General features: G+C 41.0%; 4 protein-coding genes across 9 annotated transcripts; 1 reads left to right on the top strand and 3 right to left on the bottom strand.

Moving 5' to 3' along the window:
* Nucleotides 1-70,443: 70,443 nt before the first annotated feature.
* bbs4 (Bardet-Biedl syndrome 4) lies at nt 70,444-81,563 on the bottom strand. The gene is made up of 14 exons (XM_083919699.1): nt 81,552-81,563; nt 79,796-79,859; nt 79,454-79,565; nt 79,117-79,189; nt 78,917-78,970; nt 78,700-78,827; nt 77,784-77,838; nt 77,570-77,638; nt 77,206-77,358; nt 75,256-75,427; nt 74,485-74,554; nt 74,227-74,374; nt 73,054-73,258; nt 70,444-70,909 (listed from the first exon to the last, which is right to left on the bottom strand). The coding sequence occupies exons 2-14, from the start codon at nt 79,821-79,823 to the stop codon at nt 70,755-70,757; spliced, it is 1,422 nt and encodes a 473-aa protein (XP_083775825.1). The 5' UTR covers nt 79,824-79,859; nt 81,552-81,563; the 3' UTR covers nt 70,444-70,754.
* A 6,609-nt stretch (nt 81,564-88,172) lies between these two features.
* On the bottom strand, nt 88,173-97,964 carry scamp2l (secretory carrier membrane protein 2, like). The gene is made up of 9 exons (XM_083916266.1): nt 97,815-97,964; nt 95,952-96,029; nt 95,759-95,845; nt 94,050-94,179; nt 93,821-93,949; nt 91,724-91,883; nt 90,930-91,031; nt 90,276-90,393; nt 88,173-90,022 (listed from the first exon to the last, which is right to left on the bottom strand). Exons 1-9 carry the CDS (start codon nt 97,869-97,871, stop codon nt 89,867-89,869), a joined length of 1,017 nt encoding a protein of 338 aa, XP_083772392.1. The 5' UTR covers nt 97,872-97,964; the 3' UTR covers nt 88,173-89,866.
* A 5,038-nt stretch (nt 97,965-103,002) lies between these two features.
* Nucleotides 103,003-236,340, bottom strand: myo9aa (myosin IXAa). Of its 6 annotated transcripts, none has more exons than XM_083913644.1 (43): nt 236,113-236,340; nt 206,089-207,048; nt 166,613-166,707; nt 166,458-166,520; nt 163,672-163,771; nt 161,497-161,550; nt 158,148-158,245; nt 157,348-157,474; nt 156,146-156,235; nt 151,522-151,638; nt 151,261-151,395; nt 144,214-144,335; nt 142,300-142,441; nt 141,664-141,859; nt 139,110-139,232; nt 137,049-137,124; nt 131,926-132,066; nt 129,875-129,914; nt 129,659-129,781; nt 127,008-127,088; nt 126,693-126,803; nt 122,816-122,938; nt 121,721-121,870; nt 120,631-120,941; nt 118,444-120,189; nt 116,805-116,922; nt 116,377-116,583; nt 115,148-115,245; nt 114,916-115,043; nt 114,524-114,747; nt 114,186-114,302; nt 113,860-114,048; nt 113,125-113,175; nt 112,515-112,626; nt 109,675-109,736; nt 108,516-108,708; nt 108,289-108,417; nt 108,026-108,131; nt 107,792-107,923; nt 106,565-106,688; nt 104,630-104,838; nt 104,304-104,446; nt 103,003-104,199 (listed from the first exon to the last, which is right to left on the bottom strand). In XM_083913644.1, the coding sequence occupies exons 2-43, from the start codon at nt 206,962-206,964 to the stop codon at nt 103,700-103,702; spliced, it is 8,082 nt and encodes a 2,693-aa protein (XP_083769770.1). In that variant the 5' UTR covers nt 206,965-207,048; nt 236,113-236,340; the 3' UTR covers nt 103,003-103,699. The 6 variants fall into 6 exon arrangements, with proteins under 6 accessions (XP_083769770.1, XP_083769773.1, XP_083769771.1 ...); XM_083913647.1 differs by having other exon boundaries at nt 112,527-112,626; XM_083913645.1 differs by having other exon boundaries at nt 114,524-114,744.
* A 2,568-nt stretch (nt 236,341-238,908) lies between these two features.
* On the top strand, nt 238,909-241,676 carry senp8 (SUMO peptidase family member, NEDD8 specific). The gene is made up of 2 exons (XM_083917263.1): nt 238,909-239,010; nt 240,449-241,676. The coding sequence occupies exon 2, from the start codon at nt 240,472-240,474 to the stop codon at nt 241,135-241,137; it is 666 nt and encodes a 221-aa protein (XP_083773389.1). The 5' UTR covers nt 238,909-239,010; nt 240,449-240,471; the 3' UTR covers nt 241,138-241,676.
* The last annotated feature ends 15,340 nt before the right edge of the window (nt 241,677-257,016 follow it).

The raw sequence follows: 257,016 nt of genomic DNA, 5'->3' as shown, positions 1-257,016 counted from the left end.
TGGAATAGTAACTAAGGATTAAAGATGTCAAGATATAGACATTTGATTTTGCTCCTTCCTAGTCTCTTTCGGACAACATTATTTATTTAGAGTATTTATTTATTTAGCTTATTGTTGCTTTTTCCTTTTTCATAGCGAATTACTTTGATGTGTTGTATTTTAAGTTGTTTGTTTATTCTTTTGTATGTTGTTTTGAAATAAAAATTAAATGAAAAACACACCTACTGCATTAAGCAAAAGCTAAATTAAAGATATATTTGATGTAAAGGTGGAGTTAACAACAATACAAACACCTGGACTCTGGACTCTTTCCAGCTTTTGTTAGATTACTTACTGTTTTGTTTTTTGACGCATCAGTTAAATGTGTGGCCCCTACACGTAAATAAAGATGTTTTATTTTTCTGAATCTGAAAGATAAATACGTTACTAAATGAAAAACCTCAAATGTGCTTTGGGAACACTTACCCCTCTTTTAAAACATATTCAGACTTTGAAAAGATGTTTCCACCCATTTGGAATATCAAATACTCTGACTTTTACAACTCAAACCCAACAAAGACACTTATTCTACCTGTACTAACACACTATCATCCTGACACTTATTCTTCTTCTACAAAATGTTTTTGTATAGTTGCACTGTCGTTATTTGCTGCTCTGTGTGCCCTGAATTGCCCCCCGGGGACAAATAAACTTTTTTGAATTGAATTGAAAGATGGCGGCCGGAAGATTCATATGGATGAGTGATGCAATAAAATATTAACAGCCTGAAACATAAGACAGCACCAATCTAAATAGCCTAAACTCACACTATAACAAAACTTTACATTGTAAGTAGTATTAGACAAGCAAGTAGATGGTAATTTGTTTGATTGATCTAAAACAGGGGTGTCAAACTCCGGCCCGTGGGCCAAATCTGGCCTGCAGTGAAATTATATTTGGCCCGCAAGATCATATCAAGGTTCTATGAGAGCTGAGTATAAAGCACATACACGTCTACTTTTCTGTTAACACACATGAGCATCCATGCTACCAGTCTCTTTGGACAAACTTAATCCACCCCTCCCCAAAAACGACCAAAAGAAAGATGGAAAACAGAAGTTTTCAGCAGCGGTGGGAGGCAGATTATCTGTTTATGAAGGTAAAGAGCTGTTTGTCTCATCTGCAGGGCCACCGTGGCTGTAACCAAACAGTATAAAATAAGAAACACCACGACGAGAACAAGGAGCTGCACTGAAAAGGTTCAACATTACATATCTGAAGAGAAGGAAAACATGCATATTTGCAATCTTATTTATTTATTTTTTGGTAGACATTGAGTTTGGCCCGCACTTTGTCCCAGTTTTTATATTTGGCCCTCTGTGAATTTGAGTTTGACACCGCTGATCTAAAAGGTCCCAAACTCAACAAACTAACTAATTTAAAGCTATCCAGCAAATTGGCTTAGGGATAGTTCGCCTCTTTATCTTTGAGGACAAAAGGATGCTTAGGAAAATATGCAGCCGGTGACTTAAATGTTGTTAATCTTCAAAGCAAACTTCAAAAACAATCCTGAAATGTAAAAGTTAAGATTAAGGGACTATATGCTCCAAGTAGAAGCTAAGTACAAGAAACAAGAAAGTTGAACTGTGAAGATTTTTATTGTCAAGATTCAAGATGTTTATTGTCATACGTTCAGTTAAGACAGACGTCACACTGCACAATGAAATTCTTACTTTGCACATCTGCCTGGTCACAAAGTATACAATGAAATAAATATATATATATATATATATATATATATATATATATATATATATATATATATATATATATTTAACTTAACAGTGTCAGAAATAGGATTTTTAAAAAGGCTACAATAAAATTTAAGTTAAAAAAATGTACAGACTAAAAATAAAACAAAATTAGAATTAAAATGAAAAGATGGAATCTTATAATAGATCCAAGGACAAAATACAATCAAAATAAATCAAAATATAATCAAAATAAAATTAAAATGAGTGCTGCGGTGTGAGTTTGCCAATGTTACTAGGTCTATTAGATCTGAAAGAGGACAGGTGTCGCTGTATTTTCACAGAGACGAACAGAGACAGAGACAACCATTCACACCCACGGGCAATTCAGAGTCATCAATGAACCTAAGTGCATGTTGTAAATCTGAGCCACATAGGTCCACTCCATTACAAACTACAGCAAATAAAAATGTGTATAAACTGAATTTAGATGGGTTAACCCTCCACTGCAGTTGAGTCATGTCCCTCAAGGGAGCATGAGATTCAGCTGAAAAGTGGTAAAACATCATCTTAACTCAAGCCACAAGAGTCCTCCATATCTCGCCTTGAGTTCAATAGCAGTGAATCTAGTGAAGCACATCTCTTGTAGCCTAATCCTGTGATTAAACAACTCTCCTGGCCAACGCACAGACCTAGAGCGAGTGATGCAGTGACACTTTCGTTCCCATTGCAGCTGCTCTCGTAAGTAGTTTAAACATAGCCCAAATAACGGGGGAAATTTGTTCCTGTTTAGAATAATGTTCCACAGAAATCCAAACAGACGCGCGGGTCAACATCTGTAACTTGACTCCAAAAGATGATGTCACATGGTGGCTGGAAATCATGAAGATAGGATTAAGTCCCTTGAGTTTGAGATCAAGTTGCTTAAAATAATCCTGCAGGGTGGTGTGTATTGTTACAGGTCATGTGGATGAAGGAGCGGATGAAGTTAATAACCTTGTTGGGTGTTGAAAAAGTATTCAACCAGAGTGAAACACCACACGTTTGAAACTCCCCTTTTCGAAGGAGGCTCTGAATTTGTTGGTATAAAAAAAGTGACAGTTTGTTTGTAATTAAATGAAGCTGAGTTATGAAAGCAAAGGAAACATCAGCTGTATCCTCCTTCAGCGTGTGACTAGGCTTGAGGGTGAAGGGGAAAGGGAAGGGTAGCCTTTTTATCCCAACACTTCTGTATCACTCAATACAACAAATTCTTACACTCAGACACAAGGAACAGCGCCCCCCACTGGTTTGAGTAATCCATGACATATTAATCATAACTATTTCCCCCCATGGGCATGACTGAGCCTCTTTTTGTTTGGTATTACTGTGGCTGCCCCGGACCTGTTCTCATTTGAACTGTCAAACATAACGTTTTCACTCTCAGTTAATGATACTTTCTTTCTGCTGCACTCATTGCATGGTGTGCCTCAAGGCTCACCTCCTGGGCCAACCATTTCTTATTCTTTTTACCTTTGTCATATTATTTCTCAGATCTTTTCATTCTGTTAGAAATAAAGTCGTATCCATGGGTAAACTAAATTCCTCCGGTGAATTGTGACTATCATAACACTTTAGCTGTTGTCCTGGACTATGATTGTGTGATTGTTATTGGCCCTGAACGCATCTCGAGGAAACTAGGACACACACCATACAGTCAGCAGGACTGCAGGTTTTAAAAAGGCTTTATTGAAGTTTTACAGTTTTACAAATTTTATACACTCAAAGACAGAATAGTACAAATTATAGGAGAAGATAAAGTGACATGTGCAAAGTAGTGCAAGGCTAGCTAAAGTGCGTATCGAGTCTATGGGGTTTTAAAAAGTGCTGTTTTTACAAGTTCAGAGAGCTCCATGGAATAAGCTGTGTTTTGTCCATGGTTCGCCTCCTTCGGAGCTCAATAAGCACCTGTCTGCAGACGGTGTCGCTGCCAATGACTGTCTGGTGGATGCTCATTATGCATCGTGTCTTCCATAGTCTCATGCACACGATGCATATGATCAGCCGAGTCAGTCCTTTGTGTTTCGCTGTGGGGCAGTTTTCCAGAATGCAGTACATTACAGATCTATAGTTCAAAGTTTACCCCATATACTTTCATTTTGTCCCACACCTCCTTCGCTCTGTAACAGACTGCAGAGGAGAAGCCATGAAGGATTCAATGTGTCTTCTGTAAGTACAGCAGTGCTTCCTTGTGGGCAGTAGGGGGCAGATAGGCTAATTATTAATGAGTGAATGAAGAGAATCAACAATAAATCACAACAAATCTGTATATACTCCATTGCAAGTAAGTACTATTTTGGATCCACAGGACAAATACTGAACTTCCTGGATCAGACAGGGGTTTAACATGGGTTCATTTACCCATGATGATGTACTACTGTACCTTTAAATAATCCTGCTTTAAACCTCAGAACTGAAAGGGAATTTTGAGGATCTGGTCCGAATATGGCAAATGTTTTATTACTGACAGAGTCATATTTCATGTATATCATCATACCATTTCTGTTTTAGTTTTTCCACACTGGTTTCCAATGATTTAAGACCCTAAAATAAGATATGTTTTTACACGAGTGCTTCAGATTTACATATCAAGGATTTATACCCTCTCAGAAATGTCTCGCTTCCTGAAACTCATCATGAAAAATCTTTTAGCCTGGTTGACAGAAAAAAACATCTGTATGTGACGTACCAAGCTTTCAACTGAGTCCAATGTTAAACCATCAACATTAATATTACACTGTCAGAGAGAGAGTGCTCCAGAAGTCAGATGACGTAGTATAACAAGAAAGGCTGGATAAGCACCCCCCAGGGGCCCTGAGCACTGAACCTCAAAGAGACAACCCCCCTCCAACCCCTGTCCTCCCACAAGCAATAAAACAACCAATTATGAGACTAAATATTCTTGGAAATAACTTGTATTTCATTCTGATCAAGAGGATCATATCAAGATCAAGAGAATAGGTCAATGTTTGTGTCACATTTCTGTGGAAGGCCCTTTTGCGCTCAGGGGGCCCCTGGGCAGATGTCCAGATTGCCCATATGGTAGATCCAAGCCGGATAACAAGCCTCAAATTGCATTTCATGTCCCGTTCGTGTCCCGTCCTGTGAAAGTGTAACTTCATGACATAACAGACATACTTACAGTATCTTTTCCTGATCCTCACCATGCAGTTTTGATGCCTAGCTCTATATGTTGCTTAAATGTAAGATATTCAAATATTGGTACATTTATACACGCAGTAAGAACAGCATTCAGCACAGTCTGCCATAAATCATGGTTTTAGCTTTTAGTTAGGTTAACATGACCGTCCATTATAATGGGCAACATTTGTTACTCTACAAGACACATCCCCAGTCCACCGATACGAAACCATAACATATATTCAAACACTGGATGAAACCCCACCACAGCTTCTGCAATATGCTCCGTTCTTCATAATGAAGCAATATATTCCACAGCAGACCTGCCTGTTAAAGTCAGTTCACATCCACAGGCCAATTATATTATGTACATGCACACAGCTGGGCTCAAACTCACTTAACAGTGTGTGTGTGTGTGTGTGTGTTTCTTCTATTGCTCTGCGTTGTGGGAACATATTTCTTCCAGATTAAAGAACAAGGTCAGACCCGATCTCAAATCTCCAACATTAAAGAGATATTCACATCATGAATCAAGTAATGGCAACCATGCAGTCGAGGAAATGGCCATTAGATTATTGCACGGAAAGGTCGGTGGATTAACTTGCACTTGAAGCAGCTGTTGAGCGTACTATTTCAAACATTTCTAAATATTTTTCAACTCTTTTGAAAAGCAGCGACCATATGCACAGGATAATGCATTCAGGCATCATTAAGTTGCATGGATGTGAGTGGGGTTTCAAAGGACTGCAAGGATGACTGCTGTTGCCATTAGTTTAGTGTGTGGAGGGGGAAAGTGCAGCTAGTACAGATAAAAGGGAAATGGACACGAAGAAAAACATACACACGCACATATGTTTAGCATTATATCTAATTACTAATTAGATTACATACCACTTAATAATCAACACGCCGCTCTTTATTAATACTACTATAACAATATCCGATATCACCAATCAGGTTCAATTGATTGGTGTGGATTACCAATACTGGCCCTGAGTTGAATGTGATCGCAGCATGATCCTGATCTTATTTAGATCCAGATTAAGAGGCACGAGGCCCGGCTCAGAGGAGAGCCGGATGAACATTCGGTCTTTAGCGTGGCATTTGGTGCTTTCTGAGGATTATTTACACTCTGAATTAAAAAATCTCCTCATCCACTGGACGCAAAAAGTGCAGCTCTAATGCTAAATTACAAGGAAAGTTCAGTTGGCTGACCATTTGTTGCATAGATAGGATAGCTAAGGTCAATGGTGGCTGTAGTGACTTAATGTGTGTCTCTACATGTGTGGTTCATTGTCTGTGGCTCTTTTTAAATTTCAAACGTTATTTAAAATCATAGTGGTCCAGAGAAAAAGGACATTTCAATCCTGAGCCAGTTTGGATATTTCCACTAATCTGGCACATTTGACCGATGTGCATGGGTGTGCATGGGTGTGTATTTGTGCGATGGTTATTTGCCCACGGAGACAAACAGCTGCTGTGTACCTGGCCCAAACTCCGGGCTAAAGATGGCAGCAGCACATGGCCTCATGGTGCATTCTCACCTGCCACTGCACAGCACATAACTTGCTTCAGCAGGAAGCAGCCTGTGTGAACTCAGACACCCCCGTCATACATGTGCTTGCCTGGGCACATTTTCAGAGCCTGGCACAGCTCCCCTCACACATGTCAGCACTTTCTTTCCCTGTCTTCACTCTTTTCCTGGATGCTGGTAATCATTGTTCTAATTACCTCTCAGTGTGCTGCTGAAATATCGCAGTGCACAGCCCGCCGAAAACCAGTGGCTTGATTGATGTCAGAAGTCACAGAGAGGACAAGGATGGAGAGGGCAGAGAAGAGGATTTGTGAACACATAGACCGGGATCTATGAGTGTCTGAGATCAAATTAGTTCAGATAAGGATTTTGGTTAGATCACATACAAATCCACATTACTGAGCAAAGTCTGGAGGTTTGCTCTAAACGGAGCCGAATCTAAAAAATGTTTTTAAGGTTATTGGACCCTAATTTTAAATAATTTAATTAAGTGAAGCCTGGAGACGGAGCGAGTGTTACATTCAGGCTTTCTAGTTAAACCTCTTCTCTTGACGTAAAACCAGATTTTTTTTTAAAGATTAAAAGATTTACTCATCACATACACAATGTGTGCCGTGCTTCTGGTTCCCATAGACTGTGTATATTGGAAATCTAAAAATAAAAAAGGAATACAAAACACAAACAAAGCGACAAAGGAAATAATAAAAGATGAACTGAGATAAAAATAAAACAAAGAGCAAAAAAACGTGCACAATAGGCTAAAGTAACAGAATCTAAGTAAGTAATAAAAAAGAGAAAAATGGAACAGGGGATATGAAATATTGATCAAAATGGGACATGGAAATGTGGGTCAGAATGTGAATATATTGTAAATGACAAAAATATGAGAAACAGAGCTTAAATCACTACTCATATAGTTGTATGATTCTAACCAGAGATGTCTTCATACACCCACAAATATTCTGCAGGTGGTAGCCGGCAAGTGTGCAAACACAGAAAATGACATTAGTGTATGTAAAATAAAATAATGGGAAAGTGTGTGGGTGTGGGTGTATTTCCTTCCTCTGCTTAACTGAAACTTAACCTTAATGATGAATGATAGGGTGCATACCTTTTTATCAGATGTCATTTTTTTAATGCTCTCCATATGGGGGAGAGACATACTGTATAAGGGACAAGTATATAAACACTTAAGTAATTCAATCACATGTGCAGCAAATGTGGATCACATATTAAGTGCAGCTATGTTAGAGGTCTGGCTGTCATCACTTTGACATAAAGCAACATGAGCCCCAAAGAGGCCGAATTCTCTGGGACCAAACTACAGGTGCATCTCCGTAAAACGGCAAAATGATTTTGTATGTTAAGTGGAACAGTCAGCTGTGATGAGGATATATTTTACCCATAAAACCTAGACTTTAAAGTATACTATAGGGATAAGGGGAACAGTAAGGAAAATATTAACTAAGCAGACAGGGAAGTGAAACACTAGTACACTGCTAAACAGCATAAAACCAAATACGGGCCCTGTGTTGATTCAGTTGCATCAAAGTTAAAATTGAGGAGCGTACATTTGTATCACCTGACGGTCCTGTGGGACCATAAGAGCTACATTTATTATGCAGTATGTATAAAACTCTCATGTTGTGTGTACGGTTGATGGAATGATGCTGCTTTGAAACATTCAGCATACCTGGCACATGAAACCCTTGAATAAACCCTTGGTGTGATTTTTTTTTCTGCTTTCTTGTGTGATGTTTTTTTTTCCTCATTAGTTGGTTTAGTCTGTTTTAAAGCCGAGTGAATGGTGAGTAAGACTAAAGAGAAAGAGGGTGTCAAACGTGACAGCATTTGTTTCCCGGGCTTTTGTCTCTGCACGAAAGACACATCATTCTTCTTTCTTAAAGGTTAGTCAGTGACAATAGCGCACAGGTGTGCTTGAAATGTCAATGGTTTCTAATGAAAGGAATAGAAATTAAAATCAAAGCCACTACACCCGACAGCTCTTGGTTGGCTAAATCTGTTCACCCTGCTGCAGTTCACAGACACAATTCTGTCTTTCACAGGCAGGCGTGAGGGATTTTATCTCTGGTTGATTTGCTGAAAATGGACAGTGCCTGCACTCCAGAGCCGCACATACATTCAAGCACAAGACTTGAAAGAGAAAAGGCATTTACAGGGAGATATTAAGTTGAAGGACGGTGTAATTTGTCAAAACTGGCATTTCAAACGAATTTGACAGCGGAGGATAATGCAGTCTTAAGAGTTCTCTGTCCATCCTCCCTTCCTCTCTGCGAGACTCCATCTTGTGAAGGCAGAGCTTTCCTTAACATCCCAGCAGGAGGCTGCTGCTTGGAGACGCTAGGCTACCGAACCGAGCAGCGTAAACATGGGCTTCAAAACGAATACTCGATGCTGTGTGGATTTTGCCATGGTGCCCCGCTTTGAGTTATAGCCATTGAAATATGTTTAAAAAGAGGGCAACTATGGAGGCACTTGAATTTTTTTGGGAGTTTTATGAGTAAATATTTAGAGAGTTTGTGGGAACCCTGTTGATACATTCAAATTCTGAATATGCGGCAGTAATTGTGACAGCACGGAGTGAAGTGTATAAAAATGACGAGAAGTACAACCATCGACATTCGCAGTATTGTATGGAACCCAATCAATTTTGCGAGTCCATGTTGACAACCTCTTGTCCTCTCTTCAGATGGAGTTGGTTTGTTTTATACTGCTGCCCTGAATGGATGGCTTTCTATCGCTCGTAATGAGCACCATTGAGATGAGGTGAAGTCACTTAAGGGGCTGTCTGGGCAACACATGCAGCCTTCCCAAGATGTACGACCGCAAGCTGCCTTCCCTCCTGGCTCACCTCCCACCTCCCCCCTCCAGACCCAGCGCTCTTGTGGTTAAGGGCCTGCTTCCTGCCAGAGGAGGTCGACTGTTGTTGTTGGAATTGCCATGGCCACTTAAAGGGGCTCTCTCAATCAACAGGGACTGCAACTCCTTAAATGGGGCTCGGGCATCACCGGAAAATACAAAACAAGAAGCAGCACCTAATCTTGCATGCTCCACGCTCTCTCAGTCCAGAAAAATGCATTCAATTTGACCTGACAAATAGGGTAGAGGTTTTCTTAAGTGTTTCATTTTGATAGTAGGTGGCCAATTTTGCAAGCATATTTTCTGTGCTTATCCCCCATTTCCAGCCTTAGCAGGAACTGGTTGCCACATAGGTGTAGTGTAATGTTTTGTCCATGATGGATTATCATACGCTGTCACATGGGAGGTGGTCAGTGGGCTTTAGGCACAATGTAACGAGTCATATGCTACAGCAGCACTGCCCAGACTGACAATGAAATGGAGAGTGCCATATTGCAATAATGGGAAAAGGGGAGAGGGAGAGGGAAAATAAGAGAGCGAGGGAGGAGATATATACAGCACTCCAACAGGGAAGCAAAATACCGCAATCTGTTCTGGCAGAACAGATTGAAACGATTACTGTGGGGGGAATATTCAGTTTTGGGATTTTTTTCCCCCCTCCATTCCACCTCATCTGTCATGAAGTGCATGAATGCTCTGACCAGAGTGTGAAGGAGTCACTGCCAAATCATGCCTTGATGTTTAGAGCATCCCGGATCATCCTCGGTTTTATGAATCGCATGTGTGAAGAAGAGCGATGATAAGATAAGCACTAGACAGAGCACAGCTATTAGAAGATTACGTCTAAAATCAGTCTTCTGATGTTCTTCGTTAAGGAGTTTCTCTGCTGTCAGTTGAAAACAGATTAAACAAGGATAAGTTGTAATCACCTGTTGTCACAGTGTATCACTATAAACAGATTGTGCATAGGAATGTAGAATCTATAGAAAGCTGGTTGTGTTGTGTGAGTAGTATTTATCAATCACGTTTGAGCAGGTTTTGGTTGCATGCAAGTAAAGCGTGGTTGAAAGTTTGTTAGCAAAATTCTATTAAATGCTGTTTATGAGGTTAAGGATGAGCCTTCAAGCTCAAGGTGTGACGGCACTGTGAACCACAATAGGATTACTCAGAGGAACATTATTATGTATCGGCTGTTTTTGTTATCTGCTAAGAATTAAAGAGCCATCAACAAACATGAAGGTAATTTTAGGGGAATACCTCAAAACCGTTACTAACAACTTTAAAAGAAATAGCTATAAGGGCAGCTGACAAGTGTATTGCACATTGTTGGAAAGCCATTGTAGTTTAATGTTAATGTTAATTAACTTTTTGTTTAATTTAAGAGAATCCCTGAATACATTTTATAAGGTGTGGGTTTAACCTTATAAAGGAAAATGGAATTAAATTACTATTTTTTTTGATTTTTTATTTTAGAATTTTTGTGCTACTGATACTTTTTCTTGTGTCCTTGTTATTGTGGCTCAGATACCATGTGAAATATGCTTTTTTTGAATTACTGTGACAGGAAGGGATGCTCAGCTTGTTTTCTAGTGTCTTTGGGCTGTAAAAAAGAAAAAAGATTAAAACTAGAATTACCGCCTCACACCTGTATGTCTCTCTCTTCTTATGTAACATCGCCTGATTTCCTTCCTGCAGGGCATTACTTTTCAAAGATATATGTACAAACAGTGAATGAGAACAGCCTATATTGTGATGTCACTTTGTCCTTATGAAGTTTACCTTTGTTCTTTTTGATGTAAAATACCATCACTTCATCATTTTTTCCTGTTAGACACTTGTGTGAGCTGTTATCAAAATTAGCGCAGGAATTCTAGAGTTGTGGCCAAAAACGGGATCTATGAGGTCACTGGGATCTTGATCAGTTCATTTTTGAGTCCAAGTGGACATTTATGCCAAAGTTGATGGACTTCCCTCACAGCGTTCCTGAGATATCGCCTTCACGAGAATGGGACAGAAGGCCAACCCGGAAACATAATCCCTCCGGTCATGGCTATCACCAGCGCAGAGACTTAAAAACAAACATGAAAACTGTCATTAAACCATAATGTACAGTAACTGTGTTCCTACATTCAGTCAGCTCTCTCTTAAGATGTCTGATCTTAGATTGCATAAAGGTCCATCCATCCATCTTCAACTGCTTGTCCCTATCGGGGTCGTGGGGGGGTTGGAGCTGATCCAAGCTGACATCGGGCGGGAGGCAGGGTACACCCTGGACAGGACGCCAGTCTATCGCAGGGCACATAGAGAAAAACAGAGACAGACAACCATTCACACTCACGGGCAATTTCATCAATCAACCTAACACCGGCATGTCTTTGGACTGTGGGAGGAAGCCGGAGAACCCGGAGAAAACCCACGCAGACACGGGGAGAACATGCAAACTTCACACAGAAGGGCCCTGGTCTTGCTGTGAGGCAACAATGCTAACCACCCCACACCACCGTGCCCCCTGATTGCATAAAGGTTTAAAATGTAAAAGAAAATGACACACGTTTTGAGTAATGAATGTGGCTGTAATAATATGTGTTCACATGTTGACCTTTGAGCGAAGGCAACAAGAGTGGGCTCCCGCACTGGATGTTGAAAGGCACTCTGGGAAACATAGTTAAAGCAGAAGTAGAAGAGGTGGTTTGAGGTTAGGTGGGTAAAACTAAAAAAGGAAGCTCCCAAAATACACTGGACCTGAAAAACCAATGATGATACCATGCGCCTGGGATGCACCCATTTCTTATGTCATGTTTTCCTGGATTCTTTTCCTCAGAAATGGATAAAAGTGAAAATATTTTCAACGGTTCCAGTGCTTATCAATGGGACACTTGGGCCACAGAGCCCCGGGCGCTCCCGGCCATATTGCTCTGCCGTGGTATTTTTTGAAGCAGATCCATCTGTGTCGAGGCATCTCTGTGTGATCCCCACCTAAGGGTGTATAAAGGCCATATATTCTTAAAGTTAAGATAATCCTGCCTATCAGTGAGTCATATATTCCATTTAAACACCAAAACTAATGTTAAACCTGATTACCCTCTCTTGAACCTCAAAACTTCTATCTGTCTTCATAGTTGAAGCTTAAATACATATTTCAATAGGATACATGTGACTAAAACGACCCTGGCAGTCGTAGTAAAAATAAAAAGTCATTATTGCAAAAGTGGCTGCAAAGCAATCTGCCCATGTCTCAGCAGTCTACACGGACAAATAAGCATCTTTGTGATCAGAGAACCTCACTGTGAACTGAACATGCCACAGCAACATGTCAGGCAGAGAAATGATGCGTTAACTCTCCATGGCCTATTACAATGCATTACACTAGCGTGCCTGTCTCCTCTCCAATAGTTATTTATTCCTGCCCTGTAATTAGGCCAGCCTGCAAAAAAAGAAAAGTCGATTTGTTTACCCCGATGTTTCTTTCTCATTATGGCTGGAATACATTCCCTCGAGAATTACTCTGCATGTAGCCTACGGAGCACAGGGGAAGCCAGGCTTGTTTCCAGCAATGATGGATAGTTCTTTCTTTGTTCTCGTAAGGAAACAATCTTCACTTTTTTTTTCCATTTAGGTATCAGTCATGGAACTAAGGCATGTGCATTTGCATGTACTGAACAGTGGACAATGGTTAGGTTTACATGGCGGATGTAATTTACTTTTGGACTTTGCAAATTACAGTCAAATTTCCCACAAAATGATACACTGTTGCCACTTGGCTTGACTTGGTCTGTGTACTGCTCTATTGTTGTTGAGACCTACGTGACTCTCCGCATGTCATGTCATATAAAAAGTGATGATGTGTTTGTGCAGCATTGCCCTCCATATTTGCATGTGGCAGCTTAATGGAAATGCATATGGCATGCACTGTTGTTTTAGAGAGCGCCTCTATAGCAGTTAGAACTTTTTACCATTGTCATCATTTTGATTTGGCAGGCTAGGATGCTAACGTTAGCTAATGAGCACTAAACACAAGGCTGAGGCTGATGGAAAGGACGTTAGTTTCAATTCAATTCAATTCAATTTTATTTATAGTGTCAAATCATAACCAAAGTTATCTCAGGACACTTTACAGAGAAGGTAAAGACCCAACAATTCCCCCATAGAGTACGGTGGCAACGAAAACCTTCCCTATAACAGGCAGGAACGTCGGACAGACCCAGCTCTGTGGAGGACGGCCATCTGTCTTGACCGGTTGGGGAGGAAGAAAAGGAGAGAGAAAGAGAGAAACACAAAGATAGACAAAAGACAGAGAGACTGACACACTTCCAGAGATGCAAGCAGCCAGCGAGTAACAGTAACTATAACAATATCTATAGTAAAGTGAACATGACCCACATGTTATGGCAGTCTGCATAGCAGAACAGCAGGAACACGCACATCCAAGGTGACAGAACATGAAAATGAAAATAATTATGACAAAATGATGAGTAGGGGCAGTAGCAGCTACGATACAGCAAGACATACCACTGATGGTGTTTTTATGGCTACAGATTTTATAATTTATAAAAGTAGTGACAGAATAAATGACTAATAGTTATTGAAGTAGCAGGAAGCGTCAGCAGGCACCACCACGATCAGCAGAGACCTGCACACAGGACCAGGGCAGCAGGCATCACCACCATCAGCAGGGACGAGCACACAGGACCACGGCAGCAAGCACCACCACGATCAGCAGAGACCAACAATCAGGTCCACAGCAGCAGGCACTAACACCATCAGCAGAGACCTTCATACAGGACCACAGGACCACAGCAACAGGCATCACCACCATCAGCCGAGATATGCGCGCAGGAACAGGGCAGCAGGCAGCACCCCCATCAGCAGGAACCTGATACACAGGACCAAGGCAGCAGGCACTACCACTGTCAGCAGAGACCTACACACAGGACCAGGGCAGCAGGCACCACCAGCACCAGCAGAGACTAGCACACAGGTCCACGGCAGCAGGCACCACCCCCATCAGCAGGGACCTGATATACAGGACCAAGGCGGCAGGCACTACCAAAATCAGCAGTGACCCACAGGACTACGGCAGTAGGCACCTCCACGATCAGCAGAGACCTCGGAGATGACAAAGCACAAACAACTCCGGGGAAGAAGTTGAATTAATAACATGCATTGATGAGACATGAATGACAGAGTATCTCAGAGTATTAGGAAAGGTAATATTTCCCCTTGCAGACTAGGCTTATAGCAGCATCATTAAACTGAATGGACGCAGCTTTAAGAATAACAACAGCAACACAGCTGAGAGCTCGTAAGCCCTAGCTGTAAGCTTTATCAAAAAGGAAAGTTTTAAGTTTACTCTTAAATATGGGGACAGTGTCTGCCTCCCGAATAACACTTGGGAGTTGGTTCCACAAGAGAGGAGCTTGGTAGCTGAAGGCTCTGCCTCCCCTTCTACTTTTGGAGACTCTAGGAACGACAAGTAGCCCTGCATTCTCAGAGCGCAGAGATCTAGTTGGGTGATACGGTACTATGAGCTCTTTAAGATACGACGGGGCCAGACCAATAAGAGCTTTATAGGTAAGGAGAAGGATTTTAAAGTCTATTCTAGAATTTACAGGTAGCCAGTGCAGAGAAGCTAATACAGGAGAAATATGTTCTCTTTGATTTGTTTTAGTTAGTACACGAGCTGCAGCATTTTGTACCAACTGGAGACTCTTAACGGACTTATTGGAGCAGCCTGATAATAAGGAGTTGCAGTAGTCCAGCCTAGAAGTAACAAATGCATGGACTAGTTTTTCTGCATCTTTCTGAGACACAATGTTCCTAATTTTTGCAATATTACGCAGGTGAAAATATGCAGTCCTTGTTGTTAGTTTTATGTGAGAATCGAAGGACATATCCTGATCAAAAATAACACCCAGATTCCTTACTGTGGTGCTGGAGGACAACACAACATCATCCAGAGTAACAATGTCTTTAGCTATTGAGTTTCGGAGGCCTTTGGGGCCAAGTACAATAACTTCAGTTTTATCTGAGTTTAACATCAGAAAATTGCAGGTCATCCAGCTTTTTATTTCCTTAATGCACATTTGAAGTTTATCTACCTGATGGGTTTCATCTGGTTTGATCGATAAATATAATTGTGTATCATCAGCATAACAATGAAAATGTATGGAGTGCTTCCTTATAATATTTCCTAAGGGAAGCATATATAAGGAGAATAGAATCGGTCCAAGGACAGAGCCCTGTGGGACTCCGTGATTAACTTTAGTGTGCATGGAGGATTTGTCGTTAACATGTACAAACTGAGATCTATCTGATAAATATGACTTAAACCAGCTCAGTGCGGTTCCTTTAATGCCGATCAGATGCTCTAGTCTGTGTAGCAGGATGTGATGGTCAATAGTGTCGAAGGCAGCACTAAGATCTAGTAAGACAAGCACAGAGACAAGTCCTTTGTCTGAAGCTATTAGAAGGTCGTTGGTAATTTTTATCAGTGCTGTCTCAGTGCTATGATTCGCTCTAAATCCTGACTGGAAATCCTCAAGTAACTCATTATTATGTAGAAAGTCGCACAACTGATTGGCAACTAATTTCTCGAGGATCTTAGAGAGAAAAGGAAGGTTAGATATAGGTCTATAGTTGGCTAGAACCTCAGGATCAAGACTGGGCTTTTTAAGAAGAGGTTTAATTACAGCTACTTTAAAAGACTGTGGTACATAACCTGCTGATAAAGACATGTTAATCATATCTAATACAGGAGTGTCAACTAAAGGTAACACTTCTTTGAGTAACCTAGTTGGAATAGAGTCTAGGAGACAAGTAGAAGGCTTTGATGCTGAAATAGTAGAGTTTAATTTGTTAAGGTCGACCGGAGAAAAGCAGTCCAAGAATATATCAGGTCGTACAGTTGTTTCTAAGGTTCCTGGGTTCGATGAAAGATTGGTGCCAAGCGAGTTGATTTTGTCTCTAATAGTTATAATTTTTATAATTTTGTCATTAAAGAAGGTCATGAAGTCGTTACTACTGAGGGTTATAGGAATACATGGCTCAATAGAGCTCTGTTTCGCAGGCATTTAGTCTTAAACCCAAGTATTGGATAATTTTGATGACTGTGCTCTATGAAAAGTTAAGATATCATCAAAGTTACTGCAAATCACCTCTCGAGGGGGGACATACCTGCGTCCAGACATTTTATAAGAAAACAAAAAGGTCTCATGCACAAAAGGGAAAAGTCTGGAAGTCTCTAAAGTCAGTAGGATTCACCTCTGGAGGATCATCCATGTCTGTACGAAGATTCAGGCCAATCCATCATATAGTTGGTGAGATATTTCCGTCTGGAAAAAATGGTGGACTGACAAGCCAACCAATTTTTCAATCTGTTGAGCTGTGACATAAAACTCAAGTCAGCGTCTTACATCTGAACTCTGACTCGGTCCCTTTAACTACTAGACAGCTTCTGAACTTACTCCACAACCTTGTAGCCTTTGAACACTGGAACAGTTATTGGAATTTGGGGATTATTGTCAGTCATTCATGGATTCAGGATTACGTCTTCAAACACAGAGAATGACTGTTATCATGGAGTCTGTAAACAAAATTCAGGGGCCTAAATAGGGCTAAGTAGCACCACTGTTATTCTAATTTTACTTCTGTAGATTATGATCAGAGATGAGGATAAAAGGGTCAAATCATATGCAGACAGAGGAATGAATAAGGATGATGGATGAGTCAGTCTGTGCTAAACTCCTTCCTTCTATTACAACAGTAAAATAGAGAAAAAAAAGCACATAAAACTAAATATACTGTCTGTCTTAAAAGCTAACAAATCACTCTTATTTTCACACTTTGACAGTTTTGTCTAATGTCTGACATTCAAAAAGAAAAATATCTGCCCTCATCTCTCTACAGAGTCAACCCACAGACAACTAAAAACACATTCTTTCCTGTGTGTCCTTTCAGCTAAAGCACTCTAGTTTTCCTTCACTGCCATATTCAATAACAATAAAAAAAGAAAAAAAGAAAGAAAGTGATATACAGATCACCAACTGTCTGGCACGGGCAGGCCTTGCTTGAAATCACACATCTCCGAGCAGTGTTGCTTGCAGCTTGTCTCAGCAGGCTCCTTGTTAACAGGATAGCGCCTCCAAATCTGCTCCTGTAACACCTCCCAGCACGGGTCATTACAGCGGAGATCTCTGCTGATGCCCAATCAGATCATAACACAAAAGCAGTTCCTCCAATCAACAAGTACCGCACCAACGGGACAGATGCTTATATGCAGGCATAATAACAATACCCTTAAATAACATGCAGATTTGGAGGTGATGGTGTGGCGCTAAAGCGAGCCTCATTATCACATGGACTGCAGATGAATAGATTTGGTGTGATGCTACGAACACACCCGTATCCATGTGTGACTGTGCAATTACAGCACGTTTACTGCACCAGCTGCTCTATAAATCGAGGAGTTTGTCCAGTGTGCTGTGACAAACACTCCCAGGAGATTGAACAGTCGCTGGCTTTGAAGGTGAAATATAGCAGAAAAATATATATTCACACTTGAAGCTGTGTTAAGGGAATATTAAGTCACTGGTACAATTGGACGGTACATGAATACTAAATGGAATCACATCAGCCTTCTGTAGGGTAACATGAATCCCCCAAACAAGGTCAGTAAATGTGTACAGGTGCAATGTGGGCTTAGGAACTTTCTTTGAGCATTTTCTACAAATACTGTAGAGGTGCTTGAGAACGCCTGAGAGGGGATGCTACAAGCCTCAGCAGCGGGCAGCTCCTGGGTATGAATGAGCGGAGGAGTACAGGATCAGACAGCAAAATGAGATCAGTGGCTTTACCTGGATAAATGAAGATTAAATGAGGAAAAACACGTCTGAGTTGGTTGTCTGTCACGTTTTAAGGAACAGAATCAGGTGGGGCGATTTTTCTGGTGTGATTCCGTCTCATCTACTGCAAATGTGCACTCATTCAATGACAATAACATCTCAAAATCAGCAAGACTGCAACAGTAAAAAGCCGACGCAGTGGTGTAAAGAAACAAATGAAGGTACACGCGCTCGAGCACAGTTTGGAGATAACAGTACTTTACACAAGTATTTCTATTTTATACTTCTACAACACTACATTTTCTTAATTTTTTTGAGAGCTGTGAAAACATATCATCCTATGAAATATAATAAATCTTTAAAAATTTAACTACCCAACAGCAGGGTGTGAACTACAAGGGGAGCCAGAGGGGGTTTGGCTCCGTTTAATAAGACATGAGCTCTCCAGAAAACATGATTTGTGATTTTTTTTCCCCCTAAAATACTGATACTATGATTTTTTTTGCCATGCATTTCTATTTCTCTGTATCTTCATTATCATGGGTAATACATAAAATCATACTATTAATGATGTATGATTCATGCATGAGGGTGATTAATCACTAATTCATGCATGTTCTTTTTGCCATCGTTATCAAAAACTCCCCTCGCTCTGCAGAGTATTGTGCCATGCTTCAGGTGGACGTATTGTGTCATACTGTGATGTTTGGTTTTGATAACCATGTTTTCTCTCTTTCTCTCTCCTTTTCTTCCTCCCCAACCGGTGCAGACAGATGTCCGTCCTCCACAGAGCTGGGTCTGTCTGACGATCCTGTCTGTTATAGTGAAGGTTTTCGTTGCCACCGTACTCTACGGGGGAATTCTTGGGTCTATGTAAATCATCAATAAGTCATAGAGTGTGGTCTATACCTACTCTGTATAGTGTCCTGAGATAACTTGTGTTATGATTTGGCACTATAAATAAAATTGAATTGAATTGAATTGAATTGAATTGAATTGAATTTGCGGTCTGATGTCGTCATCAGCTGATTATTGTGTATTAGACGTGTTGACATAAAGCAGGTAGCAGGTCAACATTCTTGCAGTTATGAATATTTACCATATTTTCTTGCAACAAGAGTCACAGTTAGTGTTCTCTTTAACGCACATGCATAAAAATTTGCTCCACCCATGGCCAATTACATTAAATGTTGATATTAAGAAGTCTGTGGGGGTCTTCTCAAAGTGCTCCATGTTCATTCAGGTCCAAAGACAGGGAGATAAGGGTAACTGGAGACTAATGAGGATAATATTCGAAATACAGCGTACACTTACAACAATATACAACAACAATATATTTTTTTGGAGACTAAAATACGTTAAAGTTGTGCTGACCCCGTCCACAGCAGTGCATTGCTTAATTCTGTGTCTGGACTGGAAAAAATAAGAACAATCCCTCAATACTTCTTTTACCATCGAGCTACTCTTTGTTCTTATCCCACAATGACATGAGTTGAAAGTAATTATGTGGCCGTGATGACAGGAACTCAACCCGGACCGTTCTCTGAACTCACAGAGCGCCTTACAGAAACTCTCTTGACACTTTTGACTACACTGGAGACTTTGTTCCGGTAGCCTCCCTCTACTGCTGACATTTTGTTTGACACTTGCGGCACAACTTTAATGCATTCATAACCCCGAGACAGTATACTTGGATAATGAAGCTGGATGCTATAGTCACTTGTTGACTCCCCCCTCCCAAAACCGCATTTCTCTGATGCATTGAGGTCTTTTAGGAACATTACTATTCCTTCTGTTCTGTATAATTGCGATAAGAACTGAATATCCTTCTTTTTCCACTGCAGAAATCACTCACTTAAGGGGAGCTGTTATCAAAAGCATATGTATTTTTAAGATCAGTTTTGCTAATTCATGCTTTGGAAATGTTCAATTATTGAAGTGGATTTCAGGGAGAGCCATAAACACCATGAGAGAAGATAGCAGTTCAGTTCAGGCACAAGCAAGCGAAGCACAAAGAGAATATTTCAGCGTGCCAGTCTGATCTTTTAAAATGTCGGGGACGACTGATCCAAAATGTATGATGGTGTTGAATCTGTCAATGGCGTCAAAGTGCTGACAACCACTAACATACGGTATCATTAAAGCCGCGATGGATGGAGGGAAAGTGAAATCGTTCTTGCATCTTAAGTTTGCCGTTCATATTTAATATACAGTATATAAGATCATATTACTTTCAATATACAGCATGTGGCCGAGACTTCAAAATCACCCGAATGGCATATCATATTCCATAAATTTAATTATGCAGTCAAAGCATGAGCATGAATTCAACGGATGTCATATCATTCCAGCGATAATCGTATGCTTTCTGCATTTGTCAGCCGTAAAGGGGGTCTGCAGATCACCATTTGGCTATTTAAGCTCTCAAAGCAACATGAGAGCGCTAACAGAGCTCTAAAGAGTCTCAGTCGTCTGAGCCAAAATTGCTGGTGCACCGCTTGAAAGCTGCAAATTATTTAAAATGTCAAGGGGAAAACTGGAAAATCATCACCGTTGGTGCCAAGTACAAACTGAATTGACATAAAAGGAACAGTCAAACAAAAGTGAGAGAGTGGCTTCAAAGTTCAATTACCTCCACGTGAAGAATTTCTGTTTGGTGTCAAATTAAAACTGTAGGTTTTGCAGCATTTTAACTTGTTTATTAATGACAGAGGTTGTACGTAAATATTTGCCACTTTCTAACTTTAAGTATAACTGAATAAATACAATAAAATCCCATTAAATAATGTGCAATGCAAATTTGCGGGAGCTAATCCAAAAAGGCAAATCTTCACCAACATTTGTTCATGTGAACAGAATTCTTAGGTGAATCTTTTAAACATGTAACTTTAATATATAATTACGATCTCTATCTGTTTGGCATGATGTGGAGTAAACACAGTTGGAGACACTCTCAGCTGCTATAACTATAAGGATTTAAAAACGTACTATGCAGGTATTGTCACTTATTGTTGATCATTGAAGCCCAGATTCACTCTCATTTTGGGACGAGCTTTGTGCTTTTGGCCTGGATCTTGCTTAAGAGCTGGCACCTGGCTTCTGACACCACCGCACACTTTCAGTGGGTCATAAGTGATGATTAAGAGGTATTACTTTTGTGTATGTCTACATATTTTCTTTCCTGCTTTTAACTAACTTAATTTCAGTAAAATAAGTATTCATGCTATATTATCAGTTGAATACATTTTACTGCACACAGGCAACAGCTATTTTAAACTACTGTATTTACTTAATACACATGTTTTGTGTCTATTTTCAGTCATTAAGCATGTCTGTGAGGTGGTTTTTTGTGTTTTTTTGCATCCCTATAGTCATTTTTTGTCTGTTTGTGGTCTTTTCTGGTCATTTTGTGTATACCTGTGGGCATATAGCATATCTTTGTGATCATTTAATGTTTTTTTTTCAGCAATATTTTGAGTCAGGGCCCCTGACCTTATGGGCCCCTGGGTCTGTTCCTGGTATGCCCGTTCAGTAATCCATCCATGTTCATAACCTTGTCCTAGATTGAATGTATGAGAGTTTTTTTTAGATTGCAGCTTTAAAAAGCTCAATAGATTTTTTTCACTGAAGACATTTTGACACGTCCCATTAGAAAAGCTCAGGTGTTTCAGAGTCCTGGCACTGTGCATGTATCATAGTTTACTGGGACAATTATATTATTTATCTCATTTTATTTGTGATAGTATTTCCTACTATGAAAATTCAAAATGTCTCCCCTGGTATCCCTTTATTGTTTATGTATAAAAATGTTTAAACTCGTTTGGTGGACAAAACAGCTCAATGAACATGATATTTACTTGTTTTCTTTTTTTATTGCCGTGATTTTAGTATGACTTTGTCGTAGAGGCTGCTAATAAAGACTCACCTGTCACAGTGCAGTGGGAGGATGGTCTGAATCTGGGTGACATATGGAGGTGCACTTCAGGTTCCCATTGAACAGGTGGAAAAGCCCCCCTCTGGGCATCCAAAGAGTGGACAACCACAATGATCGGAGTAGCCTCAGTTGGCACGGTCCCATCCCTCAGGGTTGCAACCAGACGATGTGCCAGGGAGATGGCATGTTGCATGCCCAGGCACAGAGCCATGCCTCTGACAGCGATGCCAGGTGGGATGGGGAGAGGGAAGGGGGCGGGGGAGAGCCACTGGGCTCTCAGAGAGGCGGCGGTGTGTGTCTGTCCTTTTACAGGACACAATTGTCCAAGAGACAATCACACAACAGACACACAGGCAACTCAAACACAAACCAGCAGTGCTCACTGGAATGAAGCCCTCTGTGTAAATGGTGCTAACAGTTCAGACAGCTGGTTCCCATGAAACACACACACACACACACACACACACACACACACACACACACACACACACACACACACACACACACACACACACACACACACACACACACACACACACACACACACACACACACACACACACACACACACACACACACACACACACACACACACACACGCACACACACCTCTATGTGAAACAGGCACCCAGAGATTTTATTCAAGGGGGTAGAGATGATATATTCTGCACGCATCATGAAGAATATGAAACTCTTTTGTCCTCTGGTCAATTTCGTGTTTAGAAAATGCTCAGTCATCATAATTAATCGTCTCCAGACTGAAAGACGCAGCATCGTCAACCGCTTTGCAGCTCAAACTTTCTTATGACACAGACAACCATCCCGTCAAGACTCATTCATCAATCAGTCAGCGTTAGTGTCGGCTCAGCACTCATCAGCATGCTCCGGGACGATGAATCATTACGAGTATCGGAGGAAAAAAGAAAGGTCACGCTCAGAGCAAAAGGAACTTGCAGGAGCCTCGCCCTCTTCTGACATCTTCAGCAGCCATCAATCAATAGCCCGAGCCATTTAGTGATCACAAATCTGTCGCCTTTGTCCACCTCAATCATTTTTTAACTACGACTGCGAGTTGGATCAGTGGGTATGAATCCCTCTTAAACAAACCAATCATATGTTAATTAAGGCTACTGTCCAGTACATGACAGTGGTATGGAGCCCCCTGTTGACACATCATCTCTGCACCAATGGCTTTGTTGCCATAGTGATTTATTTAATTAGAAAGTATTTGACCCTGTCCGACTTTGCTTCGGTAGTAAATGCGTGAGCATAGCAATCAAACTACATTCATAGTCTATTTTATTTGGTATATAATTTGAACAAATAGATTTTCTTAAACCTACACACTGCTCCTTTAAGTTGTAAGTGACAAGGTGAGGTTTTGGAACAACTAGTGGATCCCTGCCAGATGATTTCGAGCAGTAATCAGGCTCACAGGGAGTAAGTAAAGTCTGGTATGGTCAAACAATCTGTAAAATCTTTTTAAACCAAGAAATGATGTGATGAGGCTGCTTCTCATAGAACATGTTAAAAGCCCGGCAGCAGCGTCTAATTTAGTCCTTGGCCCTTTCACCTCCTGTGACCAGAATAAAGTGCATTATAATAATCAAGTCTGGAAGTGATAAAAAGCCCTGATCTCTGGAATGAAATAAAAATGAGCCTCGATTATGAGCTTCTTATTGGACATTATGAGAAAACACACCCAGACATGATGAACTACTGCGAGTACTGACACCAGCAGGGGTAACCGCAATCTCAGAACCCATAGTTTCTGGGGGCAACAGCTAATATTTCAGGCTTTCCAGATATCCGGGCCACGACTTCCTCTTCCATGTGGCAGTCGTCGTTTACGGTCCGATAAGAAACCTGAGATGCTAGAATGGAGTTGCAGCTGAGATATGACGTCTCTGTAAACAGATATCTGCACATGAATGCAATTAAATTGACTTTAGTCTTTATTGGCCCCCATATAGAGTCTTTTGAGTTTGCGTATGGCTGATGCCATCTGTGTGCTGGCTATCCCTATTGCCTCAAACACCTTTTTGTTCCTATACATCTCATTTCTATACACTTCTCAACTTAAATCTGATTGTATATGTTTTCAGTCACTCATCTTACCATGTCACTTTCTATATCTATGTTTATTCTTATAAGTAGGTCCACATTTTACTCATTGATCCCTTTTTATTTTATTATTTTTTGTTAGTCATTCTTATGTTTGTGTAATGTTCTTTGTCTGTCTGTATTATTGTGCTGCTTTTTAGTTGCTTTTGTCTGTTCTATCATCGTTGTATCTTTACTGGTGTGTCTCTATTGTGTTTTGTTTGCTCGATAAAGAGTTGGTACAACTCAAGGGGTTCCTCCCATCAAATGAATCAATTTCAATATACTGTATATATAAAGCTGAGTTTGTTGTCCAGTGTTACTCCAAGATATTTGAAACTGTCAACTGTTTCAACTGATTGATTATTGATAGTAATTGGATGCTGAGGTGAGCGGCTGCTAATGAAAAGCGAAATTGTCATCAGACAATAGCTGATGGGTTCTTAGAAACTTAGATTGCATTTTGGCTGATGCATTACGCCTTGTTTGCTCTCGTCTGTTCACCTGCATTCAGTCGGACTCTGCTCAAACGTGATTGGTAATTATCACTTGGACAACAAATCAGACCGCTTCACAAATCTTGTCGTGTTGCCTGCAGATTAAACAATCCTATACAGAATCTGTTTAAAAGAGATTGGAGTTAGAGCAGCAGGAAATGATGACTTGTACATGAAATTGATGACACGTACGGTATGATAAAAACATATATTATGGGACTAAAAACTGCTAAACATTTTTTCTATACAAAGTGTATCGAAGGGTACGACCGGAGGATTCAAATAGAGTTTCTTTTCATACTTTTTCTTTTTACGCAGGGCGCATTTTAACCTTGAACACTATTATCCTGATTCAGCCACAACAACGGAAGCGATAGTAAACAACAACACTGGCTTATCTGTATTTACTCTGCTTAGCACTGTTCTCTTCCACTGTGGCCAGATTACATTGTCGAGAAGCAATTAACACATGGATTAAAAAAGCGTTTGAGATGCACACTCTTCAGGAACAAACAGAGAACATTGAACATTTGTGTGCCGTCCTCCTAAGCATGGAATATGTGGTGTGATGAACAAATGGGTGGAGGGAAATTGACGTGATTTACATTTGCAAGAATGTTGCTTACTTTGGTGGATTAAAATGGGTCATACTTTTAAAAATAGAAGCGTGGTGATGCTTTCTTTAATCTGCCTATAAACGTTGTACTGGCCATCAGCATTAATCCCATTGCAACAATACATGTGCATCAAGCTAAAACCCAACAGCTTGAAGTTGTAGAGCCATCAGCGGTGTCTTCCAACAGCACAAAGACGCCGGGGCTACAGAGGGAGATAAAACGAGTGAGAGCCGGAGCTGAGCCAGTGGAGCTGTTCATCTTACAGACAGAAGTGGAAGGGGGAAATGTTCTCCTCTCCACTAAAGGCAGCCCTGATGATGAATGGGACTCTGTGAGACCAGTTAAATATCTTGTCACAGTGTGAATGGAGGGTGTGCAGCTCGTGTGCTATTCTCCTATGATAGGACTCTTCAGATGAGTTAATGATTATGGGCCAGGGTTAGTGAATGATATGGGATTACAGTATTACAGTTTGGTTTGTGAAGTTGTTCACTCAGTGTCTGAACAAATCGGCCTCATTCTTGGTTTCAGCTGTTAAAGAAAAAAAGGTCCTTGTATTCACTTGTTTTTAGGCGCACACATTAGCCCGCTGTGTCCCAATTTCATACACATACTAAATTAACTAATGCTAATTGTCATAAGAGGTATTTTTTTAGAGGTAATTAGAGAAGAAAATACTCTGCTTTAATGTTTTGTACTAACAGGAAATGGTGCAATATGTGCCCTATTATAAACAGGTACCTCAAATTAAGCAATCTGATAAAATAACCACACACAACGGTTGTGACGTCTAATTCCTTTGCACAATTCAGCATCACTTAAACTGGGATACCTTAATGATAACAAAACCCTGCTTAGAATTACTATGCACTATGGCATTACAGTAAAAGCTCCAGTATACAATACTACTACTTTAATACATAGTTTATTAGCTAGAGGTCCGGAAAAGGTCTCCCTGTACGGTCATGTCGTTTCATGTATACCACACTTATGTCCCGTGATGGGAAGTAGTGATGGCAAAGATTCCCACTTTTGTGACTTGCAGGTTCGCACAACATCTGACCAATTAGTTGAGAGGGTTCAAAGTACTGTGCATTGTCCAAATAGTACTGCATTCATTAAATTTGTGGTAATTATCCAAACAGTAGTCAGGAAAGGCATTATTGCTCATTTGCTTTTTCAGGCCCCTCCAAGTCATTTTTGCACCAAGACATATGAATTCATATCCAAGCTTTCATAATAAATAATTTACTTGTATGTTGATGGGAATGGACTTTTAAGTTGGACGTAAGACCCTTTCAAAATACAATTTCCGGATCCAAAAAAACAGACAACAGGGGCAGAACATGTGAACAATTACGATCACCTTTTTCGTCAGTTAGACACCTTTTTCGAAAGAGCGTTACGTCACGTCTTGACAGCCGGAAACACAGCCTGCTCCTTACAAGGCTGTTGCGCCTTTATTACGTCCCGCAGTCTGTGTGAAAGGTACGGAGAAGGAATGGAGGGACAGATGTGTGGTGCCTCTGAGGTAGTCACAGACGCAACAGCCCAGAGCCGATGTCTGTCTGAATGGTAAAGCCGGTAGTGCAAACAACACAAAGCAGTAATGCAAGAGTCAACCAAGGCGTTTAGAGTAGTGTTATATAGAAACATTGCGTCAGTTTGTGCTATATTATAATGGATAAAGCTTGCTATTTGTGGGCTCAGACGCGTATATGGCGGGGCATAATAAAAGCGCAACAGCCCTGCAACATACAGACAGTGTGAACGGGACTTTACGGCGCCTTGAGTGATTTTGTGTTGTGGCATTCCTTCATTGTGGCGCTGTCACAGAATCTCTGTGAAAAGGGCTAATATTAGAATTACAGCAACACCACATGGCACAAACATAATATCTCATGTCGTATCAGAGGATGTGAGCACAGTCGTCTCTGTGTGTTACACTTCTCTCCTCGACTCCTTCTCCTCAGCCTTCATCTGTTTCAGTCCGTCTCTCGCTTCACCATCGTCTGTTTTCTCTTATCTGAAGACTGACGCTCTCAGGGGGGTTTCTTCTCTTTACTCTGAGGTCTGCTGTCCCCTGGTCCCTGTTGTTCTACAAGCTCTTTGAACGCTCTCTCTCCTCTCTCTGTCTGACTCCGTCTCTCTCTCCCGCCTCCTTGTCCGGGCCACACTCCTACCGGTCATCATCATCTGCACCATTATCAAGATCATCATCATCATTGTAATCCGCTTCCCCAGACTCCCTTCCCACCTGCTGCATCCAGGAAGCTCCTTGACCTCATATCTCTGTGCACAGCTCTCCTGTGTCAGATGGGCTGACAGCTTAGTCTGTCCCTCTGCGTGCACGTACAGCAGGTAATGACCACTCACTGCCAGGGGAGAGAGAGTCCTTCTCCTTAAGCACAGATGCAGGTAATCTGCTCTCTCGAGCTCATTAATTCGACAAAGAGAGCAGAGAAAACACCTTCAATAACTACACCAAAAATAAAGAGTCAGACTCACAGCCAACCATAAAAAAATAAACTGTTTTTAATATCCTTGGTCACCTCATCACAGCAAAGTCATCTCAGTGATCTGTCTGGCAAATCATAATGTACTGTAAATGCAACAGCGCACAGACCCTGAACACACACATTCTACACATTAGCGCCTCATTAAGTTATTCAACAGGTCGCCCCTGGCATTAGGGGTTAAGATGCTGGTCATGAACCACTATGACCTTGATTTGAATCAGGTTGGGGACCTTTGTTGCATTTTCTCTCTCTCTTGCTTCTTGCAAACATGTTGGCAAATAAATGCCTCTTGACACTACAAGTGTAAGTGTAAGCCTGTACGTGCAATAGTAACTCTCCTATTAATCCAGTGTTGATCACCTCAAACAACTGGAAAAAGATCTGATATTTAACTGATGAACATTCATCAAATATATCCAGGATAAGACACATGCTCAATTTTACACACAACACCCGAAAAATAAAAAATCATACATGTTTTTATGTCCTCACATGTGGTCTACTGTAAGTCTCTTTTTACCTGTTTAAACTCCCACTCAGTCGCACAACTACAACTCATCCAGAACTCAGCAGCTAGATACTTGATCAAATCAGGAGGTTATATCACATCACTCCACATTTAACATCACTGCAGTGGTTGCCTGTTTAGTTTGAAATACACTTAAATTGTTTATTAATTACTTATAAGTCCATTATTAATCCAGCTCCAAATTATATCAAATAACTATTTATGCTTCACAGCCCAGGCAGGGGGTAAACAGACCAGCACACAGCAGCATCTGAGCTGAACAGACCAGGGGTCCCAAAAAGACCACTCTTCTTCTATTTTAATTCAAATTAATTCACATATCATAGCATTTTTATGCATTTTACCCTTCTGCTTGTTAACCCCAACATCAAAAGACTATACTATACTGTAGGTCTTACACTATGAGCGACAACTTTGACATTTCAGGTACTAACCTCCCTGCTGACACACCGTGTGACTTTGACGCTTTTAAATGCAAACTTAAACCCAACCTTTCACCTTAACTTTCAGTTAGTTGCTTATTCTTTAATTCTTTAGGCCTTGTACCGTTACCATCATCCTTCTGACGGTTGGTCTCAGCCTAGCACGTACTGTATAATCAATGATTGTCCCGCAGACAATAACACTTTTCTCAAAACCACTGCATCTCTCTAACCCTCCAAAGCTGTGTGCCTCTCTCTTTGTCTCTCTCCATACTTTCTCCTCTACTCTTCTCTTCACTTAGTCTTCAACATCCTGGGACCTATTTCTTTCTCTCCCCTAATTGTTGGTGCCTCATTCCAGATGTTTGGATCAAGAGATTCAGGCTCTCCATTTGTCTCTCTCCCTCCCTTATGTCCATGCTGTCCTCATCTCTCTCTCCCTCTGTGTGTTTCATTCTCCTATCTGTCTGAATGATGTGCTTCAGGTTTGCCTCTTATGTGTTTGTGTAGTCTGTCCTCTTTCCAGGTCTCCATGATGGAGAAGAGGTTGTGTGGCTCAGGTCTTATCTGTGTGACATTTGGGTTGCTTGATGTCCTGCATCATGTTACAGTATATCTGTAATTTTGTCATCCTGATTGTCCATATTTTATTTTTACTATGTTGATCTAGTACATGTCTGTCTCCCCTGGAGCGGGATCCCGCCTCTGTTACTCACCTGAATTGAGGGTCTAGGGACAGAGTGTGATGTATACTATAAAGAGTCCCTTTAGTCAAGCTAAGCGGTGTTTTTTCCATAAATGTGCGTAAACTCAACTGATGAGCACATCAATCGAGAGCACCAAATAGAAAAAACGGTGAAACTCCAAACAAAGAGCATACTGGAACATTCAGCAGATGTTTAGTGATATAACACATGACCATCAACATGTCAGATTGTTTTCAACGACTACCTATGGAGCCAATGTCTGATTACATGGCAGGTGAAACCATTTCCCATGTGGTGCAGAAGGCCATCTGGAGCAAGACACAACACAGTTCTGATTAAATAAGCCAGCGCACATTTTTGTAACCTTGTGCTGTGAACCTTGAGTATCCGCAGCCGTGTTTTTTTCTGTTCTTTTCTCTTAAGGACAAGCTTATTGGAGGTCACATGAAATGACTAGCCATGTCAAAACTAAAGCCATGACTAGCCGAACGCTCGACCAAACAAGAGCCGTCTCTCAACTTCTCATCGACCATCTGGACGTAACTCAAGATGGGGCAAAGAGCCAAATTTAAACAATCCCTCCTCTGGGCTGTTGGGCTGACTGATGAGGTGCTACGCAGCAGCCATGACCCCGCTCAGCTCTCTGCTTTTTCCAATAACAACATTACATATACACTCATAGTGGCATGTCAGTGCTGCCAAAGAGCATTTGCCCCTGATATAACTGTCTCCGTTACACCACGCGTCACCATGCTGTATGTGAGTGCACGCATACATGTGCGTGGTGCATTCCACAGTGAGGCCCTTTGTATAGAAGCCACAGGGCCCATAAAAAAACCCAGTGGCTGTAAAACATGACATTTGACAGTAGAAGAGTAACCTGAGAGATTTGACTCCGGATCTCATGAATGACATAGCTGGAAGTAATGGCTGTGCACTAATGAATGCTGCTGTTTATTCTTGCCTTTCAAAGTAGTAAAACACTTAAACAGTGTCCCTCATGGTTACTTCATATCTTGAACTAATCATAGCGGTGTGCAGTTTTCATTATACTGCTCAAATGGTAAAAGCAACATATTGAGGGGCTGGGAAAAATGTTATATTTTAAAAAGTAACCACCGCGTCTATGGTGAATTTCGCAGGCCTACCTTACTGACCTGTACTTGTCCCTGCACCTCTATTTGCCATGACCTTGACGACTGCGCACCTAAATCTGGCATAAATTACCCCATATGACTGACTGAAAGCCACACAGCCCCCTTCTTCCTCTGCTTCCAAACTCCCATACCAAAAAAAAAAAACAGCACATAAAAAACCACACCAATATGAGTGAAAAGGAAGCAGCTCCAGTTCAGACAGCCTCTCAATATCTCAGACAGCCTTTCTCCTGGCTGCAATGCTCCCTGTCCTTGCTTCAGCCTGAAGGACTGCCTCCACCTATGCGGATTAACACATCCATTTTATATGTGAGCATCAGCCCGGAGCAGGTGCTGCACTGATCCAATAATCTCCACGTCAGATGGATTACCTGGCTTTTAATCAATGATACGATTGACACATCCACATCAGAAATGCAGTTTCTATAAGCAGCGCCGGGCGTCTGCTTTAAGCTGATAAAAGAGTTTCACAGTCAAGCACATTTAAGTGGGCCACTCTTTTGCTTTCTCATGTGAAAGAGCCAACGATAAAAGTGAGGATCCGCTCCGTTCTGAAAGGCGCTTTGCTGATTTTGTTCATCCAATTCAAGCCATTTGAGTTTGAGAGAACGAAACATCAACTGGCTCATAAAAGCTCACCGTTAGAAGCACATAACTCCATCCATCATTCCTCTGAACAGCTTCACATCACCTAATTTCTGGCAGCTTATTTTGGATCCCCTTCCCCCTATATCTTCTGCTTTTTTCCCCCCTGCACTTACGCCTCCCTGCTGCCACAATGACAGCAACCTGTGGAGCTGTGAAAGCTTCGGATACGTCTCCGTCGACTTGCTTGCTGGCACTGGCGGAGGCTTCTGTGTGATAGGCGGAAAATGATTAATGAGCAGTCTAAGTGCAGCACAGGAAAGGCTCCAAGAAATGTCCAGTTTTTCAGCCTACAACATTTCAAGATGCTGACGGAAATGAAGAGGTCCAGAGACAGAGCCCTGAGGGACTCCCCACTGCAACGGCAATGCCTCTCTCCTTGAGTTTGACGGTAAACAGGTGGCTGGTTCTAATAGATGGATGTCTTCCTACACTACTAAACAGTAATATAAGATATCAGGCATTTGGCCCTCCAGTGTTAACAGCAGTGAGCACAATACTGTATCAACACCCCTCTGTGAATCTATTAGCTCTGTCATCGCTCATCAGCTAATTACTACAACTACTTCTTCACTGGTTTTAATCATGCTGCTACCCCTGGCAACTGTTTATTAAGAGATGGCCTCCTGATGATTCTGTAGGATCGGAAATTAATTTTGTTTCGTCTTCGTGTCTGTATGGTCACTCAGGGTGGGCAATAACAACCATATTCTATATATAAGTGTCATAACATTTTCCATTATGCTGCATTATGGCATCATTATATTTGCATGCATTACATAAACTTGTTTGTCACATATAAATACATGTTTTATTTAATATATTTTAATATCATTCTGTATCACAGTATGCTTAATTTACTTATCACACATACATGCTACATATAAAATATATAAACTACATGGTTTATCAGAGAATATTGAAACTGTATTATGCACTTTTATTCAACAATATTTTTCATAATATATATGTATATCTTCTTTCTACCTACCTGCACACCTTTATCTGAAACTCTGGATTTTAACCCCAAAATTTAGCATTAATAAGCAAAATTCAATATATAATAAATAAACTCATGATTAAAACACACTTTCACACATTTTTGTCAGCAACTACTGTAGAATTTAACACAGTTGTAATAATATATGTCCACATATTTCATATAGATCTGAAATACCCAGAGACCCTACTCACTGATGAAAGCTCAGGATAAAATGAAGTGAGTGGACCTTGAGTTGGAAAGTATCAAACTATTTTCTAAGGTCCAGAAATAACCTTAAAGGTAAGGTTTATAAAAGTGTTACCACGATTGTATCTTTGTTATACATAATTAAGAGTCACGGCTGCCTCACAGAAGAAGCTACTGTTGAAACATTATAATGTAAAAGTGTTCTTGTATCTGCCAATAAACTTCATTAAAGTGTATTGAATGCTGCTTACAAATTAGTCTCCAAGGTGAGAACTGTGTTTTAAGATTTTTCACGCTCCAGATGTTGCTCAACAGCTCAACCTGTCAGCGTCATAAAAATCTTATACGGACTACATGCATTAATGCATGCACTAGCACTCATAAAAATAAAGAATAAAAAAATCCAGGTATGCTTCAAGCTCTGTTCTCCCTCTCTATGTTTTGACCTCCCATTCCTCTTCTCCAGTGTTGCTATGCAGCACACAAGCGTGCACGTACACACACACACGTACACAAGGGCACACACACACACACACACACACACACACACACACACACACACACACACACACACACACACACACACACACACACACACACACACACACACACACACACACACACACACACACACACACACACACACACACACACACACACACACACACACACGCACACGCACACACACACACACACACACTCCATCAACGTACCTGCTGAGCTCAGATTACAAAGCCTTTGCCTTGGTAAGGGAAATGCCCCAGGAAAGCTGCATGGAGGTAGTGTTGCTGGCTGCCTCTCCAAACCTTTTCACTCCACTATATGGGCTGTAATGAGCTGCAGTGAGGGCAGCAACAGTAAATACAAATGTGAAGCGCTTGGGAATCATCTTTGTGAGGTATTGTGTGCTCAAACGTGGGAATAGTCGTGTTTGTAGAGATTTCTGGGCTTTTAAATAAAACAAAGCTGGCTTCTAGCAGCTTTCTCTGACAGCAACTGAACACACAATGTTCCCAAAATGTTTGATCTTTTTCTTTCTTTCATCCTTTAAGTCGTCATCTAAAAGTCATGCATCTCCTGTCTAATCTAGAAACTGTATCTGCGTCATTTTTGGGGTTCTGTTTCACCGTCTACAAAGTGTATTTACTATGGATGACTTCACTGAAACAGACTCGATTGCCACTTCTTGCCTCGTTGATGCCGTCAAGGCCATAAGAGTAACAAGTAAAGAAATAAATGTTTGTGTGTGGGAGGAGAGGTGATCAGAGATAAAGAGCCGCAGACAAAAGGAGAAGAATGTGACCCTTGGGGTTTTGACCTCCTTTCATCGTGACCAAAACACATCATCAATCACTAACTACTAACCAGCGTCATCAACACCGTTTCATCTTCACTGATGAAAGGTGCACAGCAAAAAACAGCAGTAATGAAAGAATATAGAGAAGAGAAAGGAACAATCTTGTGCTAAGATATACAAACTTAAAGGTCCCATATTGTAAAGTACCAAAACAGTCGATCCACTCACACACGCACACTCACGCACACACGCACGCACGCACGCACACAGTCACACAGGCACACAGGCACACACACACACACACACACACACACACACACACGCACACGCACATGCGCACACGCACACGCACACGCGCACGCACACGCATACACACACACACACACACAGCATTAAAGTCAATACCTGGCTAGCAATGTCAGGGCAGAGCGCAGATGTAAGATCTGGAAATACTAACCAATCAGAGCAGACTGGGGTTTTTCAGGAGGTGGGCTTTAAGAGATACGTGCCAACGCGAAATATTCAGACGGACAGTCAATAACGTTTTTTAGACTTCAAACCTAGGGAAAGGCAGTTTATTCGTGGCGATGTTGGGCAAAATATCCATAATGATCTTTCATTATATAGTATTCCAAGTGTTCTGAGAGAAAACTTCTGCACATCCTCTTGGCTCTGTTTTCAGACTTTAGAAAATCTACTTGTGACTTTGGCCAATCAGAGGTCATTTCAAAGAGAGAGAGAGAGTATGAGAATGAGAGAGAGAGAGAGAGAGAGAGAGAGAGAGAGAGAGAGAGAGAGAGAGAGAGAGAGGGAGAGAGAGAGAGAGAGAGAGAGAGAGAGAGAGAGAGAGAGCGCCTTCCTATAGGCTCAGGACAGAGAGGGGAGATGGAGAGCAGCAGGATGAAGTCTCACTCTACTTCAAATTCTTGTTTCTTTTCTGTGCTTTTTACCTACTGCAGCTTTAAAGCATGTACACATGTTGTAGTAGAAACCCAAAATGCAAGTATGGATCTCAAAATGAGCATAATATGGGACCTTTAAAAGGTTTCCAATATAGACATAAGATAAAAGTAGTTGACTGCACTGCGGCACAATATGCCACGTTCCTAAAACTGCCTTTGGGACAAAACGCTTAACAAAATAATCAATCACAGCTTGTGGGTGTAAACATATGTGCCTATAATTTAGGCACCAGAGTAAATCAGAGATACATTTCCAGATAAACAGGATGAAAGAGCGATTTGGACATCTGTGACCGGCCATGCAGATTCAGAGGGTTGTTTGATATATGGCAGGATGTTTGCAGGGTTTTGCCATGAACCATGCGATGTGAGTAACAGATTGTTTCATAATGAAAACCATTCAGTGTGCAGGGTATACATTATTCTCTGGTGGACAGATTTAGCTCAGCCATCTACAATCATGCCATGCCTGGTTCCCCCAAATATGTATGCTCTGTTCATACAAACTAAGTAATGTTTACAAGTGAGGAGGAGGGAGGAGATCTAAAAACATGTCCAGATGATTTATGCTGAAGAAACTGAGATGTTAGGAAAAGTGCAGCGTTGACAGCTCGTTACCTCAACACTGCTACAGACTGCCCTGAAAATAATTTGCAGGCTGACTGGCTGTGCCACCGGTTTTCTTTACCTCGACTAACTGACAACACTGGCAGAAAGAAAAGGGAAGCAAAGGCTCATCAGTAAGGAGGAGGAGATGTTTGGAGCCCCCTGTGAGGCGCTTCGCTGCTTGGGGTTTAATACCTGTTGAGTGGACAGAGATTTAGTGAGCTTGAGCGCCGCGATCCCAGCTTAATGTTGTACAGGTGCATCTCTCCTCAGGTTTAACTCGCCTCGGGGCAGCTGGCAACAGTAATTGGAGGAGCTTCAGACCGCTGGAGTTTGCTGGGGAATGAGTCACCGTGGCAAAGGAAGACGTATGAAAGACACAAAGAAACAGTCCTATATAGAGACATATTTGACAGTTATCCATGATTTTCTACATCTATAATGCATTAACAGAGCAGCTCGTTTCTCATCTTTGCAGTGAAGTGTTCAGCATAATAAAATATATCTTAATTTCTGTATATTTTAACATATTTTTATACTCCCAGAGAGGCCAATGCTAGAGAAGTCATTGGTGTGATTATTTTTATCCTTCGTTTTCTCAAGAAAATAGAAAGACTATTTCATATTCTTGACATAGCAATTTTGTATTTGTGTGATCCCAACGTGTCGCAGGAGCTCAACACAACCCGAAACACTGCTTTGATATTGAGGGGATGATCTTATATCTATGGGAGTCAACAGCTTGTTCACACTGGGTAACATCAGATAATATAAAATGTTTTGTTTGTGTTCACTCGGTGAACAGCATAAAAAAAGGGTGAAAATGTGCATCGAAGTAGATTTTGGTGTCAAGTAGCAAGAGGGAAGACAGCACAGGAAAAGGTGACATTTTATATTTTCACAGATTTGGCCTTTTAAGCTGCGTCCAAGTAGTACAGGTCATAAAGAAACAGCAGACATTTTGAATTGTCAACGCTTAATTGTCACTAATAACATTAACAATGGGTTTGTTCCATTCAAGTGCCGCAGTGAGTCAGCATGCACAATAATCAGCCATCATTCATTCTACTATTTTCACATTTTCCTACTGTGGCAGTCAAAATGTCTTCTTTATCTGTGTGAATTCTGTATGCGCTCCTTATATTTTCACATTCTGCACATAACGTCTCTTCTTTTAAGTATAAACACAGAAACTCTTCTCAGTAAAGAAGATCCACCTCTGTTCACAAAGGTTGTAAATATTTTAAGCGCCCAGGAACAATCACCAAATGAGTTGCCGCTGGCGTTATGTTTTATGAAAATAACTTCTTGAATGTGTAATTTACAACTCTCTAAAGACTCCTTTTGGACTTACCTGTGCTCCGGCTTTTCCCTGGACGGCAGAGGAAAAATCGGACTTCCTCTGCAGCGGTATGTAAGGTAACGGAACGACTGAGATCATTAAAGCAAACAAGACCCGCGCGGTCATCTGTTTGGGCCTGGAGCTCCGAGTCCACGAGACTGTGGAAGAGAAAGCCTTTGTTGGTGACTACAGCTGTTAAAGTGAAACAAAAGCAAAGAGATGTGAGCTTTACAAAGTCAGGCAGGTTATTGATTTTGTTCTTTGTGTCATCGTTTTTTTCTGTTTTATTCTTTTGAATGATACACTGATCTTCTTTAATCTTTCTAAGCTTTTAAACCTCAAATGAAGGCGAATGCTTGTATAGTGTGCACTATATCTACGATAGAGCAAAAGACTTTAGAGGAAGCCATGACTCCTTCTCTCACTTGACCTCTCCCTTCTCTCTGACCCGACCTCGTGTTGCCCTTCCTGACTGATGTTTACATTCTGTCTCCTGTAGACTCTGATGAAAGGCAGCATTTCAAGGGCAAACTGCTTCTCCTCCATCAATACAAAACAAACTGATCGCAGATCTGCTCTGAGAACATTTGAAATGACCCCCCTGACAGTATGTCCTTCTGAGAAATGTCTCCATTTTTTAAAATGTGTCATGTCAATTAGTTGCCTTGAGAAACAGGATGTTGAGGCGGGGGGGAGAAATGATTTGCTCTTTTGCCAAGCGATAGATGAGAAGGACGATACCACTCTCAAATCTGTGCCGTAACTATGTTGCTGGAGCCAGCAGCCTTAGCTTAGATTAGCATTAAGACGATAGACTGTAAGGGGTCATCCTTATGTTCCCCATTTAGGGTCGGGGTTAGGGGGGTAGTGTTAGGGTCTACATAGGCCTATTTACCATGGAATTCAGCACTGTTTGTGGAAAAACTAACCCTTAAAAGGGTCCAAGGTCACATGCAAAGTGAGGAACATAGGTCCTGGAGAACATAGGTACGCTCCTGACTGTAAAAGTGGACGTAGCAACCGTGACAGTCATCCATTGGTTTGTATTAAAGCCTTGAGTTTTGCTATTTGGCCCTCGTCATCTTGGTTTTTTTTTGCGGAGCCACAAGTGACCATATTTGGACGAGCAGGGGAAGCTGAGCAAGGAGGCAAAATCAGAGAAGTCACAACACCATAATGCTTTACATCATCGGGGCCAAACACGTGCAGTGAAATCTGGTCCGCACTGTAGAAAAGCTCAATGGATGTGCGCTATTATCTAGGGGTGATTGATTTGTTTCACCGAAGCATCCACAGTTAACCTTGAGTCGGAATATATTTTATACAAAGAATAAAGATCATCTATTCACGCGTACCAAACGAGTTCTTTCAGGTCCCAGCGCGCACAAAGAGCACCTGAGCAGACACTTTCCATTTATTTAGCCCCGTCTGCTGTAACCCTCCGGCATAGCAGTTCCAGTTACATTATGCATGTGTCATACCCCATAGCTCCCATGGGGTCAGAGACCATGTCCCAGCCTTCATTTAATAGCCATGGAGCTACAATAACAAGGAGTGAATCTGACGGAGAACCCAAGAAAAGCATCCCCTGCTTTATCATCTATTCTAAATAGGACCATAATTTACAAAATCATGGTGTATTGAAGAAGACTTGAAACTAGAGATTGAGACCATAAACTCATTAGGAAAATGTTTACCGAGGTAACAAATCACGTGAGAAATAGGTTCATTTTCCCATTGACTTCTATACAATCAGACTTCATTTTGGAGCCAGTGGAGTCGCCATCTGTTGGATATTAGAAAAAGTGCAGGCTTAAGGCACTTCAGCTTGCACGAAGAGTGGAAACTGGAGGAAACAGCTGACCTAGCTTACTGTGTTTATTGCTATGCACCAGAACACCAAGGCAAATTCCTTGTATGTGAACACAATAGACAATTAAGACATCGGGGAGACCATAAACCTGATTCTATGTAGAGGAAGAAATGGTGATATTCCAACAAATTCATGCAAAGATACGGGGCTCTATCATGAAACCAAAATGCAATTTATGTAAATATGAAATATACATTTCTTCCATTTGGTTTCCATTTTGTTTTTATGAAAGGAGAACACGGCGCATGTGATTTACAGATCTTTATTTAACTTCAGTTGGACTTTCAAGAGAATAATCCACTGAGACTTCCTTTGACACGACACCAATAACAATGTGATAGATCTGTAACCAGACCAAACATGACTGACATTTCCATTTCCATTTCATGAATTAATTTGAAGACACAAGGAGATAAAGAATATTGGACAGAGCTTGAATAAAAAATAGATTAAGTCAGTGGTGAGTTCACACAGAGATAAAAGCTTTCTGGATGTAGCACAGGCAGTGAGCTGAATTCCTCAATTCAGGGTATTTGTAATAATTCTGTGCTTTTAATTAAGGTCCTGATAACGCTCCAGTAATCATTTTGCACACACTCAGTGCCAAGAAATGTATTTACAGCTGCAACAATGCATTTTTATCTTAGGGTAACAAATGAGAATAATAAAGAATTATGGGCTTCTCCTCCATTTATGAATATTTATTCTATCTGTATACATATGTGTGTATGTGTATGTGTGTGTGTGTGTGTGTGTGTGTGTGTGTGTGTTAGGTTGTCTTTTGTTGATTCTCAGAGCGTGTGGCAGCGTGCTGGGGTTCACCCAGGATGCTGTGTGTGTTGTAGCGGACATGATGTGTAACAGGTGTGAAGCGGTGAGGAGGGGAGACGTCAGCAGCTGTCCCTGTAGACACCGGTCATGTCCTCCCCCCATCTGCCTTCCCCCTGCACGTCCCACCAAGCCCCTAAAAGCCTGGCTCGAGTGTGTGTGTGTGTGCATATGTATATTTATGTATATGTGTGAACAGCAGCCGTTGAATCCCTGCTTACGCCAAGTGTCATCACCTTTCTATCCAGCATCCTGCAGCCCCCCCCCAGTCCAGCACTAATACCCCGCAGGTACTCGAGGATCCTGGACACATGTGGTTTTAGCCATGTGTCCATTTAGCAATGAATTATCATGCTTCGTGGTCTCGCTTCGACCGGCAGCCATCTAACCTTCATGCTGCTGATCATTATGTCTGGGTGAAATTTAAATTATAGTTCTCAAATCAAACGCTGGCTTCAGAGTGTAAATTAAAACCACTCGGAGGGAGAAATGATGAAATTAAAGGAACGCCGTTACAGTTCACTTCTCTTTATACTTCTGATGTGCTTGACTTTCATGAAGGCTTATTCATTTTCTTTGCCTGTCACAGATTTGTGGGATTAAGTTCATTTTCGAAATTTCTGTCAGATTTACATGTACTTGGAACATAATTCGACTGGCAGGTTTGGCAGTTATATTTTTTAGGCAAAGGCCATTTACACCCTGGTACAAATATCAGTGTATGCTATTTGTACCCTGGTGTCGGTAGCTAACAATGCCATTTTCACCCATTTTTTTGTTTTTTGCCTAAACCTAAACCTTACCAAATCTAACCAAACTGTGAAAATAATGAGTCAACAAAATTTTAAACAACATCCCAGACTGGATTTGAACCATGGTCTCCTGAGTGATTGTCTGATGCTTAACCCAATCAGTTAAACACTAAAATATCACAATAACACACTTTGTCAGTCTTTGAGGCGGTAGATGAGGGGTCGGGTATAAATAGCCAGATCACGCGGCAAAGACTATTTTCAGCCAGGTGCAAATAGACACTTTGTATACTTTATATATATTTACAGTATTGGTCGGTCGATCTGTGCCTCAAAACTGAAATATCTCAACTGCTATTGAATTATTGCCGTGGAATTTAGTTCAGACGTTCATGGTCCCCAGTGGATTAATCACATGGATTTTGGTGATTCCCTGACTTTACTTCTAAAACCAACATCAGGTCAACATTTTCATTCGTCCAATACTGTAGGAACCATATTTAAATTGCGTTTAAATATTATTTTGTTAATTTTATTCATTTGTTTCTGCAAGAAATGACACGTCTGGGTCTTGAACAAGTAGTGGGTTTTACCTATGATAGGCGTCTGTGTCTGTTGTATGAAACAAGTGTTATCTTAAGGTTTACATTCTACAAATACTTTTGTGTTTATGACCAAATATCTGTTAAAATGGGATGACTTTTCACCTTCAGCTACACTTTGTGTATTGTGCCTAATCAAATGTTAGCATGCTGACACACTAAGGGTGTTTGTGTCCCGTCCTACGTAAAAGTGTAACTCAATTACATAATAGACGTACTTATTTAAACCCACAACACAATATTTTCTTATGCTTAAATCCAGTAACGTTTATAGTTTCTGTTTGAATTCCCAACATTAACCACGTGTTTAAAACTGCGACTACGGAGCTCCTCAAGTGTCGGCAAGTGAGGAGAAGGGGATGACAACGTGTTGCAGCAGTAACATCGAAAAACTGAGATTCAACGTATGAAACACTGAGATTCAACATATTTGTGGTTAATAGAAACATTCAATATTAACATTTTTTTCTGGCGACTGGGGCGGCCACTTAGATACTTCCTCACTCACTTAGGAACGTTCTCAAAACCAAAAAAAGACTATCGACTGCACCGCAAGGCTTGTTAAGTAAATGAATGGATTTTTCCTTCTCTAACACATAATTAGAGAGCATCATCCTCAAATACATGTCACAGCAAAATAACAAGCTATAAACAAGGGGATTGTCTTTACCTCAGGTGCCTGCGAGAGGCAGTAACACTGCTCTAAAATCTAACAGAAGAAAATTCTTGATGCTAATAAGGCAAATATACTTTTAGCACCTACCCAACCTCTGTCAGCATGTGCCCAGAAGATGCCAATTAGGCCAATCTGTGACAAAGAGAGCAAAGAGGTGGTGAAGAGCCACTCTTTTGTGATGCAGTCCATGTGTCTGTGTGGTTAATTATTACAGCAGAGGTTTGCATCAAAAATGCTGCTCCCCCTCTGAATCATAACTCAGTCAAATCTACACGATACTAATTATTATTTGAATCGAGCCTATTTCCGACGCTCCTTAAATCCACATTTTTAAGTTTTCTTCAGTATGAAAATAATCCAATGAGAGTTCTATACATCCATGTGTACATTACAAACAGGAAGTCAGACTTTTGACTTCTGAAGATCCTCTGTTAGAGGATGTATTTATTCCTGTTTAATCTGTGGCGCATGTTTACCCATATTAAATATGGGTAATATAAATGATAAAAGAATCTATATCAAACAATACAATATACAAAACAGACATTCCAATGTTTTAAGGATCCTGGGTCATTAAAAAAACATTTAAGTGTGAAGTGTGAAGATGGAGCTTTATTAATGTTTTAATAGCTTCTGTGTCATTTGGCGAGAGTCAGGTTAGAGTAGGGGCATACCACCTCAGATTTATGGTAATATCAACTGATAATGTCCATTCAATCAGCTGATAATGTTCAAATCAGGTGCTTTCAAATACACCACAAACACAAAAAGGATTTTTTTTTGCATATGCAGTGTTAACTTCTGGCCCCAATTACAAGAAACGTGAGAAAATGTATAGGAATGTTAATTTCTCTTTCAGCTGATATCCCACCAGCGAGCTTCAAACAAGCTCCATGTTGTTTGTGATTCTTCACTGTTCTGCTAAGAGAAAATGTGTTTTCTTACCTTAAGGGCATCCCAGTGTCTGACTGACAGCTTGAACAGATAATTATATCCAAATACAAATCCATTAAAGCCTGGTGACAGATTAGTAAGGAGGTTACTTGTCCATGGCAACACAATACCCCCCCCCACACACACACACACACACAGACACACACACACACACACACACACACCCCTCCAGGTAATCCTAAAATGGGATGTCATGAAGAGAAAATGAATCCATAAAATGTCTTGCTGAACCAATACTGTCTGTCAAAAAGGTGACCGTGGTTTAGAGGTCGCCTGCGACACAATGGACAATGCGTTCACACAGGAACAAACACGAGTGTGAGGTTTCACATGTAGCTGGAGCTCATTCGTATTCAAATCACGTTGATTTCTTCTCTTGCAGTTTAACGTGCAAAAATTAAAACCAACAATCAAATAAACGATAAAAAATAAACGATAAAAAAAGATAAATGGATGAATTAAGCAGTACTACAAAGTTAAATACCAGGAGTGAATTAAACTTTAAGCATTCTTATCCAATAATCCATTTTTTAAATAGAAATAACTGAGTATAAAATCAGCTTTTACATGAAAGACTCCCATATTAAAAAAAAGTGTAGGTCATTAATAGCCATGCCGTTGGAAAATAGTATACTTGCCTTCTTTACACTGACTGCAAGTTCGCTGCACATGTTGAAACATTTTTACCAATTCTGTTTGAACAAAAACCTTCATTAAAGAGATCATTAGAAAACAATAGGTGGTACGGTAACACTCAATAATAACGTTTAGTCATAAGTAATTTATAAGTCTTTAGTTATTAGTGAATGAACCAACTAATCAACAACACATTCATTAATGTTTGTAAATGATTGATAAGTGCTATGTTCATATTTCAGAAATGTGTTACACAAACATGTGCAAAGGTTAACGTTATTCCCCAGTTCATCAATAATCAATCAACTTCTATTAATGATTAGTGTATGATTTATTAAAGGCTTATAGGTGACTTGCAACACATTTGTGATATGTTAACACGGCACTTTCATTTACTAACATTTGTATATTTTGTTGATTAGTTCTACTGTTTATGTCTGTAGCTGTAAAATGAGAAAGTTTTTCTGGGGGACAGTTAGTGGGCAGGGTTTTTCTTTAGTTTGAACTTGGTCACAAACTCTCATTTGACAGCTAAATCGTATATTAAAATATGTTTCTGAAAATAATGCAATACATATACATAACAGAATATTGATTCACATTTGGTCAGCGCTGCATAGTTTCACAGTTTGATTTGAGTTCATGAGCAGTTATTGACGCTGCGTCAGAGACTCCTCGGCTCTGATTGACTGTTGAAGGTCGGGCGTGGTGGCAACTAGCAGATGACATTAGGAGCCAACAGAGCAGAAGATGGAGGAAGAGATACATGACTTTTTACAGATCCCCTGTTTCATTGTGCTGTCTCGATATAGTAATAGTTTGAGCAAATATGCATATTTTTACAGAAAGTTACCGACTTCAGCTTAAATGAATATTCAAAGAAGAAATCGTCCAAGACTAAATTAAGTGTAAAAAGAGAAACCTCCTTAACCTCCTGAATGCATTATCTATAATATAATAATATACACACAATCCTGGCTTTGGCCTTCATTTGTCCTGACTGATTCACAGTTCAGACACTGGTGTGATGTGCATCGCAGGAGCTGAGAGAGCACTAGTTCATTACAGGCCCACTGGGTTTACTGCATTTTGATGGATTTCCCCAGGACTCTCCACATGGTCTCCACTGCACATCAGGTAATTGCTGTTAGTCTAAGTGCACCACCACCAGTCCCCAGACTAAAACCCTCATGGCACATTGTTCTTCCTCCACTCCGTGTGTGTGTGTGTGTGTGTGTGTGTGTGTGTGTGTGTGTGTGTGTGTGTGTGTGTGTGTGTGTGTGTGTGTGTGTGTGTGTGTGTGTGTGTGAAAGATGAGGGGGGAAAGAGGAATGAAGATTGAGATAAAGTGTGTCTGCATGTGTGCGTGTAGCCCCGTGCATTTTTAAAAGGCAGAGTGAGATTGGCTTTGTGATAATGATGTATGAAACATAAACTCGAGGTCATCTGTTCCAATGAAGCCTCCAGTCTCTCGGCCCCCCTCTTGCATGCAGATGAACCAATACAAAAGGGTGCGCTTGGTTTCACAGGTTATGCTCTCATTTCTCTGCTACACAGACCACTGAGGGGTTAGTGTACTGTCTCTCATATTGGGATGATAGAAGAAAAAAGGAGATGACAGACACTGAAGGGGGGAGAGTAAGAAGAAAGGAAATGTATCAAAAAAAAAAAGAAATCATGAAAAATAGAAACGAGACCCCAGGTTTCCAATTAGTTGCAGGTGAAATGGGATGTGAAATATATTGGAAGGACTGTCCAGTGCTAAGTGTCACTGAGCAGGGTGTGGATGTGGATGTGGTGGTGGTGGTGGTGGTGGTGGTGGAGGGCGGGTGGGGTGAAAGGGGGTTGCCGGATTAGAAGGAGATGAGACGAGAAGCGCTGCATTGGCCTCTCTTCCCAGACAGCTCATCTCTGCTAGCTGCTGGAGGCTGGCAGAGAGAAAATGCACACCGGGGGGTCTGGCTTTAGAAAGTTGCCGCAGCACTGCCAGTGAAATATCTGACCTCAGTACTGAGTACATTTTTGGCTGCTCTCACTTGCTTGCAAAGAACATGCACTATGTGACAGTTTCACCATTAATTACTAACCTCTGATGATGATTTAGATTTCCATTGTGAAGCGCTATGAAGAAAAGTGACATTTTAAACCTGCATTAGTTATTACAGTATTTGGCCACTTCGTTGTGAATGTAACAATGACATATTATTTCTTTTTGAGCAGCCTGGTGTTCTATAAATTATGTTTGTTGGAGATGATGAAGATGGAGTACAACTAATTTAATCATGCTTTAGTTGCAGCAAGCGGATGTTTTATTGTGAAAGCAAATGTAAATGAATCACGCCGTCAGTAGTGGGTTTGTCACAAGTGACAACTTTCACACAGTTATTTTAAGTAAAAAATGATCTTGTTAAAATCTAAATGTTATTTTCCTGTGTAAGGAGCCGAGATGGAAATAAGTAAAATATAATAACGGTCCTGCTTAATTTCGGTGATGTATGTTTAGAGAATTAGCTGGACGTGTGTGAGCCAATATTTACTGAGGTCTAATAAGGAGTAAATGAGGTGTGGGGATGAAATAATAGCTTAAAAGATTATTTGATTTCTTTGAATTTGCTTGACTAGAGACGCAAATTGAGAAAATTAAGAGTATTCTTTCAAATGGACCCGTTCTCTTCCATCCATTGATTCGGATCCCCCAGATAAACAGCCCAGACCGATGAATAAACATTAGAGGATTTTAATGCTCAGAGACGGTCTCAGAGCAAGAGGCCTCATCCTGGTTACATCCTTTTGGTGGGATCGATTCCGTGAAGGAGCATAATGCTATGCTTGGTTGTTCTGCTTGTCTCAAGAAAGCAATTCAAGCACCACCGGTGGCATTTGTTACCCGGTTGCCTTACAAAAAAAAAAACTCACAGCAAGAAGTTATTGTGCTGCCATGCCATGAAAGGCATTTAAAACAATGAAACGACTGCTCAGGGGGCAATTAAACCCAGGTCCGGGCTGATTTATGACCCATTTCAATGACATGACAAACGCAGTTGTTGGGGCATATTTGTTATATGTTCGCAAGCACACGAACGCACCAATGCAGAGAGAAAGTCACTGACATTTGCACACTTCCATTGTGTTTACCAAGGCCATTCACTCCTAAAGGAGAGCCGCTCATAAACACTGGCTGCTGGGGGCATTTATTGTTAAAGAATAGGTTCATGTTTCTCAATGCAACACTCATGACTATACAACCATTGAAAGAGTTTATGGTTATATAATAATGTATGTATCTAGCAGCTAGGATTTTTTTAATCCGCTGGAACCAGATTTTTTAAAAAGGGCAGCCCCCAAAACTACACTGTACAACGGATCTTCTCTGTTTGATTGTTGATGAACGGATCCAGGGAGTGTCACATTAGAGATGATGTCACGGCAGTTTCGCTTTGGTGATCAACTGAGAACCCTGACTACACTGAGGAGCGTCTACGCTTGGTTTTTGTGTTTATTTTTTAGTATATTTCTGTATGCGTATAAATTAGCTTAGTGGCTAGCTTAACCCTGACAGAACACCACCCACGGTGATTTCTTAGCCTGCATACACGTTTCCTCCGCCTAAAGCAGAGCCGTTTGGCAGGGAGAGCACCAAGTTAGGGTGCACTCACACTGTCCATCCGTACCATGCCCTATCCGTACCATGCCCCCTTCCTCTCCTCCCAGGACCCAGTCCCGTTTGTGCGCCTGGGCGCGGTACAGTTGCACTCACACTGGTCAAACGAACTAGACTTTAGCCGTGAAACGTGCTTGGGCACGGTACGGATGGACAATGTGAGTGCGCCCTAAGTGGACTGCCACTAACCGGGTGTGGGGGTGATCAGACATCAAAAAATTGAAATGTGACAGTTAACAACAGCAAAACTGGGCGGTCAGGAGCTGAGTAGTTAGAGCGTTTGCCCCATGTGGGGAGGCTGGGGGTCCTCGGGGCAGTGGCCGCGGGTTCGACTTCGAAAAAAACAACAGCAAAACTCAATGAAGACCCTCACTGAGGTGAAATCGAGTCAAATATGTGTGTCCAGTCCTAATAATGTTTATTTATTGATTCACTCATGAACCAAAAACCATTGTAACATTTTTAAATCTCACAGCAAATATTGATACATGCAAATATTAAGATTAATTAATCAATCGCAAAGCGTGTCATTAATTAGATTTTCTAATCATTTGACAGCACTAATTTCAATCAAAATGCAGAACAATTATTAACACTAACAGGCACGAAACTACAAAACTTCAGCAGTGAGTCTCAACAAACTCTGGCAGAGAGGAACAGTATCCACAGGTTTAGCTAACAAGCACAGAGTCTACTGTCTGGTACATACAAATCTGGTGAGTCAGCGATGCCAGGAATTGTCAGAGATATGCGAGTGTGTATGAGAGCTGGTATCAGCAGTCAATTCAAGTATACAGGTTTGCACTAAACACTCTCAGCACTGAACGCCTACAGCTACGGTAAGCCCCGAGGTGGAAACATCTGTCAGTCACCACCTGGACTTCTATTAAGCAAACAGAACTTTGTCACACAGAGCTCAAGTGAGCTTTTATTAAAGTATAGTAACAATAAGGAGGGATATATTAAAAAGCATTGATTGTAGTGACTAGATCATCAAAAAGCCAACATGTTTTTCCACTGAAGCTCATCAGGGCTTTTCATTATTTCCTTCCTCACTATTATCTTCTATATTTTGGAGTGCCTGATTGCTTTCCTGCTTATCCAACTTATTTTCCAGAAGCGCCGGACACATTTTTGATCTACGACTGCAATCACAGAGCAGCCAGCTATCTCCTTTTAGTTTTAAGGTTGTAATGATTACGTTTTGATAGCTAGCCTTGTCAGACCCAGAGAGTATGATGAATTATTACAGCGAACGAAAACTGTTTTGAATGCACCAGCACGAATGTGAATATGGTTTTAAGATGGACTTGAGGGAAGTGTGAACCTTTCTTTAACCTATGTAACCATCACACAGGAGTTAACACACCTGTCATATCTGCATCCGAACATGACGTCAGCCAGCAATTGATCACAGCAGAAGAAACAGCCTGCCCTGACTTTTTCAATTATTCACTGGCCCTCGCCTTTGGCCCGAGGCTGTTCAACTCTTTTACTGTTGCTCTCTAAATACCTCCTCACTCCCTGAGTTCATGAGTAAATTGAGAATATCAGAATTCATTTCACGAAGCGTGAAACCCTCTTAGCACCTCTCACACACACACACACACACACACACACACACACACACACACACACACACACACACACACACACACACACACACACACACACACACACACACACACACACACACACACACACACACACACACACACACACACACACACACACACACACACACACACACACACACACACACACACACACACACACACACAAATAAAAAGTATTCTCACTTTGTCTTTGTTGTTTCTCTTTTTCTTTGAGATAAAATGTATCAACTGTTTCATCATCTGAAAGCTACAGCATACAGTCATGTTTTCGACAAAAGTGTGCTTCCAAGAGTTGGAGAAGGTCCTTTCCTCCCGTTCCAATGTGACAAAGTCAGGCCCATAAAGTTTAATAATGATTTTCAGAGTTTGGTACTGTGGCCCTGAAGTGCAAAATCAAAACAGGAAATAGAAAAACACAACAGCAAATCATAAAACACAACAACAAATCACAAAGACATTACATTCTACCAGAAAAGGTAGGGCCCATCTATCAGAGGATGCTCCTGATTTAACAGGAGATGAGTGCTCACTCACTAGCTTGCCGGACCACATCCCTTCATTCGGCGCCAGACAAAATTGGTAAAAGATGGTTTACACTCATTGTGTGAAAAAAAATTGTTGGATAACCGACCATGTCCGTATGTATGCCCTGCATCAAAATAATTCATTATAGAGAATCTGTCTTCGGAAGAACTCTTGTCTTCAAAACAGATGCTTTTCCAAGTGTTTGTTGTTGTGTTTTATGATTTGTTTTTGTTTTTTTCTATTTGCTGTTTTGAGTTGCACTTCAGGGCCACCGTAGTTGGTGTAGAATAACTTTACTGGCCTGCATAGAGCTCTGACCTAAACCCCATCCAACACCTTCAGGATGACCTGGATCGCCGACAGCGAGCCAGGTATATAGCCCAACATCAATACTAGACCCCACTAATGCTCTCATAACTGAATGAGAGCAAATACCTGCAGCCAGGTTCCAAAATTCTGCAGAAAGCCTGAAACCAGAAGAGTGGAGGCAGTTGAATTAGCAGATTAAAAACCATGGTTTTGTAATAAGATGCTTCAAAATCCCCACAAAACTCCCCTTCATGCTTTGAGCCATGTAGTGAATTTCAAGTGGCATACTGCATGCATGACTTATGAAAAAAAGTCCCAGATGATGTCAAATGCATCCCAGCACCTGTTTAAGTGCTGAAATAAAGAGTCTGACGCTGCAGCAGTTTGTTCATCATGATCCAGTTGTTTAATTGCTTTTTCAAACTGTATAATCATTTGACTGTGCACACATCGCTCCGCTGCACCCGTGATATCACCAAGGAAAACACGTTTCCCCCCCCGATGCTTCATATCTGGCTGTTTCAAAGGTTCCTGTCTATATGACTCAATGTCCTCTTTTCCTGTAGTTACCCTCTTGACTGAACCGAGGCTGTGGAGCGGGGAACACATCCAACTCCTGATTACAAGCTCTATTTATCAGCTTTCCCAAGACCGATGGATGCCTTCCCCTTGTGTTCAACATTTCCAAATGTAATCCTGCTGCTGTAAGTGAATTTTTCTAACTTTGATATGGTCAGGTTGAAAATAATCTATGCAATCTATAAGTCACAGAAGGCTGTTTTGATGCTGCCGCTCTCCAAACCAAAATGCTGCTTTACTCTGATGAGATGTTATCTCATGTTGTGTTGAGCTGCAACACGGCGGTTATTGCAGGTTATTTTAACGTAACTCCTTTTTTGTGTGTCTCCATCATGATTCGGAAATCTCAGCTGACTCCACTTCAGCCTTTGATTTTACATTCACTCTATGTTCAGGTCTCGTTGGTCTTGCCTTCGAGGACATTTAGTGTCTGATCACAGATTTACATTTCTGAGTTTTCTAAGATGACAAGTGCTCAACCTTTGAAGCGTCGCTACTTTGATCCATATGGTACTTTAAGCCATCGCTCCAACTTCAGTTAACTAACTTTACTCTGTATAAGTTACTGTATTTGCAGCATTGTAAGATTCTGTAATCATCATATGTACTGTAATGTATGTATTGACTTGTTTTATTTTTGAAAAACAGTCAATGTTTCAAACAATTCCTGACATTTATTGTATCAAATGTTAACATACCAACATAATAAACTAAGATAGTGAACTACCTGAAAAACATTAACATGTTAGCATTTAGCTTTAAGCCCCGCTGGGCCTTGAGACCACCTTCAGACAGATTTGACTCTCATTCATTTGAATGAACAAACTCAGGAGGCTCTAGCTAAAAGCCAGCCAGCAAAAAATTTGAACCACTTTCAACTTTTACTTCAACGCAACATAACATCATCTGGCAAAACGCTGTGTTGGCCAGTCATCACATACCCGCTCGTTGGCATTCCCAAGGCATCAAATACGGCCATTTTGTCACGGCTGATTCATCATTTGGCAGAGAAGCACAAGGCGCACCGTGCTTTCAAGCTTAAATCAGTCCGCAGTGATATTAGACACTTAGAACAAGTGCTCCAGGATTAAGACTAACTCCAAGTAAGGAGGCAGGTTAAGTTGGGGGATGAGTCAAACAATTACTGGACTTTAACCCTGGAGGCTGCAGTTCGTGTCATGATCATGTCCTGTGTGCCACTTTACGTTACAAACGCACCTATTTTAACCCCATCCATAAGCTTTTCTGTTATAAACCAAACCACATAGTCTAGTCATAGTCTGAATTCAAAACATTAACCACGTTTTCCAGTGTTTAAAACAGCGACTGCAGTGGAGCGTCATGTGTTTTATGTGCAGGGCTACCCAGTGCATTGACAGGTGATGCCAAAGGCTCCTGACAAGATGGCAATATGTGACGAGTTGGGATGAGAACGATTTCCTGGAGGAATCTTCGTAACGTGTTTCATATTGCTACTTATTTACCTTTCGATTGTCGCACAGACAAAATAGCTACTCTCCAGAACTGTAAAAAATCTCAGTCTAAATGTCTAAATATTACAAACTGTTTTTGCTGTGTTTTGCTCTGATATGTCTGAAAAGGCATTCATCTGTTAATCCAACTCAGGGTTTTAAAATACATTATAAGTTAAGAGTGCTCGGCTCCCGTGAAAGAGACATCCTCTAAATCAGGGGTGTCAAACTGATCCTGTAAAGGGCCGTGTGGCTGCAGGTTTTCATTCCAACCAATCAAAAACACACTTGGTCCAACAAATCAACTGTGTGAGGACAGTTCAGGTGATTGAGTCAGTCGAGTCAGGTGTGTTCTTGCTTGGTTGGAATGAAAACCTGCAGCCACACGGCCCTTTACTGGATCAGTTTGACACCCGTGCTCTAAATTATCATAATTCTTTTGTAAAACCCGTTTTTCCTGTATAGCTATGCTTTCCTGTATATTTAGGTTTCGTAGTATTTATTCATGCATAACAATTTATGATGATTTGTCTCAAGACACAATGCAGTCTATTGCTAAAGTGGCTATCCATGCTGGAGAGGGCACTCAATGTACGTTACTCACCATGCGTTTTCCTTCCCAAGCTTTATATTCTATGTATGAATTGAAATGTATTGAGAATATATTTTTGAAGTATGTGGGCAGATTCAAGTGCGTACATGCGTTTAATACCTTCCCGCCCCTCAAAAATAGGGCTCCCCCAACAGCCAGGGTGTAATTCAACCTGCTCAAACTGGACTTCCTGGATCAAATTTCATTGTCTCACTGTTAACTTAAACAACATGCCACCACTGACGCAGACCCCTGCACTATTAACACAGAGCTGTTTATAGCCAATAGAAACCCTCCATGTCCTTTTGAACACACTGTAACATGAATTAACAATCTATCATGGTGAGAAAAAGATACTTTTCTTTCACCCAGTTATCAAAAACAGCAGTGAAACCTCCCTGACAGGTAGTATTGTGTTGAAGTGCATTCTGAATGCGCTCACAGTGGAGGAGTGGGGTTTCGTGGATGACAGGATGGCTGACATGTTGGTTTACGCTGCAGTTGTCCTGCCTACCTGCCTGCGTGGACTCTGGGTGGGAATACAACCTCACCACACAGCTAAGATAGCTCCACAGATCAATGCTGCCAGAGAGGAATGAAATAAAGTCTTTCCTACAGTATAACTGCAGTGAAAGTATTTTGCTTACACGAGTGAAATGAATCCTTCCAGGCTGCTGGTCAGAGAGATGTGGAAACAATAAAGTGGGAGAGTGTGGAAGGGGAAAATCTCATAAAAATCTGGGGGAAATACACCGACGGAAATGGGAATGAGGAAGGAAGAGGTGAGCTGGTGATATATGTTCAACTACTTTTACATAAGTCAGCAGCCCGGTTCATTCAGTAAAAGGACAGTATTTCATTCTGCAACCAGCTCATGAGAGGGAGCCGGTTCTTTCTCCGGTAGTAAAACACGACTCAGAAGGTTGAGTTCATCCAGTGCGCTCATAATTTAACACAAAGCTTAAATGTCTACTTTTGTAAAGGGAGTCTGGTTCTGCTTGTTTCAGTGGAAAATCCCATTAGACTATTATAACGCGGAAAAACTGACCAGGGACTTTGCTCACATTTCACATATTTCTAATGAGACATACACCATAAAAACTTTTTTTTTTTTTTTTTTTAAACGGCGCCCCAGTAAATAAATGAAATATGATAAATCCCCCACGATTCATTTCCCCATTTAAAAAATGCCTCCTCACTTGTTTTTATAATAGTCATGTTGGTTTGTTTTGGCTGAGCGCTTCAGCAAAAATAAAATTGACTGTTAAAGCAAAACTCCCAAAGTATCAGCATTAATGTGAAATCCACACTGAGTCAGTGCCGTGGCAGTTTATTTTAAGACTAGTAGATATCTCAATATGCAACATTTTTGGAGTTCACAGCACAAGGTATATTTCAAATTGCAGCTTGTGGTTGCTAATCAGAACGGAGGCTTGTGTTTAAATATTGCATTGGCACGAAATGCAATATTTAGGCCAGCCTTCATGCATTTGTAATTCCTGTGTAAAACCCTTGAAGAAGTTGTTGTGGGTTTTTCCAGGGGATTGATTGGATTAGTTGGTGCAAACACCTTCTCTTTTTAGCACTTATTTTATTTATTGACTTTGAAACCAGCAAAGTGAAGCCTAAAGCCTAATTAATAGTTAACGAGGGTTCAAATTTAGTTCACTTTTCATTTGGATACCCTCAGTTTTGCTTATGATCGGGTTCCCTGGACTCAGGAGCTTTTGTTATAGCACTGTAATCTTAGTCATCCTACACTTGCATCAGAAACAAACATGCTCTCTCTAAAATAACCAAAAGCTTCCCAGAAACAAAGATCTAAACAGACATTCATCTGAAAAATTAAAGCTAAGGTGACACTGAAAACATAGCATAATTCACTGGCTTCGTGCATTTCTTACTGTTAGTGTACATCCCGTGCATATTGTACACAGCCATGGGGAAAATGTTACTCTCAACTGGGCTTGCACACAACATTTTTCAAAGTATCCCTTTGAAGAGATAACTTTGAAAATTACCTCGGTTGCTCTGCACATAAATTCCCTTAACCGCTGTCAACAGATCCTCCACTTTCCTGCTTCTTTATTCGTATTCATTTACATGCATATGGAGTGATGGGAAATGAAACAGTGAACCTTTGTTGAGGACTGGTGCTGATGCTCTAATGAATGGCTCTCTCATCCCTGAGATGCAGTTTGTGACTTGCAGCCTGTGGTTGACACATTGGGGTGACACAATGAGACAAGGCTTGTGTAAAGACGGGAGAGCGGAGAACCCAGATAAAGCTGCTCCGCTGAGCTTCCAGCAGGGGGTCTTTGAGTTGTCTCCAGAAGAGAAGAGGGGGTTGGGCGGAGGAGGGAAATTTTGGGAGGCAGAGCTCAGAGTAAACAGTATCTGCTGAAAAACAACAACAACAACCATACTCCCTAATCAAGTGGCTTTATTGAAATGCAAAGCCTCGCTCCTTCAGCTCCTCACAAAAAACCCAGTGATTAAAAGTAAAACACATTATATGCACCATTACTCTACCTAAATTACATGTTTAAACACCGACTAAGATTTTACAACATCATATAATTAGGCATTATTAGTGTCACCGTGAAATATGGCACAAGTGTAGTGGAGCTAGGCAGATTAATTACATGAAACAGCACCTCACACTGACACACTGGATTTGAGGCGTCTCTCTCCCTCCGTGTTCTAATCCATGTATTGCCGCTCCAAATCCCAAACACTGGTTCGTGTCAAAGCAAGTAGATATATAAAAACGGCAACCACTGGAGGGAAAATAGTGTGACAATGTCAAGTCAAATGATTTGAAGAGTCCTTTTCAAAGCTTAAGGGATAAATAGGGTGTAAAGTGTGGATGCTTTGCCTTGAATCAAGCACAACACTTACTGTCCACTTCACTACACTTTGATTTATCAAAAGGAGCTTTTTGGGAGATACACTTATTCTATATTACACACTTTCTTGCCACGAAATAGATGGGAAGATGACACCACTTTCATATCTGTACTGTAAAGAAACACACTCACACGCGCACACGCACACACACGCACATGCGCACACGCACACACGCACACACGCACACACACACACACACCATAGGTACAACTAATTACAATCCATATTTGCCTTTGTTGTGGCATCAACCTCTAGTTGTGTAGCTGTTGTAATTATGTTGGGAGCAAAGGAGGAAGTCAGATGAGGTAGCATAAAAAGCAACAAAGTATGCATAAGAAGGAAGTCAAAGTGGACGCATCAAAGAAACACAGTGAAACCAAAAGTCATCATTGATTCATTTTAAGATTTTAAGTGTCGTATGCAAGTTTACACTTATTTCAAAAGACTCTCATCAACAGGTTTCCTATAATTTTCCATTTAACGCTGTGAAACTGCGACTGAAACATTTACGTTTAGGTCACAAAAGAACTCGGTAAAGATTAGAAAAAAAGGTTGTGGTAAGTACTTCAGGGACACTATCCTGAGTTTTGGAAGCTATCCAACACTCTGACCTTCATCACTATGTGGATTTTAATGCTCTAATACTCTCTCACCTGACTTGATTCTTTGCTCCAGATGTCATTTCTACAGTAATAAAAACGTGGATTACACACAAATTACAGTGCGTTTTCTTGTATAAACAGTGAATTCAATTTAATTCAATTCAAAAAACATTATTTGTCCCCGGGGGGTAATTCAGGGAAACTAAAAAGTAACAAATATATACATAAAACAAGTAGAGAAACGTAATAAATGCTAGATAACGCTAAAAGTTGCTCTGTGCTCCGACCGGTCGACCACACGAGCAGCGACTCGTAACCGGAAGCTCGGAATGACGACAGCCTGCATATTTTCATAACAAACATAGGTATTTTAACCCAAACCACCATCTTTTTCCTCTACCTAAACAAGTACTTTTGTGTTAACCACGTGTTTAAAACTGTGACCATTACATCTACGCTCCTGTGGGTCGGAACAAATGAACTACTGTATGTGGGTTGGGCTGGAGCCAGTGGCCTGTTAGCATAGCTTAGCGTAAAGACTGGTAATAAGGGGGAAATAGCTAGCCTAGTTCTATTCAAAAGGTAAGAAAAACTAACAACAAGTACCTCCAGAAGCTTAAAAAAAAAAAAATTGTGCATGACCCCTTCATTGTCATGTATGTGGTGTTGAGTCCACGCTGGCTGCCTGGCAACCACACACTGACAACAAGACTCCAGTGCACTAATAAGAGTGGTATGATCCTATTCATCGTCTCTAACTGAATAGCAGTACATGCAGTATCAGACCTCTTTGTTATTTGGGCTGATCTTTTCCTTTGAAGCTGTTAGAACAGTGAAATCAGGTCAGATCTCCAGGCTCCGCTCACACAAGTTGAAGTACAACGCCAACGCAGTATTTCACCGAGATAGAAATATTCCGCCACATCTGCTCTACAGCATGACTGTAAACACTATATTGTTTCTAAAGTCTCGGTACTGAGGTCTCATTTCACTTGTTGGCCCAGCTTCTTTACAGCCTGGCTCATCTCCACCACCCAGCATCGCTGAGAGAAGGAGAAGCACTCCACTGGGAAATTTTTTCTCTTACTGCAACTGCTTGTTGTCCCTGATAGCAGACGTGATGCATGCATCCCGAGGAAGCAAAAGCAATTCAGCCTGCGCCATAAACATGTCTTATTGGAAGGAATAACCACTTAAATGTGGATACCGGTCAGGAAATGCTTTTCATGAAGTCCACACACCCAAACATGCTTGATTCTGCAGGTTTAATCATCTATTGATCAGGAATTTGCAGAGCTGAAGTGTAGTGTAACAAATAAAGTCTTGATTTGCTGTGCCATGCTAATGGGTTTTGACTACAGCCCTTTATATGTCTTCTTGATAAACAGATTTATGTTCGCTTCTGCTCCACCCACAAACCCTCGTTGCTGTGAAACAGAACTTAAGCGAGCGGACAGTAGGCAGGGAAACAGAAAGAGCGAATACACTTTCTTCAGTCAAGGTCGTGTGTACTGTGGTCCTCTATTGTTACACATGTGAAGACGTATAAGAATATAAAGCTGCACTATGTCTTTTGGTTACAGAAAAAAATAGTTTTATAATCCCAGAGAATATTCAAGTTATTTTCTTGGAAATTTACCTCATTCATCTCAAAGAATATCTAATTTCTACTCATTTGTTTTGTAAATATACGACTTTATAATTATTAAGTCATAATAATTTACACTATCAACTCCTGAAGGGTGAGAAGTTCAGCCATCCGTGAGGAACTCGGAGTAGAGCCGCTGCTCCTTTGCGTCGAAAGGAGCCAGCTGAGGTGGTTCGGGCATCTAGTAAGGATGCCCCCTGGGCGCCTCCCTAGGGAGGTGTTCCAGGCACGTCCAGCTGGGAGGAGGCCTCGGGGAAGACCCAGGACTAGGTGGATAGATTATATCTCCACGCTGGCCTGGGAACGCCTCGGGAGCTGGTTAATGTGGCCCGGGAAAGGGAAGTTTGGGGTCCCCTACTAGAGCAGCTGGCCCCGCGACCCGACCCCGGATAAGCGGATGAAGATGAGATGAGATGAGATCAACTCCTGTCATTTAGCTGCTTAATGCTCCACTATGTTCACCACTTAGTAGCTATATTTGTTCTTTGTTTGATGTAGGTGCAAGTATAATTGTGTGTGGGTGGATCAGATCTTTTAGCATCATACAAAGGGGGGCGATAAATTCAAAACATTAAGCTGAAAGATGCTAAGAGACTCCTGATTGTTGAGTCTAGCTGCGCTGGGTGAAATATCTCTGTAGGTTCATCACTACAAACAACTGCTCTCACATTACACATCGTAATTTGACCCAGTGTTAAATGTAGAAATATTGACATTGCTGCCCTAAAAAGCCAAGAGACGTTGTTACAGTTCTTTCGTCCCCAGTCGAGGTAAGATTCACTTACAAACACATTCAATCGTAAATAAATACAGAAATGAAGCTGTCCTTCATACTTTAGTACCATTTTATCCATCTCAGTAATACAAACACCGGGGATGCCTTGATTTATTTATCTCCAATAAGCACTTTTATTTTCAGCCTCTGGTCAGGGCGCTGTGGCGATTGAAGGTTAAATTCATGCTCAAGGACACCTCCAGAGGTTTGGAGAATATCTACAGACGATAACAAGATACATCTCATCTCTGGTTACTGCCCGCACTCTCTGCAGAATGTTTCTCTTCTCCATCTGATCGCTAGCTTTCCACCAGCCAGGCCAAATCATTTTGATGGGTGGTAATGTCAAATATAGAAATACCAAACAAACTGCTGAGGTAGCCAACAGCACAAACAGCAAACATAGGATTTGCTGTGGACTAAATGTCCCCTTTTCAATCACCACTAATGTTGATGTTTCTTATTTGATTCTCTTTCATCCTAGGAAGCATTGCTCATGGTAGCTAACAGGAGAGGGCTGGTTTTATTTTGTTGTCAGTAAATCCCACAAATAGACCAAAACCAACAATGTGTCAGTCTCAATATTATTCTTATATTACTTTCCAGCTTAATGCAGACGCTTACCCGTCTGCATTACTGTGTCAAAGCAATATCTCACAAAGCTAAACCAGCTTATTTCACAAACTGTATTGTTAGGAACTACTTTCAGTGAATTGATACACACATGAACGTGTCATTAAAGGGGACCTTGATACGGTTTTTCCATAACACAACACAGCCAGACATGTTGCCACAGGAGTGCGATACTAAATAAGGGGAAAATAACAACACAAGCAGCAAAATATTACAGCTTTGTCTGCCGTTAGCATGTAACTACATGTAGTAAACAACAGCACGCTCTACCGTACCGTAAGAACTGCTGAACTCACACAAATCACAGTGAATAAGACTCAAAACACGAAATGTCGTATAGAGTACAGACTCAGATGCAAAAGTAGGTTTTACGTTATGGGTTTCATTTTGTTTTTGGGTAGACACCGGTACATAAATTATTCATGAATAGTCAAAAGTTTCCTTAGCATTCAATTAACTCTCTTAACTTCGTCTGGGTGATTTTGTAGTTGGCATTTGGGTTATAGATCTGAAAGTCCTGTATGGACCTGATTTGAAAAGTTGGATATGCAGGCCTCCAAAGATTTTAAGTTTCTGTGTTGGCACTGACGCCAAACATCTGTGACAGTAACGGGTGGAAAGCTGTCAAAGTCGTTAAGGATCGATATCATTAACCACTTTTGTAATGTGTCACTCCTTTTCCTGTCGAGAGCTTCTCTTTATATGGTCATTCACACTTACTTTGGCATTTCTCACCATTGATGGATAATCACAACTAACGTGACGCCCCAGAATGCTCCAATTTGACTCAAGATCAACATGTTAAGGGTGATAAGAGATTACGTCTCCCAATTCAACAGTGAGGCTCACTGAGGTGTTTTTAATAGTGACACTGTCAGACAACGCACGTACAAACTACACTTATTTTTTAATATAATAAGAGCTTAAATGTTTCAATGGATGGTCTTCATTCACAGAAAAGCTTCAGTATTATAAAAAGAAAACTCTGTACAAGATCAACTTGACATGCATCCATCTTAACCAGGTTTATATCTGACAGCACATTACTCTCTCGCTGCGGTTTCTTCAGGCTTGAAAACCGCATGTGAACCCCCCTTTGGGACCTGAATGCAGGCTGCATTAATGTTTTGATACAAAGTGCCCTAAAACTTTAATGGCGCGAGTATTACTCTCAAAAACAAGTTAAAGCTTAAAATAGAATTAATGGGCTTATGACTGAACCTTCAGTTTCTACAACATTACATTAAGATGCCAATGGTGCCACATAGAAATGTATAAATGAATCAATGAGGAATGCTTGATTTATCACAATCCCCAAGGAGTTTCATATTAGACAGGTGCACAACATTTTCTAAAGGGGCAGATTCAGCTTCATTCAGATAATTTCATAAATCAAACAAATTTAAAAAGTGAGAAATACGCTTAAGATAGCATTAAAAATCCATTGTCTCATTTTTATAAATGCAGGCCCAGGTAATTTATGCACATCATATTAACTGAAAGAACATGAATTCAGTTTATAAATTCAATGGTCAAATACTCCTGTAAAGACAATCATTCAGTCTAACAGGGGGATAGAAAGACTCAAAGACTGACCTCAAACATATCGGAGAGGCTTAATGGAGGAGCAGGACCTGCAGTCACCTTCCTCACCTGGCACTGCGACCTTCTCTTATTCCTCCCGGTGTCGTCCAACCTCCAACCTCCTGGTTCATCATCTGGCTCTGATGATCTGTGGATGGATCAACATTAGTTTAGTGAAAAGCCTGCTGTACCTTACCTGATACAGGCAGCGCCAACTCTTCTCAGAAATTGGAATCTGCTTAATTTAGATGCTATCTGATCTGAGAAATACCCTCTAGCACTATGGTTATGATCAGACAAAATATGTTAGGGAAAATATGCAAATGCAGTCAGTATTGGCAGACAGGAAGAGTTCAGTGATTTAATGAAGAAGTAGATATACTGTATATCAGCTTACAGACAGGCAAGGTAGAGGTTCCAGTTTTCAGGGTAAAAGGTTCAGATTGCTGGAAAGGAAGGCATGAAGCTGCACTGACAATCCGCCAGGGAATAAGTTGAAATGGGCCGGTAATATTCTGCAGGGCTGATGAGGGGAAGTGGAAACGTGACATGACGTGACATGATGTGACATGGCTCTTCCTGCTACTATTATAATCTATAACCTTAGCTGTGCTTGTTTCTACTATTCTGCTGTATTAACTGCCATAACATATAAGTCATATTCACATTACTATAGATATTATTATAGTTACTGGAAGTGTGTCTGTCTCTGTCTTTGTGTCTGTCTTTGTCTCTCTCTGTCCATCTGTCCGTCTCTTCTCTCTTTCTCTCTCCTTTTCTTCCTCCCCAACCGGTGCAGACAGATGTCCGTCCTCCACAGAGCTGGGTCTGTCTGACGTTCCTGTCTGTTATAGGGAAGGTTTTCGTTGCCACCGTACCCTACGGGGGAATTGTTGGGTCTATGTAAATCATAAATAAGTCATAGAGTGTGGTCTATACCTAGTTTGTAAAGTGTCCTGAGATGACTTTTGTTAGGATTTGGCACTATAAATTGAATTGAATTGAAACAGGTGAGCAGGTGAGAGAGGGCCAGGTGACTGGAACAAGTGGGGAGTCTGAGGGCATCTGGTGGATGGATGGAGAATGGGAAGTGAGAAAGTGGTTGAAAGGTAGGAGAGGTATGACGGGGGCAAAACAGTAGAAGTACAAGAGGAACCGCAGCAGGAAATAAAAGGAACTGGTCAGAAAATATGCATGAAAAAGAAAGGGAGATTGCAGATAATACATACCAGAGGAAGATGGTACAGTGATGTAATAGTTCCAGAAGGTGGCAGCAATGCAACGTTTCGGATACCAGCTACCGTAAAACTCTAAAGAAGAAGAATGGGAAAAGCAGGACTGAGGCAGACTTTAAGGCAATAATCACTGTCCACGCACTGTGATTTGCTTTTAAAGAGCTGCATACAAAGATTTGCACGTCTTTAGCTGTATCATCCTACATACACATTCTAAGCAGGTGCTGTGGTGTGTTCACACTATAGACTGTATAAAAAAATGGACGTAGCATACCCGTCGGGGTCCGTTCTCTCAACTTGATCCAATCGTACTCACCTATGGTCGCCATCTTGTCAGACTTTGACTCCGCCTCATTTTCTTTTACCAAAAAAGGGCTTTTATGTGACGTTGGGGGTACAGAGATATGTCCATCTGGCTGATGTATACCTCCGAGGAGAAGCGAGGGCAGTGGCTAGCTGTAACTCAAGAGGCCGCAACCCTAATTATTCATAAACTTTAAACTTTAAAAAACTAGCCTGTTACAAGGAATTCACCGCCCTCAGTGTTGTCATGGAGATATGACCTAAACATACAGACTAAAATGTATTTTTGTACCAGGCCTTAAATAGGTTTAACTGTGCTGTGAATACGGCCTATTAAACATGGGGGTCAATGAAAAATTGCTCTATTGTGCAAACAGTTTTTGGCACTTCTGTATTGGATCAACGAGATCCAACGTGTCGCTGTGGTGGGGGCTTGGTTCACACTGGATTAATGACAAGAAAGTTTACTCAAACAAGAGGTTCCACATAATAATGTCTCTGTGAGGCTGTACTTTGGCACAGTGCTGCTTTGAAACACAATGAGAATGCTAACTTGGTGAGCACATATAATGTTTACTATGTTCACCATCTTAGTTGAGCACATTAGCATGCTAACAATTGCTAGTAAGCACTTTCACTACCTGAATTGTACATGCTTTTAGTTTTATGGCGGCTTGCAACCATATCTTATAGTAGTGCATACCGCCAACAACTGTCTGTAATAAAAAGCCTTTGAAATTACATTACATTAAAAACAAACAAACAAACAATAATTTTATTTAAAGGGAACTGTACTGGAAGCAAGACCCTCCCTACTTTGTTGGTTAGATTTGTTCAGTTTAGACATGAGGAGTGGGATTGGTGAGGGTTTATAAGCCATCTGAGACAGAGAAGGGGAAAAAATAGAGTTAGAGTAGGGCGGGTCATGCCTACGCCATCCTAGGAAAATATTATGTACTGGAAACCCAATTTGTTCAGGTCCTATCCCCTGACCATTTGAGATCAATGCCTAACCTCAACCATCTACACATGTGTACAAATCAAGTTTCCAGTACAGATCAGGCAAACACAAGCACTATACACAAAGTAGAGCTGAGGCTGATGGGAATGTTATGGGGTTTTAGTTTTACAGGAATCTGGTCATAAACAAAAGTTGGACAAATTAAAATATTGACCTCATCGTCCTGAGAGTGGCAAATTTCTAATAACTGCTGAGACTTTTCACTAAAAAAGAACAACAAGTGGACCTCATGGTGATGTTTGAGGAAATGTCGGAGAATCACCACAGTCTGTAGATGTCTTTACAAAGAGTGTACTGTTGAAAGACACTATTCTCAAACAAAACAACACACAAAGGAAATGAAAAAGCTCCTCACAGCTGGAAAAATCTAACTGTGGGTGTGGGTGAAACATCTCCAACAGCACCAATACATTTTGGAAAAACATTTAATTGTCTCAATGTTAACTCTAATTGAGTGTGGCATTCTAAAGTTTGATTGTTTTTGCACGTTGTATGGTAGTATAAACTAGTAAAGTATGCCTATTTCTTGTCTTATAAATGAAGAAAAAACAGTTTACTATAAAGATGAGTACACACTGTAAATCGTTTTTAGGGCAGTATGGACTGGGACACAACTCTCAGACGGGAGAGACTCTCTCCAGAAACTGGACACAAATGATGTGTAACTGAGGTAACGGAAAAGAAAAAGGTAAGATGCGATGATTAGAAGTGTGTGGAGAAATACTGTCAGTCCTGAGCTTGATACTTGAGACCATGTGAGTATCTGGGGAACTATTTAAAAGAGCCAGACAACAGGGCAGACACCGCATGAAGAGGTGCGGACAGAATTACAGCATGTGTGTAATATGATGTACAAGTTAAAAGCTATAAGGTGAGGTTATGTAGGAAAATTGGACGAAGGTTAACAGCACAGCTAATCTGAGATCCAGACGGACTCATTCCTCAAATATCCTTCTTAAAAGAAAAACTACTGTGCAGTCGGTAGATACAGGGAATAAAATGTCTTCTTCTTTGTCCAAGTAGGGCCTCCGTCAGCTCTGTGCTGCAAAAAATATATAATATATAATATAATCAATGGGAATTTACCAATAGCAAATAGTGTCTTTATTTAGGTCTATTAATACAAGTTACAACTGAATTAAAAAAACAAAACCTAAATAAGAAATAGCACTACTTACCGTTCCCTGGAGCCAGAGAACTTTAAATGAAACTTCCACGTTTGAATTGTAGAAAGACGAAAAAAATGGAAAACCAATCTTTCACAGCTGCACTGAAAAACAACTGCAGCAGGAGCGGAGAATTATAGGCCATCAGCTGCCCTGTAAAAGTTACGACCACAGGCAGTTCAGGCATGCACAGTTTAACAAGGACCTAATGAAAAAAAAAACTGCGCTGGCAACATGCTATTCCCCATCATGAGAGAGGGAAAAGATAAGAGAGGTGGGTCAGGGATCACTGCTGTGTGAATCTTCAGGGTCAATTGATGGTTTGATTCAATCTTCAATGATAATATGTGAAGAAGATTGCAAGAGGATACTTGCTTTGGAGAAGAAATGTATGTCAAAAGAGAAGAATTGCAGTGTTATCTCCATCAAGATTAGAAAAAAGGACAATATTTTTAGTATACGTTTCTGTATATATTAAATAGATGTGTGTAGGGCTGGGCATTAAATCAATATTTAATTGAAATCGGAAGTGTCGTCTTTTCCTGGTTTTAAATTCTGCACAATCACTTGACTGTTGTAGCTGTTCTGTTATTTGCCTTTCATTACACCCACATTGCTGATGATACTATTTATCAAAAATCATTGTGTAAATATTTTGCAAAAACACCAAAAGTCAACCCTACAATATCGATATCGAGGTATTTGGTGGGGCTGCACAATATACACATTTTTGTATCGTTATGGCGATATCAACTTGTGAGATAAACACATTGCAAGAGACACTCTGGGCTAGTTTGAGTTAGTCGAAAGAGACTAAAATATAAAATGTGTTGGGTTCATTTCAATAAAAACAACGCTGGAAATCATTTTCCTTTCAGTTTCTTTAATTGAACGAGTGATTTGTGGTTTTTCAGCAGTATACTGAAATCACCACAAAGGCAGAACTGGGTACACTTTAATATCTGTTTATCGCAAGTTATTTCATTATCTAGATCAGCGGTATCAAACTCCAATTCACAGTGGGCCACATTTAAAAACTGGGACAAAGTTGCGGGCCAAACTCAATTTATACAAAAAAAAAAGAAAAAGACGGCAAATATGCATGTTTTCCTCCTCTCCAGATGTGTAATGTTGAACCTTTTCAGTGCAGGTCCTTGTTCTTGTCGTGGTGTTTCTTATGTTTTATTCTTTAGTTACAGCCATGGAGGCTCTGCAGACAAGACAACAGTTTTTGGGGAGGGGTGGATTAAGTTTGTCCGAAGAGACTGGAAGCATTGATGCTCATGTTTGTCAACAGGAAAGTAGACGTGTATGTGCTTTATACTCGTGGGCCAGCTCTCATAGAACCTTGATATGATCTTGGGGGCCAAATATAATTACACCGCGGGCCAGATTTGGCCCACTGGCCTGAGTTTCACATCCCTGATCTAGATATTTAACAACATTATCACATATTTTCCTCACATCGTACATCCAGCCAAGTGTTTGGAATCAAATAACAGTACAAAAACGTCACTAAATTCTGTTAATGTGAAGTCTGAACCATGAATCCAGTAAGACAAATAGATATCAGATGTACTGTTTATTTTTTAATTTTTTTATTTGTGATGTGATTTTTTACGTTTATATTCCACTGAGTTTAATTTGACTCCATGAATGACTCCTTGGCAGAAGGGAATTATTAAAGTCTGAAATAGTTGGGATCAGGTTGAGGAGTTAAATGGTGCCAGTAAAGTATTTTTTTTCCATCATGGCAAAAACAGACACATCCCCCAGACTCATATATGCAACACTAGATCAAATATACCGTATATATCTATAATGCATGCTTGTATAGCAGGAGGGAAGGCTGTTCCCAGTTCCTGTTAACAATTTGGCAAAGTTCCCAGGAAAGTGTGTAATATTGTGGTATTTTGAAGACACATCATTTGAAATGTAGTGCATGGTACTAATCAGCAGGTGAGATCTGAGTCGAGTCAGAGCAGGAAAAAGATTCGGTGCATGCATCAGCAGGAGACACAGAACTTGAGAGGCAAAACCAAGTTCAATCAAATAAATCAAATTGTTCATATATTAATACTAAACTGGGCCATATACGTGTAAATCGGCCCAACCAAGGCTCTTACTGCAGCATTTTTTAAGGAAAGCTTTAGTTAATACACGCTGACCAATTATTAACACTCATCTCATCTCATCTTGAACCGCTTATCCGGGGTCGGGTCGCCGGGGCAGCAGCTTCAACATTATTATTAACACAAAACGCAATATTTGTGTAGGATGGACTCTTGAGGGAAAACATGTCATTTGCAAAAATAAATGCATGATTACTTTTTTGAAGGTTAAACAGTGGTTCTTATGCTGTGGAAGTAACTCCTAATGATGTGAATTACTGAGGCAGAGAAGTCTGTGGAGGCAGTACATGCTCCTGGCCCAGAGTCTCATGTCTACTGTGCACATCTGAACATACATGACGTCACATCAGACTCAAAGGCTTGAAATCGAATAACAATAACCAGGCCTTTTGTAGGTCCCATATTGTGAGAAATTAGATTTCCATGTCTTTTTTCATTATAAAGCACGTTGAGGTAATAAAATTGCTCAATCCACATAGAAATGCACACAGCCCGTATTCAGAAACTGCCAAGAAAACTGTTGGTAGCCTTCTATGAAAAATACATTATAGTTTTTTTTTTTTTCATATTGTCTGAAACGGTCACTACAGCCTGTCAGCACAACGACAAAGATGGAAAAAAGGTGTTGAGTTTGTGACCTAGTCAAGCCAAACCACCACCGCGCCCACCAGCCGGACAAACTTTCTTATTTTAATGTGAGAAATATTAAATATAGTAGCAGAATCTAGATTCATATTTGATCAGCATTGCCTAGTTTCACAGCTTGATTAGAGTTCATTCGAAATCATTGACACTGAGCCAGAGAGTCCTCTGCTCTGATTGGTTGACGGTCAGGTGCAGTGGAATCTAGCAGACTCCATTAGAAGTACACAGGGAGCCGATCCCAGCTGACACAGGCGTGAGGCGGGGGTACACCCTGGACAGGACGGCAGTCTATCGCAGGGCACATAGAGACAAACAGAGACAGACAACCATCCACACTCACATTCACACCTACGGGCAATTTTAGAGTCATCAATTAACCTAACACCTGCACGTCTTTGGACTGTGGGAAGAAGCCGGAGAACCCGATGACAACCCACGCAGACACGGGGAGAACATGCAAACTCCACACAGAAGGGCCCCAGCCGGGATTCGAACCAGGAACCCTCTTGTTCTGAGGCAGCATTCACCACACCACAGTGCTGCCCCACTAAAACAGACAGAGGGTGAATAATATTCAGACAGACAGCATGAGAAAAATAATGTGCTGAACATCAAAGCATGTAAACATGTTCTCGTAGAAACCCAAAATAGAAGCATGGAGCTGAAAATTAGCAGAATGTGGGACCTTTAAAACCGGAGCGCGAGCTTTCCACTCACTCCAGCCATGGCTGCTTTAGACAAACAACCACAACATGTGCTACAAGGGAGAGAGAGTGACAAGCAGTACCCTTGTTCACCTGACACTTGGTCCACAGCAGCAGTCACTCTGTCCCTGAGCCACATAACAAATACATATTTACACTCACCACTGGGAAGGGGAGATACTGTCACAACAACTCAGCATTTCCTCCTTCTGATAATCCAACATGAAAATGCTCTCAGTCCTGCAGCTGCAAATCTCAGTGAAGCCACAACTCCTTCTGTTTCAACAAATACATCACATCCAATCGCTGGAGGCATCTGTGAGGGCTAAATGGGTGAACAGGGTGACTACATTTGATTCCAGTCAAATTCTTGATTTAGTGGTCTTTAAAAGCAACCCTCATAAAAAGCCCCTTAAATGGAAGGCAAAGTCCGGAGAAGAGCGCGTTCTTCTTCATCAACATCTCAAGTCTTTCAACACCATCTCTTCCATCATATTACAGGACGTGGATAGTTTTTACAATCATCTTTAATATTTAATGAGTCAAGTATCTATCATTTATATAATTTCAAGGTTAAAAAAACAAACACTGCAAGTTTCTGTACTGAAACTGACCAATTTGTATGACTTTTATTCAGTGGAATGATACCTGAAATCTCTGAAACCAACCTGAGTTGGATCTATTATAACCAGCTGCAACAGTGACACTGGAATTGGGTTTACCTTGTAATTGTGTGTGTGTCATCATGATGAAATGTGGTCCTGGAGGCACCTATAGCCGAAACTATCACAGAGGAGATGACTTATCTGTCTGTCTGTCTGTCTGTTAATGTGGTTAAGATCAAAATGAAGGCTCAGCTCAAATATGGGTGTGGTCCGAGACCGGGTGCCCAAAGTAAGGGGGTAGGAAGTAGGGAAGGGGCCATTGCCCCACCACTTTACGCCCCTGACCCAATTTGGCATCGCGGCTGATGTGATCTACCTCCCTACTTCCGGCCCCCTTACTCGGACCACATGGATCTTTAAACTCAACAACACACTAATAAAGTTTCTGACTGCTTCTTGTATGGTTGTGATGCTATCGTGGTGACACAAGCTGAGACAGACGTATAAAGAGCAGGCAAAATTCTCAAAACTGCCTGGTGGGGTCTCCAGGACCACAATTTGCAATGATGACACACACACACACACACACACACACACACACACACACACACACACACACACACACACACACACACACACACACACACACACACACACACACACACACACACACACACACACACACACACACACACACACACACACACACACACACACACACACACACACACACACACACACAGAAAACAACATCAAAATATATTAAAAATACTGCCAACATATGGTTAATCAGAGTTTTTTCACAGTGAGCTTTGTCATAAATCTTGACTTTTTTAAAGAACACAAGCACAGTTTCTTTTGTCTCTTTTAAGTAGTCCATAAGTCACTACTACTACTAAACCATACCACCGATGGTTTACTATTTAAATGCCCCCAAATGTTAAATACACAGAAAGAAACATATTCCTGTGCATCTAGACTTTGTCAGGGGACATATTTCATAGGTGTGTGTACAAATGACCCCATCCATATTGTAATTCATACGCATAAATAATTTCAGTTTGGATGTGACCTTCAGTACAGATTATTTATGCGTTTCTATTATTAACTATGGCAGTTTATTCTTGTTCAGTTTTTTCCCCATGCATCCATTAGAGGATGTTCATCATGACTGAAAAAAGCTTGATGAGGAGCTCATTTTTATAGTCCACATAAATATTTATCCTGTCAAAACACAAACAATATTAATACATAATTGTATTACAGAAACAAATGGAGCATCTTGTGTAAAAAGCTGCCCCTGCGTATTAAACAAAGCCAAACAAAAGGACATCATGGTTCACTTTTAAGGGAGAGAGTTTGAACCATGGACGTGGAGTTTCAAGTGGGACTAGTGTGTTTATGCTATACCTTGTTTGTTTCCATGGTATTGTATGTTTACATGTGTTGTGTTTGTTGTATCCATTGAGGATCACTTTGGAAATAAGTGTTTTTTAGTCGTACATTTAGGGGCTATCCTCTGGATTTATTGTCATAATACTCATTCGAGTTGTGATTGAAATTCCTAATAAAAGTCGAGTCACACAGATATTTCACCGTATTCCTTCACCTAAGATGTTGACAGCTTAAACTTCACTATGGAGGACTGATTATTGTATCTTTGTGTAAGTTATTCTTCTTGTTCAGAACAGGGATTGTGTGTCTGATAATGGATTGACTTTAAAAGCTCTTAAACAATACCGGCCCCTGTTGGTGGTGTCTGCTGAAGTGAATGACCTGAACATAAGAAAACAAAGTGTAAAACAACATACAAACAGGACTTCATAAACAAAAGCGAGGCGGCCATTTTCTTTAAAGTGTCTTTTTTTAATATTAAATACATTACTCTCTATAAACATAACATTTATCCACATATAAAAGCATGTGTCACTATTTACACTTAACCCTCAAAAAGAGCCCTATCGTACAAACGAGCAATATCCTGTAACTATTCATAAACACCCTTTCTATCCGTAGAGTTCAGCAGTGATTGTCACAGCATTTCCTTTTACATTTGTATTTTAGGACCGACATCTTCCATGGAAATGTCAATACAATACAAAAATTCATTATTTAACCTTATTGCTACGCTCATCCAAATATTAAAGCAATTCTTACCTTTCTTGCATGTCTCACAGCGCCACCCTCCAAAGTACCACCCTCTAACCCCTGTCTCACCTCTGACGCTCCCTCCTCCCCCGACACGTGCGGTGAGAGAAAAATGCTGCGTTCCAGTGCCATGGGAAGTCCAAAGTTTCGGATCTTCAGCTAGCTGAGTGCACTGGAATGGCTGTCAAAGTGGAACCTCCTGCTATCGAATTCGAGGGAGATCGATCTACCCAAATTCGCTAGTAGGAGGTTCCACTTTGACAGGCATTCCAGTGCACTTTGCCTAAATGGAGGTCCGAAACTTTGGACTTCACATGGCACTGGAACGCAGCATGAGCAGCGCAAGTGAAACAGAGCGACGGATGACAGGCAGGAAGCTCTGCAGATCATTTTACACGGGCCGAATAAAATGATTGGTCGGACTGAATATTTAGTTAGTTTCAACAACTGGTGGATTTCTTTTACATTTTAGTGTGCCACCCGCTTATTAGGAGCATTTTAAGATTACAAAAGAAAAGTGTAAAAATGCCAGAAAGGTAAGAATTGCTTTAACATATAACCATTTTGAGATTTTCTTAAACTGTATCTTCCACTTGAATAGGTATCTATATCTGACTTTTGGTTTAAATGTGATAAGTGTTGCACTGACATTCAATGTTCTTGAAATAAATGGTATGACAAAAGTGCACATTGCCGTCGCCCTTTTCACTGAAACGTAAAGGTAACGTATCATCATGTACCTAAACCAGGAGCCTGTAACTGAAGGCTTCGTGTCTAAATATGATGGGCTAGGGAACCACAAATAGCCTGGCTGCTTGATTTACCTCCATAACATGAGAGTGACCTCATGACAAAAGATGTCACGTATCAAGTTGCAGCTATTCCTCCACTTTAGATTTCCTCTTGGAGGTTTTGGGTTTGGGGTTTTCTGACTCTGCAGGTTCTGGGGAACCTGGAGGATCAGTGGGCGGGCTGGGGGCTTTGTCCACATCAGGTTCTGGCTCAAGAGGCATGGAGGGGCCTTTGGAAACTCCTGAAAAGAACAAAAGCACAAGAATTGATGCCAAGATTGCTCAGAAAAGGTCTTAATACTGTAGTTTGCTATAATCTACACAGATGAAACAGTTTGTGTGGGGTTCCTTAACATAAATACCTGCAGCATTATTCAGGAACTTTACATCTGAGTAGCTTGTCGTCTACATGCCTTCCATTGACATTTTTGATACAGTACCTTTCAAAAGTATTGATATTAAATACCATACTCGTAGCAACAGGGATAATATAGCTATAGTGTGTATGTCCTTTGCCTTTCCATGTTCATTTGCCTCAAATGTGAAGTATTTCCAAACAGAACTTCTGCTGTTTTCTTTTCTTCCAAAACCAGCTGCGGAAGCTCAGCACCAGCCATTTTTACTGAGCTAACACCAAAACAAAACCCATAAATTATTATATTAAGCCGGAGTGAGTGAGACGAGTGATGAGAGGAGAGCTCTGTGGGCACTGCAGTGTTGTGTGCACTAAAAAATAGATATTTTTGACAGCAGTAGTCGATGTCCTATCCAGCAGTATAGAACATGATTGACTGAATTAAGATGTGGTCCCACTGCACTTATATTTGCCCCAGCTCCCATTCACTCCAACTGAAGCCCACACAACGGACAAATTCAAGCACGCGTTAGCTGTTTTAATGTGATCTCAAACTGGCTATGGAGAACTCGCAGGTCCAGAGTTCATTTTTGTTCAAATTGAATCGAGTGGATGAACACTCACAGATCTCAATAGAGGACAACAGAAACACTAAAGCATTTATCTTGCATGGTTGTGTGTTGCTTCGTACAACACCAGACTACAAAGTGTAGCATCACGTTGTAAAATATTCATTTATTTCCCACATCGAAACCATGACCTCACATCATGTTTTGAGCTTAAGTGCGGGGTAATTTTGTCTTACGGACACCTAATGAGACTGTACTCTACGAAAATTTAGATACTGCATATTAAGATTTCCCAGTTGTGATATCCCAGACGGGCAATTTAGGTTGGCTTCTTTAACTGGTGCAATTTCCTCACATTTAAATGGTGGTGAGTCATTTAGGAGCACCAGTTTGATGCTTAAACAGCACATTTATAACTTTAACAACAAAATTCGCCTCTAACTAGTTACATAAGACCCCCCGCTGAAACACACAGCAAGAGACACAGGGGATTTAATATAGAAACATTTAACTCTTGAAAGATTTACATTATTTTCATTTGTATAAATAACTCAGACGGAGTTCTTTACAAACTCCAGGTTCAGTGATACGTTGTTAATCTTCATAACCACCATGATACCGTAGGCCCATGAATCCTGACCTCCAGAAAACTTGATTTACAGACTAACTGTTACAGAACAGCAATGAAGTTACTGAAAAACGGTCTACTGACGAATATCCAGTTCCACTAGCAGTGACTTGATGGTTCACCGCTTCACATTTACTACTTTTATAGTATATTTACAGGCTATATTTGTATATTTGCGATAAATTGTGTTAGAAAGCAGATTGTCAGAGCTGTGTAAAATCGTTTGTCACTGAACATGGGTGTATTGTTCGGGTGTTATTCAATAAAAGCTGAACAAAAGTGGTTGAAAACAGCTCACGGGCTCTCGTGAAGAAAAACACTCCAGTCCACTTACATTTGAAAGCTGCAACAATCATTTCAGAGTAGCCTTGAATTTATTATCTTGAATGTGTCATTTTTCCAGACTGCTGATTTTCTGTTGTTGCCAAGAACATATACTGGCGGGAGGTTGGCTTCTTTTTTAAAAAAAAAAATCCATTTCGCCTTAGCCCCAAGAGGCTGTGAATACACAGGGAAGATATATTTTCAAGTTTCCATTTAAAATGAAAAATTGGGCTTCGGTTTAATGGAGAGAGGTAGAGGCTGTAAAATTTGTCATCACCTGTGCTGTGGTGTAACACTGGACTTTTCTTGATGAGAAATATTTTATGTGCTCACCTCATTTCAAGTTTGTGCTCAAAACTAACTTAAAAGAGACATTCAGCCTTGCACGGTCTCATCAGCTCCTGACTCAGAGCTGGACCTCATTTCAAGCTTCACCTCGACTCTGACACTTAACGGAGGGTGACAGAATGTTAACTGACACTTTGGACAACCCATACCGGCCATTTGTACCTGTTGGTAACTGGATGTTCTTGTTGTAGCTCGCAGCAGAAGACATGGCTTGGCCCAGAGCTTGGTTAGTACCTAGGGGAGCACCAGGGGTTTTGGTGGTTGCTGCAGAGTTTGGTTTGGATTTGGAGTCCTTGCCTGGTTTAGTCCACACCAGCCCCTCCGTCACCTGCAGGGCAGCTCCCATCTTCTGAGCCATGTCTATTAGCTGTTAGTGACAAGTAGGGCTGTCAACAAATATTCCAAATTTGATTATATATTTCAAATAGTATATAAAAAAACAACAACAGATATTTGATGCTGACACTGCATGACAGGAGTCACACAATGTCACGTTCGTTGATTGAAAATTAATAATTCAACAAGAACAGTAACAGTAACAAGAACTTGGACACAGAGAGACTGATTTGTACTACGAGGAAACAAAAACGCATTTGAGAGACTACAGACTTTAGATTAAGTTTCACGGTGTTGGAATAAATGTGCATAAAGTAATCTCATATTTACTCAAATTGCCTTTACATTTTAACTAACATTACTTGGGGTGTGTGTATAGCCAAGTTGTGCAGAGGTGCTTTGCAGGTCAAGGAAATCAGATAAGCCTGACTGTTAATGTGTCACCAAAAGGGGGGTCTGTGGAAACACAGACCCTGCTCAACTGATCAAGGACAGGATATGTCTTGAGTTGCAGCTATGTGACCCTCACCTTAAGAATGGTTATTCATTGTATACATTGTAACCACCAAAAGCCAATAAAATGAAGGGGTCCGGCAGAGATTACCTCAGATCGGTAGGAGATTTGTAACTGAGCAGATCTCTGTCCGTTCTCCTTGCAAGTAAAATAACTCTTGTCTTTCTCTCTTTTGTTAAGTTTTGGGTGTTTTAGGTTGCTTAAACCTGACACACGGTATGAGACATTATTTTATTTGTTTATTTTGTAGTGTGTAGGTCCCGAGATCACTGTTATAGAAGTAGTATACGTATGAAATGTCTCCCGTACTGGTTTGCCCTCTTATGGCCATAATGGACAAAAAAAAGATATTAGAATAGTTTGAAACTATGTGTTTTTTAGAAGGAATATTCAAATGTCATTTTTGTCTTAAGACTTAAAAATACTGTAAGAAACGGCTTCAACAACTGACTTTGAGACGTCAACATCCACAGGACCTGAAGTACCTCTGGATCAAATTCAAAGTTGCTGCTGCTGCTGTCTCGAAGTAGGTTGACTTTCCTCTCCATCTCCTGATACTGATCCAGAGTTGCCTTCTTATCACCATGATTATAGAGGAAGATGGCAAAGTTCAGGTTGACCAGAGGGTTGGAGCTGTAGATAATTCATCACCAAGGAGGAAAAGAAAACATTAAATGATTAAACTACAGACTCAGCTTCAGACACACAGTTCATTAAAGGAAGAAGGCCAAAGACAGACTCACTCGTCGATTGTCACAGCTTGTTCGTACGCTCTGGTGGCGTTTTCAACATCCTCCAAGTTTGTCAGAGCCACTGTTGAGAATAAGTATGAGACAGGTTTAAACAAACTGAAATACTGTCGGATGTACATTACAAAAGCCATAGTATGTACCTTTTGTGAATTAGGGCGCACTCACACTGTCCTTCCGCATCGCGCCCCGGGCTTTAGGGTACTTGTCCCCCCTCCCTCTCCCCCCGCACCCCAGGCCCTTTTGTACTCACACTGCCTGGGCCTCGCGCAAATGCTTCTCGCTGTCCATACGTCATCACGCCGTCACATGTCACAAGCATTGATCGACGTCATCGGCATGCGTCTTTTTGTTTACAAATCTTTCCATAGACCTCTGATTTGTGCGTCTTGTCGACTGTTTTTGAATATTTTCATCCAACCAAATCTACAGAAAACACTCCAACTCCGCATCACACCAACGTGAACCTTTCACCGCCATTGTTGTTCTTGTTAAATGTCCGCGCATGGTCCGTCCTTCTTATTTCTATGTCCGAACAGGCGCACATAAACGAAGTCTGAACCGCCGTAGGCATCTTGTTTCCGTACACATGCGCGCGCTCGTGCAAACACGCTCTACAAAAGCCCACCTCTCTAAGTGCGCCCTTAGTGAATTAATACACAACATACAAAGTAATTGTTTCCACAAATCAATATTTTACTCTTTATAGACACAACACAATCATGAACTAGGGTATTTCTCCTTCTTTCTGACTCAGCACAGTACCTGCCAGCAACATGTAGATTTCCCCCATCCGTGGGTTCAGGTTGATGGCTGCGCTGAGGAAGTGGAAGGCGGAGGCATACTGCTGCATGGTCAGGTGGACCAGACCCAGGTTGTACAACACTTTCCAGTCAAAAGGAGACATGTAATGGGCCCGCTTCAGGCAGCTGATGGCCTGAGGTAGAAATGAATTTGGGAGAGAGAAGACATCTGACAAGAGTATCTAAATAATATATGGTCCCAAGAAGAACCTAAGAAACAATACATACTGTACAATGCTGGATTAATAATACTTCAGGAATATTATAGGAACAATAATCCCATTATTCCTCCAAGCTCTCAGCGACCCAACTGATGATTAGTTGCTCATGTACATACTGGGGTCTGACTATAGGCGACCTGTCGAGAGTGATGTATTTATTTTTGGGCTGTTTTTTTTGTACCTGAGTCTGTGTGCTTACATTTCTGTGTTCTATGTTTCACCTGGCTGGGAGACAATGTTATTACATTAGGCATACAGAGCTAACTCAGTCATTGTATGTTGGCTTTGTATACTTAATGTAATATGCTAAAATCTGTGTCTGCTATGCTGGAAACTTTGCCTGGCATCAATTCTATTGCTCACATGAACTTACAGACCCTTAAATTACTGTTTTTGTATACTTGATGTACAAAACATAAGCTGTGTGCTATGTTACGTTCACAAAAAAGATTAAAGGCCCAGTCTGTGGTCTGTGCACAAATTATATTGATATATTGATGTGGGCAGGGTTTTTTTTGGCAGAGTGAAGAGAGATTTTCTCCTGGTTGTTTTATGGACTTTGTAGTGGAAGAAGTGTTCAGATCCTTGTGGAGGATTTTTTTCTATTAATGATATGGAGCAATGCTTTAGTATTTTTGTTTGGGCTTGCACAATGATGCACATGCACGAGGGTGATGTGATACACATTCCATACAACTGTTTCACACTATTTCAGTGATCAACAGATGGAGTGTGAAGATACACACTAATTCGGCAACGAAGGCTGTGAAGAAGGAGGATGCAGTAAAAGACAGTAAACATGGATGACCTAAATGCAGGTTTGACACTTTTAAGAATTAGATTTTACGGGGGAAAAAATGCATTCAATACATTAACGTCAAGGAGTAACACTGAATATAAATAGAAACATTGTCTGTTTATGAGAAAAGTCCACAGGGAGTAAAGCACCAAAATGTACTTAAAGTATCATAAGTACTTGTTCTGCTGTGACTAATAATATGAGACATAATCAGTTTGTAAATACTGATGCATCAGTCTGTAAGCAGCATTTTGTTGGCTTATTGGCTTTTAACTACTTTATCTACAGTTACGTCGGTCAGTTCAGTGGTTCTCAATCTACAGATCAAGCCCCCTTTAAAGGGTTTGAAGATAAACTCAAGGGGTATCTCGATAATAATGGTGAAAAAGAAAACTTATCTTTTTCCGCCCCAAAAAATCTCTATTTTTATTTGGACTTTTCTGTAATCCTTGCTTTTTTTTTTAAATATTAGAAAATAAGACGTCTTCACTGGTATTTAAATAAAACCGGTTTACATTGGAAATGTCTATTAGTTGGTACTAATACTGCAATAAATCATAGACATCTGAAATATGACAAGGAGCCCAAACTAGAGTAGTCACAAGCCAAAAAAGGCTGACTACCGCTGGTTTAATATGTAAGAATTCATTGTATTTTATAAGCTTATCATGTGTTATGTTTCATATGTTTCACAACAGTAAACTTTTATTGTTACCGTCACCCTCTGCTGGTATTACCTTCAAAATATGAAACTAATGTTGAATGTCCTATATAATAAATAATAATCACTGAAAATCAAATATTTAACTTTTTTGTGCTACTTTCAAGTGGATTTCCTCTATCGCGTCCTAAACTGACAAAGACAAATGAAGCAATAAACAGGATTACTCACCGCTACGTATTTCTTTTTTCCAAAGAAGCACATGCCGATGTTGTTCCAGAGTGGGGGGCTCTCGGGCACAGCACACGCTGCCACTCTGTACTTGTTCATGGCCACATCAAAGTCACCGTGGGTCTGCATCATACTGCCTGCAGCCAGGATGGCCTGGAAATAAAAACAATGATTAGAGCGATATTAGAGGAAGAGGTGCCCTTTGAAAGTGCAAATGATGAAAGACGGAGGGTACCAGCTGACAGAGAATGACCTTTAATTTAAAGTGAACTGCTTAAAAGAGGTCTGATGCATTATCCTCAGATGGAGTAGCAGCAAACTCCGTTTATACTAAAGCACGACGTGTGTTCAAATACCCACATACCTTATAATTGTTGGGGTCAAAAGTGAGGGCATTTCCAAGGTGCTCAAATGCTTTTTGGTATTTTCCAAGCTGGCAGAAACATAAACAAAAGAAATGATACATATAGTCCTTTTTAGATGTTTGACACCTTCAGTAAATGTCACTCTTATCTTGTACTGTTCTTCGCTTGTGTACACATAATTTCACTGAAAAGGTTATTTAAAAACCTTCCTACCTGTAAAAAAAGCAGACCAAGAGTAGTCAGGAGTTCAGTATTCTCTGAACAGTATCTGGATTGAGAAGGAGACAAGTTGAATGCACAGTGTCACTTTAACTTTACCAGTAATAACATGTAATGCCTGCACTTATTCTTAAGCAAACATAGTTGATATTCATGGATTCTGCTGATTCTATCAGGGTTTGATTCAGCATATCTGTGAAGTATTAATTATGACCCGTGGGGAGATGATGTGGGTCTAAGAAAAAAAAAATGGTACAGATGAGGCAGATCGGCATTCAAATAAGATTCACAGTGGTATGTCTCATTAAAAGCAACAGCAGTATTGGGGCACTTGATTAATTAATTTAACCCCAACAGGAGGTAGCCATAATGAGCTCTATTATAGACACTGATGTCATTTCTTTATTTACGCCTGGGCCTAATGTTTAAATATTCAACATGTGAATAGAAGTGGAAATGAAGAGAATTTATACTGAACTGAAAAAGAGCCCCGGGTTGAAATATGGCAGAACTGGAGCTTTGTGTGAGATTGAAGGAAGACCACTTATTGAAATGAGCTCCAAAGATCTTCAGCTAAATCTAGAGGGAAGTAACAAACCTCCTGTGAAACAGCATGCTTCATGGCTCTCATCTCTTTTCGTGTCTTGAGACAATGTTAACTTGGAGAAAACTGTCATGCTGCAGCTGTGTTAGTATTAACAGTTATTAATAAAGGTTGCTTCCCTCATTTGGGTTGGATAAAACACTTTGTCTTGGTAAACAATCCCTCCACTTGAAATGGCTAAAATACATTATGGCAGTTCATAATACCATATACCTAGAATGACAGATTGGTTATTTTCAATGTTAATATCATTAAATGTCTTCTCTGGGCTTTTTTTAACAATGTCCACATTTGAACGTTACTTACTCCACTGCCCTCTTATACACTTCGATAGCCTTGTCAGTTTCTCCAGCCAACAGATGAACCTTCCCAAGCATCATGAAAGTCTTGTCGTGTTTATTTATCTGGAGAGCGCTGTTCAGATGCTCTTCAGCCTGACAGAGACGGAAGATCAAAATGATCAAATCGTCTGGGAGTGGGTAGAATTTGTCCCGCATAGTGTCGGTAACATCAGCATACTTACATTTTTGAAGTCTTTGATGAAGAAATAGCACAATCCCAGATTATGACTGATCTCCTGGGGTGAGAAAATGTCATGCTTAATTGAACAAGGCTGGATAAACGCGGAGCTAAATTCAATATCCAAATGTAAAAGTTACTTAAAACAACAGCTCTGTTGGACACAAGTGCTACTGTGTAAGGTTATACATTCTGTTCTTTTACCCAGTCTTTCTCGTTGAGTCTTGCAGCTTCATGGTAGAATTCAATAGCTGCTTTGTGCTTTCCCAGGAGAAATCTATGGGAAAATAAATAACAATAATCCATATGAGAAATTAATCTTAATCACCGAATGCGAGCTGGGAGAGCTATTCTTACAATCCTACAACAGTGGGGAAAAAGTCTCTGGGGGTGAATTAGTTTTCCCTTCAGTATTAAGAAAAAGTTCCAGCCACAACTGGCCTGCAGTTGGGCTGTTATCACTGGCTATTTCTCTCCTATCTCTCTTGTGAGCTAATGGAGAAGTGTTGATGCATCCCAGGCTTGAGGGCAATAGACTCACAGTGATCTGGCCACTTGCTTGAGATTGTCAGCACTGCTGGGATTAAGGATGGCACAGCTCTGAAACAGCTCCAGGGACTGTTGGATCTTGCCCTCCAGACGCATGATAAGTGCTGTGGTAAGACATTAAAACACAGAAAGAAAGGATATTCATCTACATGAGAAGGTAAAAACACATTAAAAATCAAAGGCACAGCATGGAGTCCAAAGACAAGATTTTGGGGAACTAAATGATGAATTGGGCGTTTGCAACCACAGAGCCCTCATTTGATCTAGCTCTTAATTAACATCAAACACTTTAAATGTGTGAGAGGGAAGAGTTCCTACAAAAACTGCGGCTCACCTTGAACATAGATGGCATATTCACACATTCCATTCGTCTCCTGTAGTTGTTCTTTGATGATCACCTGCATGGACAAAGAACGGGAGACAATAAATACAATAAAGATGAATGTGAATAGAGGGACTGCTTAAATAATGGCTGGCATGTTTGCACAAACAAACATGTTCAGACCCTGCTGAATACCAACCACAATGAGTTTCTAAAGTTGTAGTCGCAAACGAGACATAACAGATAAAGAAAAGTCTTATACCCTGTTCTGTACATCTGTAACATAACAGACTGAGGGCCCTATTTTTGCTGAGACAGTTGTGACAGCTGTGTGGTATTTTGGTACTCAGCACAGAGTGCACGGCGCACAGGTGGGAGGAGAGGTGTAAACACGTGGGATTCAAATAAGGCAGCACACACCGAGTTGTTGGTATTTTGGTCAATGTGCACTGAGAATAGACATCTCAGAACCACGTTCTGGTCAGTCTGTTGCCAATCTGATCATTTTGGCAACAAAAACAAACTGAATACTTGGAGCATAATAGAATAATGCCTAAAATGTAAATAATGTATTTTATTTAAACATTCTCCAGCCAGTAGATATTTTTAAATCAGCATCAGTGTGTAGAAAGTAGGAACGCTGGTAAATCAGTTTGCATTTATAAATGAATAGTGAGTCTTTATCTGTTGTCTACGCAGTGGCTTTATATGGTATGTAAACCTTCCTATTGAGTTCATTTAATCTCTGCAGCCATCTGCAAGCAGAAGGACAGGTGCTGTACGTTGATAAATCAGCAGCTTCTGAACAGAGAAGTGCCTAGCCAGAGTGCAGTGCGATTACACACAGCCTTCCACCATGTTGAACTTCATTAAATCACCTGAAAATGACACCAGGCTGCTACAAAGTCACCCCATACTCCTCAGCACACATCAGACAGGTCCATTATAGGTCAATATTCTGCCATTGGATCACAGAGGCTCATTAATCTTATATGTCACAGCCTCCTTTCCAACCTTGAATTCTTTTTGCGGCACGAAGGAAAGGCTATTCTGTCACATTTTAAGAAGTAATGCAACCGTGCGCAACTTGAAATACAGTGGAATTAAATCTGGAATAGGGTTGAATGGATGCGATCCTATACGTAAACTACATTGTACTGATCATCTTCTTGGAGAACAGACCCACACACACCTCTGCACCATCCAGACAACAACATGATTTCCTGAAGAAGCCGATTCTTCAGCTACTGCGCACAACGGCACACTGTGATTGGCTCAGCTGTATCAGAACAATGAGACCAGTGATGTGACTGGCTGGGAGCACATTTAGTAATCGCCACACCATCTGATCTTTTTACCACCTCACCCAGCACTTTTGCCTTTTGCGCTGCTGGGCATACATGACCCAAAATAACAGGTGCACTTAGGGACCCCAAACTTTGTTCTTGTCGCTGCGCTGGTGCCATTAAAACAGGGTCCTGAGAGCGAGTGTATATTTTACTAAAAGAAAGTGAGAAGGTGATTCCAGTAATATACTTTACAAGTACAGCCATATATTCAGAGACTTTAAGTACCTCCCTTCCATGTGGGAATGCACAGGTCAATGCAGTGATTAGCCCATAATAAAGTACAGTGTTAGACTGAACCCTGTACATGACAGTCATTATCTTCATTATTATGTACGTGGTCAATCAGACCAACACTGAACACAGACATGGGTCAATAACAGAATAAACCACAGGGAGAATGGAGGAATGAGGTACTTTACCTTACAGGTTTCATAGTCTTTACGGATATAGTGCTGGTGTATTAGCCAGTTTCTCCTCTCCACAATAGGAAGCTCTGGAGCTGAAAGGAAGAATATAATACGATTAGAAGAAAATTTTAAGCTCATTACCCCTTACTATTCAGATAATGTCTTATTTAGTTGATAGCTGAATGATTAATCCTGAAAGCTACCTCCTCTTGCAGTCATTACTAAGTCTGTGATCTGACACTTTACACAGATGTAACACTTCAACCTAAATCCACAGGCTAAATTTAAGTCAATTCAACAAGCACACTGTACATCCTAGCTTGTTAGCAAGTTTTTATTCTCAAACAGACAGCTCAGACAATCAAGACGTATGTATATTTCGACTATTTTAAACTGCCAAATTAAAAAAAAAGACAGCATAAATTAAACAAATAGCCATGGAAGCACCCACCCTCTGTCTGCAGTCACTAGTAAGTCTTTGATCTGACAGTAACATAGATGTTAACACTTCAACACCAAAACCCCGGGCTAAGCTATAATCAATTCACCAGCCGCGCTGTAAATGTCACCTTGTAAGCAAGTTTTCCGTTACAAACACTGCTTTTTCTCCCTTTTTAAGTGTCTCGGTAGGTTGAGATATTCTCCTTGTTGCCAGGGCAACAATGTATCTCATGAGCCAGGTGCTTGTGACAGAACAGAGAGGGTATAGAGACACAGTGAAAGGGGGAGGCTGGAGGAATGAGCAGCACAATACAAAGCCAGCTTTAGAAAGGGTTAGGTAACCTCAAGAACCCAACCACAATGCGCCAAGTCTTCTTCCCAGTAGAGTACATTTCATTTCACAAGCAAGAAAACATAATTCCAATTTGAGCAAGTTTTGATTCTGGTAATCCTGTTATCTTACACCTGCCTTCCTCTGAGGCTAAAAATAAGGATTCAAGGCGATGTGAAATGAAGTGCTAGGCTTTGAGTCTGTCACCGACATCGGGGGATATAATTATTAATGAACTGCCCGTGCAAAAATACAATGTGAATTACACTAAAGCTCCCTTCTGTTTTTTTTTACTGTCAGCACTTCAAGCAGTGCAGTGTTGATTTGCCACCAGAACTGGAGCATCTTCCAACAACTTCAGAGAAATCCTCTTCATCGCCGAGTGTGAAACTGCATGGGTTTCACACGTTTGCCCCGTCAAGATTCGGAATAGCCCTATTTGTAGCACCCTAATCCGCTTTCTTCCCGCTGAGACGGCAATAATATTCTTGTCTCTGGGTTTCAGATGGGGCCCTGTGGCGCTCAAATGTCCACAAACACAAAGCAGGGCGAATTTGGTGGAGGGGAGATGGGATACATGTGTGATCTGTATTCCTGAAACTACTGTATGAAAGAGGGGTTGAAAGGAGCTCAGAAGAAGAGCGCAGCATGAGGTCTCCTAAATATAGTCCTGCGAAAAACTTCAACCCAAAACTGGAGGAATTTTCTCATTGTTATATTTGATCTGGCTAACGCTAAGACAGATTTGGCTTCCGTGTGATTCAACCATCTGTTAAAAGGGGATAAGAGCAGAGGAGAAGCATGCTGAGATCAAAAGACACATGGGGAGAGTGTAATGAAAAATATGACGATTTTTTTTTGTGTGTGGAAGTTTCACCACAAAAACTTCAAAACCCCCCCTTGGTCTTGTCAAGTAATTTAGTCTCATATTCAGCTGCAGGCACTTGTGCTGAATCCAAATGTCTGGACTGCCCCGTACTTGCAGACTCGTGGAATTGGCGGGCGCATTCCCAGGAAGTCTGTGAGTGCTGAGGGCTGTCCAAATCCACAACTCATCCAGTCCACAAGGGGCCTTATCGAACTTTCTGCATACCTCCACAGAGTCCGTTCAGGGTGCAGACTTCCAACACCAAACCCCACCGATTAAATTACCCACAATTCATCGCAATACGGGCGTGACGTTGTAGATTTTTCAATTGCTGACTAAAAATATGTAAAGAAAATAGCAGCATATAGGCCATAGAAGACATCAAAATGCATTGCATCTTATCACTGCAGCATAAAAGCTGTGCAGTGTAACGACAAAGGCTTAGAAAAATGGCCGTAAAATAGGAAAGTTCTGCAGCGATCACAGTCTACATGATTGAAGTTGGCGCTTGCACTTTCTACAGCAACGAGTGAAACAGACTCGATGTGCTGTTCAGTCCCTAATTGCATTTCATGATTGGAATTACAGGAGTAGGAAACAGCCAGCTTACGGAGACGAGCTAAGACTTAATGCTTTGTATTTGATTATTTTCAAATTTCTAGACTTTTAGGTCACAAGATGATTCAATTCTTGTTCATATTCAGGTGATTTTTGGACCAATTTCATCACCCGATTATAGGTTGAATGCTAAACTTTATACAGGGGATCCCTTGAGAAAACTCAATTATTCCTTTATAATTAAAGGTGCTTAGTATGTCAGAATCAGAATCAGCTTTAATGAGCAGTTAAGTGTACAAGGAATTTGACTCCAGCTTTCTGTTGCTCTCACTAATTATATTAATATATACCGGTTGGCACTTTATTTGTCACTCACTCGCACTCATCACTCACTTTATTAGTGACTCAACAGGTACTTTGAAATATTGTGTTAATACATTTCATGTTTTTTAAAGGGTCATCCCAACTATTGTTCTCTACGGGTTGTTTTCTTTTCTACAAATTACAGTCCCAAGCAGAATTCAAAATGTTACTGCTTTAGTAAGTTATGGAGCTTGTACAGTAGTACTTCACTTATACATTACTGCACAATTTCATTACATTAACGAATTAAAATCCAATCGACTACTTTCTGTTTGTATTATGTAATTACTCAGTCATCTTACCTTACAATAATGTGCTGCGGATTTAGATTTGATTTCACTCCAAACTATACGAAGCACACAACAGTACTGCGTGCATGCCCCATGAAATACAATACCATAGCATGTACTTAATTGCTCTCAGAGGATTTGCCTTCCCAGTAGTGCTGATGATAATTACAAAACATTGTAAAACAAACCAAAAAAGCTTAATCATAAGCAACAGCTTAACTGGTTGATGGTGCATTAAGCCATAATTATGATGATGACAAAATAGCCTGATATAATATACGGTCAACAAACATTTTCCACACAGAGAAAGAGTGTATATGGAAAAAGGTTCAGCAGCATACTGTATAAACAGCTTCTTCCTTTGAGGGACGTAAAGAGAAGGGTGAGGGTGACCTCTGCTGGACGGTTATCTCCAAACTCACTCTGTTACTATTCTCTACCAGTTACAATGTCAGAAATCAAAATAATATCAAATACTGGGTGAAATAGAAGCAATTAAGTTGTTTGAAAATAATTTTGTAAGATGACTTGCAAGTGTCTCGCTGTACCTTTAGGTGCCCGACGTTTCTTGGCTTCAGTAGCAACTGGGAGCTGAAATATATGAAATACAACACAAACAAACTCATAAATAAGTAACATAATACAATCCATACAAAACATAGCAACATACAGTGGACACCATCTATCAGTGTTTTCCATGAGCAGCACGTACAGTGCCCTCAACCCAAAACAAATTCCCCCATCCCAAAAAAAGATTTTAGTGTGTGTTGTTTCTACCTGTTAAAAGGCTGTGTGGAAATACTGGTCAAAGTTCAGTGTGTTCATATGTTAATGCACTACCTGTTGTATGTTGTTCGGTATGTTCTGCTCAGAGACGGCAAATGCTAAAGAGTTTAGCACTAACTGTTAAACTACACTGACATGTTTGAGCCTCCAACTGGCACAAGAGCCACCCCCACCCCACTACCTTTTGTGGGAACCAACAGTTAATGTATATTACAGTTTTTAAGGATTTCCCCCCCAAAAAATTAAAGCTTATTCTTTTGGTCTTTCATGTCTTTATTTAGATACGACAGCTGAAGTTTTGACAGGAAATGGGAGGGGGGGGGGGGGGGTGACATGCAGCAAAGGGCTGCAGGTCAGACTCGAACCCAAGGTGCTGCAGCGAGAACTTTTAGCCTCTATATCCCCGATAAAGGCTTCTTGGGGGTGTTGGAGCTGATGCTGAATGTATTATGGGGGGAAACTTATCCGCACTCATAATACTATAAGCCTTTGGTCAGGGACTCATCATCTGTATTGCCTAGAAGTATGATTGTCCTTTTTTAAAATCATTATAGATTTAAATTTCATTTGAAAAGTCAAATTTATGGGCGGTGCCCTTTTGTTCACCTTCACTATCAAATGTACTGCAAAACAACCCTGCAAGAACTCTTGAAGTTTAAAGTTTTCAACAACAAGATGCTGACTTTTTACTGAGGTGTGTCAAAGACATGGTGATTCATCTCTATGGATATTTTGATCGGTATATGTGTGTATAGTGGTGGGAAGTACCTAAGTATTGAGGTACTTGTACTTTACCTGAGTAATTCCACTTTATGCTACTTTATACATTTCAGAGGGAATGTTGTTCATTTCACACCACTACATTTATTTGGCAACTTTAACGTAGCAAATGAAATAACATGTATTGTTTTAGATGAAGCTACACAGCAGTAAATAAAGTACCTTAAAATGAGCCTGCATTTATCAGCTGCAATATTAAAGTGATATTTACATTGATAGATCCTCATAAATATAGTTTAATCATAATTAGAAATACTTTAATAATCCCAGGGGGAAACAGTTTAAAAAAATAAAATAATAATAATATAATATTCTGAAATGGACCATTCTGCATAATGAGTACTTCTAAGTATTATTGCCACTTTAAGTGCAGAAGAAGAAGAAGATGAAGAAGAATTACTTTATTTATCCCGCAACGGGAAATTTGATTTTTTTCACTCCATTATTATTCATGTTACACACACAGGCCTGAAATACACACACATGCACAAACAGGACCTATATGCATGCAATTAATGGAGAGATGTTAGAGCGAGGGGGCTGCCTGTGGACCGGCGCCCCGAGCAGAAGGGTTTAGTGCCTTGCTCAACAGCACCTCGGCAGTACCCAGGAGATGAGCTGGCACCTCTCCAGAAAGGGCATGACTAAATGTAGCCTAGTTATATTCCACCACCGGTAATGATTACCTATATGTTTGAGTAATTACATTAACAGAAACATTATCCAGTTCAGATTGCACTAACAGGCTGTGATACAGCTTCACTGCGTGCTGGGAGATGCATTTAAGTTGTATTGAATATTGTGGGACAATGATATGGACATTATGAGTTAGTGTTTGCAGAATGATGTCATATGTAGACACTAAGTGAAACAGACTGTGTACATACAGTTGTTCTTTGTCCTGTCTATGTGTCATTATGAAATGCTAAGTAATGTGTTTAGGTTGTCTTATGATGTCCTATATTGTATTGGTTAGGGTGTATTGTAATGTGTAAGGACCTCAGGAAGACTAGCTGCTGCAGTGCAGGAGCTAATGAGGATCCTAAATAAACAAACACAAAAGCATGCTCAATCCCAGTGTTTTTGCTTCACATCATTTCCCCCCTATATTTGAATCACTTGTGGTTTGCTGACATTTCTGTGTATTAATATTCTCAATATGAACTCCCGTACTAACGCTGGACGTCCTAGCCATAATAACACAACGAGTGTTTGTGGTAAAGCCAGCCTCTGTTACTGCAAAGCTGGACAGTCAATAACGTTATCTAACCCGAGTTAAAGCATGGGCTAACAACGCATATTTCCCACTTCGAATGACCTAGGCGTTTCTGTTGTTGTCACCTTGCTGCGGCCAACAGTTGTTAGCTCTTTTAGCTTGCCCTTGGATGACAGAGATTAAAGAGGGAATAGCTGCAGGTTAATCAACTTAGCTCAGACTTAGCCAGAAAGCTAACATTCAACTAACGAGACGCGATATATCGAAGGACATGCTCAAAAAACACAACGTTGCGTTTACTCAAGGAGTGTCCCATTATGTCATTTCACCCGGCGGCATGTTCGTGTTTACCCAAGAAAAATGTAAATAACTAGCTTTGGTAAATTGCACTCACCGCCGTGGCTTGCTCCTCGTCCGCCATCTTGGGATGATCAACAGTAGAAGCTGCTGTTGCTATGGATACCTCAGCGGAACGCGGGGGAGGAGTAGCTGGTTGGATTTATGAATGTCTCACGGACTGAACTAACTCTCCAGCAATAACATCAAGGCCATAGTTTGGTTTTAGTTATGAAATAGTTAAATCATCTGTGTTGAAATTGGGTCTACCCATGGATGCACCCTTCAAGGGCACAACTACACAATCTAATGGGCAGAGGCGATTCTAGAGTATGTTGGGGCCCTGGGCAAAATTCACAGGGGGCCCCTTGAAATAGCAGTCCTTACCATTATGTTATAAATAATCTGACACCAACAAAAAGTGCACATTTTAGTTGTCATTAGGTTTGTTTAAACTGAATCATACATGTCACTTGCAACAGGAGTAAAACAATAAATCCAAAAAAATTGCAATAGATGAGTAACGCATGAGGCCATGCCCTCATTCTGGTGAAAACAAACTGCTGGCTTTGACAATCTAACAATATGGAAAAACTGCATAACTGACTCACAGGGAACCTACTCTGAATATAATAAGCCATCTTAAACATGGTCCACATTTTTAAGAAGAGAGAAAAACAAACGTTTATTGAATGAGCAGCAAATACCCCCCCAGTAAATGTTTTAAATAAGTCCCAAATATGTACAACACACCTTAATACACATTCTGATCATCAAAGGGAAACTTCAGCATAAAACAAATATTCCCATTAGGTTAAAAACCAGACAAAACACTAATAAACAGCCTTGTGCTTAAATCCCCACACAAACATCGGTGGGTGACATCTGCTGAAAGGCACTGAGGTTACACCTAAGAGTTAGTCAGTTTTACAGTAACAAGAGACCAGAAGCGGACATATATATATATAAATATTCACAAGTAAAATTGGTAAAACGCTAACAGCAAGTAGGTAGGAAGCTGCTAGAAAATACAAACTATCGGAGACTATTCTGTAACATGTGACTTTTGTCTGCAGGGTAGTTACTATGGATACAAAGTCAGAAAAATGGATAATCACAGATAATTATTATGTTCTTTCTGCTCATTAATACACGTCTCCAATGAGATACGTCTAAATTCTATCCTACATCAGTAACTTTACATTAATAAACCTGCTCCCCGTCTTTCGTTTTACGCAGAGCAAGGCTCCGTACTATGACAGGAAATATATTCTTAACGACTCAGCATGAATTAAAAAGTGCCATCCCAGTAAAAACCACATCTTCATTTGACCGAAGAAGAACTTTTTGTCTCACTTCATCTAAATTAGTAAACTGATTAAAACAGTAGAAAACAGTAGAAAGAAATCCCTTCATCCCATCACCTTCATTAATTATCATCCTATACAGTCTTATACACATTAAAACATCAAATTTAGAGCAAAATTCAAACAGCAACTGTGTTTATCTCTACTTTAAGATTGAAAAGGATGCATCTCATTTAACAGGGCGTCCAGCAGTTAAAAGTACTGTATGTGTAAAAGTTGTTTACAAGGCAGAATGATAGATTGGTTATCCTGCAACGCTCTACATGCTGCTGTAATGACAAAAATATGTATACATACATTATGTGGCTCCATCATTCAATGATGGTACATTCTCGTGTCAAGTATGCTTTTCATATAATCCCAACTCTTCGCAGTGTTTATTTTTGAGGCCAGTTTGTTATTTTATACATGAACTATGAGATAGAAAAATTCTAATACTATCTTTCAGCTGATTTAACAGTGACAGGATTTAAATAATGTATCACTAAACCCCAGCCCTGTTGAGTGGTGCACTGCAGAAACTGTCACGTCTACATCTTTAGTCGACTATTTTAAATGTATTCCAGTTAGTTGCCAATTCATTTTTGTCACTCTCACTACTTTTTTTTGCCTTGCTTTATTCAGATTAAGCTTTATTACTTCTTCGGACGTCTTCCAGAACAACTTCTGATAGCATGGATTTTTCTGTATACTGATGAGGGTGGTTAAGAAATCAAAAACAACCGAAAGTCATTACATGTTTGTGTAAGAGCTCTAGCTTTTCTTCTCTATTACAACAGTCTCCTTAACAGTTTAGAAGGGGAAAATAATGATACCTCACTTGGCTGATCTTGTAGCAAGAAGAATTTCCCTCAACGCAAGTTCCTTTTTTTTTCTCTTTTTCATTAAATAATCAACCCCCCCTCTCCTAAACCCATTGAAGTATGTCGGGACATGGCTAAGTTGGTCAGAGAAGAGACTAGCCTGAGGCACGAAGTCTGTGGGAAACAGTCTAATTCCCCTGGTTCCTGCCAAAGACTCCCTGTGCAGCGGAGGAGGCAGCACTGGTTGCAGCAGTCTGGACACCTCGGTTGGTCAGGACTCCATGGGAGAACTCCTCCTGGGCCTTGGTGAAGCTGGCACCTGTCCTTCTGTACTTAGAGTGGACCTGGGGATATAAGTAAAAGGGCACAGATTAGGGCAGAGACGGGTTTGTAAATCAGTTTAAAAGGACGAATCACAAGCAGCTCATCTTTTCAGTCCCATTTATATACACACACTAGTATAGTTAGGAGGATATCTCAAAACGAAATAAATGTCAATGAAATCTGGTGGAAAGTTTAGGATTTGTGTATATTTTGTAACACTGAAACATGCCTCAATATTCCATTTTTGCGAAGAGAAGTTTTACATTAGCGTACCATTTTCAGGAGGATGACTGCTAGGACAGCGTTTACGGTGAAAAAGCCGGCCACCACCATCATAACGACAGCCACAGCCAAGTTTCTGTTGATCATGCTGATGGATGAGATCCATCCACTGTCAACAACAGAAAGAACAATGTGTCACTTTTGTGTGTCACATTATTTTCTACAATGAGCGAGTGCTGTACAGATTACATACTTTTCTTATGTTGAAAAATTGTATGGAAATGAGCCAACATCTTGACGTGCATCAATGACCAATGGAAAAGTTTGAAAAATTGAAAATATTACATGATATAGAAAAGAAATCCAAAGAGAAAAGTTCCAGACACTTACAATACAGCCACCAAGACAAGTTAGGGCAGGAGGAATCTGTGAGAGATGCAAGAGAAGAGATACAGGGCAAGAGAGAACACACACACGCACACACACAGGCACACATGCACAAACACGCACACACACACACACACATGAATGAAGAAGACAGAAGACCCACATTTACTACTAATCTACCCAAAGCACAGACTCACTCTTACCAATGAAAATAGAAACCTGGTGTTAGCGATGAACAACTGTCGTTTACACCACACGTTCACTTTCACCCAACATGCAGACGACTATTCAGTTAAAAATAAAAAGGTTTCCACTGACCTGTTTCCCCACTTGGGGATCCCAACCGTCTGGATGATGTACACTGCCACTTGGAAGAAAAAGACAAAAAAGAAGAAAAAGAAGCTGAAGGAGCTGTCAGACCTAGAGATGAGAAAAAGACAAGACAAGGGACAGGTTATTAGTGATGTTTAATATTCAAGAGGTTTGTTCGCCATGACAGTTCCCCATAAGTGAATGCCAAACATCTTGATTGCCCCCTGGTGGCTTCCTAGTTTAGGAAGCGCATGATTTGATATGCAGTGCTTTTTTTTTTTTTTCCTTCAATGGACGGAGCACGCATTTTCAAAATCAATACAGCAGTTATTCATGTTAAATGTGGGAAGCCAAAATTGTGATCACGGTTAATATTTAGAGAGAAACCACAATTTGTAGCTTTAAAATAAAGGCCTGTGCTTCAGTACATATATAACTAAATATAACAATAATAATAATAATACCATTTACTTTGTAGATATTACTACAATAGTTTAATGTATTTTGGAGTCCAAAGCTGTTTCAAAGGCTTCTCCTCTGCCAAAGTTAAGTTAAATCTAATTAAAGCACCAAGCTGTAAGCAAGAAAATATTCTAATTCTAATATTTTTAATTGAGTACAGAGTGGTTCACATGTGCTTCCTCTGCACCTCTGGCTGAATTGGAGGGTTTTACCCTTTGTTAAAGTAAAAAAAAAAAAGAAAGAAAACACCAAAAATTACATACAGTTCATCTAGTCCTGCAATTCATGCAACTCAAAGAATACTTCATCGTCAGCACAAGGTGAGTAAAACAGTGTACCTGAAGGCCTTGTAGACGGGCCTGTACCAGCAGATGAAGGACACAGGGGTGAAGAGGATGAACCAGAGGATGGACAGACCGAAGTCGACGCCATACTGAGAGTCTGTAGTGAAGTAAGCCAGGCAGGCCAGCACGTTGAGGAAGAGAGTGGCACTGTGGACTGGGGAGACACACAAGAAACCAGTGAGCTGGACTGGTAACTCATAACTCGTAACTCTGCTTTTGAATAGCTTAAAAGTAGAGAGGTGTGTATTTTTCTGGTGAACCGTCGTCTTTGGTGCCCTTTTAGAGGACGGTCTGGGTGAGTGATGTTTTCCGTATTCCTCAATCAATAATGTGTGAACAACATGAATGATGTGAAGGATGCGTGACGGGTGACAGTGTTTGGCTCTGGTGTTCCAGTTGTGAGTGACGCAGGTTATGAAATGTAAGTTCCACGGCATATTCTGAGGAACCCCAATCCTAAAATGTTAAAATATATTCCCACATAGTAAAAAAATTGAGATTTCCACATGTTTATTTTTTAAATTACTATAAAGCAGGTCAATATGCGATATACATACTGTGAAAGTATCAATACGCTCAATCCACAGAGAAATACACACAGCCTGTTTTCAGAAACTGTGTCTTTAAAAAAAATAATTAATTAAAGCAGTCCTGCTGGAGGGAGCTGAGGTGGAGGCTGTGGGTTGTGGCTGGACAATAAACTGGACTGGACAACACACACCATCTGTACAGGAAGACACAAAGCAGGTTGTACTTCCTGAGGAGCCTGCGGTCCAACATCTGCAGCAAACTGCTGTGGATGTTTTACCAGTCTGTGGTCACCAGTGTCCTCTTCTACACTGTGGTGTGCTGGGGGGGCAGCATATCCAAGAAGGACACCTCCAGATTGGATAAACTGATCAGGCGGGCCGGCTCTGTAGTCGGCATGAAACTGGACTGGCTGGTGACGGTGGCAGAGAGGAGGACACTGGACAACCTGCTGGCCTTAATGGAAAATTAAGTCACCCCCTGCACACCGCCATCAGCACCCAGAGAAGCCAGTTCAGTGGAAGGCTGCTCCTACCCAAGGGTAGGACCAACAGGCTCAAGAACGCCTTTGTCCATCAGGCCGTCACACTCTACAACTCCTCACTCGGGGGGAGGAGGAAATAAGAGGACAGAAGGGAAAGAGAGGGAGCCACTCACTGTGACATTAATAAATCTACTCTAACATACCTGGACACTTATCTTGTTCTTTTTCTTTTTTGTGCAATAATTTCATCTTGCTGCTCATTTCTTTCATATACAGTCAGACATATTTTATCTTATACATTTCCTCTACATTTAACTTATCTGATTTTATATTCTGTGAATTTTATTTGACCTGTATTCTTAGAGAGTTTATTGTTTACTGTTTATTGTCTTTTTTATACTTTCTGTATTTATTTAGCTAAGAGTTTATTAGTTATCCTATACTGTATTTTTTTTTATACCTCCCTTGTGTTTTTGTAAGCTGCCGGAAACTCGATTTCCTTGCGGGACTCATCCCAAAGGATCAATAAAGAGAAGTCAAAGTCTAGGTCTAAAGGAGCTGTCAGGACTTCTGTAGGGTTGTGTACAGGGAGCATCGGTTAGAATGCACTCCAGACAAGATGATCGTTTTGATTATTTATTGAATTTAACTGAGAGTGCGTGGTTCTGGAACAGAGATAAGAGGTTAAGAGGTTAGGTCACATTTCTATGAGACTGAAACAGTCTGATAATGCCGAACACATCAAATACAAAACCAGGAATAAGATAATAACTTAAGGACATATATCTGATATCTCTGTCCAAACATTGATCTGCAAATAAATGAAATACAATAAAAGCATCAAGCTAAGTGCTGTTACAGTCATTCCCCGGCTGCAATGACGCTGCACAAACGCTGCAGAGACGCTTATGGCACAGATGCAGAAAATCTGGAAAGGCTGACCATAACTGGTCTTTTTCAAGAGGGGGCTTAAAGAGACTGGTGCCAAGATGGAGCGCTTCAGTCAGAGGGTAAATACAGGTATATTCAGAAGGACAGTAGGACAGTAAAAAGCTAATTCTGCATGCGGGGATACGTACACATCCAGAGGTAGTACATTCTCTTGCAGACCCTGCGGTACTCTTCAGGGATTTCATCTTCAAAGTCCTGATAGAAGCAGGGCTTCACAGGGGAGAACTTGGGAAAAGGTGGCCAGTTGTTTGCTTTAACTGACAAAAAAGAAAAGGAAAAATCACAGATGGTTTAACATTGTGAGGGGTGCTGATTCTCAACACAGGTTCACACGCAAGTACTAAAACAACTACTTACCACCCGTGTTGAGCGCTGAGTCTCCGGCCCGGTTCTGTATCTCCTGCTCCTTCCGCTCCAGCTCAGCCGCTTTCCTCTCCAGCTCCTCCTGCTGTTTGATCAAGTTAGCCTGGCCAGAAGCTGCATTTGCCTGGTGGGTGATGGAAGAGCTGCCCTCTTAAAAATAGTCTCTGCATCACTACAACTCCCTGCTGCATTTCTCCACCTAGTGATGCAAAATGCATGAGCTACGCTACAGGCAACAGTACACCCGGTCCATATCTAATTCAGAGAACAAAGTTTATCCAGATTTTCTGATATAGACACAAAAACATGTGAAACTATCACCAAATGTTTATTATAGATATACTGGTATTGGCAAATGTAGTGGCAGGTAAGTGACAAGATATTGCACCAAAGAGAACTGGCAAGTTGTTTTTTTAAAATTGTGAAACATGTAAAATATACATTCTTGTGTCACAATGACCCTCACAAAATACCATTTATACGGTGATGGGGGGAGGGTGTGTGTGGGGAGAGAGAGAGAGAGAGAGAGAGAGAGAGAGAGAGAGATGCAGCAAAGGGCCAAAGGTCGGAGTCAAACCGTGGCTGCTGCAGCGAGCACTTCCAGCCTCTGCATATGAGGTGCCTGCTCTAACAACTGAGTCACTAGTCCAGCCATTTTATTAAAAACAAAGGTTGAACAAACTGCAACAGAAGCAAACTCAACAGATTTCATATCCTCAATATGTCCTGAGTAAGGAGAAAAGGTCCAGAAGAATCCCAATAGGGGAAAGTTCTGAAAAAGACCCAAATATACCCTATGTATTGGTTTATTCATTATGTTTCTTACATGTATGGGGGGGATATCCTACAGATATCACCATGAAAAGTTGATTATTTACATCAAGACAAACAAAAAATGTATTACAAGTTTTTTGAAATTGTTTGTTAACATGGGAAAATGGGACATTATCTAATTACGTATGTGTTAATTTTCATAAATACCACAACGGATGTAAACATTGGGTATAGCCAGATGAAAATGTCTTGTTAAATCTTGTTCACATAAAACAGTAAAAGTCTTTATGTTAACGTTGGAATGGGACCCATTTAGGCCACCCAGGAGCATTAATAAATGAGATATAAGGAGAAAAAGAATTATCCTATTAATCCCGCAACGGGAAATTCGATTTTTTCACTCTATTATTATTATTTTTCATGTTACACACACACGCACACACGCACACGCACACGCACACACACACACACACAGGACCTATATACATGCAATTAATGGAGAGATGTCAGAGCGAGGGGGCTGCCAGTGGACCGGCGCCTTGCTCAACAGCACCTCGGAAGTGCCCAGGAGATGAACTGGCACCTCTCCAGCCACCAGTCCATGCTCCATTCATAGTCCACACAGGGACTTGAGCCGGCGACCCTCCAGTTCCCAACCGAGTCACCTATGGACTGAGCTTACCCTTACAACAGATTCCTGTCATTATTATCTAATTCTTTAAACCCTCTAATAGCAATATTAGCCTCTAATGACAATTCACTTAAAACATGGATTATTATTGTCCTCATTTACTGTTTAAGACATCCAAAGCCCCAAGACACATGCGCTCTGCTTAGTTCTTCTCAGCTGATTTATAAAAAGGCTGAAATGTGATTTCACACCAGCTTATTTAATTTCCTTTATTTGTAAATGTGTGCGTCTGACTCACTTGTGCGCTCTGCTCCACAGAGGTCTGCAGGACGGCGGGTTGAGAGGAGGCAGCAGAGATGGGGATGGTCGTGCCAGTGTGGGATCCCTGTGAAGCAACACTGCTGTTTAGATAACAACGTTCCCCCTCAGTGATGAAACAACTGTACATCACATCAGTAGTTACAGTATATTAAAAGGACAGAGGAGCGAACCATTTCACTTGCGGAGAATGGGTTGTACTCGTCAACGTTGTTAGAGGTTCCACCGGTGGCTTGTGTGATTGAGGCATCCTGAAAAAGAGAATAATGTTTATAGATGTATTTTCTGAGCCACGACACTGCGGTTTTTATTTGGTGCTCTGTGTGGAGTGAGCGGCAGCAGTGAAGAGAGCTAAGTGCAATCTAAGTAAGTACTATTCATTTAAGGTTCCTGTATCATCACATTTTATTCATTATTTCCTAGTGTGTAAGGTTTTCCTCCATAGCTTTAATAACTTCACAGATTACAGTCTTTCCATCCCCTTCCTGTCCAATAAAAACCATGCGTCTGCAGATGTGTCGATGCTGAATGTTTGTGATGAACTGAAGGGTGTTACTTTGTGTGTTTACAAAATTACCCTACTTCTTAAGCTAAATAAACTCTTTAAAAAGCCTCTCGGATCACCTGGATTATGCATCATTGCAAAGTTGAAAACAACGCAGTTTTTCCAACCATGAAAAGTTGACATCTTGGAGATATGTGGTTTATCACTGGACAGCAATGTAACAAGCACATGATTATAGAATACGATGCATTGTTGTAGATTAAAGTACCCAACAATATATAAGGGATTTAAAATAAGCTCAACCTAAACATCTCATCTCATCTTCAACCCCTTATCCGGGGTCGGGTCGCGGGGGCAGCAGCTCTAGCAGGGGACCCCAAACTTCCCTTTCCTGGTCCACATTAACCAGCTCTAACTGGGTGATCCCGAGGCGTCCCCAGGCCCGTGTGGAGATATAATCTCTCCACCTGGTCCTGGGTCTTCCCCGAGGCCTCCTCCTAGCTGGACGTGCCTGGAACACCTCCCTAGGGAGGCGCCCAGGGTTCATCCTTACTAGATGATCCTGAACCACCTCAACTGGCTCCTTTCAACGCAAAGGAGCAGCGGCTCTACTCCGAGTTCCTCACGGATGGCTGAACTTCTCACCCTCTCTCTGAGGGAGACTCCAGCCACCCTCCTGAGAAAACCCATCTAAAGTAGTAAAATGCAACATATTCATTGAGAAAAAACAGATATAATATAAAACCCTGACTGGGGATATTGCATAATGACTGCTTTTACTTTAAGCACATTTGCTCATAACACTTACATACTTTTACTTAAGTAAAGTTTTTAACCTGGCACTTTAACTTCTAGTGTGGTATAAGTACTTACCTTAGGACCTTAATGCTTGTTCCACCACTGGTCCCAACCAGTCCAGGGAGACTACTTCACGGCCTCAACCACATTAACTATTATTAGACTCCTGGCCTCAGTTAAAACACCATTTCTTAGGTTTGTTTGAACAAGCGAAAACGTGCTTTTTCTTTGAGTAAATACGTCCCAAAAACATATGTTCACCTGAAACCAACTCTTCCTGGAGCTATTTCCAAACACAGAGATAATTAGACTTAAAAAACAAGCAATTAAAAATAATAAAGATGCTATAAAACTACAACGTGTTCAGTTAATCCCCACATTTCCCTTTGAGGATGTGGTTTACCAAATCGACCATCAATGGCGTGTTGAAGAGGAGTCACAGGACATGACACCTGTTCGCGGGTCTGCTTACCTGCGCAGGTGAGTTAACAGCCCGCGTACGGCGTAAACGGTGTTTTACAGATTCTCCTGATACTAGGAAAGGCTGTAATAAACTCCACCGTGTCCCACTTTATCTTAGTGACGATTCTTAAGTCAGGAAACGCTCAGGCCAAACCCAGCAACCAACCAAACAGGTTTGGCGTCGCTGCATAGCTCTTCCACTCTTCACTTGACACGATATTCAGCTTCTTAGAGGAAACTTCCCACACGGAAAACAGAGCCACGGTCTCACCTGGAAAGGGTTTATGTCCACCGGGTCCGCGAAGGGGTTGCTGTCAAAGCCCGACATTGTGGAGAAAAGTTTATCTTGTGTGTGAAATAAATAACACGACAGCTCCCGTCTCTCTCTCGCTCTCTCCCCGGCGGCTGCTCCTGCTCCTGCTGATGGTGCTGCCTGTGACGCTGCGCCTCTGCGCATGCGTCGCTCGATAAGTGTCACGCGTCACCAGGAAGATGTCCAATAATATTTATTTTTTGTTAAATAACAAAAAAAGGAATACCTTACTGAGTTATGATTAAAAAAAATCCCTGAAGCCCCTTTTTGAACTATCTATTATTTATTTATTTTAATTTGCATTATTTTTGTTTGATTTGTACTGTATCTTTAATTTATTTATTATATCACCAATGTGCGGTTTGTTATTGTATACCTTGTAGTTTTGTACATTTAAATTGATCAAAAAATATATATATTAGTAATATTAATCCATACAACCAGCTGCCAAGAAAGAGATTCGGCATTGACCACAATAATTGCAACTTTTGTGTCCGTAGATGACTTGGCTGGGAACCGGGGGGTTGCCGGTTCGAGTCCCTGTGTGGACCATGAATGGAGCGTGGACTGGTGGCTGGAGAGGTGCCAGTTCATCACCTGGGCACTGCCGAGGTGCTGTTGAGCAAGGCACCGAACTCCCAACTGCTCGGGGCGCTGGTCACTGGCAGCCCCCTCGCACTGACATCTCTACGTTAATTGCATGTGTATAGGTCCTGTCTGTGCATGTGTGTGTATTTCGTGCCTGTGTGTGTAACATGATTAAAACTAATAGAGTGAAATAATCGAATATCCCCGTTGCGGGATTAATAAAGTCATTTTTCTTAAAACAACTGATCACCACCTTTGGGAGGATTTACAGAACTGTCTCTCAACCAAGAGCCAGCTACTTCCTCGCCTCACAAGAGAAAATATTGTGTTTGGTGTTATTATGAAGGACGTTAAGAGTGACTTGATTTTGAACAATATTATACTGGTGTAAGTTTTTCATCCATGCCTCAAAACGGAGGAAAACCAAACCTCTTTTTTCAGTTTTTAAGCGGGACTTTGTGGCCAATCATCTTGAAACTAATGAAAGGGAAACATGCAAGATCTCTCCTCTGTGCTCATAAGGAGATGAAGGTGTTTGAGGACCCCTAGAAACTACAAAATGATTTATATTCACTATTATTATGAGTCTAATGGTATTATAATGCCTATTATAAGGAGATGAAGGTGTTTGAGGACCCCTAGCAACTACAAAATGACTTATATTCACTATTATTATGAGTCTAATGGTATTATAATGTCTATTATAAGGAGATGAAGGTGTTTCAGGACCCCTAGCAACTACAAAATGACTTATATTCACTATTATTATTATTATTTATTTTTTTAACTTATTTTTATCTATCTGAATTCAGTCCACCTGGGTCTATCTCAAAATGTATCTATGTACAAAAAGAGCTCTTTCTTGAAAACTTCATTCTGGTTTTTAAGGCTGCCTTCAGGTGCTGTGGTAATTATGGGTTATGCAAACGAATAAACAAACCTGGTAAAGAGCACAGACTGTAAATATTATTACACAGTCTATGGATATAAGGTACCTAAGATGTGAAGTCCATATGATAGGCATTCCCTGTGATAGGTTGTTCTATTTATGTTGATGCTAATTTAGTTTCATGTGATATTACTTGTCACTTGCCGTCCTTGCAGCTGCTTATGTGGTTTACATTTAGCCAGTGGTGTGAACGTACTCAGAACAGAAGTCCTGCATATACACGTACGTAAGGTCTCAGAATATACTGGATTATAATGGTTAATGCATTAATGTGTTCATCACTTTAATGTTGGTAGTAAAGGTTGTATACTGCTGGTTTAACCCATCATAATATATCATTATGTATTAGTTGATTTGACATTTTCTATTAATGCTCTAAATTTTCAAAGTAACCAAAAACTAAAGCTTTTAAATCAACGTAGTAAAAAGCACATTATTTGTCTCCATGATGTGGCAGAGTAGAAGTATAAAGAACCACACAATGGAAAAGTAACTTAAGTACAGTACTTGAGTAAATAAACTTTTACAGTCCACCATTGCTTTAAGCTTTGCATCTCCGTAAACTATTTTGTACTAGAAAAGTGCTCTAAAATAAATTAATATTTTTACTAACCAACCTGCCTGCTCATACATGTCAAGAGAGCAAACATCACAGAAAATATGATACATAAGGCTGCATTTAAAACATATTTTGACGTAAGCCCATGCTCACAGATCCCCTCCGGCAAAGTTATTGCATTGTATTTCATGACTGCACCCCTTTAGCTGCTGCACACGCCTCCTACTGTACGGCCAGACACTTTGACTCTGTAATAGCCAAAGGTTACGTAACAAATTGGCTTTGCAAAATGTGGATAAAAACAAAATTCAGACTTTTCTGCTCTCTTTAGGCTACACGCGAGGTAAGGTAAGTTCCAACAGCTTTACCTCAGGAACAGTTCAAAAGGTTTATAAATGCAAAACCAATTTTTGTTTATACCAGAGGGGGGAAATGGGCCCAAAACTTCAGAAGGTGGATGGATTTCTCTGACGGTAAAGATGCACAAGACATGACCCCTGGGTTGAGTAACAGCCAATTGATGCTGAGTGGTCTTCTGCATATTCCAACATTCCCTTTTCTCTGTCCACCTGCTCAGCGCGTCTCCTCTTGGTGCCGAGGAAAGAGCTGGCCAGCAGCACCCAGGGATGAATAAGATGTAGAAAGGCATACTCTACAGTAACCTATATTATATATTCTCCCAAGAGGATGAAGCCTGAACTTCTTTAATTTCCTTAAAATGAGACGACAGGTCCCTAAAGCGATGACATGGCAGTAACAATAACATGCAGCCTATCGATATCAAAGATTATGAAATGCAGTAGGACACTTTAAAACATGGCCACTGACTGGGTAAATATTTGCTTCATTATACGCAAATTGTAATCTCAGTGCAAATGTTCTTAGGAAGCAGGAGCTCCTTTTCTTTTAAAGGAAGGGTGGAAGCACTTACAATTATAAAGCACCTTGAGAACTGCGCTGCTAGAAGTAAATGGGACTGGAAATTACAGCAAATGAATATAAATATGAATCTCTGAGGCAGATAAGATTCAGAAGACACTTCAGCCTCTTCCTTTAAGTCAGCGTATATAACTTTTGCTGAACATTGGCCTGGTGGTACAAGTAGAGAAGAGTCATAAGTCAGACAAGTACACAATAATATGTAGTTTCTAAGCTACTGATCTGACCAAACTAAGTGGAAACCCCTGTGTGTAGCGTGTGTATACAATCAAACATGGTTTTATATTGATTATGAACTCAACCTTTCGTCTATCAGAGAAATAATGTGTTCAATAGTCTTACTTAAGTATTGAAGGTGGGCAGATTTCTCTTCCCACACCATGGATCATTGTAACTAATCAATTTTAAATGCTTCGCTCGGATCAGGAACTATTTTGATTAGTTAAGTGTTTTTGTTTGTCTTTTTCACAGAAGGAGACGCACAGCTGTAAATCTCATCTCATCTTCATCCGCTTATCCGGGGTCGGGTCGCGGGGGACAGCAGCTTTAGCAGGGGACCCCAAACTTTCCTTTCCCGGGCCACATTAACCAGCTCTAACTGGGGGATCCCGAGGCGTTCCCAGGCCAGTGTGGAAATATAATCTCTCCACCTGGTCCTGGGTCTTCCCTGAGGCCTCCTCCCAGCTCGACGTGCCTGGAACACCTCCCTAGGGAGGCGCCCAGGGGGCATCCTTACTAGGTGTAAATAATAAAGTTAATTATAGCTGAATTCCTCTTAGCTGCTTCAGTTTCAGGTAGAGTCAGAGCGATATATCGTTTGGCTGATATTATTGACCGATATTGCCATCCATCAGGATCAGTGTATTTGTTTTCTGATATGAAAACTTTTTATACAGAACATATATTGCAGAAAATTATGCTTAGGGTGATTTAGAAATTGTATCAAGTGGCTATTTATTTTCTTTTTATGTTTTCTTTATTTAAATTGTCAGCAACTGACTGATACTGAATGTGATGTTTATTTAGCGATTTTTTTAAATTCTTATTTTTATCTTCATTGTACATTTCTAGAATTGGTTGTCAATGTAATACATTGTATGTTTAAACTGTTAAATATTATCTCTTTAAGTTATTTGTTTAGGATAGCAGCCTTCTGAGTTGGCTGCCGTATCAGTAATCAGGGAGAGTTTTTCCAATCTAAAATCGGTTCTACCTCGAAAATCAGTCGGTTCTTAGTATCAGGGTCCTGGTATTGTGCGTGCTGGCTCACTGTCACACTGTCATTGTGTACTTGGAATAAAACAGAGCTGCTGTCAATGTGATTAGTAACACCTCTGCTTTTCCTACTATGATGAGGCAAAATGGTTTTCTGTGGGAAAAAAAAGCCCATTTTCAAATATGCCATCTACTTTGACACTGTTGCAAAATGTCAACAGACAATGGGGAAAAATACACTTACACTAAACATTCTCAATAACAAAAGACAAAAGACGTGCTGATTTTATGTTCTTTCTTGGTTGCTATTGAGCAAACACTTTAGAGACAGGTGGTGGGGATGGTTTTGGGGGGGGGGGGGGTAACAATAGGGTTCAAGAATAGAATGGCATTTGTCCACTATACTGTACATATGAACTGTACTGTACAATTACAATTGTTGTATGGCTGTTAAGCAGTGAATGCAGGGATTTTATACACATCCGACATTCCTTAAAGAGCTGGGATCCCCTTTGGCTGGAACAAACACCAGCTGACTTGGTCCCTTTGATGGCGGTATTTCCCTTGTGAGGGAAAAAAAGCAGCACAAACTAAAAACACATGAAGTGGTTTTTCTTTCTTACACATACGTCACACACACACACACACACACACACACACACACACACACACACACACACACACACACACACACACACACACACACACACACACACACACACACACACACACACACACACACACACACACACACACACACACACACACACACACACACACACACACACACACACACACACACACACACACACACACACACACACACACACACACACACACACACACACACACACACACACACACACACACACACACACACACACACACACACACCATCGACTGCCCAAATCCGTACATCTCTGTCCAAGATACTAAAAAAAAAAAAAAAAGATAAATATTTGACTTCAACTACCCAGCAGTGGCTGGTGTTCCGGCTTTGTACAGTATTTATACCTGTATATTATATGCTATAAAGAATTTCTGTGACATTAAAATTTATTAAATAAGGGAAAAATAAAGTTGTAGTAGCAGAGCAACCACTGCTTACACTGATTGTTATGAACTGTAAACTCAAAGCAGCTAATATTTGTGAGCTTGAAGTTCACTGTAACATCTGTGACGCCTGGTGTTGCCTGATTTCTTCTCATTTACTTTTCCGCTCTGTAACATTCCCTGATGCTGAGTGGTCTTCTGCATATTCCAACATTCCCTTTTCTCTGTCCACCTGCTCAGCGCGTCTCCTCTTGGTGCCGAGGAAAGAGCTGGCGAGGCACTGTGAGAGCACGGGTGGCAGTTAAGTCCACAGAAGACAAGCCTTTACACTGATTTCTGTCCCTCTGCCAAACATCTCCCAACTCTGGAGGTGGAAACACTGTACACGGCACTTGGGGACACTTCTTTGTAGACTTCAAGAAAGGCTAAGCAGGAGTGCTTTGAGGAGTGGAGATCAGTCGACATTGCGTTACCTCCTATTGAGAATGTACACGCCTGCCAGGGAGTTGGATAAGGAGTGCTTTGGCGTCCCAGTGTCCTTCATACCATGAATTCATTACTTCCATACAATACCAGCTGCTGTGGTATGTCTGGAGGGTCCCTGCCGTGGCCGCTGCCTTCTCTGGAGTGCCTTAGGGTTGAATGCTTGGCCCCTTTGAGTCTCTGTTTGCCCTTCTCTGCATTGAAGGTGCCTCGGCTGGAAAACTGGGGTCTTTCGTCATACGCGCCTTCCAGGTCTCCTGTAGGGCTGCTGTCTATGCTTTCTGATCGGGAGCCTTGTGATGCATTAGAAGCCTGGGCCCCAGCCGGAGTCGGACCAGAGCCAATGGGGGGAGACTTGGAGTGGAAACGAAAGCGTCGGGTGTTGGCAGAGGAGGAAGAGGACGATGGGTGGAAGTGTGATGAGGATGAGTAGGAGGAAACACTGGAGGAAGAGTCCACTGAATCCACAGAGTCAGGCTGCCGCCTGAGAGCGTGACGTCGAGGGCTTGTCATGTCAGATCTTCGAGGCCAGGGGGAAGTCAAGACTGGACCTCTCTCTGCAATGAAAGGTATTATTCTCTTTTTAATTATTTTCTCCCAGATTATTCATGAAAAATAGTAAACTGAAAGGTGAGTGAGAATGTCCTGCAAAGTGACATACCAGAGAAGTCAGAAATGGTTCCCTCAGAGTCCACATTGAGGTTTTCAGAGCTGTCGGCGGTACCGATAGAAGCCTCCGACTCCAGGGTCTCATCATCTGATGCTCGTGGCTCCAGAGTCAGTATCTCAACAGTCAACTCCTCTCTGCAGAAGCAAACATTATGTAGCTTAACAAACTAGCTGAACACACGGTGAGACTTAGCGAACAGTAACACATGCAAAATAGGTAATGTTATTTCTATACATTTCTCTGATACACTGTTGCATGAGTTATTTGCAGATCATGTTATAGTTTTAGAACATTTTAAGTGCCGTGACGGTGTTTACTTCTCTTTCTGCAGGTTTTCAATTTGCTCCGTCAGCACTCTCTCTTCATGCTGCATGGCTGCCTGCTGATGCTCTGAGATTTCGGTAAACGAGTCCTGTCCCTCTTCACCACCACTTTCTTCTATCACGAGAGCAGCCACAGATGGAAGCCGGGGACTAACCGGAGGCGAGGGCGTGTGGTAGGTTAGTCGCTGTACATGGCCTTTTCCCTGAGAAACAAATCAAAGGCAGACGTGAATATCACATTTGTGCTCCATAAAAAAGCAGCTGACCAGCACTAAATTAAAATGGTTATGCTGTCGTACACAGTACATTTCACCACTTTTCACAAGCTGCCACTCACTTGTACATTCAGTGACTGAACAAATGAAATGGACAGCCAAGTTTAACAACAGCACAACAGCACGAGGACACTGATGAAACAAAAAAGTAGATACAGCACAACAATACTTTACCTTTCTAGCTGCATGTGTCTGCTTAAAGCAAAAGTGAGAAGCAAAAAGAAGAGGAATCAGTAAGGCGAGGTTCATAAAGGTTAGTTTTAACGTGCAGTAGCATGGCCTGTCCATTCTAGCAATGGATCTGCTGTTCACCTAGCTGAGTGGCAGATGATGCATCTCTTAAGTGAAGATAATAGTAACAAAATCATTGTTTTGTGATAGATGTGATATATTTTCTCATGTATTTGTTTCTAAGTGACAAATGGGAACCACATTGAAAGTGGTCCAGAATTGAGCGACAGCACAATGGGGCAAAGTGCTCGTTTTTGCCAATAACAGGCTCAGTTTGATATTTTTATAATAATAATAATAATAATTATTATTATTATTATTATTAAGTTTCTCACTACATTATGGAAAGAAAGTAAAATCTTGTGGTGACGTGTTGCTGGAAGACAGCGAAATGAGAGAGAGAGAGGAGCGCTGTTTGTTGTAACAATGGTTCATGTTTGCCATGCCAACAAACTGTTCATAGACAAACGTTACCTCCGGATTTGGACAGGCTGAAGGTGTGGCTAGTTGTGCTACAAATGGATCCTAACACTCCGGACGCACTGCACCTAGTTTGACTAGGATGACTACTGCCAGTCAGAGAGCATATTTTCCTGAAGAAAAATGCTGTTCCAAGAGCGGAGAGCTGCAGACAGAGCGGGGGTAGGCTAATGCTTGTAACTAAAGTTACTGTGTTTACCTGCATCAGTAGCTACACATGAGAGCAGGGCAGGTGGACTCACATTGACGGTCGCAATTGCCCTGTGCCATTACATTGCAGCCTGGTTCACGACTGCCAGGCTGCAGCGCTCTCTCAATACTGGACCAAAAATGATTGTTCCCATCAGCCATTTACACAGGAATACATAGTGAGATAGGTTGAAAAATACTAAATTTCCCTTTATGTCATGAAATATGTTGACAAATGTGCACTCGTATGTTCAATACTTCGCATAGCATAATGTAAATCTAATTAGAAGCGACTGCATGCGGCATCATCTCCTGACTTTTATCCACAAGAGCCAGTTACAGAATACAGAAGCAGAGACAAAGTGAAGGGATGAGGCATGCTTTAGGGATACAGAAGACAGATGTTAATAATTGAGATGAGACTATGCAGTGATTGGTACCACAACAACATCACCACTGGATGATAATTTGAGGATGTAATCATCCATGGTGTGTGGATACATACCATAGTGCGCGCTATGCTCATAAATCTAACAGCTATTAGTACGGGTTTCTGGGGTAAAGGAAAGGACAGGTTAGGGAGGAGTATCTGCAGAGGAGAAAAACAGCCTACAGAGGAGGAAATCAGGGAAGGTACAGCACTGAAGGAGTTTTTAGGACGGCTCAGTCAGGTAGACTGAGCAATGAGTCACAGCAAACAAGTGATTCATCTGATAACAGCGGAGTTAGTTATATTCAACATATCTGCTCTTACCATCGACCGTCGAATGAGGGTGAGTCTGCACTTGGCCTTATTTTCTGCAAACTCCAGGCTACTGATGTCCTTTAGTCGAACTTTGTACTTATTCATCTGTTCACAAATGATAAGTTCTACACACCTATGGAGGCAAACAAAACCACTTCAGAAGGACTGGAAATACTTAATGTCACAGCATAATGACAAGTTCACATCAATTTAATCAAAAATCAAACCATTTTCTTATTTATAGTGCAGTAAGATCCTCGTATTTCCCCGTATTAGGCCAGTGGCTCACGTTTTCGGAAACAGTGTTACAGTTATTACAATTATACAACACAAAGCTGTTCCTCAGCAACAGTGAACCTGACAAAAACTCCAGCTGATGTGTTTGCTTTATCTCATAATTGTACTTTTGCTGTTTGAACAAATATTGTTACACTGGATCTTGATAGGCTGCCAGAGGCCAATAGACAGGTGGGGTTTGTTGATGCTTTCAACAGTTCGATGGCTCTGGTCCAAATCAGTTGATGAGTTTGTAAACTTGGAGCGTTTTTCCAACTACTCTATTCACACCTGCTCAAATAAATCACACCAAGAAGGAACAAGTCTCTAAAATAAAAATGGGTGTTTTTTCACACCTGCGCTTTGAGTCCAGTTAAGTCACTTGACAACACACATTCGGACAAGACGCACAAAAACTCTGAGGTCTATGGAAAGATTTGTAAACAAAGCGACGCATCGCGATGACGTCAATCAATGCGTGTGACGTGTTACGCCGTGATGACGTATTTGCGCAAGGCCCAGGCAGTGTGAGTACAAACGGGCTGGCCAGCCAGAGAGGGGGGGACAAGTACCCTAAAGCCCGGGGCAGTGTACGGGCGGACAGTGTGAGTGCGCCCTCTGACTCAACTGGACTCAAAGCGCAGGTGTGAAAAAACACCCACTTTTATTTTCTAGCTTTTAATTGTGTTTAAACTTGTTTCTTTTACATAACATCTATGCACATATGTGCCTGTGCGTTAAGACAAACATGCCTGCCTCTGTGAAGCCCTTTGGTTTGCCTGTTTGATTTTCAAAGTGCCCTATAAATTAAATACATAACAGATACAAACTTGAAGAATTTCTTATTGTTCCCACAAGAAACTGATTCATTTAAGATCCACTCCCGTCTCAACCTTTGTGAACCACTACCTTTGGCGAAAGGCAGAGGATTTAATTGGAAGACATGAAGTATATTCTTACGCTGTCGTCTTGCCGATGTCCTGCACACTCTGCAGTGGATCAATGGTGTCAGGACAGCGCAGGATACAGGGGGCAAAAACTATAGCCAAGGCGTTCGCCGACATACGATTTGTGTCCTCTTGCAAGGAGACCCTGGAAGCAGGAAGTGAGCATTAGGTCGGTCTATCAGTGAGGATATAAAGCGGCTTCATTAATCCTACTCTAGCGTTACCATAACAACAGATTTTCTTTTACCTGACAAGATGAAATATGAGGCGCTCCAGAGTGTTTAGGTGAGTTCTGCTTAGCTGGTCGATAACTGAATACACCCCTCTGATCGCTTCTTTTTTATCCTGCAAAGCTGGGGAGACATTTACGCAAGACAAATCACTACACGGTTACAGCAAACAGATGTATTTGCTCTTGTTCACAATAATACATTCTTATTGGGGACAGAATCTTCAGTGTGGTGTGTTTGAAAGCACAACGGAGCTGGATACCTCGTGTTGATCACTTACCCATGGCACGTATAAACTCCTCATACAGCTCAAATGTCATCAGAGGATTCGGCAGGTCTCTCAGCCACTGCTTGAAAACACTAGCGATAACGTGGATGTTGTAGTCGTCAAGATTCATGCTGTCAACATCTGAGTGGGAGAATGCACACAAAAAAACACTTAGTAATCACATTTCCGCCTACGCAACCCATGTTTCTAAGCTTTAAAAGACAGCCAGCATCATTCACCTGTGTCCAGTCCCTGCTTGAGTTCCTTGATTTTGTTGGTGGAGCCAGATTTTCGGTATATTCCTTCAGTGTAGAGGCCGTGCATCTCAATGTAGTTGATGAGCTTCTCCACTACCAGGGGCACCGTCCTCTCGTCGTTCGTCAGACGGGAAACCTCTACTCCGAACTGTCTGGAGGAAAGCTCCGGATCAAACTGTTCACAGACACAAACACGTATACTTTGTTAAACACATAGACATGGTGTGTATATACGTATACCACCAAAGACTGCTATTTTTAAATGGTTATAGAAATTGGTAATATTGAAAAAAAAAAACATTGTTTTTAAAAGGGTGCCTATTGTACTGATTTTTATGTTCATACTTGTATTTTGTGTTTCTATTAGAAGATGTTTACAGGCTATAACATTAAAAAAAAACACTTTATTTTACTCAAAGTGCTTAGGACTGCTGCACTTGAATTCACTCTCTATCTGAAACGCTTCGTCGTAGCGCCTGTCTCTTTAAGCCCCCCCTTCCAAAAAAGCCCAGTCTGCTCTGATTAGTCAGCATTTCCTGGTCTCGGCACCCTCTGTCCTTGAAGACGGGGAATTACTGTAAAGTCGCACTTTCTACTATGAAAAATCACCAATAGAAGCTACTAAACCAGAACATGTTACAGCAGGAATGTGATCCGAAATTAGGGAGAAATTAGCCAAAATTAGAGGTTTCCCAGGACGTTAGCATGTAGCCACATGTAGATAGAAGAAGAATGAATAGAATTATTACTTTATTAATCCTGCATGGGGAAATTCAATTTTTTCCCTCTGTTATATTATTCAGGTTACACACACACAGGCCCAAAATACACAGACATGAACAAACAGGTCCTATGGTATGAAAAATGTAAACCCTTCACTAATTTGCCTGGAGCAGATGACCTGGCACGGATTGAGGTAAGCATGAGCTGAGAATACTTCTATCTCATTATTTGAAGCTTTGGCCACGTTTGATACGAACATGCAACATTATATATATGACAAATAAGAAGCAGAATAGTTCCCCTGTAAGAACTACCACTGACAGTGCAATGTACTGCCGAACTAACACTAGCTACTGTACATTAACTGAATCAGTGTCACGGGAGGTTGTTGTGCGAGTGCACAATATGGCCGACTCACCTTCTTGCTGCATTTCGTGGTACTCTTCTGGCAGCACTTTCTGTGGCAGGCGTACCGGCACACTGGGTAAACACAACCAGAGAAATCAAACGGGTCATTTCCATTATCCACAGAAAGGCAGTGCCTCCTCATTATTCAGCAAAAGTTGGAGACAAAAAAACAACAAAAAAAAAAACTGTTATTGCTTGAGAGACCATAGCAGCATTGGCTGGTGTGAGGAAAACATCCTGAGGGAATAAAGGACAAACTGTGTCGGGAAGTCTGTGGAGAGACGGAGCCGCAGACCCCATGAGTCCAGTTGAAGACAATCTGATTATGGCTGAGGACGGCGGGAGGGTGGGCCTCGCTCTCTGAGGCCACAGACATGGTGTGTGTGTGTGTGTGTGTGTGTGTGTGTGTGTGTAAAGTTGGTATTAAAAGTTATTTCCTTTAAAAGACTGTTATTGTCTGACAGTAAACTAAGTTATTAACTATTACTACTAAGTATTCTGGTGTTGGTTACATCAGAGTGAGTGAGTTAGTGGGTGCATGCGTGCGTGTGTCTGCGTGCGTGTGTTTGTGTTCGTGTGGAAGGGTTCCAGCACTCATTGAAATCAATTTTAAGGACATTCCCATTATTTGGATTCTCTACACACAAGATCTTGGCTGGGTTGCATAATCTTTTTTTCTCACAAAGGCTCCTATCTGAAGTGACCCAGAAGTATCTAACTGTCGGCCATGATATGAGCTGCTCGAATTCTCTAAATGCTAAAGAAATGTGCTTCAATGCTTCCTTTTCTATCTCCTTTAGCACAGGATACACTGGACCATGCAACATCATCAGCTCTGAGATTCTGAACTGGTTGCAAACCCCTCACACACCATTCCACTCTATTCTCTCATCTCATCTCATCATCTCATCTTCAACCGCTTATCCGGGGTCGGGTTGCGGGGGCAGCAGCTTTAGCAGGGGACCCCAAACTTCCCTTTCCCGGGCCACATTAACCAGCTCCAACTAGGGGATCCCGAGGCGTTCCCAGGCCAGTGTGGAGATATAATCTCTCCACCTAGTCCTGGGTCTTCCCCGAGGCCTCCTCCCAGCTGGACGTGCCCAGGGGGCATCCTTACTAGATGCCTGAACCACCTCAACTCGCTCCTTTTAATGCAAAGGAGCAGCGGCTCTACTCCGAGTTCCTCATGGATGGCTGAACTTCTCACCCTATCTCTAAGGGAGACTCCAGCCACCCTCCTGAGAAAACCCATTTCGGCCGCTTGTACCTGCGACCTCGTTCTTTCGGTCATGACCCAGCTCTCATGATCATAGGTGAGGGTAGGAACCAAGATTGACCGGTAGATCGAGAGCTTTGCCTTCCGGCTCAGCTCTCTTTTCGTCACAACAGTGCGGTAGAGCGACTGCAACACCGCCCCCGCTGCTCCGATTCTCCGGTCAAACTTGGCCCTTTTTATCCATGTGCAGAGTTTTGCACTGGTCCAACTTCATTTACAAACCCATCCTTGGTCTGTTGCCCTCTTATTTATCCACGTTCATGTCACATAAACTGTATTTCTGTAGCCTGTGCTCCCAGGACGTCTTGACTCTCTCTGTCCCCCTGGTTCGGACAGAGGACTGCAGCAGGAACTGAGGCTTTCAAGCGTGGTTCCTCTGGAGGATTTTAAACTCATTGTACGAAATCTGGAGAGCTCGTCTGTGGGGGTCTGCTCTTGTTTTTCTAGATAGTTTTAAACTACTGACATGACACTTTGCACTCGTCATTTTTATGGACTGTGTTCTGTTTACTCTTCGTGTGAATGTCCTGTTCTCTGTAACTGCGTGTTGTTTTGCTGTTGTATGTTAATCAGGTTTCCTTTGAGAATGAGACCACATGTCTCAATGAGATGACCTGTCTGAATACAGGTTAAATAAAAAAAATAAAATTACGCCTTTATCTATAAGGCAATTCATGGTCTGCTGCCTCATTACCAATATGACTCTTTGCATCCTCAGAACTTGTGTTATGCTTTCTTTCCCAAATGCCCATAAAGAAACTGGAATTAGGGCATTTGTGTACTCTACACTCTCTGCATGGAATATGTTGAGAAGGAATTAAGATTGAATCTCCCTAAATGCTTTTAAACCCAAAATGAAAGATGTAAAGACAGTCTCACTGATACGAGGGTGTTTTAAAATGACCTGGTATTCCAAATTGCTTTTTTTCCTTTTTTGTGAGTCGCCTTTTCTTGATTTTTGCTTCCTACGGATTGTGTCTCCTGTTGTGTTTTCTGTTTGTAATTGTGTGTTCTGCTGCTATCAGTTTTGGCCAGGACAATTTACAAATGATATGCATAATAATTACAATTATTAGCAATTCTAAATCCATGTGGATGGATATACTTTTTGATTGTGACCACTTTTGTGACTGTCTGTATTCCTTGTTTAATTTTAAATTCCCACCATGGTGATGAAGTCATATTTTCATCAGGTTGTCCATCTTTATATATATTCTGGAAGAAGTATCTAAGATGCTTTTAGTAGTCCGTCTTCAGAACACCGTAGTTTCACTGCAATAGACCCATGTCAATAACATCCACCGGGGGGAAGCTCAGTAGGATTTTCTGAGCACAGCAGTTGTCTTTTCCTTGACCTCATGACATTTTCCCTCAAGGTCAAGGAAAAGTTTTGAGGAAAACACACAAGAGGTAACATTTTAGACTGTTAGACTGCAGCCCCCTTTTGGTCAAATCCAAAGACTAAAACTTGTTTCCACTCAAAAGGTGGAAACTGATCTTAGACAAATCTATCAGATCTACTGTATGAAACTTCAGGGATTCTGAAGGTGTCGATATTTTGCATGCACACTCACATTTGCACACACAGGCACGGTCCATCATCCAGATGAGTGAAGAGCAGTATTCACAGTATGTGGGGATGCTGTACTGTGTGGACTTGAAGATGTGGCCGTTATACTCCTCCACCTGCAGAGAGCAGCAGAGCACAGGTTCATCTGGAGTTCACTCACATATTTATGTGTGCATTTCTTCTTCATATTCATAGCCTTTTCTATTCTGGTCAATGGAGTATTTATATATTATTATTCCAAAGAGAAAATGTGGATGTAAAGGACTGGCTGTTCAGAACAAGCCCACACCGACTCAAAAACTCAAAGACTCAAAGAACACTTTATTTTTTCCCCTGTATTTTTTCCTGCCTGTGAACGTACTGTCAACTTCTGTTTCTGTGCCTCATGTGTCTCTCTCTTTGTTTGGTTTTTGTTGCATTGAGACAATATTTTTTCTCTTTTGGTCAAAAAAGACAAAATACTGCAAACTTCTACTACTTAAAACTGTTGTTTTAATTCTGTACATATTCCACAAAGTCTGAAGATTACTAATTCCAAAAACAACCGTTAGGAAAGGAGCAAAGTGTTGTCTCTTTTATGACGAACGTGTACTTAGTAATGAAGAGAGACTTACAATGTCTGCGTCCTTTTTCCTGCGTTTTTTGCGTTCAGGTTTGGGCACCTGCTGTACATAAAGAAAAAAAATAGAACAACAGGTTTGTTTTAGTATTCTTTTAAATGGTAAAGCGCATTTATCCAAGGTGCTTTACAAGTTTAGCCTATGACACACACACACACACACACACACACACACACACACACACACACACACACACACACACACACACACACACACACACACACACACACACACACACACACACACACACACACACACACACACACACACACACACACACACACACACACACACACACACACACACACACACACACACACACACACACACGACAGAAGTTGCTGGAAGAGCACTTAGAGCATTTTGGGGTTCAGTGTCCAAGGACACTTTGATTGAACCGCCGGCCCTGCATCAGTGGACTATCCGGTTTATCTCCTGAGCCACAGTCGCCCCACGTTATGTCACTTTACATATAAGTGTTAAGAAATATTAATATGATGTATACCATAGATTAAATCTCTACAAACTAACATCCCAGAAGGATTTTATACACAATTTAATACACATGCAACATTTAAAGTTTTTAAAAATACTTTCCTTACACATACAAAAAGTTACACATCTACCAATTGACACACATGCATTTATTTAACGTAACCCCAAAAGAGAAACAAATGTCTTTAAACAGTATGGAAATCCTTGTCTATTGTCCAGGAGGCGTGTCTTTACCTTGCTGAGCGTGCTGTCCAGAGGTTTGTACTCCGTCATGAACTCATCCAGGAAAACCTTAAAGGTGTTAACCCACACCGTGACGGGAGACTCTCTCCAGTCCCTCTGCTCCTGGCGCATGGTCTTCTCCAAGATGTGCTCAAACAGAGCGTAGAGGTCTTTGTAGCGGATGCTCTTACCATCATCCATCTGGGGAGAGAGACAACCGGCTCAGAAAGAATCTACTTTGAAAAATAATGGTCCAGTTTAAAAGTTCTAGTCCTACAATTTGATTGTAATATTTTTCAATTCTAAACGATCATGTAAACAGTGTTGACAGCACTTACTGCAAGTGCTGTGGAGTAAGAGTTGAAGATGTTCAGACGGAACTCCTTCAAAGCCTTTTTAAACACGACGTCGACCATGGTGTCCTTCTTACTGTCCTCCGTGTCCAAGTCGTTGATCTGAAATATGACACCGCGATCATCTTAGCATGAATATGGACTTCCTGTTGCTCTAAAGATACTAGTAAGAGTGTTAAGACATGAATAAATAAAACTCAACACTAAGTTAACACCCTGGAGCGACTCTCTTTGTGCGTTGATGTCCAAGTACACCTGCAGGCCGTAAACTCACCTGTACCCATATGTATGAAGAGAATAAGAGAGAGCGTGTTAGTCTGTACCTTCTTCATGAGGAAGTCGTTCATGCTCCTGTAGTCGTTGGTGCAGGTGAGGATCTGAAGCGCGTCGTTCTGCCACTGAGCAGGTTCCAGAGCCACGTTGCTGATCTTAACACTGCGCCGCCGCTTCACCTTGGGAGACGGTTCCTTGTTCTCCTTCAAGTCTCTGAACCCTCGATCCAACGTCAGGTCGGGACTGCAGGGGGGCGACAAGTTCTCCTGACCTGCTGTGTCGAAGAGGAATTCAGTCAGTGGCACTTCAGTGAGATTGATTCAAACAACAGTTTCAAACAAAGGATGTGGGCAAGTGAGTCAAATGAACTCCAGGTGCATTTAAATATTTTCCAAAGGACAGTATTTTAGCACTCAATGTGAAAGTCTGATGGACAACGCACCATCTCCCAGCAATGGCCCCGTGTCTCCATAGTCTCCATCCAGGGAATCACCCCCACAGATCAGCTTTTCTCTGGACGTCTTCTTATCCCCATACTTTGCCTTGCCCCAGAAACGCATCTTACGAACCCTGTTCATTGATATCATATAAGTGACAAATCCATCCATAACAATTTCTATTCAGGCTAAGACATAAAGAGAAAACTCTGGATGCTAGCAAGTTGAGGAACAAACCTTCCGTCTTGCGAGTTCTTGCGCATGGAGTCCGATTTGACCAAATCTCCTGACGACATGGCTTTTTGAATCTTCTTCTGCTCCTCAGAGCTCGCAGGCTGGAACAACAGCAAGGTGGATAATGAATTAAAGACATGCAAAACCCCCAAAAAAGCCTCTCTATTATAAATGTACATGTAATCCATTAGTATACAGTATAATAATAATAATAATAATCTGAAGACAAGTTCAAGCCAGTAGATGGCAGCATCACATCACTGGAGCCGCACCAGTTACATTTACCAGGTATCAGAAAAAATGTCAGTGCTGTTTATACTATTCATGAAACTTAAAAAGCAATAACAGAACGATAAATACTTATTACTTGTAGTAATACTTTTGAAATATATGACACAACAAAATATGACACAAGGAAAAAATCAGTTTTCTCAGCAAAAGAGCCGTTTATAGACAGTAGAAGTTTGTTAAAGGAAAACATCACCCCTTGAAATCAGAAATGAGTGTTGCCTTGAATTCATAAGGGACTAAGAACTTAGATTCTCTCGCATGCCTCCTCCACGGTGAACGGAAAATCCAAAAACACAGGAAAGTCTTGATGCATTGAGGAGACTGGTTCATGTTTAACATCAGCATCCTTTTACAAACTTCTCACAACTGTTGGAGCGTCATCTATCCAGTCGTATGCTCAGTATTTCCCAAACAAATGTACTTTTAATTAAACTTTATTATTAGTCACCCCCCCCTCTCTCCCACCCGGACCCCTTTTTTCTTCAATGCATCGAGACTTTTCTCCATCCAAACTTTCTTCATGAATTCAAGGGAACAATCGTTGCCATTTTAAGGGTGACGTATTCCTTTGAAGAAGAGAGAATGATGATCTTTTCCATGGATTTCAAAGCTTCGACTCGCAACTAGTGCAACTCGCTAAAAGAGGAAAAACAACCAGGTGACATGCAAATATTGATAATTAACCAGGAAGAATAGATCAAAGTAGAGCTGTGAGAGAAAGAGAAGCCAAATCATGTTAGAAGGATTAGTGTTTAAAGAGATAACATTTGAAATGCCCTCTACTCTTGCGGAAAGTTAGTTACAGTTACAGAAAGTTTGTCGAGGCTCAGTTTGAGGCAGTGATCTGTGCTCTCTTTGGTGAGGGGGTTAGAAGTGTCAAAGAGAAGCCACGCTTTAAGAACGCGTAGAGGGCCACTGTTGGCTTGAATGGCGCCTGTTACCATGTCTGAGTCACTGAAACAGGACTCTCTTAAGCCTGCCTCCGCGGAGCTCTGTTTGGAGAGGGGTAGAGTGTAATGACGGGGGCTGTCGCCATCATAGTCATCCTCGTCTGAATCGCCCCCAACTGAGAGGATGGGGGCGCGGGTGAGGAAGTCGGAGCGGGTCCGTGCCATTCTGGCTTTCTTTTTTTGGCCCGCTCTGCCAACCTGGAGTTTTATCAGAAGTGATAACAGCATGTTTAAATAGAGAGGCTTTAATAACCTGCAGAGGAGCCTCAGTGCATTTTGTTCTTCATGTACGTCAGCTGTGTCGTTTTTTTTAGTGTCAGATTGGGAGCTGCCAAGATTCATTCATTTACAACACAAAAAGGCACTCCTGCAAACTTGCAAACACATGCTTTATGCGTGAAAAAGGTGCGATTGCTTACATCCCGCACCTTTGCTCCTTTAGAGGACTTGGAGACTGGCGACGGTGAAGGTGACGGTGACGGTGCTTCTCTGGGGATGACTGCAGGTGTTTCTTTAGGGACAGCATCACTGTCAAATCTGGTGGACAAAAGGAGGAAAGCATAAACACAAAATTGTTATTAATGGTGAGTTATGAATTCAAATAAAGGATAAATTAAGTGACCAAGAATTAATCAATGATTGAACACTAAAAGCCACTATTTGACAGTGTATTGTGGGGCAGCGTCTGCAGCAGTGCGTTTGTGATACTGCCACTGAGGGACACCAAAGTCAGAAATGTACAAACTCATCACTTAGGTCTCGTCCACATAACCAGGTTTTTATTTATTTATTTATTAAACATAGCTTTTTCTGTGGCCTTTCATCCACACACAAACGGCATCTCCGGTCTCTGAAGATAGATCCCTGGAAAGATAGATGGATAGATAGAAAATAGGAAAACTCCAGCCAGGGTTTTTCATTTTTTATTATTACGTAGGACATTACTGCTGGAAACCTTGTTATTTGAGGCCATATATATTAGGCTAGTATATTTTGTTTATATTACGTACTATCGTATCTTTTACTTGTTATTTATTGTGTTTTTGTCCCCTGTATTGGGACCTGAGATCTGAATTTGGTTTCCTTTCATGAATACATGCTCTGGACTGACAGTAAAAATATCCTTATTCATATGCAGTATTATGTAGATGGGAAATTTTTGGCTTGTCTAAGTGTGTGCCGTTCTCCATCTCCTTTGGGAGGCGTCACAAATGAATTGACACTTGCACAACGGCAGACGTGGCTTGCTGGTTCTAACTGGTAACAGGACTTTTTACATGTTTACACCAAGTCCCAACCACAGCAAATTCCTGGTTGATCCAATACGGAAGTGCCAAAAACTGCAGTTCTCCAAGTGACCACCAGGCAGGTTTAATAACAGAGCAGAGGGAGATGAATTTTTTTGTACCAGGCTAGTTTTTAGTTTATTGGAGGTTAAAGTATTATTAGTATAATAATTAGGGGCACGGCCTCTTGAGTGACAGCTAGCTGCTAGGTATACGTCAGTCAGATGGATCTATCTCCCTCCGACGTCACATCAATGCCTGTTTTTGGTAAGAGGAAATAATGCGGAGTCAAAATCTGAGAAGATGTATTAGAATAGAATAGAAATGCTTTATTGATCCCAAGCTGGGAAATTGCAGATGGTGACTCCCGTAAAGGAGTACGATTGGATCAAGTTGAGAGAATGGACGTCGACGGAGATGCTACTTCCATGTTTTATACAGTCTGTGGTTTACACAAACATACAGTTCTTCCTCCATTATACTGAGGAACAGATTGCACTATTAAGCGATCAATGCACCCGGTAGCTTTCTGGTAGCTGGTAACTTTTTTTCAGGCCTCTGATTCGCCGGATTGGGCAAAGACTATCCTTTTGCATTTGTTTTTCATACATCCTGCTATTCTTCTACTCCTCTTAGATATATGCTCTCATGTTATATTTCTATTATATTTGTTTCTTAGTATTTTTATTCACAGTAATGCACCGTTTGCGTTCCTAGAAGGATATATATCATATATTTAAAAAACCTTTTGAAAAACTACTTCATCACTCACTTTGTAAATGTGACTTTGTCCTTTGGAGAGAAGAAGATGTTTGGCTTGTCCGTCATGCTAACTGTGTTGCCTTGATTACTTGGTGGCTTCTTGGTAGCTGTTCTCGCTCTTGTTCCTCCTCCATCTTTGGACTCCAGCGTGAGTTTGGGTGCCCAGCCCTCAGCAACAGGCCTGATCTCCTTGCGTCTTTCTCTGGGAACAGAAGCAGGTGGCGGAGGCAGCTGGGGGTGAGGGGCCTTGTTCTGGACGTCTACACCTGGGGGAGAGGTCGTCGATGGGGCAGTGGAGTCTGACTGTGTTCTGGCATGAGGAACTAGCCCTGCCCTTCTCTCAATCAGCAGGGAACTGGGTCTAAGGGGCTTGCTGGAGGTTGCGGCTCCACCAGCATCTTGTCCACCCTGTCGACTCTGCTGTATCCTGTGCAGAGCTTCCCCTCTTTGTTTCTCAAACATGTCCCTCTCGTACTGGGCGAAGAAATGGCGCTGCCGCTCCAGCACTTCTTTCTGTTGTCTGATCTGCTCCATCATCTCCTTCTCGTTCTGCTGCTGCTGATTACGCTGCCTCACCTCTTTCTCCTCGTTCAGTCGCACCAGCTTCTCTATGATGGCCTGGTCAGCGTGAGGGACAGAGCTAGAAACAGGGACGGGAGCTGGCTCTGCTTTCTCCCTTGTCTGGGCTGCAGAATCTCGAACCTCTACAGGGGGACGGACAATATCGCTCAGCTCTTGGCTTAGTGGCATTTCTTTCTGCATACTGATGACCACCACCACAGGTCGGCGCGATGACTCCCGCCTTTCTTTAAGCGGCTTGGTAACAGTGGTGGTGATTGTAGAGACGTCTGCCTCTTTGTTTTGATTGGGCTCTTCAGAAGGACGACGGGAGACGACTGTGCTACCCTCACTAGCAGGGACGTAAAAAGTAGGGAGGTAGTTCTCGATTTTGGGCGGATGTGTGGGGGCGGAGGGGGCTTCCAGTTCCATTTTGGTCGAGCCCTGGCTGCCTGTGTGGGCAACAGCATCAAAAACCCCTGTCCTATGTGGTTCAACTGGCTTTGGGCTTGTTGAAACAACTTCCACGTCAGGCTCAGGTTCTGGAGCTACTGAAGGAACAGGAGAGCAGAGGTCCTCACTGTCCGTCACCTCTTCTGTAGCCTTGGGTGGCTCATCATCCATACTGAGAAGCTCAAAGCTGCCTTTGGAGCTCTGGCTGTCGGGCGTGCCCTGCGGTGAAGGGAGAGGTGAGGTTGCAAGGGGCACCATCTCGACAGACCAGCGGCGTTCTTCAGACGGGGACGAGGCTCCACTGGTTGCCCGGACCTTGAGGAGCTCCAGGCTGAACTTGGCCTGCTCCAACTCTCTCATCCTCCGGCTTTCTCTCTTCGCCCGAGTGGTTTTCTGGCAGGGCTCATCTACAGTTCTGGACCTCTCGCGCACCACCACAGGGGAGGTCTGGATCGAATCTGGTGCTTCGGTTTGCACTCTAGAGGGACTCTCTCTTGTCCTTCCATCTTCTCTTCCTTCTCCTTCCTCCTTAGCTGCGCCCTCGTGGCTACTGAGGATTTGGAGGCTCCTTTCTCGCTGCTCGTATGAACGATCCTCCCACCTGCTGAGGTCCAATCCCATGATTCTCTCAGGCGGCTCCTCCTCTTCCTCTGGCGAGAGACTCACCTGGCCATTCTGTAGTTGAAGCAGCTTCTCCTGCTGCTCCTTCTTCTCCCGCAGACTCTGCTCTCTCAGTTTTTTGAAGCTGTCAATCAAAAAGGCATGGTTACAAATTCAGCTGATGTCAAACTACTTCCTACTCCTTTTATCAATGTACATTTAAAGCAGTTATTGAGAACAAAACTCCCTTCACCAAAGTTAAATGTCTAAAGCAGCTCAGCTGATTATAGAGCTCCTTTGGGTTGGATTGCTTGCGTAATGGCATGCTCTCACCAAGCCCAGTCTATAAGCACACTGAACAAAGACCAAATACACTGCAGGAGCTGTGTGCAAAGATTAATCTGGCTTTTCATCAGGTTGAGCAAAAATCAGTCACTTACCCTTACAAGCTATTTTCAGAGTATTGAGCCTTTGTAAAAAACGTTTCCTTTTGTTAAACAAAACTCATCTGTACCTCAATTTTCTAGAAAAAGAAAAAGAAAACAGAGGTGGTGCTCAGAATAAGGTGTTTTACAGTGTGGCTCACCTCTGCCTGGCGAGGAAGCCTCTGCTAATTGCCTGAAGTTGTAATACAGCATCATACAGATGCAAGTAGGCTTCTCTGGCTTGATGACAACGCCAGGCTGTCTGAATAACCAAAGCTGCGGTGCAGCGTCGGTAGAGCCATAACCTCCATGCTCTCTGCAGCACCAAAGCAGCCTTCTTCCACAGCCTGAACCTCTGACGCTCCCTGTAACCTCGCCAGTGTGTCTGCAGACACAAGGCTGCCCCCTCCTGGATGTGAGGGTCATGATCCTCCTCCTCTTCTTCTAAGGACCGGTACAAACGCCACCATTTCTGTGAAGAGATGATGATAATGTATGTTTTTCCTGATACTGTGATGTTTTTTTTCTCCTTTTAGTCACAGCCTATTTTCATGTTCACGGAGTTCAGCAACTCCCCCAGAAGTATCTTTAATCGGATAGGATGAGATAAAACTACATATCTATCCAGAGGGAAATCCAAAATGTACACAATATACTGAATACAAATCTAAAAATCCGATTTACAGTATGGATCATAAACGTAAATAAGAATAATTAACCAAAGAGCAGGAAAAGACAGAGAGACAACTGCTGCTGGCTGCCGCTCATGCACCTCTGTTCCTCAGTTTTCATTTTTGGGATTTAAAAAACGAATGAAATTACAACTAGACTGGACATTAGGACCTGTTGGTGCTTTCATTGCAAATTTAGCACTGCACCGAGCAAGAACTGGGAGGTCAATACGACAATATTATTACTAATATCTTTGTGATAGTATCACAATATTGCAACTTCTTTCACCTTGGTAAAACAAAAACTATTTTATTTGTTAATCCTTAATCAAAATTTACTTAATTTATTCAATTGTACAACAGAACTGTGTAAAACCCTATTCTGATATGATCATATTATTATAATTTTAATTCCTCTGAAAGTCAAAAATAGAAAATTGACACTTGACAGCTGTAAAAACAAACTCTCAGGTGCTTATTTCAAAACATGAAAAAACAATAAAAACGTATTTAAATCACACAGAAGTAAAAGATAGAAAGGAAGATAAGAGCGGTGCTGATGAAAAGCGCTGTACTCTACCTGGATGCAGATCGCCGCTTCTCTCATTCTGACAAACTGCTTCCTCTCCAAGCGCGCTCTGAATCGCCGCTGCAGCGTGACGATGCGTCTGAGAACTTCGGCGTGGAGAACGGCCTGCAGCCTCTGGCGCTCAGCCTCCCGCAGAAACACCTGAGGGGAGGGATCACGGTGGAGTCAGCACAGGGTGACACAACCACACTTAATGAAAAACGGGCTCTCTTTTCAAATAGCTCCGCTCACACAAAAAAAACCCGCAGAGGTCCCTGGCCGAATGGTCACAAGTATGTCAGGTATGATCCTCTAATTATATAGACAGCATCCCTAAGGCATGGACCCCTCCATCATGAATCATTCGGACCAACTCCAAATATGGGGCACTGTCTTCATTACATCCTTTTTCCAGAGGGAGGATGCTTTCAGGTAATATGAGGTTACCCCCAACACTATCCTTTCCCTTTGTCCATGACTTTATTTATAGTTTGTGTAATTCGACGGTTTAATAAACCGACCGTGAGTCATTTTAAACCCCCACATTATTTCGAGTTAATCAGTTTTGGTTCTTGGACTGGCATTTTCCAGATTCCTAAAAGCCTCAACATACAGATAATAACGTATAATAAGCTACAGTAGCCGAAACGTTTTCTCTTCGCCAATGTCCCCAAAATGAAACATACCAGAAGAAAACCACTGTTTTGCTTTGACTTCCCCTTTTTACATCTGGATTATAAATTATGACTTAATCCATTTTATTGAACTCTGATATTCCACTTTTCTATACTATATGTCTGTGTGGAATATTCAAAACCAGACACCTGTTTTTATTATATGTCTGCTCAACTAAATCACAATAAATATGATATCAGTTTATAAAGAATAAGCTGTCATTGCATGGTAGTATTTGTATTGATGGAACATGTTGGACCACCAATGAGATCCAAACATAACTTCTGTAATGTCCCATTTCTATTTACATGCTCTTTAAAGTAGAGGATGCTTCTTCAGAAAGGGATAATATACCATATCAAAACCAGATGTATTGGTTTATCTGTTGATTTAAATAACTGCGAAGATGAACGGAGAAGGTAGAGTAAATACCATTGTCTTTCCCACTTGGTACCCATCTGGTTCCAGGTCCAGCTGGTCCAGGCTCTGCTGGATGCCCTCTCTGGTGGCACTGGTTCCCTCTGGGAGCAACACACTGAAGTGATGCACAAAATCCTATCGAGAAGACATGGGGAGGTGTTAATGAGAAATAGGTAGGTTTCTACAATCTGTTTATTTTCTTATTCATTATTTCCGGTGAGATTCAATAAGGTTGAAAAAAATGAATGTTTATTACCGTACACTATATGTTCTGGGTTTTATGTTTATGTTATTTGCACACATTGTCTGTCCAATGTCTCAAAAAGAGGATTTATTTGTGCTAAAGCCATCACTGGACTGAAAGCAGGATGAGATGAGTTGGGGTGTGAACACTGGGGCCCTGGATTTTAACTTTGTGACTTATGCTCTTGTCGTGTTTTGTGATGTTGGTTTGTTTTGACTTATGCTGTCCGTATCGCTGTGATTATTGTGTCCTTTCAGTGCCTTTATTTGTCGTTGTAGTGTATGTTGGGCTTCAGTATCCACTGCCCTGTGGATGTATGTTGTTCTGTGTGGAGGTGACAACTGAATCGCCCCCTGGGGATTATTAAAGTGAAATCAAATCAAAACAAACTATATCTCTGGTCCAGCAGCAGAAACTGAAGCAGCCTCCTGCAGCATCTCTTGAGCAGAATAAAAGCTGTCAAGGCACATGTGGTTTCAGGTAAAAGCCCGTGCTGTCCATATTTGCAGGGGCTCAAACATCATGGCATAAGTATGCTGAACTCCCACTCTTCAAACTGAGGCTCATTGTCTGAATTCAATACACTCGGGGCTGCAGGGGGTGGATGGGGAAACAGATGCTGTGTTTATACAATTACAAGCACGGGGAGTGTTGCAGAGACCCGAGGACAATGGAGAGGCTCTGTTCTGAAGATTCGGGAAACAGCAGAGTCCTCCGAAGTGATACCATGCCCAAGATATTTCTCATTAGTGCTGACCGCAGCACTAAATGTGTTTAGGAAGGAATTTCTGAAAATGAAGATGTCTGATGCTAAAATCATTCGAGTGAGCTCATAAAATAGCTGCAGTTTTATCACTTTTGCACTCAGTTATGTTGATTTTAAGGTTAGGCCACACAAATAACATATAGTCATTTTTATATCATTTTTGTGTCATGGCAACTATTTTCCAGTTGTGGTAGAAAAACCATTACAACAATGTAAAAATACAAATCCTGAATTCAAAGTAAAACCACTTTATGCTTTTATTTATTATGTTATTATATGTCTAATGCTACTGATGCATCAATGTGTGAGTGGTGTTTTACTGCTGCTCGAGGGGGGCGCTACTTTCAACTAGTCCGTAAGATTTTCATCTAGTTTATTGTCTGTTAAGTTAATATCTATCAAAGAGTGAGTTAAAACAATTGTGGTTGATCACATGAGCCACTAATGAAAGCGTTTATATTTGCTGTTTGTCGAGAAATGCGATCTGAGCGTCTGCGGCGACTTTCTTGCACTAAAATCAAATGCGCTGCACAGTTAGTGAGGCTTTTTATGTCATTTCCCTTCTCTCTTCGAATCTCCTTTTTTTGTGGAGCCTGTGAAGGCATCACGCCGCATCGCGCAGGTTAAGGCTGCAAATCTACTGAAGTCATGGCGTTGATACTTTTCGGTTTCCTAAGGAACTCTGGGAGATGAGGTCCCAGAGGCTCCTCCTGCAGCTACATCTTACCGCCAAAGTGACCACTAGAGACAACGTATCTCAATTCTTACAGATTACAACTGTAAGCCTTAATATGATTCAAACAGGTTAGTTTTATAAAGATTCACCCCTTATACAGTTGTCATGAAAGGGGAAATTAGCTACGGAGACCAAATCCGTTTTTGTTACCAGGCTGTAAGCATGTTTATTTATGCTGTAATGTTGACCATTTTAATACGGGGGTCACAAGTCCTTCACGTAAAGTACAAGTATCTCAAAATTGTAAGTGCAATACTTGAGTAAATGTACTTTATTAGTTTCCACCACTTCCATGTTTCTAGTCAAGTTGAAAAATAGTAAAACAGCAAGGTCTGTGGATTACGTAACTGGAAAAGTTAAAGTCAAAGTGACTACAATTCTATTACTTTGTATTGTATTTGGGAGGCAGCAGGAGTCTCATGGCTGCAGCAAATAAAACCTAAGCTATCTGCAGGACTACAGTTGGTACCACTACGGTTACATGGGGCAATAAGCTGTGACTAATTAAACTAGCAGAGTGATTTAATCTTTGCCTAAGACCTTGACGTGACATGACTGGCACCAGTGAACGCTCAAAACCAGAAAATGGAAACTAATGTTAGAGAAAGCTGGAGTGGGAGTGAGCCACTCCCAAAGCTTTTCAGTCCAAAGACTCACTTCCAATCAGCTTTAAAAACACAATCTGCTTTATTAGTCACACAGTATTTCTCACAGCGTTGACATCATTCTCACGAGAGCCAGCGTGGTTAAGAAGGCGGCCACTGCACGTCCCCCGTAATCCCCCTCTTAATACAACATGATTCCTGGAGATGAATTCATCGCTGGCACCTAAACTCGTGGAAACCTGAGTTTCGTTTAAGTTGTGGGACGTGAGCAGTGAGATTGATAGTGCATCAGTGTTTTGGCCTGCACACAGGGAGCGCGTTAATGCGATCTGCTGCTGCCGCTGAACTCTTTTTACCATTTGGCTTATCGAGTGTTTGCTTCCTGGATAACATGATACTTTTGAATTTCTAGACAAAGAACAGAGGATGAAGTGGGTCTGTTATAACCCTCAGGAAAATAACTGAACTGAATCAATTTCACACATAAATGTCAGTTCACTTGTGACGTTTAGTACTTTTCAAAATGTCAAAGATGTCTTCTGTGGCTCTGCAGGAGCTCTGTCATGTTGGGTAAATTTACTCTTTGGTTGGGCTCGGAGGCAAGTATTTTTGAGCAAAAATCTGCACTGCAAACTGAGGTTGTGGTATGTTAAATGTAGGAATTAACCAGGGGGGAGGGTTGAAAGAAAATATGCTTTAAGTTTAATTATGGCAAGTGGAAAATCCAGTATTTTGGGAGGGCTTGACCCAGATGAAAGAAAGAAAGTATCTTTTCATCTGCTGTGATTTTACACATTTCTTTCTTCTCATCATTTCAAAAATATGTATATATGTATATGTATCATTGTGTCATTACGGATGGATAAGCAATAAAAGTATCAACACCGCAGTTTGAAAATAAAATACTCCACTATAACTGTAAGTCCTGCATTCAAAGTCTAACTTAAGTATAGATATGAAGTATTATCAGCAAAATGTACTTATAGTATCCAAAGTAAGTAGTATTGTAATGCTGTAGCTGGTCAAGTTGAAGAGCTCATTTTAACTACTTAAAAGACTGTTGGGTGGTTTATCTTTAACAATGCATCATCTTTAGAAACAGATCTCATGTTTTCAGAGCAATATCTTAACCTGCAAATGTATCAAGTGACTGTAGCTTTCAAATAAATGTAATGGAGTAAAAAGTGCAATATTTCCTTTTTATATCTAGTAAAATAAAAGTATTCCGTACCATAATATGGAAGTACTCAAGTTAAGTAGAAATAATGCATCTCAAAATACTCTGACAAAAGTGCTTAAGATAAGTTACTTTCACAGCCCATCTCCATCTCCAGTTGCATGTTTTATTCTTTCTAATTTAATGTCTTATCTAGAAAGTGACGTAAGGGACATTTCAGAAAATGTAGACTATGGTGTGTGTGTGTGTGTGATGTATGTGCGTGTGTATGTGTATGTGTATGTGTATGTGTGTGTGTGTGCGTGCGTGCGTGCGTGCGTGCGTGCGTGCGTGCGTGCGTGCGTGCGTGCATGCGTGCTACCTTAAAGCTGAACTTGATGTTGTAGCCCGACTGCCGGATGCGCACAGTCTCCAGCATACCTGTGTAACGCAGCTGCCTCAGCACCAGGTTATCATTAAACCTCAAGGGCAGCTGAGAAACAGGAAAACAGATCACAGAGGAGAGGAGAGGAGAACATGGCAGAGAAAGGAGAAGCGACAGGAGACAGAAGTTTCAGAGGGGATGAAGTGGGGGGGATGATAAACAGTTTTAGAAAAGTTCAAACTTTAAAAGGAAATGAAAAATGCTTTGAAAACCAAACCAAAACAGTCAAAGTGGCAGCAGTGCACACTGTACCTTCTCAGCATTGGAACGGATGCACTTGACAAAATAAGGCTCAGACTGACCCAGGGTCTCCATTAGCTTATTGAGGGAGGCCTGCAGAGAGAGACAAAAACAACAAGTCATATTTAAGGCACAGGACCTAAGGCACATACAGAGGCAAGCTGCTCGTTGCCCCACGGCTGTCTGACCGGCAGAAGTCAGAGTCAGGTGGCTCTGTCAGTCGTGAATCGTTTTTTGTGAGTAAAATTCTTTGCTTCAAGATCAGAAGTCACTGTCAAGCAACATGACCACGTAAGCACACGGTTCTGTAGGAAACAGAGAAGAAAACAGGTGTGTGTTCACTCCGTATGCAATTATAGTGTGTAAACAAAAGCACACGTGTGTCAGCATATGTGTGTGATAATTCAGTGGCAGGAGGAATCCAGTCTCCTCCTCCTCCTCCTCCATGGGAGATTAAAGCAATCAGCACTGCACAGGATGTGGGAAGTGAAGTCATCCCCTGCACTGAGGCCAGGGCTGACTGCCAGCGGGGCCTCGACACTCATCTCTGCCTCCACATCTCTGCTACAGCCGGAGCACAGAGTTCACGTTCAAAGAGGTTGTTTTTTTTTAAACTGTTGACAGTTTTTCTGAGCTGCTTTGTGTTAGCGGCTGTGTTTGAGAGACATTTTTGACCGAAAGATAACCAAATTATTCTGAATGTTCACGGCAGTTGTCAGTCACATTTATCTGGAGTTTGGAAAAGTCTTTATTAAGGGGATATATGCTCATTTTCAGGTTCATACTTGTTTTTCAGGTTTCTACTGGAACATGTTTAGATGCTTTTATGTTAAAAAAAAAACTTTATTTTTCTCATCCTGCCCATGGCTGCTGCACCTGTATTCACCCCCTGCCCCCCCTCCTTCTTTTGACATCTCTGCACCGTCATTGCAGAAGGGGGCTGATTGTTACTGACTGCAGCTGCGCTTTCTACCAGGCTTGTAAACCAGAAACTACACAATCGAACATGTTGCAGCAGCAATGTAATCAGAAATTGAGGAGAACTTAACATCTGCAACCAAGAGCGCAGGTTTCCCTGACGTTAGCACGTAGGTAAATGTAGCAGTGTATGTAATGTAAACTCTTTGCTTGTCATGATACCCAAACTTTAACCTTTGACACGATACTACGATACTAGTATACTCAATACCTCGACACAGTTCTCCAAAGTCCTGAGCACACTTAACTGTTCGTTGTTTGTTTACAGAATCAGAATCAGCTTTAATGGCCAAGTGTGACACATGCATGGAATTGGACCTGGTAGGTGTTCACTCTCTCAGACAGGTAGACATAAACAGTATAGACACTAAGTACGCATAAGTAGATAAATATACAAATATAGAGACAGAAGGCTGCGTACCATAAATAAATTGGGATCAATATACAATAAACAATCCTGGTGCAAAAATAGACAGGCAGTTATGGTCATATATACACAATATACATATGTTATACATATATACTTAAACTCACATATATACAGTACTTATAAACTCACAGGGAAGGCAAAATATTGCAACACCGGTGACTTCAGGGAGGCAGGAGGGTTTACAGTTCTGTTGTTTCTCCAACTCTAGCAGCTGCATGCTTCTGCCGCTTAACTACGCTGTGTCGTCTTTGTTTATAGCTTTGTTACTTTTGCTACTATAGAATAAATAATAATTGAGATTTTATTATTTTTAATGTGTTAGTGAAAAAGTATTGAAGTATTGATACTTTTGACAACCTTAGTAAACACGGCAGTAATGTTCCTGGAGCAGATGACCATATAAAGAAATCCAGAACAGGTTGGTGTAAGCTTGAGCTCAGAGCAGAAAAAAACTGTTTTCAGAGTGGTCTAAAATCTGAGGTTGTTGCTCACAGGGATTACTTTTACAAGTGTTCACTGCATCATTTGAAACTTTGGCCACACTATATGTACAACAGAAAACAGGGTAAGCATCATAGGTTTCCTTTAAAAGAAAAAAACGCTGCTAAAACTAAAGACAGAGCACCTGCATTTAACAGGTTTCCTGTTGTTTTCAGCAGCTTAAATGGTAGAAATGAGCTCATCCTTGAGGTTCATGTCCGACTAAGTGAACATTAGTGAGGAATCCCAAAAGAGAGGCAAACTTTCTCACCAAACCAAATATTTTTTATGAGACATTTATTCAGGGATTTGTTGGTCTTCAATTCCCAGACATGAAGTCATACATTTAAGACTTTTGGGTGGGAGTGTGAACTACGTAATGGACTTCACACACATTATGGACAAATACAAGGAAGAGACGGTGGACAGTGAAGGCCGCTGGCATGCAGAGAAATGCTGGGATGTTTCCACACATAAGCCAGTTGTAAAAAGGACACACCTTTTTTTATCATATTCACAGCTGGAGGGAGATTCCTCGGTGCAGCTCAGACTAATCGTGTTATTTTTACGGTGAGAGCAGTGAATGGCAAATCATTGAGGTCTGCAGTATGCTTCTGGCTCTGTGTGTGTTTGTGCCTGTATGTGTGTGTGTGTGTGTGTGTGTGTGTGTGTGTGTGTGTGTGTGTGTGTGTGTGTGTGTGTGTGTGTGTGTGTTTGTGCGTGCGTGCGTGCGTGCGTGCGTGCGTGCGTGCGTGCGTGTGTGTGTGTGGCTGACCTGGAACTGTGCACTGATACTGGGTGGTTTCTTCTTCTTGTGGAGGTGAAGCAGCGACTTGGTAATGCGGTCGTGAAGCGTCAGGTTGCTGAGGTACTTCAGGGACTTGACGTTCAGTAAATGCTGAAGGTGTGAAGTGAGAGTCAGTGATAACGTGACATTAAAATTTGGATTACGTCTTCTATTAAGATGAATTAAAGATATCCCGGACTGTACCTTTGGAAGAACTGGCTTCGATTTGTAGTTTTTGTTTCTCCTGTTTATAAAAAAACAAAAACATCACATTTAGTCCAGCAGTCAAATCTTTTTTGAGCAGCGGAGCAACAAAATCCCTCTTTTTGCTCTTTAACTTAACAGGCGAGTAAAAGGTTGCTTTTTTTCAAGTAAAAAGGTCAACACAGCATTGAACTCATTCCAAGAATTCTTCTCAAGTGGGTCATATTCCTGTCAATAAAGTTGAACTTTATTCATGCCTGTGGGGAAACTCTCTGCTGACTTGCTGACACTGAGTTTGAACTCAGTTTTAAAGATGCCTCTAGGCCACCATGCTGACCGACACTACAAATAAAAGCAGTATAAAATGAGTACCGTATTTACCGCACTATAAGGCGCACCTAAAAACCTTCAAATTTCTCAAAAGCCGACAGTGCGTCTTATAATCCGGTGCGCCTTATATATGGACCAATATTGAGCCACAACAAGTGTTGCAACATCGTTAAGCAGCCGCCAACTCTATTTTCCCCCGTAGAAGAAGTAACGCACGCTGCATGTTGAGATATATGACTGCGCGAAGCGTGCAGTTTCATTTCCATGTGTGTGTTTGTGTAAAGAGCCCAAAATGGCTCCTGTTAAGAGACACGCTTACGACGCAGAGTTTAAACTCAAGGCCATTAGTCACGCAGTAGAACACGGGAATAGAGCAGCAGCGAGAGAGTTTAACATGAACGAGTCAATGGTGCGGAAGAGGAGATGCAACAAGACGACCTGCTCCAAGTAAAGAAGACTAAACAGAGTTTCCGAGGGAACAGAGCGAGACGGCTGCAGTTGGAGGACAAACTCCCACAGTGGGTTATTGAACAGAGAGCAGCAAGTAGAAGTGTCCGTGCAATCACTATTCCACTGAAGGCAACAGCGCTAGCACGCAAACTTAACATCAATGAATTTAGAGGTGGTCCTTAACGTAACCCCAGCCTCCACTGTAGCATCTATTCTATGCGCCTTATATATGAAAAAAGTTTCAAATGAGCCATTCATTGAAGGTGCCCCTTATAATGTGGTGCGCCTTATAGTGCGGAAAATACGGTAGTTATGTGCGAGAAAAACAATAAATAGTGTCTTATTAAGATGGGGGATTTGATGTTTTTGATAATGGGACCATAACGTTGTTTGAAGAGTTGCCTTGTATGATATCCCACTTCCCATGAATTTCTTCAAATTTGTATTGTATTAGATCACCTCAAAATCAGTCTTTGTCTATTCCCTCATTGTCTACTTTGGAAACAGAAGTGCAGAGGGACTTCTATGGAAAGGGCATCATCTCAAAATCATTTAATCTTTTAGTTGAGGGAGTCGTTTCTACTAAAACTGAACTCCTGGAGAGATAATACAAGAGATACCAGAGAATTTTCCTTTCAGAGGAGTGAGAAGCAGCTCAGATTGCTGCAATATAATAGGCTGATAAGAACATTTGTGACACCAGAAAAACTAAACTAGGTATAATCGTGCAATCCCAGACCTGTGTATTAGGCGTGGACACTAGAAAAGGCGTTTGAGAATGTGATAAAATTAAGTTTGAGTACTTGAGGAAAATTAATTAAACTTTAAATTTAACTCTTGATCCAAAGCTTTTCATCCTCACCCTGATAAACATCATACACCTAAGACAACGTTGCATTAAATCTTTCTTTAGTGATTAAAATCAAGTTATCTTTTACTCTATCTCTGGTAAAAAACAAAAAAACAAAAATCTTAACATTATTAAAGGTAAAGGTCACTCTTTGAAAACATTTGGGGTCCTTTTATACAAAGTTTGGAGAATTTCAATTCATCTAACCGTGTTCTTTTTTTCTACTTATGGATTTAAAATCTATTAATGACGATTTATTGTTCACATCAAAAGATCACCAAAAGATAATGACGTTAAGAATAAAAAGTGTCTTATTTAGAAAGAAACACACTACACTGAGGGGGTCGTTGCATTATCTCTACATCAGTGGTAAAGGTAGTTCAGAGTGTTACGGGGACAGCGCATGCGTCTCGTTACTGACATGAGGATGTCGTGGGCTCTCTCCAGGAGTTTGCTGCTGGCAGAGTTGACAAAGATGCCGTCTTCTTCTGTGGTGGAGCTGCTGGACGACAAGCGGCTCAGTCGACCCACGCGCCCGTTCCAGCCGAGGCCCGGAGAACTCCTTTGAACAAAGAGCGCACACAGAGAAGAGGTTCATCTATGAAAATCTTCACTTGACACATCATGTTTAACTCAGTATAGGAACTTTTACGTTTAAGATACCTTTAAAGAAAACGGCACATCCCATCTCTTTTGATGAAGATAAAAACTGATCTGTAAACTATAATTTCTGAATAGCACCGTTGCTATGGACACAGTTATGATCATAGATGCTGTTAATAAAAATCAATAAAATAATTTATTTTGTATTCAATTATGGCTTTCTTTGCTAAGTAGTAGCTGTGTGATTAGCAGGATAGTCGCTCTAGAGTACTCCTTTCATAGTTTGGAATATATTTACAAGTGGAAAGCGATTAAAAAAAACCAATTTAAATAAAATGAATTTCAACACTTAATGTATCATCCCTTCAGCTTAGAATTAATTATCACTAAGGGAGGAATGTATTAACTTCAAGGAATGTCATTTCTATCTTCAATCTTTTTATTAAACGGCTCAGGACGACACTTTGTGGCGTTTACACACACTCCGCCATCCGAGCGTGATTATAGAGAAAGAGAAACAAAAAGGAGGAAACAAACAAAAAAATAAAATAAAAAGCAGCCACACAACCAGAGATATGAGGTCTTAATGATGTCTGAGAGCCACATCTTAACACACGGGTTGTTTGTGGAATTCCTCAGATGCATTACAAATAACTGTGAGTCTGGTTTTATCCACGTGTCATTGTAAGCACATACAGTGAAAATAAAACATCGAGCAGAGAATGTGAAGATATTAAAAACTAGAATAAATAGAGGCATTTATCTATATTGTGCCTTGTATGGGTACAGTGTTGGTGGATTTCTTATTTAATGAGCAAATTTCTTGTGAAAAAAAGGCTGTGAAGTATATTTTTTGCCTTGTATTTTGTATCAATAAAGGGGATATTCTTCCCCTGAAGGAATGTCACCAGCGGGGGCAGTAAGTTTCCATGTTTCCTCCCCTTGAGAGAAGGAGAGGAATTCTTCTCACACATGATTCAACGCAGTTTATTGAAGCCTCGAAGGGTACAAACCTCAGGCCGCAAGGTAAAACCTAACCACCTGCCCAGAAGACAAACAAAAACATGAGCGGTCAGGTCATGGTTGCAGCCATTAACCAGCCTGAACTATTTTAGCCCAGAGGAGGAAGAGGAGAGAGAACCAACAATCTCCAACATCATCACTCAGTGTTTCAGTGTTTCTTTGGCAATGTATAATAAATGTATGATAAGTCCTGCTCTTCAGAGCCACTGGAGAGATTTGTTTTCAGTAATAAAACTTACAAGAATCTCTCGCAGTGAGATACGCACGCTGTGTATTGTTGTATATTGTATAAACCTACGCTCAACCATATTGTCTTTTGCACTCTGTCACGCTTAGTTAATTGTTTGATTTATTTTATGTTAGCTTATTTTGATTTGATTTATGTTTTTATGCTTATTGTCACTCTGATCCTTTCTCACCTTTGTATTGAAACTGTTGCACAATAATTTCCCTCGGGATAAATAAAACTTCTTGAATCTTGAATCTTGAAGATGGGACATGAGCACGCAGAGGTTTTTAATGGCCATTGAAAATAAAACTAAATTCAAATACAGAACAGCGGATGAGAAGGTTGCTGTTTGGGTTGAGAGCGATTTGCCACTGCTGGAATGCATAACATTCGGTGTTTGCCTTACAAATTAACCAGGGTCGCTCTCTGTATTCAGCTTCTTTTGTGTCTCACAAGCACCAATTTTTATTTATATTTTTCCAATTTAAAAGCCCTCAAGAGTTCATTTACTCTTGGAACGGTTTTTAGCTTCTAGAGATGTCTGTCGCTCAAAATCTGGATGGATTGATGGATTAAAGTTAATTTGGGTAGAGACATTCACAGAGGATGAATCCTACTAACTTAGGTGATTCCTCTGAGTTTCTATGCAGCGCCATCATCAGGTCAGAAGTGTAACTGGTCAAATGATCCGTGGTTCATGACCAACTCTACACAAAATTACTGATTCTCATCAGTGTCACTTGTATTTTGTGTTTTAGTGCTATTAGCAAATATTAGCATGCTAAAACATTCTAGTGTCATTGGGTTTAATCCCTGCATTATACATAATTAACAGTACAACAGGAAAAAATACTTGTGTATTTCTGTAGTGACACAGATTTTTTTGCACACATCAGCCTGTTTGGTTTACACCTAAACCATAACTTTTTTTCCTGTTTTCTTCACGCAAGAGTAGAGCAGCTGCGTCAGCTCCAGTTAAGTCCAGGTTGGCACGGACCAACAGGCTCTGAACGCTAAATGAAGATGGCGTCTGTCTCTGAAAACACCACATTACTTGCTATAACAAATTTCACTTGTTCATACGATTAAACAATGTAAATATGCCACTTTCAGCAGTCTGTTCTCAGCAGACAGATCACAGGAAATTACATTGGCATTTCATTTTCCTCACAGCTAAAGCAAAGCTTGTAAAGTCATTCATTCTGATGTTTAATAATAAATGGGTTCATCTACCTTAATAACTATTAATACCAACAAATAAACACTAAAGCGCTCAGGTAGGGATCCCATGGGTTTATGCATACTTCTTTTGAAATATGACCAATGTGTTTTGACTGCAGCTGAAGTTAAACTAGTCAATTTCCTGTGATTCCCGGGTTAGTGTGCTTCTGCAACTTCTCAGGAAAAATATTAATCCCTAATGCTGACGTTAGCATGTAGCTCAAAGAACAGACTCTCATTGTAGTCTTGTGAAGTACAATGAAAGCCACTGGAAACCTCAGCTTAATATTGCCATCATTGCAACTTCATCAAACCTCAATAATACTGTGTTGAATTTGAAAGACACAACTGAGGTGTGTTTCTATATTTTGTTTTCCCTGGTGGAAACGCAGGAGACCACTGCTGCACCATCCTATCACAGTCTGGGTCACATTTCTTCAGTCCCAGAGGAGTCTTGGGATATCATAGAATTTGTACAATAAATACAAAAATTAAGGTTTCACCTCTAGTATGTACGTGTAAAACAAAGTCTTTGGATTTCTATTTATATCTGGGTTTGAATTCTGTCTTTCTATGATCTCAGTTATTTTGCATGGCCAGGAAAAAGCGCTTGATAATAAGCTCAAATCTTCAGTTTGCATCACCACATAAAGAAGTTGCGAGAGAATTTCTCCCCAGTTGATCATCGATCTCAGTAAATGGTGATGGTACAATACGCTTCTTGTGGTGACTGTTAGTCTCTCTGAGAGTCCCATAAAGCACTTCACTGTCCGCCGCTCTGTCCGGCAGACAAGCACCCAGCAGGGACTTAATATTTATCATTCTCCGGACACTCCTCTCCAATGCATAGCTCTGACTTTACATCACGGAGGAAGCAGCTGGACAGGGTTTAGTGCTCTCCTAGTATGTAGAGGATGAGTGTGTGAGTGAGAGGAAGAGACAGCGAGGGAGGCCAGAGGTTGCAAATCACATTAAGGGGGGATTTTAACAGCCCCGGACTGAGCTCCCGTGTAACAAAAGCTGTCTTGTACGAGCCGCTCTGTGCCACCGGTCGCTGTCGTGGGCTGCTAATCTCACGGTCCACAGCTAATTAGTGGAGGTGGTGGGCCGAGGTCTCAGTGGGGTGGTATGAGAGCAATGTTCAGGGTCACAGCACAGTCATCACTCTTTTCAAGGTATTTCTCAGTGCCCAGAGGTGAATATCATTGCATGAATGCTTAAAAAGAGCTCTTCTAAAGTATGGCTGTGCATCTGCAGGGAAGGTATTAAAGGTTTTGTTGACAATGAGTAGCTCCAGAGCTATTTGTATGTACGTAAGATCAAATACTAAGTTTATGAGACACCGTGGAGGCCAAAGTGTGAAGACTCTGACACCGGTTTGAGTCCGCCTTGGAACCTTTGTTACAGGTTCCTTATGTCTCTCTTCCCTGCTTTCCTCTTTTTACAAATAACACACAGAAGCAAAAGACAGGAAAAAAGAAATAAAAGTAAATACATAAAGGAATACTATGGAGTGGAAAATGTATTTAAGTAATCAATAATCTTTCACTATTTGCACGAGCAGAAGTGGTGGAAAAAAATAACTTTCCTTCACTGTCCCACCACATAAATATACTATATATATGGCAGTGGACAAAACAATATTAATAACTATGTGAGGTTGTCCCCCATTAAAGAAATTGAACACTCATAAAATTTGTCAACTAATCGATCTGCAGATTTATTCAACAAATCTGTAAAACTAAGTTTATGCTCAAAGAATCGTGTAAAAGCACCACCTTAAATCTTGTGTTTTCCAGAGAGGTGCTCATAAGTTTCATGGAAATAAGTCACTCCGCATGAAAAAAGCATAAAAATGACTAATCGATTAAAGAAATGTCAGTCGAATAAGACGGGGCAGCCCTACCCTACAACTGTGCATTATAATACGTTTCAATTTTTACCGTAAAATATTGCAATTTAAATATTTACATTGATTTACAGCAATCAGAACTGATATAATGAAGCCATGTGAGTAAAATGATGTGTTATTCTTCATTCATCTGCCTTATTTTTGACCTCGAAGGTATCCTCATCGTTAGGAGGACCTAGCTTTGAATTATGGGTCTATTTCCACATTTAAGTAACGGCATAGCAGTGATTTAGTCCTTCAGATGTGTCGAATTCCTAACAACTCTCCCGAAATGACGTGATAATTAGATAAAGAGCTTGAGGCACACAGTTACAACAAATCACTGCTCCCAAAAGCCTGAACAAACCAAAACTGACTCCTTCATGTGCACTATCTATATATTTACTATGTGCAACACTGTGAATTCAACACTTACTCTTTGGTTACTGGGTTTTTCAACTGTTTATTTACATAATATTTTCTATCTTGCTTTTTTACTGATACCCCTGTGCAGCTGTGACACTGCACATTTCCCCGCAGTGGGACATAAAAGATGATGCCATCTTAAAACTCTCACCGTGGTGATTTCTCGTTGATGGTGTTGCTTCCCTGAAGGTCTGACAGCGGCATACGTGGGCTCTTCCTGGTCACACCTGATCACAAACAAACAGGTTGGCATCATGTGAACACACACACACACACACACACACACACACACACACACACACACACACACACACACACACACACACACACACACACACACACACACACACACACACACACACACACACACACACACACACACACACACACACACACACACACACACACACACACACACACACACACACACACACACACACACACACACACTCTCCAGTGTTATTGCAGTGAGTGTTATTTGCCTTTTCATTGGAAATCTAGTGCCGATGATTTAATATTGAAACAAAGATCTGTGAGGTTAACAGTAAGTTACTCGTTAGTTTTGCATTATGGAAGATGATACTGACGAGTTGTTTAGTTTAATCTGAGCTGTAGGTTTGCTTAAAATCTTGATAGGTATTTAAAATACCAATATTTAAAATTTTGAAAAAGTAAAACTTGGTGCAGAATGTGTTTCATTAAAGTGTAAATCCGGTGCAAAATCATCTCATGGTCTTTTTCTGCACTTATATACATCAAATAAGCCATGGAGACAGAAATCCAGGAGAGTCCCTAACAGTCGGAGGTAGCTAACACTGATTAGCTCAGGGCAGTACGGTGAACGCATTAAAACTGCTTTTTTAACCACTAATACTGAACGAAGCACCAGTGGGCTCCTTACTTTTGGATTGACTTTGGTAATCGACTTGAATGGACTTTACTATGAGAGGAGCTGGTACAGGGGCCAGTAGGTAAGTCTTTAAAACACTCTTTTAATAAACTCTGGGTTTGCGGATTACATTGTTGGTGCTTTGTTTTATGTGTAGGGACTCTTCTCATGCTGCTGCAGTGGTTTGCTGTTATTTTGAGCAGTATTAGTGGTTAAAAAAGCCGTTTTAATGCCTTCACCGTACTGCCCCGAGCTAATCAGTGTTAGCCACGTCCAGCTGTAAGCTCTCCCAGGTTTCTCTGTTAATAGATTAAACACGGGGAAAAAAACTGCCTCGATGGCTTATCTTATGTTTATAATTGCCTTAAAATTACACGTAATTAAACCTTAAGGCTGTTTTGTTACATTACTACAGCGTGATGGCGGGGATGATATGTCTACAGCTACAAGCATTCCCTCTGAACCGATCAATCACAGTGATGCAGAGAAATCTACAGTGTGTTAGCCTACTTTAAAAAAAAGCATCAGGTGACTTAACAATATACCGTTTTCGGTTTCACCACTTTGTACATTTTCACTCTCATCTGGAGCTGCAGGGTGGCACAACAAAAACAAAAAGACACAAATACATCTGAAATGTTTGTAGAGGAAAAGTGTGTGAGGTCGGCTGTGTGTCCCTGCACCACATGTAAAGTTGCCTGTGAGCAAGTTAGTGATTTCTTAAACCCCCTCAGTCTTTCTATCACCATCACCAGCCTGTGTGATATTAGTGGACGGGTGAAGATGGTTGATTTTAGATGTGAGCTGTGGTAAGAAAGCAACTACACCCACTCCTCCAACAGACAGGACTGAACATGAAAGTGTGGCTCTGTGACAAAACAGAAGGTGAACAGTTGTTCCCCCAAGACCAAAATTAGCCGATAAAGCAAAACAACCATGCATTTTTGTGCTAGCCTTTAACTAGCACAGTGTGAGGGACAGAATGGCGGAAACATGCTCGACAAGAATGACATGCAAGACGAGACTGAGAACGAACACATGCAGGTGCATAAGGAAGAGAGAAGGGGGAGACAGAGGGAGTGGAGACCAACAAGCATCTAGTCTAATGATAGAAAATAAGAGTTGGAAATCAAATCACAAAGCAGAAAATAAAACATTTTCTCTTTTAGTTTGAATATGCTCATGATTTCAGTCTCTTTCGGCCTGACTCTGGCTGCAGTACGGTGCAGCGAGGTTGATGATGTTGGTCAGCCTCGTCCCTACGGTTTCCCCTAAGTCTAACATGAAAGTCAGGAGGAGTTAGTGCTGTATTGGCAGCCTTACTGTGCTTCTCCTCTTTGCATCTCTGCAGGATCTCTAAGCTTCTCTGATGCACAGGGTGTTGCAGAAAGCTAAAACTATCCACACTTTTCAAAACTGCACAGGGGGCAGCGTCATCATCATGCCCTTGGAGAAGCAAAACAAAAGAAAAAACGAGAGAGAAAAAACACAAGGAAAGAGAAAAGGGGGGGAAGAGAGAGAGAGAGAGAGAGAAATGACGGATTAGACAGCGAAGAAAAAGAGATGCAGTCGTCTACTGGAGAGATACCTGTGCAAGACTTCTGGGGAGAAGATGATTCACATTCAAAACTGCAGTTGGTGGCAGCAGTAGGATGTTTGTCATTGAAGTTCTGTGAGAAGGTGTTCGCCCCCCAAAGGCACGTCCATACCATGTCTTCTAGAAGTTTTTTCTCATTCCACCGTCCTTTTACGGTACATGTCCACAGGGCCGGTTTTTTTTTTCTTCTTCTAATGCAAAGGGGACACCCCTATTCCTAGCATTGGATGCTTGATGGGCGTGCCATTAGCAGTTATCAATTTCTCTTCAATGATCAGTGAACAGAGAAGAAAACAGGCCACACCCTCATACAACTGCGATGGCTGCACCTGATTGGACGCTTTCGCTCGTGGGCTGTCTGCTCTTGGATTTGAAAACCGTTACGTTGGAAACTTTCTTTGATATTACGAAAAAAGTTCACCGAAATGTGGTTCTGAAAACATTTTAAACGAGTAACAAGCTTTATTTTAGATCGACATCTGTTAGTTTTTGGAGTTTTGAGAGGAGGCGAGTCACGTTGGATGCCACCAATTTGCGTAAAGTAGCCTAGAGCTCAACTTTTACGCAAGTGAGGAACAGCCAAAAGTTTCTCAAAACGCACCGTGGCACTAACAGAATGAGAAGATGTTTACATAAACAATGAATTGACTTATGGATGAAACCGTATGAAAAATGTATCCTGCGATTATAAGTATCATCCCAGCATTGTTAAAATGTGCAGAAAATGTTCCAAAAGTACTGCAGACAGGATGATCATCCTCAGCACAATTATAAAAACATAAAAAAGTGATCACACTTTAGACTTGGACTTTCTTATCTATAATCTCTGGAGCACTGTCACTACCTTCAGACGTGTTTTGTACATCACTGACGCAAATCCAACCAATGTCGCTGCGCCTTCATGGCCAACTTGGGTTGTTTGAGTGTGATAATCAAACATGGTTTTAATGATGATTCAAATTTGAAACGGTAATACTAACCATCAGTAGAATTACCAAGGTTTACCATTAAACCGGTAACTGTTTTATGCTTATACGGTAACTGTAATATTTTTATTAGGAAGCATGGAAATGACGGACCCTGTGGACATGTACCTTCAGACAAGGTGAGGTTATTTAAAGGTAATTCATAATTCAACTTAGCCCTTAATAAATCAAATCAAAGACTTAGCATATTGACTCAAAAACATAACTGTCATTTTGCAGAAATGTTTCAGAAGACACGTAACAGGTTCCCTTGGGTGACTCCGATAACGTTAGAGTTCAGTTAGAAGCATTTCTAAAAGATATCTCAGGATAAGCAAAGAATACAAGACTTCTACTTTCACATGACAACATCTGGATGTAAAACTTTATGCGTAGGGAGGATCAAGAGGGTGCAGAGCGCAAGTCTGATTCATACGACGGCAGTGACGAAAGAACATCTGCTGGCAATGACTACTGCATACAGTATCGAGTCTATCTACAAGGAGGAAAAGGAGGCATTCGTTGAAAGCCAAAGCTGAGAGACAAAGAGCGAGAGCTACTGTAAATACATGGCAGCACTATGCACACATACAGAACTACAGACCAGTGACTACTGAAACACAAAATATGGCGGCGATAAAGCGGCTTAAAATAAACGAGGACTGAATTATAACTGCATGGCATGTAAGCAGATAATACTGTGCATGGTGGGAAAACTAAAAAAAAAAACCAAACATGTTTATTGTTTTTTGTTTATCAGCCGCCTTCATCGGAGCTGCTTCCGCGGTGGCAGACGCCTATTGTCTGCTGACAGCCAATAAGCTTCAAGCTTCAAAAACAGGAGGCAAATAATTGAATAGCCATTATTCACTTCCCTAAATGTGGTAGTTTGCTAGTTTACGACTATTACGGCTGAATTAAAAAGTCTCTGTAGTGCTCACATGCCATTCAGTTAAGTCCGTTCCCTCTTTGTGGATTCTTTGGTGCCGTTTTGACACAGCGAGCGCATATTCTCATGAATTTGAATATGTATATGAGCTAACACTGAAGATCGTGTATCTGTAAAATGCTGTAGAGACAAACAACAGTAGATTGTGTTTATCTACTGCATTGTAACAGTTACTACTCTTCCTGGGGTCTACATTCATATTTTACCAATACTTTATTGTATTAAGTAGATGCCTTAATACAATAAAATACTATAAACGTGTTATGACATGTCTTTCTAAGCTCAGATAAGATTTCCCTGTCTGTCTCTTTGCCTCACTGCTGTAATGTACATATGAGTAGAGTTTCCCTCGGTGTGAGAACTCACCAGTCTTCTTCTGCGTGTGTCTCTTCCCGGCCTCTCTGAAAGCCACCAGGGCCCTGAAGTAGGCTCGGAGTACCGCCCAGCGGAAAGTGGCTGACGGGTCGATGCCCATCAGCCCGCAGATGAAGGCGTTTTTGCTGCTCTTCAGTAAAGCTACGATGTCCGGGCGCATGTGGTCTGTGTTCTTCTCCCTGAAATCCTGTGCGTGTGAGACATACAATGGAATTAGTTTTTTCCATAGCTTTTTCCATCGCAGTTGCGAAACTTCCTGGGGTCGTGGATGTCCAAATAAAACAGTAGTACAAAGCAAGGTCCAAATTGTTATTTATCAACATATGGAGTGGGATATGTATGTGTTTGACCAGAGTACTCCGTCAGGTGTACCTCAAAAACGTAGCTTTCCTCATGAAAACAAGCAGACTAAACAGTAATCTGGCTTAAACTGAGAGCCATGACGACAAAAAATCAATGCTAGTACGGTACTTGTATGATCGATGAAGATATATTTTACATTATCAGATTTAATGAGACTTCCTCCCACAACTGAAGCTCGAGAGAAACAAAGCTGAGATTGGCTGCACTTTCTCTCCCCTTTCTGTCTAATCAGTAACTCTGTGTGGAAGTGATGATTACACTGACCTTGACCCCGTACTTGACCTTGCCGGCATAGTGTTGGATAATGAAGGCAGGCTCCATGACAGCAGGAAACTCGATGTAGCTGTTCCCCTCATGCTGCCGCTTGAACTTGTCCAACAAGGTCTGGTTGGTGGCTTGAGGGAAACTGAAATAAAAAAAGGGTTTAATTGGAATATTTGTTTTTTTACATTTCTTCATTTAAGCTCTGCCAGGAAATCCCACTGTTGATGCACTTGTTCGAAGCGCTCAACTACGTCATAACGCTGCGGTATAAATCGCACTGAAAACGGTCGACAGGTTCCTCATCTTAACATCCTTAAAGACCACAATGGATTAAAGACATCACTTTTTCCACAGGCCACAACAACAGTTACTTCAACACCGCTCATTGTGCGCCACTGGAAACGTGGCAGGTTTTCTGCTCCGTAACCAGTTTTGACATTTTATCCTCTGACGCCACAGGTTGAGGATTATCACTTTAAGCTGATCTCGGCTCAGATTTCCCTCCAGTCCTTTAATATCAAGAGCCAGCGACTCTGCAGAAAATCAACAGCTCACAGGAAGAGAAGAGTGGGGGAAGAATGAGACACCAGGGGTTTTTGGAACAGGGTGAAACCTGAGCTAGAAGAAAACAACCCAGCCAAAGACTCCAGCCAAAGGCTTCCCAGCTTTTGCAAATGGGAGGAATTTGATTCACTGTCCAAATGGAGAAGAGGGGGAATTAAAAGAGGAAATGCTGTTAGTAAAAATAGTCACATTACTACCGTCATGAACCTGAAAGGATTACATTTACTCCAGGCCTGTGATGTTGCTGCCTGCAGTTTTCTCAAGACCACTCTTTAAAAGTCTCGACACTGCGCCTCTTTGGGTCCTGAGCAGCTCACCTGCCATGACATAGTTGCATCCTCTTGCAGTGCCAGAGTATACATGTCATTTGCTAGAGCTAGCTATTTTGGGACAAGGCTATTTTCTGGAACAAAGCGTTCATTCTGAAAGTTACGTTGCTGATGCTTTAAATGTTTGACTACAATGTAACATCGCCTGTCTCTGGCTGAAACAGCTGTCTTTTATTTTTCCTTCTGAATGGCTCATAGAACAGGTAGATCAGCCCATTGGTTTGATTCTTAGTTGACACTGGGCTGGCCCAATTGCATCCTTTGACCCCTCCCTACGGCTCAGTGCCTTTATTAAAGTGTCTGTACGGTTGAAGCAGGAAGTACCATGACACTTTCACTATAAACTGATGCGGGAAAAGCACAAATTGGTGTAAAACAATTCTTCAGAACACAGAAAATTAAGAGTTTGATGTTCCCCTCTTAATGCGTGTCTCCTGAAATGTTGAAAAAAATCCTATTCCCTTGTATTATATAATATATACATTACATGATCAGGGTTGCCAACAGGAGCGGGGGGACTCTCGAGTTAGATTGTCCTGTGCATGAGCGAGACACACGGTGGCCCTGAATATGACAACTGATGAGGGTCAGTCCACTCCTGTCTGTTTATCTCCATCTTGGTCTTTAGATGCTAAATATTCATCTTGCTTGCACCAACTGTCACTTTGTCTGCCATTTGGTGCCAAAACAATGAGCTGAAAGGGGCTGAAAGAGCAGTAGAGTTGGGCGAGTTCAACGCTACGATCCACCCCTTTCACATTACACACTCATTTCATTCCATTTAAATACAAAAATGTATATGCAGAGGAGGAACACTGTCCAGCTGCAGCTCTCTACAGTGGCGGGCAAACATTTTAAGAAGCCAATTTTTAAGTTGCATATTTCACCATTCAAGTGTCAGGATGCTTCTCAATTTTGCAATAACCTTCTGGGAGCCTTTAAAGGTTTACCCCAGGAAACAAAAAGAGCTCCCAAAGAAACAAAGGAGTCAAACAGGAAGCAGGCGGGCTGACAGACTCACTTGCACTCTTCGTCCAGGAGGTGGAACAGCGCTGTGGGCTTTTTGCTGATCAGGTTGATGCAGCCTGTGTTGTCGATGTAGTCGATGTTGTGCCAGCTGATGCCCTCCGCCCTGTATTCCTCCTGCAGGGACACAGAGCTCAGTGTCAGTGATACCTTTCATCATTTAAATAGACTTTTCCTTTGGTTGCATTTCTCATGTTGTGAACATATTAGCAGCTCATCTCATCTCATCTTCAACCCCTTATCCGGGGTCGGGCGCGGGGGCAGCAGCTTTAGCAGGGGACCCCAAACTTCCCTTTCCCGGGCCACATTAACCAGCTCTAACTGGGGGATCCCGAGGCGTTCCCAGGCCAGTGTGGAGATCTAATCTCTCCACCTAGTCCTGGGTCTTCCCCGAGGCCTCCTCCCAGCTGGACGTGCCTGGAACACCTCCCTAGGGAGGCGCCCAGGGGGCATCCTTACTAGATGCCCGAACCACCTCAACTAGCTCAGCTACTACTGAATAAAAACAATCTTAAGTGTTTATTTCATCACATATATGCAACATGTGTGTTTTAATCATATCGGTATTGTATTTTAATGCTTTTGAGCAGTTGGAAAACTGAGATAGGAGCCAGGAAAGAGTCTCAAAGTCGGGCAGTATTCAGTTTTAGGCCAGAAGGTGTACAGTATATGGGCATCAAAGACTCTAGATGCCCATAAGAGTATAAATTATCAACATGACATCAAAAACAGACAACTGGTCCTGTGTGGGTGAGGCTGTTTTAAATTGTTCAATCAAAGCAACTATGTTGTTTGCATGCCTGCTTTCATGTTGTGTCCCTGTGCTATAAAACACTCTTCAGATCTCTGCTGGCCTCTTAGTGGTTTAATAATGCAAGATTTATTCTTCCCATTACATGTTATTTTCCTGTGTTCCTGGGAAAGAGATTTAACCAATAAAGACCTTAATCCAGGGGGGGTTTAATAAAAAATCACTGGAATCTCCTTGTCTCTTGTCGTCCAGTCGGAAGAACCAGGAAAATGAAGTTTATTACTGTTGCTGAGTTGAGTTGAACAGTTCAAGAGAATCATTCTGCAACACTGTCTTTCTGTCTTTCGCAGGGATTAGAAGTTTGTGTTGAGCTCTCCATAAAAACAAACCAGCTGATTCCATTCGACTCTTATCAACAAAACATGTATTTCACTGCTTTTGACGAAATATACTCTTTAACAGCAGCTGTGACTCCCCCCACTGAAAAGTGCAGCTGGTTGGTAGTTTTGGATATATTACAGATTCTGAAATAAGATCTGTTTTTTCTTTGAGACACAAGACAGAGACAGTGTTTAGTCTGTGAGAAAAACAACCATTTGTCTTCTTTAAAAGCGCCCATTTATGGTATAATGTGAATGCTAACTTGCAGTGCAACAGTTGCACAAATTCAATTCAATTCAATTTTATTTATAGTGCCAAATCATAACAAAAGTTATCTCAGGAAACTAGGTAAAGACCACACTCTATGACTTATTTATGATTTACATAGACCCAACAATTCCCCCGTAGAGTACGGTGGCAACGAAAACCTTCACTATAACAGACAGGAACGTCAGACAGACCCAGCTCTGTGGAGGACGGCCATCTGTCTGCACCGGTTGGAGAGAAAGAAAAGGAGAGAGAAAGAGAGAAAAGACGGACACAAAGACAGAGACAGACAAAGACAGAGACAGACAGACTTCCAGTAACTAAAATAATATCTATAGTGATGTGAATATGACAAATAGATTTACTGTGCAACCAGACCAAGTTTGGGACATCAGTGTGTGATGAACTGAGCCAGTGTGTTTTATAATTGCTTAGAACATTTTCATTTGAATGAAAAATGTTTTATCTCTTCTTTCAAATGTCACACACACACACACACACACACACACACACACACACACACACACACACACACACACACACACACACACACACACACACACACACACACACACACACACACACACACACACACACACACACACACACACACACACACACACACACACACACACACACACACACACACACACACACACACACACACACACACACACACACACACACACACACAAAGGAACACCTGTGAAATATAATCCAATACAACCGCTCTGGAATAAACGTTTGTGACGCTGACTCAGGTCTTTGGTAATCACTAAGCTGCGGTTTGTGGGGGTGTTGTATTGGATTGCGTTATAATACACAGGATACTGTATCCGCCCCCTCGACATGCCTTTAAATTATCAACCGACAACTACTGTGAAACACTCTTATTTTGACTCCAACAATAACACGTCTCCGAAATGTGCAGAATCAGCTTCTGCGCAACTGCCTTTATATCTAGTTTACCGTTGGTGCTAACAGTGTTTTATTCATTTAGCCCAATAATTATAGTATAACAGTCAGCTGTACATGTCTCTGTCTGTCAACACAACTTCCGCTCGATGCTTTTTCTGGTCTGTCTGGGGCTGAATGACAGCTGGTGGCAACAGGACGACATGAAACATGAGCTCTTCTCAGACGTGGTATACTTCAAATCGCTGACATCATCCATCTGTTATATTGATGACTTTTTCCAGACATAAAAGAGCGGGAGAGAAGGGCAAGACGTCTTTTTGTTCTCTCTCAGGCTGCATCACTGATTTATTAAAGTGACAAGTGAAAGACCAAGTAAAAGGCATTTAAACTCTTACTGAAGTACATAAAAAAAAACATATGTCTGAATGCTAACTTGCAGTGCAACAGGTGCACAAATTCAATTAAATTCAATTTTATTTATAGTGCCAAATCATAACAAAAGTTATCTCAGGACACTTTAGAGAGTAGGTAAAGACCACACTCTATGACTTATTTATGATTTACATAGACCCAACAATTCCCCCGTAGAGTACGGTGGCACTGAAAACCTTCCCTATAACAGGCAGGAACGTCAGACAGACCCAGCTCTGTGGAGGACGGACATCTGTCTGCACCGGTTGGGGAGGAGGAAAAGGAGAGAGAAAGATAGAAAGATGGACAGAGAAAGACAAAGACAGACACAAAGACAGAGACAAAGACAGAGACAGACACACTTACAGTAACTATAATAATATCTATAGTAATGTGAATATGACAAATAGATTAACTGTGCAACCAGACCAAGTTTGGAACATCAGTGTGTGATGAACTGAGCCAGTGTGTGTTTTATAATTGAATCAAAAGATTTTGAGGTTTATTATGGATTAAACTACCTGGCAGTGTATTAAGCAGTTGAAATTAGCTCCAGCTGCAACACCAGTGATGCTTACACATGAAGGAATCAGTAATGCTAATATATATATATATATATATATATATATAATCCATAATAAACCTCAAAATCTTTTTTATCATGGAAGTATTAATCCTCCCCATCGTGGTTAACAGATTAAATGCTAGATTAAAGTTAGCATTCTCTTCTTCTATTTCATGTCTTTCAACAATGTAATTACTGGCAGAGGGGTTGTTTGAAAAGGCTGGAAAATAGAGCAAAAGAAGAAAATAAGTATTACTCCTTCATTACCACGACCATCAATGTGCCCTTAAGCAAACTTTTTAGCCCCTAACTGCTCCCAACAGAGTGACTCACGGGCCGACAGATGAATGGAAATATACTGTATGTACTGTAACTGCAGACGAGGGTGTGAAGCCTGCTTCAGCGGAAACTTGAAGCATGCCAGCTCTTGGTCTCAGCTTATCCTGGTTGAATCATTTTCAGAGGCTTTCAGGCTGCCTCGGTGGTGCGCATCGATTTTTCCACACACGGCTAATGCTATACTGTATCTACCGTGGGCCATTAGGGGTTCATAAGCTTTCCAGTTTCCTCTGATCAAGTCTTCGGTGCTGTTTTAATCAACCTCTGTCATATAAAGACTCTAAAACCCTGAGTGCATTTAACAAAGATGTGGATTTTATTGGCTCATTGCTCTGATAGAAACCAGGATGTCTGATAGAAAATTTGAGTGCAGAGGCGGCCTGATCCACGGAAAACATTAGAAATCAATGGGAGAACACATTTACTGTCCACATGCAGAGTAACTGGGTGTTGTTGGGTCAATATATTGTAAATCAGGAAGTGGGTGGGCATCAGCTTTGTCATTATCTTTGTTTCCTGCAGGGTTTCAACCTCCGGACAAAACACTGAGTGACGAAACATCGGCACAAAATGTCCACACGCCGTATGAGAGCCTACGATACACAACATGTACAAGCAAAGTACAGTAAGGTCGGACTGATCCAGTGAGTAAAGAAGTAAAGCGTTTTGTTCATTTTCCAGGTTAAATAAGTAATTACTATCTCTGCAGTGAATAAACCTGAACAGGGTTATTCAAATTTGAATCAATTTATCACAACATCAATTGTTCCTGGTCCCTTTCTGTATTATCCATTACAACAGAAGATATTTTCTCTTTTCCAGTGAAAACAGACTGATACACCCTAAGTGTGCGAAGGAGAGGTATCGCAGGTCCTTCCTTCCTGCTGCTGTCAGACTTTACAATCAGCACTGCTCCCAATAGACTATTAACCTCATCCTGTACCCTGCACTGTGCAATATGCCTGTACCAAGGTCACTTCTGTTTTTGCACTATTTGGACATATTTACTCATATATATTCACTCCATATTATATTATTACAAAACAAACCAAACAAGAACAACTGCACTACATCATGTGAATATGTATATATGTCTATTTCTATTTCTTCCTTTTTTAAATTTAACTTTACTGCTTATTTTTGCTATTTTTTTATCTTATTTTGTAATGTTCTGTTGCTGCTGTGACAAAAGAATTTCCCTGTCTGCGGGACATTGAAGGTTTTCTGATTCTGATTCTGATCTGAAAACAGTAATTCTGTCCCTTAGAGCTGAAAAAATATGTGAAAACTTTGCTCCCAAACTACGAGGTCAACCTCTGATCACTTCCTCCTCCACCTCCTTTCTTTTATTTTGAAGGCTGTGTGTCCAAGACAAGTAGGGTGTAAAGTTGGGCATCAAAATACTACGTTTTGTGATGTCAGGTTACAACGTTAACACCAAAGAGAAGATGCACCACAGAGATCTTTTATAAGTATATGTGTAAGTGCAGTGGCCAGTAGCACAGGAAGTGACTCTAATAAAAATCAACAAACACTGGCAGCTGCAGTCTCAGAGTCAGTAAAAAGATGTAAGACATTACAAGATTGAGATCTTAAACACACCCTAAAATAAACCAGGAGCTTTTAAAAGTTAATAAACATTTGATACTGAACGTTATGAGCCCCATTATATTCAGTCTGTCCTCAAACATGTTTTACAAGAGTGAAAAAGAAAAGTTTGCTAAGAAATGTTTGGGGGGCAAACGAAGAACTGACTGAGTGTGTGCTCAAACTTTGGCACGATTGTAGAAGTTTTAACTATTAAAAAAAAGTGTCATGTTTATGTTTGTTCGCTGCAGAGGTTGCATTAAAGCTGGTAGGCAGTTTTTCTGGAAAAAGAAACAAAATTTTAAAAAAGCAGAATTTAAAACCTGCCTGTAATAGGGAAGGTTTCCGTTGCCACCGTACTCTACGGGGGAATTGTTGGGTCTATGTTTATCATAGAGGGGAATCTTTACCTAGTTTGTAAAGTGTCCTGAGATAACTTTTGTTATGATTTGGCACTATAAATAAAATTGAATTGAATTGAAAACAGCTCCTGCCTTCATACAGTAACTAACGAGCACATGTCATTCATTTCCATCACTCCGATCGTGATCGTGATCCCGGTGCAGTTATATAGCAGCAGTTCTATACGAGTTACCGTCCTGATTTCATTGCAAACTTGACGTTAGATGACATAATGTAATTCAAGGCTCTAGCTCGCTTCAGAAACATGAACTTGAATCAGCCGTAGCCACGAGCCTTTGGTTAGCATATGGTTAAACTGTTAGTAACGTTCTCTGCATCTCTGAAACACTTGTTGACGTAGTATTGCGTTTATTGTCAGATTCTCCTATAGACTCTTTTGAAGGCTGCCTTTCTTCTTTTGGGTGGCTTTGCACTGTAGACAGTTGTTGCAAACGCCAAAATAGCAACTAGCGAGACTAATCTGCAATTATAGAGCCGCCAATAAGAACTCTCTCTCTCTCTCTCAGAAATGACCTGTGATTGACCAAAGTCTCCCGTCACAGGCTAGATTTTCTAAAGCCTAAAAACAGAGCCAAGAGGAAGTGCAGAAGTCTAATTTTCTCCCAGTCACTTGAATCGCAATATGATGAAAGGCTTTTATGGAATTTTTGCCTGATGATGCCAAAAAACTCCAGCTTTCAAACATGCATGCTTGACAACTCGTGTGCATTAGAAGCTTTTTAACTTTAACTCTTGGGTAATAACTTGCAAAAACCACCAGATCATAAAGAAAAAAAATCGACACATGACACATCTGTCTCAAAGCTTTGACATATTTATGGTATGAGGGTATAAGACAGGGTTTGTGAACAACTGCCTTTGTACATACCTGGAAAGACTGAGCACACAGTCATTCATGCCTGGGTGTAATTCATGAACTGCATGAAGGCCCGTCAAACATGTCAGGGCAGGTCCGCTGATTTAGTCAATCTCAAGGTAAACACAATGTTTAACTTACAGGGAAATCTTACAGATCATGACTTCAAAAACCCCTTTGAGGTTAATCAGCTCACTTAAGAGAACATACATCCTCAGTCAGGGCGGTCACAGGGAGGGTGAGCTGAGTCATTCGGCTTTCAGCAACACTGTTGCATAACGTGAGGAAGAATTCCTCCATTGTTTCAGTGTCATTGTAATGTACGTGCACTGCTCGGTGTGATAAGCATGAGGGATTTCCTTGGACCTGGTCAAAGCCAAAGAACTTAAGTGGGTAGATCTACAGTATGTTAAAAATAACAGTTGCAGTAATACAGTAATACAGTAGCACAGAAGCCAGTTCCTAGTTCCAAAGGCTTAAAGAGGGAGCCAGTTTCTACGAATTATAGACCTTGAGAAAGAATAATATTTAAGAGGTGTCTTACTTGTTCAAGCTTGAAGATGTGCTGGTTGAAGTAGTGCTGGAGACGTTCGTTGGCAAAGTTGATGCAGAACTGTTCGAAGCTGTTGTTCTCGTAATCCTCAAACCCAAAAATGTCGAGCACTCCAATTGACAAGATCTGAGGAAGTCAAGCAACCCCAACACGAACAACGATAAATCCTTCATCCAGAAATTCAACAGTAAAGGTTAACTATTCTAACCTCTACATGTGATTGTGGAAGTCGATATGTTTGTGTCGACCCACCTTGGTGGTCTCCTCCAGGTCCTTGATGTTAAGCAGAGCGTGGTTGATCCTGAAGACGATCCAGTCAAACAGAGCACTGTACAGGGACTTTGCCATGGAGTCTCGCACCGTACCAGCCTGCAGGCAGACATACAGCATCTCTTTAGTGTTACTCCCACTGGTAATGTCTCAGTTTACAACATTTGATTAAGAAGTGAGAAGTATGAAGAGGACGACTGTCTTCATGTGCAGTTTCACAGGCAGTAGGCAACTTGTTTCTCCCCATGAAAGACTTTTTCAGTTCTGTATTTTTTAATACCACCACCTACCTTTATAGTTTAGAGAATATTACAGAGCCAAGATGAAATTGACAGAAGGAGGGGACTCAGAGAAAACACCACAATTAAAAATCTATCTGCTCAACAGCACCAGGGACAGCACTGCGGATTTATCAAAACACAGTTAGGCTACCGGTGTTTCAGAGCTGTGGTCGGGGCCACAGATACTAACTTGTACAAACCTCAGTTAGATAAAGGATCAATAAGTCAGACTAACATAACATAACACAGTCAGACTAACATAATCAGCTAAACAACCCTTATTTCCCTGCATTCTCTCTGCTACTAGGTGACAGGGGGACGGGGTTGGCAAGTTATCAAGGCATGCATTTTCATTTTATTTTGTTCCCTTGTTAATTGTATTTCTCATGGGGTGGCAGTAGCTCAGTCCATAGGTGACTGGGCTGGGAACCGGAGGGTTGCTGGGTCGAGTCCCTGTGTGGACCACGAATGGAGTGTAGACTGGTGGCTGGAGAGGTGCTGAGGTGCTGTTGAGCAAGGCACCAAACCCCCAACTGCTAGGGGCGCCGGTCACTGGCAGCCCCCTCTCTCTAACATCTCTCCATTGGTTGAATGTATATAGGTCCTGTCTGAGCATGTGTGTGTATTTTGGGCCTGTGTGTGTGTAAAATGAAAAAAATAATAGAGCGAAAATTGAATTTCCCCATCCGCGGGACAAATAAAGGAATTCTTCTTCTTCTTGTGTTTTTTTCTTAAATGTTGTTTGGCAAAGTGATGTGTCGGACTGTCTCAGTAACAGCGCAGACATTAAGTGCCATATTGCCGTTTTGTTGAACAAACAAGATACAATATGTTAATTTTTCAGCTTTAGAGCAGCTGGAAGACAGACAGACGAGATGCTTTTCCCTGCCTCCTGGGTCAAAGCTAAGCTAACCATCTGCTGGTTCTCACTTCATATTTATTGACCTTCTCGTCTAAAACCCAGCAAGAAAGCAAATAAGCGTATTTCCTCAAATGTCCAACTATTCCTTAAAGTTTACAAAGCTTATTCATGCAGAGCCAACTGTTTGAAGAGTCGTCCATTACAATACAACTCCAGACATCATTCTTGTTTCACCCCTGAAGCTCCACACATCTGTATTACACATTAGAGCTTGGCCTTAAGTCCAACATAAAGAGAAAACACATTCACTGGAGGAGATTCAAGATGGAAAATAAAAAAGATTTATATGAAGATCAACATTAAAACTCAGACATGACAATCTTAGACAACAATGGTCCAGTTTGAAGAAGGTTATTTAAAAAGCGTGTCTGTTCTCCTTCATAACCTTTATAACATTTATAGTTTGAGTGTAAATCACATCCACTGTTCCATCTGCAGCCGTTTCACTCGGAAAGCTTAATGGAAAATGTATAAAGGGTCATGCTAAAATGTGAGAATCAGAAACCCAAACACATCTCTAGCATTTAAATTCTCTACTGAGGGTTTGCCACAGAAGGCACAGACATGCTGGCACTGCGTCACAGTGGGACATCCCTTTATGTCATTACCACATCAGGTTGACTCATGAATGAAATTTGCCAAACCGATCCAGTGTGGCACAGACAGGACGATCTGCCAAGTTCTGACGGACGAGGCTGCAAAATGTTAAAATTCCAGTCACGGACTAATGGAAATATTGCCTTTAATAGGCTAAACATCGACTGTGTATACTAAAGGCTCTGCTGCAGGGAAGACCAGCATGATATTCAGACGACAAACATATATTATTTATAATATTAGGCAAGTAAATGCTAAATGGACTTGTACTTATATAGCGCCTTTCTAGTCTTCTGACTACTCAAGGCGCTTCACAGTGTCACATTCACCCATTCACACAGACATTCACACTGATAGCAGTGGACATCTACAGACCATCTAATCTGATCTAACCATTCACACCACATTTACACACCCATGCGCAGCACAGGGAGCAATTCCAGGTTCAATGTCTTGCCCAAGGACACTTCGACATGTGGACCGGGGGGAGATGGGGATCGAACCACCAATCTCTCGAACAGAGGACGACCCACTCTGCCACCCATGTAGAGAAATAAAAAAGAAACAAGCAAAGAAGATTTTGACTTGACAGATGTGCGAGTGTGTTCACGAGGAGTCCTCAATGTTTCAGATGTTACAGTTTCAGATCTCTTGAGCTTTTTTTTTGTTCCAAATATTTGGAAGATATAAAAGAAGATAGAAGAAGAATAGTGTGCTGGATCAGCGGGTGTGTTATTTTCATAAGCAGGGATAATATTTGGCAAATTATTGAGAAAAAAGGTTTTAATTCCTGTATCCGCTGGAAACGTTTGACCTCGCAGCAGCAAATGTGAGCCGTGTCTTCAGAAACAAAACAAACCATGAAGTGTCTACTCAACGTTAAAATTCCTTTTGTTTCTAAATAATTACCCGGGTTATTTTTAACAGCCGTGATTCGGGACAGATATTATTTTGAACCCCCTAATGACCCATGCGCTCTCATTATTCAGAGGAAGTTGGACTTAAAACATTCAGAGGGAAACAGCCTCATAACTCCGACCAAATGGAGAAAACTCATTACAGGAACGCTCAGATTTCTTTGAGGTTTTCAAGTGTATGATTTCAGTTAACAGGCAATGAGACTGTTGTGACGGTTAGGGCAATATTTACACAGAGACCACCCAGGGAGCTACCAAAACAATCAGGGTTTGTTCATATTAAATGGCTCCTAAATATCCAACAGGCCATTATGAGGTTGTATGTTTAACAATCCAACATCTTGGGAGAGTTTGTGGTAAAAATACTGCTGAGACAGTTTCTCTGGGTGAATATTGTGTACTGGAAAATAAGAAGATCCTTCCACCTAACTCACCGCGCGTGTGCAAGTAAATATAAACATTTGACATCAGTGTAATAGGGAATACTTGGGCATCGTGAGAAGTTTGAAAGTTAGAGGAATCAGTATGCGCTACAGCGTCTCCGTGTGTAAAAAGTGACTTATTCAATCTATCACTCTCTCCACGTTGTTCCCTCTTCTCTTTCAGGTGGCTCTCATCAACAGACCATGACGTGTTTGTTTTCAATGAAAACTGTGGAGGGACTTGAAATGCCTTCCCTTCTCTCTAAACAGAACTGAAGTACTCTGTGCATGTATGTTTGTGTGACTATGCGTACATGTGTGCGTACATGTGTGCGTACATGTGTGCGTACATGTGTGCGTACATGTGTGCGTACATGTGTGCGTACATGTGTGCGTACATGTGTGCGTACATGTGTGCGTACATGTGTGCGTACATGTGTGCGTTCATGTGTGCGTACATGTGTGCGTACATGTGTGCGTACATGTGTGCGTACATGTGTGCGTACATGTGTGCGTACATGTGTGCGTACATGTGTGCGTACATGTGTGCGTTCATGTGTGCGTACATGTGTGCGTACATGTGTGCGTACATGTGTGCGTACATGTGTGCGTACATGTGTGCGTACATGTGTGCGTACATGTGTGCGTACATGTGTGCGTACATGTGTGCGTACATGTGTGCGTTCATGTGCGGCCACAGATTGAAAGAGCTGCAGAAAGAGAGAGAGAAAGAGACAGAGATAGAGAGAGACAGAGAGAGAAAGAGAGAGAGAGAGAGAGAGAGAGAGAGAGAGAGAGAGAGAGAGAGAGAGAGAGAGAGAGAGAGAGAGAGAGAGAGAGAGAGAGAGAGAGAGAGAGACAGAGAAAGCGAGAGAGCGAGAGAGAGAGAGAGACAGAGAGACAGAGAGCGAGAGAGAGAGAGAAAGAGAGCAAGCGAGAGCAGGAGGAGATCCGGTCCTGGTGCACGCTGTCCTGTAAACACGGCCGGGTCAGACTGAAGAGCCAACGCCGTTATTGAGTTGGCAAAACGCCTTCAGTCCCACTACTGAGTACAAAACTTTATTTAAACATAAAAATATATCTCACATATCTTTAGGTCTGTATGTATGTATGAGTATGTACTACACAGTAATCTTTCCTCTCATGCGGCCCAAAACGCTGGTATCTGATACCTGAATACCATAATTTTACCCTGAAACAAATCTGCTTTAAAGTAGTTTATTTATGTTCTTTTTATGTTGTGACTCACTGTCACTGAACTGATCTCATCTCATCTTCAACCGCTTATCCAGGGTCGGGTCGCGGGGGCAGCATGAAAATCAAACCACCGATTTCGTTGCTCTGATTGGTTGTAGGTCTCTCAATTTGAATGTTGTGAATCTTCTTTATCAACGTATAACTTCCCTATGTTTAATATTGCACACAAGTCTGATATTTAATGTCAGCACGACAGGAGAAGAGTCTCACCTCGGAAAGTTTGTAAGGGACAATCAGCTTCTCTCCGACAGTTACGGTCTTCCGTGTTGTCAGAGCTTCAAACAGCATCTCTTCTTTGACCTGATGATCATGACAGGGAAAGAGAAAGGGAAATGAGTCACTGAGAAGATGATAAACCCATTATTCCCGTCATCATTTGACAAAGTTAAGACCAAGACTGTGTGCTGTGACTACCTAATACTGGATCATCACAGAGCGGTGACTTGTTCGAAATAAATCTGACTCTTTCCATTCAAGTTCATCTTTGTGTATCCAGCTTGAAGGAGCGTTTTAAAAACCTACAGCAGCAACAAACCGTCTCCTCGTAAATCTATACAGATTAAAAGGAGAGATGTGACATTGGAGATTGGCTAATGATCAAACCTCACTTGAAATCCAAACATTAGGGCCCTGTATGTATTCACAAAGTACTTCAGGCTCCAAAGGAGATTTAAAGAGCTATTTTGCTGATTTAAATCCATCTCTGTGTCATGGCTGTGTGTGTGGATTTCGGAGGACCTCCGCTGCTCCACTCCGCAGGGAACACGCTTCACACTGCCATGACACAGAGCTGCTTTAAAATCGGGAAAGTGATGGCTGGACAGTAATATGCATAGTTTCTACCCAAGCTCTCCAGCTTCACTCAACAAAGAGAAGAGATATACCGTATACAGTATATATATATGTGTGTGTGTGTGTGTGTGTGTGTGTGTGTGTGTGTGTGTGTGTGTGTGTGTGTGTGTGTGTGTGTGCGTGTGTGCGTGTGTGCGTGTGCGCGTGTGTGTGTGTGTGTGTGATAGACGAAGTAAGTACAGAAGTATTGTGTTGAAGAACACATTTAAAGGATTGATTTGGAGACAGAGATAGATACCCAGGACACAAATCAGTGCTGGCAGAAAAGTCTTATTGCACTTCATGTCACTGGGAACTTAATTAGTCACCAATTATAATTATGTCTTTGTGCATGACGCAATTTAGAGTGGATAACGAAAAATCTAGAGCCAAAGCATTTTACGCCCTCCAATCTTTTACATGAGGAATCCATATTTAAAGCTTTTTAGCTTAATTTCTAACTGTAAACAAGAAATGCAGTCAGAGCAGACATCCATCTTTATTTCTTTTTCTACTTAAACCCATTTTTAGAGAATATGCAGAGATAAAAACTAGCATTATGTAGCATTATTTGTCAGTACCTCCAGCAGCTCTGAGACGACAGGCAGCACCTCCGGGTTACAGATATCGATGGAGTCATCCCTGTAGGTTTTCCTCTTGTAGCGGATGTTGCCCAGGTGCAGGATGGCCGACAGCAGACAGAAGATCCTAAACGACAGTTCAGGAAACGTTTAACGCATTAAAATGATGTGGCACTGACTGAAGCTGCAGATACTCTCAATCCTTTGATTTTATTAAAAAACGATGAAATTGAAATTCACATTACGGTTCTGTCAATGATGTCGGATGTCAAATTGTTACCATGGAATTAGTAGTATTGCCAGAACTAGTATTATTTCCAGATTGTTCTAGATATTCACCGTAACGGTACTTTGAATATCTCTCAGAAAGGTGAGAAATCCTCCTGATATATTTTTTTTTATCAAATATAATGACATTATGTATATGCTATGTGAATATTCACGTCTTTTATTTCATAAAATCTGTATTTTTTTATCTTAAAATCACACATTTTACCATAAATAGACAATTCAACCATTTGAGCATGTTTTTAACAGTATAATGTTTTTCATTTTAATGAGACATTTAATGGAAAACATTAAATGTCTCATTAAAAACAATGAAGCTGAGATCGGCTCCAGCCATTTCTAGACCCAAAATGTGCTCTACCTGAACGTTACAGGGTTTTGATCTCATCTTATCACTCACTCATTGGGGTCGTGTGTGTGTGTGTGTGTGTGTGTGTGTGTGTGTGTGTGTGTGTGTGTGTGTGTGTGTGTGTGTGTGTGTGTGTGTGTGTGTGTGCGCGTGTGTGACTCACTGTTTGCGTGTGGAAGGAAGAAAGCCCACCATCTCCATGGCCAGCTGAAGCCTCTCAAAGTCATGCTTCAGGTCTTCTCCTTCAACTGTGAAGCAGTCCTGTAAAACAAAACAAAAACAAAAGCAACCGTCATCAGGTTTACAGCAGCTGTTACGAAACCCCGGCCTGGAAGCCAAAAAAAAAAAAAAACCCGCTAATGTCAGGTCACTATGATGGACTTACTAAAATACTGTTGACATACACTGTGCCCAAATGCTTTTAATGTTTACAGAGTGTCCGACAAAGAGCCTTTAAATAGTTTTTTAGTTTACTTTGCAGCCGAAACAAAAAACAGCAGAGTGGCCTGAAGCAGACAGAATGACTGACTCATGCTAAAATAAGCTATCATTAAGAAGACCGGGGGTCAAACACTACAGTCTGATGTGCAGAGCGTCTAGTGAACAGCAGCATGTGCAGGTTCTGCTGCTCATGTAGTGGAAAATCTGGCCCGGCTTCCCCTTTACATCAATCCACAGAAGATTGGTGAGCTGGTAGAAGAGCAGCAGTTTATCTATCTATCTATCTATCCATCTATCTATCTATCCATCTTATCCTGTTTGAGGTGGGGACGACGAGCTAAACTAGCAGCGAGGAGAGAAGAAGTTTGTTTCAATGCAATAACAGTGCTGTGTGCAAACAAGTGTTCGCATAAGGACGTTTTACACAGTACATGAAATGCGTGTGAAGTGCAAAACAAAGCATTAAAATACTATCCACATGGCAAATGCACATGAGATGAAGTAAACGTGCGGATAAACGTGGATCTGGATTGGTTGCTTATGACGAAGGGGAAGAGCTTTCCCCAGACCAGGACCACATGCTTTGATGTAACTACATAACTACACAGTCTTCACTACATATACACCCGCCGTAATGTGAGCTCTGCTCTCTGCTTTATGGGCTCATTCCACTATGGCTGCCATAATTATTACATACCGAGGCCTCCGAAAGACAAACAGTCCAAACACGAGCCTCAAAGTCACACCAACGTGCCTCTGCTGTCATGGCAGAAACTCACACTGACCTACTAGTGACTCTGGTGTTGCATTTCTAGAGCAGAAAATAAATCTATGTTTGTTACAAAAGAAGTCGCTCTAACGTCTTTGCAGTGAAAACCATCTGTCCATAAAAAGGTGTTTGAGGATTCCAGTTGTCGTAGATGTTAAGAATAAATAACATTCTTTTAAAATGGATCATTATAACTAAAATACAATAATTTGGAATAATATTTACCTTTGTCGACATGTAAAAATATAGTTATTTCTCACGCTGTGTTGATTTTTTTAAGTCTTATATAGACTGCAGGCTTACACTGGTCACTGGAAGCTTTTTCTATTCACTAATGTCTGAGTTTACTTAAACAACATTATGCATCTCACAGTATCATCAACATTCAAAAATACAATTAACTTACTGAGATAGAAAGAGTGGGAAATGAATGAATTAATCAAATGTAACAAAGGTATCAAAGGACACTGTTACATTGTGTATTAATGATAAGGCAACATTTATGACCACCACAAAAAAATAAACCCCCCAAACAAATCACACGACTTTTTTGATCATTTACATCGTTGAATCAAAGTATTTCTGTTGCACAGTGATTTGAATCCGCTGCAGTGATTGAGAGCCGAGGGTGTGTCTTTGGGCAAATACCTTGTGGTAACTCGGAGCTGCGAGAGCGTAAATAAACTGTAGCTCAATAACCAGCTGTTAAACAATGAGGCCCGTCTGTGACTAAAACTCCTCCATTACTCGAACAATGACCGCGTTGTGGCTGCAGAAGATTATGTTCTATTAAGGCCACGTAGAGTACAGAGACTACACTTTCAGGTCTGTGGACCTTTCCAGAGATGTAAACATAAACGTTTCAAAACAGTCCTAGTTTATTTCCTGTTGCAGTGAATGCGAATGGCATCATCTGACAGGAAGTAAACAAGGACCGAGGCTGTTGCCTAGCAATGGAATTATGTTGGAAAAAGCTCTGTAGGGCAAATTAAAGAGTCAAGTCAGGGTCTCAAGAGGGCAAGTACAAGTCTTTTGACCAAGTCTGAGTCAAGACGTCAGTCCTTTGGAACAAGTCAAAGTCTAAAGAGGGCAAGCCCAGGAAAGTCTCAAGACTTTTTGACAAACTCCAAGTCAAGAACAAGTCTTTTGGAACAAGAACAAGTATTTAAATCTAGTCCGAGTTAAATCCAAGTCTTAATTGGGCAAGTCCAAGTCAAGTCCCAAGTCATTTGGAACAAGTCCAAGTTTTAAGAGGGCAAGTCCAAGTCAAGTCTCAAGTCCTTTGGAACAAGTCCAAGTTTTAAGAGGGCAAGTCCAAGTCAAGAACAAGTCTTTTGGAACAAGAAAAATTATTTTAATCTAGTCAAAGTTAAATCCAAGTCTTAGGAGGGAAAGTCCAAGTCTTTTGACCAAGTCTGAGTCAAGTCCAAGTCAAAGTTCAAGTCCTTAGAGGACAAGTCTCAAATCATTACAGGGTGAATCCACGTCGAGGACCAAGGCTGTTGCCTAGCAATGGAATACTGTTGAAAAGGTCTATAAGGCAAGTCCAAGTCTTTTGATCAAGTTTAAGTCAAGTCTGGGTCTTTAGAGGACAAGTCAGAGTCAAGTCTCAAGTCTTTTGTCCAAGTCTTTAGAGCAAAAGTCCAAATCTATTGACCAAATCCAAGTCGTTAGAAGGCAAATCGGATAGTCTCACATCTTGAGAGGGTAAGTCCCAAGTCTATAGAGGCCAAATCCAAATCAACTTTCAGTTTCAGGGCAAGTCCGAGTCGTGTCTCAAGTCTTTAGTGGACAAGGAGTCAACTGGTGGAACGGCTATATGTTTTGCCACTGAGTTCATTCTTGTTTTATGATTCATGATTATACTTGATGCCAGAAATACTCAGAATTCGAAATGACCCACATGTTTTTCTGTAACTTAGCGAGGACCTCGTCTTCAGCATGGAGGACTTCACTATCGTTACTAGAAAACACGGCACTGTTGTTGATCAAAAAAGTCACAGGCTACAGTCGGGTTACAACAACACAGGCAGCTACAGTGGCCAGGATATGACCAGACATACCCACATAACTCAGAGCAGCAGCACAACGGTTGAAAGCAAAAACAAACAAACAAAGCTGAAATAAACACTACCCAAACCAAACCAGGAAGTGTCCAAAAAGCAACAAAAGGAACAGGAGGGGAGGTACGGGAGTGTGCGACTGTGCAGGGAAAGTGTGGCTTGAGCGGCAAGTGCTCAGGTGACTCAAAATCTAGTTGTTGAGGTTTCTCAAACACACGGAAACATACACGGATACTGACCGGTTCACTCTCATAGTAACTGTCCCAGTGCACTTGGTGGGTTGACTTTGTCATCTGGAAATGTTAAGGCAGAGTTTACAGAGGGGCGAGGTTACGGTTAGACAGCAGCATTCAAATGAAGACACTTACTGTACACTAAAACACAGATTCATGTGCAACTAACAGCAATGCAAGGAGACGCTAAAGAGACATGTTAAAGACACAAGCAACGGCTGAACTTTACAGCTCTGTTCATTACACACAGACAGACAAATATCAAGCACTCACAGTTCGACGAAAGACAAAGATTCAAAAGCAAACAGACACAGGTGTGAGGATGTGTGTGCTCAAAAAGCATTCACAGACACAAAAGCACGTCATGATTGAACACATCAAGTCATTAAGTCACATGAACATTAAGGATTAAGGGGTGAATGGTTGGCTACACACACCATGAGTTTTTAGGATTGATTTCCTGCCTTCAAGGATAAACTGGCACTTTAATTTTGCCTGCGATGCTAAATCTACCACCGCGCTCTGTACAACCTGCGTTCATGTTAAACTCATCACTGCATTGCATGGTGCTCCAGTCTGTGAGCAGGAGCTGTTCAGAAAGGCAGCACCATCTGAGATCTCAGAATCTGCTGTTGAAAAAGCGACATTTGTAATAAATTAACAGATTCACATATGAATGCTCCTCCCTTATGCCATTCTGGATTTTTCCTGCCTCATATCTTGTCAATGCAAAGCATTTTAGCAGCCAGGGAGTCTTTAAACACACCATCTTTAAGAGTTTTGCTTATAACTACAGTACATAACTTTAAAAAAAATGAATTAACTATTTGCTGTAATTGATTAAATACTTGAAGCATCTAAAGAAAATGTCTAAAGTCTGCAGAAATATGTTCTGATTCAGAATTTAAATGAACCAGATCCAGTGGTTGCTATAAAATGAGGAAATCAACCTAAAGACATACGGCGTGCTTTGAACACTGGCCAGTTAAATGTACGTTTGTGGTTAATGAGTTGATTAACAGATGCAAAACCACAGGTGTGGCTGTCAAATCAAAATGCAGAATGAGCTATATATAAAGGATTAATATGTGAAAAATGAATGGGGGGGTTGTCTTGGTTTTGCGGACTGCAGAGGTTGTGAAATCCATGCGAGAGCTCAAGTTGGCGCAAGAGCGCGTTTGTTTTTTAAATGTAAACTCCACAGAATACACAGACTGGGATCAAGGAAGAGAGATACAAGGTAAGGGTTAAATAAGAACAGAGTGCAAGAATGTGTGCATGTATTTGTGTTTGCATGCGCATGTCAGTGGCCGGGAGGAATGGCGGGAATTCCCTGCGCTCTTGTGTGTAGGCGTGAAAGATTTTTGGAGGAGGGGAGGGGTCCCTGGTTGTCGTGGCGTGACTGTCAACGCTCAGAGGAAGAAGCGCATTAAACATCCACATTCCATACATGTAATGTTTGTGTGTGTGTTTATTGTGGCTTTGTTTTCGGGTTATGTGAAACCTGCTTTCGCTGTGGGCAACACGAGCCACAGAGACAGGTATTATATGTGTCTCCGTGTTTGTCAGTGGTGGTGCACGGATGAGGATGTGCGAGTGTCAAAGGTGGATATTTGTTTGAAAACCCAAACACGTGCAGTAACACCCACAAAACCGAAGTGAATCAAATGAACCCAGATAGATGTTTAAAATAAAATACGTCTCTCTGAAGTGAAGAAAGTAGACAGTGACAGGTTTTGTTTGTATGTGTGAGAGAGAGAGAGAGAGAGAGAGAGAGAGAGAGAGCACGAGAGAGAGCGAGAGAGAGAGAGAGAGAGAGAGAGAGACAGAGAGAGAGAGAGAGAGAGCACGAGAGAGAGAGAGAGAGAGAGAGACAGTATGTGTTGAAAGCCACCAGCGGAGGAATTTGTTTCCTTTGTGTCCTGATTTCTCTCTCTTTCCTGTTTGCAGAGACACGGAGCTAACTGCGCTCAGTTAGAGGACACGGATACAGACACACACACAACTCAACAAATACATGAACATTATGGAAAACACATAACATAACGCAAAACTCTTTGAGACATTAAAATGTAAACAGAAACAACCAGCGTAATACAAAACCAGGCAAGATGACCAATACTTGCCGATCTTATGAATTTAGAGAAACCGTTGATTTGTGTGTGATTGTGAACGTCCCACCTGACTGAGGTAATGGTATTCTTCAGGCTTCATGAGATGAAAGGTTTTCCTGTCTTCTTCACTCGCTCCTGCCAGCAGGTAGTAAAACACGTGGTAGTTTCTAAAAAATCAAACAGGTAAAAACAAAAAAAGATTGGTTAGAAGAGGAAGAATTCCTTTATTAGTCCTGCAATGGGGAAATTCGATTTTTTTCACATTACACACACACAAGCCCGAAATACACACACATGCACAAACAGGACCTATATGCATGTTAGAGCGAGGGGGCTGCCAGTGACCAGCGCCCCGAGCGGTTGGGGGTTCGGTGCCTTGCTCATCAGCACCTTGGCAGTGCCCAGGAGATGAACGGGCACCTCTCCAGCCACCAGTCCACACTCCATTCATAGTCAACACAGGGACTCGAACCGGCGACCCTCCAGATCCCAGGCAAGTCACCTATGGACTGTGCTACTGCCGCCCCTAGTTAAATCTAAACTCTTTAGAAATGCCAGCTCCGTTGTCAACAAATAAAAATGTGTTTTATATGAGAACACCATGTAAAATATCAACAAAAATATGGTTCTTTGTAAGAAAAAGTAAGACAGTAGCACTCCAATTAATATACATATGTATATTTATATACTGTATATATATATATACACACACAAAACGGCAAATGGACAGACAACTTTTTTACATTCTTACTAATAAAAATAATACTGTTACCTAAATTTTTTCTATATGATTAATTTTTTAGGGACAATGCACATTAATAACAGTGGTGCAAACGTGCCAGTGTTTATTATTGAAAAGCTCATTTTTAAGCTTTTGTCCATCAGACCGGTTGCCCAATAAAACAAAAAATAAAACACATTATTTAAAGCTAAATATAAACAGCTGAAGAGGATAAAAAGCTTGTAGGAGTAAGGTAGCATCATGCAAAGTAGGACGTGTAAAAGGCATGCAATTAATACAAGCAATTAACATCACATAAGATTGTGTTAAAAATCAAATAAAAAAGTGCAATTTTAGGATTATATGATGAGGATTTTAGTTACTTTAAAATATCAGCAAGTGAACGAGCTCACGTTTAGCAAATCAATGCTATAATAGAAGTTTCATGGAAGTTTATTTTATTTCTTTTTATTAACTGACAATGAAACAAAAGCAAAAACTAGAAACAAAAGATAACGACAGTGCCGGTGTTTCAGTTTGTCTTTGTGTACGAGTGTGTGTGCACTTTTTCTCTGACAGCATTTAGCTGCAGTGTAAAGGTTAAAGGTCAAACGTGTGCAGCAGCTGTGTGATCAGGGTCATCTTCACACACACACACACACACACACACACACACACACACACACACACACACACACACACACACACACACACACACACACACACACACACACACACACACACACACACACACACACACACACACACACACACACACACACACACACACACACACACACACACACACACACACACACACACACACACACACACACACTTTTATGGGCCTGGAGTCAGCAATCCATCTCAATAAGAGGTGGCTGACGCAGGGGGCCCACTGTGAGCCCCCCATGGTGAGGTTAACCCTCGCCACACCGTCCAGCCAGTCCCACACATTAGTGTCAGCTCCACTTCATGAATCACACTTTGGCAAACATCCGGCTGTCTGTAAGCACTTCTTTTATGCCACAACTCAGAATATCTATTTTATACATTTTATTAGTGAGGTTCAAATGTCTCGGCCGGACCAATGTATCAGTCAGCTGATATTATCGGCCTATCACAGACATCTATCGGTGTCTATCGGTATCTGCGTACATGTTTCCTGACATGCCGTGATATGAAAAACGTTTTTTCAGAATGTTAAATGCAGAAAACAATGCCTGGACTGATTAAGAAATGTGTCACAGTTATTTATTTTATTTTAATTTATTCTTTATTGGCACTGAACATACAGTACTATTAAGTGATTTATTTATTTTTTATTTATTTAAATTTTAGCATCTGGCCGATGCTGAATATACAGAACACTTAAGCAATTTATTTAATTTATATTTGTTATTTAATTAAACAGTCAGTAATTGACTGATGCTGAACATGTTTATTCATCTTTTTATTTTATTTATATTTATTATTTCATTAAATGGTCAGCAAATGATTGATGCTGAACATGATGTTTATTCATCTATTTATTTTAATTATATGTATTATTTAATTTAATGGTCAACAATTTACTGATACTGATCATGATGTTTATTTATCTATTATTTTATTTATATTTATTATTTAATTAAATGATCAGCAATTGTCTGATACTGAACATAATGTTTATTTATTTATCTATTTATTTTATTTATATTTATTATTTAATTAAATGATCAGCAATTGTCTGATACTGAACATGATGTTTATTTATCTATTATTTTATTTATATTTATTATTTAATTAAATGATCAGCAATTGACTGATACTGAACATGATGTTTATTTATCCATCTATTTTTTATTTATTCCTTATTTTCTATAACTGCGGCTGATAGATGGACTGTGACATGTGTTACATTAATGCAGCAGTCTTGATAATGTCATGAATCTTGATAAGATGATGAGAAGGTTTTCTGGAAGTTGTGCGGCAGAAATCTGGAGGTCAACAGTTTATCTTCTGAGTGTTCATGAACCTCCGCATACGTGTTGTTAAACGCACTTTACAACAACCCTTTTTTCACTTCGAGTGTCACTTCCTGATGAAGAAAACCACGTAGTTCTGGATTCTTGAGATTAGGATCTGCTCACCGCTCATTGTGCTCCTGATAGACCAGTCTCGACTTCTCGAGCAGGTACTTCTCCACATATGCTCTGAAAAAGTAAAGATAATACGATAAAATGACTCTCTTCATACATGTTGGGGGTGTTTTGCAAAAGAAAAGCCTTCATCTCTGGTTCCTTACCCTCTCACGGTGCCGCTCTCCTGGTAGTTCACCTGGATGAACTTGCCGAAGCGACTCGAGTTGTTATTATGGGCTGTCTTCGCGTTACCAAATGCCTGAAAGAGAAAGAGAGGAAAACACGGTGAGAAAAGAAATAAATGCAAAGAGGCAACATGTTACATATCAAACACACAAGCGAGCGACAGGCGTCGGAGGTCAAGGTCTGAGTCGACTTTAGGTGTGGATCGTTTGTTTGTGGGTCAAACACACAGAGACTTTGGCCTCGTGCCAAACATTGTCTTGAAACACGGTCAGCCTGGACGGCGCGGAGCGAGCTTTTCCTCTTGCATACTTTCAAACAGCGTCAGCCCGAGACACATTAATAACATGGTTTTAGGATCCATTCAAATCAGAGGCAGACAAATTGCCAGAGTGTGGATGAAGGAGCTGTGGCCATCAGGCCTGATGGAAACAAAAAAAGCTCCTCAGTGAGTAATGGGATCCATGTGGCCGTGTGGAACATGTGTAGTGGTTGTGCTTTAATAAGACGGTCCAGTATTTCCCCTCGCGGCTCTGTTTATGTTGTATGGCTGCCTGGAGGGGAAGTCGTTTTTCGTCCTCTATAAACCCTGCAGTTATTTGTAGCGCCGCCACAAGTAAACAAATTCCTCAGTGAATCACTCAGAGCTGCCCCGAGCCCTGCGTCTGTGGAATGGGTGAGCGCGCCTCTCTGACCCCACCCTTCACCAACGCCGCTTACCAACATACAAGCGTGCCAGGAGGATGGCTAATGCCAAGCTAATAGGCTACGTTGTAGGGCTTCAGGCTAATCCCAATGCACAGCTGAGACAGCAAGGTGTTCATTCATGGCGTTTTGTTTCAGGTCGGGCCATGATTTGCTTTTGCAACACAGAAGAAACAGTTAGGACGTAAGTCATAGACGTTTGTTTTTTTCTTTCTTCAAATGAGTCAATGACAGTTGGCTCACAGTTTGCAATGCCATTCAGTCACAACACACAGTAAAGTCGCCACAGTACCAGAATTCAATTTGTGATACAATACTAGCATTAAAAAAAGATACTCGATACATCTTTCAATACCACTGTAAAAACAATTATTATCATTGTTATTATTATAAGTAAAAGCATGCCACTGAACACATACTAACACACAGCTGATTTTAATCCCTATTGTTTTATTTGTGCTGCCTTTGGTTGGAAGTTTGATTATAGCTCTAATTTTTTTTAAATAGATTTAACACTTTCGATATAATAAATTACTTTTGATGACATTAATACACAGAGTACGTACAGGGCATGAAGGGTAGTCCTCTGCAAAAGTTAACAACCTCTAGCCGCTGAACATTTGCACTGTCACTGCCTCCCTCAGCTCTCACACCCTGCACCATGCACCATGCACACTATCACATAGCCGTACATTTCTACTAGAGCTCATACTGTACATACTGACCTATGGAGTATTTATGTCACTGTCTATGTTGTACACACTGCATCTATAGTGTATATACATATACATATCATACTTCCAGCTGTTACTCCTATTCCTTCATTAGCACAACTTGCAGTCACACCTTCTGCATTATTTCTATATACTTACCTGCACTATGTTACTATGTTCTATTGTATACTTCTTAGCGTATTCATACCACTGTTAATACTGTATATATCTGGTGTATTCATAATGTACCCCTAAATATTCCACATTCTATTTTATCCTGTAAATTCTTTGAATTATTGGGCACTTTTTTTGCACTTCTGTTAGCTACTATACTGCATTCTGTCATCTCAGTACCTTAACTCTGTCCAATGACAGTAAAGCAGAACCTGATCTACACATTCAGTAGAAAGAAAGTGCAGGTAAACGTTCCCCAAAACTATCTTAAAAACCTCACCCTGTATCATTCATGTCTCATCAATGCATGTTACTAATTCAACTTCTTCCCCGTAGTTGTTTGTGCTTTGTCGTCTCGCAGGTCTCTGCTGATTGTGGTGGTGCCTGCTGCCGTGGTCCTGCATGGCGCTTCCTGCTGATATTATAATCTATAACCTTAGCTGTGCTTGTTTCTACTATTCTGCTGTATTAACTGCCATAAAATATAAGTCATATTCACATAACTATAGATATTATTATAGTTGCTGGAAGTGTGTCTCCGTCTTTGTCTCTCTCTGTCCATCTGTCCGTCTTTTCTCTCTTTCTCTCTCCTTTTCTTCCTCTCCAACTGGTGCAGACAGATGTCCGTCCTCCACAGAGCTGGGTCTGTCTAATGTTCCTGTCTGTTATAGGGAAGGTTTTCGTTGCTACGGTTCTCTACGGGGGAATTGTTGGGTCTATGTAAATCATAAATAAGTCATAGAGTGTGGTCTTTACCTACTCTGTAAATTGTCCTGAGATAACTTTTGTTATGATTTGACACTATAAATAACATTGAATTAAATGATTTTTGGTCCAAAAACGGAGAAAGTTCTTGACGAACTAAACCAGGGTTGAATAATTAATATACATAATATACATATATCTTTAAGGTTTAGATCCCATTATAACTCTATGGGCAAGGATCATCAAAAAATTAAGATTTTTTGGGGAATCAGGAACACAGGACACCTTGGCCTCTCTACAACCACAACTGGATCTGGATCACAGCACTGAACTCGCTCTTCGTTTATGACTCATCGAGCTGAACAAATCATTAAAACGGCCAGACGATGTGGAAAAATGCATTCAACTCTGCTGTCTGGGCAAAGAAAGAGCACAAAAGGTCAAACTGAGGAACAGAAGAAGGTGAAGAAGAAAGAAGATATATCGCATTCAGAAATGTGGGTTTGAAAATACGACGCCTGATGCATTCGATATCCTCAGAGGAGCTGGTTTTCTGTTCACCACGCCATCCGTCTGTGAACTGACTAACCTGCCCGGTTCAGGAACTACGGGTCAGACGAGGACAGACTACCATCAGTCAGCGTCCCCCAAAGAACTTCCTGAATGGGCAGCCAATAAAAAGTAAGCCCCGATAACAACAACCTGCTCGCAGACATGTTGAGGAACTCGGGTTATGAGAGTCAGATATCGGCGCTTTCTCTGTTTGCTTGACATTCAACATTTTGTGTTGGGCCAGCAGGAAGCAGGATGTGGAAAAACTAAAAAACTGAGAGCTGATTTATGCCAGGCACGGTGTAATCGTCTCGCTGGTCTGTGTAAAAAAGATGTATAGTTGAAGAAGACATTTTTACAGCCGACAGTTTGTATTCTTTCTAAACTTGGCTCGCTCCATATCAACGGCAATAAAACACAACGGAAGGGGCGATATGTCACAGCTGACCTCAGGAGGGGATGGAGTTTCTAACCAACAAACACACATGAATGTATGCAAAGTAAATGGAAAATAACTCATGAGAGAGAGAGCGGCTGCTGTCATTACGTCACTAAAATATCTAGTTACTGTCACGATCACTAAGATCATTCTATCATTTCAATTTCTAAGAATACGAAAAGATGTCACACACTCAGTGTTAGACATTTAGGGGGATATACCCAAGGAACCTAACAGTGCCCCTGAAAAACAGGATCAAGGGGCAGAAAGAGTTCAAGATTTCAACAGCCTTGTTACCTATAAATGCACTGACAAAATCAATAGTATGCCTTATATTTGCTCATGTATTTTTTAAGACAAAAAAGTAAAAAAAAAACTCTTCCACCTTCTTAAATGTGAATAATCTGTTGGGTTTGTTCCTCCTCTTAGACTCAAGCAACTGAATGTCTTTGAGTTGTGGACAAAACACGACATTTGCGGAGGTCATCTTGGCCTTCAGGAAACGCTGAACAACATGTTTCTAACATTTTTTAGACCAAATAATCAGCACAGTGAAAATAATAGTTGGCTGCAGCCTCTTAGTGCCCCTTAGAGTTGTGTTAATTCCCCAGAGTTTCTTCACTGGTCTCAGTGTCCTCACAGCATCAGACTGCTACTGCACAGCAACAGAGCAATAGAAAGTGACGTGTCAACAGTCGAAAACATCACACAATCAGTAACAAATCTGGATCAGAAGGTGAAAGTAACCTCAAATAGACCTAAATATAAAGCAACCATACACGTTTACACAAAACAACCCACAACACTGCAAAATTGTTCTTGCCACTTGTCCTACGGGAGTTGTCAAAAGTTATTCTGGGAAATCTGAGTCACTAACGTGAGCTCAAGTAGACAGGGCGGTTTGAGGTAAAGTGGGAAGACAATTGCTAACATATTACAGTGGAAGTGGATTTTTTTTTTTACCCTTCTAATGATGACAAAGACTCGAAGGGACACTAGAGCTAAAAGTGTTTGTACAGACATGATTCGCACCACTTCAGTCCCTCCAGCAGGTCAACAACGTTATTCTTGGCTCCGGACCACAGACCGAGCCAAAGGCAGACCAATGACAGACTTGTGATGGTGCCAGTGTGTTCTGGTTGATGTAATGCGTCTCGTCCGCAGGCTCGGTCAAAGTCCTTCAGGAGGAGGCACAGACGGAGAGGCTGATGCGATGCTCTCACATGTAAAGTGCTCTGTCGCCCCTCACGTCAACAACTGTTCAGTCGTGTTGAATGCTGTGGTCGCAGTGAGAACAACATTTAATTGGATGTATTTCATGTATTTGTGGCTTTTAAATGCAATGAACATGGTGGAAAGTGCCCTTGATATGCACTGATCCCCTTTTTATCTCCTGATATTTCCCATTTAAATCAATCCCTTTAAAGGATGGGTATTAGTACGCGATAACTTTAAAAAGTTTCGGGCGATATAACCGAGTACAAAGTAGTGAAAATTCTCAAGTCAAAAGATACCTGCACGATCAGCCAAACACCTATTTCTATTCCTATGTCATGTGTTGATTTCCCTCCTCAACACAAATGTGTACATATATATTTTTCTTTATATATATTTTTACAAAGTATTAATTTCTTTTTTGATGGTTGAAAAGGTTTGCTCAATTTTCTGGCAACGTAAAAGAAAATAAACTATAGTTCATTGGGGCCTGATCCACTGAACAGGGGCTGATCAAATATTAATTCATTCATCTTCAACCGCTTGTCCCTGTCGGGGTCGCGGGGGGCTGGAGCCGATGCCAGCTGACATCAGGCGTGAGGCAGGGTACACCCTGGACAGGACGCCAGTCTATCGCAGGGCACGATATATCTCTTAATATTTAGTATATCATATCATCATGCTTTGCCAGAAAATGAATGCTTGCATCAGAAACACATGATATAAGGTACGGAGTCAGACATCTCCAACAGGGAAACTGTAATACGGTATAAACCTGAAGTTTCTTTTCTGGGAAATCAATTAGACTCCCAGCGCCGCCGCCGCCACACAGGAAATCAGTTCAGATTCTATTAATACTTCTGTCTGTAGTGTAGTAATTAGGTCTTTATCTGCCTTTGTGTGCTCTGACTCATGCAGCGTGGAGCATGTGGCTTTTAATCATATGAGGATGACTTCATGAGCAGCTTCTTCGGGACAAGAGGAGAGCGAAAACAGGAAAACATACTGTTGTCCTGGGTCCAGTCTGCAGGGAGTTGGGAGTCTTTCAGACGGATGGAGGGGTCACGCACGCTACGCGCTCAGATAGAAAGCGCGGACAAAAAGCTGCCTTATTTTACTCACAAGGGGATTGTAAGTCATCAATGTCTTGGGGGTTACAAATTAATTTCCATTCCGGGGTGTGCTCAGAGGCCATGTGACAGCACAGTCCTAAAAGTACACAGAGAAATGCTTTGTCCGATTTTCAAAGTCACTTAAGAGAAATGAGCCATGAAGATAAAAGCAGCATTCTTCTGACTGCAAATTGAGGAAATTGTCACCAAATTTTTAGCATTCCTTCCCTGACAGCAGCTACGGAGAATCTGTGTGATCCCATGGTTAGTCAGAGGCATCGCTCATTTGACATCCGTAGATTCATATCCTTTTACAACCCCTTTACCAGACCGACTCACCCACCGCAGGAAGTCAACAAAAGAGTGAAAGGGCGAGTGACTCGGCCCAACGTGTAATCGTGATTATGTCACAGCGCGCGTGTGGGCAGATAACCGTCTCCGGAGGAAAATTTGTGAGCACACCCCTTTGTAATCTCACACCTAAGGTCGCGCTGACCAGAGTGGACTGTGGTCACGGCGGTTGTTTAATCACAGGGGGATCTGCAGTCACGGTTCCCGGCTGAGCCAAAGCACGGTGGGATGTGGGTTCTGGCAGTGGCTGCTTCTGTCAAAACAGTGTTTGAGGGTTAGGGTGTGTGCAGGTTTAACTGTCAGTGTGAAACATTTTAGAGGCTTTTTCTCCTCCGTGCAAGAGGAGAAATGAACAAATGTTTTGATTCAGCTATTTAAAAAAAAAAAAAAAAGAAAGGTACCAATGTTTGGTTGTAAGATTGCTTTAAAAGATAAAGCTTTTTTTGTTACACTGCACTAGATCCTATCATCAGAAAAGCTGTTTTCCTTAATTCTCAATAAGCCAATCATGTCTCTGCCTCAAACTCCCATGGGAGCGGATCTGATGGTTCAGTGAAATTAGAAATATAGTCGTCAAGCTTGACATGTTGCACAACTCTGGCAAGGAGAGACATCACGCTTGGATGAAGTGCCATAAACCTCAGCGCTTGTGTGTTTGGGGTTTCTGACCACAACTGTTGTGTCCAAGAGAATTTCAGCTTCAAGTTTCAATTAAACTGTTGTCACATCTGTTTATACTGCTTAATTCTGTGTGCACACTGTACTAATGTAAGAGCGTGCAGTTGGTATCCGAGATGACATTTCTGACAATACAGCCCGAAGGAGAAATAAACAAACAGGGTTCTGGGAATCGCTTTCCCACATTCAGCATTTTGTGAATTAAAAGTTAATCAAACCACATAAACCAGCCAGTTTTAAAGCCAATGTAAACTACATTTCTGCATCAACCAAACCTTCTTCTCATTTTACCAACACATACAAATTCTGATAATCCTGCAAAAATGTCAAAACATGCTTTTTTCAGCCTCTTAAACACAGAGATTTCTCAATTTTCTCTGTTTTATGTCATTTTAAACTGAAGATCTTCAACAAAACAAAACATTTAGAGAAACAAACTTGGACTTTGAGAACTGGGATGGACATTTTCACTATTTTCTGACATTTCAAGGACCAAGTGATTAACTGATTAGTGAATAATCACTAGTTATAACATAGTAAAACTCTAAAAATTAGATAAACAAGTCACCCAACATTAACATTTGGTAATTTTGTGTAACAATGGGAAAGTTTTGAGACATAAAAAGGTGATATGCTGTTATAAGGAGACAGGTTTCTTAAATTAAAATCAAATTCAGTTATGTGGTATGGTATAATAAGAAAATATGTCATAATACCACATAAAATATCTAGTAACAACATGAAAAGCATCTCATGGAAACATTTTGTTTTCTTTAAACAGAGCCAGGCTAGGCGTTTCCCCTTGTGTACAGTGTTTATGCTAAGCTAAGCTAAAGCCTGAGACATATAAGAATGGTTTCTATCCTCTCAGCGAACCATTACTTACAGCCTGCTGCAGCTACTATTTCTGTTCACCTCTTTTTCTATTTCTACTTTTACACTAGTTGTAAATCTTATCTTATCTGTACTTATTGCTGTCCGTGCTGCTGCAACATCTGAATTTCCCTCTGGGGATCAATAAAGACTTATCTTATCTTAGTTCTAAATTACAAGAAGTGTGTGAATCAACGGACTACAAGTATGTGTGCAGCAGAGAGACCGACAGAGAACAATGAGAAAGAAAACTAGAAAAAAACCTGATGAGAAAAAGCAGTGGCCCTCTGATCAGGCCGACTAAAGTATTTGGCTCAATCAGAAAGTCCTCCTGAGTTAGTAAGGAGGAAGTGAACATTAGTCACAGGGATGGAGATGAAAGCCAGGCGTAATAGAAAAATAATCACGGTTCTCCAGGACTCCTTGGCTATCAGAGACATCCCTCGTATAACATAACCTCTCCGAGTTAGAGAAGCTGAGCAGAGGAAAGAAGACGCATTCCTAAGTTACAAAGGCCCCTCAGACAGAGGCAAACTTTCAAAAAACTCTAAATTAGTGAATTCATTTCCCATGCTATTCCATTAACTGCAGATCTGCGTATAAATCCTGAACAAAGACAGTTTCTCTTATCCTCAGGCTGAGTAAGTTCTCCATCACTGTTAGAAATTAGTTTCACCGTGGACATACGTCAAAGAATCCATGTTTACTGATAACGATCTGAGGAGGTATAGAGGGACTTAAGCCGAGATAATCTCATCCTAAGTAAGCCTCAAGAGGAGATGTTGACATTTGCCATAATTACTGTTCACAGCAGCGTGGGTGCAGATCCAGGGGGGGGGGGGGGCACATGTTCCCCCCAATTTCTGAAAAACATGAACTTTCCTCCCTAATAAAAAATACCCTAATTCATTCATCTTCAACCGCTTGTCCCGGTCGGGGTCGTGGGGGGCTGGAGCCGATCCCAGCTGACAAAGGGCGTGAGGCGGGGTCCACCCTGGACAGGACGCCAGTCTATCACAGGGCACATAGAGATGAACAGAGACAGACAACCCTTCACACCTAAGGGCAATTTTAGAGTCATCAATTAACCTAACACGTGCATGTCTTTGGAGTGTGGGAGGAAACCGTAGAACCCGGAGAAAACCCACGCAGACACGGGGAGAACATGCAAACTCCACACAGAAAGGCCCAAGCTGGGATGCGAACCTGGAACCTTTCGCTGTGAGGCGACAGTGCTAACCACCACCATATTTGTCACAATAATGTTTGAGAAATATGTTTCTGACCCAAATGATCGGGAAGTGCCTTACAGACGCCGATGATCAGCAGGCTTTTAAAAAAGGGGCTTCATATTTTGATATTCATCCATATCACTTAATCATGCATAAAGTAGTCCCATACAGCGGGAGAAAAGGAAGATGGAGAGAAGAACTGGGGGTGAGTAGACATTACATGCGCAAGACCCTTAAAAATGATGATTTACTAATATAACAGTTAAGTAAACAGTGATATTGCTTTAGAACAAATACACCAGAAAGGTAAGCACAGTAAATGATTTCTTGTGCAGTACTTTTTGAACGATACGGCGAGCCGAAGTTGTGATTTATGTTAGCATGGTATGAGTTGTATACGGGCAAAAAAAAAAAAATCACTTTCGTATATCCACAAAAGTCGGAAACACAGACAGCAGAGAGCACTTTCCAGGAACACAGGAAACGTTTTTGTTGTTTGTATTAAGTGATGGATTTTGCAAAGAATGTTTAAGCTCAGGGGAAGGAAACTGTTCCCGATCTGCAGAGAAAAACTCTTAAGCCTAACTGGAAACAAAACACAACACTAAAATTCAATGAAGACTATAAAATACACGAAGGCTCTTATGACTCCGTCTCTGGCTCACACAGACCAACAGACCCACAGACCCGATTCACCTTCTTTCTAATGGAGACGGAGAGTGCTCCCTGCACTGTTTGTTGGAGGCAGCATGTGTTGTTGTTTTCTTCAGTAGTGAGTCAGCGCGGTAAGCTGCCCAGTCATTATCTGCAATAAAGATGTGTGTGTGTACATGAGTGTGTGTGTGTGTGTGTGTGTGTGTGTGTGTGTGTGTGTGTGTGTGTGTGTGTGTGTGTGTGTGTGTGTGTGTGTGTGTGGACCATTTCCTCTGACTGCCTCCCTCTGGCATCTGATACTTTATTTGTGTTTCTTCTCTCTCCCTCACTTTCCCTCACACATCAGCAGAGAACAAACAAACACCAGCACATATTACTGAATAGCGGTACTGAAATCTTAACATCTTAATATGAGTAACCACAACTTAATATATCGCTGGTTAGAGGGTGAAATACTCAGGACGGAGAACAGGACAGGCGGAACAAAAAACATAATGAAAAATGTCCACTGTACCCAAAACTAAACAGGAAGAGTTTGAGACGGAGAGCAAACAAACGCCTCAGAGAACAACTTGCTCTAAACAGCGACAGCATTATTATTGTTTTTAAACATATGGATGCATCCGGACGGGGATGTGCACAAGACTGGGCTAAAGTTGCCCGAACATCCCTTGAACTGCCCCTCCGAAAGGACAAAAGAAAAGGTTTATTTCACTTTAAATTACCACATCATCCAAACTCTTGTTACTTTTTGATAGACAAGCCTCCACAGGACACAGAGATTTGGGGAGTGGCGACCCAAAACCATGAAAAAAGACCGTCTAGAGCTGCGACACCTCAACGGGCCAGGGCAGTAAACTGGTGGGGTCCTTCCCTATTTTCTACCCGCCAACTTCTGACCACAACCATCTTTGAACTTAGCTGATAGTCGTCTGGCTGCGTGTGCGTGTAAGTGCATGTGGATGTGAAGAAATCGTTATTTCCGGTAAAGGGTTGAGAGCCATGTGGAGGCAATCGAAGCACATTCATTTTCCCAGTGTTTTGAGTACAGCATCTCTAAAGTTGAAGCTGACACTACTTTACGGACATTCAAACTTTATTTTTAAAAGTGCAAACATAAAAACATATTTAGAGCAAATCCTGACAATAAAATGACAATGAACACAAAAGTAGAAAGCTGCTGAAAACAACAGGGTTTTAAGATTAAAGATAGTTTTATACAATTGTGCAGTTTAACTAATTAATACACAGTTTCGACTGCACATCCCTGGTTTGAATAAGAATTTATTCTGTCTTCTAATTCACAATTTCTTGCAGATGGTTATGGGTACATGGCAGCATTGTTTCCTATCACTTATGTGAGGAAAGGAAGACCTCTTGAGGAACAATCGTAAGAACAATAATAGAGATTTATCAAAGAGATGTTCGCATATTCCTCTCTCTTATTGGTGCTTTCCAGTGTGGCTCAGTCTGGATTATTAGTATGCAGGTGCAGTGGGGAGATATGAGGCTCTGTTAAATTGAAGGTTAGTCCTCTTTGTTTCTAAGTTCCCATCGGCACTGAATTCCCCCGACAGCAAAGACACACACACACACACACACACACACACACACGCACACTCACGCACACACACGCACACACGCTCAACAACATCAGAGATACAGATCGAAATACTGAGAGAATAAAATCATGTCACGTGTGTGTGTGTGTGTGCGTGTGCGTGTGCGTGTGTGTGTGTGTGTGCGCGTGTGTGTGTATATGTATGTGTGTGTTCTGCAAGATGTGGATGACTGGGCTCTACTGCACGTGTGGCCACAAGCAGGGGGTGACATTTCAACACATCTGGAAGCTCCAGTCAATCCCAGGAGCTCAGGGTCCCAAGGCACCAAACACGATGCGTTTTCTCTTTCGAAAAAATGTAAGTGGTTTATGGGCGAACACACATGGAGGTCAGTTACCTGAAAATGTTACATGTGTAGTTAAAAAAATCTCTAAACAGTGAAAAATGTTACGTAATGCCGACTCTCCACTAGTGTATTTTTGAAAATACCTTGTTTTGACCTTCTGTTTAGCGACAGTTTTCTCACAAGTTTCATTTTAAATTATAATACTCGTCTACATCCCCAAAGCAATTTCAGTCAAAAGCAACTTGACTTGGTTATTTGTCTTTTCCTAAACAAATAACCAAGTTCAGTTGCTTTTGACTGAAATTGCTTTGGGGATAACGGTGACCTGGACAAATGAGAACATTCACAGGCTTTATACTCATCTACAGTTTCCCTTTTTTTTTCTTTGACTATGTTTTCTATTGTTTTTAATGTATTACAGCTGATATGTGTGGACTCGAAGATTTGACTGGAAGCTGTTCAGGTGCAGGTGAGACGGCACCTGCAGCTCGTCTTCGAAATATCTTCCAGAGTCAGTGCAGACAGGAAAGGATTGACTATTTTGGGACATTAGGTCAAAATAAATCCTCAGATCATAACAGTCAGACGGCAGGTCAGTTTTTCTGCATTCTTCCACAAAGAAGTTAAACCAGATGACTGAACCTGCAGCCCTTTGCTGTGTGGGGTGACTATTTGTAGCGGAGGCCTCTTCCTTTTCTGTGGAGCACAGCTGCCTCACAGGATTTATTTCAAACATTGTCAAGATGCCTTTGACGCAATGTCATTTCTCACACTGGCACACAGAGTCGGCTCTGTTCTCCAGTCATTCCCCTCATTACTCCTGCTCTTTCTGCCATGTGACAATCTCAAAGAAACAATACTTTTTTTCCTCAGCTGAACTTCTGACCCAGGGTTACGTAAGAGCGCTCCGTTTTCTAAAGTGCGAGAAAGAAGTTAATGTGGTCCGAAGACGTGAGATTCATAATTTCCTTTGAGACCTTAAAAAGGGGCACAAAGTGCGGCAGGACAAACAGGACCGGGGGGGCTTTAACTTTACCGCGACAAAACAAAACAATAGTGCAGTGCTTCCTCGTGGTAATGGGGTGAGGTGAACGAGAGGGATGAAAAATGAGGGAGGGAGGAGACAGATAGAGAGATGTAGAAATGTAGATCACAGGAGCACTTAGAGGTTAAATTAGCACTCTCCATTTATGCTGTGTGCTTAGATAATGTGGGAAGAGGAAAACAATGAGATCGTATCATCGCCGTCAAGAAACAACTTTGTTTCAAAAGCAAAACAGGGAGGAAGTGTATTTTATAAATTCCTAGCATTTATTTTATAAATGAAACTTGTAAAATATTCAGAAGAAACCCACAAAACTTTGTAAATATTAACTATTAGTTGTGCCTTTTGACTCCACACAACACTTTAATGCACTTTAATTACATCAACAGACACAGAAAAACTTTAACAGGCATAAGAGAAGTTTGTAAAATGATGATATTGTTGTTGAATTCCCTGAACAATATGGAGCACTGGAACTTCAATTAAGAATGCATTATAAATAAGACATTTAGCCACTATAAAGAATATAAGCTTTTTAATATAGGGACATAAACTATTGGTTTTATTCTGAACCTTTTAACTCTTAAATGAACCCAACAGAGAGAACAGAACATTCACAGCTGGCCCTAAAAGGATCTGCAAGTATTCTTAGTGTTCGACTTTCTTCTTATGTGTGCTAATGTATAACTTCTTCACGTACCCTGCATGCTTGGGGATATATACCTATATGGATCAAACGTTGCAGTAACACCCAAAATTGTGGGGGCAGTGTCAGGCATTGTACATAAAAAAAAGAGAGCAAGAGCAAGTAAGTCACCAAAAGCCCCGACCCTAAAAGGATCTGCAGGTATTCTTAGTGTTCGTATTTCTTCTTATGTGTGCTTATGTATAACTTCTGCACGTGCCCTGCATGCTTGTGGATATATACCCATATGGACCAAACGTTGCGGTAACACCCAAAATTGTTGGGGCAGTGTCCATCATTGTAAATAAAAGAGTGCCATAGCAAGAGCGAGCAAGTCATCAAAAGCGCCGACCCTAAAAGGATCTGCAGGTATTCTAAGTGTTCTTCCTTCTTCTTCTGTGTGCTAATGTATAACTTTACAGTATGTTAAGTGTTCGATCGGATTCTTCACCTTCAGTAAAACGTGATCACTGATTTGAGTAAATCCAAATAGTTAAAAGTGATAGTTCAACCTTAATTCTCCCGTCATATTCAGTGATAATAACTGCAGTGTACCTGGCCCCTTTTAGACATCACAGCCTGTTCAGTCTCATTAGAAAGGTGAACATGATGCAGACTGTGTGCAGATAAACTGTCTTCACTGTGCGTCTTCATGAAACCAGCTCCATTTACTTCCATTTTTTGGGGGAATTCAACCAAAACAGTAGGAGGATGCGATGTTTGATAGTCGTGAAATGTGCCGTCATTCCTTCCACGCGGCCCACAGGCTCCGCTCAGCGCCGTGAGTCACTCCACCAACAGGGAGAGACACAGGACCTGATTGTTGAGCCAAATATCAAACTGATCCCCGCGCCCACAACAATAATGAGCCACATAGAGAATAAAGAAACAGAAACCACAGCTAGAGCTAAAAACAACCAATTGATTAACTGAAAAGAATACAGCAAATATAAAAATGCCCCAAAACCTCCACACCAACAAATGTCACATTTTTGCTGGTTTCTTTTATCTTTTTTTACAACAGTGAACTGAATAAATTTGGGTTTTGGAAAAAATAAGTCATTTGAAGATGTCACCATGGACGCAACATCATTTTTTCTTTTCCTTTTTTTAAAGTTAAAATGCCAAAAAATTGCTGGTTCCAGGTTCTCCCATCACATTATTTAATGCTTTTCTTGGTAAAGAGAAATAAATAAGATAAGTTGACTTAACTGAATATATTTGGGGTTTGGTCTGACAACAAAATAAATTGATTATTTTTAAAAAAGTAATCTTTAGTTGCCGCCCTAATTGTAAGGGTGTATTTATTTTAAAAGCCAATAATTAAACTAGTGGCTTAACTTCCTTATTAAATGATAATATCACTGTCACTTCCCCATGATAGTGAATCATTAATTTTACTTATTGTGTACTGCTTGTCTCATAAGTTTAATTTCTCTTGCGTAGTTTCTTTTTTGATTTTATATAAATTATTTATTTCAAATTATTTAGCTTCTGTATGTTTTTCTGCCCTTGCGTTGCTGCAGTACCTGGGAATCAATAGCATGTAATCTTATCTAAGTATACTAACACAACATGAGTCACGACGACACACCCACAGCTGAGCCTGATCCTAACATATACAGTACCTAAAGAAAAGCAACCTCAGACAAATGTGTTCGCCGTCTGCACTAATCAGCTGTCAGGAGTTAGTTGTAGTTTCCAAACGGAGACCTTCTCCGTCTGACATCAACACCACCCACACAAACAATTAACAGGAAGCTAACCTGAGCTGGCAGACAAGAGTGTGCGTCTGGGCACGACGAGGCCAGCAACGCTTGTACTGACCCACACAGACACACACACACATACGCACACAGAGTCCGAGCCCTCAGCTTGAATCTCTGCCAGCACAATGCAGCACTGCAGACATGGGTGTGGCCTCACCAAAAGGGCTTTTCATCACCTCAAAATGTGGCTCTGTGTGGTCGAGACACTGGTAATTACAGAGTTTGACTGACATTCACAAATGTGATCACATTATGTGCGTCATGAATAAATCCAGTTAGCGACACAAGTGTTAATGCTGTCACGCCGAATGATCACAGAGGCAGCGGGACGAGCATGCGAGGGAAACAGCTGTCCGTCACTCGTAACACACGCAGATCTCAACACATTTGGTTCATTCACAGCATTAATGTGCCACTCATTCACACACACTTACACACCGATGGTTGACCAGCACCATCTAACAATTTGGGGTTCAGTGTCTTGCTCAAGGTCACTTCGACATGTGGGCAGAAGGGGTTTGAATCAGCCCCCACCACAGCGACTTGCTGGTTGATCCAATAAGGAAGTGTCAAAAACTGTAGTTCACAGAGTGCCCACTAGGGGCAGGTTTCATAATAGAGCAGTTTCTCATTGACCCCGATGTTAAATAAGCCGTCTCCACAGCATAATTAAACCTACTTAAAGCCTGGTACGATTGTAGTCTGTATGTTTAGGTCATATCTCCATGACAACACTGAGCAAAGACGAGCTCCACTTACTGCCCTGTTCTTTTCAAGAAAAACCTGGGACGCAAATCAAACACCGCAAGAGTCAAAAAAACAAAAGTTCAAAACGGTATTCAGTGACAAATCATGATTCATTTTTTTTGTACCATGGATAACTATGCGCGCGGCCTCTTGAGTAACACATACATCACATCAAAGCCCTTTTTTTGGTCTGACAAGATGGCGACTCCCGTAGGCGAGTACGATCGGATCAAGTTGAGAGAACGGACATAGACGCAGATGCTCCGCCATCTTTTATAAAGTCTATGGTTTGAACCCTGCAATCGGGACAAGGCGCTCTACCTCCTGAGCCACTGCTGGACCAGATGAAACTGAAGTAAAGAGCTTGCTTTCACATTAAATATGATGTTTGTGTTGATATTTCACACAGAAGAGAGTGTAAAAAAAGAAAAAAAGGCAGGACAGATTATTCTTGTCAGTTTTGAATAACATGTTAACATTTATAAGCCCTCTACTCTCTGATGATGTAACAGCTCCCACAGTAAAATCCCTTCACATGAAGCCGCTCCCTCACATGTTTCACTCAGAGTGTTTATTTGAAGGGCTGGGTGGGGATCATGTCAGGTTCAAGTGTGGCTGCGGACTTCATGATGAGGTGAATAACATCAGAGTGAGTCCGTCACACATTAAAGTGCTCTTTACTGGCCACAGTGTTTGTGTTTGTGGGGAATAAGAGTTAAATGGCGGTGCAGAGGATTCACAGGCTGATATTTCAGGGAAAGAGGAGTTTCCGGTTTATAAATTTAGCTACAATAAAACACTTTTCAATACAGTGTTGAATAAAAAACTCTCTGACAGCAAAAAGTAAAAAAACTTTCTATGCCATTATTGTGATGGTCATTTAATCAATTTGTTTTTAACAAAAATGCCAAACATTTAGCAGGTTTCAGCTTCTCAAATGTGAGGATTTACTGATTTTCTCTTTTTTGTATTACTGTAAACTTATAAACATATTTAGATATCAGAGCGCTGGTCGGACCAAACTGGTACTTTGACAGGAATTTCTCACCATTTTCTGACATTTTACCTGCTTGGCAACCGACTGATTAATCCAAAATATAATCCATTATGAAAGCCATCATTAGTTTCAGCCCTTAGCTATGACATAAAGACCCACAGTCCTGCACATCAGAGATGAAAAAAGCCTTTTACTTAGGCGAAACAACTGCATTTAAAGGTGTAAAAGTATTATGTTATTATTATTATTATTATTATTATTATTATTATTATACAAGAAAATGTTCTCAAATGTCAGTAGAAATAGGGGAAGGATTTCAAAATGTGATATCGACCCATTACACAGTACCACTCACTACTCTATGTATTTCTAGCTAGTTTCAATTCAAACATAATTTCCAAAGTAACAATGAACTAAAGTCGTGGAGTAAACTGTGTAAAATGTAATTAAAGGAACATGTAAACAGAAATAAGTGCTAAAGCTTCAAAGTTGCACTGAACTACACTGAAATAAATAGACTAACCTCTAAAAACCAGAGGAAAATAAAATGGTCAGTGTCAGAGCAGATTTGGTGGCATTCCAGTCGGCGCTGTGCTTTGACGATGACGGAGTGACCCGAGTCAATTTGCCTCCCTGTATAGGATGTGTTTGACAAGCGCTAAGTAAATGTGTTCAGCCATTAGGAAAACAGGCCTATCTCCAAGAGCAAACACTAATCCCACTCACTCCAGAGGCCTGTGTCAATATGCCATTTCCCAGTGCCAGAGAGCTGCTGTGATAACCTGCTGCAGGTTACTTTGTTTATTAGAAAACAGACGCCTCCGATGGTGATATAATGCAGTAGATCACAGCTATGATGTGCAGTTGGGGACACAATTCAATATCACTCCGCTTTCATCTTTTTATACAGTGTAGGGATTTGAATTTAACTTGCAGAAGATTTCAACATATTTCTAAAGTGATTGGTTACTCTCAATTTTAAAACTCTCTGTTATTTGAAATATCAATCAGCTGTGCCGATGTGTCAGTGACGTGGTGGCGACAGAGTGCTATCTTTAGCTTAACCCTACATGTTCACGGACATAGTGGTTAAATCTGTCCATGGAAAATGTGTTTATTTACATCAGATATCTTAGGGCACACTCACACGGCGCCTGGGCACAGTACGGATGGACCGTGCCCAGGCGCGGTACGCTTGCCGGCCACGGCCTGTTTGGGAGAGGTGGGCTTTTGTAAAGCACATTTCAAGACACTGAAACCCAAATTGTTGGATGGTGCTAGTCAACTATCGGTGTGTGAGTGTGCACGAATGAGCGGCACATAAATGCTGTGAATGGACCAAATGTGTTGAGATCTGTGTGTGTTATGAGTGACGGACGGCTGTTTCCCTCACATGCTCGTCCCGCTGCCACTATGATCATTCGGCATGACTGCATTAACACTTGTGTCGCTAACTGGATTTATTCATAACGCAGAAGTAAAAAAAAATTGCTTTGCCTTGATATATTGTTCCACATGTCAACTCAGTGTGTGACAAAACATAAATGAAGATTATTATTATGATTATGTTTCCACATAAACAGGAAACGTGAAAATGCACAGCCGAGCACAAACACAATCAAGAACTGACTGCAGAAGAGGTTGAATGAGATAACCGAGGACAATTATAGATTACAGAGGAAAAGAGTCTCCATTATAAAACCTCCTACGCTTTGAACGGCACAAACACATAGCTGTGTGTTTTGTGTGAGCCTCTTGGTGAGTGCGGAGGTGTGCCATGAGGGATCACAGGGTGGATCTATGGAGCGGTGACAGATTCCTGGGCTTGTAGAGAAAAACCTTAATCCAACTCTTTATATTCTGACTGTGACTCATAACACGGACATCAGCATTTAAAGCAGATCAAAACCAGTGTCAGTCTTTGAGAACTCTGTGTGGAAAATAAGAAACCGTGCATAAATCATTCAGGAAATGATGAAATATATCATTATACGATGTGCAACATTGACGTCTTAGCTGCAATACCATGCAGCCGCAGAGAAATTGAGTAGACGTTCCTCTCAACACTCGAGCGAGAGGAGCAAAAAAAACAAAAACAGCCCAGACATCAGCAGAAAGAGAGGAAATGCGGGAGGCGCAGAAAGAAGCTTCCCAAAATCTGGCCACCATACAGTGACCTGGAATGTAATAGTGAGGGGGAGAGAGGGGTGGAAACATGGAGTCATGTCCCAATTCAGTGTGTTCGGACAAAAGGAAAGACAGGAAAGTAACAAGAACCAGAAAAGTGTTGTGACCAGCTGTAACTGAAATACAGTTTTGTGACTTGTGTCTCTCTCACTCTAAGTGTGAATGAGACAAACATAGAGCTGAAACGATTAGTCAATTAGCCAATAACGAAAAAAAGTCTCATGTAGAAATGCTAAATATTCCCTGGTTCCAGCACCTCACTGGTAATTTGCTGGTTTTTGTGTCTTAAAGGTACAGTCATAGTGCTTTTCCAGCCTTCAAAATTCCCTCCATCTCCCGTTGAAGCCTGAACGATGGTACAAACCCGTCCGCCATTGTTTTACACTGAACAAGCACCCCCCATCGCTCTGCATCGTTGATAACGCTCATTGGAAATCTGAAATGAGCGGAGAGGGCGCAGATAATAAGCATTTGTGATTAGTCTGGTGATGCCGGGATAGTTCATTTATTTACCAGGAGTCAAATACCGTAAAATGGCCAAAAAATGACAAATTCAAATGTCTCCTTTTGTGCGACGAACAATTCAAAACCCCAAAAGATTCAATTTATTATCCCATTAGAGAAACAATCTGAAAATTCTCACAAATTCAGAAACTCTTTTGGCCATAAAGGCCCAAAGATAATTAAATTATCAAGACAGTTGATGATTCATTTTCTGTCGACTACCTAACTAATCGTTTCAGCTCCAAACTTTTATGTATATATATGGTTGTAGATTTTTTGTGTAAAGGTTGGAAAAAAGTACGTGATTCAATGTCATGGCCTTGAGCTTTATGAAACTGAAGTGCGCTTTTTATAGACTAAATGATTCATCAATGCATAAAGAAAATGATTGCTTAGAAATAATCTTCCATCCATCTTCAACCGCTTGTCCCTATCAGGGTCACGGGGGGCTGGAGCCGATCCCAGCTGACAATGGGCGTGAGGCGGGGTACACCCTGGACAGGACGCCAGTGAGACAATCACACACACTCACACCTACAGGCAATTTAGCATCATCAATTAACCTAACACCTGCATGTCTTTGGAGTGTGGGAGGAAGTTGGAGAACCCGGAGAAAACCCACGCAGACACGGGGAGAAGATGCAAACAGAAGGGCCCCAGCCGGGATTCAAACCATTGCTGTGAGGTAACTATTTCTAACCAACACACCACCGTGCCGCCAGAACTACTTTTGAAACGGGCAATAAAAAGGGTGAATACACAGACATGTTTTCCTTTCTCACACTGCAGTCATGAGCTGTAACAGAACCCCGTCGCGCCTTTGAAAGATGAAACACTTTAAACACAAAATGCAGAAATTCACACGGTTAAAGCTGCGTTCTGACGACAAAATGGCTGCAGGCCTCGCACTGCAGGACTGGAGGATTACTCAGCCGCAGAAACATAAACCTCACTCCCTTCTTCAAGTATTTATAATCTCAACAGTCTCCTCACACTAACAGTGCAAAGCTGTTCGCTAATTGTTATTACAGATCGGTCACTCCGGGGCCGGGCCTCAGCCTTCCCAGTTTCTCAGGGTTATCACAGCGAGCAGGATGATTACAGCACAAGCGAAACACGAGGAGGATCGATTGCATGTTAGGATAGTAGAGCTGGTTCTGCAGACGTTTTGTGTGAGATTAAACTTGACACTTAAACAGGTTTGGGATGCTTAAATGACCGTACATGATCCAGCTGTTCATGTAAGAGGGATGTGACGTATATTTCACAGAGCTGAAAGGTAAAGAAGCCGGGCCTGTAGCATTCCTAACCTGTTATCGTCTATTAGATCTTACTGCATGTTCAAATATTCATGTCATTAGCTGCCATAAAACTTGTCGAGATTCGTTTGTAAATATTTGCCTCAACTACGAGAGCTTGGCTTGATGTTGAGTCTCACCACATCTACCGTAGGAACTTTCTATCAATAAATCGCAGCTGTGTACCCGACACTGTCAGCACTGTTTGAGTTTTAGCTGCCTGTGCACTCGGTAATGTGGATCATCAATTTATTTATCTGTTCCATGGAGCAACAGCTGTAGAGGCTGAAGAAGGAAACAGACGCTGTAAGAAAACTGATATTCTTTTATCACAACTGTAATTTGCCAGGACCAGTGATTGGGCCCTCCCCAGAATCTGCTTTACACATATCAACACATGTGCATGCTCTCTTTTTCCTGGTTTACATGTGTGTTTCATAAAAGAGAAAGAAAGCATGCACATGTAAACAGAGGGAGACAAACTCTAAGCACCCTGCTGCCGCCGTCACCGCATGTCCTATGACGAGAGTCAAGAGTGCTTAAAGTCTGGCACAAACGGGAGGCGTCATCATCCAAAGTGTTACATCCAGACGGTCCAGACTTGCATCATACTGTGTATGAAGTGGACACTTTGAAGGAATTTAATAAAAAGGTTTTAGGTTTATTTTTTGGTGGATACATCTCTCACACACACACACACACACACACACACACACACACACACACACACACACACACACACACACACACACACACACACACACACACACACACACACACACACACACACACACACACACACACACACACACACACACACACACACACACACACACACACACACACACACACACACACACACACACACACACACACACACACACACACACACACACACACACACACACACACACACACACACACACACACACACACAACTCGGCAGTACAGAAAATCTTTTTATCCTATTCGACATTTATGTGAAATATCGTGATAATTAGCTCAGGAATTCTTGAGTTATGGACAGAAATGTGTTTTGTGGGGTCATAGTGACCATTCACCTACGAAATCCAATCAGTTGGTGCTTAAATCCAAGTGGATCTTTTTGTCAAATTCCCTCCAAGGGGGTTCTTTAGATATCTTGTTCACAAGATTGGGGCAGACGTTCAGACAGACAACCTGAAATCAACAGCGGTCGCCGGCTTGAGGGTATAAAAACGGCCTCCTTTAAAGCATCAAATCCAAATGTTTTTTGAGAAAATTAAAGTGTTTTATCGACTTTCAATCTTCAGTTTATCAGAAACCCTACCAAAAAAAAACAAAGATGGCTACCACTAAACAGTGATGGTTTCTAATTTTTCTTTCATTTTTCAACCTTATTGTGATGTTTACATTTTTTCTATCCTTCTGTCCTTTATACACAACTTTTCATACAAAGTATTTCTCTACATAACCCCTGTAAAGAACTACACTTACACTGCTGTAGGCATCATACTGATTGTTCTGTTACTGTTACTTGTAATGAGGGGATAGCTTTGGTCATGACAAAAGTAGAAAACTCTCTTGTTATGACAGATAGTGTACGTACACCCATTAAGACACATAAGCTCCAGTTAACCTCCAACTTCAGCTGACGGAAGAATCGCTATGTCTCTGTGTGTGTGTGTGTGTGTGTGTGTGTGTGTGTGTGTGTGTGTGTGTGTGTGTGTGTGTGTGTGTGTGTGTGTGTGTGTGTGTGTGTGTGTGTGTGTGTGTGTGTGTGTGTGTGTGTGTGTGTGTGTGTGTTGACCTCTCTGTCATTAGCCAACACCCGGGTCATGTTAGTAAAGCTCCGTCCACACAGTCATCCATGTTGGAGCAAAGTCGGAACAGGTGGTCTCATCAGCGTCGTGCCCATATGTAGGCCACATGTCAAGCATTAGCCGGCCGGCGCTAGGCTAACACTGAGGCAGGACGATGCTGCCAGGTGAGGGCAGTGACTTAGCACAATCAATATACTAAAGCTACGCCACGTGGTCGGAGCAGAAGGAGGTCAATCCAATTAGTTAGATCTGAGAGACACAAACATTGGGACTCTGTCCAATCCCGTGCCAGTCCTGGAATATCTGTCCCCTTCACATCCTACATCAAACACACACGCAGATGTGTCACACACATAAATACACTTTCATCACTCTTTAAAAAGTCAAACATGACTAAACAAGACAAAAAGTTATACATTGGCTGGAATTAAGTGGTTAATGATCTAATCCAGGAAGCTGCGCTGCTGCATTCTTTGACGTCGGCTCACTTTAGTGCAAACTAAGCTACGAGCAAAGGACCTCACAGCACCCATCAGAGTCTTCCTCTAGAGATACCCTGTGGTGTTCTCGTGTAAACAAACAACAGTCATGTTTACATGCAGTGGGTGTATCCTTGAACCTTGACAAACATGTTGGATTAACTTGTGTCCTGATACAACACTTGCAAAGTCATCTTTTAAGTGTATATTTGAACCCTGTCTTGTTTTATATCAGTTGCCATTCTAGCAATCAGTGGGATAACGTGAAACCAAAGGATTTCATGCAGCTTAAATATCATAAACATTTGGATTATCACCCGCTCTCTTGTTCTTATGTTGAACCATAGCTGCACTTAGGGTGAGCAGATCAGTACGTTACATTCAGTGCCAACAAATGGCGGCTGTAGGAGCGTGCCACTTCCCAGCATTGCCACTTGATGGGCTTATCACTGACAGTCGAATTCTCCTCAATGACCAATGACAAACTGAGAAAACAACAACAACAACAAACGGGATGGCTGCACCTGATTATACAAGCGTCACTCGTGGGCGGCCTGCTAGTAGGTTTCAATCCGAACCAACATGGCGGCTGGTTTACAAACTTTCTCTGATATTAAGAAAATAGTTCACCAAAATGTGTTTCTGAAAACATTTTATGCTAGAAATAAACTGTGCAGTTCATGAATCTGTCATCATTTTAGTTCAACAACGGTTAGTTTACAGGATTTTAGTTACACGAGGCACGCTGGACGCCCATGATTTGTATAAAGTAGCCTGGACCTCAACTTTAAGCACATGAGGAGTGGGCAACTCGACGTCACCATCACTCACAACAACGCTACCATAATGCATTGCACGGCTGCTAATATGGACAATGAATGGGAAGCAGGGGAACGAAGGACACTGTGGACACGTACCATAGATGGTGTTGTATTTTAAGCCTGAGGTCGGCGTTTATTGAGCAGAGGACGTGATGTCTGGAAGTCGCCGACTGTTAAAAGCTTTATGACAGAAGGGAACTATATCGCCACACTTTGTTCTGGGCAGTTAATGAGTCATTCACACCCCGACAGCACAAAGATATGTTATTAGCAGTGACACTTATCTTCTCACTGGGACGGGCCAGCGGAGATACAGCAGACAGATTACTGTCATCGGCCAACAGAGGAAGAAAGGAATAGAGGGGCAGAGAATAAGGAATGGGATTACAGAATTTCATAAGTGCTTTTAATTACCTACAGAGATGACTTTTCAGGGGTGCAAAAGTCAAATCTTATCTTTGCTCAGTGGTTCGCAGAGTAAACTCAAATCAAGGGAAAGCATCTTTCAGTCATTATGCAACAAACAGCTGGAATAAACTTCCTGAAGATGTGAGACTCTCACCCACTCTGACCACTTTTAAAACTACACTGAAAACTTTTATGTTCACCTTAGCTTTCTGCTAAATCTTCGCACTTTTAACGTCTGCACTGTTTTTATTATTGTCTATGTTTTTGTTCTCTTTGTCTTTCTGTAATGCATTTTAATTCATGACATGTTGTGCTGTGAAGCACTTTGAGTCTGCCTTGTGTATGAAAAGTGCCATACAAATAAAGCTGCCTTGCCTAAAACATCCAGAAGAGACAACCACCTGTAATCTAACTTTATGCAACTACCGGGGAGTCCAGAACTACATGACATACACCGTATTTTCTGCTCTCTTCCAGATGTGTGCTCTTCTCACACTCTGTTTTATTACACTACATCCGGATGTATGGGAAGCTCAAGATGACCACAAACCACACACACACACACACACATACCACATGAGAACCTCACAGCAGAGAGAGGTCACCTGTGAGGATTTATGTAACTGCAGTGAGGAGTGGAGGTTGTGCTTTCCGCATTTATGTAACAGACTTTATTGATACTCAAAATCATGAGGTTGGAAAATCTGCTGGGAGAACAGACTGTGAAGCTAAGAGGGCTGGAGGTGTTTTTTAAAATTAGCGTAAGGGTGTTAGAAAATTACATGTACATAATGTTAAACATTACTTATCCTTCAGATCTTTAATTGAATTTGAAAATGCCTGAAATCAAGACTGCAAAGTGAGAGTTGCTCCTGTAAAACAGGATCAAAAGAAGACTTTGTAGTCAGTTTTTTCTGTTTCTGTTCTTGCCACTCCCACAGGAGGAGAGCAGAGGGGAGGCTTTTAAAACAAGTCCTGAACATCCGCTCCCTCACAAAATCAGAGGAGACTTTCTAAGGAAGGAGGACGGGAGGAAGGCAACATCTGGCCAGCTGCAGATGAACAAAGTCACAGCAACAGAAGGGAGGACAGAGAGTTTCTTTCCTGAATGAAAACGACTGCGATGACTGTAGTTCTGTTCAATTCACAATCAGTTGATCTGACATATTTTAGTGTCGTTTTTTGTCTGCGCGACAGTCTGAACCCCTTAAATATTCAGTTTACTGTCACAGGTAGAGCTGCAAAGATTAATCAATGATGAAGTAGTTGTCGACTATAAAATGAATCATCGACTCTTCTTCTAATAACCAATTCATTTGTGAGTTATTTTTTAAGAACTCAGAAAAAGCTTCTAAAATGTGAATATTTTCTGGTTTCATTCCTTATTTACCAAAAGACACAGGCAGAAATTACAGACCACAGAGAAAACCTTGAAATTATTCACATTTCAGAGGCTGGAATCTGTGAACTTGCGTTTCTGTTGCGAGAAATGACTTAAACCATGAATCGATTATTAAAAAAGTTGCCGATTAGGTTCATGTCAGTTGATTTCCGACCGATGTCGGTCTACATGACTGATTATAAACTAGTGAGACGTTTCATTAGAAAACAAAGTCTGAACAGACATAGCGAAGGCATTAACGACACAGATGTGCCCCACAGTGATTGCGTTTAAAGACTATAAAGACGAGAGCAGATGTGACTGGACTTTATTTTACCGAATAAAGAAGCCTTTTCTGTCTGACTCTGTTCTACGTGACACACTGCTGCAGGTGGGCTGACTGTGGTGTGTGTGTGTGTGTGTGTGTGTGTGTGTGTGTGTGTGTGTGTGCGTGTGCGTGTGCGTGATGCTGACGAGGCACCTGCAAACTGCATAAATGAAGAGCCTGTAAAGGGACACAAACGGCCACATTGTCGGGCTGCTGCTGCTGACATCTGTTTGCTTAAAATCTGAGACGCAGCAGACGAGGATACACATCCTGTAAGATGTAAGATCCTGTGTGTTACTTTATTGGCCATGAAAATCTGATGATGAAACATTTAAAGACGAGACATTTGCTCAGACGTAATGACTATTTTCCTTATTGATCAACTGGTTCATCAATTAGTGTACGAAACGTCAAAAAAATAAAATTAAAAATGGAAAATAAGGGTAGAAATCAGTCAAAGATGCATTTACATCTCATCTCATCTTCATCCGCTTATCTGGGGTCGGGTCGCGGGGGCAGCAGCTTTAGCAGGGGACCCCAAACTTCCCTTTGCCGGGCCACATTAACCAGCTCTAACTGGGGGATCCCAAGGCGTTCCCAGGCCAGCGTGGAGATATAATCTCTCCACCTGGTCCTGGGTCTTCCCCGAGGCCTCCTCCCAGCATTATGCAGCCTCCCCCTTTTCATTTTTTATTGTAATTGTTCCTATTTTTTGCAAGTTCACTGCTGTTTTTAATTATACGGCTGTATACTGTCCTTTACTGGCTTTGTTTCATGATTATTTACATTCAAAATTTAATAAAGCGTTAATTGTAAATATTTTAATTTAAATATTTCCAGAGGCAAAGGTGAAATCTTCAAATGTGTTCAGTTTATACTGACAAATGACAAAGTAAAACCTCTCAACCAGAGACTATTGGGCGGTTTGTTTGTTGTTGTTTGTTTTGGTTTTTTTTTGGGGGGGGGTGACTGCAACAATTATTTGATGATTAAAATAGTTGCTGATAATTGTAACAGCTGTGTGTCAATGAAGATGTGACGATGAATCTAACACGCAGGTTAAACTTCTATCAATACCCTACCTGCAGAATACAAAGCATCCAACCGGAGGATGGAGATGAGTTTAATTAAAGTTTGTTTTGACCTGCTACACAACACAAAGTCAAACAAATGACTGAGCCTTTTGAGAGCGATGTAGCTCAACCAAATCTCTCCGTAACCTCGGACCTCAAGCTGTTACAGTCAGAGCGAGAAGCTGTATCAACACTATCCTCTGCCTGATAGTCGACAAAGCAGGAACAGTTTTTCCTCCTCAGTGGTAGTCTATTCAGTCTTCATGAATACGGTTTCAGAGGAAAATAGGAGCTAGGCACCGGGCTGGAGAGATAAACAAAACAGTGAAAAGTAACAGCTGGAGCCGTTGGCATCGTCACCTCTCAGCTGTGCAAAGCGTCATTAATGGTAACAAAGTGTGCAGTTTTTGCTCGATGAAGTAGGATTTTACAAACGTGACCTGAGAGAGTAACGCCTGCTTTCAAGGATATTTTCATTTTACTTTAATTTGACAGTAACACATTGAAGTTGTGAGAACGTTCTGAACTAAATCTATCAGGTTTTGTCGACTTAGTAAACATCTCAGTGTCCTCAAATCAAGTTTTTCCCCACAACGTCGTCCCACACGCCTCCATTAAAGAAAATATATGAAAACTGCAACGATTAGTTAATTAAGGGCGCACTCACACGGTCCATCCGTAGTACCCTGCCCTGTGCTTTAGGGTAATTGTCCCCCCCTCCCTCTCCCCCCGCGACCCAGGCCCCTTTGTACTCACACTACCTGGGCCTAGGCGAATGTTTCTTGCTGCCTATACGTCATCACGCCGCAACACGTCACACGCATTGATTGAAGTCATCGCGATGCGTTGCTTTGTTTACGCGGAAAACATGGTAACGTTTTTGGCTTTGTGGTTTTTCTAACCAAATCTGCAGTAAACACTCCAACTCCGCACCACATCAACGTGAACCTTTCGCCGCCATTGTTTTAAATGTCTGTGCATGGTCCGTCCTTCTATTTTCTATGTCTGAACAGTCGCACATAAAATGACGTCAGAACCACCGTAGGCCTTGTACGCGTGCGCACGCTTGTGCTCATACATGTGTAAACGTGCTTTACAAAAGCCCACATCTACCAAACGGGCCGTGGCGTCTAGCTGCGGTACGGTTGCACTCACACTGGTCAAACGAACTAGACTTTACTCGGAAACATGCTTGGGCACGGTATGGATGGACAGTGTGAGTGCGCCCTAACAGTTAACTGCTTTATTTGTTCATTCATTTTTTTGAGAAACAAATGCCAAAACTTCAGGTTCTCAAATGTAAGAGTTTGGTGCTTATTGTGTTCTTACATTACAATAAATGTAATATATTTAGATTTTAAAATGTTGTATGGACAAAAAAAGGCTTTACATAACTTTACATTGAGCTGTAACGGACATTTATCACAGTTTTTTGACAGTTTCTATACCAATAAATGAATTAGTTATAATCATAATTGTCAACCTTCATATTTAATTTATTGCTGAACTGTCCTCCACTGGTCCCAGTTGCTTTATTGTCAGTACATTGAGGGTCAGACCACAATGTAACGAAATTTGAGTGGCATTCCCTGAGGCATAAAAACACAAGAATATTAAACAATTAAAAAGCCAGTTAAACTTATAACAACAATTAAAACTTATTTAAAAAAAATAAGAACAATAAAGTGAAATATGTTGTACAAAACACAGCGGACAGATAGAATATAAACATACGCAAATGTGTGAAAAAGCTTTTTGAATATACCTCAAAAAATGTTGGCCACACTTATTAATTGTATTTGTCTGTGTATACACTTGTTTTATTTTATATTTTACAAATCATTGCTACTAAAATATTGCTACATTTTGAACAAGTTAAAAAAATATTCCTGTATATATTGACAACTGACTGAAAAATGGACACATTGAACCTTAACAGGTTTCATTTAAGGCTGTAACATTTATAACCACACTGGTGTTACCACAGCTCTCATATAAAAATAGTTTCCCCACAACATCAAACGCTTTCAGTCACAAAATGTCCACTAATGTTTGTTCCACTGGCTGTTTCCACCGTGGAAGGTTTTTATGGCTCTCACTAATGACATTTATTACAGAGAGCAGAGGAAGCGCGCGACCGTCCGGATGAGGTAAAGACAATAACTCATCAAGCAGCTCCAGTAATTTGTCTGTCTTTATTATTTTTACACTCAAAGGCAGCGTCATCACTGAGCACAGACGTATAAGAACTAAAGACCTGCAATTTAATTTAGAAGAAGTTTTTTTTTGTTAAATTTTAACGCAAATATTGACATGATGTGATGACATGTGAAGTCTCACAACCTACAACATTTAAAAGATGAACTTTTCACAAATTTCAAGTAAAGTCTTGACAAGTGCAACGAGAATCTGTGGTTGTAGAGTACTAAGAGACCTCCCAACCAGCTTTCATCTATTTTTTTTCTTTTTTTATTTGATTTAATAAAAAAAAATCTTTTTTTACGATCTTTGCTTTAACAAATTTTAATTTTCCCATGTCCATCTACATATTTTCTTAAAATTTTAACCGGTCAGTCTTTGTTCCTACCCTCACCTGTGGTCATGAAAGCTGGGTCATGACCGAAATAACGAGGTCGCGGGTACAAGCGGCCGAAATGGGTTTTCTCAGGAGGGTGGCTGGAGTCTCCCCAGGACTAGGTGGAGAGATTATATCTCCACACTGGCCTGGGAACGCCTCGGGATCCCCCAGTTAGAGCTGGTTAATGTGGCCCGGGAAAGGGAAGTTTGGGGTCCCCTGCTAAAGCTGCTGCCCCCGCAACCCGACCCCGGATAAGCGGTTGAAGATGAGATGTTTTTATATATTTTATTATCCTTAATTATGTTGTTTCCTCTTGTTTTCTTATTTAAAAGTAATGTGTTATTGGATGTAAACACGATGCTTACGTCATTCTTTGTTGTGCTTTACTTATGTTACATGACAAAAAGGGTTCGTGTCATGGAGAACAAAGAACAAGGATGGATTTAAGATATAAAAAGTATTTAAAATGGTTCACTTCTGATGTTTCGATGAGGAAGTCTTGTTCTGCTCGAAGTGGCATTTAACAAACACCATTTCCCATAATCCCTGGGTTGATCGTCACAACTCAACGAATGAATGGTGAAGAAGTTTTTAGACGACAGATTTTACAGCTAAAAAGTCCTTTTTTTTTCATTTTCGGGAAGTTTTTCCTCACAAAATAATGTTATACCGAGGATTTCAACCGTGATAGTTCGTGTTGTCACGGATGAATGAATAAATGAATTTTTGAAAGTAGAAGCTGCACGAATATACACAGCTTATTACAGACAAATTGGTATTGTAAATGTTTTTTTCCGATAAGCGTCGCTGTGAAAAACTTTCATACAGAACGTATAAAGCAGAAAACGGTGCTAGAGGTGATTTAGAAATGGGGTCATACAGCTTTTTATTTGTATTCATTTTATTTTCATTTAGTCAAATTGTCAACAATTGACTGATACTTATTAGCTATTAATTGTTGTGTGTATTATTTAATTTCTGTGATAATTTCCAGAAGTGGTAGACACAATTGTGTGTATAATAATAATAATAATAATAATAATAATAATAATAATAATAATAATATCAAATAAGTTTTAATTAAGTTACACCCTTTACTGTTAGGCAACAGTTTTTAATCTCCAGTGTTTCCTCAGGGGGCCTGCCAGTTTGGGAGTTGTCTCTGATCTTGGCCGCGGGGGGTGCTGTCCTGTGGACGGTTCCGGCCCGGGCGGCTAGAGGGCTCTGCACCTTGGTGCGGAGGTTCCTGTCTGCTCGGGTTGGGGTGGTCTCTGTGGCGGTGCTCCCTGTGACCTTGGACTGGGATCTCTCCCGGTGTGGTTGGCCCCCCAAAAGGTAGCTTCCTCTAGACTCCTCTGTACCTCAGGTCTCGCTGCCCGGCCATGTCTCTGTAGTGACAGCTAGCGTTGGTGTAGGTGTGAGTCAGTGTATCTGTGTGCCTGCATGGCTGTGTGTGTTTATGTGAATGTGTGAATGAACGTAAATATATTTGTGTATGTCTCTGTGCATGACTGTGGGAGGGTTGGGTTCTTTTAACTTTCTTCTCCTGATTTTATTTGTTGTTTCTCTTTTTCTGTACACCTCTGTAAGGCACTTTGCGATACTTTTCTGTATGAAAAGCGCCATATAAATAAAGTTTGATTTGATTTGATTTTGATTTGTAGTGTAAAGAAGCCCTCTGAGCCCCTTTGCAGAATCATGATGCTGCAAAATTCACATAGAAAAAGGTCTATTTTCAATCCACAACATAGAAAGTCTGATAGAAATTAAATCCAAGGCACACGTTTCATTTTCTGGACTACACAGAAGCCAGAGGAAATGGATAGAGGTTAGCCTTCGTGTGTTAATGAGTGGAAGATGATCGACACACAATAAAAGAGATAATGACGGTCTCATTAATATCTCCCTGGACGTGATTCCACCACTAGTGTCCGTGACACGTCAGCCTTCCCTCGATCGTCATGTGGGACAACCCTGAGCGAACAAACATATGGCTTGAAGTTACGTAACACTCACACACGGCGTAGTCGCTGCAAAACTAATGAAACTCTGTTATCCAACAACCCCACTAACCCTCAAGTTGCTTCACAAACCATTCTGTGTTTAATTGCTTGTGTAACTTGCTGCTGGGTGTGTGTGTTTTTTTCCCTTCAACTGGAGTCCAGCACAGCACAGATAAGCAGGCACTTGCACCTTTCACGTTACTCAACCGGGGACTGCAGCCTACAGGCCGAGCCCGCTCTGTACGCGTACACACTCTTCAGTATTTCACCCTTTACCCGGCTTTCACCTCAATAAAACACACAGCTCTGTATCTGTACACTCAACCCAAAGGACGCTCAATCATTCCCCGTCTGTCTCTCTCATCTCATCTTCTCCTTTTTTCCACCCTGGCCTGAGGAAAACAACACTTTCAGGGCACAGTAAATCTCGCTCGACCCCGCCCAGTTGGGGGATATCCCAGTAATACACACTAATCCTACTGCTAGTGTCGGTGGGGGCTCTGGGGAAATGGTATTACATGTGCAAATGTGTGTGCGTGTGTGTGCATTTCTATGTCTGAGTGTATTGAGGTAGCAGAAGGAGGAGATGCTGAGAGGTGAAACTGCTGACCTGGGCTGACTCACTCCAGGGGTGTTTCTCTTGGCCAGGAACGACAGAGGAGAGCAACAGGAGCTCACCAGGGACCAACGAGGCCTGCAGGTCCTTAACATGCCAACTCAATATGAATACTTGTAGGTAAAATAAAATAACCCAACTAGCAGGTGAGGTGATGTATTTTCTCCAGATACTTTGCACAAGCAAGTATTCGTCTGGTATTGATGTATGTAGAGCTGTCCTGAATACCATTTTCAAAGCGTCGGATACTTGGTACTGATCAACACGGGGGGGGTGGGGGGGACAAGTTATCAGACAGCTGAGTGGTTCCAGTAGCTCCCTGCTCCACACTTAGCCTCGACAAGCGACTGTAAATGACAACAACATGCAGAAAAGACTCTCACGCTGAGCTGAAATGGAAACTCTGTGCTGCAACACGCGTATCGTGGTTTATACGAAAAGCTGAATCCAAAAATTTAAAATCGAATGCCCACCCAACGAACGAATATCCTAAAAGTCGCTCAGGCCGTCATCAGCCCACTATGTCTTTATCGTTGTATAGAAAATAATTTTCTGCTACATTAAAGCTCTGAATGTTGAACACAACTCCTTTAAACCTACAGTAGTTCTGCTCAAGTGCTCATAGCTTTCTCCTTCTTTTAGCGACTTTCATGCTAATCCGGCAGTTGTTTACCCTCTATTAAGTTCTCTTTGCTACTTTAGCTTAGCTGTTAGCGATGGCTTCTCTCTATTCGTGTTTTCTGTCGCTCGGTGTGTCAAATGTTTAGCTATTCCTCTGCCTTCGGTGATAACGATACATTTATATACAGTATATCATGAATGTTATTTATTTTCCGTCATGGTAAATTGGAAGCTAAGCTCCGTACCAGGGCAACACAATCGTTACAGTTAGCTGCTGGAGCCGCCAATAGTCAGAGCGGGCCGACCTCATGTAGCTCCGTCTCGCAGCATCTCCTGAGCAGCCGAAAAGGCAGGGAGGCTGGGTGATAAGAGAAGCATAATGTCAGATTATCTATGGAAAAGAGTGATTCAAAATTCACTCTTCTGTCATGCCGATTCGCGCGGCTCAGCAGGCGGACCTACAGCTTCACGAGAAACATTTCTGAACTCTCATTAGGGCGCAGATTCAGAGATTATTGTTATAACGTCTTAATTCAGATTGTAAGTTTAAATTGCTTTAATATCAGCGTGGAAAAAAAACATTGATAATCTATTTAATTGGTATTAATTGATCGGATATCAGAAGAAGATTAAATCATGAAAGTTCTTTGATGGGAGCAGCGACGGTCCCCATGTTACTTAATTATATTGGCTTACATAATCCTAATTTGTTATATTCCATAAAAACAACAATGTTAAATGAGGTTGCTGTAGTTTTCTTTTTTTAAGTTGTTATATTAATTGCGTATTCGATCCAATACCAGTGCGTTAAAAATATAAATATTATTACTTATTTTGTTATTCTAGATGTGATACGATTGCATTATTGTTGTATGTCCTGGAATGAAATCCACAGAACTTTCTTTTATTATCCAGTTTGACAGTTTTGTCAGTCATAAGTGAAAAAAAGAACAGGAATTAACTCCTTTAAAGCTGATTTCTTTCAGGGCTAAATTACATGGTATCAGATCGTGCAGACTTGCATACTTGCCAATACTGATAGCAGCATTTTAGGCAGCATCTAAGACATTTTTCAACTATAATGTTAACCATTGAGCTACCAGGATGCCTCCTCCTGAAGCATTTTAAACACATCTTGCATTATCATTCCAACTAAGGACGTTCATTTCCAGACTCTGCTTTAAATCATCCTTAAATGTCAGGGAGCCACCTGAAAACCCAGAGACCTGACGGGCTGACATCTGGATTCAAAGCCTGGGTGGTGGTTAAACACCAGATGATGACATGCTAGTGCAAGAAAACTACAAATAAATGAATTCATAAATAAATAAATAAATAAATAAAGTACACCAAGGATCCATCTCTACACCTATCCAGGATATATTTGAAAACCATCAATATTTACTCCAACAGTTGTTTGGTCTTTGTTTATCTCACAAAGAGCAAAGAAAAGGGAGAAAATGTTGTTTATGTAGCGTCTGCATCAGCCTATCATTACTGAGGGCTTTAATAGTAATGCTTTTCCTTCCTGTGTTGCTTTAGGGTCAGTCTTTCTCTATAGCATTAACCTTTATGCAGCTTTTAAAATGTGATTATATCAAGTTGTGAATTGTGAAGAGGTTTTTCTACCATATGGTGTTACTGCATTTTTTATACCAAGCTTGGTGTTGGCACCTTAACACACAAGAAAAGGCAACTATTTCAAACAGTAAATTCCCGTGTGAGGTCACAAGAATTCATGGCTTCATGTCAACTTCAGTCAAAGGCAAACAACGTCAGGAATGGCAGATAAGCAGACAAGTGTTAAAACAACATTTGTCCTATTCCACGTACACTTGTGATCGTCTTCAGGGTCAATTCAAGTCCACAGGTGAAATCAGCAACATCAGTCTATTCCCCTTCGGACTCCAACCTAAAACTGAAGCCTGTCACGTCTCTGATTGTCCTTAATTTAGAATAATAATGACCAAGTTCAACCAAAACACTGCGTCTCGCTGTGTTTATCTAACCAGCACAACAGGGTTCATGGTTTCATCTCCTTCAAGCTGAGTTTTATTAATTGAAGCACTTGAGCGACAGGGCTTGTGAGTCTCTTAACGCATAACTGCAGCTGTTGGCTGGTTTCCAAAGAAGACCAAAACCTCTTGTAAGTGATATCCTCTATCAAGAGCTTAAAAAAAGCCTCTCTCTCTTTCTCTCTCTCTCTATACAAACGTATACGTTTCAGGCCTCGGGGTGAGTTTGCCCTGCGACTGACAGTCAGCAGGAAACGTCTGTCTGCTTTGCTTTGCTGTAGGATTGTTGACACGAGGGTGACGGCTCGACACTGTCCTGGTCTTTGATAACAGTGATCTTTGAATGCTGAACTGGAGCGAACGTCTGATAAGTGGAAAGGAAAGGGAATACGCTGTACCTCTCTTAAACTACATTAAACTCAAAGTTACTGAACAGTGTATACTCAGATAGACGCATGGAAATAATCTCCTCAAACCTTTGACATTTTTAAAACCTTTGAGTGTCAATAATAATTTCCTTTGTCATTTTTACACACTTATACAATGATGTGTAATCTATGGTTATGTTGTATCTTATTGGATTTAACTATTATTATTATTATTATCATTTGTTTGTTTGTACTGCATTTGTTTGTGTATTTTGATTTTTGTTATGTCAAAGCACTTTTTTTAAATGTGCTTTACAAATAAAGTTATTAGTATTATTATTAAATAAAGTTATTATGTCTAGTAACGTTTTAGGCAGTATTCGATTATTGTTATATTAAAATGATTCCACAAACACAACAAGGGGCTTAATTATAAAAAGTATAATATCAGGTTTCTCCACCATATTTGGGCATTTCTTTCTTCCTACACATTATTTCCATAGTTGTTTCATTCAACTCAAAACACATTAGGATTTAACGGGATTTGAACCGGGAACCCTCTTGCTGTGAGGCGACAGTGGTAACCACCACACAGCGTGGGTCCTCTCCGGGTTCTCTGGCTTCCTCCTACGGTCCAAAAACATGCACGTGTTAGGTTAACTGATGACTCTAAATGGCCCGTAGGTGTGAATGTGAGAGTGAATGTTCGTCTCTATGTGCCCTGTGATAGACCGGTGTCCTGTCCAGGATGTACCCCGCCTCACGCCCGATGTCAGCTGGGACCGGACAAGCGGTTGAAGCTGAGTGAGTGTTGAAGCAGACTTTTTTTTTTCCAAAAAAGAAAAACTGATTTGGAATTGAAAAGGAATCAGACTGATATCAATAACATCGAATCAAGTCCCATCCCAATTCTCCTTTCTTGTGAAAACCTTGCACCTAGATTACCCACAATGCAACTTGACTGCAGACAGAGTTTCAAGTGTGTTTTTCTCGCAGCTCACAAACAGATTATTGTCATTTTCAAACTTGTAGACCCACCTGGCAGATCTATCTCACTCCGTGCAGCTCCTTCTGGGGCAACAAAAACACTTTAAACTACTCAGTTCAAACACTACTGGTACTCTCAATATCCTGCAAACAGACTCTAATGTGGAAAATGAATTCCTCCTGAAGCCAACTGAGGCGCAGCTCTTGAAAACCCATAGCGCATGTCAGAGGTCAAATTCAAATTCATGGCTCTTTACATTAAGAGATCATTAACTCCAGTAGGGGTCAGCTCTTTTACCAGGACATCAAACTGCTTGACAAAATCCTGCCGCAAAGAATAACTACACAGATTTACAGAAGGAGATGAAACAACGTTAAGAATATATTTTACAAAACGGCATTCATCATTCCTCCTGTGCTGCTTGTCTACTTTGCTGCATGAAGAGGAAATGAAGATGAAGTTTTCCTATGAGGTAATGTTGGCTGCCGTTCCTCCCCATCTCTCCTCTCTGTTTCTCTCTGCAGTAGCTCCAGTCTTGGCATCAATCACCAAACGGGCAGATACGCAATCTTACTGTGCAAACAATTAAAGGCTGCTCCCCTGCACTCAAAACTACTCACTCGTGTTGCTGCGTTGAGGATTAACCTGATATGCTTACACATTAACCCCGCAGACACACTGATGAATGGCATTCCTGGGAACTGTGTTTGCTAAACCGAAGGCAATAAAACGCAGCGTAGAGCTACCTGTTGTCTTGCTGGTTACCTTTGAACTTGGCCTATGCGCTGTCAGTTTCAACTTGATATTGATGCTGGGAACACTGGCAGAATATTTATTGTATTACATGGAACGAAAATAAACTAATAAGCTTTTGTCCTGGAATATTAACAACTTAAAACTGACATCACCCCTGGTAAAGTGCCCATAAAGTCAAGGTACCATAAATCATTCAGCTGGAAGACTATGAGCACATCTGTGCAATCATGGCTGACTATACGCAGATGAAGAAATACCAGAAGGGATGTATGCATTTCTGTGAGCACTGCCCTGTTCTTTGTCAATCAAGTGCAAACAGCAGGTGATCAGGTGACGTGACAGCGAGCGATACAACCCTCTTGTAAAATACGCACTTGACAATAAGCAACCAGTATTTGCCTTCCTGACTGGCAGCATTGTGCATACAGTCAAATGGTGTTATGCAACAGTCAGGAATTCAGTTGATGTTGAGGGCAAACGAGAAAACAATGTGCGGCTATGAACTCGTCAAAGACTCTTGACTGGCGTGCATTAAAGCGACAGGTCCCCGAAGAAGAAAAGGAGTATGAGCGGAATGTCTTGAGTGATATGAAAACAACCAGCTTCCTTCACAACCTTCAGCTGGGCCTCCACAAGGTCTACCTTTAGACAGTCTTTCCACTGTGCTGGAAAAAAATGGTCCTAATCATAAAAAAAACAAGAATCTACAACTGTAACCACTGATAGGAGCTCCTCTGTGTGTAATCCCCGCACAGCTGGACTAAAAGTGCAATAAACCTCTGTATGGAGACAGACACGACTCAGAGCCAACGAGAGAGACAGTTGTGGCTATGCAGTGTTGTGTAACTGACAGAAACTCACATTCACACACACATCATGTTGACTATTGAGGCAGGAATCAATCCATTCATACAAGTAAACACATCAGCTCACATATGTTGGTCCAACCTGAATATTCACAGATGTATCGTTCTCTTCCTGTGTAGTAATTAAATCTTTTTGGGGCAAAGTCAAGTCTCAAGTCATTTCAGATAAGTCTTGATTCAAGGATCATTGTGCATCAGCCAAATCAAAACTAAAAGCCTTAACAGACAGACAGAAGCCGGAGTGATGAGGTCAGGCGATGCTTCCAGGAAGAAAACCAAAGTTGTTGAGAAAGAAAAACAAAACAAGGGAAACAACATAGTCATCCCGTATGTGGCTGGGGTATCAGAGAAAATCAGGAGGATCTACAACAAACACTGCATCCCTGTGTATTTCAAACCCGGTAATACACTCAGACAGAGGCAAGTAAATCCCAAGGACAGAACACCAAACACCCCCAAAAGCAATCTGGTTTATGCTGTCCAATGCAACGAGGAATGCAAAGATCTTTACATTGGAGAAACAAAACAACCACTGCCTAAACACATGGCCTAACACAGGAGCGCTAACTCCTCAGGCCTGGACTTTGCTGTCCACTTACACCTCAAGGAGAAAGCCCACTCCTTTGATCACAACAATGTCCACATCCTGGACAGAGAGGACAGATGGTTTGAAAGAGGAGTAAAAGAAGCCATCTATGCAAAAGTAGAGAAACCATCGCTAAACAGAGGAGGAGGTCTGAGACACCACTTATCTCCAATTTACAATGCTGCCCTTTCATCCCTTCCCAGGAGATTCAACAATCTAACCTCTAAGAACAAATGGCCTCCTGTGACTCCAACGACTGTCGTCAAGACTCACTAGAGTACTAACTAAGCTGAAACCGCCAACGACTGTCACTCCAAAGGGTTCAAAGGGTTCCAGTGACATCATCGGCCTTGTGAGAGGTTAGATACCTGGGTCTCCACACCAGATAGTTGGACCAGTCCCAGCCTGGTCAGTTGCGTACATAAACTGATGAAGCCTCTTGGATGAGAGGTGAAACGTCTTCCTGAACAAATAATCAAGTCCAGTTGCTTTTAACTTAAATTTCTTTGGGGATAGCGATGACCTGGACAACTGAGAATATTCACGGGTCATGAGATGACACTTTTTTTTTAATATAAGAGCTTTTAAACTAGGTGCAACATTTTGGTATAAAGCTTGTCTTCTAAAGAAATTGTAGAAGTAATTTTATACAGCCCAATATTACAAATGTATCTCAAGTAGCTTCACAATCTGTACAGCATTCAGTCCTTAGACCCTCCACAAAAAAACTAATCTGACTCGTCAGATGGTTTGTTTCACAGAACCATCTGAGAAGACGTCAGTAGAAACTGTTCAGGAAAGGGCAGGTGTTTTTTAAAAATACCTGGAAGGTGATTGGATGAACATCTGTCTATCAAACTCTGCTCCTCAATCAGGAGAAGATAGAAAACATGTTTTCCATGGAGAAAAGCCTTCCGTGCTGTTCTCTTCTCCAGTTCTAAACAAACTGATGCTGTTACAGCATGTAAGCTAACCTCTTCAGGAGTCGCCATTGTTGCCTCTCGTGTCAGCCTGAACTTGAGACATCAATATTTTTGCTTTCAAGTCACGTCTCCTCTTTTGGGAATTAAGTCTCAAATCAACAAAGTCTTGGTCTCAAGTCATCTTTTTTGTAACTGTAAGTCTGACTTAGGGCCAAGTCTCGGGTCTCAAATGCACAGCTTCGTTATCAGCAGAACGCAAAACAATCAACAAACGCATTTCTGCTGAAACGTTTTTTCCTTACCTCTAGTACTGGCCCAGCCCCCAGGATGATCTGCTCCACTCCACTGGCAAAACCCTTCTGGCTAAGGGCGGTCAGATGATGAATTAGAAAGTTTGTACTTTGCGTCTTCCCAGAGCCGCTCTCCCCAGATATAACAATGCACTGATTTCTCTCTCTCTGCAGCATGGCGTGGTACGCCACATCCGCCACAGCGTAAATATGTGGCTCCAAATCTCCCAGCGTATGATTATCATACATCTTCACATACTTGGGGTTGTAGATGGGCAGGAACTTGAAGGGGTTAATGACGATGAGGATGCTGCCAACATACGTGTAGATTCTCTCCTGGCGGAATCGCGAGCGCAGGTTGTCCAGCAGCGAGCGCTCGTTGAGCTCCGGCAGGCGGCATAGATCTGCATGGTCGCCCTGAGACTCAGGCTGTGGCAGCAGTCCACGTTCAACCATGCGCCTACGCTCCTCTGTGACCTGCAGCCACATCTGGAGGCTGCCGCCATAGTGAATCGAGCCGTCCAGGTTCTTCTGCCTTAAGAGGAAGCGGTAATCCTCGCCACCAGACAGTGGGCGGTGCTCTAGAGCCACACGGGGCCAGAGCATCATCCTCTGCACGGGACAGTCGCAGGGGTTCAGAATCCATTCCTCCCCACCGAACTCCTTCACCTCAGCCAGAACATAACACCTGGTGCGGTCCAGCTGCAGGCGTTCAATGACACGTTCGATGGCCTCAGCAGCTGTGGTGGTCTTGCGGGCGCTGATCGGGCAGTAGATGGTGCCTTCAGCCAGGGTGCCTGGGTAGATGCGCACAGTGAACTCTGAGTTCTCGAAGCGCGGTCGCCGGCCCAGGGTGCCCATGCCACCAACGCCATCACGAGCACTCATGGCGGAGCAGGAGTTCCCATTAGCAGCAGCTGCACTGGCACGTCCTTAACTGGGCTGAAGAGGCTACAATTCAAGACATTACCACTGTGAAAACAGAAGACAGAAGATTGATCAACACTCTGAGGATTTAGGATTAAAAATGATCACTTGTTTTAAGAACACAGAAAACTAAATAAAGCACTTTGAAACTGTGTATGTGTGATCTGACACAGCAATGAAGTGTTAATCTCAAACCAGACCACAGCCCTCTGCAATCACCGAGATTACGTAATTCGTCAGATTATGACACAAAGACTTCATGAGCTATTATGTAATCTACTGAAGGGCCACATTATTTTGCAGAAGCCCCGACATGCATACTCATAAAGGATAAAGGATAAGTCATAGGGATCTACAGGATTACCATTAACACACACACACACACACACTCCCAAGCACACATAAGCTCTCGCCAACACTGAGACCAGCAGCTGCCATCCTCTTTACTGAAGACACAATCACGCCATTCACAAGTTCCCTCTTTAATACACAGCAGAGGGGCATCATGGGGTGAGAAGAGGCCACAGAGAGAGACACGAGTGACTGAGCTGCTGACAAAAACTCTGCTGTTCTGTGATTCTATGCTTGGTGTCATCAGGAGTTTGGATGGTACTTTAGTACAATGGTTTCAGAAATGACATCTGAATGAATCCATGAACGTAATTGTATTTTTAAATGGTTAATCCAACAGGTCTGGGTTGGGCGACAGGGTAATGACAATATTCTGAATTTGATACAGGTCGTGTTAACAGCATACTCTCCATGTATTTTCTGAATGAGCCATGTAATTTCTATAATACAAGATTTAAGTGGTCTGGTTTCTGTTTGTAGTCTGGTTTCTGTTTGTAGTAAATAGTATTGGCCAATCACGTCTGAGCATGCTCTGGTTGCGTGCAGGTAAACAGTCTGTGTGGAGAGCAAAATGCATTGTCTTCATTATCTTGTTGTTATTAATTATCTGCATTGATACGTAGATAGTTTATAGAAACTCTGACTCTCAACTCCAACTCCATTCTCGTGTCTCAAGTTGCTATTTGGACCGTAAACAATGACCGACGTTCAGAAGAGGAAGTCTTTGCCCGGATATCCACTGGCGACACCAGAAAGCACAAAATATTTGCCCCCAGAGGCTAATGAGACATGACAGAGAAATGTGAGATATGCCGGGATTATTCGAGTTTTAGAAGCACTCTTTGGAAACTATACAGCACATTCAGAAAATGTGTCTCAATCTATGCTTTTAACCACATTTTGCGACACACGGCCTCTTGTCTGTTTAAACTCTGTGCATTCTACACAAACTAAGGAGTCATCCATTTGCAAGGCTGCAGGCAGAGATGCAGGCCCGAAAGGAAAGCCCACATTTCTGGAGGGGAGGAGAAACAGACCTACTTTTAAACATCATGAAATAAATGGATGTCAACCATAGACTGTATTTTTTTGTATTTGCGCAAACATCGCAATGCTGACCTTTTCAAGAAGGTGGTTAAAGGAATGAAAGTGGGAGGCTGTGTTCGCACGGTTCAGCAAGTACTGCAACAGCACCGGTGGAAATATCTTATTTCGTAAACTGCAAGTCAACGGTAATGTTAGTGGAATATTAATTTCCTTTCAGCCAGTCTCTTTCAACTTGTACTTATGAAACGGAGCGGAGGAATGAGCTTCAACTTGTTGCTATCAGCTTTTTGAGCCGGTACAGAAAGGAATGGCAACGTACAATGTGTTTCTTAAGTCCCACCCATTAATCAAAGAGTGTCAATCAAACGTGTGTTTTGTGGCTGCATGTGGCTATACAGAGCTAAAAATTATGCATACATTAGTATCTCTGCCTCTTCTTTTACTGTTTAGCATCCAAAATGTGAGCATCTAGTAGCATCAAGTATTAGATCTTGAATTCTGACATCACATATGTATTAATATTGTGAAAGTTGCCCGGTTTGACTTCCCACAGCCCAAGGTTGTCTTCATATGTAACGTTTAGTCAAAGCAACAGTCCAAACCCAAACATATTTAGATTACTATCATGTATTCCAATTCCCATTTCACCTGTCTAAAGTCTTATTTTACCCTTCTTTATCTACATCTTTCTATATTAATGAAACATGAGAGGCCTGCTGATTCCTTTACTTTCTGATGTTGAATAGATCAATATTCAATGCAACATCATATAAGTCATATATCACAGCTACACATGGAGGAGGTAAACAATTGAAGCACGCCAACCTACCGACTTGTCTGTGAGAGTGGCCGACCTTAATTTTATATGGAAAACAGTTTGTATTTGAGTAAGCAGTTATGACTTCTAATAATGTATTCAGCCTGAATATTATATGTATTTGTATATATGTTATTGTATTATTGACACTGTAACAACCCTTTGTCTTTACTGGCATCATTATAATTGAATCTTTTAAAAGATATCTTTGCTCTCCATGGGACAAACAGGGTTAAATAAAGGCTACATGAAATAAATTATGTTGAATATCAGATTACATTTTAGAACAAAAAGGATCAAACTCACTTATTTTCAAACTGCATGAGCAGCACGACCACAACAGGAAATGGAACAGGGACACGTATAGTTGGTGCGCAGAGTTTAGTACAAAGGGCTCCTGCACCCCTGGTCATTTCCTGTCGCCCCATATCCAACCTCTCATACCATGTGTCGCCTCAGCAACTTTGATATGACCATGAGGCGTGCACACACACACTCCTCCTCTTTCCAAACACACACCCATATGGGACAAAAACACACACATCACCATTTTTTACCACTAAACAAAGCATCTGACCACACACACACACACATGCACACACACACATGCACACGCACACATGCAGGCAGGCAGGCAGGCAGGCAGGCAGGCAGGCAGGTATTAACTGACTGATGAATGTAGGTGCGTGTGTGTCCGTGTGTGTGTGTATGTGTGTGTGTGTGTGTGTGTGTGTGTGTGTGTGCGTGTATATATTGAGCACTGAGTTAGGGCCTGGCGCCTGGAACAGATGGTCAGCTCGCTGCTTAAAGGATAGGGAGGGGGGGATTTAGGGTTGTGGCGGTGCTGGACAGCACAGGGTCATGCTGGCTGCTTCTCCGTTTACCACGACACGAGGACAAGCAACTAATGGATGTCTCCTCCAGGAAAACAATCACAGAACATCTCCTAATAACAAATGTCTCTATATCCGTCTGGCTTCTTGATAGATAGATATTTACAGACAACTACAGCCAAGAATGGATCAAGGAGAGGAAAATCCTGCTCAGACTGGGGGAAAGATGATGTGATAGATCGACTGGGACAAGGATGCAACTTTGAATCCATTTGCTTGATTGTCAAACGCATTAATGATTGATAATAAAAATATTATTTGAATAATTAAATAAACTTAGTGCTGCTCTTGCTCAATCAGTCTGTTGTAAATTGATATTTGCAACACAAAAATAATACAAGATTAAACAAGATGATGACGCACAAATTACAGTGTTTTTTTAAATATATAAATGAGATGAAACTTAACATTCTGGTGTAAACAACAACTGCTGTAACCTACAAAAAAATACAGGGGATGTGGTAGAAAATAAAAAGGGCAGCTCTGGTCTTCAGACAACACACAAGCAGACCGGTCTTCCTGGTTTTTACTTAATACATGTGCATAAATATTTGGCATATCAGTTTTGAGGGGATAATATTACAACAAAGGAATAATAAAAGAAGCAGCTGCCACAGTGAGCTGGTTAGATCGCAGGTGGTTGCTTCTTTTTCAATCAGGAAAGTTCTCACAGGTACAGTAAATGGTCTTATATTTTTAATAGTCTTTTATTTTATTTCATTTTTTGTATATGTCAAAGTTGGAAACGGGAGATAAATCGCTTTCTTCTGGTTATATGCTGCTCACAGAAATATGATACAAGGTCCTTGAAAAAAGGAAAGAGGCAAAGCAGCTGACTCAGTTTAAATATCCTTCAGTTAGGATTATCGGTGATTACCTGTCATTATTTCATTATGGTTAAACCTACAACGTGTCATCAAAAGTAATAGCCTCCGCCATGTTTTGTGTTAAAAACCAGTCGCGTGTCCAAAGAAGTCTTTGGTGTGTTTCTCTTATGCCCAAAAATAACTGCATTCAATATGATGTACATGTACATGTATAACAATAAAGACTATTATTATTTTTGGATAACATATAAACTATAATATAGTATAATTAATATAAACTCATTGTTCATGTGCTCTCCATCATTGTTTTCTCGACTGCAAAAGAAACGGAAAAAAACTGCATGGGAAAGCACGGTTGTGATTATAAACCTTCATAATTATAATTTTTTACTTTTCTAACCCTTTGAACGTTGCAATAGAAGTGATCCACCGGTGCTGTGTTTTATTTTTGCTTATGTCATTTCTTTGAGTATCTCCAAATGCTTCATAACACTAAAATCTAAACAACCTCAGTTAAAAGGTTATGCAATCATGCATTAAACCATCATAATAAAGAAGAGTTGTGAATTATAAAAGCTGTAATTGTGTCAGAAATTTTTTTTAAATACAAGAATCTGGTTTGTTTTTTTTAGCACATTTTACGAAATAAACACACAAAACATCCAAGCTATGTCAAAATGCAGACACATGAACAAAATATTTGTTAACACTCAAATATTGGTGTTTTGACAGTTTCATCTGCCGTTGAAACTGAGGTTTTGCACCGGACGTCACGTAACATGATGACATCATCACGAGCGTACAAAATAATGTCAGGAGAGACAGAAGCTTCAACTTTCTGCTGCAACAACAATGAACGCTCACGCTGTTATGGTTTTCATTTTAGATCGCTTTATAAAGAATCGTGTAAACAACGTCCGCCCCGTGGGAGGTCTGTTTCAAAAAAGGGTTCACCCTTTACACACACACACACACACACACACACACACACACACACACACACACACACACACACACACACACACACACACACACACACACACACACACACACACACACACACACACACACACACACACACACACACACACACACACACACACACACACACACACACACACACACACACACACACACACACACACACACACACACACACTGCATTGACGGCATAACTCACACTGTGCGGTGACGACGTGTTCAAAGTCGCACACATGCAGCCACACAGCAACAGAGTGAGCGAAAATGTTTGAGGCATGATGTCATTTCACCTGAGCGCTGGGTGCGTGATTGCGCGGTGACTCAAAAGAAAAAGAGGCTGGATGTAGATACGCTTGAGGTTTGTGCCCTGGAGGAAGTGACAAAGCAGGAGGAGGGAGACAGCTGCAAGAAACCTGCAGTGGCCTCTTCTTCACTTCGGTCCTCCTCAAACAACAGAACTGGTTACATCACCTGAACGCTCAGAGACGAAAGAATCACAAGTAACCTGACCTGGAATCTGTTTGAGGAGATTTTTCCCAAAGACAAAACCGACCCTAACTCAACTAAGATATCGACAAAATGTAAAACAGAGACAAACAACATGTGTTCTTGATTGAGTTAAATTTAGGTCAGATGTTTTCTGAGTTAACTGAAGAGTCATGTTGGAACTAATCTGTATTATCTGCACTTGGATCAGTGGCTTAAAACAACCTGTAGCATGAGCGAAACATGGAAACAATGGTGTGTTGTATTCGCTCGTATTAATAAAGCAGAATGCATTTAAGAGGTGGACCGATTTTCAAACAGCATTAAATCAGAGCATCTGGGTGGAGCCTGTTTTTTAACTAACAACTGCATATTTATCCTTTTTGCAGGTCATTTATGTACCCAGGATGCTCGCAAATTAACATATTTTACCCTTGGATGGTCCCATATTCCAAATTGGGAAGTCATTCTTCTGACTTCCGTGAGTTCATGAGCTTTAAGTCGTAATGTGGAAACAACCTGGACGCTGTAAAGAAGATGTGTTGCATTGTGTTTAAAGTGCTTAAACACCATGTTGACTTATTTCCACTGTGATTGTGTCCCAAAAACGACTACTATATTGTTTTACCTTACTTGCTGTCGGGTTAATAATAATAAAAAACTGTTCTAACCTATCTAGGTCACTCTATGTGGACTGCAACTAACGGTTACAACCTGACACCATGTGAATAAAAGATGCACATGCAATATGTGAATTAATGAAAAGCTTATCATCATCAACCCAACATTTACTTTTTCTTTAGTCTACTCAGGAACCGGACGTGAATGTTTCTGATTATTTCGACACCGCCTGAATGCAGCATCAGATTCTTCAATGGCAGATGAGTGAAGGATCAAGTTTGGTCAGCTTTCTACAACGTGAAGTCATCTTCCTGTGTGTCATCAGGGCTCAGCTTGTGAATTCAGAGAATTCTTTATTGTATCTCTAACCACCGGGAATTTTAATTCATTACACTAAGGTGTGTGAGCTGGCACTGGACGGTGAACTCTAACGTCTAGCCTACGCGCTTTTTATAGCTTCATGTGTGAATCTGAAAGCTCCATATTTAGCCTCTACGTTTATTAGCTGCATGTCACAGCACCGCAATAATAGCTCCTGCACATTTGGTTTCCGTCAGTTATAGAAATGAGTTTGCAGTAAAGTGTTGCTATTATTTGACCTGTTTGGGGTCAGGGTAAACGCTGGTGACAATAATAATGTTTTGACAGTTGAACATTCATGTGAAATTCACACTGAATGGCCGAACACTTCCTGTAAAGTTGACTCTTTAAGCCATGAAAACAAGAAATGTTTATTCAGTTTTTATTACTGACAGTCAGCCAGTACGGTGGCAACCAAACTGTCTTGTAAAAGTAGACACTGACTGATTTTATATGTTAATGTTACGAACCAGGAATGTAATTTCAATGCTCCATAACTTTAAATTCAGAGGAGAAAACTCATCGCAGCCTTCATCAGCAGACATTTGAACTGGGCGTGTTCATAATTAGAAAGAAGTGACATGAACTCTGCTGGGTGAATTACACAAATACAGGTGTGTCATCTTGTATTTACGAGCTGTATTACCACTTTAAGACATTTTTGGTCATTTTAATTGTACTAGTTTATTATTATTATTATTATTATCATGCAAGTTGTCAACCCCAAACATGATTTCACACTCCTTTGTTGGAGAAGATCTTTCATCGAGTTTATGCAGCAAAATTATCTTAGATTTGTTGTTTATCAGTTTTAATTTCTAAGGAGCAATATTACTGTAAGGGCCATGTGTGGGCGGCAGTAGCTCAGGTGACTTGGCTGGGAACCGGAGGGTTGCTGGTTCGAGTCCCTGTGTGGACCATAAATGGAGCAAGGACTGGTGGCTGGAGAGATGCCAGTTCATCTCCTGGGCACTGCCGAGGTGCTGTTGAGCAAGGCACCGAACCCCCAACTGCTCGGGGCGCTGGTCACTCCCTCTAACATCTCTCCATTAGTTGCATGTATATAGGTCCTGTCTGTGCATGGGTGTGTATTTCGGGCCTGTGTGTGTAAAATGAAAAAATAGAGTGAAAAATTTAATTTCCCCATTGCGGGACGAATAAAGGAATTCTTCTTCTTCTTCTAAAAACTGTGATTGAGAAGCGTGATTTAAAATTCTACTAAGTCTAAGTTTGCAGTTTTGAAGGTAACAGGTGTAAAGTTGTTATTGCTTACTGAGTCAGTTCCTCCCCGAGTACCTTTTTTGCTTGTAGAGTTATACTCTGTCACAAAAGGGTGTGCTCACAGTTTATTGGTGTCTACCTGTATCACATGTGTGAAAGAAGGTGCTAATTATAGCAGTGCATTACAGCACAGATAAGACACAGATAAGGCGCAGAGAGCCAGACGATGCTGTGCAGCGTACATACCACACAGAAACTCATTTCCCTGCTTTTAATGGGGCTACACTGCCTTCAAAAACACGGCCCAACCCCCCTCATCTTTACAGGCAGAGGAAATTGCACTTCAGACATGAAACACATACAGTACAAGCGGTCATAAAACCAACTGTAAAGAAAAAGGGGATGGGCATGAGCCGCTGTAACTGAGATTGACTTTGATTGTCATATGGAAGATATACTGAAAGTGTTACAGAGAAAATAAAACGACGCCTGCAGCAGTAAAATAACTTCCGCACAGTATTTGTAAGTTTTGTGTACGGAGCTTAAGAAAGCACAGTGAGAGAAGACAGACTTTGTATGGGTCGAGCCAGATTTTTTCCCTGAATTGAATCTTAGAAACAGGACAAATTTGTGCCGGATTCAGTCGTCGCCTGATTGATTGCCTGAACAAACAATAATCCGACAATTAGTTGGATTTCTCACGTCAGGAACTTTGGTCGACCGTTCTGTCTGCAGTTCAACGGTCTGAAATTCCTCCAGAATGCTGTCAAACGATCGCAAAGGCATACCAGTCTTGAATTCTCAATTCATTTTGGATTTCCAAGTGCCGTTTTCTACAGTGCAGAGCAAAATACCTCTGGATAGACCTACAACCAATCACAGCAATGAACCGGTGGTGCTTGGTCAGTGGAAAACAATGGCGACAGGGTTACAAACCTTTTAAAATTACAGCTAAACAGCACAGTAAAGTGTGCTTCTGAAAACATTTTATAGAAACAGTCAATACAGCAACAGAACATTGAGTCGTATTTGATCGGTGCTGACTAGGTTGAGAGTTTGATCTGAGTTTTGTGAGCCTGAAAAATGCTGCCAGTCGTCGTCTTAAACCCGCCCAACATGACATAAACGGTTGTGATTGGTCCGTACTATGTCGAGCTGCTGGAACTCTGTAGTATCGGGCTGTGTCGGACGTCTGCTGTTGGAGAAGTTTAATGGTCTGATTTCTCTCCCATGTGTTGTCAAGAGATCTGTTCTAAACTGCTGTGAGCTTGTTTTTCTCTGGAGTAGTATGTTACGTGCTGTGGCCCAAAACTGTTTGCCATGTTAAACTAAACTCCATATTGTCTCCATCTCCCAGTCTCTCCTCACTTTCTGTTCATAGTAACTGCACAAACTAAAACAGCCTTTCTCTGTTTTTGTCAACACTGTTGAGGATGCAGGTTGTCCTGTTCATTGGAATTATAACGGGACTTTAATGCACAATCATTTTGAATGTCAATATAAGAAGACATTAATCCCACGCAGCCGTGATGTGGTCATTTACATGTCCCAATGTTTGTGTAGTCAACCAACTTCACTAGCATAAAGTGGAGATCTCAGTTCAGTGTGGCAACACAGGAGTCACTGTTCACCTGGTTGTGATGGAGCATTTATGTGCCACAATCAAAAATCCTGTTTTATACAAAGGGGGACAGAAAAGTTCAACCTACTGTGACTCAGTGGACTGAAATAGCCGTCGTCCCCTTTCCTCAAAAGAAGCCTTGCCTCTCATTGTTTTAGTGTGGACGAATAACGTTTAAAAAACTAGATGTAGATTCATTTTCAGATTCTGTGTGGACATTAGAGTTCAGAAGAAGTCCCAGCTGTATTATGAAAGGAATAAAGGGGTCAGGGGATTGATGAGTGGCAGTGGGCGAGCATCAACATGTCCAACAAACTCGTACATAATTACAGGTCACCATTCCCGGCACCCACATGTATGAATGTGTAACACAACTCTGCATCTGCAGTGTCCCACAGAAGCTGTTCACCTTCAGCCTGGAGGCAAAGCTGCAGCTCGCAGAGAGCGGCCTTGACCTTGTAAAGCAAAGAGCTACAATTTGGTGGCTTGTTTGGACGCTATGTGGAGCAACACGATAACGGTGGAACCAGAGACCTGCAGAGTCAACTAGCTACTTAGTTCTAAATAATCATCAACAGCTTTGATAGTTTAAGTCATTTATAAAGGAAAAGGGGGTTTTGCAGATTACAGTTTCTCCAATGTGAGAATCTGCTGCTTCAAGGCCTGTTCACGCCGGCATTTAACAACAAAAACTTAATTTATTCCAGTGGAATCAAAGAAATTAAAAGGAATTTGCTGCCTGTTAGAAATGTTATCCTTTTCAATAAAACTTGAATAAAATGATCCTGAAGACAAAATGCCAGGACGATCACATTACAGAGAACATAGCACGAAGCTCGGGGAGCTGTTATGACTGACTAGGCTTAGCATGTTACAGCTTGCTAGCGCGTTAGCAGTTAGCTCGTCAGCAGGAGTTTACGAACTACCCTGCAAGAAGTCCTGATGTCATCAAGCCTTTAGAAAGAAACGCTTCGAGAAGACATGTAAATGCATTTCACTGTCGCTTTTGTAGCGTGACGAGTCCTCATCCACCTCTGTTTTATATCACTGTATTTTGATTATTCAAGTTTGGACAGTTCACTCCAATCGTTGGATCTTTCATTGACTAAAGCAACAATCAACTAATTAATTAATAAAGAATGAAAAGATTTAGTCTTCTCCAGTCTAGCCTAGAGAAGAGCCGTTGTTTTAAGTAGCCCAGTTTGTGTCAATGCTGCTAGGGAAGCGACCCATGAATGACTCTTTTTGTTCACTCACACCCTCCTCCTTTTCACCGGGCTCTTATGGAAGTACAGGAATTGAGAACCGGTTCCACTTGAGAATTGTATGCCTCCAAGCTTATTAATTCCTTTTATCGATGCCAGCGTGGTTTTCTGACAGTTGCACATTGCAAAACACTGACATGAAACTCGTTAAACCACTACTGCGGGAAAGAAGTAGCAAGGAGGAGCAATGACGAAGAAGAAGAAGAAACAAAAGAAAAATTGGTAATAACATTACGCACGCAGGTGTTTTTTTTTTCTCTGAAAAACCTGGTCGAAAAAAATAAAACAGAAAGTTTTGCAAATATTATCTAATTTCATCTCCACTGCGTTCAGACTCGGATGATACAAAATTTACGTTGATGCTGAAAACCTTCTGCAGGCCTTTTTTTCAGTCATTTATTCATCTTCATTTGCTTATCCCGGGGTCGGGGTCGTGGGAGGGGGGGCCGGGGCCGATCCCAGCTGACATCGGGCGTGAGGCGGGGTACACCCTGGACAGGACGCCAGTCTATCACAGGGCACATAGAGACGAACAGAGAGACAACCATTCACACATACGGGCAATATTTAAAGTCTTCAATCAACACGTGCATGTCTTTGGATTGTGGGAGGAAACCGGAGTACCCGAAGATGCGAACCTGAAACCTTCTCGCTGTGAGGCGACAGTGCTAACCACTACACCACCGTGTAGCCCCCTGACTTTTTTCTTCCACAAAGAAAGTTCATAAGGAATCAGTAAGAGAATCGATAAAGAATCGGATGGATGAGCTGAATCAATACCAGCATTGGTATCAAGAATATCAATTCACGCCCCTACACTTATGGACTGTGCATGCACCACACAGAAGCAGGATTTTAGATTTAAGACTTTAAGAACAGCTGTAAAAGAGCATTAATCAAACACCACTAAAAATGACTGTTAGTTGCAGCCTCAGCGCCAACACAACCTGGACAAATAGTAAAAATGTTCAAACTCGCCAGTGGCAGTTGAATTTCCTTCGGAGAAGTGTACAAACCAATAATTGGAACATACCAACAACGTTGCTCCAAAGTGAGTGGTTGACACAGAGGTTAACTGTTTGGTAAATTAACTGTAATGTGAGGATGTGGCACAGCAGCCAACTGTACCTTCTCCCTGTATTTAACTCACTGCTGAATGACCATGTTTGACGCTAATTTGGGTCAATGGAAAACGAGGAGTGCAGGATGCCAACGCTGTAGTCAGCGTCTTCAACAATTTGGTTTTGGGGTTTTTGTTGAAATTGCAGTTAATGCATGCAAATGCTTCCTCAAAGCTCGGCTGTGTAGACTGTGCTCACTGCTCCAGAACCAGGACTTTTCTTTTCAGCACCAGGGGATTTGCACACATGGGAAATATTTTCTCAGCGCAGCTTATACAGCGCTTACAGTGCCTGTGAGTGTTGCTCTCCTTTACATGTCGCTACAAAGCGAGTGTTCCACTGCATATGAGACGCCCAGGATCACATCACATCATTTACTGCAACTGTAAGATGTGATGTTGCATCTTGAAAAGGAGTTGAAAAAAAAAAATGGTATCAGGATTTTTCTTTTATCTTTAAAAAAAATACTATTGACCATAAATCATTATCATACCATTATGCATCCTCAATAAAGCCAGAACCTGTGATGACGCGTCTCCATGAAGTATCTGATGTAAATGATTCAGAATATCCGCCTCTTAAAACAAGATAAGAGCAGCAGAACCTGAATATAAACCCTTAATATATCTAGTTGATCTAGATTTACCACTCTGATGAACCATAAGAGAGGAATGAGTCGAGGTGGGACTGACTGAAGGGAGTGGACGTGAATAGTATCTGTCCTGAATTAACTTGTCAATTAAAGTCCGGAGGGTTTGTTGTTAATGTCTCATGCGCTGACAGTAACGTGGTTCCAGGGCCCGCAGTGAAACACAGCCGTACATACTTTTCTACCTCTGAGTTGTGCGCTCACTCACACGGCTCTCATGTCTCTCTGTAACTACTAATGAGCAGGAAGTGGTGTCCGGGGTGTGGAACATGAGCTCTGACCGAAATATTCAGAGAGCCGGCAAAGAAACACACATTTCTGTGTCGTTTTATTAAGTAACGTGAAATCACATGATGGAGGACGAGGTTGTCTTGATTGTTTGTTTATGAAAGAAAAAAGATTGACATTTGCTTCTTTTTTTAAATATCTGAATACAAAATGTACATACATACATAATAATATAATAATATACACAGGGATTTGACTCGGGGAAACATCACAGTGAACCAAGAAAGCTACAAGTTAAAGGAAGTGAAATACAAGAGTCATATAAAGTTAAGAATGCTAAAAATGCTACGTTAGGCTACATATGACGTTTGCTGTTGTATAAAAGTTAAATCCTTTATAATGATACTTCTGCACAAACTGAACACTCCCTAATATAATGTTGTAAATTAAATATTTGGGTTTTTTAATCGATCGGCAATCAGTAGAGTAGGTATGTGAATTAATTTTACGAATTAAACTAGAAGAAGAGCGTTCCTGTAGCTGCTCCAGCCTCCCCCGCTCTCTATGGCTTAATTCATGTTGTGCTTTTGTAAGTTTGGGTCCCGGGGAGAAACAAAAAATTTTCTCTCTGGTCTCGAGCTGAAAAAGTCTTAGATCCCCTGCTCTGAATGCACGAGAGATACAAAATAGTACACAATGCACCTGGAAAAGGTCAACAAACATGTAAAGCACACAGGATTTCCAGCTAAGGAGGAAAACACTTTATGGTCCTTTAAATTCTTATTATATTGCTTCCTATGGCGTCTGTTCAAATTCATTATTTCAGGATACCGTGGCATTTTAGACACAGCTCAGTGAACCAGGAAATCATGAAGGTGAAAGAGAAAAGAAACTAAGAACCAACAGAAATGTTTCCTCAGTTTGAGTCATGAAACTACAACATGATCGCCTTTATGCTGCTGGATCTTTAGGATACAGGAAGCAAGTTACCAAGACACCTGAGTCAGTGAGGCCAGACCTGGCTGGGACAAGTCCGCGCTGGAATCACTGTCCACACCGTAATTAAAAATGACTGAATGCCTCTTAGGCCCGCCTGTGCACACAGCCGAGGGTAACTGTGGCCAGGCATTCTGAGTGAAGGGACGGGACCACAGCAACTCCTGACTGAACAGCAACGGGTGACATGAAAATATGACTCTAGAGGATGTGCTGTACATGTGTGCATGTGTGCGTGTGTGTGTGTGTGTGTGTGTGTGTGTGTGTGTGTGTGTGTGTGTGTGTGTGTGTGTGTGTGTGTGCTAAATTAAAAGCCTAACTTTGCTTTGCAGGACCTATTATTGTTATTGCCTAAGGTGGACTGGAGAGAGCGGAGTGAGAAAGCAGAGGAAGGAAATGAATACAGCAGCAGTTCCAAGGACAACAGTGTAAAAAAAAAAAAAAAAGAATACATTGCATGCCACTGTGTGCTCTGATATCTACACATTTTGCAACTTCTGTACCTAGAAAATGTGTCCTTTTTTTGGTATCTTCACTGATGCAGTATTTCAACATCACAGGCTTTGATGGAAAAATAAAATTGTAGCAAACGTTGTTTCAGTCAAAGTTTAAATGTAACTTCAGATTCAGAAAAACAACGATCAAAAGCTCCTAAATGACTGGGGGATTTAAATTTTAATGGCTCCTCATTAAAAGGGGAAACATTAAAGTGTACTTCTCTTATGATTCAGTGTGGTTTATCCATTAGGGTTAATGATGGTGATGTAACTGGGGGGCTTTCTATGAAAAAGAGCACACTAGTAACTGTGGGAGTAAACAGCTCCACTCCTCTGTTGTCGCCATGGAGAATTCCACTTCCTGTGTCCACTCCCGGGACAATGACAGCAGCTCTGGGTGAAACAGGAAGTGTAGCTCGGGGGGCTTCAACAGAACAACACCATCGTGGCGTTGTTACTACATTAATATCTCACCATCTCTAAAAAGATGCTTCTATCATATTGATGTTTTAAAGTCTCCTTTTAAATAAGTAAGCCGTTTTGTTCTTGACTTATTGTAGTGGCATGATTTATAAACTTTTAAAAAACGATGACAAAGGAGTTTTGGAGAAAGTGACTTCACATGCCGCCAACTTTGTCTGCCTCCAAACAATGGAGTCGAACTTCAGCCACAATTGAAACACAGCTGACTACGGCGCCACACACAAAAGTGTATGCATTTCATTGCAGCACGCTCGCTTCTGAACGTAAACATTAAGGAAAACCCAAACAACACAAACAACACGGGCTGTGGTTAAAGAGACGAAGCCAGTTTGCCATGTAGGGCAGAAAAAAAAGTGTTAAAAGGAGAGAGTTTTCAGCAATGCAACACAACCAGACATGTGACATTTTAGGCAATCGCAGACGGTCACACCGGCGACTGGTGTCACAAGAATGCAAACTGTGATAAAACGTGATGAACACCTTGTTTTTATCACTAATATTCTTTGTCAGAAAGTATAAATTTGATACCTGCACCAACATCCAATCCCAACAGTAAAGCTAGATTCATGTTGGACGACTTTTTGGGATGTTTTTCCTGTTTCTATGTTTCCAGAAGTAGCACATGAGACGACCGTGTCAGCTGATCCTGAAACACCTGCTTCTAAACCTGTTGCCCGTCTCCAACGCTGAGTCTCTACTTCTGGACTCTTTCCAACAGTTCTGTCTTTCGCAACTCTGCCGTTTCCCCTCAGACCTGCCTTCACTCTGGCTTATGCATATGTAAACTAACTTCTCTTGATGTGATGTATGATGGAGTGCAGAATTATGTAAATTGACTTATGATGCCGTTTATGTAAACAGTGCAGATATGTGTGACTGTAATCCTTCTTTTTCTTCCTTCCTGTTTTTTATTTTGTAGTATTTCTTATTTGGAAATTTTTAAAATATGTACAATATGTGTAATGCACAGCTGACTTTAAAGTTTATGTTCCTTTAAAAGCCCTCAGGGTTTGTTTTCATCCCATCTGTGCAATTTCTTATGTTGTTGTGGATTTCTTCTTACTTCTTTTTATATGCACAAATAAAGACTACGGTGATTTTACACTGCACCAGTGATAAAGGGTAGGTTCCCCTGAATCAAATGCTGTATAGCACTTGATACTGGCCATATTTCTTTGTCTATGTAGGCTCTGGAGGTAAAAGCATCTGCATACAGATTTGTATCTTGATGAGATGAGAGTGAAGCAGAACGAAGGCCAGTGTAAGTCAAAGCCATAAAAGTAAAAAAATAGAAGTGATCTAATGCTTTAATAGTTGAGTGTTATCAGGAGCCAGTGGTGCGGAGGACTCTTCAAGGAAACGGCTTGTGATTGTAATGAAAGGCCTCAATACGTATAAACCTACGACATTATTATATGTAATAATTACAGGAATCTAAGTGTTTTCAGATTCAGTCTCACAACACTTTCTCATTTTCCTCCACAAATTTATTTGTATTAAATGTATTTCATGGGGCAGTTTTCTCAACATGCCTATTTCTGTTTCAGTGAAGACTTCCCCGAGTTCTCCTTCACTCAATACTCATTTATACTAATGTAAATTCATGAATTATGGTCCAACTAAGCTTCTGCAGGTGGAGAAATGTGTATACTAATAACTGTATGACCGTTGAGCTTTAGTGTAAACTATTAAGTCTGAAACAAGACCCTTGCTCTTAGACTGACCTCACATTTACATTTTATTGTTTTAGGGAGTGGAAAAATGTGTTTTTCCTTTCAGACTCTGGAAATATCAATATGACGCTGCATAGTCTACATTTGGCCGCTGGAATAGGAAAAGTACACCACCCCGCAATAATAATAAAAGCCAGCAAATGGAAGGCACATCACCAACAGATGTTGTTTTAAAAAAGGTATAAGTGTTAGGGTTTAATGGTCCGCTGGGAAACCCTTTCCGTAAGTGTAGATGTTGACTTCTATTTTCTTTAAACACAATTTAAAAAAAAGTTTATTAAATCAATATGGGTGGTTTTTACTAGCATGTTTTTAGTGTTGGGAGCAGAAACATTCAAACAGTAGAGAGGCCTGTGAACCCAAGTAAATGTGAACTGTGGTGCCATAAAGCAAGGTTGCATGTGCAGCCTGTGACATGAATATGAAAGGAAAGAAGACTCTTATACGGTAAAAATAGATATTGATTGATTTTAGCTCATTGTAGGTATCAGAACAGTAAGTTAATTGTAAATGTCATGGTGTTTTTATCCGCCTCAAACATCCTGTAACAGTCAGGGACACAAAAATGATCCAGGACCTCTTTTGTCACTAACAAAATCTGTAAATATCTCTCATATATTATCTAACATCTGTTCTGTCATTCTTTTATTTCCCATTGAAGTCACATGTAAATCACCTTTTCGCCTGATGCATTATGAATCAGATTTTTTATTTTATTTTTTAAAAGACAGTGACATCACTCAGGTCACGCAGTGATGCCTGAAGCATGAGTTTTAGTGCAGGTGAGTCAACATCACTGTGACTCTGCTCGGATCCAGTAACAAGCAGGAAACTGGAGAAATGTAAAAAAAGAAAATCCAATTTGTTGAATTTCTTTACACCAGTGGGTTAGTCAGTATTTTTGGTACATTACTGTAAGCCCCACAGCTGGTGGACATTTGGTAATATGAGCATTAGTCAATTAGCGTTAACCAGCCTGCATGGTCAGGTCAGAAGCAACAATATTTTGGTGATCTGCACAGTGTTGCTTATTTCTTGTTTCGTTTGGCAGCATCTCTGTGTTATCTGGTCAGGCTCTAAAAAGTAGGTAACACTTAACAAAACTGAGGTATGAGATATGAGGTGAAAGAAGAAGAGGGAGGAGGAGAAGAGGAAGACAGTGAGGGACTAGGAGGTATCATTGACCAGGATTATGCACACTCCATTTCCCCCTCAGAAAGGGAGTCTATCGGGCGAAACGGACCCATTCAGCCGCCTCTGGCCTGGGGGAAGGCCGCGCTGAGGAGCAGCCAGGGCTCCGGCACGTTTCCTCCAGACACATTCAACATGTAAAAGAGGACATACCAACAGAAGGCTGCATGTATATTAAGTAAGGCATGTAGATGCACAGTCAGGGTCAAACATGAGCACCATCCACCAGCCAAACGCTGGCAAAATATGCAAGTAGCAGGAAGATTTGCTTCATACACCAGCCAAAAACAGAATGCTAACCGATCATTGAGTGGCTGATAAATGTGAACATTCACTAGCCATTTGGCCCGTGGACAAAAAAAGTGAATTTTGCAATGTGTGCACAGTGTACATATACACAACAGGATGTTTAACAGGGATTGGGAGCTTGTCTGCAAACACTCAGACTAAGAGAGGCTGCTCGTGCCAAAAGGACTCATCTCTTCTTTCATAGCTCAGTGGAGATGAGCAGTAATGACTGTAGCTGCTCACACAGCACAGTGCCAACATGCCTCCAACTTCACAGTGATGAACACACGTCCTCTAATGTGCACCGAGAGATCAACACTGTGTCTTATTTTGAATACCTGTGACCAGGTCGAGCATTCATACACACTGACAAAAGACATAAAAAGAGTTCCTTTTCAACCCCAGGGCGCGTACGTGGATTCGTCATCTTCATGGTTAATTAGTTGCAGTGAATTTGATCAAATTAGCTGCCAAAGGTTTCTTTTCTGAAGCGTTGCGTAATGATACAGAGGGAAGAATTCTTCCTTCAGGCCATCTGACACCTACTGTACATCAAGAGCTATTTCAAAGACTTCACTATGAATCATGGAATACGTGAGTGGGCACCAGAGATCAAAGGAAAATGTTAGATCAGATCTTATCAATGCAAAAGTACAGTTCATGGACACGTATTGTATATGTCGTCTACTCACAGCAAGTTAAAACAAGAATTATGTTCATTTCATTTCAAAAGGCCTCTTCTTTATGGCCGTCGTCGTTTAAAGAAATTCTTATTCAACTAACATTCGTACGATTTTGTCGACTTATCATTTGGTTGAATCGACAGATCTGTAAAACCGAGTTTCTCCACAAAGAATCATGAAAAAGCACCACTTTAAGAGAGATGTGCAATATGTTTCTTGGAAATAAGTCAAATAAGTAACTCAGCATGAAAAAAGCATTTTCAAAAAGGACTTAGTCAACAAAGACCAAAACTTAATTTAAAAATAACTTAAAACTTAAAAACATGAATACAGCACAAATGCCTCCCGACGTTAACCAAAGCAAAAAATAATTTGTGCATTAGCCCAGTGGTTTTTCTTGAGTCAATGCTACACCCTCGAAAATCTGAAGTGTTTCCATAATCCTGCAGACAGACGGACAAACAAACCAACAAACCGAACAGAAAACATAACTTCCTTTGTGAAAGTAATTTACTTTATAAATTCTCCTCATTCTGTGTGCACTTTTGTTTCCATGTCAGTTGTTTCCATGCAATGGGACCTTGAAATGATTCACTTTTATACATGCTATTTACTTCAACTGGTTGGCTTTTCTGTTATAATGGGACTCTGAACACACATGATCAGATATTTAATTATTTAATCCTAATAATATAGGCGATAGTTTCTTTGCTAAAACAGTCAATGGAAGAAGAAAAAGTAGCGTAAAATGAAGACAAAGTAATAAAAATGAATAAAAAGTAGTGCAAAATGAAGAAAAAGTAGTGTAATATGGACAAAAAGTAATTTAAAGAAGAAAAAGTAATGAAATAAATAGGAAAAAGAAGTGAAAAAAGAAGAAAACATTGTAAAAAAGATGAAAACATTGTGAAAAAGAAGAAAACATTGTGAAAAAGAAGAAAAAAAGTGAAAAAAGACTAAGAATTGCGATGAAAAGAAGAAAAGAGTAACTCCATTGATTAGAGAATAACAGTAAGCGAGCTAATCTCACATCCAAACGGTTTGAGCAACAGAAACAGTGAGCGCCTCCACCGGCTGATAGTAATGACATGTCATCATGTCTAACTCGGGGTTTGAATGTGGAGCATCATTTTAAGCACATCTGTTTAGCGTATTAGGAAAAAAACATGACCTGTAATTACAGGGCAGTGTTACAGTGGCTCTCACTGAGGATGGGGGACAACGGCTGTCTTTCTGCCTTCAGCACACCGCAGGCTTTTTGAAATCCGAGCCCGGCGGTGCAGTCGGAGCCGCAGTCGACTGAGAGAGAGAGAGAGAGAGGGCTGCAGCGTGATGATAACGCAAGTTTGGTTTTCAGGCTTCAGGGAGATGATGGATGTTGGCGACGATCTCTGGAGAGGCTTCATATAACGCTATGACCTCATGGTTAACTGCGCACCCAAAGCTTGTGGAGAGATGATGCGGAGCTGCATTTGGTAAACTGTGGTCCAAAGATAAATAAAGTAGACTTTCATGGTTATAGGAAACTTCCATCCTCAGATACACTTTGCATCATTAATGTGGGATCATGATACAAGGGAACCACTGGATTTTAAACATCTGTCAGCCATTTCTGACCTGAGACTTCCTTCATTTCCCAGAATGCCCTCTGACAATCCCGGACGACATGCATGGTCTTCTTTTACGCGGTCAGGTTTCATGTGTTCATGCAGACAGCAACGACAATAACGTCAGAAAGCAAGAACCAAGAGAATACGCTAAACGTTTGCCTTGATCTCTGGTCTACTGCCGACACAAACACATTCATATCTCTTCATATTCTGATGTGGAGCGCTTCCTCTGATCACCAGCCATTGGTTTAAAAATGCTGAGTCAAGAAAGATGCTGTAAGTCTTTGATCCCTTTGAGAGAAGCTTCAGGTTAAATTTGTCTGCTGTCCATCTCTACTGTAGCTGCGCTGGACGTATCTCAACGTGACATTTGACTCATTATCTGTATCCTCAAAGCAATTTCACATTCACAGGCTGACTCATTATCTGAACCTCACATCTTATGAACTGAACTAGTATCAAGGACAACATACAGAGTCCACTCTCTCAGAGCAGTCCAACCCTCCACCTGAGCCCTCATTGAGCTCAAACTGGCTCCCACTCTCCATCCCCGGAAACTTGCACTTTGAGGAAAAACTCATTCCAGTTGGCATTTGAGTCTCGTCACATAGCTCACCTGCTCTGCACTGCAGCTCAGCCAGCGTGACACGTAGAGCAAAAACATTTGCTTAGCCGAGACAGCTTCACTGTTAAGTGGGACCTTTTCAGGCTGAGTGGAGGACTCGGACTTTGTGCACACAATGGGGACCCTCTAATCGTCTCCAGGGTGTCTGACCATAATCGTTCAACCGAACTACTAAGTCACTGCGGTGAATGCCCGCTCCAAAATGCATCAGTGGGTAATCAGGGTGAATGCAGGTGGGTGCCAAAGTAAAAAAGGACAGGGCCGTTAAACTGAACATGGAGGAGAGTGCATGTATCATCCTGTGGTGATAAATGTTATGACCTAACGTTTAAATCAAACAATGACTCTTTTAGGACTATTCCCACACCGGCTTAAACACCAAATTTGGCTTAAACACCAAATTCACAGACTTTTCAAGGACTTTTCAGGCCCAAATGAGTCCAATTCAAGGGCCCGACATAAGAATCAAGGTCAACTATGGCGTGTACCCACTACACGACTTCAGCCCTGATTTTCCAATCGTCAACAGATGTCAGAGCTCCCCGACAAAAGGCCCAGATCAGAGGCTCGACACTGAGCCGTGGGAAAAAAAGTTGAACCGTACACTTCTAGATACTTTTACTTTGGGAGCATTTTTTAAATTTCCATCATGTATATATAGTCAGAAATGTCCTGAAGTCAAGTATATCAGTCATTGTCAGACATTCAGCGATGTGTGTTTACGGCACCTCAAGTATTCAGGAATGTAGTTATTTCAAGGTACGAACATGAGACGTTTACTCTGCAATAGCTCTACACTGACACGGTAAAAACGCTCGATTTTATAGTCAGAGATGTCCTCGACTCAAATATATCGTCATAGTGATTGTCAGGAATTTTTTTTTATTTCTATTTAACTGTATATATAGTATAGAGTCGACAGGACAGGCATCCCAGCTATTAGTGAGCGTGTCTCTGGCTGCATCCACCTTATCACAGCCTGTTTGTTGTCAGTTAGCCACAACTATCTCGGTGCTTCCTCCCCTCTTGCTTCACTCTGACAGAACACACACTACTGTAAACTGACTGAATTCCTCACAGATAAGAGCAGCAGCGTACTACGGAGACTAAACTCTCTCTCTTCCTGGATGACATGACATCTGGTCTGCACAGTTTACATGACACACATGTTCTGTCCTTTGAGAACTTTGGTTTGAATTGTTTTTAACTGCGATTAAAAACAAATTTAAAGCAATTTCAAGATTCCCTCCTAAAGTTGGTGAGGGATCCTTTTGCAGGCACATCACTTCCTTAACTTCAATGAACGTCCAAATAAAGTCATTCGAGGCTACGACAGATTTATCTCCTTGACTTTAAAACGAAAATTGAATTGAAATTCTCTTGAAATTCACTAAATTACCATAAAAAATGTATTAAAATACAAACTATATTCGACAACCAGTTCCTCCGACCCTGAAGGTGCATTTCAAACTGATCAATGCAATAAATTCTTGTATATTAAATTGAATTTGGATAATAAAGACAGACATCTCATAGGCCTTGTACCGTAGAAAGCAGGTGCTGGATAAAAGACAACAATGAAAAGTTAGGACTGCCCCCTCTTAGTCAATCAGTCGACTAATCAGCCGTTTTGATCTTAGCCGACTAAGATTTCTTTAGTTGATTCGTCATTTTTTATTTCTTTTTTTGTGCTGGATGACTTATTTCCAATAAACTTTTGGAAAAGATCTCTGGTAAGATTTGAAGTGGTGCTTTTTCATGGTTCTTTGTGGAGAAACTGGACAAAATCATATGCGTGTTAGTCAACTAAGAATCTCTCTAATCAAGGACAGCCCTAGAAAACGTACACAAAAAGGTCGTCACATTAGCTCCATGAAGTGCAATCTATTGTTCAGCTACTGAAGGAGAAGAGCATTAGCTCCAAACGTCAGTGTGAGGACCTTTGTTCATGTTTCGATAATGATGGCGAACCACTTCACTAGAACATATACCAAAACATTTATGGATGACTTACGTACATGACTGCAAAAGTGTTTGTTAGTAATGACATCATTGTTGGCTAGACTCAAGACAGATGTCCGTCCTCCACAGAGCTGGGTCTGTCTGACGTTCCTGCCTGTTATAGGGAAGGTTTGTAAAGCGTCCTGAGATAACTTTTGTTATGATTTGGCACTATAAATAAAATTGAATTGAACTCGATGATAATGGTGCTGAACTTTTGATTATTGCTAAGTTTTTCCATTCATAAAACAAGAGTCCACAAGACGTTTTTCAAAAAGACAACGATTAATCCTTTTTGCACTTTATGGAAAGCCAAAAATGCAGAAGCACCTTCGATATTGGCAAAGGACCTAGAACTTTTTGAAGACCTCCAATATCTCTGTTGTTTATCTTTGATTTCATTGGTGTCTGCTATATGCAAAGTATTTCAATACTGGGTTTCAAGAAAACAAAACTCTTTCTGTCCTCTTGACTAGCCTGTATCCCAAAGTAATACATGACTTCCATAAGGTTTTAATACAGAGCACTGGAAGGGGGTTAAGAACCTGCTGGTTAAATATCCTGATAAATACTTCAATATGTCCTGATGCTATGACATTGACTGTAAGGTCAATGCTGTCATATAATCACACTGATCGTTAAAATGGTTTCATGGCAGCTCTGCAAATGGACAGCAGCATTGTGTACCATTACACAACAGCACATGCCTGAGGATTAACCGTAGGCCCTGTCCTGTCTGTACCATAAGGCTGCGGGGGGCCAGGAGCTATTGTCACAACACACACACACACACACACAAAATCTGCAAATCACAACTTTAGTTTCCAGCCAGTGGTTGCTGCCAAACCCCTGCAGCCACTGGCATATAAGGTAGCTTTGGTTATTTAACCTGATAATACCGCTGTACCTCAGGACTTTGAGGAGTACTACTCTGTGGCATTGCTACGTTACGTTAAACATCTGAGACATTCCTCCTCCACAGATTACCATTTCTCTATGGCTATTCAAGCCACTACCTGAGCATCTATATCCACATCTAACTTGGAATCTCATTATAATTCAAAAACTATAGGTCTTAAATCTCAGCAAACTGCTTTCTTTGCATGACATTCAACCTTGCTGGGATTTTCTAAGCTTCGACTTAATAACCACAGGGCTCTCTCCACACGAAAAAAGACTTTGAACGCTTTCTTCTCCGTCCAAAACAAAACCTCGGGAGGATGGAATTTAATTTAAGGGAACACAAACTGAGCTACCAAACAGATCACTATTGTTTGTTGACTCTGATACCAGTTTTAAGGGATTAATCTGAAGGGAAAAAAAGAAGTTGAGCTCACTTCACATAAACAAAATTGCAAAGAACAACACAATGCACTTTCTTCTTCCCATCTCACTCCAGCTACTGTTTGCACCAGTGAGTTAATGAGGGGAAATGCAAAACGAGGGGAAGCTGAGCCTTTGAGGCCAAAGCCTCCCTCATATAATGGCCTACTAAAGAAAGGGGAGCTTTGTTCAGTGCAACACAAGCAGGTTCCTCTTTAATGACTTCATGTGCACGCCAATCACTTACGCCACACAATCATGTGGCCACCACAGTGTTCAGGACATCCCGGTCCTGGGAGCGTGCAGCACGTGACTCCTGTCCCCTGTCCCCCAAACAGAAGCTGCGGTTCGGTCCAGCAGGTAAAACCTCAGGGGCTGATGATGGGGGTCATTCCTATTTTCAGATCACGTAAGAGACTCTATGCTCACACGCGGGAGCTGCGGCGGGTGAGCATAGAAGTAGTCGCAGAACAAAGAAGGTAGTTAACTCAATTATAAAGCGAGCAAACAGCATGTTTCAAGAGCCACTACACTTTTCATACACTGTATTTATGTTTTTAAGAACAAAGAAATGAATTTAGGGATACAGGCTCTGGTAACTGCTGTAGCCTTCTTCTCAGAGCTGCAATTTTACAGAAACTGCAACTATGAAACACTGGTTATATATAGTACAAAGGCCTATTTAAAGGTCCCACATCGTAAAAAGTGATTATTATAAAGCAGGTTGAGGTGCTATAAATACTGTGAAAGTATCAAAACGCTCGATCCACAAAGATGTGAACACAGGTACGTATGTAGGACCTTTAAGCCCAGTGATAGTCACTCTGTATCAGGGTCACAGTGTGGTGATGAGGTAACACTTACAAGGCAAAATAAAGACTTTGCTTTATCTTTCTGTTCTCTTAGAAATGTATTGAAAGTATCGTAGTTTGTCAGTTAACACAGTAGAAATAGCAGCAGAAAACCTCAACAATGAAATGAACTTCTGCCGTCACTCCGTCAGCGATAGCTCATCTTTACCTCGCTCTAATTTTGATAGATGTGCAATGAGCCCTGGGCTTATTTTCTAAAACCACAGACATATTTCACTGTCAGTAGAATGAGGTTATATATATATATATATATATATATATAAATGAGTTATTTTTACTTCTGATGAATATCTTATGACAGGAGGGATTAAAACTGCAGTGGTGGTTTTGCTCTTTGTGCTATCGTGATGCCTCAGCTGGTCTGCATCTGAAATGTGCTGCAGTATATCTGTGACACACTCAAACACAGAGGAGGCATCTTCTTTTGTGCAGGACATAACTGAAACAATCAACCTATGAAGGGATGAAACTGAAGCTTCGAGATCCAGAAAGGTTGTAAAACATTTCACAAAGGACTTTTGCAAAATGCCAAGTCATATTTGATATACAGTTGTCTGTCTCTGTTTGTCTCTATGTGCCCTGCAACAGACTGCCGTCCTGTCCAGGGTGTACCCCGCCTCACGCCCAATGTCAGCTGGGATCGGCTCCAGCCACACCACAACCCCGATAGGGACAAGTGGTTGAAGATGTATGGATATTCGCATTACAGAAACCATCTTTACTTAAGACAGATTAACAGGAAGTTCAGCCTGTAGCAACCGTTTCAATGAGACGGACGTATTAACTTGCATGAACTCAAGAAGCTGGAATAGACGTAATTAAGGCCGCGCCTCGAGACCAAACATGATGTTCAATGTGCCAAAATGAATTAATTGTTTTTCTGAGAAGAACACCGACTCGATTCCAGATTACATAACGCCTTCATCAAACCCGTCCTAGAAGGTTACAGGCTGTCATACAGTGCGTTTACATGCACATCAGTAACCTGAAAATGGCCTTACCCTGGTTCCCCTTGCATACATGAAATGGGGTTAAATGGGAAAATGACAGAGTAACTCGACTTCCATAACAGTAGGTGGCACTCTGCCAACAGACAGCTGGTCGGAATACAGCTTTACTTTCCGGTTCACCTTTGTGAAATCCCAAGCGAGGGGAAAATGGCCGACTTATGGACAGAATTACGACCAAAACAGGTCTTCTTCCTTGGCAGTGATGTTACTTGCTATGGCGAAGTCCTCCCTCGGTTTAAAAGTAAAGCTCTATAGTTGTTGTTGTTTTTTTCACAATGTTTTCTCAGCGCAGGTGCTTCCTGGTTTATTCTATTTCCGGGTCAAAAGCCACCGCTGAGTGGGGAGTGGGGAGTTCTTACCCCGGCACATGCGCAGACGAGAAACCGTGTCGTTTATGCTGTATAATCCTATAATTTTACCCGGAGTGTGGTGTTTAGATGGTGTTTTAGAAAACGGAGTAAGCCCTTAACCCGATTATAAGCAGGTTTTCAAACTGCATGTGAATCGAGTTCTTGAAAAGGACAGATTGTCTTATTCTGAAGTTAATTAAATGTGATCATTTATCATCTTTCAGTGGAATCGAATGTTGATGGTACTTGATTGATCATAAATCAAGATATCGTGATGCAACCCAGACGCCAAGAATAAAATGTTGTGCGTTTATGAATTTCAACATCGTGAAATTCAGATCGGAGGTTTGGGTTTAAATAAGAACGTCTGTCATGTAATTTAATTTAATTTTGACATGGGACGCGACACGAACGGGACTGACCTAGTCACCCGGGTGAAAGTCTGGTGTTTGTCCCATCCATCCATCCATCCATCCATCCATCCATCCCTACGTCCTCGCCATGCGTGGTTTGAGGGTTGTTATACTACGTCACCTGAATTTCAGAGTGCTTGCCCTGAACATGTGATATTAACGTCTAGAATTTTACAATGGACTCAGTTGAAAGCCTGATATGTTGCAGATGAACATAAAAGGTGCCAAAACATACAATGCCACATTTTTCTGCTGGCCACTGATTATAACAAGCATCGCGGTGTGAAATATTTGGGGAATATAATTCGAAAATTGCGATATCAAAAAATGTCACTTAGTAGTTGTTTGTGTATTCGTATAACAATACATAATTTGGCACTTCTTATTGTAATTTACTCTATTTTATCATATCATTATTTATTTTTATTTCTATTTGTTTATTTAATTATTCTTGTTAATCTTTTTTTATTATTTATTGATTTGTGTATTTATTTTCTTAGGTCTAATGTCAGGAAAAATGTTATGTAGTGTTTAAAAAATGATGAAAAATATTATGTTCATTTCGCATTTAACTTCTTAATAAAATGAGAAAATACTTTCCATTTGTCAAGTATTTAATTCACAATGGATGTTTACAAAAATAGGTTTTACTATGTGGTTATTTAATAGAGTATTGAATTAGAAGACAACAAGCTATAATTTAATATACATATATCTCATTATAGACATTTAAAATTACCTATAATCGGGACAACCGGCCCTACAACCCGTCAGATTAGCTCCTGTAACACGTTCAGCCTTTCAAACCACACCTTCAGTCTCTCAGGTGGTGTCGGTGATATCGCCCGACACCGACACGGCCCGGCGTGATACAAACTGAGGCCAGTCTTTTAGAAATAGCAGACAGAAGGGGGCCTGGGGGGTGTCAGATGTCGACAGGGACCAGTTGCTGGAGTCTCGGCCTCTCATGCTCACAGCAGCTGTGTCTTCTCAGACCTCACATTCCTGCAGGACAGACCCACTTTACCCTCATCACCTGTGCAGATCTGAGGGCGGGACGAGCTCTCGGAGAAACCTCACAGAAAACCTCTTGAATTAAAAGTCGCTTTCTTGAGCTTGAGATATGAAAGGACACAGGGATACTGATCCAAAGCAACAATTCCAGATGTTTTTACACAATGAAATGAATGAGAAATCGGGTAAAGAAAAACACCATGATATGAAGATCACACAGATCTAATAGGGGTATTATATAATCCCCCCACAGACACAGTGATGGAAGATGATCAAGGGAACCCTGGCAGTGTACGGGTTACTCAGCATTAAACACGGCGCCCCCCGTTCGAGTCTAGCTGGAGATCTTTGTTGCATGTTATTCCCCTCATTTATCTGTCATCACTCTACTCACAACCCCTATAATAAAAAAGGGACCAAAAAGATCCACAGCAAGTACAACAAGGTACAGGAACTACACACTCACCACTGAGCGGCACAGACACAATGTGGGCAAAACTAAGCCTCCACATGATCACACAAGTGACAAAATATCTCAAAAAGGTGCGTTAGAGGCATCAGGCACAGCTTCACATCTGGGGTGTTGCGAGTGTGGAGTTGAGTGTCTGCCCCGCTGCACAGACGGAGACGTACAGCCATGATTCAGCAGCTTCTTCACCCCATTAGACCTCCATGTACAATTACAGCCGCTTCGCCTCCGCTGCATTATAAGCTGCACCGTCTGACCTCCACTGAATAATACATGTAAACGTTGACCCCACCCAGCTGCAGACGAACACTCGTGCAGCACAAAACTTCATCCTGTTATCAAAACGCATCAGATTTAGGTGAATTATTCCAGGTTGTTGTGTCTGCTTTTGTAATGTGTCCTGTCGTTTATGGTGTATAATCCTCAATGCATTGATGTCAATGTGTCTATTTAAATGCTTTAACAGCATCAACCTGCCCAGGGACTACATCTGACACATTTACATCACAGTAATGCAAATTAATATGCAATTCTTGACAATTACATCAATAAAAATGTAATTTCACAGGGTGTCACATTTCATAAAGACTAATACTTGGCTGGTGGCTTTAGATCTAGACCTTTAGTTCAAGCACTACTCTGTAGATGACACTGAGCTGCTGCAACTCAAACTTTTCACACCACACACACATACCACACTGCACACACACACCTCCGATTGTGACTGTTCATTCAACAAAAGCACAGACTGAGCACGCACACACACTCACACACCTTACAAGCATGAACAATGTTGCAAAATGTAAAATGTGTGGAGATTAAAAAGAACAAGCTTCTTGATTCATTGGTTGCTTTGCAGACCCACCAAAGTCCCACACACACACACACACACACACACACACACACACACACACACACACACACACACACACACACACACACACACACACACACACACACACACACACACACACACACACACACACACACACACACACACACACACACACACACACACACACACACACACACAGTGTCTCGCTACTAAACATCACAGTCTTACCTCCAGACGTGAAAGTCAATCGTGAAGTGGGACTCAAGTTTTCCGTCTGCTCTCAGGATGGGCTGCAGAGCCACTCACTCACACACACACACAGACAGACAGACGCGCACACACACGCACACACTTGTAGCCAACACAAATGCTTAAGTCTCTATTTAATTCCCTGCATTCCCACTGAATTAATGGGGTTTCTCCTCTTCCCTCTCCGCTCGCTCCTCGAGATCCAACTCCGCGCTGAACACTTTCTTTTTATCCGTGCTTGATCTCTGTGAATTAAAAAAAGGCAGCAGTCCTTCGCAGCTCGCAGACGGTCGCTGAAAAACTCTCCACTTTGCCTTTTGCTAATCAGTGCGGCCGCTCCGGGGACGCGCGGCAGTGCGCGGTCACGCTGCTCTTGGGCGGGGAGAGGATAGAGGGGAGGACCGAGGGGGAGGACGGAGCCAAGCCTCCCGGGACCAGGGGGGAGTCATGAGGCCGGTGTAGAGCTAAAGTAGCGGCTGCACGGTGTATTGCAGCTTCCTTGTATGTGTTTTTTTTATTTTTAAACTTTATTTAGAGCAGTGTTGGGAATCATGGTTCTTTTTAGAGAGCCAGATCATTCGGTGCAGTTCACCAAGAAGAGCCGGCTCTTTAGGTTCCCAAACGGCTCTTTCGGCTCTTTCGGCTCTTCGGCTCCCAAACGGCTCTTTTTAATTTTACCACTTATATTCAATTAAATTTTATTTATTTTTATTTATAGTGCCAAATGACAAAAGTTATCTCAGGACATAGAGTAGGTAAAGAACCATGACTAAATTAATTTAAAAATAAATAAAAAGCAGATTTAGTACATTGACTAAATTAATTTAAAAATAAATAAAAAGCAGATTTAGTACATTGACTAAATTAATTTAAAAATAAATAAAAAGCAGATTTAGTACATTGACTAAATTAATTTCAAAATACATAAAAAGCAGATTAAGTACTTTGCCTGAATTAATTTAAAAATAAATCAAAAGTAGATTTAGTACATTGACTAAATTAATTTAAAAATAAATAAAAAGCAGATTTAGTACATTGACTTAATTAATTTAAAAATAAATAAAAAGCAGATTTATTACATTGACTAAATTAATTTAAAAATAAATAAAAAGCAGATTTATAACATTGACTAAATTAATTTAAGCAGATTTAGTACATGGCCTAAATTATAGCTTTTATAATTCAGCCAAATTCAGCGTTGTTTTGACTTGTGATTTGTTTGTGTACACATATAACACTTAAGTGATTCAATACATCCTTTGAACTGAAGTATTAAAAAGCTAAATTATATTTTCTAATATCAATAAATTGCTGTAGCCAGTTGTTTTCATTTTATTTTCAGACACTCTCCAAACAATTAATGCACTGACTTGCTTGTAAAACCACTCTGCTGTACGAAGAGACAAAACTTACGCAAAGATATAAACACAACTAAAACCGCCAAACAAAACAGCACGGCATTATTTTAGTATTTACAACAACAAAAAAACACAATTACACACGGTACAATTAATAATAAATTTTTCTGAACTCTCAGCTGGCTCGGTTGGAGAAAGACTGGCAAAAACAATTCTCATAGGAAAAATAATAATAACTTTATTTGTATAGCACCTTTTAAAAAGCGGTTAACAAAGTGCTTTGACGTAGCAAAAATCAAAATACACATGCAAATACAATACAAACAAAGCACATAATAATTATAGTAAAATCCAATGAAGTGGATCACACCATAAATTACACGTCATTATATAAAAGGGTACCGAAGACAAAGGGATTTATTATAAGCTTGTTAGTTAATTCATTTAAGGTGTTTGCAAAAAAAAGAAGAATAATGAGATAAAAGGATAAAAAGACGACATCACAGGAAGGCAAGTCTATAAGTTTTAAAGTTTTAAGAAGCGATTTTAAAGAGGCTACTGATTCATCAAATACATTATGAAATATTTCACGTTTTATAGCCTTAAATTAACCTTTTAATGTTTAAATGAAGGATATAACTTTTTTAACTCTTACTTAATGGTTCCTTTGTTTATATTTACAGTTGAGTATACATTTAGATCATGAAAAATTTCTTTACAGCTGGCACAGCTAATGAACGTATGGAGGACTAAACTTGACTTAAGTCTCAATAAATAAATAAATGCAGAAATAAATTAATGAATATATAGATGCATAGATAAATATATAAATAAATAAAATAATAAATGCATAGATAAATGTATAAAATAATAAATAAATATTGCTTTACATTTATTTCTTCATTTTTGTTCATCTACATTTATTTATTTAAGCATTTCTGTGTCCATATATTAACGAGGAAGTATATCCTAATTATTCATATATTTATTACTATTATTATGTTTTCATTTATTTTAGCATTTATTTATTCATTCATTCATTTATTGCTGTTTTTATTTATACATTTATTGAGACTAAAGTCACTTTAGTCCTCCATATCAATGGGGCGCCATCCTTCCATGGACGGAGAGAAACTACCGGAAGTAAACAAGAAATAACACGGATACCAACGGACTCCCCACATCACATGATTTTACATGACAATTAAAACAAATCTGAGCGTGTATTTTGTGTTTATATGAGATTATCACGACATGAGATGTGTTGATCAATACACATGTGTCTGTCTTTCTGATTATATAACTGTAAAATGTAGACATTGATCACTTTTCAGTCCCTGCAGGTAGCGACATAGACCGTTACCCGCTCAATAAATGTATTTTGCGCATGCGCAGAAGGCAGCTTTGCCCTGTCGCAAAAACGTTAAAGGTCTCCTGCCGCGGTTTACGTCAGTCACTGCAATGAGGGATAAGACTGCAGTTTTCGTAGTACTTTTTATTTGAATGTGTCTTTTTACAGGTATGGACATTTAACCAAGAGCATGTGTTTGAATTCGACAGTACGCTGTTCATGTTGTACAGGTTAAAAATGACTGTTTGGTTGAGTTGTTTAGCTTCGTGTGATGGTGAAAGGAGCTGTTAAGCTAAGCTAAGCTAACTAGCGCAATAACGACCGTTTAGTCTGTTACGTCAGTTTGTCAGTTATATAGAGGACTAAACATGACTTCGTTCTCCATAAATAAATAAATACAGTAATAAATAAATAAATACAGTAATACATAAATAAATGCAGAAATAAATAAATAAATGCAGAAATAAAAACAGTAATAAATAAATAAATAAATGCAGAAATAATTACATCAATAAATACAGGTTAAAATAAATACATACAGAAATAAATGTATTAATAAATACAGGAATAAATAATTAAATGCAGAAAAAAATCAGAAATAAATAAATGCATGAATAATTGTATAAATAAATACAGGAACAAATAAATACATACAGAAATAAATGTTTTAATAAATACATGCATAAATGCACACAGAAATAAATAAATAAATGCAGTGATACAGAAATTTAGATAGATAGATAGATAGATAACTTTATTTATCCCCGAGGGGAAATTAGGTCATCGTAGCAGCGGTACAGAGCAATCAGAAGTACTAAAATAAGATAAAATATAAAATACAAAATATGAACAACAATAAAATAGAATAAAATAAATGCAGAGATACAGATATAAATACAAAAATAAATAAATAAATGCATGAATAAATGTATAAATAAATACAGGAATCAAAAAATAAATGCATAAATAAATAAATACATGTATAAATAAATGCAGTAATAAAATAAATGTGAAATAGATGACTGAGTAATGGTCCTAGGGGCTGAAAAGGAGAGTGGTATTGTCCCCCTAAATTATACTAATATGCCCTAACAGCAAATAAAATACCCAAACTCTTGTTTTAACAGACACAATGATGTCAAACTCTGAATATAACGTTATACCAGTAGTGTAACTTCAATAATTCCTGATCCTTGCCAGGAAAGTTCTACGTTTCTATGACAACTGTTGCTAAGGTGACCTTGTAACAACTCTATACAAAGGAAATTATACCTCTTTTTGCCTAATTTTTACGTTTATACAGCTGGTTCAATAATGTCAATCTATGGTGAAGTGAGGTACATTTAATAAAATGTCATCTGTCACATCACAGTAACAGTGTTATTGTCAAATTGCAATTAACATTAATTTCACAGTTTAGTTGATATTATGCTGCTGTAGATTATCATTTATGATTAATCACGATAATTTTTCCAGCAAGTATTGAAACTAAAAATGACATAATAAAATTTTCCAAGGACCCCAAATGACACCTTTTTAAACTGCTTTATGTGTTTAACAGTCCAGTTTGAATCGCATTCGGACGTTAAAATCTGTATTTTTTCAGACTGACACCGACCGTGTTGGAGGATGGACCCTGTAGTACTGAGCTACCAGGACAGCCTGCTGCGGCGCTCTGATGTGTCCTTACTGGAAGGACCTTACTGGCTCAATGACCAGGTTATTGGGTTTGCCTTTGAGTACTTTGCTGCTGAGCGCTTCAGAGTCCTGGGGGAGACTATCACCTTCATCAGCCCGGAGGTCACCCAGTTCATCAAGTGTGCTTCCTGCCCTGATGAGTTAGCTCTATTTCTGGAGCCGCTCGATCTTGCTTCTCGTCACTGGGTCTTCCTAGCTGTTAACGACAACTCCAACCAGACCGCGGGGGGATCCCACTGGAGCCTTTTGGTCTACCATCACAACTCCAACCACTTTGCACACTATGACTCTCAAAATGGCAGCAATTCACTGCACGCGCGGCGCATCGCCAGCAATTTGGAGCCTTTCATGGGCGCGGGGAGAAAAGCGCTGTTTGTGGAGGAGCCCTGCCCTTCGCAGAAGAACAGCTATGACTGCGGCATGTATGTCATCTGTATCGCAGAGGCCTTGTGCGAGAAGGCCAGGGTGGAGGGCTCGCCACGTCTTCCTGTGCAAATCATCACCCCAGCCTACATCACTCAGAAGAGGGCTGAATGGTGCAGACTGATCCAGAGTCTCGCTCAGAATGACCTCTGCTGCTCTCTGTCCTTTCCTTAGCATGTCGATCGCCCGTCACTACATGCAGAACAGCTGTCAGCCTCTACATATCTACTGCTGGAGCATCCGAATGCACTCCGTTAATACAGTATTGAGCGACATGTGAGATATTTATCTATTGCCGTCTCCATCATACTCCATTGTAGAGATAAGTGTTACGAATCTTTAATGATCCATTGAATACTTGGTGTCATGTTTATGCCTTGTATATGCACAGCAACATACGATATGTAAACCTGAACACCAGCATGCCTATAACATAATTTATTTCCATGTACGTATTTACTGAGGATGGAGAATGTCGCGTCGAAGAGGAAGCACAGACTTTTCTTCATTGTATTAGTTTGGGGCAAACGTAGAAATGTTTACACAGATTATTGCTCAGGGTAATTTTCAACGAACTAGAATTGACGATAAGAATGTGAATCTTAACTTTGGCTCCTACTTTACATCGTATTCATTCTGTCTTTGCGTTAGAACAGGCGTTGTGTTCAGTAAAGTTGCTGTATGATGGTGCGCTGCTGCGTGTTGTGATTGTTTATGAGGCAAAATGTCGAGTGGTGTGATGAGTTCTCACTAAAAGCAAGAATGAATCTGTTAATCTAATAAATTTTAATGTCACATTTTTGTCGACAAAACGGGAAAATCTGCTTTGTGGTTTTTATTTAAGGTCAAGACGTTTTTAAGACATTTTAAATATATTTTCCATCAGCAAAGTTAATAAAGTTAATAATGCTATTTTGAATACAGACTTACCTCACGGAAGAAATATGATGAATATTTACATAAGCATAAATGTCATAACTTTTTTTTTAAATGCTGTGCTGCTGTTGTACTTGAATAAATATAATTTACAGGTTTAGGCAAAGTTCTGAATCCTAATGCGATAGGGAATTGTCAATGATTAAATTAAGCACTCACTTTTAGACTACCAAGTAATCCGAACCATTGGCATTTAAACAACATTTAATTTTATGAGAATTATTCAAGTGTTTGCTGCCAAAATGTTATTAAAAGGAAAAATTCCCATTGTTTTGGGGAGTAAAGATTTGTTAAAAATGTCTATACTATGGAGAGTTATTTAAATACTCTGTAATAATTTATAAAAACTGCCTAAAATAATGAATATAAATGACAAATCGGATTAATAGATTAAAAAGTAAACAATAATCTGACGCATCGTTCAAAGCAAACTTTCAGTATGTATTAACGTTTGATACCCAGGCTTAGCTTGCATTATCTCATTTAAACCCCCTATTGTTGTGGTTTGAAATATTAATATATATAATATAATACTCACAAGACTGGACCAGTATGATGGATCGCAGCTAAACAAATCTGAAACACATCAAGTGTAAACTTCATCGTGTTGTGATTGCAAGAACTCTGCTGCAGTTATTATTCAGACCACTCAAACGGGGCCTTTCACTTTAAAAGTTCTAAAAATAATTTGATGTTCATCTATAAAAGGCAACAGCTTTCATTTTTAGAAAATCCCCACCGATATAGTTTCCACATCCTCTAAGTAGAAAGTGGATTACAGTACAACGGTGCAAGCTGTCATCCGGCATTGTACGTTAAATTAAGAAAGCCCACAGGAAGGCCATTTTTACAGCTGCACCATTCAGAGTCAGACTGTGGCCTTTGACATATTTATAAGCGAGCATTACTATAGCAGCTGAAAAAGTTGAATTAACATGCGACAAAGTAACGCTGACCCCACCTTAGTCTTAAACTTAGACTTCTCTTTAGTGATCCTTTGGGATGAACTCCCGCAAGGAAAGTGAATTTCCAGTAGCTTACAACACAAAAAAAATACAGTATAGTATAACCAATAAACTCTTAGCTAAATAAATACAGAAAGTATAAAAAAACAAACAGTAAACATCTCATCTCATCTCATCTTCATCCGCTTATCCGGGGTCGGGTCGCGGGGGCAGCAGCTTTAGCAGGGGACCCCAAACTTCCCTTTCCCGGGCCACATTAACCAGCTCTAACTGGGGGATCCCAAGGCGTTCCCAGGCCAGTGTGGAGATCTCTCCACCTGGTCCTGGGTCTTCCCCGAGGCCTCCTCCCAGCTGGACGTGCCTGGAACACCTCCCTAGGGAGGCACCCAGGGGGCATCCTTACTAGATGATCCTGAACCACCTCAACTGGCTCCTTTCAACGCAAAGGAGCAGCGGCACTACAATAAACTCTTATTCAAATAGACATGGACAAAGATGAAATGTCACAGGATTTCTGGAAGAGGGAATGGGAATGAATAAAAGATCGTTTAGGTTAATTGATGACTCTAAATTGCCCGTAGGTGTGAATGGTTGTCTGTCTCTGTTTGTCTCTATGTGCCCTGTGATAGACTGGCGTCCTGTCCAGGGTGGACCCCGCCTCACGCCCAATGTCAGCTGGGATCGGCTCCAGCCCCCCGCGATCCCCGACAGGGACAAGCGGTTGAAGATGAGTGAATGAATGAATGAATCTCCTGTGTTGTATTATGTAACTGCCTGCCTATAAAGCAAACGCTAATTTAGTGAAAAGTCAAGAAAAAAAAAGGATGAATCACAATTTGTTTTTAATAATCTGACTACATGAAGTTAATTGGCCCCATACAGTATAATCAAGAATACGCATCGGTAATTGTGTTGCAGGGAAAAGGCACAACCTCCTGTTTTGGCCGCTTTCACCGCACTGCTCTTAAATTCACTGCTTGGACGGTTTCCACCCTCTGCTCTCCTTCCTCTGGCATCCTGTGCACATCTACGTCCCACAGGCGTATTTCACCCGGAGTAACCAGTCAGACGAGCCATCGGGGGTTTACTATTGTCCTAATAAAATGCCACAAAGCCGGGGCATTCACCACCCAAGGCAGTACACTGCATTAGTGAGACGAAGAGCCCGGGGAAAGGCACATTTATTTAGATGGATTTGCTTCTAAATGCACGGCCACGTCCACTCCAAGAGTGCTTACAAGGAGACCACACTTGACTTTCTGTCTGTTATCATCTCAGGTCTTGGCTGTCTGAACATACAGTAGTGAACCAGGGTTAGATGTCACAATTTAAATGATTATTACAAAAGGTGCACCTTGTTATGTGCCGGATAACCTAAACTGAGACGGATAAACTTAAATCCTACAAAATCTTGTTCCCTGCTCTTTGCTCTTTTGGCAAAGGATAGGCCTGCACAGCTCTCCGTGGCAGAAAACAAAGCTTCTTAGTGTTGGTGTTGTTTTTTTCTGCTGTAGGTCTAAATCAACAGTTGGCCTACTGATAATCACTGTAATTACAAAAGAAGGCCATGCCTCAGCTTCAGGGTCCAGGTTTGAGTCTCCATGTACGGCCATGAGGTGAGCTAAAAACTTTTTAAACCCTCTTCTGACCCATAAGGCCGCACAGGTTCTGGTGCAGGCTCTTGTCAGCTCACGCCTTGACTACTGTAACTCCCTCCTGGCTGGTCTTCCACCCTGTGCCATTCGACCTCTGCAGCTCATCCAGTATGCAGCGGCTCGACTGGTCTTCCTACCAAAGATCTCTCACACTACACCGCTCGTCCGCTCCCTTCACTGGCTTTCTGTAGCTGCTCGCATCTGTTTCAAGACACTAGCACTTTGCTTATCGTGCCACTAATGGATCAGGCCCAGCTTACATCCAGGACATGATAAAACCTTACACCGCAGCCCGCCCTCTCCGCTCTGCATCAGCCAATCAGATTGCCGCTCCCCCACTGGGGAACAGAGTCACTCGACTAAACCATGAAAGTTTGCCGTCCTGGCTCCCAAATGGTGGAATGAGCTCCCCATCAACATTCAGACAGCAGAAAATCTACACAACTTCCACCACAGGTTAAAAACGCAGCTCTTTCTACTGCACCTTGGCTAAGAAGATAAATAAAAATAAAACAAAATAAATAATAAGCACTTATACCTGTATGTTGCACTCTATAGATCGGCTTATTTGAAGCTACTGCGCTTCCTTGATAACTTGCTCTTCTGGTTTGTAGCCTAATTGTTGAATGTTTACTTATTGGAAGTCGCTCTGGACAGAAGTGTCAGCTAAATGAAATGTAAACCATTAAACTCAGATTGTTGAAAATGTTTGATGCTGTAACACATAATCGTCAACTTTCACAGACCATGAAGGACTCGCAGTTTGACTTGAATAAATGCTACGGAACACTTCCAAACATGTCTGCGACAGTTTGGAGCTCTACCTGCATTAAAAATACATGTAAAGACGTTAGTGAACTCACTCAGAGCTGTTCTTCATCAGTGTAGCAGCCAAGGTCCCCCTCCAGGATCTCCAGGTGGATCACATTAACTCGTCAGATCCCGTCCAACTCCTTCAGCGCGGAGGAAGTACATATATATATATATATATATTTACACACAAATGCACACTTAAACACAAACCATGCGTTGAGCTCAGAACTGTCTCTGACCTCTGAAATAAAAAGGAAAGTCTGTTTTGGTTTTGGAGTGTTGGTTCTACATTACATCATGTCCTGTCACAACACATCTGCAACCAACTACAACAACTTGGAAGCATTTTTAGCTTCCTTTACAACAGCAGCATGCGTGAGAGTCAGTTTAATTAAAACAAGCAACATCCTATGGAGAAGCTCAGACGACACAGTTACATCCTGGACGGCACTGTTTCCAGGTGCGCACTGCGTGGTTACATTCTTGTTCAGGAGGAAGTAGGTCATGTCCATCTCACAACATCACATCAGGAATGAAAAGAGAAGGCACGGATTAGATGCTCCATCGCATGTGCAGCACGATTCCCCTGAGATAGGGCTTCACCATTGTGCTCCACGTTCACAAACTGTACCGGTGAGATGCAGAAATGCCAGCCAGGCGCGTCCATCTCCTTAGATCAGATGAAAACGTTATGCAGGTAATTCCTGTCATGGAGCAACATTTGGGCCTCAAACCTTCTGGGAGAAAAAAAGAGTAAGAATAGTGACGTGTTTAACTGTCTGGAAAACATATTTTAATTGACCAATCTCAGGCAAATAATATTCCTATGGGTGGACTGCTGATTGGTCAACAGGGTGGAAAATACTTAGCCACAGCTCTGGGAATGATCCAGATTTAGCGAGCCTACCTTCTGCACATAAACAGAACTTTTATATATATTCAATTCAATGTTATTTTTTATTTATAGTGTCAAATCATAACAAAGGTTATCTCAGGACACTTTACAAACTAGGTAAAGACCACACTCTATGACTTATTTATGATTTACATAGACCCAACAATTCCCCTGTAGAGTACGGTGGCAACGAAAACCTTCCCTATTACAGACAGGAACGTCAGACAGACCCAGCTCTGTGGAGGACGGACATCTGTCTGCACCGGTTGGGGAGGAAGAAAAGGAAAGAGAAAGAGAGAAAAGACGGACAGATGGACGGAAAATGTTTTTTTATAGTTTTGGTCGGACCAACTTTCTTCATAATTCATAAACAGGGTGGAACTTTAACATGAAACTAGACAAAAATAAGACATGAGAGAAAATTCATGCTCACCCTGCTTTACTCCTCCGAATGTATGATGTCACTTCCTGATGGTTTCTTACTGAATTGTAGTCTTTTTTTGTTTTGTTTTGGAAAGCGAGAAACTACAACTTACAGGATGGAAAATGACTTCACACACAGTAAATTAAAACAAAAAACAATAGTTCTTCCGAATATAAATGTATAATTAAAGAAGGTTTTACGTGGCCTATAAAATAATAGTATTTTATAATTTTATGACATATAGTTTTTGTAGAAGTTCATTACTTTGCAAACACAATTGAGCAAATGTACCAAAAATGGTCAGTAACTTTAAAGAAAGCATTTTTAATGTGCAATATTCTGTTTATGTGATAAAGAAGACCTTAATCTATAAGTGAACCTATAAATATTACACCCATTTTAAGAAGTAACTCATGGGGACTGAAATGTTGCTGATAACAGATGTAGGTTAGTCATTTTATGAGCACTCCCTTAATATAAGCTCTCACTTAATATATAAATAAATTATGTAAAAACAAATGGACAAATAAGATCTAATATCCAACAAAGACACAACAGAGAGAAACAGCAGGCTCCAGCTGCAATATGTAAAAGATTTTACTAATCCTAAAATCTGATGTGAATCAGCACAACGAGACCATTAAAAACACATTTGGTGAAGTCTGTGAACACTTAATAAGGTGTAAGTAATGCTTAACTTTTATCAACCGCTAATGGCAACCAAGGAATTTCAGCAATATCTCTTCTAAAGTGCTTGTAAACTGGCTAATAATTTTACTTTTAGCTTCAGGGAAATAAAAAGTTGACTCACCGTGAATATTAAACCTAAGAAGGAAAAGATTAGTAACTTTCCCCCCTGAGGATGTTGACGTGTCTTAGCAGCAACAGCAGTAATATATATATATATATATATATATATATATATATATATATATATATACATATAAATGTACAGTGAATATATGAATGAATACACATCTGTCTATATCTGAATATATGAATTAATATATACATACAGTCGGCCGGCTGTATGCAAGGTAAAGTCAAAGTTCAGCTAAGTGCAAGAGCACCAGAGCCCATGCAGGGGTCAGAATTCCAAAGTCAAAGGTCAAAGGTCAAAGGTCAAAGGTTAGCGCGAGACTTAAAGTTTTTATGTGGGGGTCATGCTCGGTTGTGAAGCTTGACGCCTACTGGCACAAAGGACCGGCCAAGACGCTTTGTGGTGTGCCGAGGAGAGACGCGTCTGTGGCTGAACATGCTCCAGGGTTCTCCAGGATAGCATCCAGCTGCCTCCTCTTCCTCCCCTACGCAACCACCTCCAGATCGGCCCATTTAACTCCAACTATGGAGCTATAGCCTTCCTCCCAAGCTTGTTCATTTTGTTGCCCCCCCCCCCCACCGTACTGCAGCAAAGCAGAGGACACTAATACAGACTGTTAAACCCTGACAGATATTTAATGAAAACAGCCTGAGATCTTAGGAAATACGCTGATATGCAGAGAGTTAGGTGAGAGGACTGATGCCACTTTTACATTAATTTTTCATCACCATCCCTAAAGAAATCTAAGTCAAAAGCAACTGGACTTGGTTGTTTTGGACCACTGCATTTTCTAACTGCAGTGATTTTTGTGTTTGTCTCTCAGTTTAAAGTAACGTTGTTAAGACAACCCCTGGTGGCAGAGTTCGGCAGCAGTTTCAGTGTTTCTGGATTGCTTTTTCCTGCTTCATGAAACTGGGATGCATGTTTTCCTCATCCTTCCCTCTAAAGCACAAAGGAAGTGACCCCTTTCAAATGCATACATGCTTTCTCATTAGGTTCACTCAGTGTTCACACTCTTTTGCAAAACATTTCACACATATGTCGTTCAAGCAGCCCCTGGTTGCAAACATTAGCAAGCAATCTGCTCACAGCTGTTAGAAGTCACCTTCATTAGTGTGAAATTATTAGTGCACCTACATGACACTCCTAGCCACAATCATTAAATCATTCGATCAGTGTGTATCCAACCATGAAGGTGCCATCTTTGCGTTGAGTACAGAGTACACGCTTCAGATGAAATCTGGGCAACTATACCGCCCTACAAAGCCTAAGTGCATTAACTAAGAAACCACTAACAATTCAATTCAATTCAATTCAAAACACTTTATTTGTCCCCGGGGGGCAATTCAGGGCACACAGAGCAGTAAATAACGACAGTGCAACTATACAAAAACATTTTTAACCTATCAACAAGAATAAAGTGTAAAAGAAGAATAAGTGTCAGGATGTTAGTGTGTTAGTACAGGTCAGAATCCAGTCACAGAGTTAGATACGGAGAACATCGTCGGCGTGAGATGTAGAAAGACATGTGTGTATCAGATGTAAGCAGACATGTGAACGGGTGTATATGATGTAAACATGCAGCATTATGCAGCATCATAACATCATTATTTCTGCACAATTTTGGGTCTGAAAGAATGGATGTTAGGATTTATTTGGATAATAACTATCAAATGCCAAACTAGTAAACTATAATCCATCATCAGTGTGTTAAATATTCATTTGTTTGGACAATAAACAAACTTTAAAGGCAATTTTTCCTTAAATGTTTGCGTAGTGACTGCCAAAGTGCAAACATTGATGTCTTGAGCAATCTAACAGGTTAGGAAAACTAGTAATTCTGTCTTGAACAGGTCAAGCTAAAACATTTAAATATGAAAAGCAGTTTTTCTTTAGCTTTCAACATGCTGTGTCACTTGGACATTTGTAACCAAAGCCACTGACTCTTTGGAGAGTGTACATGCACGAGTTATGATGACAGACCGCAGATCTTTCAGCGACGGACTTGCTGGGTTGAATTCATTTTTTGCTCGAAGGAAAAATAAAGTATCCAAAGAGTTGATGAAGTGCAGATGACAACAAAGAGAAAGAGAAAGAGAAAGAGATGAGAGTGAAGAGGAAAATTTAATCCCACGATAATGTTAAGTGGTTGTCCAATTGTTAAGATTCAGACCTTCACTGATGTTTTCCCTTAATAATCCCAAACTGCAGTTCAATCTGTGAATAAATACATGTGTTATGAGGATACTATCGTGAAACTTGCACTAAAGCAGACTTGAACAAAAACCCAACAAGAGATTTATATCTATTATAAAAGAGATTTATATCTATTATAAAAGAGATTTATATCTATTATATATAGATATCTCTTATAAATCCAATAAAAAATGTAATTGCTTTAACTAAAATAATAAATTCTCTCTTATGACTACACATCGTAAATCATATCTGATGTTCAGCTCATGCCAGGAGTCATTTTGTGCTGAAATGTTGTAACATATTGTACTGTACATACTTCAGCTCTCCAGAGGATGGGTGTGAACTTGATGCTCTCAGTCAATGGTGGGCATGTGGACGCATAAATACAGTGAAGCTATCCAACTTGTTTGTGAACGCTGGGGTGTGTCTGTGGTCACGGCCAACCTCCGATAATCAAAAAACAGCTTAACATGTGGCTGCATTGCATCGCTTTCAGACCCTTTGAGGTCTACTGGCAGAGGATAAAGGAAACGTTTTTATTGAAACTCTGAGGTAGACGGCTATATTTTTGTACAATCAAACTCAATTGTAGCTTCATAGAATTATGTCATGCCTTTGTGTTGGCTGGTTTTCCATAGAGATCGTAAAAACACACAGTTAGCATTGATTGTAGATCTCAACAAACAGAACTGCAGATACACCGGGACTAGCTAATAGAGGTCGGTTGAATCAAAAACCTGCTAATCTTACACATTTTCACATAATACTTCATTCCAGTCACGTTGTATTGAAGACAAATTGTTATTGTATTTCATTTCCAAGGCCTTCCCAGGTGAAACTATTGCATAAATGCACGTACATCCATCTTACTTAATAATAGCCCTATTCGGGGGTGGCTGTAGATTGGTCTGTTCAGGGACTTGACTTGGGAACCGATGCTGGTTCAAATCTTGGACTGTGGACTCAATGAACGGCCCCCTTGAGCTGATTTCTCTCCATGTATTGGTGCTGTGTGAATGTGTGTGTATTTTGGTTGTATCCACGTGTAATGTGTATAATAACAAAATTTTAAAAAACTGATTTGCGATTTCATCAACATGCACTTCGGTCCCGTGTTTTTTTTGATCAACCACCACTCGACCTTCCTTATGTGGAGTTTGGCGCTCTAAAAACTGGAGCACTCGCTCTGAGCTTCTAATATCACCACAGACGGGTTTACCGATGAACACCCACTGTGTTTTGCACAAGCCCCAACCACAGCGACTTCGTGGTTGATCCCATCCAAAACTGCAATTCACTGAGTGTCCACTAGGTGCTGGTTTAAAACTCGAGCAATTTCTCATTTACCTCATGTTAAACAGGCCGTTTTCACAGCATTATTAAAACCATTTAAGGCCTGGTACAAAAAACTTTCTAGTCTGTATGTATAGGTCATATCTCCATGACAACACTGGGGGGGGGGGGGGGTATTATGGACCAGGCTAGTTTTTATTTTATTGGATGTTAAAGATTATGAATAATTAGCGGCACGGCCTCTTGAGTGACAGCTAGCCTCTGGCCCTCACTTCTCCTCGGAGGTACACGTCAGCCAGATGGACGTATCTCCCTCCCCCCAACACACAAAGATCACATCAAAGCCCTTTTTTGGTAAGAGGAAATGACGCAGAGTCAATGTCTGACAAGATGGCGACTCCCGCAGGCGAGTAGGATTAGATCAAGTTGAGAGAATGGACCTCGACGGAGAGGCTACGTCCATTTTACTGCCCTATTTTGTCACCGTGATAGTGTCACTACTATGCAAGATGCAGTCAAGAAACTTTACAGGTCTGTATGTAGTTCTAAAATGGGTGTAATTTGAGGCTGAGGGTTGGAAGTGGGGGATAGAAAGTAGGGAACCCCACCCCCGCACATGCACTTAACGGCCCTGGCCCAGTTTGGCGTTGCCGCTGGTGTGACAAGATGGTGTCTAGTTCTTTCCTGATATCAGAAAGACTCATCAGTTGGCGGATTCAAAGGTCTGGACACAGGTAAGAATATTTCCTGAAGATGCACAGCATTTGTAATTGTGTGCTCTCTTAATATTTGCTTCCACTTGGATAGGCAGAAACATTTGCACAGTGTACTGCAGTGAAACACGGCGCCTCTCACTTCATAAATTGATTTACTGTAATGCACTTGGATCGTGCTCTCAGCAGACGTGGACTCATTTAATGCACGACTGAGGTAATGCGTTCCTGGAAAACCTCCAGTAACGCAGCCTGTGTGATGATTTTACCGTGTGTGACGCAGACGATTATACTGTGAGGTTACAGTCAGCATTCTCCTCCACACCAGAAAGGTCAAAGGTCACCTGGATGTAGAGCATTCCAGGACAGGCAATACGGCTCCCTGGAGGTATGGATGAGGCTGCAGCTTGTCTGGCCATCTGCCTCGACCTGCCTCTGTTACTCTAAAACTGACTCACACACACACACGCATGCACGCACACACTCACAAACACACACTCACACACACACACAAAGAGTTGGCTCCTGCCCTCCAGAAGACCAATAAACTAGCTGCTGCATGAGCTAATAATTATAATTAACTTGTTTCTGCAGCACTTTTACTACATGCTAAGTGCTGTGTACTGTAGTTTAAAAATGGCATGCATCAGTAGTGAAAGAAGGACTGCAATCAAAGTAACAATGCCACCAAAAAATCACCCGTTGCATGCGTAAAATATAAATCTGCCAAGTACCTACAGCTGTTAAATAAATGTAGTGCAACATTTCCCTATGAAATTTGGTAGCACAACATTAAAATACTCATGTAAAGTATGAGTACCAGAGAATTGTCAAGTACATGCAGTATTTTTTTTTTGCAAACTACTGCTGGTGCACATTATTGATAATAATAATAAAAATAAAATACTTTATAAGAATGCTAAACTGAATAACAAGGTTTTGAGGTTGCTTTTAAGTGGCATTAAGTACAAATACCTCCGGATTCTACCAAGTACAGAACTTGTATTGTGTATTACTGTAGCATGGCATGCATCTACAGAGAGAGATCTACACAGTCAAGATATTAAATAGGTTTATAATTGACTCTTAAATTGTTAAATGAATACTTTTATTCCTTTAAACATTCTGGCATTCGACCAAATGGTTAAAAGAGTTGTATCTGCCGATTTAAGATGAAACTATTCTGCTGATTAAAGCTGAGAGCCGTGATGCATCAACAGTTGCATACTTGGTTTTCATCAATCTTTTCCTTTCTAAATGGTTTTAAATCCGTCTCTCTCATAACAAACCTGAAGTCTGATTCTTAAAAAGCATCCTCCAGAGATAAAATCTCCATTAGACTTCAGTATTGTAAAAACACGGTGCACTTTAGTTTCTTTGGTGTTAAAGTGAGCAGATAATTGAACCACGGTTACAGCCGGAGGTTTCGGATGACGGGAGGATACTGTGATGAACCAAATCTTTAAGGCGTTCATTTCCATCCAACTTTACTCCACTTAGGTTAAGTTGCTTCTTCTGCGTGGTTACTCTCAGGGACCGTATATTTCTCACAGTGAGGCTCGCACCCCTTTTAACTACTTCATTTTATTCTAACACACAAAATGCTTTACTTTAATTAAACGACCTTTGTCTCCCAGTGTGTCCTAGAAAGAAATGTGAAAGGAAACTTTCAAACTGAATATTGTTATAATAAATATGAAAACCCTGAACAATAATTCAGATGTCAGACACATTTAGGATTCATGCTGGATTTAGAAATAATCATCAACAATATCACGTTTTGATCCTTGCAGCAGGCCTCCCCTCTGTTGAAAGTACAAAAAAGAATAAACATGTTAAATAGAGAAAGTTTAATTTTAGGTTAAATATTAAGATTTGGATTCACATTAAAGAAAAATCTGAGCTTTCTCGTCAGTTCAGGTCTGTTCAGGATCATTGGGCCGGATTCCTGGCATACTCCTCCAGCAGTGACCCTCTGAACCAGGTGAACCCGCTCTGCCCCCCCCCCCCCCCCCCCCACCCCCTTTTCACTGCAGGAACTATGCCACCTGCCAATCATTCATCGTTGCCATGGTATCCAAGTGATCCGGCCTTTGAAGTTGCAAACGTTTTTTTCTTCTTCTAGCATTAGACCGAAATATGAGAAAGTGAAAAGATGATGAATATGAATCAAGATGACTTACACAAGACTACGCGACACGACACTGGACAACAAACTGTGGACGAGATCCAAGAGTTTCCAAACACGCTGGTTAATTTGGTAGGAAATCAGATGCAGAAGAGATCGATAGATGAAGGTAAAATATATCGTTTTCCTCTATAAAAAAAACCCCAATGAAGAAACCAATACAAAAGTAATCCCTCTCAATCAGCACTTAAGAAGTGTGTGATGGTGTCTGTATCTGGTTGTAACCCCCAGTCAATCACAACCTGCAGGGTGAGCAGCCCTTTGATTCCCAACTGCCACTTTGTGACGCCCCTCCCTATCAGCACCAGATACTGACACATAGAGCACAAGGCAGTGTAACGAGTGACAGAGCAGCATTATCCAGCAGGACTCTGTGGAGGTATGTGTGTAGCAGCACTTTCTATCTATATATAGTGTAGTTGCGAGAACAAAAAAAACGTACAGAAGTCCTGACAGCACAGTTTCTAAATACGGCCTGTGTGCATTTCTCAGTTTATTTATATAGCACCTCGACCTGCTTACATGGGAAGCTTACTTTTTACAATCTGGGGCCTTTGAGGGGAAATAATGGGGGGAAGCTGTGTGAGGATTTAAGGATTGTTTGCAGTTCTTCTTAGTGTTTGCTTGCTGGAGTTTGATTGCCGCTCTTGCTCTGTTGAAAAGCACGGCAGTATGATTATGTTGATGGTGTGAAAACAGTGGAAATCAACTCTGTTTACTATCATATAATTAATCTGGGCTGCAGATATCCTTTTAAATTCAGATTGCATTTGTCAGGCAAAGGGACTGATACTGAAAGTGAGTACTGTTACTGAATATGGAGGGAGGGTAAGGAACTCAAATTAAATGACCATACCAACGTGTCAAACTGAGAAATCTAGCAGATCATCAATCCTCTACCCATCTTCAGACTTGTGATATTAGTTTTTAACTTAGATCATTTCAGTTTTAAATGTGGGTCGGATTGTAACTGTTGTAACTCTCGACTTGTGATTGTAAGTCTACAGTCAAATTACGGTTCCGGTTACTGCCGGAGGTTTCGGATGATACTGTGGATACTGTGATGAACCAATTCTTTAAGGCTTTCATTTCCATCCAACTTTACTCCACTTAAGTTAAGTTGCTTCTTCTGCATGGTTACTCTCAGGGGCCGTATATTTCTCACAATGAGTCTCGCACCCCTTTTAACTACTTCATTTTATCTTAACACACTAAATGATTTGCTTTAATAATCGTGCTTCGTCTCCCAGTGTGTCCTAGGAAGAAATGTGAAAGGAAACGTTCGAAATTAATGAAATCAAAAGTGCGACCACTGACTCGTCTGTATCATATTGCACACAACGTTTTATTTCATTGATTTATTCTGTGTGGGCCTGAGTATGTAATGTATTGTACGGTGTGTCTTGTCTCTTCTATCTGTACTTTATACATTTATTTAGTAGTATTTGTATTTGTTCAATTTTTTTTTTAGCAGGGTATACGGATGCAAATTAGCATCTTTGCTATAATCCGGCACTTTTACAGTGATATGTTATCGTTGTTCATTAATGTGCACTGTCCCTAACAAATAAAGTATTGATTGATTGATTGATTGACAGTATTTTAAATTTATTTAGCCTTGTCGTCATGTGGTAACAGCAAAGTAATTCAGTGTTTTTAAGAATGTCTTTATGCATCTGTGATGACGCTGAAAGATCAACAAACTATAACTAATATTTTACAACGTCAACAACGCTCAAGCTCTTACACAGACACACTATTTGCTTAGTTTATTAGTAAAAGCACCTCACATTATACCCCTGACAGCATGACACAGTATAACTGCCCATCACTGCTTGTAGCTCCAGATCCCTTCATATTGGTTTAAGGGTAAACGGATTTAGATTCTGCAGCTTTTTGAGTTTTTGAAGCCTTTTCAAACCACGTGACATAATGTCAAACATTTGTCCGTATTCAAGTTTTTCTCGACTAAAGTCAAGGTTGGTTTTTGTTTTTGTTTCTGCACAGCACTGACAGCTACAATACACATATTTAACCCATGAAAACAATGTTTTTAAAGTTTAAACAGAAACATGTGCTACTGGTGAGCAGCCAATGCTCCATATGTGATGTATTAAGGATTAGGTGCTTCTGCCAACATTTTGTTCTCGTTTCATAATTTAGGGTGAGCTGTACTGGTTACTAAAATGCCTTGTGCTGTCAGAGTCGAGGCTTTTCATGGTGGTCCTGTCTGTAGAGCCAATATGACAGAAGGGAGGGTTCAACACTCAAGTCTTGGCACCCGAAAACGACAGAAAAAAATAAATAAAAGCAAACATTTTTAATCTATTTTGATGCCAATTTAATTCATAGGGATTCCACAAACTAGTTTATAACTACTTTTCACCCATGTCTGCAAAAATCATTCAATATCTTCAGTCAGAGATTTAATCACATGAACCTGTAATGTTTCAAGTCTTCGGTGACTTCATTTGAAATGTATAAAAGAAAAAAAAAACATCCTGGGAACTCCTTTCATACAGCAGATTAGTACAACTAAAAACAAACGGTATGCATTTCACATAACCCTCTCATTCACATTACAGATAACACCCATACATGGTGTTATCGCTTCAGTATATCACAGTTCAATGACAGGTAACTGATTCAGTCAAGTGTCTGTGGCCATAGCACGACTTTCTTCCGTAAATCAAAAACGACAACTAAGTACCTATTATCAAGCAACAAGACAGATCTAAACTCTTAAAACCGTTACATACATTAGAAATAATGTGGACATATATTAAAAAGTGCATTGTTGGAGCTCGTTTTAGCCGTCCTATTGAGGGCTATGCCAAGATCTCACTAGAAAAACAACAAACATTTGGTTTAGTTCACTTGTCAGACAGCATATGTTGGATATTAACACCACGACTCACCTGAAATATCTTTACTACCCTTCTTTTCAAGTAATTAATGTGTTGAATTATCTCTTACCTTTCTATCCTCCCCTCTAGTCTCTCCATCACCACTCCTAAACTTCATCACAAACATCAGCTTCAGCAGATCTGCTCCCTATTTTAGTGTATGCAGAGTCATGTGGTTCTGTGAAAGGGATAGGTCATGGTAGACAATCATAATCTACAGTGAAACCTACTTTAAATTCAGAAATA

This window comes from Echiichthys vipera, assembly GCF_963691815.1.
Source record: "Echiichthys vipera genome assembly, chromosome: 1".
In the NCBI taxonomy this organism is placed as follows: domain Eukaryota; kingdom Metazoa; phylum Chordata; class Actinopteri; order Perciformes; family Trachinidae; genus Echiichthys; species Echiichthys vipera.
Note: the sequence above shows the minus strand (reverse complement) of the source record. Positions and strands in the feature narration are given on the sequence as shown.

Coding starts and splice junctions, on each gene's coding strand:
- bbs4 (XM_083919699.1), bottom strand. CDS start 79,823: ATGTGTGAATATGCCATCTATGTTCAAG. Junction 77,639..77,783: donor TTGGTCTGCTTTTTTTACAG/GTAGGAAGGTTT, acceptor TGTTTCTGCCAG/CTTGGAAAATACCAAAAAGC. Junction 73,259..74,226: donor ACTTTGAATTTGATCCAGAG/GTACTTCAGGTC, acceptor TGTCACTAACAG/CTAATAGACATGGCTCAGAA.
- senp8 (XM_083917263.1), top strand. CDS start 240,472: ATGGACCCTGTAGTACTGAGCTACCAGGACAGCCTGCTGCGGCGCTCT.
- myo9aa (XM_083913644.1), bottom strand. CDS start 206,964: ATGAGTGCTCGTGATGGCGTTGGTGGCATGGGCACCCTGGGCCGGCGA. Junction 166,708..206,088: donor GGGCTGGGCCAGTACTAGAG/GTAAGGAAAAAA, acceptor TTTCTCTTTCAG/GCATTTGGTAACGCGAAGAC. Junction 157,475..158,147: donor CTTCCTTCCACACGCAAACA/GTGAGTCACACA, acceptor ACTGTCGTTTAG/GATCTTCTGTCTGCTGTCGG.
- scamp2l (XM_083916266.1), bottom strand. CDS start 97,871: ATGTCGGGCTTTGACAGCAACCCCTTCGCGGACCCGGTGGACATAAAC. Junction 94,180..95,758: donor CTGTGGAGCAGAGCGCACAA/GTGAGTCAGACG, acceptor ATCACCCACCAG/GCAAATGCAGCTTCTGGCCA. Junction 93,950..94,049: donor CTCAGCGCTCAACACGGGTG/GTAAGTAGTTGT, acceptor CTTTTTTGTCAG/TTAAAGCAAACAACTGGCCA.